At 37.7% G+C, this 288,358-nt stretch overlaps 1 protein-coding gene and 1 long non-coding RNA gene across 2 annotated transcripts; both read right to left on the reverse strand.

The window, feature by feature from the left end:
• Nucleotides 1-1,801: 1,801 nt before the first annotated feature.
• On the reverse strand, nt 1,802-133,362 carry LOC150077230 (coiled-coil domain-containing protein 43-like). The gene is given in 6 exon segments (XM_090386984.1): nt 1,802-2,798; nt 22,943-23,007; nt 75,381-75,432; nt 75,435-75,524; nt 105,131-105,227; nt 132,978-133,362. Coding segments are annotated over 6 exon segments (657 nt in total). The 5' UTR covers nt 133,143-133,362; the 3' UTR covers nt 1,802-2,610.
• A 28,646-nt stretch (nt 133,363-162,008) lies between these two features.
• Nucleotides 162,009-221,288, reverse strand: LOC150077231 (uncharacterized). The gene is made up of 4 exons (XR_016547741.1): nt 221,243-221,288; nt 184,226-184,303; nt 172,757-172,837; nt 162,009-162,347 (listed from the first exon to the last, which is right to left on the reverse strand). It is a non-coding gene; the product is annotated as an uncharacterized LOC150077231 (long non-coding RNA).
• Between the last annotated feature and the right edge of the window lie 67,070 nt (nt 221,289-288,358).

The raw sequence follows: 288,358 nt of genomic DNA on the forward strand, positions 1-288,358 counted from the left end.
CATCACAGTTGCAAAGTTATTTCCACAATATGAGAGATGCCAAATGGTGTAGGTAGTAATAATGTATAAGAAGATGAAATGCACAAGGCATAATTTCTTATGGGTTTAGGTAATTAACTATATCAGTGTAGATACACCATAGTTTACCTATAAATTTGAACTACACATGTAGTGTAAAGGCATCGTTTTAATTGTATCTCATATTGTGTAAATGGGTAAACTATGGTGTACCTACACCGATATTTGCCTTGTGCATTTCATCTAATAAATTAGATGGATATGAATCCACAAGGATTTGTGAAGTGGTGAAAAAAAGGTATCGTTACCATTTTTTTTTTTTTTTTTTTGCTATTATCAAAATTTTATTGCACCCTATAGGGTATGCAAGAAAATCTTGATGGAATCTTTTCCATTATCATGGTTCTCTAGTTCTTACCATTATTTTAGTTATCTTCTAACTCATTAAAATGTTTTTACAGAAAAGAAATAGGAACCTTTCACATTTTTTAGAAATGCAGGTTTCTTAACTCAATATTTGAATTAGTGCTTGGTAGGTATGAACAATTGTGGATTTGATAGACTGAGTTCATCTTTGCCGCTGGACACATGTGACCATGCACTTGGCACACAGTGGTGATCCCAGATAGGAGCTGAAGGGGCTAAAGCACCCCCCCCCCATTTAAAAATTAATGCAGATTTTTTACTGCTACATGATTAAAGCTCAACAATTCTTAGAAACCCTATTTTAGCCCCCCCCCAAATCCTGTAACTGATATTATTAAAATTCATCATAACAGGTGTATTAATGTAACTTATGTTATTTTTGCAACATCAAGCTTATTGGAGGAGCCATGGCAGATATGCAATGATTAAAATGTCAATTTTTGTGTCATGGTTCATGTTAAGACATACTGAAATAGCATGGCACCTACACCATTGTAACTGTTTAGTGTGACTGGCACATGAATATAGGAATTTAAATAATATAATGGATAGCAATCAAAAAATTTGTAACTTTTGTAAATTTCACTTTTGTTAAATTAGATCCTCCGGCTTCAATTATTTTAGTCAAAGGACTTTTTTTTCCGGCAGAAACACCATTATCAGCCATTGTTTTTGGATGAATCTGACTCTGAGAACAATGAAGTGTTTTGTTCCCCCCCCCCTTTTTTTTTGGTCAATGCAGTTTGCTTCTTTGCATTATGCCATTTTAAAACTAATAATAATTTTTAATTCAGTCAAAAAGATGGAAAAATCAGAGAACAGCATGACAGGAAGAGTTATTTCATTTTGAATGATAAAAAAAAATAGCATAAGATCAAGAGAATATTTATTTGTTATAAAAAAAAAAAAAAAGTGTTAATTCTCCTTTTCTCATTAAAAATATTTTCTTTAAAGAGTAGATCACTTTATATCACAAAGTGAGAATGGTATATTATCTTTTGTTTCCTTTATGATATACAGCCAAGCTATCAGTTTTAAATTAAAAATATAATTTAAAAAAACCACCAACACCATGTAATCTTTTTTTATTTATTTTTTCTACCTATGCAATCTCCTCCTAAATTTACGGCTATGCAAAATTCAATTCTACAACTTAAGTTATAACCAATTTATTAGAAAGCTGTCACAATGAAGGAATGACCACAATTTATCATTATGTAAACAATATTTTATTCTAGACTTATTTACATGGTAGACTGTTCCTAAATGACAATCCAAAGCAAAAAGTATTATAGAACAGCCATAATAGTCTTAAATGTTTTAAATCAAAATTTACCTTGCAGTGAAGAGAGTATTGTTTTATCCACCAATAGCTAACAAGTTATAAAAGAGGCAACTTTCATTATCTTGCGGTTGTAAGCAACTCTCTTATAATCAGTTTCAAGATTTGTGAAATATAAACCACACAGTTCATTCACGCTCTCCTCAACAAAAATTAAGTAAGTTATGGGTATGTTCAACGTTTGAAAAATTTATTCAAATAAGTTTCATTTTCCAATAGTAAGAATTAGACTACTACTTTGACACTAAACTCAATAGTTATTAGCAGGCTGCCCTCCTTAGCATTTCTAGAAGTATAAATGTTTTGCCAAGACACCAGAAAAATAAATTTGACATGATGCACAAGTAAATGACAACAATGAAGATTATTCCTGGTAACATATTTTAAAGAGCATTAATTTACACTGTTTAAAGGTAAGATTTAAATTCCAAAAAAATATACCCTAAGAATACATCTCGAACTTTTATTTCACTGAAGAAGAATCATAGATCTAATGCCATTACAAGGAAGATCAAGTTAAATAGGTATGTTGGACAATAGCTCAGTTTAATACATAAACTAGTCCGAATGGCAAGGATCATGCACTCACAACAGTTTAACAAAAATAATTTTGCTTGAATGTGCATATAAAATATCTTTATATGTTCATCAACTATTAACACTCTTCAACCACAAGTCCTTTCTGAAGTTCACAGAAATCTAGAAGCACGTTTGGCATCTACAATTTTGTGTAATAGGAGTGTAAAAGCCTCTTACTTACATACATACATACACTCTCACACACATGCATACACACAACCAGAAACACCAAAGTGTGCATTATGCTACCGTTTGCGTTCTCCTTTTTGAGTACGTTTCTTTTCTCTCTCTTTACGCTCCTGTTGCTGCTGCTTTTGCTTTTCACGAGATGTCTTATCTTGCATTTTTTTCTTTTCTGATTCAGCTTTGGATTTTTCACGTCTTTCTTTATCAGCATATGCTACTGCTTCAGCATTTAGATTTTTTTCAAGAGCTAAGTTATAAGTTAAGTATTTCATAAAACAAACTGACAGGTATTAAAAAAAAAAACAAAAAAAAAAAAAAAACTGAATTCTTGATATTTCTTTGGGAAAGATTGATTTTACGATCATTTTAAAAAGTAAAGTGCAATTCTTTGCAGTAATTTAAATAACATTGAGTGTTGTCTGAAAAGTAAGACATGTTTTTGGAAGAAACTATGCTTTTCCAAAGCACAATTTCTTTAAAATGTTGCATGAATAAAGGTTTCTTTTACTGTTAAGAACATTGTACGATTTCTGTATGCCAAAGCCCACAAAAAATTCATCAAAATCTGAGAACTGTATACTGCTCAACAGTCAAGTTCAGGAAGCAAGCCTGTTTTGGGCACAATGCAATACTTCACATGCAACAGTGGTTACATTATAGATAGGATGGGCTGATCCATCCACCACCCAGTCCCAACCATTCTGAATTTTAACAGTTTAAACCTTTGAAAAAAAAAAAAATGTGATGAGCACGTACTGATTCAGATATAAAGTCATTTTCTAAAACTTGGTTGCATGGGAATATCCATGAATTCTATAACAAAGGTATGAATGCATTCATGAAATGGTAGGATAATCAGAGAACGAAGGCATATATTAGTGCACTACTTTTAAGCATAGTTGTCCATCATATTCAAGAATTTATATGACTGAATGTGAAAGGGTAAAACAGGATGTGTTCTTATGTTTATCTCCTTTAATGTTCTTTTTTTGAGAAGTGTTCCTTTGTCCATTTTTTTTTATCTGCCATAAACATAGAAGACTTGTTTGCTTTGGTGTTTTTCATCTACTTCCATATTAGCATGAGAGTTAGGTTGTGTTCAGTCATGTTTTTCTTTGCTTTTTTTTACTTAGTTGGAGAGGAGCTCTTTGGTGGGATAGATTGTTCATTGTTCTCTGATAATGCATTCATACCTTTGTCATAGAATTCATGGATATTCCCATGATGTGTTCCTTTCAGTTCTTATATTCATCTCAGTGATCACTCTAAGATCACTCCATTTGATTTGGGGTGACTAATGGGTAGTTCTCCAAAATTAGTTAATTTCAGTAATCTCTCAATGGTTGGGGCACACTGTTTCAACTTATGTCTCCTAACCTACGTTTTTTGACTGACTTAGAAAATCCAGAGTTATTCCCTCCTGCGCTTTCTGGATCAGAAATGGTGATAATTTTCTGACAGTCTGTTCACTAGCAGAGTGCACTACTAAGAAAGCTAAATTCTTTGTCTTCATTTGTCCTGTTTGTTTGTTTGTTTGTTTGGGTAGTCTCAGGAGGGTTAGTGTTAATCACTGTTTGCTCTTATTTCCCTGTGAGTAACTTTCCTCGCAGGTTTGCAGCCTTGCCATATGGGGGGGGGGGACAGGAGCAATATCAACTAGATGCAGGCAATAAGTGTCTAATCTTGCCATGGTGCTTTGGTTTCAATGGCTAAACATGAACAGCTGACAAAAATGTCATATTGTGTCTGCCAGAGGCCATGCAAGTGTTTGTATTTCAATCCTGGAGGATGAATGACCTTAAATTCTAAAAAATATAAAATGTTTTAGTATTATTATTTTTCACTCTCTTGTTTAGTTTTCATTTAATATTTTTAAACTGAGTTTCACACATTATAATTAATAGATCACCATTTCCAATTCAGTAAAAAAAAAGCTAAAAATTAATTTCTTGGGGGAAGGACATACATTGACTAATTTCAATAAGAGATTAAACACTGCACTCCAAAAAAATGATTGAGTTTACTGAAACAAGCTGAAAAGAAACTTTACAGAAAATATTCCAAAACCCAACCATTTAGAGGGCAATTTTGACAATGTTTCAAAATCCTTGTGGATAGATACTGTTTTTAAGTCTAGAAGAAGAAAAAATAAGGTGATTTTAAGAACTGGTTATATAGCATTGCATTATTTTTAAATTAAAGAAATTGTGTGAATTATGAAGAAAAAGAAGTTGAAGATACTCTGTGACAGGTTGTGAATTGGTTAAAGTATGCTGCACTACTTTTAATCAACTATACACTAATTATGAAATTGTCAAGTTTAGAAAAATAAATTGAATGAGGGCCAGTTATAACAAATGCTTTACAGTTTTATGAATTAAAGGAACTGAATGAATAAGGAAAGAATTATATATATTTATTTAAAAACAAAAATGTGTGGATCAGGTGCTAATGTAATTAATAATGGAAATAACCATTATTAACTGCTCAAATGATTTAAAGGTCTAGTTACATTAAACACCACATAGTTTATTTGAATTGTCAGAGAAATGGAAACTAGAATGAATGAAAACTTAAGATTAAAATATTAAAGGATGGATATACAGCCAGGCCTTGCATAACGCGAGTTCAATTAACGGGTTTTTCAGTTACTGCTATTTGAAAAAATTATACCACTTTTCACTTTACATGATGCAAATTTCCAGTTCGTGAGATTATTTATTTTATTTTTATGTGATAGTTGAAAAAGATTTGAATCGCACGTTGAGCTTACCGCGTGTCGGATGGGCAATAAACAAACGTTTGCCCACTGCCTGCCTCAGTGTGTTCCATCAACCATCAGAAGAAGATGTGTTACTTGTTTGTCTCCCGCTAATAAAGTCAATGCAGACTTGCATTTAAAAATTCAAATTTTTAAATGAGCCAGATGAAAATGTTACCGTGAAGGAGATAACGGTAAAAGAACTAGATGAAATCTTTCTTATCGCAGAGAACCTCAAACAAAAGGTTTGAGATTCTCTGCGATATTTATTTTGCCAGGGCCCAGAGAACATTGTTGTTGGCTATCGGAAATTGATTGATGAAAAGAGAAAGGCAACCCTGTTCAAATATTTCTGTAACAAATTGTTTCTTCATTGTGTATTTTATGTCAGAGGGTCCCAAACTTTCTCAGCACCCTTAGTGTCTCAGTAATTTTTTCACGGTGCACCTAGACCAAAAGAAATAACTAACAGTTCTGTTTATTAAGTAGTTAGGTCCAGACAACTTAATAAGAAATGTTGAAACTGTGAACTACCTCGAGCTAGTAGTTTGCGTTGTGTCCTACAGATGTCGAGTATCCGTGTTTACCTCGAAAATTTAAAATATTCCGCAGTGCACAGTTTGGGAACTGCTGTTTTATGCAATAAACATTTAATTCCATAATTATTTTCATTATCTTTTACATGGTATACAATTAAAAAGTTATTTAAAAGGCATTTTTAAAATTTCTTACGGACATTTCTGAAGGTCAAGGACCAATTATAATTTTTCCTATTGATTATTATATTCAATTAACCCGTTTCCATTTTGCGTGATACACTCGCGGGACGAATTAATTGAGGTCAGCCTGTATTATATTTCACTTTTATTTAATTAAAAATAATTATTGAAAATTAGGAATAATAGAATTGGTAAAAGATACTCAAAACCAAAAGCATTATGAAATATATATACGAGGTTGAAAAAAAGTTCAACAAATGAGAGGTGAAAAGAGGCTAAGTTTTGGACATAAAATACTAAAAGTACAGAATTTCTAAATGTTGAGATACAATTTAATTGTATACAGCTGAAGTAATAATGCTTTTGGATGGGGGGGGGGATGTATATCAACAACAGCAACCAATTTTTGAAAATTATGCAATGATCTTTTCCTTGAAGAGATGGAGGTATTCTTTCCTGAGGTTGGAAACTTCTTGCTTGTTGATGGCTGTGTCTCTGTGAGACATTTAATGAAGTAGCCTTATTTGAACATCCTATTATAATTAGAATCGATAGACATCCCAGGACTCCCCACATTCCAAGGCACACGTCTGGTTCTGATTTATCCACGCTTCCATACTGGATGTCATTTTTGTGTTCCTGCACCCTTTTTTTTTTTGGAGTGTCTTATAAGATCCTCCTATGCAGAACTGTTTGCAGTTGCAGACTAATATGGCCTCTTGGGTTGAATTCATCTTGAACTGGAGTTACTAAAAATTGTTTATAGTGAGGTGGTACCTGTGTAGAATGTCAAGAGGTTGATGAATGGAATGGTGATGGTGCCTGCACTTTGGGGTTTTTCTTTGATCTGTTGTTTAGCAATTTAGTGGTGTCATTTATAATTTTGCTAACTAGAGATTTGGGGTACCTGTTTTCCCATCAGGTCCTTTGCAAACTTTAAGGGCTCACAGAATGAAGAACTTAATTAACTTTGACTGTGTGGGGTGGAATAATTTGAAATCCATAATGATGCCTGCATCAGTAGGTTTTCTGTAAACCGTTTTGAAGACTGTTTTACTCTTGTAGTTAAAATATCTAAGAACAGAAGCCTTCTGTTGGTTTCTTTTCCATTTTGAAATTTATTCAGGAGTGTTGAATGTAAGCTATTTTTGTCATTACTCAAGATCACAAGGATATTATCTATGTATCTACCTCAGAATTTTGGGGTGAGAATGATAATGTCAAGGACCTGATTTTCAAAGTTTTCTATAGAGACAGCCAAAAGCAGGGACAAAGCTCAGGGACTGAGCTTTGTCCCTGCTCCCATGCTCCTGAGCCCATGCTCAGGATAGTTTTTTGGATGTAGAAATCATTCTGGACGACAAAGTAAGCTTCTCCTACTGAGAAGTCGTTGATGTGGAGTGATCTGAAGAAACGCAAAGACCTAAGCATCCAGCTTGTTTCTGCATCTGGGAGAGATATAGCAGTAAACATCGAGAGTTCACATCAAATGACATAAGATAGTCTTGAGGTTGGAAGGTGATTTGGTCCGGTTTACAGAGAGGGTAATCAGTGTTTCTAACAGCTCTTGGGTTGTGACAAATGGGCCTGGAGTACTGGGGTCCATAGTTTAACAGATATTTATTTAAAGTATACCCAGTAAAATAAAATAAAATAAAATATTTCCAGAAGCTTTCGGAACTCGTGTCCCTTTCTCAACTGACAGAATTTTTTTTTTTTTAAATACATTACAAGCAAACTGTGGCACGTTACTCATTCGTCATTGTTGTAGCACGGACGTGTGCTGCCTTGCGCCAGTGATCATCCATCAATAAAACGGTTGTCTCCAGGATTGGATGTATACGCATGCCTTTCTGGCGATTTAATGCCTTAGGGTTGTTCATTATGTTTAGTGACTCTAGCCATAGGCGGTGGCGAAAGTGTCGCGCGTGGTCCACTATCTCAAAGTCGCGCTTGGGGTCAAGATCGTGGTTGGTAGCCCAAAAATGTTCTGCAAGCGCGGACTGGTCAGTTTCGGCAAGCCGGATTGCTCTGTCGTGTTCCGTGAGGCGATCCTGGAGACGTCTCGATGTCTCACCTACGTAGCAACTGTTACAGGCCCTACAGGTGATACGGTACACTACATTGCTGCGTAAGACAGGTGTGACAGGGGTCTTCACACTGGAGACAAGTGAACGTAGGTTCCTACCTGGTAATTGTACACATTTTATGTTGTAACTTCTCAGGATCTTCGAGATACGTCCTGACACTCCTGGATAGTACGGAATGTAGGCGGATGATATGCCGACTTGCTTCGGAGGTCTTGGGTTGGAAGTAAGCTCTTGTGCCTGTAACAAGCATCTGTTTAGTACACGGGATGGATAACCGCATCTGGTTAAGTCCGCCTTCACACGGGAGATCTCGTTACGTCTAATTGTGTCGGTGCTGGAATGGCTCCAGGCCCTGGAGAACAGGGTGCGGGCAGTGCTATTGAGATGGCTTGGAGCGTGGCCGGACCCGTAGTTGGTGAATTGACCGCACCACATGGGTTTGCGGTATACTGAGGTCTCTAGATGTGGGCCTACGCGATGCACTAGCACGTCCAGAAACGGGAGCGAACCGTCCACCTCTGATTCTACGGTAAACTTGATGAAATTGGATAGAGAGTTGAGGTATTCTAGTAGTACCGTTTCAGAACCACGTGGTATTATGGTAAAAATATCGTCGACATATCTACACCACGTTGTAATAGGTGTAGGTGGGTTCTGGTGTATCTGCTTCTCCAGATCTTCCATGGCGATGTTAGCTACTACGGAACTGACAGGGGCACCCATAGCAGTGCCATGTACTTGTTTGTAGAGTGAGTCTTCAAAGGTGAAGATGCTGCTAGAGAGGCATAGGTTGAGGGCGGTACAGATGTCATCAGTGGATAGTGACGTCCTGGATTGGAGGCTTAAGTCGCTCTCAAGGAGCCTTCTGGCGCAGTGCACGGCCTGTTGGACGGGAATCGAGGTGAATAAAGAAACCACGTCAAATGATGCCATGACAGAGTTATCAGGGATTGAAATGTCCTTAATGGTGTTAATGAATTCACTGCTGTTTTTAACGGTGTGAGATGTATTACCTATAAGAGGCGAGAGGAGGCTCGCGATGTGTTTGGACAGTTCATACGTTGGGGCACTGCAGCAAGACACTATAGGTCTGAGAGGAATACCCGGTTTATGGATCTTTGGTAATCCGTAGAATTGTGGTAGTTGACAGCCAGTACCACGCAGAAGATGGTGAGTCGCGGTCGGGATCTTCTTATCTTTAAGCCATGCGTGGACAAGTTTATTAACATTTGCTTCCAGACGTTTCAAGACTTTAACGGGAGGATCAGGTAGAGGTTCATATACGTTAGGATCGAGTAATAGGGCCAAGGCTTTCTCTCGGTAGGCTGATCGGTCCAGCACAACAGTCCGGCGCCCTTTATCCGCAGGAAGTACAACGATGGAGTTGTCTTTTCTTATAGATGACAGGGCGGCACGTTGGCGGTGGTTGAGGTTTGAGCACGTTTTTCGAGTGTTGCGGAGGACTGCGGCAGTCTTGAATCGGATCTCGTTGGCAGTTTCTTCGGGAAGGTTGGTAATACTGGCTTCTATGCCCATAGCGAGCTGTGTGATGGGAGGTTTCGATGGTATAACGGCGAATTTCATACCGTTTGATAAAACACTCAGCTGCTCGTTGGACAGTTGTTTGTTACTTAGATTCAAGACGAAAGAAGTCGTGTCGTCTGAACGAGTGTTCGTCTTTAAGGAGTTAGTTTCTATGCTCAAGTTTATGAACTTGCGCTGTTGGCGTAAACGGTAGGTATCCGAGGTCTGACTAGCCCGATGGCAGATGGTATGTATAAGGTTTGTAAATACAATAGGCGAGACCTTACCTTGTATATGTTGTAACAGTCTGGACTTGTTGTAGTCAGCGTTCCTGATTTCATGGTGGAGATGGGATATCCATAAATTTAACGTGCGCAGGCTGAAGTTAAAGCAGGCACGATCCATATGAGAGTTGTGGAACGGGGCTTTGTATCGGAACCCTTTAGGTATAATTCGATTGCTTTTGCATCTGTGGGCGAAGCGTAAATGTTGCCTGTAGCGAGCTATTGAGAGGAAGCATTTTTTGCAACTGTGCACAATCGTTGTAGGTATTATGGCCATAAAGTGATCGAATAGTGACAAATGGGCCTGGAGTACTGGGGTCCATAGTTTAACAGATATTTATTTAAAGTATACCCAGTAAAATAAAATAAAATAAAATATTTCCAGAAGCTTTCGGAACTCGTGTCCCTTTCTCAACTGACAGAATTTTTTTTTTTTTAAATACATTACAAGCAAACTGTGGCACGTTACTCATTCGTCATTGTTGTAGCACGGACGTGTGCTGCCTTGCGCCAGTGATCATCCATCAATAAAACGGTTGTCTCCAGGATTGGATGTATACGCATGCCTTTCTGGCGATTTAATGCCTTAGGGTTGTTCATTATGTTTAGTGACTCTAGCCATAGGCGGTGGCGAAAGTGTCGCGCGTGGTCCACTATCTCAAAGTCGCGCTTGGGGTCAAGATCGTGGTTGGTAGCCCAAAAATGTTCTGCAAGCGCGGACTGGTCAGTTTCGGCAAGCCGGATTGCTCTGTCGTGTTCCGTGAGGCGATCCTGGAGACGTCTCGATGTCTCACCTACGTAGCAACTGTTACAGGCCCTACAGGTGATACGGTACACTACATTGCTGCGTAAGACAGGTGTGACAGGGGTCTTCACACTGGAGACAAGTGAACGTAGGTTCCTACCTGGTAATTGTACACATTTTATGTTGTAACTTCTCAGGATCTTCGAGATACGTCCTGACACTCCTGGATAGTACGGAATGTAGGCGGATGATATGCCGACTTGCTTCGGAGGTCTTGGGTTGGAAGTAAGCTCTTGTGCCTGTAACAAGCATCTGTTTAGTACATGGGATGGATAACCGCATCTGGTTAAGTCCGCCTTCACACGGGAGATCTCGTTACGTCTAATTGTGTCGGTGCTGGAATGGCTCCAGGCCCTGGAGAACAGGGTGCGGGCAGTGCTATTGAGATGGCTTGGAGCGTGGCCGGACCCGTAGTTGGTGAATTGACCGCACCACATGGGTTTGCGGTATACTGAGGTCTCTAGATGTGGGCCTACGCGATGCACTAGCACGTCCAGAAACGGGAGCGAACCGTCCACCTCTGATTCTACGGTAAACTTGATGAAATTGGATAGAGAGTTGAGGTATTCTAGTAGTACCGTTTCAGAACCACGTGGTATTATGGTAAAAATATCGTCGACATATCTACACCACGTTGTAATAGGTGTAGGTGGGTTCTGGTGTATCTGCTTCTCCAGATCTTCCATGGCGATGTTAGCTACTACGGAACTGACAGGGGCACCCATAGCAGTGCCATGTACTTGTTTGTAGAGTGAGTCTTCAAAGGTGAAGATGCTGCTAGAGAGGCATAGGTTGAGGGCGGTACAGATGTCATCAGTGGATAGTGACGTCCTGGATTGGAGGCTTAAGTCGCTCTCAAGGAGCCTTCTGGCGCAGTGCACGGCCTGTTGGACGGGAATCGAGGTGAATAAAGAAACCACGTCAAATGATGCCATGACAGAGTTATCAGGGATTGAAATGTCCTTAATGGTGTTAATGAATTCACTGCTGTTTTTAACGGTGTGAGATGTATTACCTATAAGAGGCGAGAGGAGGCTCGCGATGTGTTTGGACAGTTCATACGTTGGGGCACTGCAGCAAGACACTATAGGTCTGAGAGGAATACCCGGTTTATGGATCTTTGGTAATCCGTAGAATTGTGGTAGTTGACAGCCAGTACCACGCAGAAGATGGTGAGTCGCGGTCGGGATCTTCTTATCTTTAAGCCATGCGTGGACAAGTTTATTAACATTTGCTTCCAGACGTTTCAAGACTTTAACGGGAGGATCAGGTAGAGGTTCATATACGTTAGGATCGAGTAATAGGGCCAAGGCTTTCTCTCGGTAGGCTGATCGGTCCAGCACAACAGTCCGGCGCCCTTTATCCGCAGGAAGTACAACGATGGAGTTGTCTTTTCTTATAGATGACAGGGCGGCACGTTGGCGGTGGTTGAGGTTTGAGCACGTTTTTCGAGTGTTGCGGAGGACTGCGGCAGTCTTGAATCGGATCTCGTTGGCAGTTTCTTCGGGAAGGTTGGTAATACTGGCTTCTATGCCCATAGCGAGCTGTGTGATGGGAGGTTTCGATGGTATAACGGCGAATTTCATACCGTTTGATAAAACACTCAGCTGCTCGTTGGACAGTTGTTTGTTACTTAGATTCAAGACGAAAGAAGTCGTGTCGTCTGAACGAGTGTTCGTCTTTAAGGAGTTAGTTTCTATGCTCAAGTTTATGAACTTGCGCTGTTGGCGTAAACGGTAGGTATCCGAGGTCTGACTAGCCCGATGGCAGATGGTATGTATAAGGTTTGTAAATACAATAGGCGAGACCTTACCTTGTATATGTTGTAACAGTCTGGACTTGTTGTAGTCAGCGTTCCTGATTTCATGGTGGAGATGGGATATCCATAAATTTAACGTGCGCAGGCTGAAGTTAAAGCAGGCACGATCCATATGAGAGTTGTGGAACGGGGCTTTGTATCGGAACCCTTTAGGTATAATTCGATTGCTTTTGCATCTGTGGGCGAAGCGTAAATGTTGCCTGTAGCGAGCTATTGAGAGGAAGCATTTTTTGCAACTGTGCACAATCGTTGTAGGTATTATGGCCATAAAGTGATCGAATAGTGACAAATGGGCCTGGAGTACTGGGGTCCATAGTTTAACAGATATTTATTTAAAGTATACCCAGTAAAATAAAATAAAATAAAATATTTCCAGAAGCTTTCGGAACTCGTGTCCCTTTCTCAACTGACAGAATTTTTTTAAATACATTACAAGCAAACTGTGGCACGTTACTCATTCGTCATTGTTGTAGCACGGACGTGTGCTGCCTTGCGCCAGTGATCATCCATCAATAAAACGGTTGTCTCCAGGATTGGATGTATACGCATGCCTTTCTGGCGATTTAATGCCTTAGGGTTGTTCATTATGTTTAGTGACTCTAGCCATAGGCGGTGGCGAAAGTGTCGCGCGTGGTCCACTATCTCAAAGTCGCGCTTGGGGTCAAGATCGTGGTTGGTAGCCCAAAAATGTTCTGCAAGCGCGGACTGGTCAGTTTCGGCAAGCCGGATTGCTCTGTCGTGTTCCGTGAGGCGATCCTGGAGACGTCTCGATGTCTCACCTACGTAGCAACTGTTACAGGCCCTACAGGTGATACGGTACACTACATTGCTGCGTAAGACAGGTGTGACAGGGGTCTTCACACTGGAGACAAGTGAACGTAGGTTCCTACCTGGTAATTGTACACATTTTATGTTGTAACTTCTCAGGATCTTCGAGATACGTCCTGACACTCCTGGATAGTACGGAATGTAGGCGGATGATATGCCGACTTGCTTCGGAGGTCTTGGGTTGGAAGTAAGCTCTTGTGCCTGTAACAAGCATCTGTTTAGTACATGGGATGGATAACCGCATCTGGTTAAGTCCGCCTTCACACGGGAGATCTCGTTACGTCTAATTGTGTCGGTGCTGGAATGGCTCCAGGCCCTGGAGAACAGGGTGCGGGCAGTGCTATTGAGATGGCTTGGAGCGTGGCCGGACCCGTAGTTGGTGAATTGACCGCACCACATGGGTTTGCGGTATACTGAGGTCTCTAGATGTGGGCCTACGCGATGCACTAGCACGTCCAGAAACGGGAGCGAACCGTCCACCTCTGATTCTACGGTAAACCTACACCTATTACAACGTGGTGTAGATATGTCGACGATATTTTTACCATAATACCACGTGGTTCTGAAACGGTACTACTAGAATACCTCAACTCTCTATCCAATTTCATCAAGTTTACCGTAGAATCAGAGGTGGACGGTTCGCTCCCGTTTCTGGACGTGCTAGTGCATCGCGTAGGCCCACATCTAGAGACCTCAGTATACCGCAAACCCATGTGGTGCGGTCAATTCACCAACTACGGGTCCGGCCACGCTCCAAGCCATCTCAATAGCACTGCCCGCACCCTGTTCTCCAGGGCCTGGAGCCATTCCAGCACCGACACAATTAGACGTAACGAGATCTCCCGTGTGAAGGCGGACTTAACCAGATGCGGTTATCCATCCCATGTACTAAACAGATGCTTGTTACAGGCACAAGAGCTTACTTCCAACCCAAGACCTCCGAAGCAAGTCGGCATATCATCCGCCTACATTCCGTACTATCCAGGAGTGTCAGGACGTATCTCGAAGATCCTGAGAAGTTACAACATAAAATGTGTACAATTACCAGGTAGGAACCTACGTTCACTTGTCTCCAGTGTGAAGACCCCTGTCACACCTGTCTTACGCAGCAATGTAGTGTACCGTATCACCTGTAGGGCCTGTAACAGTTGCTACGTAGGTGAGACATCGAGACGTCTCCAGGATCGCCTCACGGAACACGACAGAGCAATCCGGCTTGCCGAAACTGACCAGTCCGCGCTTGCAGAACATTTTTGGGCTACCAACCACGATCTTGACCCCAAGCGCGACTTTGAGATAGTGGACCACGCGCGACACTTTCGCCACCGCCTATGGCTAGAGTCACTAAACATAATGAACAACCCTAAGGCATTAAATCGCCAGAAAGGCATGCGTATACATCCAATCCTGGAGACAACCGTTTTATTGATGGATGATCACTGGCGCAAGGCAGCACACGTCCGTGCTACAACAATGACGAATGAGTAACGTGCCACAGTTTGCTTGTAATGTATTTAAAAAAATTCTGTCAGTTGAGAAAGGGACACGAGTTCCGAAAGCTTCTGGAAATATTTTATTTTATTTTATTTTACTGGGTATACTTTAAATAAATATCTGTTAAACTATGGACCCCAGTACTCCAGGCCCATTTGTCACTATTCGATCACTTTATGGCCATAATACCTACAACGATTGTGCACAGTTGCAAAAAATGCTTCCTCTCAATAGCTCGCTACAGGCAACATTTACGCTTCGCCCACAGATGCAAAAGCAATCGAATTATACCTAAAGGGTTCCGATACAAAGCCCCGTTCCACAACTCTCATATGGATCGTGCCTGCTTTAACTTCAGCCTGCGCACGTTAAATTTATGGATATCCCATCTCCACCATGAAATCAGGAACGCTGACTACAACAAGTCCAGACTGTTACAACATATACAAGGTAAGGTCTCGCCTATTGTATTTACAAACCTTATACATACCATCTGCCATCGGGCTAGTCAGACCTCGGATACCTACCGTTTACGCCAACAGCGCAAGTTCATAAACTTGAGCATAGAAACTAACTCCTTAAAGACGAACACTCGTTCAGACGACACGACTTCTTTCGTCTTGAATCTAAGTAACAAACAACTGTCCAACGAGCAGCTGAGTGTTTATCAAACGGTATGAAATTCGCCGTTATACCATCGAAACCTCCCATCACACAGCTCGCTATGGGCATAGAAGCCAGTATTACCAACCTTCCCGAAGAAACTGCCAACGAGATCCGATTCAAGACTGCCGCAGTCCTCCGCAACACTCGAAAAACGTGCTCAAACCTCAACCACCGCCAACGTGCCGCCCTGTCATCTATAAGAAAAGACAACTCCATCGTTGTACTTCCTGCGGATAAAGGGCGCCGGACTGTTGTGCTGGACCGATCAGCCTACCGAGAGAAAGCCTTGGCCCTATTACTCGATCCTAACGTATATGAACCTCTACCTGATCCTCCCGTTAAAGTCTTGAAAACGTCTGGAAGCAAATGTTAATAAACTTGTCCACGCATGGCTTAAAGATAAGAAGATCCCGACCGCGACTCACCATCTTCTGCGTGGTACTGGCTGTCAACTACCACAATTCTACGGATTACCAAAGATCCATAAACCGGGTATTCCTCTCAGACCTATAGTGTCTTGCTGCAGTGCCCCAACGTATGAACTGTCCAAACACATCGCGAGCCTCCTCTCGCCTCTTATAGGTAATACATCTCACACCGTTAAAAACAGCAGTGAATTCATTAACACCATTAAGGACATTTCAATCCCTGATAACTCTGTCATGGCATCATTTGACGTGGTTTCTTTATTCACCTCGATTCCCGTCCAACAGGCCGTGCACTGCGCCAGAAGGCTCCTTGAGAGCGACTTAAGCCTCCAATCCAGGACGTCACTATCCACTGATGACATCTGTACCGCCCTCAACCTATGCCTCTCTAGCAGCATCTTCACCTTTGAAGACTCACTCTACAAACAAGTACATGGCACTGCTATGGGTGCCCCTGTCAGTTCCGTAGTAGCTAACATCGCCATGGAAGATCTGGAGAAGCAGATACACCAGAACCCACCTACACCTATTACAACGTGGTGTAGATATGTCGACGATATTTTTACCATAATACCACGTGGTTCTGAAACGGTACTACTAGAATACCTCAACTCTCTATCCAATTTCATCAAGTTTACCGTAGAATCAGAGGTGGACGGTTCGCTCCCGTTTCTGGACGTGCTAGTGCATCGCGTAGGCCCACATCTAGAGACCTCAGTATACCGCAAACCCATGTGGTGCGGTCAATTCACCAACTACGGGTCCGGCCACGCTCCAAGCCATCTCAATAGCACTGCCCGCACCCTGTTCTCCAGGGCCTGGAGCCATTCCAGCACCGACACAATTAGACGTAACGAGATCTCCCGTGTGAAGGCGGACTTAACCAGATGCGGTTATCCATCCCGTGTACTAAACAGATGCTTGTTACAGGCACAAGAGCTTACTTCCAACCCAAGACCTCCGAAGCAAGTCGGCATATCATCCGCCTACATTCCGTACTATCCAGGAGTGTCAGGACGTATCTCGAAGATCCTGAGAAGTTACAACATAAAATGTGTACAATTACCAGGTAGGAACCTACGTTCACTTGTCTCCAGTGTGAAGACCCCTGTCACACCTGTCTTACGCAGCAATGTAGTGTACCGTATCACCTGTAGGGCCTGTAACAGTTGCTACGTAGGTGAGACATCGAGACGTCTCCAGGATCGCCTCACGGAACACGACAGAGCAATCCGGCTTGCCGAAACTGACCAGTCCGCGCTTGCAGAACATTTTTGGGCTACCAACCACGATCTTGACCCCAAGCGCGACTTTGAGATAGTGGACCACGCGCGACACTTTCGCCACCGCCTATGGCTAGAGTCACTAAACATAATGAACAACCCTAAGGCATTAAATCGCCAGAAAGGCATGCGTATACATCCAATCCTGGAGACAACCGTTTTATTGATGGATGATCACTGGCGCAAGGCAGCACACGTCCGTGCTACAACAATGACGAATGAGTAACGTGCCACAGTTTGCTTGTAATGTATTTAAAAAAAAAATTCTGTCAGTTGAGAAAGGGACACGAGTTCCGAAAGCTTCTGGAAATATTTTATTTTATTTTATTTTACTGGGTATACTTTAAATAAATATCTGTTAAACTATGGACCCCAGTACTCCAGGCCCATTTGTCACTATTCGATCACTTTATGGCCATAATACCTACAACGATTGTGCACAGTTGCAAAAATGCTTCCTCTCAATAGCTCGCTACAGGCAACATTTACGCTTCGCCCACAGATGCAAAAGCAATCGAATTATACCTAAAGGGTTCCGATACAAAGCCCCGTTCCACAACTCTCATATGGATCGTGCCTGCTTTAACTTCAGCCTGCGCACGTTAAATTTATGGATATCCCATCTCCACCATGAAATCAGGAACGCTGACTACAACAAGTCCAGACTGTTACAACATATACAAGGTAAGGTCTCGCCTATTGTATTTACAAACCTTATACATACCATCTGCCATCGGGCTAGTCAGACCTCGGATACCTACCGTTTACGCCAACAGCGCAAGTTCATAAACTTGAGCATAGAAACTAACTCCTTAAAGACGAACACTCGTTCAGACGACACGACTTCTTTCGTCTTGAATCTAAGTAACAAACAACTGTCCAACGAGCAGCTGAGTGTTTTATCAAACGGTATGAAATTCGCCGTTATACCATCGAAACCTCCCATCACACAGCTCGCTATGGGCATAGAAGCCAGTATTACCAACCTTCCCGAAGAAACTGCCAACGAGATCCGATTCAAGACTGCCGCAGTCCTCCGCAACACTCGAAAAACGTGCTCAAACCTCAACCACCGCCAACGTGCCGCCCTGTCATCTATAAGAAAAGACAACTCCATCGTTGTACTTCCTGCGGATAAAGGGCGCCGGACTGTTGTGCTGGACCGATCAGCCTACCGAGAGAAAGCCTTGGCCCTATTACTCGATCCTAACGTATATGAACCTCTACCTGATCCTCCCGTTAAAGTCTTGAAACGTCTGGAAGCAAATGTTAATAAACTTGTCCACGCATGGCTTAAAGATAAGAAGATCCCGACCGCGACTCACCATCTTCTGCGTGGTACTGGCTGTCAACTACCACAATTCTACGGATTACCAAAGATCCATAAACCGGGTATTCCTCTCAGACCTATAGTGTCTTGCTGCAGTGCCCCAACGTATGAACTGTCCAAACACATCGCGAGCCTCCTCTCGCCTCTTATAGGTAATACATCTCACACCGTTAAAAACAGCAGTGAATTCATTAACACCATTAAGGACATTTCAATCCCTGATAACTCTGTCATGGCATCATTTGACGTGGTTTCTTTATTCACCTCGATTCCCGTCCAACAGGCCGTGCACTGCGCCAGAAGGCTCCTTGAGAGCGACTTAAGCCTCCAATCCAGGACGTCACTATCCACTGATGACATCTGTACCGCCCTCAACCTATGCCTCTCTAGCAGCATCTTCACCTTTGAAGACTCACTCTACAAACAAGTACATGGCACTGCTATGGGTGCCCCTGTCAGTTCCGTAGTAGCTAACATCGCCATGGAAGATCTGGAGAAGCAGATACACCAGAACCCACCTACACCTATTACAACGTGGTGTAGATATGTCGACGATATTTTTACCATAATACCACGTGGTTCTGAAACGGTACTACTAGAATACCTCAACTCTCTATCCAATTTCATCAAGTTTACCGTAGAATCAGAGGTGGACGGTTCGCTCCCGTTTCTGGACGTGCTAGTGCATCGCGTAGGCCCACATCTAGAGACCTCAGTATACCGCAAACCCATGTGGTGCGGTCAATTCACCAACTACGGGTCCGGCCACGCTCCAAGCCATCTCAATAGCACTGCCCGCACCCTGTTCTCCAGGGCCTGGAGCCATTCCAGCACCGACACAATTAGACGTAACGAGATCTCCCGTGTGAAGGCGGACTTAACCAGATGCGGTTATCCATCCCGTGTACTAAACAGATGCTTGTTACAGGCACAAGAGCTTACTTCCAACCCAAGACCTCCGAAGCAAGTCGGCATATCATCCGCCTACATTCCGTACTATCCAGGAGTGTCAGGACGTATCTCGAAGATCCTGAGAAGTTACAACATAAAATGTGTACAATTACCAGGTAGGAACCTACGTTCACTTGTCTCCAGTGTGAAGACCCCTGTCACACCTGTCTTACGCAGCAATGTAGTGTACCGTATCACCTGTAGGGCCTGTAACAGTTGCTACGTAGGTGAGACATCGAGACGTCTCCAGGATCGCCTCACGGAACACGACAGAGCAATCCGGCTTGCCGAAACTGACCAGTCCGCGCTTGCAGAACATTTTTGGGCTACCAACCACGATCTTGACCCCAAGCGCGACTTTGAGATAGTGGACCACGCGCGACACTTTCGCCACCGCCTATGGCTAGAGTCACTAAACATAATGAACAACCCTAAGGCATTAAATCGCCAGAAAGGCATGCGTATACATCCAATCCTGGAGACAACCGTTTTATTGATGGATGATCACTGGCGCAAGGCAGCACACGTCCGTGCTACAACAATGACGAATGAGTAACGTGCCACAGTTTGCTTGTAATGTATTTAAAAAAATTCTGTCAGTTGAGAAAGGGACACGAGTTCCGAAAGCTTCTGGAAATATTTTATTTTATTTTATTTTACTGGGTATACTTTAAATAAATATCTGTTAAGCTCTTGGGTTGTGTGGCACTATGGTAACTAATAATCTGACAAGCCAAATGGCTATTTTTCTGATTGGGCAGAAGCACCCAATAATCATCAGTCTAGCTAGTGCATTATTGTATAATTGATTAAAAATAGTGCAGTATATCTCCACAACTTTTTTCTCATAATTCACACAATTTCTTTAAATATAAAACTAGTGCAGCATTATATAACAGTTCTCACAATCACCTTATTTTTATTTCCTCTAGACTTGAAAACAGTATCCACAAGGATTTCGTCATCATTAAAACTGACCTCTAAATTTTGGAATGTTTTCAGTAAAATTTTCTTTCCAGCTTGTTTCAATGAACTCGATCATTTTTTTTTTGCCTTTAAAATTTACATGGAACTCAGTGTTTAATATCTTCTTAGAATTAAAAATTAATCTTTTTATAATAAAAAAGGGAGTGTCTCACAGATGCCATGCAAGCATCTTTATTAAATTGAAGGTAAGTGACAGAAGGTTAAATACCTCTTCGATTTCTCTTTATTAAATTCCATTAGGTGTTTAAAGTAATCAACACTTTTAGATGATAATTTAGCATGCCTCATTGAAAAATGTTGTAATTGATCAGGAACCAAAGGCTGCTTTCAGCACCATCCCACAAAAATCTTATCTCCAAATATTTTTTAATATAACTTTCAGATTTATTAGCTTAGCTTTCTTTTGTAGTTCCACAGACTCAGAAGAAAATGCTTCAATATCTATTTCAGCTATATTGACTGTAGTGCTACTATTTACATTACTTTTATCATTCTATATATATAAAAAATGATAAACTTATTCATATTTTACAATAAACTTATACACTGTTTCATTTATAAAACAGTACAAATAAAAGCTACTTGCTCACTTCACAGTATATGAACACAGTGAAGTGAACCATGTGTAATAGTGGACAAGTACTTTGGCAAATGGGCATTAATGCAACCAAATTAAAACTGCCTTACCAATAAAACTAATGAATGGGTGGGGTTGAAACAGCACCTGCATGTTCATGAGCCACACAGACTGCTTTTTGTTAGCACTCAATATTATTTAGCAGATATTAAAATAATAGATATCATTAATGATTTTTTTTGAAATCAGTGACAACAAAGGCTGATGTTTAAGACATGCTGATCTACATCCATTCCATTATTTCTCCAGGGGTGTTAATTTTTCTGCTCACTTCTTACATTTTTCATTATCCTTCTTGGCCTCTGCACTGACCTTTTCAATAAAATAAATACAGTATCCATTTCTAAAATTTCAACAGCACTGCATTAACAAACAGATGTATTGCATATCATGAGAGTTTGAAATTTGGCATGCTCATCTAGTGATAAATAGAAGCTATAAGAACTAACAGAAACTGCAATTCAATACCAAATTCAAATGAATTCATTTTGGTGTTACTCATTTTTGGAATTTTTAATATTGATATCATTAAAAAATATATACATTACACTGGGTGGCCACTCTATTAGGTACACTTACCCAAAAATTAGTAGCCCCCCAAGCCTTCAAAACACCTTTGTTCGATGTGGCATGCACTCAATGAAGTGGTGAAAGTGTGCCACAAGGATGCCAATCCATTATACTGGTTGGCCCTTTCCTATAGCTGTTGCATATTGGATGGCTGTAAATCTATACTCCAAATAGGTAATTCCACCTCATCCTACATCCTAAATTAGAGAGATCTGGTGAAGGCAGACACCCCAGTGGGCTGAATTCACTTGTATGTTCTGTAACTAGTTCTGTACAATTCCAGCCTTGTGACATGGTGCATTATCCTGTTGGAAAAATCCATTTGCAGATGGATACACTACTGCCAAAAAAGGGTGTGATGTTATTCCATCTGGATCCAATGTGAACCACAAAAATACCCTCCACACCACTGCAACTACCACAGGTTGCTACTGTTGAAACCTGGCAAGGTGGGCCTATGGACCAGTGCTGTTTTGACATATTCTATCCATCAGCATGAAACAACACGAACTGGGGTGTTCATCAGACCAGGCATTGTTTTTCCAACCCCCCCCCCCCCTTTTTTTTTTACCAGTGCTGCAATTCCTGAGCCTACTGTTACCCATACTTTGTTTTTTGCTGACAGGAGTGGAATCTGGTTTGGTTGTTAGTTGCAACAAACCATGTATGACAAAGTATAATGAGCTGTGCATTCTGAAATGCCTCTTTGGTTGTTGTACTGGATAGTTATTTGACTGACTGCAGCCTCTCTGTTACTCTGCAAATGTCTTGTCAGCCTCCTTTGGATTCTAGCATTAGCAAACTGTTTCTGACCATGGAATCAACTTTGGCTGGATATTATTTATTATTGGGCCAATCTCAATACCCCCGAGACACTGCTGTATGTGAAAACCCCAGCAGAGTTGCAGTTTCTGAGATAATCATACCAGTCAATGTGGTGCAGACTACCATGGCACATTCAATCATTTAAATGACTTCCCCATTGTTGCCCTGAATTCCACACATACAGCATCCTTATATATCTGCCACCTCTTTTAGAATGCACATTACAAACACATTATTTCATTACTAAAGGAGTTCTCCAATTCACAAAAAGGGTAATTGTACTTAATGTATATGTTAATATAAATATCATGATCAACTTTGCCTAACTGTATAAATGCAACTGCTATCCAAGTTTAAAACAAATTTTTTCCCATAATAAACAAAGGATACTAAAATTAGCTGATGAAGATGAGGATGCAACTCCTTCAGGTCCACCTGGATCATCTGTATCATTTCTAGGGAAATGGTTAAAGAAATTTATTCGTTCAAGCTAATATACTTAAAACAAAATGAAACCAATACTCATCCTACAAGTGAAAAATAATAAAAGTTTATTTGACCAAAAATTCAGTTTGTCTCCACACTGTGCGCAGGTATATATTCAGGTGAAATATTTTAATTTCAGAATATGTCTCATTTTTAAAAATTCATATTAGAAAGAATATATATAAAATGTGTGATCAAAAAGTTTGGGGGAATAAATGAATATCTGGCAAATGGAGGTTTATCAGCTATCAAATGGATCCCCTTCAAATACTCTCCTTGGCATCGATTCCAATGCTTCTGCAACTTCTGAAAGCATTTCTAATAGACTTCTTTTTTATAAAATAATTTCTAATAGTTCCTGTGTTGTGCTCTGAATAAATTTCTCACTCACTGCAAATCTGCAGTCTTTACAAAGGGGGGGGGGAACTAAGCTTGTATCATGAGATGCAGCATTGTCACAATACAAGCACCAATTCCCCGAAATCCACTTTTCTGGCCATTTTCTTTAAATAGCATCATACAATCACCATAGAACTGCCTTGCAGTTTTCCTGATTCACTGTTTAACCATGTTGGACATATTCACAAGGAAAGATACTCAAGTCAAAAAATATGATTGATCTTTGCAAAGGCACCTCCGTAGCCGGGTGGGCAGGAGCAGCAGTGCATAGCACACACTTCTTGATTAGACCAGGGTTAAAGCCTGTGACCACCAAATACGGAGGATGCGGAAAGGTCAGGGAATGACCACCGCATATCCCCGGAGCAATATGGCCTTAGTTGCTAATGCTCCTAAAAATCAAATAACAACAACTGATCTTCGCATTTGATCGAGATTGCCTTGGAAAAGACAAACTTCACTTATACGACTGGGCCTTTGTTTCAGGGTCATAGCTATACACCCATGATACATCACCAGTAACAATGGAAGAAACAATGTGCAAGCCAGCACACATTGTTTCACACATATTTTGGCAGGATCTTCATCACATTGAAACAAATACCAATTTCACTAGCAATTTTGTGTATAGTTAAACATCAGTCAGTCCTGATCAGGTCATGAACAAGAGCAATTGAATTATTGGTTTTTAAAAGTTGAACAGAAGCCACAGTGACAATCCTCTTCGACACACAAGCAGCTCTCTTTAAACTTTGTGAGAAAAGTCTTCTAAATGTCATATTACAACATGTTCAGTGACTGTTTAATAGATAAGTATTGTATAGGATGAAAGGGAAAGAAGTGATGAGGTTTATTAGGTCACAGATTCTTGTTTAGGGATAGTAAACCTCTCATCCCCAATGCAGGCTTCACGATTGTGAGGATTTTGGACACTGCTGGATACAGAACTACAGTCTGCTTGTCTTATACTAAATAGAGTTGCGATGTCAATAATTAATCCCTCCATACAATGATCCTAGGTCTGCCATGCACAGGCATCGCACTGTGTTAAAAAGTAGATCTTAAGGTCACAGGTGAGGGTGAAATTATTGACCAAAGAAGTTCTTCAAACAAAAAAAAAAAGGTTTAAGATAAAGGAAACTGCAATATAACACACACAAAGGAATCAAACCCATATGCTGGTTTGTATATATATGGATAAATATATTTTAAGTTGTTGATTATAAGGAAGGAAAACTATCCTTGATAAAACATTTAATAAGTATACATACATTGCTAGAGTAAATATGTCAAGAGTACGTGGGATTCACATATTTGTCTTTATCTATATGCACAGGCATATGTGGTGTATACAAATAACACATTTAAACTTGCTGATTATATAGTCAGATGTAAATGACATCCTTAATACACACACAAAGCTTCAAAAAAATATATTTTTGCCATGCCATTAATAAGGATTAGAACTGCATACCATTATGGCTAAACTACACGAAGAACAATAGCAACTCATTTAACACTGCTGGAAATATTCAGAGAGTGGCTTCAGATATTAGCTGCATTATGAATAAAGGTTTCTTAAAACTATGAAGTAACATTTAAAGGCAACTACAATAATAAAGAGGAAGCTAAGCTTACTGTTAGAGCAAGTTCTGCCATTTCTGTCTGATTTCTACAGCAAGGATTGTCAGCAGCAACCTGACTGCTATGAGATGTGTTGAACTAGGTTTCTCCCTGCTATTCTTATAAAGTGGGTGAATGTATATATATAGTATTGTACATTTGTTGATTTTAAGCTGTTCTGTTTCTAAAATGAGCTACTCCTATAATAAGTTAGTATAAACCTTGCATGTAACAATGTAACATCATTCAGAGAAAATGGAAGTAATTAATAAGGATATAGCAGTTCCATTCTTTGAGGACATAATGACATTTATTGATATGAGTTAGATCCAGTGCTATATTCTGTTTGCTTAAAGTTCTTGGAAAATTTTGCGCATGGAGAATAATTATCAGAAGGGATTCTCTGAGAGCAAGAGCATATATATTTATGTATTACAAAAAGTTGTCAGTTAAACGAAAAATAGTGTAACAGCTGGTAACTGTCAGATACAGAAGGGGAATTTACCGAATTACCGAAGTGACTGTCAAATACTGCTTTAGATTTCATAGAATTAGGGGATAAGGAGAAAGATTAAGTGTTATATAGTTCAGCATAGGGATGCTACGAAGCTAGTAACCCATGCTGCTGGGAGAGTGAGTCATAATCCCTCATTGGAAATAGTCAGTGCATCCTGTATTGGTTGAATGGATTGCTACTTCCTACTACTGCGTCACTCTTATGCATATTGCTTACTAGATAATTTAATTTTTGTATTAAAATGATTAGAGGGTTTTGAGTTCATTAATAAAAAATAAAATGAATAAGCAGGAAAAGAAAAAAAGGGAGGTGCACATTAGGTGCAGCAATATCCCTCCCCCTTGTCAAGGGTACCTTTTTCACTCAGGGAGAGTGAAAAAGCTGCTAATTTCTCTCTCTCTCTCTCTAGCACTATGTAGTTAAAAGATTAACAAACTCTGAACTTACTCAAATAGAAACTTAGTATCCAAAAGAATTATCTAAAGAGAGTCACAGCACTTAGGTGATATAATGAACAATCAGCACATTTATTGATATTTCGACTATCTCAATTACCTATACTAATTATTTTGAGATTTATAACTATTACAGAATACATAGCAGTAATATAAACAATATCTTCCTGTAAAATATCTAGGTTATTTAGTAAGCATTACTTTTGGAGTGAAAAAAACAAAATAATTTACACAAAGTGTAGATTTGTTGAAACAAATTTTATGAGCAGTTTATTGTTGGCATCATCTTACTTCTCCATCTATCCCCATCCTTTTTGGCAGTTGAGAAGGAACAGTTGCTCTCAGAAATTTTGGGATACCACAGGTAAAACAAAATTAAGGCACAGTTATTAATTCTTATCATAATGAACACACAAAGAAACAATAGAAATTTATCTTATTTTTAAAATTTGGGCTTGGGGTGGGGGGGGAACAAAAAAACAGCTTTTTTTTTTTTTTTTTTTAATTAAGAGAGAGCAAGCACCAAAAAAAAGGGGGAAAAAGTTTTGGAAAGTGCCTAGGAGCAGTAGATTATACATGTTACAGTAAGCTTCACAAGGTTGAATATTTTCAATAAACAAGGCAAATTAATTAGAGAACAAACATGGGGAGAGAGCAATTATGTTCCTTCTAAGGTTTCAGCCTCACGTGATTCTTGCTTAACAAATTTACATCAGCGGCCAGGGCACACAGTCTTATATTTCTTATGCATCATATAGTTAGATATATTAATATGCTGCTATAAGTTCATGTTTCCTTACATTAAATAAGATGATAAACACAACAAATATCGAACAAAGAAAAAAAAAAAATAGCCATGGGGTGAGCTAACATAACATCATTTTTAGTAAGGGTAAGCACATATCATTCACCTAGCACTAAATGGGAGATCTATAAGTTGTTCATGAAACATAAAAGATTCGACTCGTTGATCCTCATAATTTTTGTCCAGGACTCTAGAAAACCACAGCACTCAACTGTCATCGTGATATCACTATGAAACTGTCTTCTGGTTGAATATTCTCTCTGAATATCTCATCTGAGGTTCCTCTCCAGTTTCAGTACAAATCCATACAATATAAGTTCCTCTTCTGTTGGTGTTGGATAGTTTCTTTGAATGTTCCCCACAATTTTAGATTTTTAGTGTAAAAGATGTAGTTGCCACAGTAAGTTGTCTGGGTATTTAACAATGTAAGATGATAGAACAGTGCACTTGAAGTAACTATCTTCTCTTGTGTGCTAGGAACTAGATTATATTGTGGGAAAAATTCTTCCTTCCATTAAACTTTGACAATCGAGGACAACATTTTCATGAATAGCCTAATATCTGAATATAATAAAGAATAGCCTAATATCTGAATATAATAAAGAATAGCCTAGTATCTCTCCTTTTCAGCAAGAATCTGAAGTATTGTTCAGATACAATCTAGGTTTACATTTAACATGAATATTGACTGAAATTATCTGTGGGTTTGCTATTGTGGTTTATAATACATGATAACAATTTGCTATCCATAGAGGGCTTAGCAATGTTATGTCATTTCCTATTTCAAGGTTTCTGTTCCACCATAATCATGCAGGGGTCAGATTCCCTCGACTCTACAAACAACTTTTATGTCTTCCTCAGTTATTTATATAAGGCTTGATGATGGTCAAATAGATAGCAAGGCAAGAATGAACACATCAGCTGGTTTTGAGAAGCAGTGGGTGCCATTTTCATAGGACACCACGCAATAATATAATCCTTCATCCTTCCCACTGGCTCCAAAAACAATTAAGCTAGAAGGTTCAGAAACTTGTTTAGGCAACAAAAATTTTTTGCCAAGAAGTACTGTTGCATCTTTTGGTTGTCAATAAAATACACTTGCTGTTGCAAGACCTGCCTTAATCTATATGAAGAATAAGACAAATTAAAGTGTTACTGGGTTTCTCCATTTCATGAGTTCAGCTGGTGGTTCCTTTTCTGCAACCTAATTTAGGCAAAAATATTCAATTGAATTTTTCTGATGTAGGGTAAGATAAGAAAGACAATTTGCTGGCAACATTGATTTAAGGTAGCTAAAAATAAAAACTATATATATATATATATATATATTTTTTAAATGCTTTGTTAGATCAGCAGTTCAATGAATTCTCTCTCTCTCTCTCTCTCTCTCTCTCTCTCTCTCTCTCTCTCTCTCTCTCTCTCTCTCTCTTTCTTTTATTAACTTAATTCTTCGCTGTTCAGTTCTCCTTCCAAATTGCTGTCACTGTCAAGACAACTACACACTCTCTTAGGGGAAGAATATGATGGGGTAAGTAAAAAGGGGGATTGGAATAGGGGCTCAAGAGTTCTAGTTCACAAATAAGGATTCCAAATTATTACTCAATATATATTCATAATATCCTCTTTCTTCTTGGGATAGGTTAAGGCAGTGGTTTTCAAACTTTTTTTAATAACGGCACCCCTAAGTAATTTATTTTGTTTTGTGGCATTCAATTCAATTTTCTGCCTGTTAGATTTGATTCTCTCTCTCTCTCTCTCTCTCTCTCTCTCTCTCTCTCTCTCTCTCTCTCTATATATATATATATATATATATATATATATATATTTATAATTATTGATAAAAAGTAAAGAAAGAAAGTTAAAACGACAATAACTGTAACTAATATGTAAATATTTATGAGTCAATGCAGTTGCAAGCAATCATGCAATACACCCATAATGTCTATAATATTAAGGATAATATAAAGAACCATTAGAATAAGCAAATCAATCCAATAATAATACCATCAGGGACCTAAGAAAACGCAAAAAAAAAAAAAAAAAATATATATATATATATATATTATCGCTTTTTACCGATAATATATATATATATATATATATATATATTATCGCTTTTTACCGACAATCTAGATGACTTCAACTGGGGCCAACCACCCAGAATGAAGGCAAAAAACGACAAGAGGTTCTCTGTTTCTGTGATGATCAATATATGCTAAGTAATTTAAATTTAAACCAAATATAAACCAGAATAGGCCGAATGAAAATCGAATATAAATAAATCGAAAGATGATAATAAAAGTTAAGAAAATTTAGAAATATTAGAAACAAAGGTAAGAAATATAAGTAAAATATAAATGTAAGCATATATTAATCATCGTTGACCCGACAGAGAACGTAATTTAATGATTAAAATAAGATTATATATATATAAAAAATATTAAAAAGATATATATGTTATATGATAGTTATTACAATAATATAATTATAAAAATTACTTTTCATAATGCAAATTATTTCTGCAGGGAGCAACTATTAATGATGTCACCAACAGATTGTCAGATTTAAAGGGGGGTAAAGAGAATATTATTATTATTATTCATGTGGGGACTAATGACATTAAATGTACATGATCTGATGATTTGTTGGAAAAATACAGGACCATGCTGAGGAAATGACGCGAGCTAGACCACAATGTCTATGTGGCTGCAATTCTGCCCATACACGATAGGAGGGATTATATGTTAAAAGCCTTGTGGATTAACTCAAGACTTGGACTCCGCAAGGCTTTTTTTTTGGGGGGGGGGGAATTTCTATCAGCATGGCCCACACTTGTAGGTAGAAGAAATTTGTTTTGTAGAGACGGGATACGTTTAAACAAAGGTGGTGCAAAAGTTTTTGCCAGTATTATTGAGGATATCTTAAAGGTTCAGGGGAAACTGCTAGTTAGGGAGGATCTGGGTAATACTGACACGCGTTTATCTGATAATATTGGTCAAAGTAACTCTTGCACATACCTCAAGAGTTCTTATCTGTTACCCCAACTGGACATATTATCTAGATGTTCTGGGGGCAAAAACGTTTCAAATGAACGGGTAGCTAATTCCAGAGAAGCGAGTCTAAAAAACTTCAAGGGTTGTGTTAGGATTGTTAAATATACAAGAACAGTAAGTCTTAATTGTTTATATAGTAATGTTAGAAGTGTCGTCAATTAAATGAGTGAATTCAAACTGCTGGTTAAAACAAGTAACGCAGACATAATATGGCTTACGGAGACGTGGTGCCACCCGGAAATTGGGGGTGATGAGTTTCAGTACGGCTTGTATAATGTATTTAGGAAGGATAGGGTAGATAGAAGGAGTGGTGGGGGTAATGCTTCTTATCAGAAGCAGCCTGAGTGCGACGATAGCTTTCCCAGATTCAGACGTTTCACATGCTAGTATAGAATCTGTATGGTGTGAGATAGTTGGAAACAAAAGTATAATGCGAGTAGGAGTAATCTACAGACCAGGTGATTGTGAAGATTATGACGAAAGCCTCTACATGCAAAGGAATGGGCAAGTAAGCGTCCATGTCTTATTATGGGTGATTTCAATTTGCCTCTAATTGATTGGAGTAAATGGGAAGGGAACTCGACATGGGGGAACAAAATTTTTAAATCAACTAGATGACTTATTTGTATCAACATGTCAGGGAAAGTACTAGAGAAAAGAATATCCTAGACCTCATCATCACACATGAATCAGATGACATAACAGGACTGACAGTAGAGGAACCAGTAGCAGGAAGTGATCACAGAGTTCTACGGTGGTTAATGATGAGAGAGGTAGCAGTAGTAAAAGGCAAAGGAATGGGTTATAATTTCAGAAAAGGAAATTAGGATGCCTTAAGGTGCTACATGGCCTCTATTAAATGAGTAGATATCGCACAGAGAACGAATACAATTGAACTGTGGTATGCTTTTAAAACATTAATCACTGACACAGACACCTTGAATGCGTATTTACCATTAAAAAAATACTCCACGAGGAGGGTTCCAAGTTGGATGAATAGTGAAGTTGCCACATTACTTGACCAGAAAAAGGTGGCGTAGAAATGTTAGAGCAATAAAAAGTACTGAAGCCTATAACAGCTACAAGATGATCTGTAATAGAGCCACAGAAAAGGTTCGACAGGCAAAGGCAGTTTATGAGAAAGCACTAGCGAACAGAGCAAATAGGGGGATAAGGAATTCTTCACATATATAAATGCCAAGAAGAGCAAGACAAACCAGATCGGACCTTTACGTAAGGGAAAGGGATAGTATTAAATACACCAGCTGCCGTTGCAGATGATGAACTCAACAGTTATTTTGCATTGATATTTACAAATGAAAAACCTTTTGTGGCAATGAGAAATTGTGGGAGCGAAGTTGAAAAATGTGTAATTAATGATATTGAAATTTTGCAAGATTATAAAATGAAAAAACTTTCGAACCTACAGGCCAGTAAGGCTCCTGGAGTTGATGGAATATACCCTATAATCTTAAGGGAGGCGGCAAGTGAGTGCATTGAACCATTGAGGCTAATCATGCAAGTATCACTAGACTCTGGGGAGATTCTGTTGGATTGTAAAAGTTCCAATGTATTTCCCATACATAAGGGTGGCTCTAAGAGTGAAGTGGGAAATTATCAACTTGTCAGTCTGACTTCAGTGGTAGGAAAAATCATGGAGGCAATGATCAAGGGTGGAATTCAGGATCATTTGGATAGAATTGAAATTCTCAAGGATACTCAGCATGGTTTTGTAAAGGGAAAATCATGTTTAACAAATCTGGTTCGCTATTTTGAAAAGGTCACTCACGAGCTGAATTTAGGGAATAATTTCGACATTATTTAGATTTCCGCAAAGCTTTTGACTCAGTCCCACATGAGCAGTTGCTTTATAAGCTGGAACAGGTTGGAATCACTGGAAAATCCTTAGATGGATAGCAGGATGGCTTCAGGGCAGGAGGCAGAGGGTTGTGATAAGTGGCTATTCCTCAGATTGGGTTGATGTAAGAAGTGGGGTTCCCCAAGGATCAGTATTAGGACCACTGTTGTTTTTAATTTTCATAAACGACATTGATGAAGGGATAGAGGGCGTGATGTCTAAATTTGCAGATGATGTTAAAATTGGTAGAGTAGTTAATGATCACTGTCAAGCTGAGCTTCTTCAGAGAGAGACCTAGATAGACTTCAGGAATGGTCAGAAAAATGGCAGCTATGCTTTAATCTAACAAAGTGTATGGTATTACACCTGGGAAACAGTAATTCCAAAATAACTTATTCACTTGATGGAGTTCAACTAAACCCAGTACTGGAGGAAAGGGACTTGGATGTTATGATATGGCCAGACATGAAATTCTCTGAGCATTGTAAACAGGTTGCAAGGAAGGCCCATGGTGTCCTATCGATGATCTATCGAACTTTTGCAAGTAGAGATAGGGACGTGATAATCCCATTATATAAGGCTTTTGTTAGACCACACTTGGAATACTGTGTTCAAGTATGGAGACCGCACCTAAAGAAAGACATTGAGCTTCTTGAAAGGGTGCAAAGGCAGGTAACTCGCCTGGTGAGATCGGCAAAAGGGCATCCTAATGAAGAAAGACTTTGAATATGTGCGCTGCAGAGTTTGGAAACTAGACACCTTAGAGGAAATTTGATTGAGGTGATTAAGGCTCTGAGAGGCACCAGTAAAATGAATGAGGACAAAATTTTCAAGATTATAAATGATGCTAGAACTAGGGGACAGATTCAAGTTATGGGGGGAAATGTTTAGATTGGACTGTAGGAAGTTTTATTTTAGCCAGCGTGTTATAAATTACTGGAATAAGTTGCCTACATGGGTGGTAGAGGCTGACAGTTTGGGGAAATTCTAAGGTCATCTGGATAGTACCTTCGGGTGAGGGAAGCGCATAGGATGATAGGTTTAATTTTCTTTTCTTTTATTAATTATTATTATTATTATTTTTTTTTTTGACTGGTGCAGCATAAGCCATAGGCTTTCTTGCACCATGCGGCCATTACTAATACTAATATATATACAGTATATAATTTTATTCTTTATATAGAGGTACTCAGTATGCATCAATTATAGATCACCACAAAATTAAAAAGATACTGTACACCTTTTTATAATGAAATAAACATATAAATTTTAAAAATATATAAGTTTAAGTAACTTAAACCCAAATTACATGGCACCCTGGGATGTTGTTGCCGCACCCCGGTTGAAAACCACTAGGTTAAGGGCTTGAATACAGGCTTCCACTTCATATATTTCCCAATGTAGGTTTGGCAGCCCTTCCTGCTGAGAATGACTGGGACCAGGGGCTTCCAAGGGTTCGGGACATTCCTTAACGAATTATTCAACATTCAAAGAGTCATTGTAGGCATGAGGGACTATAAGGGTCTCTGGTGAAGTTTCCTAGGAGCATACTAACAATTTCTTTTGTACAGGCAAACTTTAATAAGGTATAATAGCCCCCTCCACCCAAAACCAACCTTCTCTCAAGATACAAATCTAAGTTTAAGTGTTGAAACTGGCAGAAGATAGATGACTTTCATCAACCGGTGAAATACCACCACTTTGCTTATTTAGAGGCTTGAAGTGGTGAAATCCATGTTTAGTCTCTAGAGCAAAGTTTCCGGCATCCCTCCCCCCATACTTCTCCTTCAACCCATGCACGGTACTAAGTACTATAGGTTTTGATACCTTTCGTGTTTGGGGTTTTCATAAAAAAAAAAAAAAACCATCCTGTACAGCTTTTCTTTGTCACCAACAGCAGTTTTCCTATATAATTCTTTGTAAATATTTTAATTGTTTCCTCAACATGGTAGTCCACCATGTCTGGAGGGGCAGGATCTTCAAAATAAAAGAAATAAAGTAAACCATTTCATTATGTAGGAAAAGCCCAAAAATCTTTGAACCAGGACCCACAAATGATCTAAAAATGACATGACAGTCTGAAAAGAAAAGTTAATGCTAATTTATTTTGGGTTGTATTCTTCTGGATGAAGATTACATAGTTCAGTTAGTAATCCTGGGTATAACCTCATTGCACAAGTACATAGTGGGTGACCACCCAAGTGTGAACCAACATAAGCAGGGGTCGAGGTGTGGCGCCCACACCACAAGGAGGAATGCCGCCCCTCTATGTTACCAGGCAGTACTAGGTGGTAGATGACTCTTATCAACCGGTGCAATGCCACCACTTTGCTTATTGGAGGCTTGAAGTGGTGGAACCCATGTTTAGTCTCTAGAGCTAAGTTCCGGTCAACCCTTCCCCATCTCTTCCATCATGCAGTATGATTGATGACTTTTGAGGTTATGATGAAAGTCGTGGCGAGATTCATTATTCCTTACATTTCGAGGGTACAGCTCTAAAACAGTGTTAGCAGGTTGGTTGGTTATTGGAAGTTTAATGGTGCATCAGTATCTAAGGCTATCGTGCGCCAAGTGTTAGCAGGCCGGCCGCTAGTTAATACACCGGACAGAACCTATTGGTAACTCTCCAGGAGGCTTCCGGATCAGCTAGTGACTGGAGGGAATCAGAGTCGTTGTTGTTGTTATTTGGTTTTTTCGGAGCATTAGCAACTAAGGCCATATTGCTCCAGGGATATGCGGTGGTCATTCCCTGACCTTTCCACATCCTCCGTATTTGGTGGGGAGTCCGAGTAGTGTGTATGCAGGGGGTGCATTGTTGAGGTCACGTTGATCTGGGTATATTCTTACCATGTGTACGCCATATCCAAAAATTTCATTACTTTATACAGCATGTCCCACCCACTTTTTCTATTGAATAGACCATGAATTGTCAAACTAATAGAGCAAGCTTATCTGCGAAAAGATCTAAACCTCCCAAACACTTCCTAATTCATTTCACAAATATACGTGGTCTCAATTCTAATCTCGAAGATGTCCAATTCCACTTGCAGTCTGCCAAACCCCATGTACTTTTTCTGATAGAATCTCAGTTATCGATTGATTCAACTACTGCTCATCTCAGATGCCCAAATTATTCGCTGTATGATTTCTTTCGCCTCAAAGGTGGTACTTGTGCATATGTCCGTTCTGATATTCCCTGTCAGAGACTTGGTAATTTGGAATCTCCTCTCTTCGATCTTTTCTGGCTTAAAATCTCTCTACCTCATTGTGTCAAATTCATCTGTTGTCTCTACTGTTCTCCCCTCCACTAATCACTTGGAGCTCTTTGACTTCCTCTCTTTGCAATTTGACTCTCTCCAGTCCAACTTTCCTAACAGTGAGGTAATTTTCCTTGGTGATTTTAATGTTCACAACTCCAGCTGGCTTCTGTTTTCTAGTCACACCGACCCAGTTGGTAAAGATGCTGAGGCTTTTGCAATTACTAATGACCTTGCACAGATTGTTCATTTACCTACAAGAATACCAGACAATCCTAATCATACAGCCAACACGTTTGATCTTTTTCTCACAAACAACCCTTCTAAGTACACGGTTGAAGTGAGAGGTCCTTTAGGCACTTCAAATCACAACTTGGTGATTGTCTCTTCTCCAATGGAGCCTTTATCTCATGGCTGTTCCCAACCTCATGTTGTTTGGCATTACAAGAATGCAAAATGAGATGACCTGCAAGATTTATTTTCTTCTTTTACTTGGTCGGATTACTGTTTCAAAACTTCTGATGTCGAGGTTTGCTCAGATCATGTCAGTGAAATTATTCTTGCAGGAATGGAATCCTTTATCCCACACTCCACTTTAAAATCTTGTCCTTTATCTAAACCTTGGTTTTCCAATAAATGTGCTATGGCTGTTCAAGAGAAGAATGTTGCAATGCAGCTTGTTTCTAAATCTTCAGTTTCATTTTCTGCCTATACCAAAGCTCGCAACAATTGTAAAGCAGTTATTAATCAGTCCAAACTAGAGTTTGAACAGGCTATGAGTAGAAAACTTGCTTCTTGCCCTAATGGTAACCGAGCATTCTGGTCTCTTGCCAAAGCTATTGGCCACAAATTTTGCCCATCGCTGCTCCCACCTCTGTCCAAACCAGATAGTTCTGTTGTCACTTCAGCCAAGGATAAAGTTGATCTGCTAGCATCCCATTTTTCTTCCAACTCATGTATTAATGATCTTGGTAAAATACCTCCCACCATTCCCAACACAATCCATTCAATGCCTCCTGTGGTCTTCCATCAAAAGGATGTCAGAAGGATTTTGATGAATCTTGATGCTACGAAAGCTCCAGGTCCCGATGGTATTACTCCACTTGTTCTCAAATTCTGTGCTCCAGAACTTACTCCTGTTCTTCGCTGCTTTTTTTCACTTTATTATTCCAAAGGTGTTTTTCCTTCTGTTTGGAAATTTGCTCATATCCAGCCAGTTCCTAAAAAGGGTGACAAATCCCTCCCATCCAATTATCATCCCATTGCAATTACTTCTACTGTTTCTAAAGTAATGGAGAAATCCATTAACCACCAACTCGTAAACTACCTAGAAACCTTCTGTCTGATCAACGATCGCCAGTATAGATTCCGTCAGTGTCAATCCACTGGTGATATTCTGGCGTATGTTACCCATTTATAAACAAATTCAATGGAAAAGTTCGATGAAACTTTTCATCGAACAAGCAGTTGCTCTTAATATCTCAAAAGCTTTCAATCGTGTTTGGCATAAAGGTCTTCTAAACAAGCTTCCATCTTATGGTTTGCCAACTGCTTTTTTTTGTAATTGGTTATCCAGTTTTCTCTCTGATCGCTCACTGAGGGTGATGGTAGATGGCTCTCTGTCTTCTAACTTCTCCAATAATGCTGGTATCCCCAAGGTTCATTTCTTTCCCCCGCTCTTTTCCTCTTGTATATTAATGACCTTCCACTGACTGGAAATCCCATCCATAGTTTTGCCGATGATAGCACATTGCATTCCACTTTCCATTTTGAGAAGCCTTGCCCTGCTCAATCAGCTTCAACTTCTCGAATATCTGCTACCAATTCCTTAAATGCCGATCTCCAGATAATTCTCCAGTGAGGCAAAGACAACTTAGTTGATTCAATCCTTCTAAAACTCAGTCTTGACTTATATCTAGCAAAAAGGATTCTTCTGCTCCTATGCTTATCTTTGGTGATACTCTGATTTCTAGGAAAAATGATATATCTCTTTTGGGGATTACCCTGACTTCTAGTCTCTCTTGGCACAAGCACATTACAAATATTGCTTCCTCTGCATCTAAAAAAACTTTATTTTCTCTTTTGCTCTTGGCGTTACTTTTCTTCCAAACAGCTGTTCACTCTGTACAAATTGCAAATCTGCCCTACCATGGAATACTGTTCCCACATCTGGGGTGGTGCCCCCAAAACTTCTCTCAGGCTTCTAGATTCCATTCAGAAGAGGACAGTTAGGTTAATTAATGACTCCTCTTTAACAGATTCTCTCCACTTGCTGTATCATAGATGTGCTGTTTCTGCTGCATGCATTTTCTAAAGATACTTCCATGGGCACTGTTCTTCTGAATTGGCTTCTATAATTCCCACTCTCTCTTGTAAAACAGTCCAAACTTGTGCTGCCATCAGCCAACATCCATTTACTGTCCAACTTCAAACTCTCAGAACCAACTTTTTATCTTCCTCATTTATTCATTCAACTAACATTTTCTGGAACAACCTTTCTTGATACGTATTTCCTGAAAATTACAGTCTACAGAAGTTCAAGTCTAATATCAACAAATATCTTCTTTCGTCTTCTCAACCTCCAACCCAAGCACGGTACTAGGGATTCTAATACCTCTTGTGTTTGGGGTTTGCATAAAAAAAAAATATATATTAAAAGGTTCCCCCTTCTTCACTAAAGTGGTTTGTTTTTAAATGCCATGTTCAGGCTCGAACAGCACGGAAACTCCTATAGGAGTTTCTGTGCATGGGATACATAAAAATTAACAGGTGACACAGAAGCCTATTATAGATATAAGCTGGTCTGTAACCAAGTCACACAGGAGATTAAGGCAGGCAAAGGGAGATTACGAGATATTTTTGGCAAAGGATGCAAAGAAAAACAGCAAAGAGTTCTTTACTTATGTAAACTCTAGAAGGAAGGGGATGAATCAGATTGGTCCACTTGATATCGATGGTTCAACTGTTGATGATTCTGCTCAGGTAGCTAATAAACTAAATGAGTATTTTGCATCTACATTCACACATGAGGAGTTATTCAAGGAAGGGAATGCCAGAGGTGAATTAAACTAGCAGTGAGCCAGATGATTTTGTAATAACTGAGAGCAAAATGGAGGAGAAACTGTTGAAGATAAACATAAGAAAGGCACCCGGGGTGGATGGGATCTATCCTGTTATATTAAAGGAGGCAGAAAAGGAAGTAAGCAAACCCTTAGCCCCTCAGCCATAATTATGAGAGGTTCCTTGGACACAGGGGAGGTACCCATGGACTGCAGATGTGACCCCAATTCACAAAGGAGGATCAAACGGCGACACAAGGGGTATGAAGGGATCCTCTTATCAAGAAAGGCTTAAGTTTTGCAAATTGTAGCGGCTGGAGACTAGGCACCTGCGAGATGATCTGATTGAGGTGTATAAGGCCTTGAATGGGTTGAGCACAGAGAATTCTGAAACCTAAGGGGGCATAAATACAAATTGAAGAAAGACAGATGTAGAATAGATGTGCGGAAATTTGCCTTTAGCCAGCGGGTGGTTAATTTCTGGAACAAACTTCCAACTCGTGGAAGTTGATAGGCTAAATAAATTTAAAGAGGAACTGGACGAACATTTAGAGGGAATTATTTTGTAAATTTTTTGGCTGATGCTGCATAAGCTTATACACTTGCTTTCTTGCATCACATGCCACTACTACTACAAGTAATTACGGACCTGTTAGTTTAACTTCTGTTCCAGTAAAATTAATGGGTGCACTGGTTAAAGAAGCACTATTAAAGAAGCAAACTGGTTAAACTGGTTAAAGTAAACTGGTTAACCAGTAAATTCTGGTTAACTAATTCTGGTTAAAGAAGCAAATCTAGACAAGACTTCAGTTATAGCTTGGACACAGCATGGGTTTGTTAAAGGTAAGTCTTGTCTGACCAACTTGATTGGATACTATGATGTGGTCACAAAGGAACTGGATGCAGGTAATAATCTTTATATCATATGTTTGGACCTTAGAGGCTTTTGTTATTGTTGCACATGGAAGACTGCTGCACAAATTGGAGCAGTGTTGCATTGGAGGTAAACTGCTGCTATGGATAAAGATGGTTGAGTGGGAGAAGACAGAGTGGTAATCAATGGACACTGCTGTTCGTGGACTAATGTTATTAGTGGAGTCCTCTAGGGTTCGGTGTTGGGTCCACTGTTGTTTTCTGTATTTATTAATGATATTGATGATGATATTTAAGGCTTAATGCCCAAGTTTGCAGATGATACGTATGTCGGCACGGTTGTTAATGACAGTATGCTGCTGCAACAGGATCTAGAAAAGTTGAACAGATGGGCTGAGAGGTGGCAACTGAAGTTTAACATTGACAAAGGAAAAATACTGCATATGGGAAGCAGTAACCCCAGAGTAATGTATCAACTGTGTGGTACTACACTGACAGTGGTAGAGAATGAAAAGGAACAGGGGGTAATTGTGCAGGCAGATATGAAGTTTTCTGAGCAGTGCAGATGGCATGCAAGAGTATCTCATGGTGTCTTGTCAATGATATACAGGAATTTTTCTAGCAGGGATAAGGAGGTGATTATTCCCTTGTATAAGGCAATGGTCAGGCTACACCTTAAGTACTGTATACAGATGTAAGGCCTCATTTTAAGAAGAATATAGAGCTGTTGGAATGAGTACAGAGAAGGGCAACAAGATTAGTGAATGGAACAAAGGGTTGCTCTTACGAAGAAAGGCTTAAGTTTTGCAAATTACAGTGTTTGGAGACAAGGCACCTGCGATGTGATCTGATTGAGTTGTATAAAGCCTGCTATTGCAGCTGTTGGTTTCAACACTTTCTGAGGAATAAACACTGGCAGTGCAAGGTCATGTTTAATGCTAATGGAATTCTTCCTCTTGCTCAGAATAATCGCCTGAGGGCATAAAATTCAAGTTGAGGGAAGAGTTTTAGGATAGATGTGCAGAAGTTTGCCTTTAGCCGGCGGGTGGTTGATTGCTGGAACAAACTTCCATCTGTCGTAGAAGTTGTAAGCTTAAACAGATTCAAGGCAGAACTAGACAAACATTTGGAACGAGTGGATGGGTGAAATGAGAAGGTTTTTTTTTTTTTTTTTTTATCTTTTATTATTTTTTTTTTTTTTTTGGCTGATGCCATATGAGCTTGCTTTCTTATATCATGTGCCTTTACTAATGCTAATGCTAAACATTTAGGGCAAAGATAATTTCTCCATGAGCTATGCAGGTATGTATGAACAGCCTACCAAATTCCTTCCCCCAGATCTCACATCATAATATGGTAAAACTCCAGATTAGGGTTGTTGTTATTTTCGTTTTTAGGAGCATTAGCAACTAAGGCCATATTGCTCCGGGATATGCGGTGGTCATTCCCTGACCTTTCCGCATTGTCCGTATTTGGTGGTGACGGGTTCGAACCCCGGTCTAATCAAGAAGCATGTGCTACGCACTGCTGCTCCTTCCCACCTGGCTACCTAGGTGCCCCAGATTAGGGTACCCTGTTCAACATGGCAGCTAGCAAAACAGTGATTGACAAGTTGTGACTCTGCCCACTGTCCTCCTAGGTTGATATGCCTAGGGTGTTTTTCCCGTCACTTGCTGCTGTTTTTAGATTTCAAACTCATTTTCCAATTCAAAAACAGTGGGATGAGGGAATAAACACCCTACCTAAGCTAAGCACCCCCACCTCGACGACACAAAACAATCAGAAAGACAGCGCCTCCACAATAATCACCCAAAGGCATTGAGTGAGAGGTGCCTTCACCTGTCAATCGCAGTCTTTCCTCGCTTTCATTGGTGTACCCTATACTGGAGTTCAGCCCATGGTATTGTTGTCTGTGATCATGAGACAATTGTAGGGATTTGAGGAGCTGATCATGTTTGCTTTGAGAGAAAGACCTTTAGATAGGTAGCTAGATTCCAATCTTCTGATAGTGACAGTTGCATAAAAGTATGTTGTCCTTCAAATGAGTAAGAACATGATTACTGCATTTTAGTCTATTGTCAAATCCTTGAGCAGTTTCTACAGTCTTCCTTTAGTAAATTGGGGGGGGGGGAACAATGAGCTGGAAAAGCTCAAAGTATATTATGGGGGCAGTGATTTGCTGCTGTTTTTTTTTTTTTTTTTTTTTATGAAGAAACCCAAGCATGAAAGGTATTAGAAACTAGAGTACTCAGTGCCATATGTGGATTGAAGGTTGAAAAGATGATGAAAAAAAAAAGAGACACTTTTTAACATTAGACTTGAATTTCTGTATACTATAATTTTCAGGAAATATGTACAAAAGGAGGTTGTTTCAGAAAACAGAAGCTGAAGGAATAAATGAGGAAGAAGAAGAAAAGTTGATTCTGTAAGTTTGAAGCTGGACAGTCAAAAGATGCTGACTGGTTGCAGGAATTATAGAAACCAATTCAGAAGAATAGTGCCTATGGAAGTATCTATAGAAAAGGCATGAAGTAGAAACAGAACATTTATAAGACAGATTGGAGAAACTTTGTTAGAGATGGATTACTAATTAACCTAACTGCCCTCTTTTGAGTCGCATAGGAGCAGAATATTCCCTTTTGTGAGATATAAGACAGGACTGAGTTTTAGGAGAATTTACATCAACTAAGTTATCTTTTCCAAACTGGAGAACTACCTGAACATCAGTATTTAGGGAATCGGTAGTGTATATTCAAGAAGTTGAAACTGCTTCTGCAAGGCAAGGTTTTTTTCAAACTAGAAGGTGGAATGCAATGTGCTATCATCAGCAAAATTATAGATAGGATTTCTAGTTAATGGAAGAAGGTCAATAATATACAAGAGGATGTGAGAGAGAGAGAGAGAGAACGAGAACTGAACCAAACCTTGGGGAAAACCAGTATTAGTGGAGAAGTCAGAGGAGAAAGAGCAGTTCACCATCACCCGCAATGAGTGGTCAGGGAGAAAACTGGATACCCAATTAAAAAAAAAAAGTTTCAAATTCTTTTGATATCCTTTAGATAGAAGACCACAGGAGGCATTGAATGGCCTGTGTACTGGGAATGGTAGGAGTTTTACCAAGACCACCAATACATGAGTTAGAAGATAAGTAGGATGCTAGTAGATCAGCTTTATCTTTAGCCGAGGTGGCAACAGAACCATCCAGTTTTGACAGAGTATAGAGATGGGCAAAAGTTGAGGCCAATAACTTTGGCAAGAGACCAGAATGTTTGATTACCATTTGGACAAGAAGCAAGTTTTCTACTCTTAGCCTGTTCAAAATCTAGTTTGAACTGATTAACAACTGCTTTACAATTGTTGTGAGCTTTGGAGTAGGCAGAAAATGAACTTGAAGATTTGGATGCAAGCCAATAACAATATGCAACATTCCTATCTTTAGCAGCCTTAGTACATTTATTGGAAAACTAAGGTTTAGATGAAAAGTAGAAAAGAAATCTTGCAGATCATCCCACTTTGCATTCTTTGTAAAACCAAACAACACGAGGTTGGGAACAGCCACGAGAGAAAGGCTCCACTGGAGAATAGCCCTTCACCAAGTTCTGATCTGAGATGTTCAGAGGACCGCTCAACTTGACTATACTTGGAAGGGTTGTTTATAAGAAAAAGATCAAGAGCATTGGCTATGTGATTAGGATTGTCTGATATTCTGGTAGCTAAATGAACAGTCATGCAAGATCATTAGTAATCCCAAAAGCCTCGACATCTCGACCAGCTGGGTCTGTGAAAATGGAAACCAGCTGGAGTTGTGAACATTAAAATCACTAAGGAAAATTAGACTGGAGAAAGCGAATTTTCAAAGAGTTTCAAGTGATTAGTGGAATTGGGAAAACAAAGAGGCAACAGATGAACTGGAAGAATGGGGTAAAGGTAGAGAGATTTTAAGCCAGAGAAGATCGAAAAGAGGAGATTCCAAATTACAAAGTCTCTGACAGGGAATATCAGAGCAAACATATACATAAGTACCAACTTTGAAGTGAAAGGAATTGTACACCAAATAATCAGGACAACTGAATGAGCAGTGGTTGAATCCACCAATAACTGGGATTCTGTCAGAAAAAGTACATGGGGCTTGGCAGACTGTAAGTGGAAATGGACATCACTGACATTGGAACTGAGACTATGTATATTTTGAAATGAATGAGGAAGTATTTGGAAAGTTTAGATCTTTTCGCAGATAAGTTTGTTCTGTCAGTTTGACTTTTATGATGTATTCAATAGTAAGAAAAGGTGGAGAGGACATGTTGTATGGAGTAATGAAATTTTTGGATATGGCTGACACAGCAAGATATACCTAGCTCCTTGACATAACGTGGCCTCGACAATGCTTCCCCCCCCCATACATACAGACTCCCACTATCTGGCAGAATAGAGATGGTGAGATTATACATTAGCTGATCTGGAAGCCTCCCTATAGAGTTACCAATACGTTGTTCAGTATTGGTAGTTCGGTGGATTATCTAGTGGCTGGCCTGTGAACACCATTTTAGAGCTGTACCCTTGAAATGTAAGGAATCTTGCCATAGTGCCCATCACAACCTCAAAAGACATCAATCATACTGCATGATGGAAGAGATGGGGGGGGGTTGCCAGAGCTCTGTGTGGTGTAGATGCCATACCTCAACCCCTGCGTGGTCACCTGCAATATACTGAGGGCAGTATTTTAGGATTTGCACACATAGGTTATACTCACGGTTACTAACAGTCCCATTACCATGAAGATGCAAGCAGAGGATTTAATTGTTGCAGAATGACTAAACTTCACTGAAATCAGTCCACCTGACTTAAGTGTTGCCAAAATTTCAGTTGCATCAGCATTTTAGACTTCCAGGAAGAAAGCCCAGCTCGCCATATCCAAGAGCATGTCTGTGACAGCCTCAAGGACCAAACTGAAGAGCAGTCAATATAATGAGTGATGAGTTACTGGATTTGTAATTTCCTTTCTTATATCCTAAGTCTGATGGGGGATTGATGTATTAGGATCAATGATGATTTCACAGATGTTGGTTGTGTTGTGTCGAGCATCATTTGCTTGGTTATTTCTACATTTAATTTTTATATAGAGCTGCTATTCCCTCTAGACCAACATCCTTTGAATGAGAGGTAAAATTTTTCATGAATAAATCCATGTCTCAGTAATCCCAGTCGTTCTGGCATTCCAATTAAGTTGATGCAGGTGTTGGAGTTTCATTATTGTCCTCAGTGGTCATTTTTACCTTTTTTTTTTTTTTTTTTTTTTTTTCCCCGAGATTTATTTGATATCAGCCTGAAACATAAGGAAATGTTTATTGAAATTTTGGGCAATAAAAACACATACATACTGGAACAAAAAATCTGGTATTGATCAATGCCAGAAGAACAACAAGAGGGATTTTCAACAAAGAGAACAGGTCTCCTCCAAAGTAATATGCCAGTCGCCATTCCTAAGGAAAATCTCCAATTGAGTATTTGGGTCTAATCTGTAATAGCAAAAAATTTGTATGATGTAGAGAAACTATTGGGTCATCAAAACAGATCTCTTTATACTTTTGATAAGTTTTAAATTCAATAAGATATTTTGCTGGGTCTATAGAGTGTGATAGCATGTGTCTATACTAATTTCTTGAAATGTCATGGAGACGTTGCCAGCTAGGCAAGTTGAATGTGGTTGAATGCTGCTGATGTTTCACATACATAACAACCATGGGGAGAAGTGACAGGACCTGTGAACTTTGGAAAAACAGTGTGCTTTTCTAGAAAAAAATTAATATCCTGAGAAAGTCAAGTCCAGCCCCAAAGGTGCTGTATGCATCATGGTAATTTTTATTTGGCCAGAGGATTGGTTATGCAACTGGTAGAAAGCCTTTGTCAAATTTTTTTTTTTTTTTTTTTTATGAAAACCCCAAACTCGAGAGGTATTAGAACCTATAGTACTTAGTACCGCGCTTGGGTTGGAGGTTGAGAAGACGAAAGAAGATATTTGTTGACATTAGACTTGAACTTCTGTAGACTGTAATTTTCAGGAAATATGTATGAAGAAAGGTTGTTCCAAAAAATGGCAGTTGAATGAATAAACGAGGAAAATGAAAAGTTCGTTCTGTGAGTTTGAAGTTGGAAAGTAAATGGATGTTGGCTGGTGGCAGCACGTGTTCAGACTGTTTTGAAAGAGAGAGCGGGAATTATAGAAGCCAATTCAGAAGAACAGTGCCCATGGAAGTATCTGTAGAAAAGGCATGCAGCAGAAACAGTACGTCTATGATACAGCGAGTGGAGAGACTCTGTTAGAGAGGAGTCATTAATTAACCTAACTGCCCTCTTCTGAATGGAATCTAGAAACCTGAGAGATGTTTTGGGGGCGCCGCCCCACATGTGGAACCAATATTCCATGGTAGGGCGGATTTGCGATTTGTACAGAATGAACAGCTGTTTGGAAGAAAAGTAACACCAAGAGCGAAAGAGAAAATAAAGTTTTTTAGATACAGAGGAAGCAATATTTGTAATGTGCTTGTGCCAAGAGAGATTAGAAGTCAGGGTAATCCCCAAAAGAGATATATCATTTATCCTAGAAATCAGAGTGTCACCAAAGATAAGCATAGGAGCAGAAGAATCCTTTTTGTGAGATATAAGACAAGACTGAGTTTTAGAAAGATTGAAATCAACTAAGTTGTCTTTGACCCACTGGAGAATTACCTGGATATCGGCATTTAAGGAATTGGTAGTGGATATTCGAGAAGTTGAAGCTGATTGAGCAGGTAAAGGTTTTTCAAAATGGAAAGTGGAATGCAATGTGCTATCATCAGCAAAACTATGGAGAGGATTTTCAGTCAATGGAAGAAGGTCATTAATAAACAAGAGAAAAAGAGTGGGAGAAAGACCTGAACCTTGGGGGACACCAGCATTAGTGGAGAAGTTAGAAGACAGAGAGCCATCTACCATAACCCTCAGTGAGCGATCAGAGAGAAAACTAGATAACCAATTACAAAAGACAGTTGGCAAACCATAAGATGGAAGCTTGTTTAGAAGACCTTTATGCCAAACACGACCGAAGGCCTTTGAGATGTCAAGGGCAACTGCTTGTGTTTCACCAAACTTTTCCATTGAATTTGTCTATATGGGTAACATAAGCCAGAATATCACTAGTGGATGAACACTGACAGAATCCATACTGGCGATCATTGATCAGACAGAAGGTTTCTAGGTAGTTTAAGAGTTGGCGGTTAATTGATTTCTCCATTACATTAGAAAGAGTAGAAGTAACTGCAATGAAACAATAATTGGATGGGAGGGACTTGTCACCCTTTTTAGGAACTGGATGGATATGAGCAAATTTCCAAGCAGAAGGAAAAACACCTTTGGAACAAGAAAGTGAAAAAAGGCGGTAAAGAACAGGAGTAAGTTCAGGAGCACAGGTTTTGAGAACAAGTGGAGAAATACCATCAGGACCTGTAGCTTTCTTAGCATCAATATTCGTCAAAATCCTTCTGACATCCTTTTGACGAAAGACCACAGGAGGCATTGAATGGAGCGTGTTGGGAATGGTGGGAGGTGTTTTACCAAGATCATTAATACATGAGTTGGAAGAAAAATGGGATGCTAGCAAGTCCGCTTGATCCTTGGCTGAAGTCACAACAGGCTCATCTGGTTTTGACAGAGGTGGGAGCAGAGATGGGCAAAAGTTGCAGCCAATAGCTTTGGGAAGAGACCACAATGCTCGGCTACCATTAGGGCAAGAAGCAAGTTTTCTCCTCTTAGCCTGTTCAAAATCTAGTTTGGACTGATTAATGACTGCTTTACAATTGTTACGAGATTTGGTGTAGGCAGAAAATGAAACTGAAGAATTGTAAAAGAAGCCAATTACGATATGCAACGTTCTTCTCTTGAACAGCCTTAGCACATTTATTGGAAAACCAAGGTTTAGATAAAGGACGAGATTTTAAAGTGGAGTGTGGGATAAAGGATTCCATTCCTACAAGAATAATTTCACTGACACGATCTGAGCAAACATTGACATCAGAAGTTTTGAAACAGTAATCCGACCAAGGAAAAGAAATCTCGCAGGTCATCCCATTTTGCATTCTTGTAATGCCAAACAATACGAGGTTGGGAATAGTCATGAGATAAAGGCTCCATTGGAGGAGAGACAATCACCAAGTTGTGATCTGAGGAACCTAAAGGGTCACCACTTCGACCATGTACTTAGAAGCGTTGTTTGTGAGAAAAAGGTCAAGCATATTGGCTGTATGGTTGGGACTGTCCAGTATTCTTGTAGGTAAATGAACAATCTGTGCAAGGTTATTAGTAATTGCAAAAGCCTCAGTATTTCGGCCAGCTGGGTCAGTGTGACTAGGAAACAGAAGAAAGCTGGAGTTATGAACATTAAAATCACCAAGGAAAATAAATAAGAACTTAAAAGTATCTGGGTGGATCAACCAATCAGGCAGTACTTTTGCCTGTAGTGGTTCCTTATCTATAATATAAGTTACCTCAGTCCCTTGCTTTTATATTATGAGAGCACTGTTTTCTGTAGTTGTAAAAATTGGAACAATGAACAACACTTATGTTTGATTTTTCAAGCTTAGCTATCATATATCACCATCTTGTAGGTTCTTTTTGGTAATCGCGCTTAGGTAAGACAGATCCACTAAGATACTATGGGGGATTAGTGATCCCCTAAAGCAGCAAGTCATTGAGATACAGCTTTTCCTATCTGAGTACACTGACCTGGCTGATCACATTCTCTCTTCATACAAAACCCCAAGGATGCATTAAACTTTTTTATGAGCAGTGGCAAGGTTGTCCAGCTTCACTGTAATAAAACAGTACTGTAGCACTATTTGGATGTGCTGTTCGTTTCGACCTTAAGTGAGTTGGAGTGATTAATTCTTTCTCAGGATGAACTAGTTTTGTGACTCTGTTTCACACACCCATAGCAACTGTTCTCTATACTACTACTGTCAGTTAAAATGAAGCCTAAACCAGGTGAGAAGTCTCTTAGAGCAATTATAATCACCCTGTTATACTTCAAAATATTCAATATCCTCATATTTATCATTATTGTTGGTAGTAGTAGTAGTAGTGGTGGTGGTGGTGGCGGTAGCAGCAAATGATACAAATCAGCAATACCTCCAAATGCCAACTCTTCCCACTTCACCTGTCAATTCCATCTAACATTGTATCTATTTCTTCCTTGAACTTATTCAAACTACTACCCATCTCCAGAAAACCAGATGGGAGTTTTTTTCAACAATCAATCACCTTCTGGCTGAAGGCTAGAAGGTCATTGACAGTTCTTTCCACATGTGACCTGCAATCATCCTTCAGTTTGAATTTACATTCCCTCATGAGTAGTCTGGGCAAGAGAAAGGATTCCATCAGCATTCAGCTTACTCAATCCACTGGAGGACTTAAACACCTCAATCAGATTTCCTTGCAGGTGCCTAGTCTCCAGATGCTGAAATTTGCAAAACTGAAACCTTTTGTGATAAGAGTACCTTTTTTTTTCGCTCACCTCACCAATCTTGTTGCCCTTCTCTGCACCCATTCAAACAGACCCATGCCCTTCCTAAAATGAGGCTTCCAGACCTGTATGCAGTACTCAAAAAGTGATCTTACCATTGCCTTATATAATGGGATAATCACCTCCTTATCACTGCTGGGAAAATCCCTGTACATCACTGACAAACCCCATAAGCTCTGGACAGCTTGTCTGCACTGCTCATAGAACTTCATATTTGACTCCACAATCACACCCAGATCTTTTTCATTCTCCCTAGTCCTAAGTGTGATACAGATGGTACATTAATTCGTATTACTACTCCCCATATGAAGTACGTTGAATTTTTCAATATTGGTATTTGTAGTGGAAAATTTATGCAAGAAAGCAAGCTTACACAGAATCAGCAAAAAAAAAAACAAAAAAACTTCCACATCACCTGACCATCTCCTCCAATAGGCTGTCTAGTTCTTCCTTGAATTTATTCAAACTATCCACTTCCACAACAACAGATGGATATTTCTTTTAACAATCAACTGCTCACTGGCTGAAAACAAAACTTCTGCACATCTATTTTGCAACCATCCTCCTCACTTTGAATTTATGCCCTCTCATGAGCATGTTCGGAGCAGAAGGAAGAATCCCATCAGCACTGAGCTTGCTCAATTCATTCAAAGCCTTAAACACCTCAGTCAGATCACCTTGCAGGTGCCTAGTCTCCAGACATTGCAATTTGCAGAACTGAAGCTTTTCTTGGTAAGCACACTCTTTTCTTCCCCTTACCAATCTCATTACCCTTCTCTGTACATGTTCCAGCATGTCTACAGCCTTCTTTATCCAAAATTCCCATATATTATTACAAAATTATACCATGAGCTGCATAGCAACCTGTAACTATTGCTGAGACACCTTCATATCTGACTGCACAAATTACCCCACGGGTCTTTTTCAATTTGCACTACCATGAGTGTGGTGGTACTACACATTTGGTATGTTATTCTAGGATTACTGCTATCCATATGCAGTACCTTGATTACTGTCATTAACCACCCTGCTGACCTTTGTATCAACTGCAAACTAAGACCTGATATACCTTCATCAATATCATTATTAAATAGAAAAATCAATAATGCATCCAGCATTGAACACTGGGATACTCTACTAATAACATTAATCCACAAAGTTGAGTGTCCACTGATAATCACCCACTGTCTTATCCCATTCATCTATCTCTTTAGCTATAACAATAACTTGCCCTTAATGCCAAATTGCTTCAATCTGTGCAGGTCTCTTATGTGCAACAGTAGCAAAAGCTTTTATGAAATCCAAATATATGATATCAAAATTATTTTTTGCATCCAGCTCCTTTGTTACTTTATCATAGTATCTAATCAGATTGGTTAGACAAGATTGCTCCTTAACAAATCCACATTGGTTGTGGCTGAAGTACATCTTGCACTCCTGTCAAGATGGTCCTGTATTACTTCTTTAACCAATGATTTCATTATTTTCCCTAGAACAGAAGTTAAACTAACAGATCTGTAATTATTCATGTCACTCTTTGAGTCCCCATTGTGAAATGGGGATTATTCACACATTTCCAGTAGAAAGGGACCTGCCCTAAATCCAGAGATGCTCTCATAATTATGGTTAAGGGTGTGCTTACTCCCTTAATATAACTGGATAGATCCCATCCACCCCATATGCCTTCTTTATGTTTAGTTTCAATTTCTCCTCTGCTTTCTTCTCAGTTATCACAAAATCTTTTATCTCCTTTTACAGTTGGATAAACTTCTGTCATCACCTGCATAGAATTTAAAACTGTCTGAGACTGCTGTAGTCACCTTTATGGAAGTAAAAGCCCCTTCACTTTCCTCTCACAGTAATTACATCTTTAAGAAAATCCCACATTAATACACTGTGATCACTGCTACCAAGTGGGCCTTTTATCTGCAGATTCTTAATGCAAGAAGGGTCGCTGCTGATGATCAGATCAAGCATATTGCTTTCTCTTGTTGTCTCTATAATGCTGTTGTAGGAAACAATCATCCAATAAATCTGCAAAATTCTTGCTACCTACCTTGTGGGTGACCAACCCTTAAGGCAGCGTTTCCCAAATTGTGTTCCATGAGATGTGAACAAGTGTTTCTTGATAAATCGTAATTAATAATTAAAAAAAATAAATTAATTAATTTTGCATATTTGTAGTGTATACCACTTTTGTATCATTATAATATTTAACATAATTTTTTTTTTCGGTTATTAATATACTGGCAGAGACTAATAATCAAATAGACTGCGGAACACTTTATTTTGGCGGGCTTTGCATAGAGAAGTATGCGTAGAGGTAATGACACCTACAAAAAAGTAGCAATGTGGTGATCTAGTATGCCATTCGTATGCAATTTAGCTTGGAGTACACGGGTTGAAGGAGAGGAGGAAGCGAACTGATATCATAACTAAACTGACTTCCTTGTATAAAGTTTTTTTGATAATTATTAGTATTTTGAAATATTATTATTAAAATATGTGACCATAGATTTGTGGTTGAAAAAAGGAACTTTAAAACGAGAAGCAAAGTACTTCTATTAGTGCAACTGTGGTCTTTGAAAACGAACACAATATTGTCACATTTCACAGTGAGGATGAACAATCGCAGCCTTTTGTTCCCAAAATGAAATGAAAGTACAGGAGGGCCTCGATTAACGTGATTAATTCGTCCCGTGAGCGCATCGTGCAAAACGGAAACGTGTTAATCGAATATAATAACCAATAGGAAAAATTATAATTGGTCCTTGACCTTCTGGAATGTCCATAAAGAATTTTAAAAATACCTTTTAAATAACTTTTTAACTGTATACAATGTAAAAGACAATGAAAATGATTATGGAGTTAAATGTTTATTGCATAAAACAGCGGTTCCCAAACTGCACGCCGCAGAATATTTTAAATTTTTGAGGGAAACACAGGGATACTCGACATCTGTCGGACACAGCACGAACTACTAGCTTGAGGTAGTTCACAGTTTCAACATTTCTTATTAAGTTGTTTGGACCTAACAACTAAGCGGAACTGTTAGGTATTTCTTTTGGTCTGAGTGCGCCTTGAAAATATTACTGAGACACTAAGAGCGCCGTGAACCGAGAAAGTTTGGGAACCTCTGACACAAAATACACAATGAAGAAATGACTGTTGCGGAATATTTGAACAGTGTTGACTTTCTCTTTTCATCAATCAATCAATTTTCGATAGCTGACAACAATCTTCTCTGGGCCCTGGCGAAATAAATATCGCAGAGAACCTCAAACCTTTTGTTTGAGGTTCTATGCAATACGAAAGATTTCATCTAATTCTTTTACCGTTATCTCCTTCGGGGTAACATTTTCATCTGGCTCATTTAAAAATTTGAATTTTTATGCAAGTGTGCGTTGACTTTATTAGCAAGAGACAAACAAGCAACACGTCTTCTTCCGATGGAACACACCGAGGCGGGCAGCAGGCAAATGTTTGTTTATTGACCGTACTACTCCCAGTAAGCTTAACGTGCGATTCAAATCTTTTTCAACTATTGCATAAAAAAAAAAAAAAAAAAAAAAGGTCGCATTAACTGGAAATTTGCATCGTGTAAAGTGAAAAATGGTATAATTTTTCAAATAGCGTTAACTGAAATTCGCGTTAATCGAACTAGTGTTATGCGAGGCCTTCCTGTATTTTGTTTTGACCAAAACTAAAGTATGAATTTTGGCTTTACATGTGTTGGAAATAAAGATGCTCCTGATGCACAGTGAGTCATATGTAATAAAATATTAGCAACAGTTCCGAACAGAAACACAAGTTTAGCGGGAGCTAAACTTGTGTTTCGTAAGTGTTCCGTGAATATGTTGTGAGATGAAAAGTGTTCCATGACTAAAAAAGTTTGGGAAACACTGCCTTAAGGTCTGGTCAATATCTGGAAAGTTAAAGTCCCCCATAAGACATTCTGACTTACTGGCACTCTAATATGTCTGTATAAGTTGTTCATTATACTCATCACAGTAATTAGGTCTATAACAAACCCACTACCTTCATTTTTGATTTGCCAGTGCTTATTTCACACCAAATGAGCTCAACATTACACTGGTCACCCATGTGCACTGCATTAGATTTTATGTGCTTCTTAACTAAAAGTATAACCCTTCCTGTCCTTTCTACATACACATTGCACTCCCCATATTCAAATTCTGAATCCTTTATATCTGAGTGATAGCATGACTTTAATAGCCTCAGTGTCTACATTTGATCAACACTTCAAATTCATCAGATTTATTTACTATGCTCCAAGCATTAGTGTACATGCAACTGTTTTTACTCTCAGTAACCATAACATAGCCCTTAGTAACCATAACATAGCAGTGCAGTGATTCTTTCACTGCTTCTGTTGAAATCCTCAACACTGTGCTTAACAGGCTTCTCTTTCTTATTTCAACAGAAGCAGTGCAAGAATTACTTTCCCTCTGCCTGCGGCTAATCTATTAGTCTGTGTATCCCTCCAAGCTAGCAGTTTTCCAACCCACCTAACACTGCCTTGATAGAATCAGCAAATATTCTTGTGCTCCTTCCATTTAAGTGTATCCCATCCCTGTAAAAACAGTATCTCCTAATTAACAAGCACAAACATGTTAAGAAAAATTGTACCTCATGACCTTGTGCAGTTTCTCCAGGGTCAAATTGATTGACAAGTAGGGTGACCAACCATTACGAATTTTGCGGGACATCTCAATTTTCAGCTCTCTATAGAGGCATCCCAAAAGAACCCAAGGAGGATGCCATTTGTCCTAATTTATCACATAATGTAAAATAAATAATATAAAATATAATAGATCGTACTACAATTCATTAACTAGCATAACGTGAAAATATAATTTCAAGCTTTGAAATATTTCACATACTTATTTTTATAGTTACCATGTGATTAAAGAAGTGATTACTTTAGTTCCTATTTAATTTTAAAAAAATCTCAGTTTCTTTTATTGAAATTGTTTAATTTTCTAAACACAATTACATATTTTTTTAATATTGGTATAATTACCTCTAGAATTTTATTATTACGTATTATTTGTGCAATGAGAAAAAAGTGCATTTTATGTTGATTTTTCATTGCTTTTATGTTCTGTTGATAACTGTTTGATTTTATTTTAAGAATTTTATCAGCCTAGTTTAAGACTAATGATTATTTATATTAAAAATTAATAGAAGGCTATGTTCTATTGATTGTTTGAGGTTGACCTAATAATGAATAAACATTTTATTTACCTACCTACGTATATCTAATTTATTCAACTTATCTATTTTAAAAATTAATATGTCAAGATATACCTATATATGTATAATAATCAAGAAGGGACATGCACATACGTTAATATTACAAGGTATTTTGTAATTGATGTACCAATGAAAAAAATCCCGATTTTTTTTTGGTTGTGTCCCGATTTTGTAAGGTCAATATCCCGAAATTGGCTGATCAAGAGTTGGTCACCCTATTGACAAGGCTCTTATCAGGTACTCTCTTCTATTGTAGCTAGGCAGGATTGCAGACACTCGCAACTTTTTCTCAGCATTGCTCTGTACTTGTAAATTAAATCCTTAGATCTACTCTTAATATCATTAGTATACAACAATGTATACTAATGATAGTTGCAATGTATACAACAATATCACCTTTGTACCCTTAAAAGGCAAGAGCTTTTCTGCATCATCTACTTGCAGATATATCCTATTCTGTTCTTTTTGCACAATATATTTTCCATTTTCCTGACAATTGAGTCACCAACTATAGCCACTTCCTGTGGGATCAAGGATCTCTACTGCAGGGATGCCTTTGTGTTAAATGACACTGGAAAGTGGGCTCAAGTGTTGGGCTGGGTGGCTCTGTGCTTAATAGGTCCCGCTCTTTTAATCCTTTAAGGGAATCAACCCTGTTCTTCAAGCCCTTGTATAATCCCACCAAAATGCCAAGTTTGTACTTAATCTCCTCATGCTCTCTGCAAGGAACACACAGAATGCATCCTCTATGGCTGTGTCGTGTCATGTCCTGATAGAGGCAGCTTCACAAAAAGAGCACAAGTAACATGCATGACATAATTCTGATATGTCAGAGAACTGCCTCCAGAAGTTCTCCTGGGAACCAAAGATTTCCTGCTACTTTGAGCCCTTTGCTCTAGTCCAAGGCATGATTTTAGTCTATATTTAATTTAAAAACAAGGGATCGAAAAGAATACTACTCCTTCCTTTCATATTTGGAGCACATTACTACAACAACAGAGAACAACCATAACCTTAGGTGAAAGTTAATATACTTAAAATTTTCCAGTATAACTGCAGAATATGGTATCTTTCCTAAAAGGAGAGGAAATTGAATAGTTGCAAAGCATGGATAGCTAAAAAGAGTGGTCACAAAAAAAAAAAAAAAAAAAAAAGAGGTAGTATGGGTAAGCAAGAGAGGTGTGCTGAAACACAAGAAAACAAATATAGAAAAGTTGGATTAGAGAAACGGGAGAGAAAAAAAAACATGGTTTACATATTCATTAATAAATTTTTCATATATTTATATTTGTTATAATATCCATCAGTGTTTTGTTGTTCTTCATTTATTCCCACAGGGGAAAGGGATGTCTAGGAATTTAGGGAGAGCCCTCTGACCAGAAAGGTCATGTCCTGATCAATTAGATCGGAGCTTTATATACCTATACATACACAAGTGACAAAGAGAGTTTCCAATGCTTAACTGCCTGTCTTTCCTTCCACTGACTTCTTTGAAAAAAAGAGAGGAAGGAGAGGAGAAGAAGAAGAAATTAAGAGTTATGGGCCTGGTTACAAACAGTCAGCAGAGGTCTGGATCAACTATCTATCCATCAATCAATCAGGTAACTAATTTGTCTTCTGCTAGTTTACTCAGTTACTTGGTTACCCTTCTCTCTGCAATATTCAAAAGGCACCACCAAACAAAAATAGTTACAATCCATTCCCACTATCCAGTTTCCATATCTTGCTGTTATCCATATCTTGCTGTTATCCATTCCCACTATCCATATCTTGCTGTTATCTTATTACAGTCAGTCATCTTCCAGTCTCCTGTATTGGCACAGAGGCAGTTTGACACTACAGAATCTTTCAAATATGTCCTCACACAAGTCATACCATGTTTTTATGGACTGCTCATCAGTAGAGGCAGAGGCGTTTGAACCTGCAGGGTGTGATTTTCTAATTTCTTTCTCCACCTGTGATTCAACTTCTTAGGTGTGAACAGGTGCAACACCCACCTCTACATCAGGGACTGGTCCTCGACTGCACCAATAATATGAGCATGGGGGATAGTCTAACTAACTTTCTTTACCTTCATCTGTTCTCTGATCAACCAAACGGCCCTGGCTGGCTTCCTAGCAAGTACCTTGAAAGGTATACAGACACAGGTAGTGATGGCAGCTGCCTTTTCTATTCTTCCAAAACAACATTAATGGGAGCTTCATCATATTGATAGTATGGATAGTGTTCCTCTTCTTCGGTGGCTGGTCCTTCCACAGGTTCGGATTTTTCTGCTTCTAATCTAATTTCAGATAGTTTAATCTGAAAGGCTTCCTTTGCTTTGCTTTAGTCAATCTGTCTACATGTACTAACTTTATATCTCAAGGATAACACATATGTTTGATTTCATAATTGACAGTGAAGTCTGTTTAATAATTCTGTGTTCTATCTTTCCAGCTTCTCTGTTTGACCCTTCTTTACCTTGGGTGTATAAAGATATATTACATCTCCAAGTTTCATCCTTTATCAATTGCATTCTCAGCTCTTGATTTCTCTTGTTTATCCAAAGCATCAAGCATCTTCCAAATGCTGGATTACTAAGTCATATGCTCTGCACAGTTGCATTAGCAATTCCTTAGTATATTCTTCTACTAAATGATAATTATTTGGTTCCTGAACCTTCCAAACATGTTGTGGGCCAACAATATCCCTTCCATACGTCAAAGTTTGGCATCTCCTGGACAGCACTGTGGAATGAGTATGGAATGAATGTGGTAAGCCATCACGACCACAGACCCAGGTGTGAAAACACTGCTTCACGGTTCAATTAAGCTGATACACCTTAGCATCAGCTATCAGGTGATAGCTGATGGTCTTATGTTTTTTAGCCAGCTGCTCATAAACCTCTTTCATAATCTTGGACACGATATTAGACCCTTGGTCTGTCATTATGCCTGAGGCAGTCCATGTCTGAAAATCTCATGTGTACGGAGAGCCTTAGCAACTTATTTGCATGCTGTGTTTTCAAGGGAATAGCTTCTGCATAGCAAGCAAAAGCATCCACTGCTAAGAGAATATACCTGTTTCCTTCACAGGTTAATGGCAGTGGTCCCAGTATATCCATGTGAATATTAGCGAATGGCTATAGAACTACTTTGTTTCTCACCAGCACTGCCTTGACATTTGGCTTATATGCTTTCCTCTCAAGACAAGAAGCACAAGTTTCACAGTAGTTTTTGATGGTCAAATACATATTTACCCAAAAATAATCTCATCTGCATCTTTCTTTCCAGAGTTTCCAGGAATGCGAGATACCACTACAGCCTATGTATCATGACATAATCTCATTATTTCGCCTCAGAGACTGTGGCACTACCAGCTGTTTAAGAGACTTGGCTGTGGCTGTCTGTTGTTCTGGTACAGAGCAATGATACATTATTCAGGTAAAAGGTACCTCCAAACAGAGTTAGGATGCGCTTTACTCTTTACTTCCATCTAATGCATTTATTAATTCTTTAAGCTGAGGGCCCCCTCTCTCTCTCTCTCTCTCTCTCTCTCTCTCTCTCTCTCTGTAACTTCTTTATCTGAGTCACCAGATTTTTCCCAAACTATCTACTGCATCTGCTTCAATTTCTGTTGTAAGATAATTTACAGAATGCAATAGGTAGTCAGCATTTGAATTTACATGCCCTGGATGATATTCCAGGTCAAAGTCATAACCCTGCAGTAAAAGGTTCCAATGAGGGATTCTTGGTGTGGGATTTTTGAGTATGTCCATACAAGAATCCTCTGAACTGTTCTACAGAATGTCTGACTCCCAAAGTTTCTTTTTCAGTCGTGCTATAAAAACTTCTGGCCCCTTGGATTGCCTATTGCAATAAGCTATTGGCTGTACAACTCCATTTTTTCCTGTTCAAAAACACCTCTTATTACTTGATCACTTGCATCGAAGGTAAGAAAGAAAGGTTCAGAAAAATTTGGATGTATGAACAATGGTGAAAAGCTTCATCCCTTTCGAAAGGTATTCCCTTCTTCATAAGTCTGGTTAATAGAACACAGATTTTTCCATAATCTGGTATGAACTTTCTACAATAACCAGTAATTCCAAGGAATTGCTATATCTGCTTTATAGTCTAGGGAGGTTTGCTTCTCTTATGGACTCTAAATTTCGCTGATCTGATTGAACAGCTTTTGCACTTATTTTGTAACCTAAGAAAGTGATACCTGGTTTTAAAAAAATTGGAATTACTGGATTAACTTAAGATTGTGAACTCTAAGTCACTGAAAAACTAGCTGTAGCTTTCTGAGGTGCTCTGCAAAAGTGGTAGGGCAGACAAGAATGTCATTAAGATAACAGAACGTGCCTTCTGATTTAAGACCTTGCAGTACCAGTCTCATAAGTCTTACAAAATTGGCAGGGCTATTTTGCAGACCAAATGGCAGCCTTCTCTATTCGTCAACACCATCAGGGGTGACAAATGCTATAAGATTTTGCAAACTTGGTGACTTTCATCTGCAGGAAGCCAAAGCAGATACCCATTTTACTAAATGTTTTGCATTAGTTAGAAATTGGAATCTCTGCTTTATTAGGCATAAGGAAGGGATCTGCACAAGTTTTAAAGCATTAAACTTATGATAACGACAACGATAAGTTGTCCCTTTTCTGAAAGATGATGATTGGCTTTGATCATGCAAGGGATAATGATACCTGCTTCCATGAGCTGGTTGACTTGTTTTTCTACTTCATGCTGGAGAAAAAGCAGGATCCCATAAGGTGTTTGTCAGATTTGAAAATCATCTGTTAATCTAATATGATGTGGATGCCACTGGAGTAGTCTAACTCAACATTTGAATTAGCACAAAGCAATCCTTATATTTATCCAAGAGACTCTCTAGCTGTTGTCTTTCTAAGCATGACAAATGATCAAGCTTAAAAATCTGACACCTGGATAGTGTAACTCTTTTTTTCTATTCTCGTGTTCTAATTGCATATTCTTTGGCAAATGCAAAGGTTCATCTGATAAATTAGCCACCAATGCCTTAGCACAGCCTTGACCATTAAGGTGATTAAGGCTAGTTTATATGGCTAATGACTCACTGTTCAGACTAGACTCTGGTTCAAATAATATATTTTGTCTACCCTTGTTGCTCTCAGAGCCCTGGTTCACACACCAGAGCTCTGTGTTTTTTTGGTACCAACTTAAGTTGGTACCAAAAAAATTTGCTTCAGAGAATCATGAACATTTTTTTCATAATTCTGGGTGCTTTCTCAGCAGATCCAACCAAAGAAAAAAATTGCAAAATTCACTCATTTCATGGAGTGTTACCAACACACTCTCAATAAAGATTTGACCACCTATTTCAATATTCAATGTACAGCAAGCTCTGATGGACACATCAGCTCCACCTATTCCAAAGATAATAAGACTTGATGGAGGTCTAGGCAATTTTTCTTTATTTTGTATCTGATTAAAAACCAGAATCAATTAAAATGGTCACTGGAATCTTCTCAACATACCCAAACATTAAGAGTAAATTTGGTGTTGTGTGATATCAGTGTAACAAATTCGTTGAACACTTCACCATAACCTGGAGTCATAGGGGCCTCTGGTTGTGCATATGCTAATGTGCATTTGTAGAATTAATTTGCTTCTGGCTGTTTATATTAAAATTTTGTTCCCTTATGGATGTTGGTGATTTGACCAGCTTACAGTTTCTATTCAAAAGGTTGTTGGGCTTTTTTGTATATTAGCCCGTTCTTTATTGACATAATTCTTATAGGAACAATATTCAGGCTGTCTAAAGGATCCAGAATCTGCTGAATAATAGGGAAGTGTACCTGTTGTGGGAAGGCAACTGTATTGCAGTGATACATGAGAAATGTGTTGGTCCATGATTGGATTCATCAGAGTTTCTCTTATAAAATCTACACTTCTCCTCCAGTGTGCATAACTGGTTCCAGCATCTTGATTTTAAGATTGGCATTGGTTTATAACATTTGGTTTTCAGTTGTGACCCAAACCCTTTTCTTTACCTTTAGATTTAGTGTTTAAAACATACAGTAACTCTTTTCTTTAAAAAGAAGGAGAAAAAAAAAAAAAAAAAAACCACACAACATTTGTGGTCCTCTTTGATGTGGCATTTTTATGCATTCTGAAAAATTAGATAGTTCTCTAAATAATACTGTCTTTTTTTTTTTTAATTTATCATGAAGTCCAGAAAGAAAATCACCAATAAACTTAGATCTCTTGTTACCATTACTGTGGGATGGTCTTCTTCTGTACACAGGCCAAACAGCCTGCCTGAAAATTCAATTACACTTTCTTCACTTTGTTGTTCAGCCGTATTGAATTTTGGAAGGGAAGTAATTAATGGTCGGGAATTATCAATTCTGTTCATCAGTCTCTTTAAATTTATCATAATCTGTTTCTACCTGTAATGCTTGATTGGCTAAGACATATAGCAACTGCATCTTTCGTGCACAATTTTCCATAAGAATGCATTGTCACCCAGATATATTTCAAAGAGAGGCAACTTCTTCAACTGTACAGAAAAAACTGCAAAGTTCTCCTGTAATTTACCAGAAAAATACAGTATTAATTCTGTAATGCTAGATAAGAGTGGTTGTGCCTGGGTGTATTGTACCTGTATGCATTTGATTAATTATTTCAGGTTGCTCAGGTTGTACTTCACTTTCCATTTTTTAATTTAAATTAACCCATTCAAAATACACAGAATCCAAAAAATAACAATAATACAGACCTACCCTGGCTGGGCTGCAAATTGAAACAATAAGGTTAGACAAAATCTTTTCAGTAGTCAGTAATTTCTTCCCTCTTTGATCCTGCAAAAAAGAAAAAAGGGATAATATTACTGTTTTCAGAGCTTAAATTTAATTATGACCCATCCTAGTCTAAAAAACAACACCAATATGTTTGATGGATGCATGTTATGCAGAATGAAAGGTAAAGAGTGGGCAAGAAGCAATGGGATTTTACACGCTATAGATCTTGTCTGAGGATAGTAAACCTCTCAGTCCCCCAACATTAGGCTTCATTATCATGCATATTCTGAACACTATTGGAGAGAGAACTACAGTCAGCATGTTTTTTACCAACAGAGTTGCAGTTAAAAACTAAAAAACTAGGTCATGCTAAAAAACTAGGTCTTAGGGAGACATATAAGAGTGAAATTGACCAAAGAAGTTCTTCAAACTAACAAAACCATTTAATAAGATAAATGAAACAGTTACAATACAACACGCAAAGAAATCAATTTTTTAGCATATGTTGGTTTGTGTAAGCAAGTATATACAATAAATGCCAGTTAATGTGATCACGTTTGTAAACTGAATTTTGATTCTATTAAAGCAAAAATCAAAGGAATATTATCTGCAAGCTAAACAAATAAAAATAAAAAAATTAGAAGTTTACACTTTATTACCTTACAAATTAACAAAATTAAGTGATATGTGAAAATCAGAAAGTTATCCACAAGTCAACAAAATAAATTTACACTTACGTACATAGCTTAATTAATTTACACACTAACTAAACATAACTCTTTGTAATAAGATTATAATTTAAAATAGTAACTTATTTTAGATTTCTCTGAATTATCAGTACAAAGTCTATTTATAGATTTTCCAATATTGTATAACAGTCTGGAATTTGTTCAGGTTTATCTTCATTTTCTTCCTCCTTGGCAAAATTATCATTAACAGACTGGGCCAAGTTTCTTCATCTGTTAGAGCTGTATTAACTTGGAGATCACCTATACCCACCCAATCATTAAACTCCCATTCACCTATGTCTTCAGGCTTTTCAACATGATCAGCATCATGAATAATTAATCCAGATTTTTTTTTTTTTAAACAGTTGCTAATGCAGATTTTGGAAACTTCATTCCAGACACTCACTGTCATATGAAGTGCATCTAGAAGTTATCTGCTTTGTAATATCAGATGATGTTCTCAACCCATCATCTATAGATTGGATGATTCGCCTCTATATGATCTATAAAACGTCTTAAAGGTTTTTATTGTTCCCTAGTCGAGAGATTGAATCAGCGATGGGGTATTTGAAGGTAGAAAAACTAATTCAGTGTTTCCGAAAGTCAACTTTGAATGAGCTGAGCAGCTGTCCAAAAACCAGCACTTTTTTTTTTTTTTCTCCTTACCCCATTGCAAATACCATTTACAAAGATAATCTTCAAATAAAAAAAGGTGTCATCCAAAGTTACGGCATTATTATTGGCATATTGAGTAAAACAGGTATGCTGTTTTACTCCTTTAAAACATCTAGGCAATTTGCTCTTGCTTATAATTAATGGCTTCACCTTGATTGTTCCCATCATGTTGCATGTTAAAAGAACCATAATCTTCTTTCCTACAGATGCAGAGGCATTTTTAAAAATCATGCAATGGTCAGGGGTAGCCCTGTAGTACAACCATATATCATGTGTTAAGTCTTCAAGATTATAAGTGCTTAACACACTTTGCTAAGAAGTTTTCAACCAGTTGTCAACTGCAGAATAACACATAAACTTGTAACCAATACCATGCCTCTCCTTCCACCTTGCAGCCACCCATCCATCACCTAAAACTCTGTGTAGTTTTTCATCAAAATAATTAGCTTTTTTGATGAAGAATGCCATGATTGATTAGTGCATTAAATGAACTGGCCTGTTTGAACCAAACGAACAGAGCTTCATCTATTGTTTGGCATTTCCCCTTCATGCTTTTTTTTTTTTTTTTGGCTTCACTAATCACATTAGTGTTTAATGTGTGATGTGATTTTAATAATTTTGATAAAGATTACTGAAGTACTCCTAATTTTACTGATGCATTCCTTTGAGACAAATTGCTTAAGATTAATTTGGCATAGTTTGGCATAACTTGTATCTTTTACACTCAAATCCACTCTCTCTCTTTCTATTCACTTACATTTTTCTGGGTTGTAAATTTTAAAACAATAAAAAAGATAGGCATCAATCAATAACAAAGAACATGGCATGCACAAATTGCAACTAACATGACAAGTGCAAGTGGAATATTTAACAATAAAACTTTAGGAAGTTTAAATATAGAAAAGAAAATTCTGAAAATTTCTTTATGGTTTAGGTATATGATTGAAGATTTCATGGAAAGGGAAACACATTTCACCATAATAACACAAAAACCTATAGAATTCTAGGTGTCGGTATTATCGCAAATGCAATAAGATTGAGTTTATAACAGACTATACTAACAAAAAAGCTCAAGAAATCAGAAACTGTAAATTGTTTTGTTGTTTTATGATTGTTTAAATTTATGACCTACAAAAATATCATAAAAGCATTCAAAATGATTCTTATAAACATTGAAAGTGTAGTGTATTTTAATGATCTGAACTGGTTTTTTCAAGTTTGATTCTATAAAGTGGCTGATTCTAATAACCAGTGATCATATCAACTGGTGCCTATCGTATATTTACATACCATTTAAATATATTTAAATTGTCGATCATAAGCTATGCAAACTATCCTTGATATAACACTTTAACTAGTATGCATATATTGCCAGAGTAAATACATCAAGAGTACATGGGATTCACTTGTCTTTATACTATATCTATATTCAGAGACTGGCTTCAGATATTAGCCACATTATGACTAGAGGTTTCTTAAAACTAAGGAGTAACATTTAAAAGCTACTACAATAATACAGAGGAAGCTATTGATAGCTTATCGCCGGATGAGATCAAGGATCTGTTGGAGCAAGTTCTGCCATTTCTGTCCAACCTTTGTGTAATCAGTTAGGACTACTGGTAGCAACTTGGCTGCTAGATGAAACTTTCTGAATTCAGTTTCTCCCTACTCTCCTTATAAAAGCAGGGTGTATGTATATATAGTATATTTGCCAAAGCTAAGCTTCTGTTTATAAAAACAAGTACACCTGTGACAAGTTGGTATAAATGTTACATATGGCTAGCATTCAGAAAATGGAAATAATTAATAAGGATACAGTAGTTCCATCCTTCAAGGACATAATGGCATTTATTGCTATTGAGTTAGATCCAGTGGTGGATTCTGTTCACTTAAAGTTCTTGGAAAATTCGGTGCATGGAGTATAATTATAAGAAAGGAATTCTCAGTGAATGGGAGAATATATGTTCAAGAATTACACAAGGTTGTCAATTGAGTGAAAAATAGCACAACAGCTGGTAAATGTCAAAGGATAACTTTCACAAATTACAGTAGTAATTATCATATATGGGGGGATTTCTGTTTTTAACTACATACAATTCAAGAATAAGGGGAAAGTTTAGGTGTTATATACCATGGGACTGCAGCAAAGGCATGTAAGGGAATTGGGGAGAGGGTAAAATTGTAACAGCCATGTAAAAGTTTTGAATGTTATACAAGTATTAGCTATCAAGCTTGAGTATTGTGAGCTGTAGGAATGACAAGATGTACAATGCTCAAGAAAATAACAAGTCAGTGGTAGTGGGTAAGAACAGTATATGAACCCTGGTTGATATACTGTTGATATAATGAGATGCACCAAGAATGTTAGGAAAGTGGCATGAGATATTATGAGGGTAGTGATACAGTACCTAGTATGGCCTGCATTGGCAGGTACTACTAGCTTGGCTTAAGTACAGACCCCAACCCAACAGTTATTAGGCCATAGAAATCTGTTTTCCTTGAACAAGAGGTTAATCAATGGACATACAATTAAAGTAAAATAACAAATTAACAAACAAATTAATTCAAGTAAAATAACAAAAAAATCTGGTTGCCCTTCTCTGCACCCCTTCCAGCAGATCTACATCCTAAAGTGAGGCCTCCAGATCTGTAACAGTACTAAAGACGCAGCCTAATACCATGGCCTCAGCAAAGTTTCTGTATTTCATTTACAAAATCTCATGAGCTGCCCTGGCAGCATGTCTGCACTGCCCAGAGAATTTCATGTCTGACTGCACAATTACCCCCAGGTCTTTTTCATTCTCCACTAACCTGAGTGTATGAGGAGTGGTATGAAAGTAATGCCTCCTATTTTTTTCCTCAGAAAATTTACTTCCTACAATTATACCTTTTACATCAATTAATCCTCAATCGTTAATAAACATTGTTATTTTTCCACAAAGTCTCCATTTTCTATGCACTTTCGCCATCTTCGAGTCAGATGCTGTATTCCAATCCTGTAAAAGTCCTTACTCTTGCTCTGGAGGGCTTCACAAACACTGTGTGGGCGATCAATGTCTGCAAAATGGGTTCCATGGGGCGTATCCTTCAGCAGGTTGAAGAGGTGATAGTCAGAAGGTGCAAGATCTGGGCTGTGAGAGTAGTGAGGAATAACATTACACCCCAGTTTTGCAATTGGCCTCCATCCTTGTACATCCCAGACTGGTGTGGGATCATGCATTGGCATGGAAAAGAACCTCATTAAGGTTTTTGTCTGGTCAAACCCTACAGATGTGGGCTTTCAATGTTTCTACATAATGATCTGATTTGACTATGGTGCCGTGCTTCAAGAAGTCCACAAGCAAGATCCCATCTTTTTTGATAGTGCCACTCCATCAACTGTCTCTTTGTTTCAGGGTCATAATCGCAAACACTATGCTCAAGCACAGTGTTCGCGAAACCATCCAGAGCAAGAGTAAGGACTTTTACAGAATCGGAATACAGCGTCTGATCTAGAGACAAGTCAGACACTGTATTCCATCATCACCAATAACTATGCACTTCTGTCATTTTGACAGAAGTGCATAGAAAATGATGACTTTGTGGAAAAATAACAGCGTGTTTATTAATGATTGGAGATTAATTGATGTAAAAGGCATAGTTGCAGGGATTAAATTTTCAGGGGAAAAAAAATAGGAGGCATTACTTTCGCACTGCTCCCTGTAGTATCAAACAGTTGATAAGTTACTCTGGGATTGCTGCTACCCATGTGCAGTACCTTGCATTTGCCACCATTTCTCAGCTCATCGATCCAATTACACCGGACAATTCCAGTAAGATCACACAGTTCCTTGTACTGCACATGACTTGGATTATGCATTTCTTCTTGGAAGGCTCTTATGTAGATGGACTTTGGACAATGTTGTCTACTTTTTGAATGGATGTACCTCATTCTCTGTATGATATTATGAACTGTATCTGTAATACTGTATGTATGGTATTGTAAATATATGGCGAGGTTGCTCAAATTTGGCAGGGACCACCTGGTACAATAAATAAAAATAAATAAATGCATAAATAAAAAAAAGTCCAAGTAAAACAACAAACTGGTGTGTCCATGAAGAATAGACTGCATCAGACCATAGAGAACTAACCTTGTACATCAGCTAGAGGTCCCCTTCATTCTTTGACATTACAAAGTATAACATAAAAAAACTCAACTGGGATATATTCCAGCAGACTTTTAAGCTCAGAAATGAATAGCATCCAGCCTGAACTGCAACAACACTTAGCACCTACAACAAACCACTGTGAAATAATAACATAGGCTTTAACAAAGGCATACAATTCCTCTATGAGGAACAAGAAACCAAAGCCAAATGCAGTGCCCTGGTGGTCCCTGAACTTGAATCCTTCTGGTGAAGGATCCAGCAGGCCTGAAAAAATTTTCAAAAGGGATCGAGCAACCTGGCATGTGAATGAAGTAAACACACTGACAGGAACAACTAAACCACTCTCAAAAGGCCCAGAAAACGGAATCCTTGCAACAGCTGGTTGAGATATGCAGAAACAGAAAAATAAGATGTCATTTACTGGATTGTCACAAACAAGCTCCCACCAGACAAAGTGGTCAACACCATCACTGCCACAGATGGTACCCACATCCATACCTGGGAGGACACTGGGTAATATTCTTAATGAATTATTCTGTAGATCTTGCTCTTGCCCCTGAACAACAAGAAATCTGTAACAATAATCAGAGTTACCACTCTGAAGAAACAGAACTTCCCTTTTTCCAGAATGAACTGAAGGCAGGGTTATACCACACCAAAACCAAAATTAGCAAATGTCCTGGACTTAACCTGTTAGAGGTGGAGGCTGTCAAAAATTTGCTATGGCACTTCCTGACCAACTACTTCACCTATACAATAACTGTCTTGCCCAGGGAGTTTCCCACCCCATAGAAACAGGCACTATTCAGGCTTATCCTCAATACCCCCCCCCAATAAGCCACTTACTGAGCCCAGATCTTACTTGCCTACAGCTTTGCTACCAGTGCTTGATAAGATCATGGAGAGAATGATTTTATACTAGTTACCAGACCATTACCAGAGAGCAGCTCTATACTCAGATAAACAGTTTGGCTTCAAGCTAGGCCACCCAAATAAGAATGCAATGCAGTAACAGCACAGAAGAAAAATATTAGCTAGCCATTGCTGTAAATTTCGTTGGTGCTTTTAACATCTTGTGGCAGCCCAGAATTCTCAGTAGGCTACAACAGGCCAATGTGCCCATGAACCTGAACCTCTACAAAATCATCTGCAGCTACCTCAAGAACAGAAAAGCATTAGCCAGAACCAAGTTTCAAGAAAAAAGCATAATAATTACAAAAGGCTCTGTACTGGATTCATTCTTTTGGACCACTGTACTGAATATGGACAAACACAGCAGATGCCTATTCTGATGACCTGGTCATTATAGTGAAGGCAATGGTTGTTTACCATAGAGAATTGAAAAATCTGGCTACCGCCAACTTTACTAAAATTACAGGACTGGACACAAGTCCATAAATTATAAATTACACCAGATAAAACTATCCTCCTAAAAAGGTACCCTCAGAAGAACACCACATAAAAATTAATGACACTTCTATCAGAATGGGCCAAGAACTAAAATATCTTGGCATCACCTTCATTCAATAGCAAGCTGTCTTTTGCCCCCCCCCCCCCCATATTAAACATTTATCCAAAGACGTCAGAAACTATGCTGTCTTAGTTTCCAGGATTAGCTGTGCTGACTGAGGCCTAAATAAGAAAACACTAAATCTTTTACACAAAGCAGTCTTTATCCTGTTATTTCCTATAAGCTGGTATCTGGTTACACAGGACAACAATAAACAAATAAAAGAAAACGAGATATTATTCAAAGGTCCATCTTACTTGCCATAACCAGAGCTTGCTGTATGGTGAGTATCCCTACCCTGCAAATCTTGGCAGGTACTCTACCCCTGGATTTGGAAATAGTATGCCAGTGACTTACTACAAGCTAATAAAAGCTATACCCATCCAACACCTGGGTTGGATGGGTATATTACTAGACCTAGCCAATGACATGACTAGGGGAAAAACTTGACTATCCTAATGCTGGCAAACAGACTGGGAACAGTCCACCAAGGAAGAGGTGACTAGGAGATCCCTACCAAATGTGGCTTTGGTTTCAACAAACCATGTCCCTGGACTCCCCGGGCTATTTATGAAGGGACATGGGTCTTTTAAGGCCAAGCTCCACTGGCTTGGCCTAGCTGATGATCCACACTACACATGGTGCTCTTGAAGATTAGCAGCACATGCTATATGAGTGCCCAATTTACAAAAAGCCCCAGAATCTACAAATACCAAGGATCAGCACACTACCCAGAGATCACAACCATCTCTTTATTAGAGAGAATTACTACTATATAGCCCTTACCAATTATGTCCAAACTATATTCTAAACATGTAGACAGAACCTAAGACAAAGTCATACCAATCCCCCATGCACTTTAGAAACAGTATTAACCCACAGTAAAGCTGAATACCATAATCTAACTGATCCTTCTCAGCCCTGACTTAACATAAATAGTCAACTCCTGGCTTGCCCTCTGGGGCCCTGTGGTGTGCTTGCCCTACATGTGTGAATGACAGGACAAATGTTTAACAACTGGTTCGTAAAGGACTTTTGCCCAGAAGTTGAATGACACTGTAAAAGAATTTGCAATACAAGGCAATATTATTCTGACAATTCCCCAAGTCATTTGCAACACTAGAAATCACGAACAAAAACTTTTAAATTATTATTGCCCCTGAACACAATTTCATTGATTCAGCCAATGGATCAAGACATTTCTACATTTAAAAAATTATATTTTAAAGTGAACCTTTAACACAATGTTTGATACCTTGGAAAATTCAGAGGTAAATTTTCATGACTTTTTTGAAATCTTATACACTCACTGTGCATGGACAGACATAAAAGAATCTACAATGAATGTAGATTCATTGTACATTCTTTGGAAGATAGTTTGCATACATGTGCAGCAGCCAACAGTGTACATCCAAGAAGCAGTTGTGAAAGACATTGCTGAAAATTGGTAGCACTTGGGAGATGGCTCAGTGGCAAAGGCTTTGATGACATCATGGAAATTGTGACCAGTCATGAAGAGGAGTTGTCTGTAAAAGAAATGTTAAAGTGTGAAGCAAAAAGTGAAGAGGAGAAAGAAGAGGATGATATTCCACCTGTGAACCTCTTAACCATTTCCAACAAGAAGATGCTAAAGATTTTCCAAGATAGCATTGACTTTTTGCAGACCCTCGACATCGAAATTTAATGAGAAGCGATGTTAACAGTGCATTGGTGCCATATAATCTAACATTGGCTGAAATGAAGAAGGAAGCCTGACAGCCAATGCTACTGGAGTTTTTCAGTTGACCAAACGGCATTTCTGACACAGTATGCCTATCAGCGATGGTCTCTGATTAATATCTAAATATTATGCAAGTCCCTTATTTTTTTAAGTAAACATACTTGTTTTATTCTAAACTTTTGTTTTTATCATTTCCTATTGGTATTACCTGATGTAATTAATATTAACAATTAGAATTTATAAAAACTTCTATAGAAGTCTGAAGCAGACCTTAGAACCTAATCCCTTATTTTCTATTGTTTCTTCAGTTCCATTTGCCAAAATTTCAAGTGCTTGAGGTTTCTGGTAAACAGAACCCTCACATACATAAAGGGTCTACTGTTCACAAACACACAGTGTACTTAGAAATGAATGATTATCAGCACTTAAAAATATAATAACCTTCCAGTTGGCATGCCAATACAGTTACACAAGCAAGCAGGCATGCTAAAGCATTCAACACTCAATATTTGTGGGGGGACTAAAAATTGTTTCAAATGGTACACACACACATGATATATTCTTTATTCTGACACTGCATTAGATAACAAAAACAATATATTTCAGTAACAGCAGTTCTGTTATAAAATAACATTTCCAAAATACCCCACTTCTAACACAGCAACATAAAAAGAAACTGAAGCCAAGTAAAAATCTGTACATAAAAATAAAAAAATAATAATAATCACTGATGCAGATCAAAGGTAAAGACAATAATTTAAGAAACATTTAAATTCACACTTACATCACTCTGCTATTTTTATATTTAACTTTAATCTGCCATGTTGAATTGATGTCAACAGCTAATGTGTTAATATCCAATTGGCAAACTTTATTTTTGATAATCATAAGTAACCTTATGGCACAGAATATTTTTGATAATCAGCCTCAGGGGTTAGCCTGCAATAATTCTTCTGGCAAATTTTTAATGGGATTCGAGTCCAGCAAGTATGCAGGTTAGCCCCTGAGGCTCTTGTCACAGAAATTCTTCTAAGTATGACAGCTAAGGCTGTTACTTGGAAGTCTGATGGAACAGGAGTTAAAAGGGATTGGGAAATAAATTAGAAGAATTTGTAATAAATGTAGGAATATGGTTATCTTGAAACCAATTAACAAAATAGGTAATATGTTTAAGGATCTTACTACACAGTTAACAAGGAAACATAATTTAAAAAATAAGAAATTGTAAAAAGATCTGTCAACAAAACTGTGTAGTAGTAGTAGTAGTGGCACTTGATGCAAGAAAGCAAGTGTAGGAGCTTATGCAGCATCAGCCAAAAAAAAAAAAAAAAAAATCACACCATACCCTCCAAATGTCTGTCCAGTTCCTCCTTAAATTTATTTAACCTATCAACTTCCACAACGACAGATGGAAGTTTGTTCCAGCAATTAACCACCCGCTGGCTAAAGGCAAATTTCCGCACATCTATTCTACATCTATCCTTTCTTAATTTGAACTTATGTCCCCGTAGGTTCGTAATCTGAACAAGTGGGAGGATCCCATCAGAATTCAGTGTGCTCAACCCATTCAAGGCCTTATAGACCTCAATCAGATCACCGCGCAGGTGCCTAGTCTCCAGCCACTGCAATTTGCAGAACTTAAGCCTCTCTTGGTAAGAGGATCCCTTCATTCCCCTCACCAATCGTGTTGCTCTTCTCTGTACACGCTCAAGCAAATCTACATCCTTCCTAAAATGAGGCCTCCAGACCTGTACGCAGTACTCAAGGCGTGGCCTGACCATTGCCTTATACAGAGGGACAATCACCTCCTTTTCCCTGCTAGCAAAATTCCTATATATCATTGACAAAACCCCATGACCTGCCCTAGCAGCCTGTCTGCATTGCTCAGAAAACTTCATATCTGACTGCACAATTATTCCCAGGTCTTTTTCATTTTCTACCACCTTAAGTGTAGTACCACACAGTTGGTACGTTTCTCTGGGGTTACTTCTACCCATATGCAGTACTTTGCATTTGTCAAGGTTAAACTTCAGTTGCCACTTCTTAGCCCATCTGCCCAAATTATCTAGATCCTCTTGCAGTAGCACACTGCCATGACTGTCATTAACAACCCTGCCAACCTTCGTGTCATCTGCAAACTTCGACATTAAGCCTGATATACCTTCATCAATATCATTGATAAATATACAAAACAACAGTGGACCCAACACCGAACCCTGTGGGACTCCACTAATAACATTAGTCCACGAAGAGCAGCACCCATTGATTACCACCCTCTGTCTTCTCCCACTTAACCATCCTTTTATCCATTGTAGCAACTTACCCTTAATACCATTCTGCTCCAATTTGTACAGTAGTCTTCCATGCGCAACAGTGTCAAAAGCTTTCCTGAAATCCAAGTATATGATATCAAAATTATTTTTTGCATCCAGTTCCTTTGTGACCACATCATAATAACCAATCAAATTTGTCAGACAAGACTTTCCCTTAACAAACCCATGCTGTGTCTGAATTATTGCTGCAGTCTTGTCTAGATGATCCTGCAATGCATCTTTAACCAGTGACTCCATTATTTTACCCGGAACAGAAGTTAAACTAACTGGTCTGTAATTACTCGTGTCACCCTTCGAACCTCCTTTGTGAATTGGGGATACATTTGCACATCTCCAGTCCATGGGATGAATCCAAGGATGCTCTCATAATTATGGCTAAGGGTTTGCTTAGTTGCTTTGCCGCCTCCTTTAATATAACTGGATAGATCCCATCCACCCCAGGTGCCTTTCTTATGTTTAACTTCAACAATTTCTCCTCCACTTTGCTCTCAGTTATTACAAAATCATTAAGCACACTGCTACAATTTGATAACCTTCTTCCATTTTCAAACTGTAATAATTCCTCACGTGTGAATGTAGATGCAAAATACTCATTCAGTTTGTTTGCTATCTGAGCAGGATCATCAACAGTCGAACCATCGATGTCAAGTTGACCAATCATATTCATCCCCTTCCTTTTAGAGTTTATATAAGTAAAGAAATCCTTGCTGTTTTTCTTAGCATCTTTTGCCAAAGATTTCTCGTAATCCGCCTTCGCCTGCCGAACCTCCTTTGTGACCTGATTACAGACTAGCTTATATCTGCTACAGGCTTCTGCGTCGCCTGATAATTTATATGCATCCCATGCATTTTTCTTCTCTGTCACGAGTCTCATTAGTAGGTTAGATAGAAATGAAAATAGGAGAACACCACAGACATGTAGTGGAAAAAAGATACACAAAAGTCAAAATAAGCAAACTGTATATAAGAATAACAAATGTTTCAATAACAAGAATATTAAACCTTTGCAGGCCAATGTTGCTCCCAGCTTGAAAATTGGCATTTTCAATTACAGAACTTGTTTATTCACCATGCTGGACCAATATTGTACTTCCATCTATTTACATTTCATATAAACAATCTGAAAAGCTAAATCAATATTTGATTTTTATAATGATCTTTATTGTTAACTGCAAGTGGCATTGGTTTTTTTCTTGGTCCCATTTCAGTTGGTTATTCCTATTTAGAAATTTGATTTCCCACCATACTGGCTCAATTATTGTGATGCCAACTAATTATACTTCATGTAAACAATCTGAAAAACTATCAAAACTAATGGCAGGCACTGTTTCTCCCCCACACCCTCACTTTAAATAAGAGTGAGTAACAGAAATATCTATAGTGTATCCTTTGGAAATGAATTATAGGTTAATATTATAATATAAGAAATAAATTCAGAACATGGGTGATGTTTACTGTTTCCTAAACTGCCCATGCATTAGCTTATAATACCTAGTTGGCAGCTAGCTTTCTTGAGGTGATGTCATCAAATAAAGCATGCCTTATATATGCACTGATGCAGCTAGCTTGAATCCATCAGTTGTACATGAGACAAAGAAACCAGCATAGGCTTTATAACTTAATGCTAATCAAATAAATGTGATTACTGTGGTGTAAATTCTGTTTAGTAATTTTTAGTCTCAAGATGTATGTAACCCACAGAATTGAGGAAGTTTGAGTATTTCATAACATAAATGGTAAAGTTTACTTCATGAGACATCCATCCCCTTCCATCCATCAGCATCATCATATAAAAGGACTCAGGATAGATTCCTTTGGATTAGAGAAGTGCCAATGTATCGACAATACATAAAAGCGGTTCTAAGAGTAAAGCTGGTAACTACAGATGGTTAGTCTGACTTCACTGGTAGGAAAAATCTTATAGGCAATGATTAAGAGTGCAATCCAGGGATATTTAGAGAGAAATGGCATTCTGAAAAACACACACCATGGCTTTATTACGGGAAAATCATTTAACTATCTTAGTAGGCTATTTTGACACTCACTCATGAGCTGAATTTAGGGAACAATTTAACATAGTTTATTTGGATTTTAGCAAAGCATTTGACTTGGTCCCTCATGAGAGGTTATCGTATAAGCTTGAACAGGTTGGGATTACTGGTAAGATTCTAAGATGGATTGCTGGGTGGCTGCAGGGTAGAAAGCAGAGGGTTGTGATTAATGGATATTCTTCAGGTTGATGTAACATCAGGAGTGGAGTCCCTCAAGGATCAGTTCTTGGACCACTGTTGTTTCTCATTTTCATAAATAATGTCGACATTTCACATCACACCTTCTATTGGCATTTGGCATCATACCTCCTATCGACAGGATAGAAGGTGTTATGCCAAAATTTGCAGATGACGTAAAGGTTGGCATTGTTAATGATTAGTGCCAAGCAAAGCTCCTTCAGGATGACTTGAACAGACTTCAAAGGTGGTCAGAAGTGGCATCTATGTTTTAATGCTGCTAAATGCAAGGTCTTATACTTGGGGAATAACAACCCACAAATAAATTATACACTTGGTGGGGCTGAATTAAAAACAGTGGAGGAGGAAAGGGATCTGGGAGTTACAATACTGGCAGATATGAAGTTTTCTGAACACTGTAAACAGCCAGCCAGGAAAGCCCATGGTGTCCATCGATGATTTATCAAACATTATCCTGCAGAGATAGGTCATAATCCCACTGTATAAGGAATTGTAAGACCACACTGGGAATACTGTGTTCAGTATAGAGACCTCATCTGAAAAAAAGACATCGAGCTTCTTGAAAGGGTCCAAAGAGGGGCAACTCGAATGGTGAGATCGGCAGAAGGAAGACCATATGAGGAAAGACTCCGATTATGTGGGCTCTGAGAGGGATTAGTAAAATAAATGAAGGTGGAATTCTCACTTAAGAATTCCAGAACTAGTGGTCATAAATTCAAATTACAGGGTTTGAGGTTTAGATTAGATTGTAGGAAGTTTTCTTTTAAGCTAGCAAGTCTTTCTTTTTAGCCAGCAGCAAGTCATTTATTGCTGGAACAAGTTTCATGCGCAGGTAGCCGAGGCTGACAGTTTGAATAAATTCAAAGGTCAACTGGGTACTTACACAGTTCACCTTTGAGAGAGGAGGGAAGCATATAATCTATTTGGCAGTTTTTTTTTTTTTTTTTCTTGACAGGGGTAGAAAAAGCCTGTGGCTTCCTTGCACTATATGGCAAATACTATTACTAAAGTACTACTTGAAAAAAGCTGATCTGATTTTACATTTATACAATCTAATAACAGTTTACCTTGATGGCTCATATGTACTTCATAGTCAGTCCAGATATGCAAGACAAGAAGCGGCAAGGATGCTAGTTCTTTGTTCTTCTGTGCTGTGGTGCCAAACATCACAGGACTTTAGCCAGCATGGAGGACAATTATTTTTTTTTAAGTCGACTATTGTTTAAGCTCCTTATGGAGAATCAGAGGTTCTGAAATGTTATATAGATTATCTGCATTCAAGATAATCATACAGGTTCAAATAAAATATTTTATGAGAGAGAAAAATGCTTCACCTGTTCAACATTTCTTTGAAATTTTTATAAAAGTTTTACCTTCTTTTACTTTAAAATTTGGTTTGCAAATTCAAATTTTAAAGAACGTATTTTCATTGAAATGTAAATTAACAAAAACAGGTTAACTAAATGGTCATTTTATAAGGATACTCTTCTTCATCAGACACCTGAGAATAATTTGCCAATATTGTTTCACGAAGCATTTTTCTTCTGTGGTAAGCTTTCGTTCTTTTACAACAGACTGTGCCTGTTTTTCCATGATACTTGCTATCTTGGCATCCATATTAATATATTCTAAAAGTACAGGGGGAAAAAAAAGACCACTGTTAATATTATTTAGGCTAAATAACTTTGTTACAAAGAACTAAATTCATATTTTCAGTACAATTAAAAACTATTTCTTAATGCTTACTTCAGTTTGCTACAGTGGCAGTAATTAGCAAAAAAAATCTCTTATCCAAATTATAGGTAGAGTGTAAAAACATTGAAGAATTCAAAAAATCTGCTGTATCATTTATAAGTTCCATCTAAAATAAAATCTGTTGAACACACAAGTTCCAACTAAAATTATGACAGAGAAAACTGTCTTCTAAATTATCAACTATTGCTGTAGTTTCTCCAAGATTCTATTTTTTCACTCACTCTTTTTGTCCTGTATATTAATGACCTCCTCTCACAGACCAGAAATCCTATCCACTATTTTGCTGATGACAGCATACTACATTCACTTTGTCAAACCCTGGACTACACAGCCATAAAGCCTCAATTTCTATCATTAATTCATTCCTTAAATTATCTCCAAATCATTATCTAGGAGAAGAAATCTTAGTTAGCTTCAATCCTTCTAAAACCTAGTGATGGAATAATCAAATGATATAATTCATTTGATTGTAATGATTAACTGTATAGATACAGTTAAAAGACAAAAAACAAAATTCACTCAAAAACAAGTGTCAAGTTTTATATAGCCTGCAACCACTAATACAAAAGATATTTTTATAGATCTAAAATCAGGAACTGCATTTCTATACGTGTCCATAGTAGTAGAAGAAAGATGAAAGGCCAAAAAGAAAAACAATGAAATTAGCATATTCTTATTATTTTTTTTTTGAAAATTTGTCCATAAATCAGCATCAATATTAAGAAACTGACTTTAAATTAATTACATGAGTATTCAGCAATAAAACCAATTTATTCAAAAGCATAATGTTCCAGAACCTATACCAGTTCCTTGATCACATGCAAGGAACAATTATACTTTTAAATAAATTGGCTTATTATGGAATAATTGTTTAATTGAGAGCAGTTCTTAATGAGAAATAACCTACAAAGGAAAACACTCAAAGACATTAAGAAAATTTATTAAAGTAAATAAAGCAAGACAGTAAAGTAAAATTTATTAAATTAATACCAGTAATAATAAATTACTTAGCCATTTTCTTTAACTTAAATGATATACTGTACTGCTAAAATCAGGTAGAGTTCAAACTACTAATAAGAATATGCCACTCACTCCAGAGTCATCTTTTTAACAATTGTTCCTCCTACACTACATTGAAATTACATTTGTTTAAAGATAGAATGTTGTCATCTGTGCATAATAAGTATATATTTAGGTCTGAGCCTGAGAAACTTTTAGGTAATTTACATTTGAAATTATTCCACTTTATGATACAATATTCGTGCCTAAAAAAGGCCATTACTAGCACTCGGAGTTAGCCAAACTAAAGATGCACATAATAACTGAAGAAATGAATAGGTTGGCAAAATTCATTACTGGACTCTTACAAGATATTTAATTTCATCTTCCAGAAAAGAAGCTGCCAAGAAGTGCTTATTTTTTTTTCTTTTATAATGTAATTCAAACATGAGATTACCCTCTGGTCAAATAACTATGAATTAGCATCCTTTACAGCAGGCAACAAAATGTTATTAATAAAAACTGGTAAAACAAGAGGATTATTACTTAACCCTGTGATGGGTGCTCTTCAGGATAGATTATGCCAGGGGCTGTTTCCTTCTTTAATTTAAAGAAAATCTATATGAAGTAATATTGATATAGATTTATAAATTCCTTAATAACAAAATTAATGATCTGCATCATAATTGTTTACCTAAGAAGTTTGGCCATAAAAAATAAAATTAAATATTTTCTTAAGCCCATTATTGCATTTAATTATCAGTTGTTGAAAAACAAGAATTTAAAATGGCATCTTTACCATCCAATTATTGAAGTGTGCTAGAATCACATTTGATCCATGCATCTCCCAAATGAAACACTCACTTGATTATTGTGCTGTTTACATCTGAAGTTTACATCTTGGTGACATCCAAGTCACTGCAATACATAGTTTGATTTTTGTTCCAAGTTTTGCTTGCCAATACGATAACAACCAAATGCAGAAATTAAAAAAACATGTCTAAAGTATGTGGCAAGCAGGCTTTATTTAAAAAACGTAAATAATTAAAAATTATGTTTTTAATATAAAAAAATTAACAAAGCACAGTTGTATTCATAATAGATCAAAAAATAAAGGTAACACCATAAAGTGGAAAATTTTAATTATTTTCTGCCAATTTTTAAGGGTAAAAAATGGGTTACTTTTTTCTGAGTGTGTGATTACTTCTAGTAAAGAAGCACCCATCAAAGGCTTACTTAAAAAAATCGTGACTGTTTTTGTAAAGTAATTGATTTCAAACTGATTTTTAAAAATTATAGCACAAACCAAAAAAAAAAAAAAAAAAAAAGAGGCTCTTTACAAACTGAAGCACTTCTTTTGAACAATTCCAGAATACTCACTGACAGGTATCAGTTCTGTATCAGGAATTTTCCCACATACCTAAAATACCATCAAGCATAAGCAATTAAATTTAAGTTCACTGAAAACACTAAAAATGACACTAATGAATAACGCTAAGAATAATAAGCTGGAATGATCCTCCATGTGGAATACTAGTGTCAGCTGGGTGTAAATAAATTTACTTAACAAGTGAATTAATGTATATATGTGAAATATTAAATTTCACATGCATTAGCACATAGTAATAACTCATTTCAAGAAAATTTCATTTCTGCATATCCACCAAGTTGTCCATTCATTCCTCCAACCAGCACATGGCAACAAACATGATATCCAGTGCTTCAGCTATATGGTATAATATAGCTGAAGCACTAGATATCATGTTTGTTGCCATATACCATATAATATATGGTCGTATATGTGACACATATGAAAAAATATATATAATAATTGCCAGAATTATATTAGTCTGATTTTAATGAAATTTGGGAATGCTCTACAAATCATTCTAAAAGGGCAAAATATAAAATTTCATGAAAATTCATTCACTGGAAATTGAGCTGTCCGATGAACTTGGTGAAGACAATAGATGCATAATGATTGCAATGGACGGCAATACTTATTAAAAGTATTTATTTTTGGATGAAATTTTTGAATTTTTTTAACACTTGTTATTTTCAATGAAACATAACTTTTTAACTAAAGCAGATTATGCCTTTAGGGCCTTGTACTGCAAGATTTTACTAACATGTATTGGGTAGTATAAAAACATCATTTTAATATGTAGCAAATTTGCAAGGAATGAAAACAAAGCTGGAAAAATTTGCTTATGGGTATATAACAAAAAATCATATGGTACTTGATAAGCAAATTGTAATTTGGTTTTCTTATTCTTGCTTCATTCGCCTCACTACAGAATTTCATTAATTTTAAAGACTAACTTAGCACACAATAGTGTACGAATCCTTGAAATATTTCATCTTGTTACAAGCTGTCTCTTCAAATACTGTAGGAGCATACTGAAGCACACTGCTCTGATGTCAACACACAAAAAGGCAATCACTCAATGCATGCACACAACAGACAATGGAGAATATTGGCACACAAATGGAAGCATGCCTCCTTGTAACGAAAGACTTTAGTGGAATAAAATTCCTATATACATAATTTAATCTTCATGTATGGTATATTATATAGTTAAGCTTGGAAATCTGTGATCATGTGCAATTTAACTTTGTGCTATGCCAGAGAAAAGAAATGTGCTATATAAACTGTTCTTCAGCTTTAAAAAAGAAAAGAAAGAAAAAGAAGAAAGAGCAAAGGAATTATGAATATTTGCTTCTCTGCTACTCAGTTTGTTTTAACAATTATTAACTTTATTGTTCAGTTTTATCAATTTTCCAGTAGTCTGAAGCACGCTGTTGCCCATTTCATGCATGCAGGTTTAAGAGTGACTGATGCAGACTCTGACACTAGCTGTGGCATGAAGCCAATAGTAGCTGAAGAGCACAGGAGAAGAAATTAATAAAATTAAGAGTAGAAATAAATTTATTAATGGATCAATAATTTAAAAGCTAATAAAATAATTTCAAAATAATTAATGCAAAACAGTTCTGCAAATTTAATATATTATTTAACTGTATGAAATAAAATGCTGTTGTTTAATCAATGAAAGTAGGGCAAGAGAAAATAAGTTTAAATGTTAAACAAGTGACCACTTCACAATACTTTAGAATGTTTGATGTACATTAATACCATGTTAAACTACATTAAAAAGACAACTGTAAATGAACTGATATCTACATGTTTTTTTTTTGCAATGTTGTTACAAAACCTTTAATGGAGGATACGATCCACTAAACAGTCAAAAATATTAAGACAGTTGTGGTTAAGCATTTGAAATAATGCTAAGTTGTTTAGCTTAAAACAATGCTAAGATATGTTAACTAGAACTCTCTTTTTCAGTATAACAATAACAGAAATTGGAACAACTGTTTGAAAAGAGCTTGCATATGTTTGTTTTTAGCTGTATTGCTTCTCATGATTGCATGAAAAAATTATGTATCAATACAGTTACTAATTTGCATGATGGAAATTATATTTAACAGAAAAAAGTTTAAGGAAAAAAAAAGTGTGTGTAAATAGGTATTTAATGTTAATAAATTAGGTATGACAGATGCACCTAAAAGCACAAAGCAGCATTAAAGGATGCAAGAGTATATGTAATTTGTATTAATATTAAATTAAATTGAGTAAATATAAATAGATGCTTAGAGGGGAACAGGTATCCTGTGTGTTATCAGACACTCAGCCCAAAACACTGATGGATCCAATATCTCTCTATTACAGAAGATTTAGGAGAAGTCCGGTTGGCCTGCCTCCCTAAAATCCACTCATGCACACCTTCTCGATGGTAAGCCCTGTTACGTCACTTAGGTGGCAGCGAACGTGTAGAGTGGTTCTCTTCAAGATGCCTGGTCAGCGTGAAGAGGAAAAGACCAAACCCTCCAGCATATGACAGCACAACAAAACAAATGGCCCTCAGTCCCCAGCAGCTTTCACTCCCCCTCTTACGGCAGCGAGAGAATCAGAGTGGACGCAGAGGGTGCTAAGAATCTCTGGGTACGACCAGACTGCCATGCACGGAAACTGAACTTGGCCTGTTATAGCATAAGATCACTCATCGGTGAAGACAGGATATTAGAGCTGGAAAAGGAATTAGAAAATGTGAATTGGAATATCATCGGTTTGGCTGAAACAAGAAGAAGAAATGAATCACTTATAAGTTTATCAAGTGGAAATCTGCTGTACACCAATGGAAACAGTGAAAGGAGCAAAGGTGGAGTTGGGTTTCTGGTCCATAAAGATTTTAAAAACAACATTTTGGAATTCAAAAGCACATCACCAAGGGTGTCAAGGCTAATACTCAAGATTTCTAAGAGATACAAGCTAAAGGTTATAATGATTTATGCACCAACATCGAGCCATGATGATGAAGAGGTTGAAGAAATGTACACCGAAATTGGGTCTTCTAGATGAGCAGAAAACCCACTACACTATTATTATAGGGGACTTCAATGCTAAGGTTGGAAAAAGACAAAACAGCGCAGAAAGAAATGAAAGAGGTGAAAGACTTATGGAATTTGCAGAATCTCAAGGACTGTCAGTAAGGAACACTTTTTTCAAGAAAAGGGTGAACAGAAAGTGGACATGGAAGAGTCCAAATGGATTAACAACTAATGAAATCGACTTCATCCTCACTAACAGAAGATATATTGTGAATGATGTTACCGTCCTGAATAAGGTAAATGTTGGAAGTGATCACAGAATGGTAAGATGTACACTTGATATAGATGTAGGAAAGGAAAGGAAAAAACTGACTCGAGTAAATAATACAAAGGTCTTTGAGATAACAGAAGAGGAGAAAAAGCAGTATGTACTGGAACTTAAGAACAAGTTTGAGCTTCTGCAGACTGCTCAGGACCAAGATATCGACGAGGAATATTACAACTTTCTGAAAGTGATAAAGCCCAAGAAACCTATAGGGAAAAAGAAATCCAAAGAAGAAAAAATTAGTCAAGAAACACTTGTCATGACGAACCGAAGACGACAAATGAAGAGGAAGAAAAACACTGACAGGGAGAAAATTGAGTATACTGAGTTATGCAAAGCCATTAGAAAGAGACTCAGAGAGGACATAAGAAGATTTAACACAAGAAAAGTAGAACAAGCATTAAGAGAAAACAAAGGATTTAAATCATCAGCCATGAGCAGTAATACAGAAAGACAAATGATACTGAAACTGAAGAATAGCAATGGTTTACTTATAAACAGCAGAGAGGGCATAATTCAAATAGCAGAGGACTACTATAGAGAATTATATAAGGAGCGAGGGAATGATGCCAGCAGTGAGGAAGATGGATTGCAAAGTAGCAACACATACGACATACCCGATATTCTTCCTGATGAGGTAGAACATGCATTGAAGAAAATGAAGAATCAGAAAGCCCCGGGGGAAGATGAAGTTACTGTAGAGTTGTTAAAATTGGGAGGAAGAGACATAACACAAAAACTGGCAAGGCTCTTCACAAAGTGCATTCGAAAAGGTGTGACGCCTAAGCAGTGGAATAATGCAATCATAGTTTTGCTGCATAAGAAAGGAGATAAATCAGAAATTGGAAATTACAGACTAATTAGCTTGTTATCCCACATCTACAAATTGTTCACAAGGGTCATTACTAACAGATTAGAAAGAATACTTGATGAGAATCAACCGAAAGAGCAAGCTGGCTTTAGGACATGATTCTCAACTATGGATCACCTTCACGCAATATCACAGCTAATGGAGAAAGCAAATGAATATAAAACACCATTATGCCTGGCATTTGTGGATTATGAAAAGGCATTTGACTCCATACAGCATAAGGCAATGTTTCGGGCACTAGAAAGACAAGGCATAGATACCCCACATATTATGATTTTGAATAAAATATATGAGAGTGCTACCTCCTTTATTAGACTAGACAAAGCCAGTAGGAAATTTAAAATCGAGAAAGGAGTTTGACAAGGAGACACAATATCTCCGAAGCTGTTTACTACTGCCCTTGAGGAAGCTTTCAGAAGATTAGACTGGTCGCAGAAAGGAGTCAATGTGAACGGAGAGTACCTAAACCATTTACGATTTGCAGATGGCATTGTGGTCATAAGCCACGATCCCAAAGAATTAGAGGAAAATCTTAATCAGTTATGCACAGTTAGTAAGGATTTAGGACTAAAGATGAATATGGCTAAAACAAAAGTAATGATAAACAAGCATGCCACAGAAAGGTAAATAATGATTGAAGGAGCAGTAATTGAAAAGGTGGAGTCATATACTTATCTGGAACAAGTTATTAGCTGTAATAATGATAAATGGCTGGAAGTCAAGAGAAGAATAAATTTTGGATGGATAGCATTCAGGAAATATAGTCACATACTGAAGAGTATGTGACTCTTCAGTATGTGAAGTTTGTATGAAACATAAAATGATGAACCAATGTATACTCCCCACCATGACTTATGGAAGTGAAACTTGGGCACTCACCAAAAGAATGGAAGAGAAGCTGTTAGATAAGAAGACAAACACATGGATTAGGCAGCAAACTCAAGTAAAGGACATTCTTATCAAAACTGAAGAACTAAAATGGTCTTGGGCAGGACACATAGCTCGAAGACATGATGACAGATGGACTAAAAAAATGACAGAATGGTACCCAAGAGGAGCTAGAAGAAATCCTGGAAGACAAAGGCGGAGATGCATGGATGAAATTCATGAGTTTGTGGGTAGTAAATGGATGGCCAGTGCTCAAAACTGGAAAGTTGCTGGAGAGGCCTTCATCCTGCAGTGGATTGAAAATGGCTGATAATGATGATGAAATGGATGTGAAAGTTACAGAAGGTGCCAGTATCTGTAAGGGTGAGGAAACCAGAAAAAGAAGAGTAGTAGATTAGTGAAAGATGAAAGAATGTTAATATCTTGGAGGTTATGATGAATTAAGTAAATTATAGGCTGAATTGCCAAGCCAATATAAAGTGGGGGAATTGTAAAGTAAAATTAGTACAACAAAATATTAATAAAATGCAAATAAATATGAAAATAAAAAAATACAATGAAAATGGTATAGCTGTCATCAGATATGGGGGAAACAATTTTAGTAAAAGGTCTAATGCAAAAAATGCTTGATATTGATGTCAGCAGAAATAAATCAGAGGACTACACCTGACCATGTATCAGGAACTGCGTTTATATACTTGTCCATAGTAGTAGAAGAAAAGTGAAAGGCCAAAAAGGAATGAAATGAAATTAGCACTTTTTAATACAGTATGGACAAGGTAGTGTAATATATTTAGGTAAAAATAAGTATTGAGTTGGGATAAAAATGGTTAATATCAATATGTTTAATATAAATATGTGGAATTTAGTGTAGGATTTAATTTTGTATAGATAAGAAATCAGTGTATTTTAAAAATAAATTTGGAACAAGCAAATGGTATAAGGGCGAGGTATTAAATTGAGGATGGGGTAGGAAAAAGGAGTATTTTAAATAAATAAAGACGAAAAATAGCAATAGAAGTGGGATAGTAAGAATGTTCGTTTCACCCTCATATTGCACTAATAGTTTAACGAACGGGAAGAAATTCAGAATTAGACAGCAGAAAGATAAAAAAGCATAGAGAAAGTTATTAAATAACATTAAGATTTCTGGGATTGTGAAGCCCAACCTTGTAGCAAGGGCTCTGGCATTTGTAAGCATTAGTATAAAAGGGGACTAATACCAAATACTTGTATTGAAAGGAAAAATGTGTCGAGACACGATGAGAAACGAATCTCAAATGAAACCGAAAGTATGATAAGACAGTGAAAGTGTACGATACCTGGAGTATTTCAAGAAATGCAAGGAGAAAATAAGCTGGCGGGAAAAATAAAGGCAGGGAGCTGAGAAGCATAAATTCAGTAGCATAGATGAATGTATGCAGGCTTAACCAAATGTTAAGCTGTGAAGAAATTCAAAATAGTGGGAAAATAGAGACCTCTATAGTCGTATTTAGAATACAAGTACAGCACATGGAGATAATTTATCTCCATGTATTTGTATTCTAAATACGACTATAGAGGTCTCTATTTTCCCACTATTTTGAATTTCTTCACAGCTTACTATTAAGTCCGCTTGGCTGCTATAAATTGCTTTCTCGTGCATGTAGATATATTGCTCATTTGGCTTTGTAAGAGTTAGTATAAAAAAAAGAGATGAATACCAAATGCTTGTACTGCAGGGAAAAAACAGGCCTAGAAACGAACCAAAACCAAAAGTATAATAAAAAAGGGAACAATACCTGGGGTATTGGTATTGGTATTTTTGGGCACAAGGGCAACTAGGGCCAAAATGTGCCTGTTCTTATGACCTGTTTTTATATAAAATTTGGTTCCAGTTTGTAATCATAGAAAATCATATATTTGTATCTGCTTAAGAAAGGTAAATAGTTCTTTTAAATTCGCATTGTTTCCAATAATATGGGCAAGTGATAGAGGCTCTTTCAGTTGTGACAGTGAAGGGAAACTATTTTTTCGGAAATAGGAATACTGCTTACAATCTAAGAGTATATGCTTGACGGTAAGTGGTAAAGCACAATGAGTGCATTGAGGTGGGACCTCCTGCTTGAGTAGATATATATGGGTTGGATGTGTATGCCCTATGCGTAATCTTGCTAGCACAACCTCTTCTTGTCTGTTTTTTCTTAAGCTAGATTTCCATAGTGCTGGTTTCTCTTTGATTTCAAGCAATTTGTTGTTTGTTTGTGACCTCCAGATTTCAGACCACTGGATTGTATTGATTTTTTTAATGTGCTTCAAATAATCTACGTATGGTACATGGTAATGTGATGGTATTGCACTGTTTGGTTGTTTGGCTGCCTGATCTGCTCTCTCGTTACCTGTGATACCAGAGTGCCCTGGGATCCAGCAAAATAGCACTGCATGATTCTTACTTCGTAGCTGGTTTAAGCAGGAAAAAATTTGTTTTATGACGGGATGCGATATTGAAAGTTTATTGTCCAAAGCGGATACTGCACTCATGGAATCTGTGTATATTATACTGCTGGTATTGTGGGAAGTGTTTATATTTTCTAGGGCTAATTTTATTGCGTATAATTCTGCAGTGTAACTGCTACACTCAACTGGTAATGATATTGAAAGCGTAAAAGTGGAAAAGACAGCTGCAGCACCAACAGAAGAGTCTGTTTTCGAACCGTCTGTATATATTATACAGCGTTGAGCATTGTTGAGGGCATGGTCTTTATGTAGCTGTTTAATACTTTCATATGGCAGGGATTTTTTTCCCCATTGCTGAAAATAGTTATCACAGTGAGGGAGAGTTACAGACCAGGGTGGATCAGGTACATCTTTCTCTTGAAGCATATTGTCAAAGTTTATGTCCCAGGCATGTATCAATTCTTTTAATCGAATACCAGTGGGTCTATTTTCTTTAACTTTGTTGTTGTAGAACGTGATCCAATCAGGGTTGAGAATCAATGATCGAAGAGGATGGGTTGGAAGGCTTTGAATTTTGGCTGCATAATTAAGGAGCAGCATTTTCCTTCTAAGGTGAAGTGGAGGTTCATACGCCTCTACATACAGACTCTGGACAGGGGATGTTCTAAAGGCTCCTAGCGAAGTACGAAGGGCACTGTGTTGGATGGTGTTCAGTCTGGTTAGTGCACTTTTCCTAGCAGAGTCATAGACAACAGCTCCATAATCTAATCGGGACCTGATAAGAGCGCGATACAGATGTAGGAGAGAGTATCTATCAGCACCCCATTTCATGGCAGAAATGGACCGAAGAATATTTAGTTTCTTTAAGCATACTGTTCGGAGATATGTTATGTGAGAAACAAAGTTAAGTTTGGTGTCCAACATTAAACCTAGGAAACGAAAATTACTGGTGAGCGGTATCAGGTGGTTCTTTAGCCGAAGTTCCGGTTCCGGATGCAGCTTGCGTTTTTTGCAGAAGTGGATTGCAACTGTTTTTTGTTCTGACATACGATATCCATTCTGCTGTGTCCATATTTCCAGCTTATTTATGGAGAGTTGCAGCTGTCTTTCAATGGTAGGAATATTTTTTGAACTGCAAGATAGAGTGAGATCATCAGCATACATGTATAATTCGACAGTACTGGGAATATTGTGAGTTATAGTGTTTAGCCTAAGTGAAAAAAGAGTAGCGCTAAGTATTGACCCTTGTGGGACACCTTCTTCTTGGGTATAGATACGAGAAAGTACTGATTGATAGCGAACCTGAAAAGTTCTGTTTTGGAGGAAGTTTTTAATAAATTTCGGTAAATGTCCCCGCAGTCCTAGGGAATAAAGTTCTCGCAATATGCCATACCTCCAAGTTGTGTCAAAAGCCTTTTCAATGTCCAAACTTACCATTACAAGGTGTTCGTTTTTTACATAAGCATTACGGATGTTAGTTTCTGCTTTCACCATGAGATCTAAAGTGGATCTGTTTTGTCGGAATCCAAATTGATTGTTGTTTAGCAACTTTTGAGTTTCAAGAATCCAGGTAAGTCGCCTGTGTACCATCTTTTCTAGAGTTTTGCCAAGACAACTGGTGAGGGAGATTGGTCGATAATTTTGTGTGAGTGATTGATCCTTTCCTGGTTTGGGAAAGGCTAGAATAACGGAGTGATGCCAGGTAGAGGGATATGTACCTTCAAGGAAGATTCGATTAAAGAAAGTTATTAGCAAATTCAAATCTATATTGTTTAGATGTTTTAGCATTACATAATAGATTCCATCAGCTCCAGCAGCGCTATTTGGTGATCTGTTTATTGCTGTTTGGAGTTCAAAAAGACGAAAAGGTTGATTGTAGGCTAGAGACTGAGTAGTTTGGAAATTTATCTTATATTTTTCAGCTATGGCTTTAGTTTGTAGAAAGGAAGTATCATAAGCTGTAGTGGCAGAAGTTTCGGAGAAAGTCTCTGCAAGCGCATTAGCTATTTCTTGTGGTGAGGATATTTCTTGTCCGTTCTTGATTAATATTGGAGCAGAAACCGGGAAAAATTTGCCATTTAGTTGTCGAATTTTTTTCCAAATAGTTTTACTGCTAGTGTCTTTTGTGATAGAAGAGGCAAACTGTATCCATGATTCTTTTTTGGCTTGTCTTCTAATTTGTCGTGCTTTTGCCTTAAGCCTTTTAAACTGGATTAGGTTGTCGGTGGTCGGAAACTTACGGAACTGATTCCAGGCTTTATTTTTTTCTTTTTTCGCTATGGTACAAGCGTCATGCCACCAGTGTTTAAGGTTTCTGTGTGTGAAAGTAGAAAATTTTGGTATTGCTTTGGAAGCTGCTGCTAGTATTTGTTTGGTAATGTGCTCGGTGGCATCATCAATGGACCCTAGTTGTATCAATTGGCTATCAAAGGAGATGGAGACAGAAAACTTTTCCCAATCTGCTTTAGAAAATTTCCATAATACCCGATGATCGGGGCAAGGTGTCTGCATTGTTTGAATTCTGCATATTATTGGGAAATGATCACTGTTGTGCAGATCATTTAAAACCGTCCAATCTATAGTAGGAAGTAACTCAGGGGAGCATATAGATAAGTCAATTGCCGACATGCATCCCGTGGAGAGATGAGTGTAGGTGTTATGACCAGTGTTCAGCAAAGTTAGGTTCAGTTGGTCTATGAGTTTTTCTAGCAAGTGCCCTCTATTATCCATGTAAGCAGATCCCCATAGCGGATGATGTGCATTTAGGTCACCAAGAAGACAAAAAGGAGATGGTATCTGTTTTATAAGATCTTCTAATTCTTTCAACGTGTAGATATTGTTAGGTGGAAGATACAATGAGACGAGAGTTATTGTTTTTCCCATTGCTACACGAACTGCAACGGCTTCTAAGTGGGTCTGAAGAGGAATGTTTCTTGCTGGAAATTTACAATTCACTAGAATTGCAACTCCACCATGTGCATGGCTTGAACTAAATCTATCTTTTCTATGGGCTGTAAAATGTTTAATCGAATAGGTTACCTGTGGATTTAAGTAAGTCTCTTGCAAGCAAATGGCTACCGGATTATATTGTGAGATCAAATCGTATATATCATCGGTATTACTACGTAAACCTCTGCAATTCCATTGTATGATGTGCATCATTATTTGGTTTTAGAGAGGGAAGATGATTCTGTCTGTTTCTTGTAAGAGGGTGCAGTTTGCTTTTGACGATCATGTTTTATCTTATCCTTTCTTGGAAAATAAGGGCGTCCATATTCTGTACTCCCTTCTACATCATCGGTACCAGTAGATGAACATCCAGTCTCCATGTCATCTTCTGCATGAAGATCAAGGACTGTTTCTTCTTGTGCATTTACAGCTTCGCTGTCCATACTGCTTGAATTTGGTTGTTTCAATTCAGAGGCACGTTGCCTTTGTGGTTTCCTTTGTGATTTATCGATTGATGTAATTTTAGATGGAACTGAGAGTGGGGTATTGTTTACTTCGTCTATTGAAACAGGTTTGTTAGCGGGCTGATCTGTCAAAAGTACAGATCGTGCCCATTCTGCAATGGATGTGTTAGGTGGGATTGACACTTCTGTTTGGGTAGCAACAGCTTGACAGTTTTGGGTAGCAGTAGCATAGCTGCGTTTTGGCATAGTTACCTTGACTTGTCTTCTTGCTTCTTGATATGATACTTTGTGTTCAATCTTAAACTTCTGTATATTTTTTTCCATTTTCCACAGATCACATGATTTTGAATAAGCTGGGTGATCATTCTTACAATTTGGGCACTCTGGAGATTTTGCAGTACAATCTGTTTGAGAATGATTTTTCGAACCACAATTAGGACATGTATTTTCTCCTCTGCATGTTGTTTGAGAATGACCGAATTTTTGGCATTTGAAACACCTTAAGGGATTTGGAATGTATGCTCGGACTCGGCAGTGGAGGTAGCCTGCTTTTACTGAGTTTGGTAAATTTGGTGTACTGAAGGTCAATATGATATTTCGTGTTGGAACTAGTTTATCATCTTTCCGGATCATGATTCGCCTTGCTTGTGTTACTTTTTGTTCTTGTAATTCCGTAACTATTTCCTCTTCAGTGACGTTTAGTAGATCCCACTCACTTATTACTCCTTTAGAGGAGTTCAGTGTATTATGCGGCGTGACTTTAATTGGGATTCCGCTTATAGTTGACAGTTTCAATAACAGTTCAGAGTGTCTTGCCTGCGTGGTTTCAATTAATAGATCTCCTGACTGAAGTCGTTTTACCATTTTTGGTGTTCCTGCTGAATTTTCAAGACACCTTTGAATGACAAAGGGAGACAAATTGCTTACTGGTTGATTCGATAATGAATGCCTTATCAAAAAAGCTGGTGGTTCTGGTTTGCTAGAATCTGTTCTCATTCTTTTCGAGAGACTAGGATCATGTTCCCTTCTACGGGTGTCAATTTGTTGAGAGCCTGTTGGCTCTATTGGTGGAAATTCGTCGCAATCCATTGTTGCTCCTTTTCGCCCCGGGAGAGGAGCTTCCTTCTCCCAGGTTACCGGCCCCGCCACGTGGAGGCAGGAGCGGTGCCACCAGTGACAAGCGATAAAAAGTTAGTAGTTAGTGTGTTACAAGAGTTAGTTATATATATACAAAAGAAAGGTGATTTTCCTTTCTTGTAGGAGGCTTCCTTCTTTATTTATAAAGAGCCAGAAAATAAATAACTTTGAAAGTAAAAAGACTTTAGAAATTTTAACTACTTCTTTATAGAAAATTCGCTTTGAAAATCGCTTTGGAAATCGCTAGATCACTCGCTTGGCACTCGGGGCCAATACCTGGGGTTTTCTAGTAGTACGTAGCATAAGGAAGATGGCGGGAAAATAAAGTGCACATATTTCATTGAGTAGATGAATGTATCTAAAGCAAAGCTACATAAGTGACTTAGCTACAGGATAAAACAATTTATAGCAGCACAACGGACTTGATAGAGAGCTGTGAAGAACTGGAAATAGTGACCTCTATAGTCGTATTTTGAACAAGTAAGAGCGTAGAGATACATAAGAGTTGCATTAGAAAAGAGAGATTATATCTAACATAGAAATGTGGTTGGAATAAAAGTACTTTACCGATATAAAGTCAAAAGATATACAAAAATAAAAAAAGCTCATAGATGAATAAAAAAGTATTAAACATAGCCATAATAAAATGAATAGAAAGTAGACCAAGTGATATGGCTACTATATATTTAGAAAAGAGGATGTTGTAAAATCCTAGTATATAAATTGAAATTATACCCATTAGGGGGAGGGGTATAGCTTACACATAAAATTTTTTTAATATATAAAGGAAATAAGTAATTACATATGTAAGCATAAAAAGCAACATAAAATCCTGAGATGGAGAGGCCAGATTAAGACCTAAGAGTTATAACCAGTAGTCCAAAATGGAGTGAAACAAAACTGAAGTAATATCAGTAATCATTTCTGTAAAAATAAATAAATAAATCTATTGTTGATAGAGTAGCATAAATCCAAAGGTAATTTCAGATGTGCATCCAAAAGTGAAAGGGTGTAATAAGAACCCATAGGAGGTTTTTGATGAGGAAATCTAGTTTAAATCCAGTGATGAAAGAATAGGAAATAAATCCAAGGATGCATATAACTAGATGACTGTAGACCCAATGGTGGGATAATTAGGCATCAAATCCTAAGAAGACTGTAGAAAAACTTCTACTGTTATGGACGAGTATAGAAATGCAGTTCCTGATACATGGTTGGGTGTAGTCCCCTGATGTATCAACCTAACTATGTATCAATTTTTACTTCTGCTGACATCAGACTTTGCATTTTTGCCTTCCCTGTATTTGACTTATAACTAAATTTGCCCACCCATATCTGATGACAGCTCTACCACCTTTTACTTTATTTGATTTTACATTATTTTGTTTAATCATTTGGTATTAATAATTTTACTTTACAGTTCCTTCACCTCTAAATTGGTTTTGAAATTCAGCCCATAATTTTGTTAATTCAACATAACTTTTAGGATATTAATATTCTTTTGCCTTTTTCAAATCTACATTACTTCTTTTTTCTACTATCCTTACCATTCTAGTCCTTGGCACTTTGTCAAATTCTCACCTCCATCTATGCGCAAAGAGCATAGATGCAGAATTAAGCAGCATTAAAGGATGCAAAAGTATATATAAGTATGTATGAATAGATATATTAGATAAAGTATGCATAGATGGAAGTGAAAATTACACTCAAAGTGCCAGTGACTAGAAGGGCAAGGATAGGAGAAACAGAAGTATAGTAGATTTGTAAAAGATGAAAGAATGTTAATATCCTAAAGGTTATGATGAATTAAGAAAATTATGGGCTGAATTACAAAGCCAATAGGGGGTGAGTGAACTGTAAAGTAAAATTATTAATAATAAGGTAAAATACAGATAAATTTAAAATAAAATAAACAGTGGTAAAGTGTCATCAGATATGGGAGGGTATATTTAGATAAAGGTTGAATACAGGTAATGCAAACATGCAAAATCCAATGTCAGCTGAAGTATATATTGATACATGGTCAGGTATTTCATCAGGGGACTATACCTGACCATGAATCAGGAACTGCATTTCTATACTTATCCATAGTAGTAGAAGAAAGATGAAAGGCCAAAAAGCAAAACAATGAAATTAGAACTGTCTTATTTATTTATTTTTTTTTTTTAAAAACCCCAAACACGAGAGGTATTAGAACCTATAGTACCTAGTACCGTGCTTGAGTTGGAGGTTGAGAAGACGAAAGAAGATATTTGTTGATATTAGACTTGAACTTCTGTAGACTGTAATTTTCAGGAAATAAGTATGAAGGAAGGTTGTTCCAGAAAATGTCCGTTGAATGAATAAATGAGGAAGATGAAAAGTTGGTTCTGAGAGTTTGAAGTTGGACAGTAAATGGATGTTGGCTGATGGCAGCACATGTTTGGACTGTTTCGAAAGAGAGAGTGGGAATTATAGAAGCCAATTCAGAAGAACAGTGCCCATGGAAGTATCTTTAGAAAATGCATGCAGCAGAAACAGTACATCTATGATACAGCAAGTGGAGAGACTCTGTTAGAGAGGAGTCATTAATTAACCTAACTGCCCTCTTCTGAATGGAATCTAGAAGCCTGAGAGAGGTTTTGGGGGCACCACCCCAGATGTGGGAACAGTATTCCATGGTAGGGCAGATTTGCAATTTGTTCAGTGAACAGCTGTTTGGAAGAAAAGTAACACCGAGAGTGAAAGAGAAAACCAAGTTTTTTAGATGCAGAGGAAGCAATATTTGTAATGTGCTTGTGCCAAGAGAGACTAGAAGTCAGGGTAATCCCCAAAAGAGATATATCATTTATCCTAGAAATCAGAGTGTCACCAAAGATAAGCATAGGAGCAGAAGAATCCTTTTTGCTAGATATAAGTCAAGACTGAGTTTTAGAAAGATTGAAATCAACTAAGTTGTCTTTGCCTCACTGGAGAATTATCTGGAGATCGGCATTTAAGGAATTGGTAGTGGATATTTGAGAAGTTTAAGCTGATTGAGCAGGGCAAGGTTTCTCAAAATGGAAAGTGGAATGCAATGTGCTATCATCGGCAAAACTATGGATAGGATTTCCAATTAATGGAAGAAGGTCATTAATATACAAGAGGAAAAGAGTGGGGAAAAAACTGAACCTTGGGGGACACCAGCATTAGTGGAGAAGTTAGAAGACAAAGAGCCATCTACCATTACCCTCAGTGAGCGATCAGAGAGAAAACTAAATAACCAATTACAAAAAACAGTTGGCAAACCATAAGATGGAAGCTTATTTAGAAGACCTTTATGCCAAACATGATCGAAAGCCTTTGAGATGTCAAGAGCAACTGCTTGTGTTTCACTGAACTTTTGCAGTGAATTTGTCTATAAATGGGTAACATAAGCCAGAGTATCACCAGTGGATCAACACTGACGGAATCCATACTGACAATCGTTGATCAGATGGAAGGTTTCTAGGTAGTTTAAGAGTTGGGGGTTAATTGATTTCTTCATTACTTTAGAAAGAGTAGAAGTAATTGCAATGGGATGATAATTGGATGGGACGGATTTGTCACCCTTTTTAGGAACTGGCTGGATATGAGCAAATTTCCAAGCAGAAGAAAAAACACCTTTGGAATCTTCTTCTTCTTCTTTGTCCTTGCCTTCTTCCCACGTTCATATGGGGTCGGCACTCTGCTCTTTCCATTCATCGTCCCAATGTTTAATGTTCCTATTCTAACACTTTTCAACTCCTCCTCCTTCATCTCTAGCTGAACTAACTTCTTTAACTGGACCGTCCTTTGTTCGGTAGCCCCGACTTTCCATCAATCACCTTTTGTTTTGGCATAGTTTTTACGACTGGATGCCCTTCCTGACGTCAACCCTCACCATTTATCCGGGCTAGGGATTTAATCTGCCGATCTGCCAAGCCTTACGCAGCTATATAGAAGTGGTAGCTCTTATACAATGGTGATGTCGCAATTTAATAATTTTACGCAATTTATGCCAAATTTCTAATCCCAATGAACAAGCAGGTGGAACTGCTGCAGTTCTTTTATCTCATTAAAATGGCTGACTCGGTAGAATGACTGTGACCTTGAAAATAACAGTAATAAATAACTCAGTAACGCGTGAGTTTACATACAATCTGGTATCCTGAAAACTTCTACCGCAAAATTATCAGGTAGCACAACTATTCCGCTAATAATTCCCAGTGACTGATTATAGTTCCTTAAAAATTTAATGACCTTGAAATTTCCTATGTTTTCCTATATCCAAGAATAGTAATGATAGCCATTTTAAAAAAAAAAGCTCACAGTCGGAAAATGAAACAACCTTTAGGTCCCAGATCTTAGCCTATCACTCACCAACACTCATTTTATCTAAAATATAACTTCTTTTTGAGCAACACTTTGGAATAAGAAAGTGAAAAAAGGCAGCAAAGGACAGGAGTAAGTTAAGGAGCACAGGTTTTGAGAACAAGTGGAGAAATACCATCAGGACCTGAACCTTTAACACTTATACAGTATGAACAATGTAGTCCCAATGCAGTGTCAATTATTAAGATAAATTATTAAGAAAAATAAGGATCAAGCTAGAATAAAATACAGTTGTGTTTTCAGAGTGGGAAAAGGTGGTTTTATTAATATATAGAGTTTTATGTAGGATTTTTTGTTGTAATGTTGTAAATTTGTGGAAAGTAGAATGTAATAAATGTAATAAAGTAGAATGTAATAAATAATGTTGTGAATTTGTGGAAAGTAGAAGAATTAAATAATTGGGAACAAGCACATTTAATACTACTTCTAATTTCCACAAATTCACAACAATAAAATCCTACATAAAACTCTACATATTTACAAAAACACCTTTTCCCAACTGAAAATACTTAACTGTATTTTATTCTAGCTTGATCTTTATTTTTACCTTAATAATTGACGCTGCATCGGGACTACCTTGTCTGTATAAGAATGTGCTAATTTCTTTATTTTGCTTTTTGGCCTTTCACCTTTCTTCTACTACTATGGACAAGTATAGAAATTAATGCAGTTCCTGATACATGGTCAAGAGTAGTCCCCTGATGAAATACCTGACCATGTATCAATATATACTTCAGCTGACATCAAATTCTGCATATTTGCCTTACCTGTATTTGACCTTTATCTAAATATACCCTCCCATATCTGATGACAGCTTTACCATTTTTTATTTTATTTTATTTGTATTTTACCTTATTATTAATAATTTTACTTTACAGTTCACTCACCGCCTACTGGCTTTGTAATTCAGCCCATAATTTTCTTAATTCATCATACTTTAGGATATTAACATTCTTTCACCTTTTACAAATCTACTATACTTCTGTTTCTACTATCCTTACCCTACTGGCACTTTGTGTAATTTTCACCTCCATCTATGCATACTTTATCAAATATATCTATCTATTTTTATATATATATATATATACAAAGGGTACTAGGAAAGTTTTGCAATACAGCTTTGTTTATTTAATTTTTTCAAAAGTAATTTCCTCTACATTCAATACACCTCTCCATCCTCCGAAACCAATCTTTAAACCAGTTCTGCCAAGTTTCACTAGGGAGTAAAGCACACTCGTTGTCCCAAGCCCGTAGAAGGTCCTCATCACTGGAAAACCGCCTCCCTTTTAGCTTCATTTTCACATGCGGGAACAGTGCAAAGTCGCAAGGAGCAAGGTCTGGACTGTAGGGAGGGTGCTCGAGAAGTTTCAGTCCTGTCGTGGTCAAATATTCAGTGCAGGCTTTGGCGCGGTGAGCTGGAGCATTTTCGTGATGGAGGTACCAGGTGTCCATTCTTGACTTTGGCCGCAGGTTCTTCATAGATCCAATGACTTTAGGCAGGCATTGTTCAGTATACCACTTAGCTGTGACTGTCTTCTGCGTGTCCAAAACGACATGTTCCACAATTCCACTCGATTTGAAAAATACAGCTATCATTTTCTTCTTTACAGATCGGGATTTTCTGACAATTACGGGTGTGTCGTCATCATCAAAGACCCAAACTTTGTTTTGAGCCTTGGTCGGCAGATCGTAATAGTACAGCCAAGTCTCGTCACCTGTCACAATGTTGTTCACATACCGAGATTGTCCCTTATCAAACTTTTTTAACATCTCCCGGCACCAAGTCACACGTCGTGTCATCTGCTCTTCAGTCAGTTGATGCGGCACCCAGAGAGAACAAAGTTTCTTCACATGCAAATGATCTTGCAGAATCGAACGAATTGCTGGTGCATTTAGGCCCAAAGTATCCTCTATCTGTTGGTAGGTCACTCGCCTGTTTTCGTCAAGCATTTTCCTCACAGCAGTAACGTTTTCCTCCGTAACTGACGTTCGTGGCCTTCCTGGCCTCTCAGAATCCTCCAGAGTGAAATTTCCCCTTTGGAATTCTCTATACCACCTGAATATTGTTGTACGATGTGGACAATCATCATCTAGTGCAAGAGTCATTTCTTCTAAGCACTGGTCTATGGTTAAACCACGCACGAAATTATACCGCAAAACTGTCCTTATCTCATTTCGTGACCACGATGCCATCGCAAGCACTTTACACTCTCACTACTAATGAATAACTGAGCCCATCGACTTGGCGCAGCGGCTACTATGCACGTATGAACATGTCTCAACATGCAGCAACAAGCAGCTTCCTGTGATTCATTGTTGCGTCATATTGCAAAACTTTCCTAGTACCCTTTGTATATAAGTGAAATTAAATGCAACAAAGCATTGTATCTTTAAGAGTATAATAATCTATATATAATTTTCATAAACTGCCTTTGCCTGTCGAACCTTTTCTGTGGCTCTATTACACATCACCTTGTAGCTGTTATAGGCTTCAGTACTTTTTATTGCTCTGTAACCTTTCCATGCCACCTTTTTCTGCTCAAGTAATGTGGCAACTTCACTATTCATCCAACTTGGAACCCTTCTCGTGGAGTATTTTTTTAATGGTATATACGCATTCAAGGCATCTGTGATTAATGTTTTAAAAGCGTACCACAGTTAGCATTAGTAGAGGCATTTGATGCAAGAAAGCAAGCTTATGCAGCATCAGCCAAAAAAAAAACCCAATGTGTGAAGGGCATCGTTTTATCTGTATCTCATATTGTGCTCTATCTTCACAACAAGTTGCCATGTACTGCAATACCTCGAATAAGTAATGCTTCACTAAAAGAGAAGATGCCGTGTTGCATTTAATTTCACTTAAATATTATCAAGTACATCTCTCATATTGTGGGATTATCTTCACAACTGGACTGTCATGTCTGCAATACCAGGGTACCTGCCCATCCACTGATGAAAGGTCAACAAGCCTTGAAACGGTCACCTATTCCAAGAATAGGTAACAACAATCTTCTCTACTGGAGAAGCGTCGCCTATTCGAGGAATTTGAGTTTTTGAGTGGTGTGAGTTAAAGGAGTTACTGTCCCTTTCATTCTCCTACACCGTTTCTTTTCTTCTTCCACTTCTACTATAACTTTCCCTCTACTTTTTGCTTTTCTAAGTCTAGTAGTACAAGTGGATAGTAGAGTTATTATCCCACACACATACAAACAAGGCTTGAAATGGTACCATCTGGGTGGTGATGCCCACTGAGAATAAGTAACAATAGTCTCCTCTTTTAGTAAAGCGTTCTTAATCGAGGTAGTGCAATACATGGCAACTCGTTGTGAAGGAAGAGCACAATGAGATACAGATAAAATGATGCCCTTCACACTACTAACATAGTTTTTTGTTTAAGAGTTGTCTATGGCGTGTTTACACCATTATTATATATATATATATATATATATATATATATATATATTTTTTTTTTTTTTTTTCCCCCTTCCCCAAGCTAAATTAAAAGGCTGTGCTATGTACGTCAGATTTGTTATATACATATTTAGGTTATACTCTTTATAACTGCTTATGTGCACTGCACATCACCAATACTTTAAAATGAGCTCTTGTAGGTAAAACAGTTGCCACCCCATGACACAGAACATCCTTGGGATGCTTATTAAATTAAAGTTCAACTACTGAAAAATAGCAATCAGTTATTTCCACTAATTTTTTTTTGCGACAGTTGCTTAAGTTTTAGAAATCAGTGTATTTACATTAAACACTATAGATCTCTTGGAAGGCTGTGACACTTTGCTTTTGCACTGTTACAAAAGCAAAGTGCCACAAGTGCTGTTACAAAAAATATTACTTGGAAGAGTGATTCTGTTGCCCTGGCCAGAACAACAGAATATTAGAGTTTACTATCATTCTACAAATCATAATTGACAGCAGCACATAATTTTCATCAATACTGGTTAAGTTATTTTATGCAACCTGCCATTTTAAAAAAACTGTGGATGCAAATTCTTTTTTTAATAACACCCAGTATTTTTAACAGTTACATGACAGGATTATAACATATATATATGAAACTAAAGCACAAATTTTAGACTGGTGAAAACTCACTAAAACAAGAAACGGCAATCTTTTTCTTTTTTCTCTCTCTCTCTCTCTCTCTCTCTCTCTCTCTCTCTCTCTCTCTCTCTCCACATGTCAGAAACAAGAGTAAATGAACAAATACCTGAAATAATTTCCTTTTTAAAAGATACAGATATTTTTATATGTACTTAAATATTGTTACAAAAGGCCTTTACCATTGACAGTACAGGGGGATTCAAAAATGGAAATCAATCTCTCCTAGAATGGTCTCTTCAAAAGAAAAGTCTAAAGCAATTTTTGCATTTACTATATAGCACCAGCATTATAGGGCTATGTGATCTTGAACTCATGTCATTTCTATTCTCAATGGCACTCACACAAGCCACTGTCATTTTTTCATAAATAACACTTGAACTCATGTCATTTCTATTCTCAATGGCACTCACACAAGCCACTGTCATTTTTTCATAAATAACAATGTGCTAATTTTTGACAGACTATAATAACAAAAACTATAGTTAAATTCCTTGTTAGGCATACCAATTTTGCACAATACTTCATTTAATTATGTATTCAACAATGGGCAGAAAAATCACTGCTTTGGCATTACTGACCAAAGTTGACTGCATGTTAATGTGACAGGATACACTTAAACAAAGAGACGGGATACACTTAAACAAAGGTGGTGCAAAAGTTTTTGCCAGTATTATTGAGGATACCTTAAAGGCTCAGGGAAACTGCTAGTTAGGGGGGATGTGGGTAATACTGACACGCGTTTATCTGATAATATTGGTCAAAGTAACTCTTGCACATACCTTAAGAGTTCTTATCTGTTACCCCAACTGGACGTATTATCTAGATGTTCTGGGGGCAGAAATGTTTCACATGAGCGGGTAGCTAATATCAGGGAAGAAAGCCTAAAAAACTTCAAGGGTTGTGTTAGGGTTGTTAAATATACAAGAACGGTAAATCTTAATTGTTTATACAGTAATGTTAGAAGTGTCGTCAATAAAATGAGCGAATTCGAACTGCTGGTTAAAACAAGTAACGCAGACATAATAGGGCTTACAGAGACTTGGTGCTACCCGGAAATTGGGGATGATGAGTTTCAGTACGGCTTGTATAATGTATTTAGGAAGGATAAGTTAGATAGAAGGGGTGGTGGGGTAATGTTTCTTATCAGAAGCAGCCTGAGTGCGACGATAGCTTTCCCGGATTCAGACATTTCACATGCTAGTATAGAGTCTGTATGGTGTGAGATAGTTGGAAACAAAGGTATAATGCGAGTAGGAGTAATCTACAGACCAGGTGATTGTGAAGATTATGACAAAAGCCTCTACATGCAAATGGAATGGGCAAGTAAGCGTCAATGCCTTATTATGGGTGATTTCAATTTGCCTCTAATTGATTGGAGTAAATGGGAAGGAAACTCGACATGGGGAACAAAATTTTTAAATCAACTAGATGACTGTTATTTGTATCAACATGTCAGGAAAAGTACTAGAGAAAAGAATATCCTAGACCTCATCATCACACATGAATCAGATGACATAACAGGGCTGACAGTAGAGGAACCAGTAGCAGGAAGTGATCATGGAGTTCTACGGTGGATGATGACGAGAGAGGTAGCAGAAGTAAAAGGCAAAGGAATGGGTTTTAATTTCAGAAAAGGAAATTACGATGCCTTAAGGTACTACATGGCCTCTATTAACTGGGTAGATATCGCGCAGAGAATGAATACAATTGAACTGTGGTATGCTTTTAAAACATTAATCACAGATGCCTTTGAATGCGTATATACCATTAAAAAAAAACTCCACGAGAAGGGTTCCAAGTTGGATGAAAAGTGAAGTTGCCACATTACTTGAGCAGAAAAAGGTGGCATGGAAAGGTTACAGAGCAATAAAAAGTACTGAAGCCTATAACAGCTACAAGGTGATGTGTAATAGAGCCACAGAAAAGGTTCGACAGGCAAAGGCAGTTTATGAGAAATCACTAGCAAACAGAGCAAAGAGGGGGGATAAAGAATTCTTCACATATATAAATGCCGACCGGGCTAGCCGAGTGGGTAAAGTACCTGTCCGGCAACCCAAAGGTCGCGGGTTCGATTCCCGCCTCGGGCTTAGATCAAAGTACTGCAAAAACCTTGGGAGGTGCAATATGGCCACAGAAGCCGATGCGCCAACAACTACCAAATCAAAAAAAAAAAAAAAAAAACATATATAAATGCCAAGAAGAGCAGGACAAACCAGATCGGACCTTTATGTAAGGGAAAGGGGATAGTAATAAATACACCAGCTGCCATTGCAGATGAACTCAACAGTTATTTTGCATCGATATTTACAAATGAAAAGCCTTTTGTGGCAATGGGAAATTGTGGGAGCGAAGTTAAAAAATATGTAATTAATGATATTGAAATTTCGCAAGATTATTTAATGAAAACACTTTCGAGCCTACAGACCAGTAAGGCTCCTGGAGTTGATGGAATATACCCTATAATCTTAAGGGAGGCGGCAAGCGAGTGCATTGAACCATTGAGGCTAATTATGCAAGCATCACTAGACTCTGGGGAGATTCCCTTGGATTGGAAAAGTGCAAATGTATCTCCCATACATAAGGGTGGCTCTAAAAGTGAAGTTGGAAATTATCGACCTGTCAGTCTGACTTCAGTAGTAGGGAAAATCATGGAGGCAATGATCAAGGGTGGAATTCAGGATCATTTGGATCGAATTGAAATTCTCAAGGATACTCAGCATGGTTTTGTAAAGGGAAAATCATGTTTAACAAATCTGGTTTGCTATTTCGAAAGGGTCACTCACGATCTGGATTTAGGGAATAATTTCGACATTGTTTATTTAGATTTCAGCAAAGCTTTTGACTCAGTCCCACATGAGTGGTTGCTTTATAAGCTGGAACAGGTTGGAATCACTGGGAAAATCCTTAGATGGATAGAAGGATGGCTTCAGGGCAGGAGGCAGAGGGTTGTGATAAATGGCTATTCCTCAGATTGGGTTGATGTAAGAAGTGGGGTTCCCCAAGGATCAGTATTAGGACCACTGTTGTTTTTAATTTTCATAAACAACATTGATTAAGGGATAGAGGGCGTGATGTCTAAATTTGCAGATGATGTTAAAATTGGTAGAGTAGTTAATGATCACTGTCAAGCTGAGCTTCTTCAGAGAGACCAAGATAGACTTCAGGAATGGTCAGAAAAATGGCAGCTATGCTTTAATCCAACAAAGTGTAAGGTATTACACCTGGGAAACAGTAATCCCAAAAAAACTTATTCACTTGGGGGAGTTCAACTAAACCCAGTACTGGAGGAAAGGGACTTGGGTGTTACGATACAGTCAGACATGAAATTCTCTGAGCATTGTAAACAGGTTGCAAGGAAGGCCCACATCGATGATCTATCGAACTTTTGCAAGTAGAGATAGGGACGTGATAATCCCATTATATAAGGCTTTTGTTAGACCACACTTGGAATACTGTGTTCAAGTATGGAGACCGCACCTAAAGAAAGACATCGAGCTTCTTGAAAGGGTGCAAAGAAGGGTAACTCGCCTGGTAAAATCGGCAAAAGGGCGTCCTTATGAAGAAAGACTTTGAATATGTGGGTTGTAGAGTTTGGAAACTAGACACCTTAGAGGAGATTTGATTGAGGTGTTTAAGGCTCTGAGAGGCATCAGTAAAATGAATGAGGACAAAAAAGTTTCAAGATTATAAACGATGCTAGAACTAGGGGACATAAATTCAAGTTACGGGGGGGGGAAATGTTTAGATTGGACTGCAGGAAGTTTTATTTTAGCCAGCGAGTTATAAATTACTGGAATAAGTTGCCTTCGTGGGTGGTAGAGGCCGACAGTTTGGGGAAATTCAAAGGTCATCTGGATAGTACTTTCGGGTAAGGGAAGTGCATAGGATTATAGGTTTAAATTCCTTTTTTTTTTTTTTTTTATTAATTATTATTATTTAGTTATTTATTTTATTATTTTTTTTGTTTTTATCATTGTTTTGTTCGGATTTTTTTTTTTTTTTTTTTTGGCTGGTGCAGCATAAGCCATCGGCTTTCTTGCTCCATGCGGCCGTTACTAATACTAATTGTTACAAAAGGCCTTTACCATTGACAGTACAGGGAGATTCAAAAATGGAAATCAATCTCTCCTAGAATGGCCTCTTCAAAAAAAAAGTCTAAAGCAATTTTTGCATTTACTATATAGCACCAGCATTATAGGGCTATGTAATCTTGAACTCATGTCATTTCTATTCTCAATGGCACTCACACAAGCCACTGTCATTTTTTCATAAATAACAATGTGCTAATTTTTGACAGACTATAATAACAAAAACTATAGTTAAATTCCTTGTTAGGCATACCAATTTTGCACAATACTTCATTTAATTATGTATTCACCAATGGGCAGAAAAATCACTGCTTTGGTATTACTGACCAAAGTTGACTGCATGTTAATGTGACATATTAGTTATGTTAACCAAGTAAAACAAATTACAATATCGGATATCAAGTATATAAACACTGAACTGCAGAAAAAGATGAGCACGGAATGTTCACTATGTACACCAATATGCATCATCCTGTGTGTAGTACATGCCACAGAAATCTTACAACTATAATAGCAAAACACTGCTGTTGATTTCTGGTGTACTGACATCCAAACTGGCATATTTATCATCATTCATCAGAACCTCCACGAATGAAGCTCCTTAACAGGAAAAAGGGACCAGTTGGCCTTGTTTGATGTCATGGTTAGAATATGCCTTGGCCAATGGTGTGAAATCTACCCTACCATCAGTATTCATTGGCTCAGTACAACAATAAGAGCAACTAAATCTCTTCTGTAGCTCAAGTTTCACTGCAAACACAAATTTGCACCTATACTATGTACAACAGGTTAAAGTGCTTCAATCAAGAGATAGGCAGACACACTTAAAATTTTGGGCAGTGATTCCTACACCATCACATTGACCACCTAAACATTTATGCACTGTGGACCGATGAATTTAGTTTTATTTACATAACAAGGAGAGTTTAACATAATCTGCATTTTTTGTCAGCAGACAATCCATGCAGTTGGGGCCCCCATAATCACTGATTCAGTTACCCGCGGAAAAAAAAACTTAACACATGCTACTCGCGGGTCCAATATGATGCTTCCCTTTATTTTTTACGATGTCGATTTTAAATCAAATAGCCTCCCTTTGTCGCGTATGGTTTGGTCACCAACATTATAATGGTTCTTTAGAGAATTAACAGATGCAGTTTTCAAACTTTTGAATAATTTAAAATTTTTGTTTAATTTGAAAGCACAATTCTTGCATTTTCCCAATTTCTAAACAAAAAAAAAAATAGTTACTATAAAAAAAATTCCGACATTCCCGACGTAAATAACGAAACAAAATCTTCCCTTTTGCAGTGCGACGGAACACGAAAATCATGAAAATCAATCGACGTAACGCACTAAAACAAACTAAACATTTGGTCTCTCTCTTTCCTGTTTTGAGTGGTAGGTGTGAAGACAGCAGGGGTTGCAAGATAATAGGTACAACAATCTCCCAATGACGATTTATAATGCCAGTTCTTGTTGCTTATTTACAACTTGTAAAATATCTGTTTATACCTATTCTAGTTATTACTTGAATTTTATGACTTCTGGTTGATTCGGTTTTTTTATTTTTATTATTTAGAGTCTTGAAGTGTCCCAGTTAATCCAATCCCGGTAAATCGAGAGTCTGCTGTACTTTATTATTACCGTATTTAATGTTAGTAGTGTCTTACTGTGTGTTTAATTTATCAATTAAACTTTATTATATGTATGTATATATGTATGTACAAGAAAATCATGTTACATACGGGGTCAGCAGGCGTTTGCTTATATCCGCAGTTTCAGCCATCCACGGTAGGTCTTGGAATGATTCCCGCAGATACGGGGGTCTTACTGTATTGTCAAACAAATAAATTCCTAGGTGCAGTTGTGTTAATATGGAAGATTGCTTGATAAGATTTCTGAAATTGTCTTAGCATTATCTTGACTCTGTGCAGACAGTGCTGCCTACACTACTGGGGAATGTTACTTTAAAGTGAGTATGCCACAATGTTCTTCCAGCATGACAGCACCCCATTGTAGCAGCACCCCATGGCCAAACATCAATCTGAATCCAATTCATTATTTTTCTGTGAGGGCACACAAAGGTCATTTCCTGTGATGACATTTTAAACCACATGAGCAGGTGGAAGAAGTCACTTGAAATATTTATAATTAAGAAAAATTCACAATTATGTTATAAATGGGATATTCTGAATTGAGATGACATGGATATTTATGTATTGTGAAAGTTGATGTTTTTAACATTTTGTTTTTTTATTACTTTTATTAGGTGCTGCATGCCCAAACAGAAATAACAACAAAAAAGTTTGAAGTTATATAACTAGATAATGGTACTCCAAGTTCTAAAATGGCTGTAGACTATTTTTTGTGGAATATCCTCAAGAAATAGTTACCTACATTTTTAAACCACCCTGCATATAGAATAATAAAATCTGAATCATACCTGAAACTGCACTACCATTCACAACTTCCGAATTAGGTGAATGGGCCAAAGACCACTTGGCAAATATTTCATTGCATAAGTCCCCAATGCCATTTTCCTGAAAAATTATAGAAGGGCATGAATATTCCTAAGTTTTTCAAACAATGAGTAATCGATTTTATTATAAAAAAAAAAGTCTTAAGCAAGAATGACAATTATTCTAATAAAAATTCAAGGTTTTATATTATTCCATCTACAAAATGGAAGAGAAGGGAGGGTAACTTAAACTGCTCATATTTACTGAAATAATTAATTTACAGCATTGTTTCTGATATCATAATGATGAACAGGAGAGTTTATTTGTGCAAATAACATTTAATAGCATTTACAGAAGTTTCCAAAAACTTTTCATAACTGCAGACAGCAATCCTCCAGTTCTGCCCAGATGTGATCCCAGCTGAAAATTTGTCAAATGAATGTGGGTTATTCCTTAAGACATTGCCCATAAGAAATAATCATATGGACTAAAATATGGCAAGTACAGTGGCTGTCCAATTCTGGTATTCAGGACATCAATCTGAGATGCCCCTAACACATATACCATAACTATCATGAAAATTCTAATAAAATAAAGTACATTTGACACATGGTGTTTTGCAATTTTATTTAAAAAAATAAAAAAAATTTGCATTTTAGCGTGTGTGCCTTTAAGATTTCAAATACAGCCAGGTCGCAATTAGTGTGACTAATGAATCCCAAGAAGTAGTCGCATTATTTGAATTTGCACTATTTGAAGTTATAATTATGTGTAAAATATGGTAATTGGTTCCAGCTCGACGGAAATAGGTAATGAAAAATTTTAAACATAAGTTTTTATATTATAAGCAAAATATTACAGTAAAGGATAAAAAAATATACTTATAATTTAAATTTATTATTAACAAAGTCATAGAGTACTGTAATTATAGAAAGCAAAATATAAACAAAAAAATTCTAAATATCGTTCCTAAAGGTAAGCAAGCTTACACTGATGAAAACATCTTTATTGTCCTTTGAAATATTTTAGCAGCATAGACTGAACTGTTTTCTCTTTCTTTAAATCTTCATACATATGCTGGTAGATGCAGAATGCTTCATCCACATCTTGGCGAATTTGCATGCTTAGATTGAGGTTAGGGTCAGCATCCATAATTTTTTGCTTCACGACTTCTACAGCTCAAAAGATATCTTCGAATTCCTTGAGAGTGAACTCCTTCACTTGCACATCTCGTTCTTTGTCGGCTTCTTCAAATGCTCTTTGTTGATCTAAAAGTAGGAGATCATCATCAGTCAATTCTTCCAAGTGTGAATTGAGCAGTTTGCAAACATCATTATTTTCTAGTTCATCAAATCCAAGTTCTCTTCCAATATTTGTTATTTCTTCTATAACAGTTTTTTCTTCGAAACCACTACTATTTACACAACGAGGCAAAATGCACTTCCATACTCCACACATGTGGTTTTCAGTTATTTGTTGCCAAGCATGCTGAATATTTTCTATTGCATGTTTGATGTTATAATTTTTCCAGAATTCTGGAACAATTATAACATTATTAAGGAAATTGCATCATCTCCTGTAGTTTTAGCAGTTGCCTGTTCAAATGTTTTTCTTATATAGTAGGCCTTATATGTTGCAATGGTCCCTTGATCCATGGGCTGCAACAAAGATGTTGTGCTTGGCAGCAAAAAAAAAATTATTTTTACATTTTCACATAATGAACCGAGTGTAGTTGGATGACTGGAGCATTATCTAAAATTAGTAGTACTTTAAATGCAATGTTGCTTTCCTTGCAATATTTTTCAATAGCTTGGCAAAAATAGCTTGAAAACCAGTCAGTGAATACAGCTTGATTCAACCCATGCTTTCTTATTTGATCGCCAAATAACTGGAACTGATCTATGGTTGTAGCCTTTTAGAGTGCAAGGATTTGTAGACCAATAAACAAGCATCGGTTTCAATTTAAAATCACCTTGAGCATTGCCGCCCAATAAAAAGTGTTAGGCGATCTTTAGATACTTTAAATCCAGGTTGAGTTTTTTCTTTCTTAGAAATGTAAGTTCTGGAAGGCATCCCTTTCCAGAATAAACCGGTTTCATCCAAGTTAAATATTTCTTGATCAGTGTATCCACCATCTTAGATTATTTCTTTTTTTTAAACATCAGGATAGTTAGATGCTACGTCCTCATCTGCACTGGCTGTCTCACCGGTAATTTTAACATTATGCAGCTGAACTAGATTTTTAAATCAATATCAAACCAAACAACATTCACTTGCACTAAACATTTCTTCTACTTAATTTTTTCTTTCACTCTCTTAAACAAATTTAAAGCCTTTGTCTGAATGGCTGCTCTGCTAAGGGGAATGCGTTTTTGATTGCAATCCTCAACCCATACAGTTAAGATGCTCCATTTCTATCATAGTAATACTTCTATTCCTTCTAGATGTTTGCAAACCACAAAAAGCTGCTGCAACTTTACATTTTTCTTTTATTTCCCCTGCGTGTTTTATAATATTCTGTACAGTTGATTCAGGCATTCTGACATTTCGTCCTATTTTAGAGTTGCTATGACCACGTTCATGTTGTTCAATCACATCAATTTTTGCTCTAATCTAATAACGAGCCTCTTCTTTTTTGAACTCATAGTGTTTTTATCTGAAGGAATCTTCCTTTTGTCCATTTTGTTAAGGGCACTTCTTAAAACGATTAAAACAAATCATGAAAACTAATGTATATTACGGCAGGCAGTAGCACATGCGAAGATAAACAAGTGTAGCAGCGTCTAATGAGAGGCTAATCGAGGCTAGTCTCGCATTAAACGCGACCTGGTATCGTTATACAATTCGCACTAAACCGAATATCACATTATTCAAACTCGCATTAATCGCGGCCTAGCTATACATGGTCTGCAGTCACTACATCATTATGAAAGATTTGCCAGATAATGCTAGCAGAACACACTCATCCTGCATTTTTCTGGATGCAATGAGTCCTCATGACTACATGGAGTTCTCCCCATTTTCTAACATATATAATCTGTATTCAATTAGATGGAAATATGCTTCACCGGAAAACCAAATGTGATAATTATTGGACTGGTCATGGTCTAGTGCAGTGATCTCCAAACTTTTTTGGCTGCGTACCCTTACTTTAATTAAAAGAACTAGCGTGAACCCCGGAATAAAAAATTAAATATGTAAGTTTAATATTTTTTAAAATTTATAAATCATTTACATGGAAGGCATTATAACTAGAATCACATATAATTTTAAAAGATCACAAATAAAAAAAATACAAAACAAAATTAAACTGAAGTTCAAGTACAAAATGCATGTACATTCAATGTGCATGATCAAATAAAGCCGCATATTGAAGTATTAAAAATACATTTATTTATAATTTTTAATTACATTTTGAAAAACTAAAGATTTCATAATTAATAAATATTGATTTATTGCAGATTATCTCGCATACCCCATGGATCATCTCGCACACCCAACTTTGGAGACCACTGGTCTAGTGCAGCAGTTCCCAATTGGTTTTTCTTTGCACAGTATAACCGTAGTCGTTTTTGCACCAATAAAATCAAAATCAATCAATCAATCAACCAAATTGGTGGTTCGCGTGCCCCCAGGGGTTTGCAAAAGTGTTCCAGGGGTTTCACACTAAAAATTCTGTAATAGCGTCAGCTTAGATGTACATAGGTATATTTCTGTAAACTACAAATAGTTTAATATTAATTTATGTGATTCAGTTCAAAATTTATATTTAGTTGTTGTTGTTATTTGGTTTTTAGGAGCATTAGCAACTAAGGCCATATTGCTCCGGGATATGCGGTGGTCATTCCCTGACCTTTCCGCGTCCTTCGTATTTGGTGGTGATGGGCTCGAACCCCGGTCTAATCAAGAAGCGTGTGCTACACACTGCTGCTCCTTCCCACCTGGCTACGGAGGCGCCATATATTTAGTTGTGGTTTGGGTCACGTGCCCTTACATAGCGAGCATGCGCGAGAGGATGTTAGTGGGGGAAGGACTGGGTGTGAACGTGCCAATATGTATTGCACCATTCGGCTGTGCTAGAGGGTTACAAAAAATTATAACTAATAAACAAAGATAGAACAAAGTAAAATAATTACATATAAAGTAAAGAATTGCCAATGAAAGAAACCACATCACCCACAATTCCTTGTAATTAGTTTATTATCTCACAGTATATCGTGTTAAATAAATGTTTTCCATACTAAATTTTTTTTCGTTCTCAAAGACAATTGTTATGTATAAGTACTTATTAATAATTTTATATTATTACACAATATCGCTTATAAAAACATAATACTGGAATTATTTTATAATAAAATTTCAGAACTATTATACGATTTCAGCGAATATAGGCTTAGTGGTCTGCAGTAAAAATATTATGCTGAAAGGGGTATGAGAATCAAAAAAGGTTGAGAACTGCTGGTCTAGTGGTTAGCATACACAGCCACAAGGAGGTTGCAGGTTTGAGCCAACACACTGCCATGAAAAATGCACAGCCTGTTGTAAACTGTGGCATCAAAAATCTGGCTGCCCTCAATAATTAATTCAGTATGTATACAGCCACAATGAATATGTAAACTTTTCTGGCCTCAACCACATCGAGGATAACAAATTTATTTCTTATTATCAGTGCTTTTTTTTGGATGGTATGCAACGGTACGGTGTACCGACACCTTTACCAGTGACGTGTGACATTTGGATGCAGTGCACCTCAAAATTTGTAATATTCCGTAAATTTTTTTCATGTTTACCTACTATTCAAATAAGCTTAAAATTATTTAAGTAAATTTGCATTTTTTACTGTCTATTGTTAAGATATTTTCTATATAAAACTGTATAACCATTTTTATAATTCTAAATTACTCAGTCGGACCTCTGTTTAATGAAGTCCTTTTATAGCGAATTATTTTGAATTCTCCTTGGAAGTTACATTTAAAATAGTTTCCGTTAAGCGAAGAAAATTTTCATATATATTGAACGGATTAGGAGAGAATTAACTTGGTACACACTGTTCGCATTTCTGGCCTTCAGGCAATTAGGCAGTTAGTGCTGCTGCACGAATTAAGAGAGCTAAAGCATTCTACAATTTAGTGGTACCTGGCAAAACCTATCTGACCACCTGTCCCACATACGGAGGGGTCGCGCTAGTCAAGAGTGAGCAGATCAAGGTATATTCCCAATGGGCTCTGCCCACCTTCTACTGCAGTGGTATCCAACCTTTTCCCCATACAGGGGCCATATTCAAAAAAATTCAAAGTTAGATTTCTTTAGTGTGTTACATTTTCCATATCTTGTTGCTTGTAAAAGTAAAATTGAAAATATTCGAAAATTTTATTAAGTACAATACACTGAACACTTTACGTTTACTGAACAAAATATTTAATGAGAAATTTTTTTTTATAATTAACAAAATTTAAAATGCTGTTTTAGTTCACTTTCCTTGCGGGCCGTAGGTTGGACACCTTTGTGAATCAACTGTAAGCACCCCGTTCAAGAATTAGAAAAGCGATTTTCTTTAACCCGACAAATAATCATCTGTTGTTTCGCAAAAGTGCATTATCCACATTTTTCTGTAAATTTTCCCCATCTCTGTTTATATGGTCACAGTACCTGAATATCCGAATGACACCATCATTTTGGACAGTTTCAAAAAAAAGAAAAGAAAAAAATTCAAATTTAAGAACTAGTGACAATACCGATGACGAGAGAAGGAAAACAAGGACAACGACGGTATTAAACCTTCTAAACATGAATTGTTGGCATTTGGTGAAAATGAAGTTAGAAAATTGTCGATTAGGTTACATTTAAATGAAATGGACGCAATTCGTGGATACCTAATTGATAAGGTTTCGGAAGAATTGAAGCATTTGATGAATGCTCTGAGTACGATACCAATTTCATCGAGTGAATGTGAACGAGGATTTTCAAAAATGAATCTGATTTCCAGCCCAACGAGCGCTTCATTGATGACAAAAACAGTTTCTTCACTACTGTTTCTTAAAATTGTAGGCCCACCACTGACCCGCTTCGATCCACCAAAATATGTCGATTCGTAACTGCTTCGAAAACGTCATGTCGGCATAGGACAGTGGTCAGCAACCTGCGGCTCGCGAGCTGCATGCAGCACTTTTAACATGTAACTGCGAATCTTTAACTTTACAGCTCACATGAAGTACAATTTGAAATGGAGTTAAGAGGACTTAAAAATCAAGGACATGTGGAGTGCAAGACTAAAATGCCTTAAAACTGAAATTGAGGACTTGCTCAAGACGTTCATCAGCAAAAGTCACATTAATTTGTACCTAACTGGATGTTTATTGCGTTTTTTCAGTATTAATAAATAATATTTTAAAAAATATATATTTTTTAGTAAACACCTTCCCATTCTATTCCATTTCTTAAAAAACTCTCACCTTCCCGCTCCTCCCAGCTTGAGCTGAGGCTCTTCGGTCGGATTCTCTCCTTTTTTTTTTTTTTTTTTTTAATTAGATCAAAAATGACTCTTCACTCAAAAAAAGGCTGCCAGACCACTGGCATAGAGTGTCAGATGAGAACTTAATAAAAATTTGGAATATTCTACAAAAACTTTATTAGGAAATTATTTTTTACTTATTTTACTCACATTTTACTTATTTTTTTATATACTAGAATAAAAAAACTATGCCTTAATAAACTGTATTAATATACTTAATTTGTTGTTCTTATTCTAAAAACATTACTACTAAAGTAACAATATCAGGAAAAAAAATTTTTAGAATACTTTTCATATCCTTTTAATTTTCAATTTTTCCTGATAGCAAAGCTCATTCTTTCAATAAGTACCGGCACCTATTTTTTTTTTACAAAAAATAGCACTGCTTATTATACCATCTTCCAAAACTTGGTGAAATGGACTATAAAAGTAGTTAACGTTGGTCGGCATCTGTTATATCTGAATTTTGTATGGAAACATCTTTGTCTTGTCAAATATGTTGGTTGATACTAAATGCTGTTAGAAGTTGTCACCATATATATTTAATGCGAAATAAGGTAAATGCAGTAAGTCCTTGATATCCAGCATTATTTGGTTTCTTAAAGGTGTGACAGATAAGGAAATAATGGATACAGAGCAGTAGCCTTGCACGGTATAATGCTAATTGGTTCTGAGAAGCCCTACACCTGAGCATTAAACTCATTTTTCAGATAAACACACACCACTAAAAACTAGTTTAGCAATAATTTTATTCATTTAAACATATAATGTGCATACATTAATTCATTCCTTGACAGGTAAAATCACTCTTGAGCTACATTAGCTCAAGAGTGATTTTACCTGTCAAGGCCGATGCTGCATAAGCTTGCTTTCTTGCATCATATGATGCAAGAAAGCAAGCTTATGCAGTATCAGCCAAAAAAAAACCCCCTCCCATTTCACCCCTCCATTCGTTCCAAATGCCTGTCCAGCCTTAAATTTATTTAGGCTATTAGCTTCCACAACAAAAGATGGAAGCCTGTTCCACTAATCAACTACCCGCTGGTTAAAGGCAAATTTCTGCACATCTATTCTACAATTATCTTTCCTCAATTTGAAACTGTGCTCCCTCAGGTTCGTAGTGTGACCAAGAGGAAGAATCCCATCAGCATTCAGCTTGCTCAACCCATTCAAGGCCTTATACACTTCAATCAGATCAACTCGCAGGTACCTACTCTCCAGGTGCTGTAATTTGCAGAACTTAAGCCTTTCTTGGTAAGAGAACAACTTTGTTCCGCTCACCAATCTTGTTGCCCTTCTTTGTACTCATTCTAGCAACTCTACATCCTTCTAAATGAGGCCTCCAGACTGGTACACAGTACTCTAGGTGTGGCTTGACCATTGCCTTGTATAATGGGATAATCACCTCCCTGTCCCTGCTAGCAAAATTCCTATATACTGTACTGTACAGTATATACCAACTCTGTACAGTGGGACCAACTGATGATGTTACCAACAGCAAATTCTAAGTGGGAAGCATTGAAGAAATTAACTGTGGAAGCTACTAAACGTTTCATACCTATTAAGAAATATTGTTCAAGGTTTAGGCCTAAATGGTTGTCAAATGAACTAATGAGACCCGTGGCAGAAAAGAAAAATGTACGGGATGCATATAAATTATCAGGCAACACAGAAGCCTATGGCAGATATAAGCTAGTCTGTAATCAAGTCACAAAGGAGGTTATGCAGGCAAAGGCAGATTACGAGAAATCTTCGGCAAAGGATGCTAAGAAAAAACAGCAAGGATTTCTTTACTTATATAAACTCTAAAAGGAAGGGGATGGATCAGATTGGTCCACTTGATATCGATGGTTCGACTGATGATCCTGCTCACATAGCAAACAAACTGAATGAATATTTTGCATCTACATTCATACATGAGGAGTTATTAAGGATTGAAAATACCAGAAGGTTATCAAATTGTAGTAGGGTGCTTAATGATTTTGTAATAACTGAGAGCAAAGTGGAGGCGAAATTGTTGAAGTTAAACTAAGAAAGACACCTGGGGTGGATGGGATCTATCCAGTTATATTAAAGGAGGTGGCAAAGGAACTAAGCAAACCCGCAGCCATAATTATGAGAGCATCCTTGGACTCAGGGGAGATCCCCACGGACTGGAAATGTGCAAATGTATCCCCAATTCACAAAGGGGGGATCGAAGGGGGACACGAGTAATTACAGACCAGTTAGTTTAACTTCTGTTCCGGGTGAAATAATGAAGTAACTGGTTAAAGATGCATTGCAGGATTATCTAGGCAAGACTGCAGCAATAATTCAGACACAGCATGTGTTTGTTAAGGGAAAGTCTTGTCTGACAAATTTGATTGGATATTATGATGTGGTTACAAAGGAACTGGATGCAAAAAATAACTTTGATATCATATACTTGGATTTCAGGAAAGCTTTTGACACTGTTGTGCATGGAAGACAACTGTACAAATTGGAGCAGAATGGTATTAAGGGTAAGTTGCTACAATGGATAAAAGGATGGTTGAGTGTGAGAAGACAGAGGGTGGTAATCAAAGGGCACTGCTCTTCATGAACTAATGTTATTAGTGGAGTCACACGGGGTTCAGTGTTGGGTCGCCAACCAGGCTAGCCGGGTGAGTAAAGTGCCTGCCAGGCAACCCAAAGGTCGTGGGTTCGAATCCCACCTCAAGCTTGGATATTACAATGGTGCCGTACCCTCTGGTTGGACTTCACGGCCACGATACACGAAGGAAACAGGAAAAAACTGTTTCCTTTGTGTATTGCTCACATCATACGATAAAAAAAAAAAAAAAAGTGTTGGGTCCACTGTTGTTTTGAAAATTTATCAATGATATTGATGAAGGCATATCAGGCTTAGTGTCGAAGTTTGCAGATGATACAAAACTTGGCAGGGTTGTTAATGACAGCAATGGCAGTATGCTACTGCAACAGGATCTAGAAAATTTGGGAAGATGGGCTGAGAAGTGGCAACTGAAGTTTAACATTGACAAATGCAAAGTACTGCTTATGGGTCGAAGTAACCCCAGAGGAACATACCAACTGTGTGGTACTACACTTAGGGTGGTAGAAAATGAAAAACACCTGGGAGTAATTGTGCAGTCAGATATGAGTTTTCTGAACAATGCAGACAGGCTGCCAGGGTAGTCATGGGGTTTTGACAATGATATATAGGAATTTTGCTAGCAGGGAAAAGGAGGTGATTGTCCCTCTGTATAAGGCAATGGTCAGGCCACGCCTTGAGTACTGCGTACAGGTCTGGAGGCCTCATTTTAGGAAGGATGTAGATTTGCTTGAGTGTGTACAGAGAAGGGCAACAAGATTGGTGAGGGGAATGAAGGGATCCTCTTATCAAGAGAGGCTTAAGTTCTGCAAATTACAGCGACTGAAGACTAGGCACCGGCGAAGTGATCTGATTGAGGTGTATACGACCTTGAATGAGTTGAGCATGTTGAATTCTGATGGGATTCTTCCACTTGTTCAGATTACGAACCTAAGGGGGCATAAATTCAAATTGCGGAAAGACAGCTGTAGAATAGATGTGCGGAAATTTGTCTTTAGCCAGTGGGTGGTTAATTGCTGAAACAAACTTCCATCTGTCGTTGTGGAAGTTGATAGGCTAAATAAATTTAAGGATGAACTGGACAAAATTTAGAGGGAATGGTTGTGTAAATTTTTTTTTTTTTTTTTGGCTAATGCTACATAAGCTCATACACTTGCTTTCTTGCATCACATGCCACAATTACTATTACTATTATTACTAATAAGAACAAAAGCATGCTTCCAGTTACCTTGGCCATTACAAAAATCGGATATCAAGTATATAAACACAACTGCAGAAAAAGATGCAGCACGGAATGTTCACTAAGTACACCAATATGCATCATCAAGCTTCAATCAAGCACTTTAACCTTTAACCCATTAACAAGCAGCACTCCAATGTTTGTCAGTGCCAATGATAAGTTTTGTTTCAAATTATCTTTTTCATAATATAGTGCTATTTGATAAGATGATTGGCAAAGCATGAAAGTAGATAATTTATCCACGTACAAGTATAATATGCTGCGCAAAGATTCACCTTTGTATGTCCCCTCCCAAGGCAATTATAGGGATCTAAATAATATTGCTTTGTTGATGTGAGTGTGACATATGAGAATTAATCATTTGGGAACCTAAAAGATGAAAAATTTCCTTTTTCCTTGCAAAAAATTCACATCCTACTGACAACACATCAGCAACGAAGGTGATAAACAAAAATGGGAAGGGGAGGTAGTATTAGCTGTTAGTATTAATGGTAAGAAGTTGCTATTACTTATAACTGGAAAGTCTAAATGGCCCTAGGCAATTTAAAAACAAACAAAAATAACAAGTTGACCCAACCTGGAATGCCATCAGGTAATATTTGAAATACTGCCTTGCATATGGATTTAAAAAAAAAAAAAAAAAACAGCACTATAGTTACAAGTTTAGTATTAATTCCTAGCATTTACCAGCATACATTTTCCCTATCTACCATTAATAATGACTGCACACCTTCTAGGAACTGAATCAGGATGGCAACAGTCATCTTTTCTGAAAAGCAAATTCCCAACTTAACTGATGTCATGGATCGGCAGTAGCATTCTTGTTTTTCTAAGAACATGGAATGATAACCTATGTAGTATTTGTATTTATATGTGAAAAGGGGGCCACAAACTTAAATATGGCCGGGGACCTATTTCATCCTTAATTCGACCCTGGTGCCATGCCTGATCCCACCCATGATGGGTGGGATCCGGCACATCCATTGCAGTCGACTCATAAAGAGCTAAGCGAAGGAAACAAGAACCATTTCTCTTACTGCAAGTGTATGTCATAAGAAGGAAGTAGCAGTTTCTCACAAAAGAGGTTAGAATTGCTGCAAAGGAATATCATGTATGGTTTGAAGATATTCACTTGTTTCAGAACCAATTTCACCTTTGAAATAGAAGCACATGAAATTTATAAACTTTTACTCATTGACACAGACTAATGACGAACTGAAAGAACCTCCCATTCAAATACTTGCATACAAATATCTTTTGGATTCAAATTTTCTAATATTAAAGGATTTTCAACAAAATGTTCACTGTTTTTGGAAGCACATATGTCAGCAAACATTTTCAAAAATGAAATTTATAAAATCAAAGTTTTACTCGAATGACTGAAATTTGCATTGTTGTTTATGTATCACCAACTTTCCAAATAGGCATCTATTTCATTGCAGATATTGCTGCAATCCTTTTGTTGAAGTAGAATGTTAACATTTTTTAATTGTTCAAGTGTTATTTCAAATTTCTTTTAATTTATAAATTATATATATCTTAGCATGGTTAAATTACAACACAAAAAAAAACCTAAGCTGATGTGTATGTTGTCACGGCACAGTTACAGACAAAAATCCTGTATTTAAAAGGCTTCAAATGCCTTACAACTAATGTTTCAAATTTGACAAACCATATCATACAAATAAGTTCATCTTACATTATTCAGTTGCTATTGTATTGTTCACAACTTGATGTTTTCAATTTTTTCAAGCTTTTGTAAAATACTTAATAATTGATGTTTAATAAAACAAAAAAATAGAACGAAAATATTATTTGATCGATTTCTGCTGCTTTCAGTTAAATGTAAAACCATACAGCTCACCTCTACTTCACTTCTCAACCAATGCAGCCCATGCTTGAAAAGTTGCTGATCCCTGGTGCAGAACCACTTCCATAATTTGAATTTATAGGCCCTAGTTTTGGTATTATTTATAACCAGGAAAATTTCACCTTTGTTCAGTTTACCATCTCCTCTCAGTGCAGCCTTACAAACCTCAATCAGGTCCCCTCTAAAGTGCCTAGTTTCCAAGCCCTATAGCCAACATATTCAGCCTTTCCTCAATATGGATGCCCTTTTGCTAATCACACCAGGTGTGTTGCCCATCTTCAGACCCTTTCTAGGTTGGGTCTGTATACTTGGACAACACAGTATTCCAACCATGATCTTACAATTGCCTTGTATAGTGGGATAATGGCCTCCCTGTCTCCACAAGAAAATATTTGATGTCATCGACAGGACACCATAGGCCTTCCCTATGGTGCCTTCCCCGTAGCTGTGATCGATCAAAGGATCTTCCCTATAATCTTAACATGTTCCAACTTATACAGTAACCTCTCATGCAGACTGCATCAGATGCTTTGCTAAAATCTAAGTAAACAATGTCATAATTATTTCTTACACCAGCTCAAAAGTAATTGTATCAAAATAGCTAATCAGACTGGTTAAACATGATTTTCCCCTTTACAAAACTGTGCTATGGTTCCATCAGAATTAAAAAATTAAATTGTACTCTTGATCACTGTCTCCATGATCTTCCTACACTGACTGGTCTGCAGTTACCCACTTCACTCTTAAAATTGCCTTATGTATTGGAAATATGTTGGCATTTCTACAGTCCAAAGGAATCTCACTAGAGTCCAATGATGCCCTCATAATTAATCTTAATAATTCAGTGCACTCTTGTCACTTCCCACAAAATTACTGGATATATGCCACGACTTCATAAGCACTGCTTGCATTTCAGCTCGAATGTTTTTAATACTCCTGTTATTCCAATATCGCTAATTTCATACCCTCCAGCTTCACTTACACAGTTTTATTCTCCGTAAAGGTTCGTCCATCTTTTAAAGATTGATGTGAAATACCAGTTCAGTTCATCCGCAACGTTAACTGGGTTATCCGTGATTTTCCCCATACTCATTACATAAGGATCCAATCTGATTTATTCTTTTCTTCTTTGTATTCAACTACATGAAAATGTCCATGCCCCATTCTTTACACTCTTAATGAGCAATTTCTTATCATCAATCTTTGCCAGCTTAACCTTTTCTATGGTACTATATAAACTTTAACTGTTAGAGGCTTCAGTACTTTTAAATGCTATGTAACTTTCCCATGCCATCTTTTTTTGCTCTGTTAAACTGGGTAGCTTATTACTCATTCATTTTGACATCCACCTTGTGCTATTAGTATCTTAATGGATATATGCATTCATGGCTTCTGTGACTATTGATTTAAAGGTATTCCATATTTCTATTATATTTTTTCTGTTTGCCATCTTCCAAGATGAGAGGCCATACAGAACCATAGGCTGCCATAGTCCTCTTTCCTGTTGTTGTTGTTGTGATGAAATTTAACGACACATAGGCTGCAGGGTGTCTTTCTAATGGTTAATAGGAAATACTAACTTTATTGTAATTCCCACTATATTTTATGGTATATTCCTATGTTATTTAGGAAGGCAAACAGTTCTGTTTTATTAGGGTCATCTGAAAGAATATACATTAATGTTAGTGAAGACTGCATTTAGCACATGATTTAAAGCTGTTTGAGCAGATATTGAGAAGGCGGGGACAGTCCACTAATAAATGACGAATAGTCAGTTGCACATGACATGATGTGCGTGGAGGAGCACTGTCATTCATTAATAGCTAGAAGTGTGCAAGGTGAGTACATATGCCCAATTCTTAGCCTTCCTAGTATTACTTCTCGTCTGCTTTTCCAAAAGTTGGGGAGCCACAGCTTTGGATCTGGTTTTATTCGGTAAAGTTTGTTTCCTGGATAACCTCTCCAGATTATTGATCAGCTATTGTAGCATGTATTGCGCATGACTGGTTTGAAATCAGTACACGGAATTTGAAAAGTCTTTAAAATAGAAGTACCGTATTTCCCCATGTATAAGACGCACCTTCATTTTGGGGCCCGAAATTTAAAAAAAAATGTATTACATAAAGTTATTGAACTCAAGTTTTATTCATCATAAAATTCATACAATTTCTCATCACTGTCAAAACTCCCATCCATTAGCTTGTCCTCATCTGTGTCTGATGACGAATCACTGTCTTCATATATTGCCTTGTCCTCAGTTTCATCTACGGCATTTGAAATGCCACACTTCTTAAATGACTTGACAACAATCTCAATCTTGATATTATCCCAGGATCTTTTCACCCAGGTACAAACTTCTCCTATAGTTGGTTTCTTCATTCTTCCTGCTGGTATCAAATTGTCCCCAGAAGACTTCATCCATTGGTTCCATTCGTCTCTCATGGCAGCTTTGAGGGGTTTGTTAATGCTGACATCAAGTGGTTGGAGCTGGGATGTCAAGCCTCCAGGTATGATGGCAAGTTTTGTTTTTTGCTCTGCAGCAATCTTCTTTGTGTTTTTTGTTATGTGTGCCCTGAACTGATCAAGCACCAATAGGGCAGGTTTCCGTAAGAGCCCACATGGTCTCCTGCTCCAAACTTTCTCAAACCAGATCTTCATCCCATCCTGATCCATCCAACCCTTGTCATGAATGTGGACAATCACTCCTCGAGGAATGCCTTCTTTTGGCACTGTTTTGCGTTTGAAAATCAGCGTAGGAGGGAACTTGGTTCCGTCGGCACAACAAGCTAGAACAGCTGTATAATGGCTCTTTTCATATCCACTTGTCTTCACAGTTACAGTTTTCACCCCCTTCTTATCAACAGTTCTGTTACTTGGGACATCAAATTGAAAGGGGACTTCGTCCATATTTGCAATCTGTCCCAACTCAAACTGATGTGTCTTCCGACATTAAATGACAAAACGATGAAATTCAAGGACCTTCTGCTCATAGCTTTCAGGCATCTTTTGGGCAAGTCTGGTGCGTGTACGCATGCTTAGTCCATTCCGTTTCATAAACCTGAAGTACCATTGTGCCCTCCTTTGAAATTAGTAACTTCTTTTTCATCAGCAATTCTTCTTGCCTCATGCTGAACCATCTTTGTGGACACAGGAATTCGAATTGCCCTTTGCTCTTCAATCCATATCTTCAATTCCCTCTCTAAATCAGGCCATTTTGCTGACTTGCCTCTCGTAGCCTTCTTCTGCTGTGGCGTTTTCAGTAGGGTTTCTTCTTCCCGTAGCCAGTCTTAGATTGTTTTCTCAGTTGGAGGAGGACCAAACTTACGTTCGCAGCACGATTTCCATTCACTTTTGCAAACTGGATCACTTTTAACTTTAATTCAGCACTGTATGAAAATCTTTTCTTAGCCATTTCTGGGCAGAACGTGGCAAAACGTAACCTAATATACCGGTAACAAGTGCGAAACAATGAGCGCAAAGACAACGAGCACGAAAAAGCGGAAAATGCAAGTAAAAAAAATCTACACCGTATAAGACGCACCCAGTTTTTAGACCCCAAATTTTTCGAAAAAGGGTGTATCTTATACATGGGGAAATACGGTATCTGGTTGTTTGGCGGCAAGATCTGCTTTTTCATTTTTTCCTGCTATCCCAGAATGACCTGAGATCCAGCAGAATGTCAGTTTGGTTTGACTGATTACATGCAAGTAATTTCTTCTTTCCTGAAATTAAAATTTGTGCCTTCAACTTTAAAAACTGCAACCTCTCTCCTCACTATTGATCTTGGAGCTTTGTGATCTCTACTGCCTAATGGTACCCGGACTATCAACCCTATGATGTCATCTGGTTTGTAGGTGATGATCACGCCTTTAGTCCTTTGTCTAATACACCATACAAATTATGATCATCTAACTGATTTAAAAATTATGTTCCCCCAGTGAATCCACTGGCTCCAATCAGGAAGGGGAAAATTTAAATCACCCATAAGACAATCACCCTTCTTTGTCCATTCCATCTGATGTAGGGGCTCTGGTAACCTTCACAATCTTCTGGTCTGTAGTTTATCCTCACTTTCATTACACTTTTTACTTCCAACTAACCCACACACACACACATAGCTTCTACACATGAAAAAAAGGAAGGATAAATAAAGAGGGTATAATATAAAATACCAAAAGGTATAAAAAGGTTGTTGTTGTTTGGTTTTTAGGAGCATTAGCAGCATAAGGAATATTGCTCCGGGGATACGCTGTGATCATTCCCTGACCTTTCCGCATCCTCCATATTTGGTCTTCTCGAACCCCGGTCTAATCAAGAAGCATGTGCTACACACTGCTGCTCCTGCCCACCTGGTATAAAAAGGATAGGTGGAATAGGACCAGGGTATGTCTGCCAGGGGGCAAAAGTTGATGACATTGTAAAGCAGATATCATCTTTTCAGGGTACAAAGGGCAATATCGTGGGCATATGATGCAAGAAAGCAAGCTTATTCAGCATCAGCCAAAAAAAAAAAAAAAAAAAAAAAACCCACTCACATTTCACCCCTCCGTTCGTTCGAAATACCTGTCCAGTTGAGCTTTAAATTTGTTTAGGCTATCAACTTCAACAACAAGTGATGGAAGTCGGTTCCACCAACCAACCACCCGCTGGCCAAAGGCAAATTTCCGCACATCTATCCGACATCCGTCCTTCCTCAATTTGAATTTATGCCCTCTGAGGTGATTATTCTGAGAAAGATGAAGAATCCCATTGGCATTGAGCATGCTCAAACCATTCAAAGCCTTATACACCTCTATCAGATCACCTCGCCGGTGCCTAGTCTCCAAACTCTGTAATTTGCAAAACTTAAGCCTTTCTTCGTAAGAGCAACCCTTTGTTCCATTTACTAATCTTGTTGCCCTTCTCTGTACCCGTTCCAGCAGCTCTACATCCTTCTTGAAATGAGGCCTCCAGACCTGTATACAATACTCAAGATGTGGCCTTACCATTGCCTTATACAAGGGAATAATCACCTCCTTATCCCTGCTAGAAAAATTCCTGTATATCATTGACAAGACACCATGAGCTACTCTTGCAGCTCGTCTGCACTGCTCAGAGAACTTCATATCTGCCTGCACAATTACCCTCAGGTCCTTTTCATTCTCCACCACTGTCAGTGTAGTACCGCAGAGTTGATACGTTGCTCTGGGGTTACTGTTTCCCATATGCAGCACTTTACATTTGTCGATGTTAAACCTCATTTGCCACCTCTCAGCCCATCTGTTCAACCTTTCCAGATCCTGTTGCAGCAGCATAGCGTCAGTATTGTCCTTAACGACCCTGCCAACCTTTGTATCATCTGCAAACTTGGACATTAAACTTGATATCCCATCATCAATATCATTCATAAACACCGAAAACAACAACGGACCCAACACTGAACCTTGAGGAACTCCACTAATAACATTAGTCCACGTTGAGCAGTGTCCATTGATTACCACTCTCTGTCTTCTGCCACTCAACCATCCCCTTATCCATAGCAGCAATTTGCCTCCAATGCCACACTGCTCCAATTTGTGCAGCAGTCTTCCATGTGCAACAGTATCAAAAGCCTTTCTAAGATCCAAATATATAATATCAAAGTTATTCCCTGCATCCAGTTCTTTTGTGACTACATCATAGTATCCAATCAAATTGGTCAGGCAAGACCTGCCCTTAACAAAACCATGCTGCGTCTGAGCTATAACTGAATTCTTGTCTAGATGATCCTGCAGTGCTTCTTTAACCAGTGCCTCCATTAATTTACCTGGAACAGAAGTTAAACTAACAGGTCTATAATTACTTGTGTCAGCCTTTGATCCTCCTTTGTGAATTGGGGTTACATTTGCACATCTCCAGTCTATGGGCACCTCCCCTGAGTCCAAAGAAGCTCTCATAATTATGGCTAGGGGTTTGCATACTTCCTTTGCTGCCTCCTTTAATATAACTGGATAGATCCCATCCACCCCAGGTGCCTTTTTTATGTTTATCCTCAACAATCTCTCCTCCACTTTCCTCTCAGTTATTACAAAATCATCCAGCTCACTGCCAATGTTTACTTTACCTACATCATTCTCCAATGATGTAGGTAAATACTGGTTAAAGAAGCAATGCAGGATCATGTACACAAAATGGCAGTTATAGTTCAAACACAGCATGGTTTCTTGTCTGACATATTTGATTGGATGCTATGATGTGGCCACAAAGGAACTGAATGCAAAAAATAATTTTGACATCATATACTTGGATTTTAGGAAAGCTTTTGATAATGTTGCACATACTGTACAAGCTAGAGCAGTATGCATTAAGGGCAAGTTGCTACAATGGATAAAAGAATGGTTGAGTGGGAGAAGACAGAGAATGGTAATCAACGGACACTGCTCTTAGTGGACTAATGTTATTAGTGGAGTCCCCCCAGGATTCAGTGTTGGGTCCGTTGTTGTTTTCAGTATTTATCAATGATATTGATGAAGGTATATCAGGGTTAATGTCTGTTTGCAGATGATACGAAGGTTGGCAGGGTTGTTAATGACAGTAATGATAGTTCACAACTACAACAGGATCTAGAAAAGTAGACCAGATGGGCTGAGATCTGGCAACTGAAGTTTAACATCGACAAATGCAAAGTACTGCATATGGGTAGCAGTAACCCCAGAGTAACATACCACCTGGGTGGTACTACACTTGGGGTAGTGGAGAATGAAAAGGGTAATTGTGCAGTCAGATATAAAGTTTTCTGAGCAGTGTAGACAGGCAGCAGGAGTAGCTATGTCTTGTCAATGATATACAGGAATTTTGCTAGCAGGGATAAGCAGTGGCATGTTCGGGCCAGAATGCACTGGAACAATGTTCCAGTACTGTTTTCTAAATATCATAATAGAAAATCATTAAATTTATACACCTAATATTATGAAACAATGGCATAATCAAAGAGGAGGGAGAAATATCTATTTTACCCATTGCTACTAAAAATATATATTAATAGCAATCTTTAAAATGAATAGATTTCTTTAAAAATTTATTTAAAAACAAAAATATAAATTTCGCAATGAAACTTGAATGTTTCTTACAAAAGTACAATGTGTTAGATAAAGAGATCCAATGAATGAGATATACTGTGATGTGTGCGAATGCTGCATTTTGATTCACCATGAGCTGAACGCTAGAACTGGTTGTTCTATGAGCCATTAGTTTGAAGTCTGATTCAGTTACTGTACAGTCGATGTGGCATTATCATATAATCTTCTGGAGAATGAGCATTCCGGTACTATTTTTTTTTTAGCAATACACCTCTGGAGTTAGGGTTTTATTGTCCCCTTGTATAAGGCAATGGTCAGGCCATACCTTGAGTACTGCATACTGGTCTGGAGTCCTCATTTTAGAAAAGATGTAGAGCTGCTGGAACCAGTACAGAGAAGGGCAACGAGATTGGTGAGTGGAACAAATGGCAGCTGTTACCAAGAAAGGTTTAAGTTCTGCAAACTGCAGAACTGGAGAATAGGCACCTGAGAGGTGATATGATTGAAGTATATAAGCCTGGAATGGTTCGATCAAGCTCAATGCTGGTGGGATTCTTCCATTTGCTCAGATTACTCATCTGACAGGACATAAATTCAAATTGAGGAAAGACAATTGTCGAATAGATGTGTATAAATTTGCCTTTAGCCAGTGGGTGGGTGACAGTTGGAACAAACTTCCATTTGTTGTAGTGGAGGTCAACAACTAAAATAAGTTCAAGGCAGAACTACACAAACATGTGAAGTCAATTGATGGTTTTTTTTGTTTTTTTTTTTATCTGATGTTATATATAAGCTTGCTTTCTTGCATCATATGCCTCTACTAATGCTAAATATTCATCTGACTAAATGAAAAAAATATGCTGCAAGAAAAGATCAAAATATTGTTGATGTTTTGAACCATGGATTAAAAAGCATTCATATAGCTATTAGGTTAAAACTCAAGTGTAATAAATGTATTAGTTTTTAAATTAAAAGTCCTTATTGCACGTGTGTATGTAAGAATACTTTTGGTCTGAAGTGTATATGGTGTCTACACCCCAAATGCATGGTATATAATTAACTGAGTTCTGTTATTTCTTATACTAGAATACGCTCAATTTTTTTTTTTTTTTTTTTGGCTGATGCTATAGAAGCTTGCTTTCTTGCACCACATGCCTCTACTACTACTCGAGTAATATCTCGCCAAAACTTGTTTCTGAGAAGTAAAGATTAACATCAAAGTAACCTCTCCCTCAGCTCCCTTCACTGCTAGCTAAGGACTGCATAGGACTGACTCGGTAATAAAATGACTAAAAATTGAATTTGATAATTTTTTACATGTATAACTATATCATCCTTCAAAAAATTACAATTATTGCACAAAAATTATCAGAACCTTAAAACTGCTATATAAAGTTTTCCATGAGCAAAAGTGCTACCATCACTGAAAGTCTGACCCTGAAAGTTGTTGACTGTGATGCCAAAAGCTAAGAAACTGCCTTCTCTTCAAAGTAAATGGCAAATTAGTTTCACCAGGATTTTCAAATCCTGGTAAACTAATTTTTGTTTATTTTTTTGGAATTATTTTTTTTCTTTCAATTTTACTGCTAAATAAAACCCATTACAAAAGGAATCAGGTCAAAAGCTTGTTCGGTCTTTGAGTTGTTGCAATAGGGTTCTTTTGGAGCATTTGCCCACCAAGGCCATATTGCTCCATATATACTGTCGGTACATCATATGTGTTTTGTGGTTGATTTTCTGTTTTGCAGGATGAAAAACCATTCTACCCTAACTTGAGACTGACTGACTCAGTCATCTTGTAAAAAAGGCCCATAAAAATTCCTCGTATCATTGACAGGACTCAAACTCAGGTCTTTCCCACCAGATGGGGGAGGACAGCGATTCTACCAACCGTGCTACCCACAAGGCCAGTCTTTGAGTTATTCAAGTTCAAAGAGCATCATGGACAGAGGCACACACCCAAATTATATATATAATTTAAATTATATCTAACATATATCTTAAAATCTTACAACTATGAATCTTGCACTTTTCAGCATCTCCCATATCATGGAAATAAGTCTTACATCATTATCAACCCTTACATCTGGGATACCTACCTACCCACCCACTGATGAGGTGGCGAACAGCTGAAATGGTACTATTTGGGTGGTGGCAATCAACTGATAATATGTAACAGTATGCTTAGCATTAGCAAGGCACATGATGCAAGAAAGCAAGCTTATATAGCATCAGCCAAAAAAAAAAAAAAAAACACACACACACCCCCCCCTTCTCATTTCACCCATCCACGCGCTCAAAATGTTTGTCTAGTTCTGCCTTGAATCTGTTTAAGCTAACAACTTCTATGACAGATGGAAGTTTGTTCCAGCAATCAACCACCTGCTGGCTAAAGGCAAACTTCCCCACATCTATCCTACAACTGTCTTTCCTCAATTTGAATTTATGCCCTCTCGCATTTATTCTGAGCAAGAGGAAGAATCCCATCAGCATTGAGCATGCTCAAACCATTCAAGGCTTTATACACCTCAATCAGATCACCTCGCAGGTAGGGCTTACACGGATCCCGAATACCAGTCATTTTTTTTCAGTATTCAAATACTAGTATTGGTACAAAAATACCGGTTTTTCGGTATTAATTAAAAAAAAAAAAAATAGTTTATAATTTAATCACATAAAGGTTATAAAATCACCTTTATGTGGTTATGACGTCCTTATCTCTACTAGCAAATGTTCGATAAATCATCGATAGGACACCATGCAACATTGCAACCTGTCAACAATTCTCGGACAACTTCATGTCTCACATTGTAGCTCCCAAGTCCCATTCCTCTACTACTGACTTTAGCTCAACTCCACCAAGTGTATAAGTTATTTTGGGGTTGCTCTTCCCCAGGTGTTAAGACCTTGCATTTTTTCTGAATTAAAGCATAGCTGCCACTTTTCTGACCATCCCGGAGGTCACTCTGAAGAAGCTCTGCTTGCCGACGATCATTGACTACTCTACTGATCTTTACATCATCTGCAAGTTTAGACATGACACCTTATATCCCTTCACAGATGTCATTTAAGATAATCAAAAACAACAGTGGTCCCAATACTGATCCTTGGGGAACCCTGCTTCTTACATTAACCCATCTGAGGAATAACTATTTATCACAACCCCTTGCCTGGTGCCCTCAAGCCATTGTGCTATCCATCTAAGGATTTTTCCTATGATTCCAGCCTGCTCCAACTTATGAAGTAACCGCTCGTGTGGGACTGAGTCAAATGCTTTGCTGATATCTAAATAAACAATGTCGAAATTATTCCCAAAGTCCAGCTCTTGAGTGACCCTGTCAAAATTAATTAACCAGATTAATTAAACTTGATTTTTCTTTACAAAACTATGCCATGTATCCTACAGAATTCCATTTCCATCTAAATGATTCTGAATTCCACCCTTGATCACTGCCTCCATAATTTTTCCCTACTACTGAAGTTAGACTAGCCAGTCGATAATTTCCCGTTACACACCTAGAACTGCCTTTATGTTACAATTTACACCAATCTAATGGAATCTCTCCTGAGTCCAGTGATGCTCTCATAAATAGCCTTAATGGTTCAATGCCCTCCCTTGCTGCCTCCTTTAAGATTATAGGATATATGCCATCAACCATAGGAGCCTTACTCACCTATGGGCACGAAAGTTTTCTCATTAAATCAACATGTGAAATTTCAACATCATTAATTACATTTTTTTTCAACTTCGCTCCCATAATTTCTCATTGACGTGAAGGGTTTTTCTTCTGTAAATATCGATGCAAAGTAACTGTCGAGTTCATCTGCAACATCAGTTGGGGTATCTACTACTATCCCATGCAATTACATATGCGTCCGATCTGAGTTGTCCTCTTCTTTGCATTTATATATGTGAAGAATTCCTTAACTGCACTCTTTGCTCTCTTTATTCCTTATCCCCACTCTTTGCTCTCTTTATTCCTTATCCCCACTCTTTGCTCTCTTTATTCCTTATCCCCACTCTTTGCTCTCTTTATTCCTTATCCCCACTCTTTGCTCTCTCCCAGACTCAGTAAAGATACTATAGTGAAAATTATAGTTCGCTGAATAAAACGTCTTTCTCCTTAAGAAAATGAACATAATTCAAACCATGGAAGACCAACATGGAACAGAACATCAGTGTTACACAAATTCTTTCCAAAATAAGAAATTGCCTGACTACAATGAGATTTTAAAAGATGAACTTGAGTCGGAAATTAATGAAATACTTTTAACTATTTTTCCTAAAGAAGTTCAAAGCCTAGAAAATATGGAGTGCGATCGTCTACGATTATCTCAGTACAATAGTACCAGAATAGAATCCGAAAGGGTGTTTTCTGCTGCTAATCAAATATGTATCAAAATTAGATCATTTTAAACGATCATGCTATTGATTGCTTATGTTTATTAAGAGCTCACTTTATTCGGCCAGGTAGTATGGATGCTTAAATATAACTAAACTTTGCAGTAACAATATGTACTTCTTTGTTTTTAGAATAACTATTTTTAATGATGTTTTCAGAATATTTATTATTGCAATAAACATTTATTTAAAACTTGAATTCAAGTAATTACAGTACTTATTTTTTTCCTTACTTTATTAACTGTCATCAAAATTTATTGAGAAAAACTTTTGCTTTTGGAATACCGGTATCCCGGTTTCATAAATTCAAAATCCCGAAATACCGGTATTAAGATTTTGACCGGTATTGTAAGCCCTACTCGCAGGTGCCTACTCTCCAGACACTAATTTGCAAAATTTAAGCCTTTCTTCCTAAGAGCAACCCTATGTTCCATTCACTAATCTTCTTGCCCTTTTCTATACTCGTTTCAACAGCTCTACATCCTTCTTAAAATGAGACCTCCAGACCTGTATACAGTACTCAAGGTGTGGCCTGACCATTGCATTATACAAGGGGATAATCACCACCTTATCCCTGCTAGAAAAATTCCTGTATATCATTGACAAGACACCATGAGCTACTCTTGCAGACCGTCTGCACTGCTCAGAAAATTTCATATCTGCCTACACAATTACCCCCAGGTCCTTTTCACTCTACCACTGTCAGTGTAGTACCACACAGTTGATAAGTTACTCTGGGATTACTGCTTCCCATATGCAGTACTTCACATTTTTTTAATGTTAAACTTCAGTTGCCACCTCTCAGCCCATCTGCTCTTTTCTCGATCCTGTTGCAGCAACGTACTGTCATTAGTGTATTTAACAACCCTGCCGACATTTGTATAGTCTGCAAACTTGGACATTAAGCGTGATATGCCATCATCAATATCATTAATGAATACACAAAACAACAACAACAATGGACCCAACACTGAACCCTGGGGGACCTCCACTAATAACATTAGTCCACGAAGAGCAGTGTCCATTGATTACCACTCTGTCTTCTCCCACTCATCCATCCCTTTATCCATAGCAGCAATTTGCCTCCAGTGCGACACTGCTACAATCTGTGCAGCAATCTTCTATGTGCAACAGTATCAAAAGCCTTTCTAAGATCCAAATATATGATATCAAAATTATTCTTTGCATCCAGTTCCTTTGTGAATACATCATAGTATCCAATCAAATTAGTCAGACAAGACTTCCCTTTAACAAACCCATGCTGTGTCCGAGCTATAACTGAAGTCTTGTCTAGATGATCCTGCAATGCTTCTTTAATCAGTGCCTCCATTAATTTCCATGGAACAGAAGTTAAATAACAGGTCTGTAATTAACTGTCTCCCTTTGATCCTTCTTCGTGAACTGGGGTCACATTTGCACATCTCTAGTCCATAGGTACCTCCCCTGAGTCCAAGGAAGCTCTCATAATTATGGCTAAGGGTTTGCTTACTTCCTTTGCTGTCTACTTCTCTATATCGAAATGATAGTAATGCACTAATGCAGTGGTTTTCGAATAATATTAAAAAAATGTTATATGATAGTTATTACAATAATATAACTATAAACAAAATTACAATTCATAATACAAATTATATATATATAATAATTTTATTCTTTATATAAAGGTACTAAATAAACATCAATTCACCACAAAATTAAAAAGATACTGTATACCTTTTTATAATGAAATAAATATATAAATTTAAAAAAAAAATAAGGTTAAGTAACTTAAACCCAAATTACGTGGAACCCCTGGAATGTAGCTGCAGCACCCTAAGGTGCCGAAGTAACCCCGGTTGAAAACCACTGCACTAATCTGTATGCTATTTCTCAATTATCAGCAGATATGCAAAATACTGCACAATTATTACTTACGTTTAACTGCTAGAAACATTCCTCTCCCACTGCCAGTTAGGGCTAGCATGTGATTCGATGTTTCATAAATTAAACTGCATGCTGCATCTCCCTCACTGATTCCACATTACACTGAATTATAGTGGCCATCAATCAAACTACTATCATTTATTGTTAATCATATTGAAACATTCCTGTATGAAACATTTGTGGGATGCAGATTTCTAATGCTGGTTTCACTAACACATTTTCTTCAATTAAAATTAGCTTTCTACACAGTAGTGAAAGCAACCACCAGACCTTGAATATGAGCAAGTAATACGAGATAAGGTTAATTAGGTATTTGATTTGATTTGGTAGTTGTTGGTGCATCGGCTTCTGTGGCCATATTGCACCTCCCAAGGTTTTTGCAGTACTTTGATCCAAGCCCGAGGCGGGAATCGAACCCGCGACCTTTGGGTTGCCGGGCAGGTACTTTACCCGGTCGGCTGTTAATTGGGTAACCTTAACTTTTATATAGCTACAGCTTAGGGGTTACATTCCACTAACTGTGGAGACATAGTGTCACTCAGACATAATTATGCTGAATTTGAATATGGGGGAGTACAGTGTACAGGAAGGACAGACAGGGCAGGAGAAATGGAGGGGTTATGCTCATAGTTAAGAAGCACATTAAATCTAAGGCAGTGCATTTGATATGGGTCACCCATATCCATTTGATATGGGTGACAGGTGCAATGCTGAGTCGGTTTGGTGCGATATAAGCAATAGGAAAACAAAATGACTGTGATGAGTATACCAAACAGCTATACAGAGAAATAAAGTTGGACAGTAAATCACAATGTCTCATAATGGGGGATTTTAACTTTCCAGATGTTGACTGGAATCTGTGGGGTTGTTTACTCACACACACTAGCAAGACTTGCGCATTTCTTGTATGATTGTTTTCTAAAACAAACTCTTGACCTGGTTATCAGCAGTGATTCTTCGTGCATTAAGAATCTGCAGGTAATAGACCCACTGGGTGGCAGCAATCACAATGTATAGTGTAGAATTTAAAAAAAGACAACTACTGTCAAGGGTAAAGGGAAAAGCTTTTGCAAGGGCAACTACAGAGGTCTCAGACAGTTTTAAATTCTGTGCAGTGGGACCAACTGATGATGTTACCAACAGCAAATTCTAAATGGGAAATATCTAGAGAAGTAATCAAAGAAGCTTTTCATACCAACGAAGAAATACTGTTCAAGGCTTGATTTGATTTTGATTTGGTAGTTGTTGGCGCATCGGCTTCTGTGGCCATATTGCACCTCCCAAGGTTTTTTCAGTACTTTGATCCAAGCCCGAAGCGGGAATCGAACCCGCGACCTTTGGGTTGCCGGGCAGGTACTTTACCCACTCGGCTAGCCCGGTCGGCTACTGTTCAAGGCTTACCGAGACATGTAGCAGAGAAGAAAAGTGCATGGGATGCATATAAATTATCAGGTGATACAGAAGCCTATGGTAGATATAAATTATTCTGTAATCAAGTCACAAAGAACGTTAGGCAAACTAAGGAAGTTTATGAGAAGTCAGCAAAGAAAAACAGCAATGACTTCAAGATGGCTTTTGATACTATTGCACATAAAAGACTGCTGTATAATCGGGATAAATATGGCATTAAGGGAAAGTGACTGTTATGGGTAACTTTTAAATCTTGAAAATAATGCAAGAAAGCAAGCTTATTTGCCATTACTACTAGTATTAACCATCACATGCAAGAATGTACAATATCTCGAAGCTAGTTTTTGCACGTAGTTTACCCTGTTCTACAGTACTCAAATTTTACTTTTATAGTATATCGAATGCAATTGTATTCGATCAGCATTACAAATAGCCACATAAATGTGTTATTAAGAAGCAGCTTGATAACGAAATTTCCAATCAAATGCTAGTACTAACAGGCTACGGAAAGTTCCTCGCGGTCTTTTTTAAAATGACAGTTATCAAATAATGCCCCGCAGAACTGCTCTTCAACTATACGAAAAGATGTTTTTTCGTGCCTTCAAAAATGGTTTAATTATATACTGTACTATAATTTTAAATTATATCAGTCTTCAAAATATCTGTACTCTATAAAAAATGTGACAATCCACGAAGGAATGTTCATCTGATGACGACAATTAAGCCACAATAAAATGTGATGCTACATAACCTAATGACATAAGAGAACAGAATTTTTAAACTTAAATACAGTGATACGATTCTACATAAAGGTAAAAATGATGAAAATGATGTATCGGTTCACTTACCAACACTTCCACTAAAATACCTTCAAGAGCTTCACGTTTTTCATCTTCTGACTCTCCTCCTTCTAAAATTCCTTTGATATAGGTTCCGAATATTTCTTGATCAGTATTTAATGTTTTTAACTTTTCGTACAGCCATTCATCAAACACTTCTCTGGCGGCAGCCATCCTTATCTTAAATAAAACAGTTGAAACAGCTATGCCCTCTTTCCGTTACTTAATTTGTTTGACCATATATTTTCCACAAAACCACATAAAACCATGGTGAAATCTGATCAACTTACGATTTCTGCTGCCATATATCACGGAGCGCACCCTGTACAATAGGCAAATAAACCAATTGAAAGTTATGTCATTTGTAAGGCAATGATAATCATTAATAAAGCAATGCAATGCTATTGCAGTTAATGAAGATAAAATCACCTAAAAAATTAAAATTCTTTTAAAGTTATAAACAACTTTGTCAATTGTATACAGGAATCCTGCAACAAGGGATATGAAGGCGATTACCCTGTTGTATGAGGCAATGGCCAGACCACATCTTGAGTACTGCACTCCACAGAGTACTATCTTACTTCTCTGTGGCATACATGAGCGAATGCAGGATATTTTCAAAGATACAGTATTGCAAAAAAAAAAAAAAAAAAAGAAGCTACAGTGGAACGTCGATTATCCGAACCACCGCTGTACCACCAAAAGGAATTACAGCATCTACATTTACTGCACTGGTTGTTAATCTGAAATATTACTCCTGCCGCTTTTAATTTATTATTATTATTTTTTTTTTTAATGAAAACTCCAAACACGAGAGGTATTAGAACCTACAGTCTTTAGTGCCGTGCATGGGTTAGAGGTTGAGAAGACATTGTTGACATTATACTTGAACTTCTGTAGACTGTAATTTTCAGGAAATACGTATGAAGGAAGGTTGTTCCAGAAAACGGCAGTTGAGTGAATAAACGAGGAAGATGAAAAGTTGAACGGTAAATGGATATAGGCTGGTGGCAGCACGTGTTCGGACTGTTTTGAAAGAGAGAGAGCGGGAATTATAGAAGACAATTCAGAAGAACGGTGCCCATGGAAGTATCTTTAGAAAAGGCATGCAGCAGAAACAGTACGTCCATGAGACAGCGAGTGGGGAGACTCTATTACAGTTGAGTCATTAATTAACCTAACTGACCTCTTCTGAATGGAATCTAGAAGCCTGAGCGAGGTTTTGGAGGTACCACCCCAGTTTTTTTTTTTTTTTTTTTTTTTCATGAAAATCCCAAACACGAGAGGTATTAGAACCTATAGTACTTAGTACCGTTCTTGGGTTGGAGGTTGAGAAGACGAAAGAAGATATTCGTTGACATTAGACTTCAACTTCTGTAGACTCCAATTTTCAGGAAATACGTATAAAGGAAGGTTGTTGCAGAAATCGGCAATTGAATGAATAAACTAGGAAGATGAAAAGTTGGTTCTGTGAGTTTGAAGTTGGACAGTAAATGGATGTTGGCTGGGGCGGCACGCGGTAGGACTGTTTTGAAAGATAAAGAGCGGAAATTATAGAAGCCAATTCAGAAGAACAGTGCCCATGGAAGTATCTGTAGAAAAGGCATGCAGCAGAAACAGTACGTCGATGAGACAGCGACTGGAGAGATTCTGTTAGAGAGGAGACATAAAGTAACCTAACTGCACCCTTCTGAATGGAATCTAGAAGCCTGAGAGAGGTTTTGGGGGGCACCGCCCCAGATATTGGAACAATATTCCATGGTAGGGCGATTTTCGGTTTGTGCAGAGTGAACAGCTGTTTGGAAGAAACGTAACGCTGAGAGCGAATGAGAAAACCAAGTTTTATAGATGCAGAGGAAGCAATATTTGTAAAGTGCTTGTGCCAAGAAAAATTAGAAGACAGCCTAATCCCCAAAAAAAGATATATCATTTTTCCTAGAAGTCGGAGTGTCACCAAAGATCAGCATAGGAGCAGAAGAATCCTTTTCGCTAGACATAAGACAAGACTGAGTTTTAGGATTGAAATCAACTAAGTTGTCTTTGCCTCACTGGGGAATTATCTGGAGATCGGCATTTAAGGAATTGGTAGCGGATATTCGAGAAGTTGAAGCTGATTGAGCAGGGAAAGGTTTCACAAAATGAAAAGTGGAATGCAATGTGCTATCATCGGCAAAACTATGGATAGGATTTCCAGTCAATGGAAGAAGGTCATTAATATACAAGAGTAAAAGAGTGGAGGAAAAGCTGAACATTGAGAACCATCTACCATCACCCTCAGTGAGCAATCAGAGAGAAAACGAGATAACCAATTACAAGAAAACATTTGGCAAACCATAAGATGGAAGCTTATTTAGAAGACCTTTATACCAAACACGATCGAAAGCCTTTGAAATGTCAAGAGCAACTGCTTGTGTTTCACAGAACTTTTCTATTAAATTTGTCCATAAATGGGTAATATAAGCCAGAATATCACCGGTGGATCGACACTGACAGAATCCATACTGGCGATCGTTAATCAGATGGAAGGTTTCTAGGTAGTTTAAGAGTTGGCGGTTAATTGATTTTTCCATTACTTTAAAAAGAGTAGAAGTAATTGCAATGGGACGATAATTGGATGGGAGGGACTTGTAACCCTTTTTAGGAACTGGCTGGAAATAAACAAATTTCCAAGCAGAAGGAAAAACAACTTTGGAACAAGAAAGTAAAAAAAAAGGTGGCAAAGAATAGGAGTAAGTTCAAGAGCACAGGTTTTGAGAACAAGTGCAGAAAAGCCAAAATACCATCAGGACCTGGAGCTTTCTTAGCATCGAGATTCGTCAAAATCATTCTGACATCCTTTTGAGGGAAGACCACAGGAAGCATTGAATGGAGCATGTAGGGAATGATGGGAGGTGTTTTACCAAGATCATAAATACATGAGTTGGAAGAAAAATGAGTTGCTTGCAGATCAGCTTTATCCTTGACTGAAGTGAAAACAGAAACATCTGGTTTTTACAGAGGTGGGAGCAGAGAGGGGCAACAGTTGTGGCCAATAGCTTTGGCAAAAGACTAGATTGCTCGGCTACCATTAGGGCAAGAAGCAAGTTTTCTACTCTTAGCCTTTTCAAAATCTAGTTTGGACTGATTAATGACTGCTTTACAATTGTTGCGAGCTTTGCAGTAGGCAGAAAATGAAACTGAAGAATTTGAAACAAGCCAATTACGATATGCAACATTCTTCTCTTGAACAGCCTTAGCACATTTATTGGAAAACCAAGGTTTAGATAAAGGACGAGATTTTAAAGTAGAGTGTGGAATAAAGCATTCCATTCCTACAAGAATAATTTCACCGACACGATTTTAGCAAACGTTGACATCAGAAGTTTTGAAACAGTAATCCAAACAAGGAAAAGAAGAAAAGAAATTTCGCAGGTCATCCTATTTTGCATGAGATAAAGACTCAATTGGAGAAGAGTCAATCACTAAGTTGTGGTCTGAGGTACCTAAAGGACGACTCACTTCGACGGTGTACTTAGAAGGGTTGTTTGTGAGAAAAAGATCAAGCGTGTTGGCTGTATGGTCAGGATTGTCTGGTATTCTTGTAGGTAAATGAAAAATCTGTGCGAGGTCATTAGTAATTGCAAATGCCTCAGCATCTCGACCAGCTGTGTCTGCTTAACTAGAGAACTGAATCCAGCTGGAGTTGTGAACATTAAAATCACCAAGGAAAATTACCACACTGTTAGGAAAGTTGGACTGGAGAAAGGCAAGTTGCAAAGGGGGAAAGTCAAAGCGTTCCAAGTGATTAGTGGATTTGGGAGAACGGTAGAGACAACAGATGAATTTGACAGAATGAAGTAGAGAGAGAGATTTTAAACCAGAGAAGATCGAAAAGAGGAGATTGCATATTACCAAGTCTCTGACAGGGAATATCGGAACGGACATATTAACAAGTCCTTTCTTTGAGGCGAAAGGAATCATACAACGAATAATTTTGGCAACTTAGATGAGCAGTAGTTGAATCAACCGATAACTGATATTCTGTCAGAAAAAGTACATGGATATGGCAGACTGTAAGTGGAAATCATTGAGATTAAAACTGAGACCACATATACTTCTGAAATGAACTAGGGCGTGTTTGGGAGGTTTGGATCTTTTCGCAGAGAAGTTTGTTCTGTTATTTTGATTTTTATGATGTATTCAGTAGTAAGAAAAAGTGGGTAGGACATGCTGTATGAAGTAGTGAAATTTTTGGATATAGCGCACACATGATAAGAATATACCCAGATCAACGTGACCTCGACAATGCCCCCCCCCCCCGCATACACACTACTCGGACTCTCTCTAGTCATTATCGGGCAGAGTAGAAGTAACAAGATTATACACTAGCTGATCCGGAAGATCTCCTAGAGAGTTATCAATAGGTTCGGTTCGGTGTACTAGCTAGCGAACACCGTTTTAGAGCTGTACCCTCGAAATGTAAGGAAGTTTGGATCTCACCATGGTGATGATTATAACCTCAAAGGACACCAATGACAAATTTTGTCATAGGTAATGAAGAGTCATTTTTAAGAGTCATTTTAATTTTGTTCTTGTTTTAATGAATTATTTGAATAAGTCTTTAGGTTTTTTTGTTTTTTTTTTGTATAATTTGTATTGTTTGAATGTTTCAATAAATTAATGAAAAAATTAAAAATTATTTATTACTTTGACATTCAAAGGTCGTGCATTTTTACCACCTTGCACCATGCTGCTGTCTCCCATGACTGTATACAAGTTTAGAGGCCGCATTTTAGGAAGGACGTAGAGTTGCTGTAACGGATACGGAGGGTGAATCAAGATTAGTGAAGGAAACAAATGAGTGCTCTTACAAATGAAGGCTTTAGTTTTGAAAATTGCAGCGTCTGGAGACTAGGCACCAGCGAGGTGATCTGATTGAGGTATACAAGGCTTTAAATGGTTTGAGTAAGCTCAATGCTGATGGGATTCTTCCTCTTGATGAGATTACGCAATTGAGGGGGCACAAATTCAAATTGAGGAAAGACTGTTGTAGAATTGAAGTATGTGCGGAAATTTGCCTTTAGCCAGCGAGTGGTTGATTGCTGGAACAAGTTTCCATCTGTCATTGTGGAAGTTAATAACTTAAATAAATGGAAAGAAGAACTAGACAAATTTTTTGGAGAGAATGGATATATGAAATGGGACTTTTTTTCTTTTTTTTTTTTTTGCTGTATAAGCCCACTTTCATGCATTATTTGCCACTACTAATGTTTTTCTTTTTACAACCCCGCCACCATTATACATTACTGTAAGTATTATTTCAAACACATCTACGTACCCAGGTTATAAAATACAAAATCCGCCTCGTGTCTCTGTGAAGAACAGTATCACTACAAATGGGCCAGATATGTGTGTGTGACGTACGTTTGCGTGTATTATGTGTGTGTGACGTACGTTTGCGTGTATTATGTGTGTGTTCTGTTGTTATGTTCTGGCCACTTGGCTACCCAGAAGCATCAGTCGCCTGGACAGATGATTCTGGGTACTCGTCCACACCACGGGAAGGTGGGCCAGTCCCAGAAAAACACGTACTGTCTCAAGAGAGACTCTGACCCACCTAGTGTTGCCAGAAGGTGGAACAGATTCCTCTGGGGTTCCATTCCAGAGGGAGGAGATAAAGACAGGAGAGCCAAAAAAAAAAAAAAAAAAAACCACCCGTGGTGCAGTTAGGAAAAAAAAAAAGTAAAATAATAATAATAAATTAATTAATAAAATATATATATATATATTAAATAATAATGATAAAAAAATAAAAAAAAACAATTTAAATAAATTGGCTGCACTAGAGTGGGAACTCAAGGCAGAGCGTGTGAAAAAAAAATTAATTAAAAAAATATAATAATAAAAAAAAATAGGAATAACAATAATAAAATAAAAAAATAAAAATAGAAATAAAAATAAAAAAAATAAATAAATTGGCTGCACTAGAGTGGGAACTCGAAGCAGAACGCGCGAAAAAAAAAACATAGATATAAAATAATAAAATAAGTAAATAAATTGGCTGCGCTAGAGTGGGATCTCAAGGCAGAGCGCGTGAAGAACAAATTAAATAAATAAGAAAAATAATAATTTAATAAAAATAAAGAAAAGAATAATTTGATTTAGAAAATAAAGAAGAGAAAAATAAAACAAATAAATGAAATGAAAATGAATGAATAAATAAACTGGCTGCACTAGAGTGGGAACTCCAGACAGTACGTGGAGAAGAAAAAAAAAAAAAAAAAAACAATGAAGAAGATGGTGGCATGCGAATATAGAACTCTTTAAGTCACTGAAGAGGTATTGTTAGGTGCAGTAACAACTATGTAGCTCTGCTTCCTGCGCTCAAAGACTTCGGATGCATAGGATTGGAATGCCTTTAGATTGTCAGGTGTTTGGAGTAGAGGCTCTGGTTGCTGTTCTGAGATACCTGGCACAGCCTGCAGCAGGGTCCTTCTTAAGTCATCGTACAACCTGCATTCGAAAAGAAGATGTTTCCAATTCTCTGAACTGCCGCAGAAACAGCGATCTGTTTGGTAGCAAACCCAGTAGATGTAACTTTTCGTTGAGGGACCCGTGTCCGGTAACCAAGTAGGAGGATTCCAAGGTGAGGGGAAAGCCAGGTCTTTACCGTTTTCAGGGTTGTGAAAGTGACATCAGGGAGGAATTTTCTGGTAACGGAGCCTGTGTGTGAGGTGTTCCATCTAGACTGCCAAATGTTGACGAGTTCCTTATAACAGCAAGCTCTTTCTGCTTTGGGGTCAGCATTGAGATTTAGTTCCTGATTGAGATTCTAGGCCCTGTATCTTCGTTGGTACTTTCTTTTTAATTCTGAAGTTAAGCCCTCTGATGATAACAAATAGATCAAGCGGCAGAGTTCCAGCTATCACCTGGATGGCAGCTGTAGACACTGTTCAGCATAATCTGTGCGTGGCCAAGAGCATAGCACGTTGAATGGAGTTGACCTTGACTTTCATATGTACTCGTTGAACCCGGTGAAACCACGCTCCTGCTGCGTAGGTCACAATGGTTAGGAAGCACGAATCGCACTCTATACTCACATAGCTGTGGTTAGGAAGCATGAATCACGCTCTTTATTCAAACAGCTGTGGAATTCAATGCTGATTCAGAGTACTCACAGAACCTGTCCCAGTGGCGGATTGAGGGCAGTGGAACCGGGGCACATTCCCCCCTGTCGTTTTTCAGAGAATATACACCAATCGTTTAAATTCCCTTTAGCTACAAAAAAATTTATTTTTTCATTCTTAACATAGGATTTTTTCTAATTTTGCATTGTGGCTCAGCTATTTTCAACTGACTAGATTTCTCAACACTTATGCTGATGTCATCGCCGTTCTAGTGCACAAAATGGTGCCCCTCCTGTAATTTTTTTCTGGATCCGCCACTGACCTGTCCATCCAGCTGCTGTTCAGATAAAAGTCGAAGTTCGAAAAAATTCCAATGCACCAAAAGAAGATGCAATAAGAGTTCTGCGATAAGTAATTCATCCCCTTGAGTATTCTGATCACGAGAAAGCATAGACATAATGTTCTAGCAGGAAAGTGAAGATAGACACCCCACTGCGCCACAAGGAAACACAAGGGTAATAAAATGTAAAGTATTTGGAGTCTAACGGCACCAGGATTTCCCCATCTCTGCGTTGTATGCATTGCTTGTGAAACAGTACTCTGTGCAGGCCAGAGATTTAAAAAGTACATGGGTATTATTCTGTAGTGTAATATCGTGGTGCGTTGTATTTTCTGATCTTTTAGCCGTTGGGCCCCTAATGGAACCCACCGTTGCCTACACTTTGCCATGAGGAGGCAGGTCAGGTACCCAGTAGATTATCGTACTCTGGTAGGCACTGCTACCTAGTTTCTGAAGATTTCAGTGGCAAGGGCATATTGTAAAAAAATAATAATAAATAAATAAATAAAACAAAAAAATAACTAAATAAAAATGGGGTAAGCACTAGAGTTTGATTAGGCCAAAATGGTTTAATGAGAGGTTGGAATTTTCACGCTAGTAATTTGGCTGTGCTAATTTAGGGGTCATATGGTGTCGTTTCAGTTAGAGTGGGGGGAGACAGACAGAAATATGGGGAAAATAGGGAAAAAAAATCAAATTACTATATTAGGGTTACCCGTAAATGATTACATTAACCCGTATTCGTGTCTGTAAATTGCGTGTGTCCTCTGGTCGATTTTCCTGTTTTGCTGGACGAAAAAAACCCGTTTCTGAGGGAAAAAACCTTGCTATCTACGCCTGAGACCAACTAACTCAGCCGAGGAGTGAAAAAAGCCCACTAAAGGGGACAATAGAGAAGGCAACCCCAGACAGATCAGCGGGACCAAGCCCACCCCACCAGAGGCAGGAGAGAAGACAGCGTCCCATCCCTTCTCTCCCTCCTGCCCAGAAGGAGTAAAGGTACCAAATCAAGTGTGTCGTTACGGATCGCCAGAATGGCGCTGCTTGCAAAGCTGCACATGTCATGGTCAAATCAAGTAGCTAAAGTCTGGTTGCAGTTCCTGGGACTGTGTGGTCCCATCCAAGAGTTGTCAGGTTGGTTTTTTAGTCATACATGGGAACATTGTCCTGCCATAGAGTCCATTCTTTTGGCACTGCTGAGTCGTCTAGACCTGTGCTACCCGTGTATAGTGGCAGTGCAGCATTTGGAGTCGGATAGTCCAGTGTTGATATGCCCTTTTGTCAATCAATAGCGGGCGTAAGCCGGGCGGTCGTTATCACAGGAGTTACGAGTTTGCTGCTATGAGGGCTTTTCCTTTGTGCAAACTTCGTAAAGGCCTCATATTCATATTCACTGCTTGTGTCCCAGCAGGTGCGATTCCACGTTTCGTGGCAGATGTTATTTTTGTGATTGAGAATGCATCTGTCTTCATAGAGTTTGCAGTCACGGTCACAGTCAAACCTCAGATAATGCCAACTCTCCACTTCTCCAGATACGTAGGGGTTCTGGGTGATCCCAAAGCAGTAGAGTTTGGCATTAAATGCACCATGGCCCGTGAGGAGGCACTTCACGTGGAGTCGGGTGGAACCAGGACGCGGAGCTGGGGTAAAACCTGTCAGCCTGTCTGGATGAACTTTTTAGTGATTCCCCACCCCCCCCCCCTTTTTTCAAGGCCGTCTATCTGGTCTGCCACGCCTGCTGCAAGTGTCATTGAAGTTCTTACTGTTTCCAGTTTTTGGTCCTTGTCCAGGAGGGTATGCAGTGGTGAGCTATAATGGGCTCGCGAGAGCTCACAGTTATTTTTGAAAAAATTGCGACCCTATTGTTGAGGCTTTCATTTATTTTAAAAATAAAATTCTGAATGCAATTATTGAGTATCCAGAGCCGGGACTACGTTGGGACGAGGAAAGCCCCGTTCCCAGCATTTTAAACGGCGCAATACGATCGGTTATGTATTTTGAAATTGCTTCATTTTTGATTTAATTAGTCTGACGTTTAACGAACTTCTTTATAGCGAATTTTTTTTATTCCACTTGGTAACTCTTGATATTTTAAGGAGTCCTTATGTGCTGTAATGTAATAACTAGATCGTATGAATAGCTTAGCTTAATTTTCAGCACTCACCTCATAGTAATCGCTTAGCTGGTGGAGGGGTTTTACCACATACATAGTGGTTATAGGATTCTAATACTTTACAGGTTTAAAATTAAGTTATGGGCTGTAGAAAAATTTTTAAGAAAGGAAAGTGCACCTTCCATGGTTGCCTAATTAAATTAATGAAGAGAAAAAAGAAAGGAAAAATATAAGCTAATAATCGCGCACGAGCGACTTTCGAGTTTCCTCGTCTTCAGTTAGCTATAGTGGAGGGGGGGGGGGAAGAGAGCGCGCTTGTGTTTATATACGGGTTGGGTTCCCCGAAATGCATTTCAGTGCACGTGGAAACTTGATACGTGCTAAATTCCAAATGGGGGAGAAATTGGCGGGAATCTTTTTGTTTAACACGTTCAGTGATGTATGGCGCTTAAACCATTCAATAACGAGGGCTTCGTTTTCAAGGATTTTGTAGCTAGAATTTAATTTAATTACTGTGATGGCTGAATCGCTGAGTGGGTTGTGATTTTGAGATTGGACGTGTTGTGTTAGTTCTGTACTTGCTGAATTAGTTTTGATCCTATTAAAGTGGTAGTATGCACGCGTGTTGGAAATTTTTGATGTCCCGAATTTTGCTGTTGTACTGCCAATGTAACATGCTTGGCAATCTGATTGGCATCTGATCAAATATATAATGTTGTTGTAATCTTGTGTCTCGTACTCGTGTGTTGTCTTGTATGAATTGAATTTGGAACTTAATTTGTTATACGATGTGAATATTAATTTGATATCTGTGTTTTTAAAAATCTGTTGAAGTCTTCTAGCGTATTGTTGATGATATGGGAGCGCGATAAGGGGTTTGTGTGTCTTATTCTTGTTCACGTGGTTAATAATTTGTTTGGGTTATTAGTGTTATTATGAACTTTGGTGATGGTTTTCTTTTATTAGTTGTGGTGGGTATTTTCTGTCGATGAATTTTTTGGTGAGGTATTGTAATTCTATAGATAGGTCTGTTTGTGTGTGGCTATATTTTACAGCGTTGTATATCTGGTTGTATAGAACTGCTTTTTTGATGTATAGAGGGTGGTGTGTGAGTGTAATGTAAGAATTTACCTGTTATGTGTGTTTTTTCTGTATATTTTGGTGCCTAAAGATGTGTTTATTTTGTATACAGTGAGGTTTAGAAAATTAATTTTATTATCGTTTTCTACTTCGAGGGTGAATTTGAGTCTTTCATGTGTTGTGTTAAAGGTGTTCAGTAAAGTATCGATGGTGGTTCTGTTGCCTATTAAGAGGACGTCATCTGCATACCTCATGTATAGTTTAATTCCTGGGGGAAAGGGGTTGGAGAATTTTTTTTTCTTCGATGGATGCGAGGTAGATCTCGGATAAAGGGGCAGAGATACCGAGGCCCATGGGAAGGCCGAAAATTTGTTCGTAGACGTTATTTTGGAATTTGAATTGTTTGGCGTCAAGTAACAGTGATGTGAGTTCTAAAATATCATTAATGTTTAAGTCGGTACGTTTTGTTAATGTGTCGTCTTTGATTAATAGATCTTTAAGGGCCAGTAGCATGGATTCGATGTGTACGTTTGTGTATAGGGAGACGACGTCGAAGGACGCGAGAATATCGTTTTCAGATTATGGTTATGGAAGTTATCTATTCGTGTGCTTGTTTAGTGTTGTAGACCCTGAACCGAGAAAATCTCATTAAAGGTGAAATGATTTTGACCAGGAATATGGATAGGTTAGCATAGGCGGACTGTTTATAAGAAACGATGGGCCTTAAAGGATAGTCTTGTTTATGGAGTTTGACTATTCCAAAAATGTGTGGGAGAATGTTATTGCGTATGCCTATTTGCTGGAGGGTATGTAAATTAATTTGTTTGTTGGCTCTGAGTGGTGTCCACTTGGTAATTACATTTAAAATAGTTTCCGTTGAACGAAGAAAATTTCCATGTAATGAACGGATTAGGAGAGACAACTGTGTATGCATTGTTCTCACCTCTGGCAATTAGAAAGTGCGAATTAAAGGTGAAAGGGATTACCGTTCCACGTTAGTGGTGTCCTTAAAACCTATGCAGTCACATACTGAGAAGTCGCGCTAGTCAATATGCTTTCCATGGCCAGTCAGAGGATTAAGAAGATTCTCGATACGGATTATAGCCTCTACTCAACCTGTGTTGTGGTTCCCCTTTTCTCCAACAAACGGGCATATGTTTTTCAGAGAAGTGAGTGATCCATGCCTTCCAGTAAATTTCTCCTGTCTATGTTTACATGGTCACAGTTGCACAATATCCGTGTGATTCCGATATTTTGCACTGTTTCAAAGAACTAGTGACAGTAGCAACGTAGAGGGGGGGGGATTGACACAACTACGCTAATAATAATAATAATAATTATTATTATTATAATATCCGTGTGATTCCGATATTTTGCACTGCTTCAAAGAACTAGTGACAGTAGCAACGTAGAGGGGGGGGGATTGACACAACTACGCTAATAATAATAATAATAATTATTATTATTATAATATCCGTGTGATTCCGATATTTTGCACTGCTTCAAAGAACTAGTGACAGTAGCAACGTAGAGGGGGGGGGGGATTGACACAACTACGCTAATAATAATAATTATTATTATTAGCTGTATGGTGCAAGGAAGCCTGAGGCTTATGCTGCAACAGCCAAAAAAAAAAAAATAAATAAATAAATAAAAATAATAAATAATTTCCTAGTTACCCTGTGAGAGAGAAGTAGAAGGGAGTCACCAAGAAAGAGAAGAATGATAATATCCAGCTCAGGACCCTGGGTGTGCCATTATATAAACTTTAAGATGATGAAATTTTGGCAGATTGTGAACTTTGTGGAGCCTTTCACTGTGTAGAAAATGTTCTAAAATATAATGGCATACAGGCAATAATTAAAAAAAAAAAATGTATCATCAATCTTCAAAAAACTAGCGCGAATTAAGGATGATTGCTAAACAACTTGATGTGGAAACTATAAATATCGGTCGTGTGTTTTGGCCACGATAAGCAGCTTGTAGCTTGCGGACGGCAATTGTGGGTTGGAGGAATTATCCCGCTTTGTGCAAACATTTTGAATCAGAAGTTTAAATATTCCGGATTATTAAATAGACTTTTAAATTTGTAATTTCGTGGGAAAATCCCATCTCTGAAACACGCATTAAATATTCTCAACAGATATTATGGGAAAATCCTGAAGCAGCACATAATGGCCTCTCCTTCGATCAACTCCATCCCAGCACATTTTTTATTTTGGATTCTCTATTGCTGTTTCTAGTTCCTCCAATCTGGAATCGTCTTTTCTTCTTCTACTCTCTGATAAGATTCCTTTTATCAAATATTTTTGAGCTGTATTCATTGTTTCCAAAAAAACATTTTGCTCTTCTATGAAGTGATCCAGGATTGCAGCCTCATTTTTAGTTCATGTTTTAGCGACCATTCTTTTTCTTTTTGAGTACGCTACCACTCCAAGAGGGGCTTTTCAAATTATTAGTGCAGAGTTAAATATACCAGCCCCCAAGGGTCTCTATTTCCACTTGTTTGAACAAGTTCTTTCCATGATTTGAATTTTTTTTTTTTTTTCAATTGTCCTCCTGTAGATCTTTTCAACCGCTGATATTCCAATTTGAATTGCTGCTGACATTCACTTTCCCAATGCTTACTTTCTTGATACTTCTTTCTTGCTTGATTTTGATCACTCCATAATTTTGTTAATTCAGTCGTCCACATTCGACTGGCTTGTGCTTGTTCTGGCATCACCTCATCGATACTTAAGACACCTAATACATCTAAGTTTGCATCCATTCCACAGCAGCTCACTAAAAATGTCATTGCCAAAATCTGAGCTTATCACTGATTTTTTTCCAATCTGCCGATCCCAATGAAAAACCTTGCAGCTGCTCAGGTATGAAGTCCCTGCCATTTTATTCATGTTCCTTTACTTAAAACTTAATCACCCTGTGACCAAACTGGCTCCACTGACCAATCCTGATTGTATCTAGTGTGATGTAAATTTTGGACTCACTGTTAATGTCCAAAAGGTTTTGTTTGTTTGTTTTAGGATTTTATGGCGCATTAGTATCTAAGGCTATAATGCACCAAGTCAAATCCAAAAGGTAGTTTGCAGTGCAGTGCAGTGCTGTTATGGAGTACGAAATCAGTGATTCATCATCTCTTCTAGTGCACATATGCTGTCATCGGTTGACTGGCTATACCAAAGCTTACTCATAGAATTGTTATCCAAGCAAAAATAACTCTTTTCCCCTTAAGATACTCCAATAAGTTATCTAAGTAGGTAAGGTGGGGAGTAATGTCATCATTCCCCATCATACAATATACACATACCAAATAGAATTTGTTTCTCATTTTCCACACGGACATCCATTGCAGCATTCTCATTTTTTTGTTGTCGAATAAAAGCTTGATGCTATCCTCTATATCAACTGGAAGTGGTTTCAGGGTCATATAATGTACCCTATTCACACATTTTAGTTTCATAAAGGAGGTCTGTGGACACCCTGTATAATTGGATAGATTCCATCAGTGCAGGTGCTTTATTTGCTTCTGGAAATTTAATACATTATGCAACAGTTCCTCTTCTACTTCCTTCTCATTTATCATAAAATCACTTAATTCCCAGTTATCTGGTATCTCCACTATATCCTCTATATCAACTGGAAGTGGTTTCAGGGTCATATAATGTACCCTATTCACACATTTTAGTTTCGTAAAGGAGGTTTGTGGACACCCTGTATAATTGGATAGATTCCATCAGTGCAGGTGCTTTATTTGCTTCTGGAAATTTAATACATTATGCAACAGTTCCTCTTCTACTTCCTTCTCATTTATCATAAAATCACTTAATTCCCAGTTATCTGGTATCTCCACTCCAAAAAAGCTTCAGGTTTTCATTTATATGCATATTTATTGTTTCTGAACAGGATTTTCAATGTTTATGCCATTAACATCCAGTGGACCAAAGTTAGGTTATGGAAGCTGAGTGCTAACTAGGTATTTCCCCACACTTAGCAAAATACCGTATTTTCCAGCTTATAAGATGCACAGGCATACAAGACACACCCTAGTTTTGGCCACATATTTTGGAAAAAATAATAACCCTTCTATTATCCTTCGATACTGTTTACGGTGAAACTAAGAAGCAATCTTTTATCGACTGATGTAAACAAATATGGCAACATGGCATGATATGGGACGTAATCGGGGGGTAGGTATTAAAAATAAATTAAATGGAGTTACATTTATTTTTAAAAATTTTTTTATTCAATGGACTTACAACATGGAGTTTTTATTCAATTCATAAAACACAAGAAATTTTTAAAAATATTTTTGTTCTTAATGAAATCATCATAATATTCAAGATATTCAATGTCACCATCGTCCATGTTATGAGCAATCTCCGAGTCAGATGAATCTGTTTCCTCATACAAAAGGTCGTCTTCCATGCCATCAAGAGCATTGGTTATGCCACACTTCTTAAATGATCGTACTATTGTCTCCATTTTAATTTCATTCCAAGCATTTTTGACCCACTGGAAAACTTGTACAATGGTAGGTCTTTTGATGCACCCTGTTGATGTTAGTTCAAGGACTACATGCATCTTCATGCATGTAGTCCTTGAAAGGCTTATTTATTGATACATCCAGGGGTTGAAATTGACCCGTTAACCCTCCAGGAATTACAGCCATTTGTGTGTTTAAACTTTTTAATCTTATCTTAGTTAGGTGAGACCGGAACTGATCCCACACGAGAAGCGACGGCTTCTTGCCAAGTCCACCAGGACGGCGTAACACACCTTTTCCAGCCAAAACCACACGCCATGCTCATCCATCCATCCTTTGGGGTGAACTTGAATAAAAACTCCTGCTGGAATGCTTACTTTCGGCATTGTTTTCCTTTTAAATATTAGTAATGGTGGTAACTTGTTACCATCAGCACAACATGCCAGCACTGCTGTAAAATGGGATTTCTCATTGCCGGAAGTTTTAATGAAAAGTCATCGAAAATGCATTGCCAGTAGTTTTTAGGCCTAATTTGACATTGACTATATAAGACGCAGGGTGATTTTCCGAGTATTTCTTCGTGAAAAAAACCGCACCTTATAAGCCGGAAAATATGGTACTAAACATGTGTTCCCTTCCCGATAATAAACTATCTCTATCTACCGTTACACCCCCGACTTTGTTTGGCCCAGAAACAAATTCTCCATTTATTTTGTCCTTGTTGTGGCTGTGAAAAGATGAAAAATAAATCGTAAATGCCAAAAAAAAAAAAATAATAATAATAAGTAAAAAATAACAAAGACTAGAGATTGTACAGCGAATATTTTTAATATGAAACAAATCAGATATATAATCTATCCTGCTTACCCAGTAATTCACTCTTATGGCTATCATCCTCCCCATGCTGTCACTTGTCAATCACTGATCAACAGATCATTCACACTGTAAATAACTTGGAGTGATGGATGTTGCAAGTCTTCCACAGTGGGGGTCATCTTCCAGGCTCTCCCTCCCTCATTTAAATTCTGCTATCTGCTTCTTAACCAAGGAATAGGAAGGTGTATCCTCCCCCATTGTTGGAACCATATCCTCATGAATTGCCTTTGGCATTAGTCCCTTTTTTCTCCAAATATTGGATGACCTTAAGGTGACTGATTTTTTCATCTTTCCTCATACATACAACATTGTTGACTTCAGCCAACAATTAAATGTTCCACTACCCTTTCATGGTCGGGCCACAAACTTTTTAAATGCCCCTCATATTTTTCGTATACAGATAGTGGGCTATCTGTACCATTTCCATAGTATGCACTGTGGTGCCCACAGTGCATACTATGGAAATGGGCCATTGATGTTTCAATAAAATAATGCTCCATCCACTATAGTGATCAGTGTAATAAATCTGGTCTGAGGAAACAATTTAACTGGCCAACACAAAGTCCAGTCAATATGTCCCTCTTCTATAGTTGAATTACACTGAAAGAGGAATAAACAAATTCCTGCTGCAAAGAAGAGCATTGAAAGTGTTTCAAGGTGAAGCAATGCTATCAGTGGAATCAAAAGTGGGTACCAATTAATTGTTCATTAAAACTTGTTTTTCCAAACTTGATGGTATCCAAATACTTTTGGTAAGTAGCATAATAGTAAACAAATGTTCAGCCTATGGAAGTAAATGTAAGTAGTATAACTTACATGCTATAACACTATATCATAACAGAAGCAAACAAAGTGTGTGTATACATATAGGCATCCTTATATATCTGACATTGGGAATTCCTTCTAAGTGGGTTGCTCTGTTTCTGCAGCTAGAATAAGTAGCATTTTCCCAGAAGGGAAAAGTGCACTAGTTGTTGATATTCTCAGTTGAGTGCTACAACCCAGATGGCACCTTTTCAGAGATTGTTTTCAACTCACCAGTGGACGATAGACACTCTAATTGTAGGAACTGACTTAGATGTGACTTGAACCAATATGAGAGATGCCACGTGTGAGAATTTAAAATTCTCTGAAGTTTTGGAGTAAGAGCATTGGGTTACAGAAATTATACACAACTAACATACTGCTAGTGCTACAGCATTTATAATGTACATCACTATGTAATAGAAGCTAACAAAATTTGCATACAGATATCATTATATAACATCTCATAGTTTGAATCCCTTCATGAGTTTTCACTTCTCCCACCTTTTGGCATTCCTCATACAGCTAAAAATCAAATCACTACTTGGTTGTAAGCAACAACACTTAAATTGCCTATCTACCAAGTAATAAAAAGACAATTTCTGAAATGATACTGTCCGGGTGGTGTACTGCTATTCATTTATATATATATATATATATACAGCAGACTCTCGATTAACCAGGACACTTCGACTCCAAATTTAAAAAAAAAAAAAAAAAAAAAAATCAACCAGAAATCAAAAAATTCAAGTAATAACTAGAATAGGTATAAACAGATATTTTGCAAGTCGTAAATAAGCAACAAGTGGCATTATAAGTTGTCACTGGGAGATTAGCGTACCTATTATCTTGCAATCCCCACTGTCTTCACACCCGCCACTCAAAAAAAAAAAGAAAAGTAAAAAAGAAAGAGACCAAATGTTTAGTTTGTTTTAGTGTGCCGTGTTGATTGTTGTGTTCCGTTGCAGCACTAAAGGACAAATTTTGTTTCGTTATTTATGTCAGAGATGTCGGAATTTTTTTTATAGTAAAATTTTTTTTTTTTTTTTTTGTTTAGCAATTGCGAAAATGATGGGTAAATGCAAAAGAGTTGCGTTTTCAGTTAAACAAAAACTTGAAATTATTCAAAAGTTTGAAAACAGTGCATCTGTTCAATCTCTAAGGAATCATTATAATAAGGATGTATCAAAATGGCCAAACATTAACAAGTATCACGTGGAATTCAGATTTGTCAATATAGTAGCAATATGTTATTAGTCATTCCCGAGTTACGTAAAACTCAACGAAGTAAGAAGTCCTAGAACGTATCCTTAAGTATGTCGGGGACTTTTGTATTTTTGGATTAACCGGGAAATCAATTATCCGGGATTTGTTTTTTACCATCTATCCCGGAAAATCGAGAGTTTACTGTACTATTAATAACTAAATCTCTATTATTACAGGGGTTAAATGATACACAGGTCCTACAATATTCCTAATACAGTACACAGGCCAGGAATGGTACATGAAACATTAACTGTTAATGTAAGCTGCAGTATCATCCATGTCAAGACGAGACAGGGAAAAGGACAAATATGAACCCTCAAATCCTCAAAGAATACATACAATTATGCCACCAGAAGATGTGGTTGCTGGGAAGAAGTCTTTCTGGCCAGAATTGGAGATAACAGGCAAGGATGAAAAGCTTTATTACCCAGGTCTAGTGTTTTGGTTATGAATTCACTAATTTTCCAATATAATCATTGCCAGTATACCTGCCCCATAGAACAAATTATGTTAAATTAAATAAATATGCAAAAGTAAACAAATTTTGCTCCTTGGATGGATTAAAACTTTTTGGCCTTGTCAAATTAAGTAATCTTATTGGAGAATCTGATTTCCTATAGGAAATTGGAGGTTCTGAAAACTAACAAATTTTGGACCTGTTGATTTGCTAGTTTTTGGGTTTTTTCAATTTTTGGATAATAAATCTAAACAAATATGAATTGCCAGATTAAGTTTTCTGAATATATACAGGTAAAATAGATGATGCATTGGTAGCTTGCTTATTTTGCTATGTTGGGCACTTATTTTTTTGCAAATTCAGCATTATGGTTAATTATTTATTAACTGTATTATTTTATTCCTCTTTATTATTTTTCTTTTCACCTTCGACTGAATCCAGCACAATGAGTTTTACAAACAATTGCTGATAGAATTTCTTTGATAATGTTCCATTAAAAAAAACAGTAGGCGCTGTTCTTTGTAATTTGTTGTATGTCCATGTTTCTTCTTCTCCTATATGGCCTAACATATCCTGCATATAGGAGATAGAGAAATTAGCAAAAAAGTATATGATTGCTACATTCATACATTGGCATTCTCCATTTACTTATGAATCCTTCTGTTAAGTTCCTATAGCTTATCACACAATTAAATGCAATATTAAAATATGGAGAAACAAAATTATATTTAGTCACAAAAATGCATTTTAATTTTCCTCTTTAGGACGTTTGCCGCCACTTGATGCATATATGTGTATTAGGGTGGTTTTTCAGCCAGATGGATTAAAAACCGCCTGACTTGAAGAACCATTTTCATCTGGATGTAAAACTTTGCCACAGTGAGGGAAAAAAAAAATCCCATAAAATTCTTATTCCCCTATCCGGATAAGAATTGACACTAAGCTTTTTCCATGTGTTGTAGAAAGACAGCAGTTGTAGCCCAGCAGTAAATGTCCTATACAAAGATGTGAGGTTTATTAATTCTCACATTGTAACTTGTTTGGAATTGATGAGCTGGGAATGGGTTGTTTGCTGCTCTGTGTTTTGTGTGAGCAGTGTTAGAAGTCTTAAGATCATGTCGAAAGTCCGTAGACGACCAAATGTAGACTGCACTTATTCATATATTAAATGCTATAGTGGAAAAGTAAACTGCCAGGTGAATTTTCGGAAGTGTTAAGTTATATAATTTAACCTTGGCTTGAATATAATTCTATCAGGAGAACCAGCTCGTCATCCAACAAAGTGCTACTTGACAAAACAAGTCTTATGCTAACTGGGCTGTGGGGGGACAATCTTAAAAATGCCTGGATTTCAGGCAGCCAGATGCTTTTTTTTTTGTGAAAACCCCAAACACGAGAGAGATTAGAACCTGTAGTACTTAGTACCGTGCCTGTGGTTGGAGGTTGAGAAGACGAAAGAAGATAGACTAGAACTTCTGTAGACTGCAATTATCAGGAAATACATATGAAGCAAGTTTGTTCAGAAAACGGCAGTTGAATGAATAAACAAGGAAGATGAAAAGTTGGTTCTGTGAGTTTGAAGTTGGACAGTAAATGGATGTTGGCTGGTGGCGGCAGCATGTATTTGGACTGTTTTGAAAGAGAGAGCCGGAATTATAGAAGCCAATTCAGGAGAACAGTGCCAATGGAAGTATCTGTAGAAAAAGCATGCAGTAGAAACAGTATGTATATGAGACAGTGAGTGGAGAGACTCTGTTAGAGAGGAATCATTAATTAACCTAACTGCCCTCTTCTGAATGGAATCTAGAAGCCTTATAGAGGTTTTGGGGGCACCGCCTCAGATGTAGGAACAATATTCCAAGGTAGGGAGGATTTGCGATTTGTACAGAGTGAACAGCCGTTTGGAATAAAAGTAACGCCCAGAGCGAAAGAGAAAAGCAAGTTTTCTAGATGCAGAGGAAGCAATATTTGTAATGTGCTTGTGCCGAGAGAGATTAGAAGTCAGGGTAATCCCCAAAAGGGATATATCATTTTGCCTAGAAATTAGAGTGTCACCAATAAACAAGCATAGGAGCAGAAGAATCCTTTTTGTGAGATATAAGACAAGAGGGAGTTTTAGAAGGATTGAAATCTACTAAGTTGTCTGTGCCCCACTGGAGAGTTACCTGGAGATCGGCATTTTAAGGAATTGGTAGTGAATATTCGAGAAGTTGAAGCTGATCGAGCAGGGCAAGGTTTCTCAAATTGGAAAGCAATTTGCTATCATCTGCAAAACTGTGGATAGGATTTCCAGTCAGTGCAAAAAGGTCATTAATATACAAGAGGAAAAGAGTAGGGGGAAAGAATTGAACCTTGGGGGACACCAGCATTAGTGAAAAAGTTAGAAGACAGAGAGCCATCTACAGTCACCCTCAGTGAGCGATCAGAGAGAAAACTGGATAACCAATTACAAAAAATAGTTGGCAAACCATAAAATGGAAGCTTGTTTAGAAGACCTTTATGCCAAACACAATCAAAAGCTTTTGAGATGTCAAGAGTAACTGCTCTTTCTCTTACGAAGAAAGGCTTAAGTTTTGCAAATTACAGTGTCTGGAGACTAGGCACCAGCGAGGTGATCTGATAGAGGTGTATAAAGCCTTGAATGGTTTGAGCATGCTCAATGCTGATGGGATTCTTCCTCTAGCTCAGAATAATCACCTGAGAGGGCATAAATTCAAATTGAGGAAAGACAGATGTAGGATAGACGTGCAGAAATTTGCCTTTAGCCAGCGGGTGGTTGGTTGGTGGAACAGACTTCCATCCCTTGTAGTGGAGGTTGATAGCCTAAATAAGTTTAAGGCTCAGCTGACAGGTATTTTGAACGAACAGAGGGGTGAAGTGGAAGTGGGTTTTTTTTTTTTTTTTTTTGGCTGATGCTGCATAAGCTTGCTTTCTTGCATCAAATGCCTCTACTAATGCTAATGCTAATGATACATTAACAGAACATGAAAACATATAGTGATATACTTCTTCTGGGGAAGTCCTACTTATTAAAGGTACATGAATAAGGCTAATCATTGTGAAAGAATTCACCCCTTAAAATGCATGAAAAATTTGTTTGCTTCTATTACATGCACAACATGATGCTATAGAACCCACAGTACATAAGTTGTGTACAATTTCTGTATCTCAAAACTCTTACTTCAAAATTGCATGTAAATAGTAATAAAGTAATAGTAATAATACGACAAGACTGCAGTAATAGTTAAGACACAGCATGGGTTTGTTAAAGGGGGGTCTTGTCTGACCAATTTGATTGGATACTATGATGTGGTCACAAAGGAACTGAATGCCAAAAATAATTTTGATATCATATATAGGTAGTTCTCAACTTTATGAGTTAATTCGTTCCTAGTGCGTGCTCGTAAAGCGGGAATTTATTTCCCATAGACATAATGTTAAAAATAGCGGTTACGTTATCAACAATGAAATTAGTTAGCTAATTAGTTTATGTTTAAACAATGATTGATTTATCCAAAGAAATGAAAACGTAGCCTGTAAAATCAAGCAAATTATAATAATAGAGAAATTATTTATGACTTACAAATGTTAAAGAATGTTTATTCTTCATTATCATCATTGACTAAATGTACACTCATTGATAACTTATTTGTTGGTGGCCACAACAGCTCATCAGGGAACTATGTGACTGGAAGAAGAAGAATCTATTTCTTCTTCTTCCAGTCACATTTTCTTCTTCTTCCAATTTATTTCTTATTGGCTCAGCACTTGTTGGTTTGTTGCACAAGGAATTGTCTTCTTCAGAAATGCTTCAAGAGGCTTATTTCCACGATTATCTTCTCTTTTCTTTATAAATTTCAATAGCATGCATAAGCATTTTTTAATGGAACACACAAATTGCAACTAACATGATTTACACGGAGTAAAAAGTTTATGAAGCAAAAAAAAAAAAAAAAAAAAAAGGAATGAAGAGAAGATTCTGAAAATTTATTTATGTTTTTTATACGACTGAAGATTTCAGTAAAGGGCAACACATTTCACCATAATAACGTAAAAACCCACACAATTCCAGCTATAAGTATTTTCACAATGCAATAACATTGAGTTTACTACCCATTTATAATTGATTGCACTAACAGAAAATCCCAATAAAGCAGAAAGTGCAAATTGTTTTTATTGTTTTATGGTCGTGACTTCCAGAAATGTTCTTTAGAAAAATATCACAAAGCCGTTCAAAATTGGTTCTTATAACATATGATAACGATGAAAGTGTAGTGCATTTAATGATTTGAATTGGTAACTAATACAATTTACACAATAAAAAAAACATTTTAGGGAGTTATATAGTGAAAATTTGAACTTCTGAGGTCGAGGAATGAATTACCAAAAAACAATGTGTTATTGGGTTCTTCTTCTTCAAGTCACATAGTTCCCTGAGGAGCTGTTGTGGCCACCAACAAAGTCCTTTGACTGCATCGATCATGTGCTATACGAGCGGCATCGCAAAATGTCACGCCCAAAGGTTCACTGATCCCATCCTTCCACCTAGTTGCAGGTCTTCCTTTAACAGCAGTTTTTGGAGTTGGTTTTGTTATGGTCTCTGGGGCATCAGATAATGTGGTAGTAAGCCTACCACATGGCCGAATTTGAAAGGGGCTGGCTTTAAATTAATCTTACTCTGATGCTGATCCTCAAATCTTATTGAAGGCTGCATGGATTGAACAGGAACTTGGACAGCAGATGGTGTTGGTTTCACATTACGATATTTTCGTGATACAATGGTAACGGATTAATATTGTAAAGCGCAGTATACTGTATTGTATAACTACGCACGTGGTTTGAAATGCAGTATTTATAAATCTTTAACATTCATTTTTTGCAATTAATGTTCATATTTTCGATTTTGTTGATACTTGATACTTTGGAAAAAAGAAAAAAAAAAACTCGTAAAGCGAAAACTCATAAAGGGAGAACTGCCTGTACTTGGATTTCAGGAAAGCTTTTGATACTGTTACACATGGAAGACTGCTGTACAAATTGGAGGTATGGCATTAAGGGTAAGATGCTACAATGGATAAAGGGATGGTTGAGTGGGAGATGACAGAGAGTGGTAATCAACGCACATTGCTCTTTGTGGACAAATGTTATTAGTGGAGTTCCCAAGGGTTTGGTGTTGGGCCCATTGTTGTTTTGTATATTTATCAATGATATTGATGAAGGTATATCAGCTTTAATGTCCAAGTTTGCAGATGATACAAAGGTTGGCAGGGTTATTAATGACAGTAAAGAGCGTATGCTACTCCAACTGGATCTAGATAAGTTGGGCAAATGGGCTGAGAAGTGGCAACTGAAGTTTAACATTGACAAATGCAAAGTACTGCATATGGGTAGCAATAACCGAAGTGAAACATACCAACTGTATGGTACTACACTCAGGGAAGTGGAAAGAGAAAAAGACCTGGCGGTAATTGTGCAGTCAAATATGAAGTTTGCTGAGCAGTGCAGATGGGCTGGCAGGGCAGGTCATGGAGTCTTGTCAATGATATACACCTAATTCTGTTTTTGCACGAACTTTTTTTACACGAATTTGGTTTAACACGAATTCAAAATAAATATTTCATTCTCTTTTTACGCGAGTCATTTTGATTTAACACGATTTCTATGAATTTTTTTTTGCCTAAATTCTAAGAATTTTTTTTTTTTATTTGTGGCATATTAGTATCATTTCTATATTACACGCATCAATAGATTGGATAACAGCTAGTGTTTGCGTTTTGAAACGCGTGCTTTTGCTTACCAATGTTTACGTCTAGGTATCTATGAATCATCGTTTTTATTAATTTTGTGCACATCTACGGTATTCGTGCATTGTATCTTCAGCAGACATGTAGTAGTAAGCTCTATTTCAAAGTGAAAGAATCTTTAGTGAAATTTGTGCACATATAAATTTATTAATTTTGCCGATAGTCAATAAATTGTAAGTTTACAAAATTTTCATACCTTTTTTTATTAATTATAACTGAGATATTTTTCGGTAGCCCTTATATAATGTCGAATAATTCGCCTATTACCAAAATGAAAAGGAAAGCGATTTCTTTGGAACTTAAAATTCAAATTTTAGATCGTCTTGCAACTGGACAAGGGGCTACGTCTGTAGGAAGGCATTTTGGTGTACATGAAGCTACCGTAAGAACTATTAAGAAAAATGAAGCTGCAATTAGGAAGTCGGTATGTTCTGGAACAAAAGTAAGTGTTAATTCATCATCATATACAAGAGATATTGTCAAGGAAAAAATGGAAAAGGCCCTGGTAATGTGGATAGAAGATCAGTCACAAAAAAGAGTACCAGTAGATGGAAATGCCATCAAGCAAACAGCACTAAGAATTTACAGACAGATTAAAGAAAAGGAGCCAAGCACTTCATCTCAGTTAAACAGAAAGTATGAATTTTCTGCGAGTACAGGTTGGATGACAGGGTTTCTTAAAAGGAATGCTCTTCATAATATAAAAATTAAAGGTGAAACTGCATCTGCAGATGAATCGGCTGCTAAAGTATTCCCGCAGGAACTTGCAAAAATTATTGAAGATGGAGGATACACTCCTGATCAAGTGTGGAATGCAGATGAAACTGGTTTCTTCTGGAAACGAATGCCGAACAGAACGTATGTAGCCAAATCGCAGAAAACTGCTGGTGGTTTTAAGGTAGCTAAGGATCGTGTGACCTTATTATTTTCCTCCAACGCTTCAGGAGATCGTATGTTGAAACCACTGCTGGTAAATCAAGCCCTAAACCCACGTTCAATGAAAGGTGTAGATATCAATAAATTGCCTGTTCACTGGATGGCAAACAAGAAGGCCTGGGTGACCACTACTATTTTTACAGAATGGTTCAACAAATGTTTCGTCCCAGAAGTCAGACGTTATATGAATTTGAAAGGTCTCGAATTTAAAGTTCTTCTGATTCTTGACAATGCACCCGGCCATCCTGTCTTGGAACACCCAAATGTACAAATTTTATTTCTGCCACCTAATACTACATCTTTGATACAACCGCTAGACCAAGGTATAATTGCGACAATTAAAACATATTATGTAAAACGAACATTCCAACACGTTTTGGACAAACTGAATGATGAAACACTAACAGTCATTGATGTGTGGAAGAAATTCTCAATTATGGATTGTATCAATCAAGTTGGATTAGCGTTAACTGAATTAAAACCAGCAACTTTAAATGCGTGTTGGAAAGCGGTTTGGCCACAATGTGTAAAAAGCAAAGATCCCATCATCCCTAATACGACCGAATTTCCCAACATCATTACAATGGCACACAAAATTGGTGGAGAAGGATTCGATGATCTATCGTTTGAAGATATTGATGAATTGTTAACCGACAAAGCCCTAAGCGAAGATGAAATATTAGAGGTTGTCCTTGGGACTCCTTATCCCACAGAATGTAGTGATAATGAAGAAAATGATCCTGTTCTAAATGCAGATTTAATAAAAGAAGGTCTAGAACTGGCTAGAAAATTAGGTAATCATTTTGTCAAACATGACCCTAATGAGGAACACGCTGGGAAGTTTCAACGTGAACTGAAGTTGTTGACAGCCTCTTACAGAGAATTATATAACGGACTAACCAAAACACGAACACAACGATTAATAACTGAATTCGTTCGTAAAACCGGTGAAACATCAGCACCAGAGGAGATTCGTGCTGATTTTGCTGAAGAGATCACAGAAAGAATTTCATTAATAGAGGAAGAAGACGATGTCCACAACATTTCTAGTGATGGCAGTGATATTCCAGTCGTACGCAAACGTATACGCCGTTTATTATCAGAAAGTGGAAAATGAATAAAATCTTGTTATATGTAAAACAGATTTTTTTTGTTCATGAAGAATTTTTTTTCATTTCATATGCATACAAATTTATTTTAGTACATTTTAATTACATATTATTACATGTGTATTTTGTTGAAATAAAATAATAAGCTTAAAACGAATATTTTATGTGTTTTTTTTTTAATTATTTTTACTGATTTTTTTAGATCCGGAACCAATCTTCTTTTCTTCCATAAATACAATGTCTTTTTTTACACGAATTTTTTTTACACGTATTTTTCAGGAACGTATCTATCGTGTAAAAACAGAATTAGGTGTATTTAGAAATTTTGCTAGCAGGAACAGGGAGATGATTATCCCGTTATACAAGGCAATGGTCAGGCCACACCTAGAGTACTGTGTACGGGTCTGGAGGCCTCATTTTAGGAAGGATGTAGATATGAAGTTTTCTGAGCAGTGCAAATGGTCTGCAAGAGTAGCTCATGGTGTCTTGTCAATGATATACAGGAATTTTTCTAGCAGGGATAAGGAGGTAATTATCCCCTTGTATAAGGCAATGGTCAGGCCACACTTCGAGCACTGTATACAGGTCTGGAGGCATCTTAAGAAAGATGTAGAGCTGTTGGAATGAGTACAGAGAAGGGCAACAAGATTAGTAGGAACAAATGGTTGCCCTTACGAAGAAAGGCTTAAGTTTTGCAAATTACAGTGTCTGGAGACTAGGCACCTGTGAGGTGACCTGATTGAGGTATATAAAGCCTTGAATGGTTTGAGCATGCTGAGTGCTGATGGGATTCTTCCTCTTGCTTAGAATAATCACCAGAGAGGGCATAATAAATTCAAATTGAGGAAAGACAGTTGTAGGATAGATGTGCAGAAGTTTGCTTTTAGCCAGCAGATGGTTGATTGCTGGAACAAACTTCCATCTGTCATTGTAGAAGTTGATAGCTTAAACAGATTGAAGGCAGAACTAGACAAACATTTGGAGGGAGTGGATGGGTGAAATAAGTAGGGTGTTTTTTTTTTTGGTTGATGCTATTTAAGCTTGCTTTCTTGCATCATGTGCCTTTACTAATGCTAATGCTAAGTAACTCTATTTACCCATGGCCTTGTCTTGAAAACATGTCAAAGTACTGGACATCACAAGGTGGATTTTAAGTAGAATTTTGAAATTATTTTGGTTTATATAACTCTAAAAAATTCTGACAATACTTCAACGAATCTCTCCTTTCAATTACAGAACCAAAAGTCTTTATTGGTAAATGTACTCTTTTTGTGCCCCTGACATTTTCTCTTATTGCTCTTTTTCTGCACCCATTTCAATAGATCTATATCCTTTTTAAAATGTGGCTTTCAAACCTGTATACAATATTCAAAAAGTGGCATTACACAAGAGGATAATCAACTCATTGTCCCTGCAGGAAAAATTCCTATATATTACAGGTCTACGAGCTGTTGTACAAGTCTGTCTGCACTGCTCAGAGAATTTCATATTTTCTAGATAAAAATCATAGGGTGATCATTTTAAATTTATAAGTAACATTCTTTATTCTGTGCAAGGTGTCACCATTTCTTGAAAACCTGTAAAACTACAAATACACATGCTCAATGCAAGCAATATATGAACATATAATTCACATTTAGCACATGGGAGCATGCATTCATGATCAAACATTACCATTTCAAAATTCAAACATTTTGAATGAAAACTTGAAGTTTACAATCATTCATCTGATTTATACAGATTATACTGCTATGTTGTTTTTTTGTTTTTTTAACAATATTCCTGGACATTTGATTTAAGAGAAATTATCAGAATATAGCTTCCTGTATTGTACTGCTCAGTTTTCCTACCATTTCTAATAATTGTCCCCACTAGAAAAGGGATTTCAATGAATGAAGCTTTGTATGCAGTGCAAAACGTCTTTTTGATAGATCGCTATATTTGTCTTCTACATCCAAAGGGCACCTCCGTAGCCAGGTGGGCAGCAGCAGTGCGTAGCACATGCTTCTTGATTAGACTGGGGTTCAAGCCCGTGACCACCAAATACGGAGGATGCGGAAAGGTCAGGTAATGACCACCGCATATCCCCGGAGCAATATGGCCTTAGTTGCTAATGCTCCTAAAAACCAAATAATAACAATAATCTACATCCAATTCTATGTAGGACCTTTTCAGTATGCCTCTATAAGCAATGTGAGAATATATCTCTGTTTGTAACAGATGGTGTTTATTGGATATCAAGTGTGCTTGCATTATTAACCCACTTGAAGGATCACACTAATCAGCTAATGGACTAAGCTAGAGTATCAATCAATAAAGTAATTGATCATGACTGCAACAGCACCAATCTGGGAACTTTGTTGGCATACCTCATATGATTAAGCATAAATTTTCAAGACAAAAAATTGAAGTTGATTTATATGTTAGTATAAATGGTATTTTATATTTTAAATACACATATTCAAATTATGAATATGTTCAATATTGTATTGTGCAATTTATACAATACTCTTCATCAATTTTGATCTTGCATTTTATTTTATTTCACAACATTTTGTTATTTTAATAAAATATTAATAAAATAGAATAGGAATGAGGTATTAAATTTTTTAAAATTTATTTGATAAAAAATATATTCAAAATTTTTATGTTGGCAATTATATGACATGGCCAAAATGGTTAATTTTATGTAATTAAAAATAAACACTGTTTGCATTCATAAGGCACAAGCTTCATACATCATCTAAAGATTCGGAACGTTCACAAATAATTTGCAATGCACACACATACTTATATGCAACCTTTCAAGGATGCTTTTTATATAGTTTTGAAAAACATAATAAGGTTTCAAAGCATGTAGCCATTCAGTCACTTAGGCCTCCTGCCTATACACAGTCGAGCAAAACAGTTGACAATAGTACTTGCCATATATATTCCCATTGTAATGAGGAATGTAGCACCAGCAACAATTATTACTGTGACCCACATGTCGATGCCAACAGCTAAAGGAGGCAAAAACACAAACTACTAATAAAGTAACAAATTTTAAATTGTATCAAAATTGAATCAATACAATATGTTGGTAATTGTAATCATGAATAAACTTTAATTTTTTAAAGTTAACCTTGTTACAAGTAACCAAAGATTTTAAGAGTCACAGAAAACATCACAAATTGTTTTTTTAGAAATCAGTATATCTCGCATAAAATACTATGAGGATGATTCGTACCCTATAAGCTTTGCTTAATCCTCAGATAAAGCAAAAAAAAAAGCCTATAAAAAGTTTATGAACATTAATATGAGTAGAATTTACATCCTTTTGCTGTCATACTAAACTATTGGTATAAGTAAAACATAAGCTTACTTATACTTATTTACTTATGCATAAGTCAGCATAAGTAAAAACCAAAAAAATAGTTATATATATCTTTCCACAAGGAAGATGCTTTATGTATAAATATGTTGCTCATCTTTGTAAATTATTGAATTTATCAAAAAATTTTACTCATCTTTGGACAGAGTCAATGTGAAATTCAATGAGACATTTCTATTGCTTTTGATTGTATTAGCATTATCATTAGTTGAGGCATATGATGCAAGAAAGCAAGCTTATATAGCATCAACCAAAAAAAAAACAACAAAACCTTCCCATTTCACCCATCCGGTCACTCCAAATGTTTGTCTAGTTCAGCCTTAAATTTATTTAAGCTATCAATTTCCACAATAACAGATGGAAGTCTGTTCCAGCAATCAACTACCCACTGGCCAAAGACAAACTTCCATACATCTATTCTACAACTGTCTTTCCTCAAATTGAATCTATGCCCTCTCAGATTCTTAATCTGAGCAAGCGGAAGTATCGCATCAGCATTGAGCTTGCTCAAACCATTCAAGGCCTTATAATCTTGATCAGATCACCTCACAGGTGCCTAGTCTCCAGATGCTGCAACGTGCAGATTTTTAGCCTTTCTTTGTAAGTGCACTCCTTTGTTCCTCTCACCAATCTTGTTGCCCTTCTCTGTACTCGTTCTAGCAACTGTACATCCTTCCTAAAATGAGGCTTACTTATGTTACTTATGTATGCAGCACTCACGGTGTCGCCTGACTATTTTTTTACCTTATACAAAGGGATAATCACCTCCTTGTCTCTGCTAGCAAAATTCCTATATATCAGTGACAAAACTCCATGACCTGCTCTGGCAGCCCATCTGCACTGCTCAGAGAACTTCATATCTGACTGCACAATTACCCCCAGGTCTTTTTCATTCTCCACCTCCCTGAGTGTAGTACCACACGGTACGTTTCTCTTGGGTTAATGCTACCCATATGCAGTACTTTGCATTTGTCAATGTTAAACTTTAGTTGCCACTTCTCAGCCCATCTGCCTAACTTTTCTAGATCCTGTTGCAGTAGCATACTGTCTTTACTGTCATTAACAAACCTGCCAACCTTTGTATTATCTGCAAACTTCACCATTAAGCCTGACGTGGTCTTTCAAGTAAGCTCCCATCTTATGGCCTGTCTAGTGTTTTTTTTCAACAGTCACACTGCAAGTAATGATAGACACTTCTCTGTCTTCTAACTTCTCAACTAATGCTGTGTGCCACAAGGTTCAGTTTTTCCTCCATTCTTTTCCACTTGTATATTAATGACTTTTTTCGACTGGCTTGAAATTCTATCCATAGTTTTGCTGATGCTAGCACACCACATTCCACCTTCCAGTTTGAGAAATCTTGTCATGCACAAACAGCTTCAACTTTTCAAACATCCATCACAATCGCTTAAATGGTGATCTCCAATGAGATGAATAAAATTTCAATCCTAAAACTCAGTCTTGTCTTATTTCTTTCAAAAAAAAAAAAAAGTCTACACTGCTTCTATGCTCATCTTCCATGACACTCAGATTTCTAGCCAAGATCACATAATTCTATTAGGGATTACCCCAAATTCTAATTTTTCTCTTGGCATAAGCATATCACAAATAATTATTCCCCTGTATTAAAAAACATAGGTTTTCTCTTTAGCGCTGAGCATTACTCTTCTTCTAAACAATGACTCACTCTGTACAATTCTCAAATCTGTCTGCCTTGGAATATCATTCTCATGTTTAGAGTGGTTTTAAAAACCTCTCTCAAGATTCTCTATTAAAAAAATGGCAGCCAAATTAATCAATGCTCTGTCTCTTACAAAGCCTTTTCACTCTGTCAAAAACATTCTGTTTCTGCTGCATGCTCTTTTCTATAGATAATTACACAGGCAGTGTTCTTCTGAATCGCATCTGTAATTATGCAACTCTTCCAAAGCAGTCTGAACATTTGCCACAAACAGTCCAACTCCAAACTCACAGAGCAAACATTTTATCTTCCTCTCCCTTTTACTTCTGTTTTCTGGAACAATCTTCTTTCATATGTATATCCCGAGAACTACAATCTATAGAAATTAAAGTCTAATGTCAACAAGTACTCTCTGCCTTCAACTTATATATGGTACTAGCTACTATAGGTTCCAATACCTTCCATATTAAAACAAAAAAACACTTCCTCCTTTAGAAGCATTATAGCCTTTTGTTCATAATTGAGTTTAAGTATTATTATTATTATTATTAGCTATCATATGGTGCAATGAAGCCTGAGGCTTAAGCCGCACCAGCCAAAAAAAAATTTCTGAATTACCCTGAGAGAGAGAGAGAGATGCCATATGTGAAAGATCAATGGTGTTATGACAAACATCAACTTTCCCTAGTGCAGAAAATTAGCCTACTACAGAGAAAGAATGCATTTATTAATTGCTACTATTATTAATATCCTTATAATGTTTTGTGTTTGAAACTTTTACAAGATCTGATATTTAAAACATTAAAAATATATAGGATGCCTACAAATTATTTTCCTGATTATGAAGCTCAATTAAAATTTTATTGTAATAGGTATCTTAAAATCGCTTGCTGCAGTTATCAAAGCAACTCAATGAGTTTTTTCTCATGCAGCTAGCATGAGAAAAAACTCATCCTTGATCCCAGAAAGCATTGAACAGTACAGCATTAAAATGGCAAAAGTGCATGTTGTGGCTGTGGGATACGATATCTCCAGTGACTGCAGATCCTGCTATGGAACAATCAATGAGGTGATGGTTGAAACAGTTCCAAGAAACTGACAGATATACTATGCCTACCTACACCAGAAAGAAGAAGGTAAGCTTAGTATATCTACAGATAAAGTTTTGAAAATTCAGGAAGTGTTTACCCAAAGTCCTACAAAATCTATCCACCAGGTAAGCCTACAGCTGCAAATACTACTAACAAAATTACACAGGATGGTTCACAAGAGACTGAAACTGTATGCTCACAAAATGCAAATCGTCCAGGAAATTAAGCCTCACAACAAGCCACGAGAGGAGTTCACTGTTCACATTCTCAACCACATAGACAAAGATGAGCACTTTCTGGAAAATGTTGTTTTCAGTGATGAAATGACATTCCATCTGTCTGGTAAAGTTAACATACACAATTGTCACATATGGCGATCTGAAAATCCCCATTCTGTGAACACGAGCATAATGGTCCCAAGGTAAATGTGGTATGCACTATCCTTCAGACAAGTGATTGGGCCATTTTTCTTCCATGAAAACATTGTGAATGCTACAAAAAAAAAAATTACCAAGATAAGCTCAAATTGTATCCTTGCATCTTGGCTGGAAGGTATGCAGCCACATTGTTCTATTAGCAAGATGGGACACCACCACACTGAAGCTTGCATGTGCATGATTTCCTTGATAAAAAATTTTCTAACTGAGGGATCAGTTGAGATCGTCCCATTCCATGGTCTCCTCATTTCCCAGATATCACACCTATGGATTTCTCTGTATGGGGCTGCATAAAGGACAAGATATATGCAAAAAAAATTTAACAATGTCACAGAGTTAAAAGACCAGATTGAACAGGCAGTGACCTCCATTTCTCAAGAGATGCTTCATAATATGTGGAATGAAATCAGCTACCATCTTGACATTCTACATGTTACCAACAGCGACATCTGGAGGTGTTATTATTACCCATATGGTGCAAGGAAGCTTGAGGCTTATGCTGCACCAGCCAAAAAAATATTTCTGAATTACTCTGAGAGAGAGAGAGAGAGAGAGAGAGAGAGAGAAATAGAAGGGAATCACCAAGAAAGAGAAGAATGATGATATCAAGCTCAGGACCCTGAGTGTGCCAAGCCATATTCACCAGATGTGATCCCCCCGAGGTTAACGGTTGTGTAATAAGAAATTCTTTGAGTTGCTTTATTAAGTGTAGTAAACCATTTTACAATAGCTATTACAATAAAATTTTAATCGAGCTGCACGATCAGGTGAATAATTTATAAACACCAAGCACTACCAGTAAGCATTTCTCATATTGCAGATTTAATCCTCCCCCCCCCTCATAGGCTAATGCTGGCAGATAACTTATTAGAGCATGTCAAGGATATACTAACCAGATGTCTGTCTGTCTGCCCTCTGATGACAATGTTGTGTTGTCAAGGTGGCAGCCTTGTACTATGAACAAAGCATGATAGCATTTCTCCAAAGAGAAATCCTCTTTATTCATAGTACAGTACCTTTTTTTTTTTTTTTTTTTTTTTTTTATCATTTATTAAAAGTGCTGTTTCCCTTATTCAAGGATAATGTTGCTCCATTGTCCTAAAAAATATTACAGAGGTGAACTTTTAGAAAAACTTTATACATATTTATTAAACATGCAATCAAATGTTTAATAAATCTTAAAACATCTGATTACATGATTTGTAATGCTTAAAATTTTTTAAGATTACTTATTATAGCAGTAATAACATAAAAAAGCTTCTTAAATCTTATACAGTATGAAGTGAAACCAGTGCTGAAGATAAGCCATTCTGAAATAGTGAATAAAGGCAATACCAAGGCAACTTGTGGTAATGAACACCCTATAATATTGCATACTAGAAATAATGAATAAAATTGTGTGAATATAAGTTTGTTTGGTTATTTGGTCACTTCTATAAACAAATACAAAATGCAGGTTCATAATTTTATAACATTTTGAAACTCTAGGTGTTTTCTTTATCTCAGATATTTGACAAATGTAAGACACCTGCAGAAGGAAGGTTTAGCACCAAAAGAAATCTGTGATATGAAACCATGGTACATATCATGATGATAGGTAGCGTGGTTTTTGTAAGAATCCAAGGGGCCTACTGTATAGTCTTTCAAAATTAACCTTACAGGTTGGCTTCTGTTGAAGTGGAAAGTTGATTTCTGCCAACAACAACAGGAGTACCTTCTTTTACACTGCTCATTTTTCCTTGTCATTTTATGCAATTGTGCACATATGCAAGCACACTGTTTTATACTTTCCATTAATCTTTCTTTCTCTCTTTCTTTTAGGTATGTTTATTTTTTTTGCTGAGCATGATCTATGTTTTTGGCCTTTAGTTTTTCATCCTAAATTACTGCTTAAGATAATTATCAACATAAATTTACTACCAACCCAGACTTTGTTGCAAACTCTATTCCTTGGTTTTTAATACTGAGACAGGTGCACTGTCTCAGTATTAACAGAGAAGTGTATTATTTTAATTTAAAAAAAGCATAATACTGGGACATGTGCACTGTCTCAGTATTAAGAACCAAGTATATTATTGTAATTTTACACTTTATTATGGAACCTGGTGTCCCACTGCACAGTAATCTTTATTATTCAAGCAAAACCAACTAGATTATAACTATCTCTTAATATAACTTTCTATCTATATACAGCAGAATACTCAATATCTAAGGTGAATCAGACCAATACTATCTCAGTAACAGAAGCTTCACCTTTTCTCCTTTTTAAGAGGGGGGGGATTAATTTATTAGGGTATTCATTATCATGGAACTGCAATAAAAATACATATATATGGAGCAATTTTAAAAAAATTTACTAAACAAAAATATGGTACAAAAATAGTTATATGTATAAAATGTACAGGATATAAGAGGCAGTGAATTGATAAAGTTGTAATTTTATACTTTTTTACAGCATCTAAATAAAACTGTTTAGAAACAAAGTTCTAAGTACATCAGTTGATAAGTTTAATTTATTAAAATTAAGTACATGGTGCTCCAGAATTTCCAAAAGAATTTTCCAGAATCTTACAATGGCCACTAGACATTACAAATTTAATCATGCAATCTAAATGTCAGGATCAAGTTGCATATAATCAAGTTGTTAGAGAATAGTTGCATATAATGTTCATAAGTGTTGGATTAACTTCTGACAAAAATTAAAACACAATTAAATTGCATTAATCTTGTTTTACTGCCAAATATTAGCGTTCAGATTGTTAATATTTATCAATTGAAGTTCTAGGTGCAAGTGAACATGAACCCAACGCTGTTCATACACTGTTCAATAAACAATTCCAAGAGCTCACTATTGACTGACATAACATCTTTCACTTGGAAGATGGAGCAGAAATTGGAGTACAAATTGGAGCAGAATGGTATTAAGGGTAAGTTGCTACAATGGATAAAAGGATGGTTGAGTGGGAGAAGACAGAGGGTGGTAATCAATGGGTGCTGCTCTTCTTGGACTAATGTTATTAGTGGAGTCCCAAAGGGTTCGGTGTTAGGTCCACTGTTGTTTCGTATATTTATCAATGATATTGATGAAAGTATATCAGGCTTAGTGTCGAAGTTTGCAGATGATACAAAGGTTGGCAGGGTTGTTAATGACAGTAATGGCAGTGTGCTACTGCAACAGGATCTAGATAATTTGGGCAGATGGGCTAAGAAGTGGCAACTGAAGTTTAACCTTGACAAATGCAAAGTACTGCATATGGGTAGAAGTAACCCCAGAGAAACGTACCAACTGTGTGGTACTACACTTAAGATGGTAGAAAATGAAAAAGACCTGGGAGTAGTTGTGCAGTCAGATATGAAGTTTTCAGAGCAATGCATACAGGCTGCCAGGGCAAGTCATGGGGTTTTGACAATGATATATAGGAATTTTGCTAGCTGGGAAAAGGAGATGATTGTCCCTCTGTATAAGGCAATGGTCAGGCCACACCTTGAGTACTGCGTACAGGTCTGGAGGCCTCATTTTAGGAAGTATGTAGATTTGTTTGAGCGTGTACAGAGAAAGGCAACAAGATTGGTGAGGGGAATGAAGGGATCCTCTTACCAAGAGAGGCTTAAGTTCTGCAAATTGCAGTGGCTGGAGAGTAGGCACCTGCATGGTGATCTGATTGAGGTTGATTGATTGATGATTGATTTTTGATTTTTTATTGGCGCATTAGCTTCTCAGGCTATAATGCGCCAAGACCAGGTCATATATAAAAAATTTTAAACATTCAGTGACCTAATTAGTTAGGTCACTTTGTCAAAATGTATAAAAGGTATAAAAAATAAATCAATAAAAATCACAATAAAATATAAATTTTATAAACGAGCAAAAACGTTTATTGATTTTAAAAAGCTAAAAACAGCAGACACATTGTCATTGTCGGATAAAATCTGACTGAGTGTATAAGGCTCAGTCAGATGTTTAAAAGCGGTAAAACGAGTATTGCTGAAATCTGGACAGTCAATTAAAATGTGTCTGATAGTTAAAATTGTGCCACAGGACACACACATAGGAGGGTCATCAGCCCTCAGCAAAAACGAATGAGTCAGATGGCTATGTCCTATGCGGGTCCGGGCAAGAACAACTTCCTCCTTACGATTCCTGCTCAGACTAGACTGCCACGGTTCAATTACAGGTTTTATATGATATAATTTATTCGCAGTCTGTCTATTCCACGAATCCTGCCATTGGGAATGTATATTTTGATGTATTATTTGCCTGTAGTCTGTATAGGGGACTAACAGGCAGTGGTTATTATTGGGGATTGCTGATTTGGCTGCGGCGTCAGCCAAATCATTTCCCCTAATCCCAGTGTGGCTGGGAATCCAGCAGAAGCGGATATCATATTCACGTTCATGCAGAACGTGAATCTTCTGCTGAATGCTAGACAGAACTGGATGAGAATTATATCTCACAGATATTAAAGCCTGTAACACGCTGAGAGCGTCGGAATATAAAATGAACCGTTGGTATTGGCATTTACTAATGTGATCCAAGGCTAACTTTATAGCGTGCAGCTCTGCAGTAAATATGCTGCATTCAGAGGGAATCTGCTCCGATGTAGTGCTGTCTCTAAAGACAGCAGCAGATCCCACATATGATTCCGCCTTCGAGCCGTCTGTGTAGACTGGCGCAAAGTCAGAATGTTCAGCTCGGTGTGCTGAAAAAAGCTGCAGGTAGACAGACGATGGAGTGTCCGACTTTCCCCAATTTCTAAGGGACAAGTCACATGCCGGGACATGAGCATGCCAGGGTGGAAGGGGTTGCTTTGGTGTTTGGGCAACCTTGTCTACCTTGATATTAAGTTCTTTGAGTAGCTCTTGGACACGAATACCAAAAGGACGATTGGCAGTCTTACGGGTGTTGTACAAATTTTCCCATCGTGGCTCAAAAACGGATAGCCACGTAGGGTGGTCTGGCAGGGATTTCAGTTTTAGAGCGTAGTTTAGAGACAACTGCTTACGTCGAAGCAATAACGGCGGTTCGTTTGCTTCGACGTATAAGCTCTGAACTAGAGATGTTCGATATGCTCCAATAGCGGTACGGAGAGCCAGATGATGGACAGGATCGAGCCAACGAAGTACACTGTCTCTGGCCGAATTGTATACCAGGGACCCGTAATCTAATCTGGATCGTACAAGTGCTCTGATTGAGGTGTATAAGGCCTTGAATGGGTTGAGCACGCTGAATTCTGATGGGATCATTCCACTTGTTCAGATTACGAACCTAAGGGGGCATAAATTCAAATTAAGAAAAGACAGATGTACAACAGATGTGCGGAAATTTGCCTTTAGCCAGCAGGTGATTAATTGCTGGAACAAACTTCCATCTGTCGTTGTGGATGTTGATAGGTTAAATAAATTTAAGGAGGAACTGGACAGGCATTTGGAGGGAATGGTGTGATTTTTTTTTTTTTTTTGGCTGATGCTGCATAAGCTCATACACTTGCTTTCTTGCATCACATTCCATTACTACTACTACTACTATTGACAAATTCAAGGTACTACATATTGGTAGCAGTAATCTCAGAGTAACTTATCAATTGTGTGGTAGTACACTCAGGATAGGGGAAAATGAAAAAGACCTGGAGGCAACTGTGCAGTCAGATATGAAATTCTCTGAGCAGTGCAGATGTTGTTGTTTGGTTTTTAGGAGCATTAGCAACTAAGGCCATATTGCTCCGGGATATGCGGTGGTCATTCCCTGACCTTTCCGCATCCTCCGTATTTGGTGGTGACGGGCTCGAAACCCGGTCTAATCAAGAAGCGTGTGCTACGCACTGCTGCTCCTTCCCACCTGGCTACGGAGGCGCCATGGTCAGTGCAGATGTGCTGACAGGACAGTTCATGGGGTTTTGTCAATGATATATTGAATTTTGGTATTAGGGATAATGAGGTAATTATCCCTTTGTATAAGGCCATGGTTAGGCTGCATCTTGAATACTGTATACAGGTCTGGAGGCCTCACTTTAGTAAAGATGTAGATCTGGTGGAACAGGTGCAGACAAGGTCAACCAGATTGGTGAAGGGAACAAAAGGGGGGTTCTTACCTAGAAAGGCTTCAGTCCTGCAAATTGCAGCTTCTGGAGAATAGGTACCTGCAGGGTGATCTGAATGAGGTGTTTTAAAGCCTTGAATGGATCGCGTAAGATGAATGTGAATAGCATTCTTCCTCTTGCTGAGACTACACTCCTCGTACATAGTCTCTTGCTGATCTGATTCATATATCCTTTAATGTTGGAGAAAAGGACAGTAAGGAGGAAGTGCTCCATTCCTGGATTAAAAGGGGCTCACCCCTTAAGGACCATTTTGCCATTCAAAGTCATAGGAAGTTTACTAAGACAAGAGCACAAATGTGCATTTTTGATTAATTACCTTTCCTATGTTGTCTGTGTACAATGAGGGGTCAAATTTAAGTTCAGGAAGGTTGGTTGGGGGACAGACATGCAGAAATTTATTTTCAGCTAGCAAGTGGTTGATTTTTGGAATAGACTTCCATTCACTTCCACAAAAACAGATGGAATAGACTTCCATCTGTTTTTGTGGAAGTGGATGGTTTGAATAAATTCAAGGAAGAACTAGACAAATTCTTGGAGGGTAAGGATGGGTGAAGTGTGTGTATGGGTTTTTTTTTTTTTTTTGACTGATACTATATAAGTTTGCTTTCTTGCATCATATACCACTACTACTACTTTATACTGTACAGCTTCAAAAAGTGCCATACTCTCACTGATTTTCACTGTATTTTTTTAATTCAAGATTTTATACAGAATATCAATGGAAAATTTACCTTTAGAAAATGTTCCAATATAATCCTTCGCTTTATTAACTGCATGAACATGAATCTCAGTTTCATTATCTGTAGACAACACTAAAAAGAAAAAAAAAATACCAAAGAAGATGAACTTTACTATCAGTTCTATCATGCAGTGTATTCTTCATAGACCAGACCTTCAAAAGAATATATTGTATAACAATATGTAACTGTATATTAGAATTTCTCAAACTATGGTAAGCATACCACTGGTGACATGCAAGAATCTCTGAAGTGACAAGAAAAAGCAATTAGGCAATCAATTCATATTTTGAATTTTGAGGAGAATTTATTTGAAATAAAAAGTGTAATCCTGTTTTGTTTTTTTTTTATTTTAGCTAAAAATAAACACACAAACTTTTTATTAAAAATTTTAATGTGTTTTTTTAAAACTAAGATGGAACATTCATGAATGCTTACTGGGATAATTGCTCTCATATATCCTTTAATGTTGGAGAAAAGGACAGTAAGGAGGAAGTGCTCCATTCCTGGATTAAAAGGGGCTCACCCCTTAAGGACCATTTTGCCATTCAAAGTCATAGAAAGTTTACTAAGTCAAGAGCACAAATGTGCATTTTTGATTAATTACCTTTCCTATGTTGTCTGTGTACAATGAATCAATCTGCATGTAATCATGCAGTAAGAAAAACTGGAATAACTTGTGAGAGGAAGTTCTACTCCCTCTACCTAAGATCAGTTAATTGGAACCTAAATCGAAGCAGCCTTAAGAATTTTTAGTCTCTGGTTGGAATTTTAACTGTGGTCCTCCACATGACTGAAATACTTGGAAATGGATGCAGGCTGGCTAGCCAGATGGTCACGGCCAACTCAAATTACAAAAATCTGAATTCATGTCAGCAAAAACTTATCTAGAAACTGAATGAAAGGTGCCTCCGTAGCCAGGTGGGCAGGAGCAGCAGTGCATAGCACATGCTTCTTGATTAGACCGGGGTTCGAGCCTGTGACCACCAAATATGGAGGATGCGGAAAGGTCAGGGAATGACCACCGCATATCCCCGAAGCAATATGGCCTTAGTTGCTAATGTTCCTAAAAACCAAATAACAACTACAACTGAATTAGCATTAGCATTAGCATTAGTAGAGGCATATGATGCAAGAAAGCAAGCTTATTCAGCATCAGCCAAAAAAAAAAAAAAAAAAAACCCTCTCCCATTTCACCCCTCCGTTCGTTCGAAATACCTGTCCAGTTGAGCTTTAAATTTGTTTAGGCTATCAACTTCAACAACAAGTGATGGAAGTCGGTTCCACCAACCAACCACCCACTGGCCAAAGGCAAATTTCCGCACATCTATCCGACATCCGTCCTTCCTCAATTTGAATTTATGCCCTCTGAGGTGATTATTCTGAGAAAGATGAAGAATCCCATTGGCATTGAGCATGCTCAAACCATTCAAAGCCTTATACACCTCTATCAGATCACCTCGCCGGTGCCTAGTCTCCAGACTCTGTAATTTGCAAAACTTAAGCCTTTCTTCGTAAGAGCAACCCTTTGTTCCATTTACTAATCTTGTTGCCCTTCTCTGTACCCGTTCCAGCAGCTCTACATCCTTCTTGAAATGAGGCCTCCAGATCTGTATACAGTACTCAAGATGTGGCCTAACCATTGCCTTATACAAGGGAATAATCACCTCCTTATCCCTGCTAGAAAAATTCCTGTATATCATTGACAAGACACCATGAGCTACTCTTGCAGCTCGTCTGCACTGCTCAGAGAACTTCATATCTGCCTGCACAATTACCCCCAGGTCCTTTTCATTCTCCACCACTGTCAGTGTAGTACCGCAGAGTTGATACATTGCTCTGGGGTTACTGTTACCCATATGTAGTACTTTACATTTGTCAATGTTAAACTTCATTTGCCACCTCTCAGCCCATCTGTTCAACCTTTCCAGATCCTGTTGCAGCAGCATAGCGTCAGTAGTGTCCTTAACGACCCTGCCAACCTTTGTATCATCTGCAAACTTAGACATTAAACTTGATATCCCATCATCAATATCATTCATAAACACCGAAAACAACAATGGACCCAACACTGAACCTTGAGGAACTCCACTAATAACATTAGTCCACGTTGAGCAGTGTCCACTGATTACCACTCTCTGTCTTCTGCCACTCAACCATCCCCTTATCCATAGCAGCAATTTGCCTCCAATGCCACACTGCTCCAATTTGTGCAGCAGTCTTCCATGTGCAACAGTATCAAAAGCCTTTCTAAGATCCAAATATATAATATCAAAGTTATTCCCTGCATCCAGTTCTTTTGTGACTACATCATAGTATCCAATCAAATTGGTCAGGCAAGACCTGCCCTTAACAAAACCATGCTGCGTCTGAGCTATAACTGAATTCTTGTCTAGATGATCCTGCAGTGCTTCTTTAACCAGTGCCTCCATTAATTTACCTGGAACAGAAGTTAAACTAACAGGTCTATAATTACTTGTGTCAGCCTTTGATCCTCCTTTGTGAATTGGGGTTACATTTGCACATCTCCAGTCTATGGGTACCTCCCCTGAGTCCAAAGAAGCTCTCATAATTATGGCTAGGGGTTTGCATACTTCCTTTGCTGCCTCCTTTAATATAACTGGATAGATCCCATCCACCCCAGGTGCCTTTTTTATGTTTATCCTCAACAATCTCTCCTCCACTTTCCTCTCAGTTATTACAAAATCATCCAGCTCACTGCCAATGTTTACTTTACCTACATCATTCTCCTTCCTGAATAACTCCTCATGCGTGAATGTAGATGCAAAATACTCGTTTAGATTGTTAGCCACCTGAGCAGGATCCTCAACTGTTGAACCATCAATATCCAGTGGACCAATCTGATTCATCCCTTTCCTTCTCGAGTTCAAGTATGTAAAGAACTCCTTTTTGTTTTTCTTTGCATCCTTTGCCAAGGATTTTTCGTAGTCTGCCTTTGCCTGCCTAATCTCCTTTGTGACTTGGTTACAGACCAACTTATATCTATCATAGGCTTCCATGTCACCCATTAATTTGTATGTATCCCATGCATTTTTCTTCTCTGCCACATGTCTCATTAGTCCATCTGACATCCATTTAGGCCTAAACCTTGAACAATATTTCTTAGTTGGTATGTAAAGCCTGGTAGCCACCAAGATTAGTTCCTTGAATGCTTCCCATTTTGAGTTTGCTGTTGGTAACATCATCAGTTGGTCCCACTGTATAGAATTTAAATACTGTCTCAGACCATCATAGTCGCCTTTACGAAAACAAAAACCCTTCCCTTTACCTCTGATGGTAGTTACCTCCTTGAGTAAATCCCACTTCAACACACTGTGATCACTGCCACCTAGTGGTTCATTTATCTGCAGGTTCTTAATGCATGAAGAATCACTACTGATAATCAGATCAAGAGTATTGCTCCCTCTTGTTGCCTCACGAACATGCTGATGTAGAAAACAATCATCCAATAAATCCACAAAAGCCTTGCTAGTGTGCGAGTGACCAACCCACAAATTCCAGTCAATATCTGGGAAATTAAAATCCCCCATTATAAGACTCTCTGATTTACTGGCCCACTCTATTTCCCTGTACAATATATTATTATACTCATCAGAGTCATTAGGCCTATAGCACACTCCTACTCTCAATTTTGATTTCCCTATGCTTATGTCACACCAAACTGACTCGACACTGCCCTGTCCATCGATGTCAACTGGCTTCACTTCCTTTGACTTTATGTGTTTCTTAATTAATAGCATAACCCCTCCTCCCCTCCTGTCCTGTCTATCCTTTCTATATACATTGTATTCCCCAAATTCCAGTTCTGCATTACTTATATCTGTGTGACACCACGTCTCTGATATCCCAACAATATCTGCCTTTGATGTTTTGAGCAATACCTAAAATTCATCAAATTTATTTACCAAACTCCTAGCATTGGTGTACACGCAGGTATACATGCACCTGTTTCTATTCTTAGCTACCCTAACACAACCCATGTGTTTACTTGTTACGCAATGACTACCAGCAGTCTCTGAAATATCCTGCATCTTGTTTTTCAGACTTCTGCTCATTTCAATAGAAGCAGTGCAAGAATCACTTCCACCTCTGCCAGTGGCTACTGTTAATCTATTAGTCCTTGTATCCCCCCCAACTAGCAGTTTTCCGACCCACCTAACACTGCCTCGACAGCATCAGCAAAAATTCTTGCACCCTTTCTATTTAAGTGTATCCCATCCCTGTAGAAGCAATCTCTCCTGTTAACAAGTACAGTCCAGGCTGAAAAAAATTCTACCCCTTGAGCCTTGCACAATCCCTCCAGGGCCGAATTGATCGACAAGGCTCTCATCATATACTCCCTCCTATCGTGTCTGGGCAGAATTGCAGACACTTTCAAGTTCAACCCTAATTCACGGCTTTTTTTTTCAACAGTGACCTGTACTTGCTAAGTAATTCCGCCGGTCTCCTACTCTTAATAGCATAAAAACCACAGTATTTCAGTCATGTGGTCCTCCACATGACTGAAATACTTGGAAATGGATGCAGGCTGGCTAGCCAGATGGTCACGGCCAACTCAAATTACAAAAATCTGAATTCATGTCAGCAAAAACTTATCTAGAAACTGAATGAAAGGTGCCTCCGTAGCCAGGTGGGCAGGAGCAGCAGTGCATAGCACATGCTTCTTGATTAGACCGGGGTTCGAGCCTGTGACCACCAAATATGGAGGATGCGGAAAGGTCAGGGAATGACCACCGCATATCCCCGAAGCAATATGGCCTTAGTTGCTAATGCTCCTAAAAACCAAATAACAACTACAACTGAATGAAAGGGATCTTCAGGCAACAGTTGTTATCTTGGAAATATTGTAACTGCTTATTGTATCAACCCCACTAAGCCCCAAAAATTCCAAGTTAAAAAGGAAATAAAAGCCCTTCTTAATGCTGGAAAAACAGACCAGTCTATTTACAAGGCTACCAATCCTAACAATTCAGAATCCCCTTTTATTTTTAGAAGCATAAAGTCACAAATCCAGCCTATCAGTAGCAAGTAACATCCATGAGAAACCCTTGCCACATGTCAACTATCTTTCCTTTCCAACTACCACCTTCCCCTTTCAAACCCCATTCACTCAAAAATCTGTTAGGAAGCTCAAACTTGAGGAAACAGTGATGAGCTTTGATGCAGAGTCACCAATATCACCCTTCTTAGCTGCAAAAGCTAAGAGTGTGATATTGGTAAGAAGAAGGTTCAACTCAGACACACAGGCCACCTTGTGCTCCTATCTAAACAAGACAATTTGGATCTGATTGACCTCATGTTTCATGGCTGACTAGTTTGAGTTATTCTCAATGAGAATTTTGAAATCCTTGTTATCACCCATTCTCAAAGAGAACTTTATGGCCAGCCTAGAGTTGAAGGAGGAGGCTCTAAGCATGCACCAGAACAAGACAGTGGGCTTGTTCAAGTCACTGATGTATCGAACACCAATGATATTTCCTGATGCGAGGCTACAGCAAGGAGGCCTTGGATACATTCTATTCAACTTCTAAATAAATGGTATATACACTGGTGTGCAAAACTTAAGGACCAACACTATTTCTAAAGGTTACAACCACAAAATCTTTACTTCAGGTACTCTTTACTGATGAGAGTGGATTCAGTCTCAGCAGCAATTCTGGATGTTAGCTAATCTGGCGAGAGGCTGACACATGGTATCATCCCAGAAACATCACTGAAAGGGATCGATATGGCGGTCGAGGTGTTCTTGTCTGGGGAGGCGTTATCTTGGATGGACGTACACAACTCCAGATATTGGAAGGCGGTACTGTAACTGGTGCACACTACTGTACTGAGGCAATCCTTCCCTATGTGCGTCTGTTCCGAGGTACCATTGGCCCCGAGTTCGTGTTTATGGATGATAATGCCACACCCCATCACACTGCAGCTGTTGATATGCTTTTGGAAAGTGAGGACATTGTTTGTATGGATTGGCCTGCCCGTTTCCTCTGATCTAAATGCTATCGAACACATATGGGATGCTCTGGGGAAACGCCTAGTGCCACATCCACACCCACCAGAAAATGTTCGCCAGCTGAAAATGGTGCTGACAGAGGAATGTATGATGTTACTGCAAGGACTTATCAACAACATTGTTCTAAGTATGGACACGCAGTGCAAAGCCTGCATCGACATTAGGGGTGGCCATACCTCCTACTGAGGACCACCTCTTCACTTTGTTCCATCTTTGGCAGTGATGCATCAGTATCATGGCAGCCAGTGCAATGTTGCCATTTTTGAATAAAGTCCCTCTGTACCATTTTGTTTCCGTTGTTGTTTCCTTCTTCATTTCTGTACCTTTGGTATGCTTTTCTCATATCCAGGCCAGTCCTATGAGAAGTTACAGGTGAAAACCTGACTGGTCCTTAAATTTTGCACACCAGTGTACAATATACCTTCACACTTGAACTGGATGGGATCAATGCATTCCCCTTTATTGACATCCTTGCAAAAAAAGCACATGTATACCTTGTTTCGAACGAAAGATGTTTTATGCAAAAACATCTTTCATGAAAATGTGATATGGAAATGACGCAAATTATGTCACTTCCTAAATACGCTAATGCAGTCATTAAAGTTGATTTGGGGCTCGCGCCACTACTTTACCGAATCAATGTTAGTGACTGCATTAGCATCATTTAGGTAACATCATTTATGTCATTGCTGTCTGACATTTTCGTTACCAATTGGTTTTGCTTCAGTCCGAAAATGTAGTAGGTGCCGCCAAAGATGTTTTCACATCAAAAAACTAGCACCTGCTTCAGCATGGGGGGAGGGCAGTTACAAAAAAACTCAGAGAAATAACAACCTATTCAATTACCTTTACCCAGTTCCACTGGCCTGCATCAAAGCTGATGCAGAAAAGGCCCTGATCATGAGCCCTGAGAAACTATACACCCCCCCCCTCCTAGGAGCTTGAACCTGAATTACTATTTTTTTTTTCGTTACTATTTTTTTTAGCAATATACCCTCTGGGTCTATTCCCTGCAATAATCCCTCAAATGTCCACAGGCTTCAAATGACTCAAATGGATAGCAGCTAGGAGGGTAGCTACACATGTGAGTTATAAAAACTGTCCACGAGTTATAAAACTGTGTGGTTTAGACTAGTGTTTCTCAACCGGTGCTCTGAAAGCATGGGGAAGGTGTTCCACAAGCCTTTAACAAATAAAAGTGAGACATCTGATTATTAGAACTATAACATTATTTATTAGAACCAATTGAAGACTTTTGTCCATCACATTATAATAATTGCAACCCTGCTCTCCCTTCCTCAGACTCTTCCAACTTTCTCCTCCCCCTTACTGCTCTCCAATACCAGCCCTTTCTCACCTTAGGCTCTATTCACACAGCGACACTCAGTAACGCATGCAGCATCGAAAAGACTCTGACACTCATCACAAAAGATTTTCCTGCATGCCACTGTGGCTGCATTGAGTATGCTGTCGTGTCACTATGTGGACAGTTACAATTTAAAACAATACTTCTCAAGGAGCAATGTCACTTTGTAGTGAGTGCCACCAAGTGTCACAGTGTGAAGAGAGCTTACTTTGTTTATTCATATGCTCTATTTCTGTCTCACTTTTACCTTTTTCTCCTTCCACGCTGCACACATAAAAGAACATTTTGTTGTCACTGTACTGTTTGCCCCGACCAATCTCTCCTCCATCATTCCGCCACTCCTCTCCTACTCATTGATTCCCTCCCTCCCTCCCTCCACATCATTATATCATTTAGTCTGTGAAAATATGTGCATCTGATGATGCCAATTCTCATTTGCAGCCAGTCACCTTATAAAATTCATTGTAGAAATCAATTAGATTTCTTTTCAAACCAGTCTGATTACACTATTTGATCACAGTCCATGACAAAAGCCCAGCATTGTCTGTGAATGGTCATTTGCCTGGTATTTCATCATAGTTCCATAACCAGCGGTTATGGAACGTGTATGTTGCATGTTTTGTCGAAATTTGGCAGCAAAAGTCGTAATTATTATGTACATTCAATATATTGATTGGGACAATGAAGTGATTCAAGAAGAATTCATGAACAGCTTTTACTTGCCACTCTGTTCAACCAGGTCTGATATATTCAATCTTTTACATAAAATTACACCTAAAATTATTTTGAACTTCTATTTATTCTAATACAATTATGTCTGCTTCGTAGCCAGAGGATAATAAAATGAGCAAAAGACCAAGGTGACTTTTTTTTGTGAAAAATTCTGAAGTGAGTGAAAGAAATGTCAAAGAAGCAATTACATCTATTTCCAAGAGAAACAATGCCAGTGATAGATGTGACAATCACCTTCACAGTCCAATTCCATCTATTTCCATGAGAAACAATGCCAGTGATAGATGTGACTCACCTTCACAGTCTGACGAAAATGCAGAAAGCGGTACATTGAAAGTATGATCCTGATTACGTTAAATATGGTTTCACGTGTCAAGGTAACAGTCTGAATGAATAACACACAGTCCGCAGCGTGTTATTCATTCAGAAATTTTGCCAAATAGTGCCATGTTTCCAGCAAAACTAAAGAGACATCTTGACAAAAAACACCAGCAGTATCAAAACAAGCAAGTCAAGTTTTTTTAAAAGAAAAGAAAATTAATTTAAAAGCCAGAATGAATTGCTTCAAGTGTGTAATGTAACAGATGGTGGACCTCATGCATCATTCTTAATTTCACTCCAAATAGCTAAAAGTAAAAAGTCCTTCACTATAGGAGAAAATTTAATCATGCCTTGCTTAGCAGATACATGCAAGGCAAATTTGGGAGAGAAGGCTGCAAAAGGTGCAATATAGCCAAAGCAGCTTTTGCACCACAAAACTACAAGGCTGCAAAAAAAAAAAAAAAAAAAGAGACAAATTCCCTCTCTAATGATACAACTGTGAGATGTATTGCAGTGATGAATGCCTTCATTATTAGCTTTTAGAGAAAGTGAAGAAAGCTAGAACATTTACTCTTCAATTGTATAAATCAACAGATATTACTAAAAAAGTTGTAATTATTATGTACATTCGATATATTGATTGGGACAGTGGAGTGATTCAAGAAGAATTCATGAAAAGCTTTTACTTGCCACTCCATTCAACAAGGTCTGAAATATTCAAGATAATATATGAATATTTCTTCAGCAAAGATATCAATATTTCAAATTGTGTTTTGATTTGTATTGAATTTGTGGCTCTACTTCCTTAAATTTTGCAGGACTGATTGCAAAATTTAAGGAAGTAGTGCCACAAATTCAAAGTACACGTATTATTCACCAAGAAGTATTAGCATGTAAAAAGTTAAAAAGTAAAAAGCCCAGTGTTGCATGCAGTGTTAGCAATGTCCATCCAAACAGTAAATTTAATAAAATCCAGTGTCCTTAGCCCCTGATTATTTGAAATACTATGGCATGAAATGGGATCTGCACATTCCACACTATTACAACATGCTGCAGTTTGCTGGCTGGCCAGAGGTCGAGTGTTAAAAAGATTGTGTAAAATTTTAGAGAGGAAAGTAATACTCAGATTCAGATCTGACAAATTGGTACTTGAAACTCTGCTATCTTGCGGACATTTTCCAGAATCTGAATGAGTTAAATTTAATTTTACTAGGACCACTGAAAAATGTATTTCACATGTATAGTAAAATAGAAGTGTTCAAAAAGAAATTAAAGTTGTGGATTAACAGAGCCAATGACGACTACTTTAATATGTTTTCTGTATTAAGAAGTGCTGAATGAAGTGAAAGATAAAAACAATGAATTTAATTATGCAGAACTTAAAACTGATCATTTTTAATCATTTGAACAGACTTAGTGATAAATTTTATGACTATTTTCCTTCAAACAAAGATCCAAGAGCAGATTTTTTATGGATATTTGATCCATTTAATGATAATAAAAAAAAAAAAAAAAACTTATCACTAGAAGAAGAGGAGATACTAGCTGATCTTTCCTCAGACCACACATTAAAAATTTTAAAGAGGAATTTTCCTCTTGAAACTTTTTAGATTAAAGCTCACAGTGAATTTCCACAGCTAAGTGAAAGGTGCTGAAAGTCCTGTTTTCATCAACATATTCATGTAAAAGTGGATTTTCTGTAGTTACAGAAACAAAGAGCAAGCTGAGAAATCATCTGGACATCAAGACCATCTCTAGTCAATGTTTCTTTAAATTTTTGTTATTTTTAACGATAGTATTTTTCTATTTTGGATTATCCTTTCATTATTTCCATTTGATTATCTTTACCTTATTCTACCTATTTAGCAATACTATGTTTATAGTATTTCCTGCTCTTGTACTAACTGTACTTGAAACATTGTTTGATTTGTTTTATGTAATAATTTGATCACAGCATTGTTGGACTAAGGGTTTCAGTGCTGAGGAATACATTTTACATAATTTATTAACAAGTATTTTCTGTGTACATATGAGTAAGAGCATATACACGTCATTTTTTTTTGAATTTTTTTTATGATAATGTAATATTTATGCAAATAAAATGTAAAAAAAAATAGAAAACAGATGTATATGCATATATTTGTTCTGGTGCTCCTCTTAAATTATGAAATATCTTGGGGTGCTCCATTGTCTAATAAAGGTTGAGAAACGCTGGTCTAGACACAGTTTTGTATCTTATGATATAAACCACCGATCAGCATAACTCCAATGGCAACCCTTTTGTGCACACAGTTGGACAAGAAGAAGAAGAAGCAGATTATGTAAGCCATTAAAATCTTTCAATTTATCATTTTTGGCAGAAGAAAGTGGTCTGAAAAACAGACCATAGTATATGGGCTGGTTTTTTTAATCCTAAATTGTTTTCAATTTAGTATTAAAACAATTTAAAAATAAATTATAAATTCTTAAACAATTTTTAAAAAAATCATATATTATTATATATACAACTTTCTCTAAATTTTAAATATCTATGCGTAAATTTAACTGTACTCTCAGAAAAGCAGTTATCCTTTTTATTTCGTCAAATGTTCCTTTCTTTTGTGTTATACATGAAGTGAAGTATCTTTTTTCCAGTTATATTTTTTGTTATGTTTACTTAGTTTTCTACTTTAACAGCCTTCAGTTGAAAAAAAAAAAAAAAAAAAAAAAGCGGTTCAATATTTCACAACATGACTGAAAAGAAAGAAAGAAACGATTAATGCAATAAAGTTATGTTAACACATATAATGAACTATAGGCTGTATATTTTTAGCTAGTAAAATGATAAAACACTTTCTTGATTTAATGTTTAATTATACAGATTATGGTTAAATTTAATCCTTAAAAAATAATATATATATATATTTTTTATATATATATTTTTTTTTATATATATATATTTTTTTATTGGCTAATGCTTTATAAGATTGCTTTCTTGCTTCATTTGCCACTACTAATACTAACTACTTACCCAGAATACTTGATATTCCCAAAAGAACAATACTGGCTATATAATTCATCACTGCCATAATTATAAATATTAAGGAAGCTAGAGAAAAAAGAAGAAATAATTCAATCTTACTAATGCTTTAAAGCAAAAAATATAAATATGGAAAGTATTCAACTGATATGCTGAATCCAAGAAGTATACTTTAGATGAGAACAGCAGTATACAGCAAAATTAGGATATGTAAACAATCTTTGTTTTCTTTTATTTTCTATGATATTTTAAAAATCATAGATGAATTTCAAATATTCATCTCTCCTCATCCCTTGTGAGGGTCCTCTCAACTAGTACAATTAATAACATCACATAAAAATCAGCATATCAGAAAAATATTCAAAGCATATCAGAAAAATATGTCTGCAACCCAAGGTCCCTGTTCCTAAAATTAAAGTACATTTGGATTCAACATGAATGTGCCTTTCTCTTTAACAAACATTAATAATGATCAGTATATCTCGGAAGGGTGCCTAGTTTTTATTCTGATAACACTTTCCATAATTCTGCAAGCATGATTTCAAAAATAGCATATATTGTAATTTTTACTATTGTATCAAGGTTCTTTTGAAACAAAAAATGATTTTTTCATTATTTGGTTATAGTCATCATATTACAGATTTGATTTGAAACATTTCTATGATTAATTAATTTAATTTCTCAAATAAAGGAATAAAACTAGTATAAATATTTAATTGATTTTTTTTCTCATTTTTCAAAGTATATGCTGCTGTTGTTTTGGTTCTTTAGGAGCATTAGAAAAGGACATATTGCTCTGGGAATATACGGCGGTCATTCCCTGACCTTTCCGCATCCTTCATATTTGTTGGTCACGGGCTCGAACCCCGGTCTAATCAAGAAGCGTGTGCTACGCACTGCTGCTCCTGCCCACCTGGCTACGGAGGTGCCACAAGGTATATGCGATTAAATTCATTCTTTTGGGTTTCTTTGTTTTTTCTATATCTCACAAATTGAGAAACACCAATAGTTCTCCTCTGCATATTAGCATGATGGCTGATTACTTTCAGTAATGAGCCATCATGTTGACATACAGAAGCATAGCTATCGTGGTGCAAGAATTAGCAAAATGTAAGGCCCCATGAAGATGGGTTGGGGGGCCACATCTGTTCCAATAAACATTTTTCATAAATATTATAAAAATGTATACTTAAAATGTACACTAGCATTAGTAGAGGCATATGATGCAAGAAAGCAAGCTTATGCAGCATCAGCCAAAAAAAAAACCCACTTCCATTTCACCCCTCCGTTCATTCGAAATACCTGTCCAGCTGAGCCTTAAATTTATTTAGGCTATCAACTTCCACAACGAGGGATGGAAGTCTGTTCCACCAACCAACTACCCGCTGGCTAACGGCAAATTTCTGCACATCTATCCTACATCTGTCTTTCCTCAATCTGAATTTATGCCCTCTCAGGTGATTATTCTGAGCAAGAGGAAGAATTCCATCGGCATTGAGCATGCTCAAACCATTCAAGGCTTTATACACCTCTATCAAATCACCTTGCCGGTACCTAGTCTCCAGACACTGTAATTTGCAAAACTGAAGCCTTTCTTCGTAATTCCTATATATCATTCCATCGGCATTGAGCATGCTCAATGCCGATGGAATTCTTCCTCTTGCTCAGAATAATCACCTGAGAGGGCATAAATTCAGTTTGAGGAAAGATAGATGTAGGATAGATGTGCAGAAATTTGCCTTTAGCCAGCGGGTAGTTGGTGGTTGGAACAGACTTCCATCCCACGTTGACAATACACCATGAGCTACTCTTGCAGCCCATTTGCACTGCTCAGAGAACTTCATATCTGCCTGCACCATTACCCCCAGGTCCTTTTCATTCTCTACCACTGTCTGTAGTACCACTGAGTTCATACGTTGCTGTTTCCCATATGTAGTACTTTACATTTCTCAATGTTAAACTTTATTTTCCACCTCTCAGCCCATCTGCTCAACCTTTCCAGATCCTGTTGCAGCAGCATAGCGCCAGTAGTGTCCTTAACAACCCTGCCAACCTTTGTATCGTCTGCAAACTTGGACATGAAGCTTGATATGCCATCATCAATATCATTTATAAATAGAGAAAACAATAATGGACCCAACACTGAACCTTGAGAGACTCCACTAATAACATTAGTCCACGATGAGCAGTGTCCATTGATTACTACTCTCTGTCTTCTCCCCCCTTCAATCATCCCTTTATCCATAGCAGCAATTTGCCTCCAATACCACACTGCTCCAATTTGTGCAGCAGTCTTCCATGTGCAACAGTATCAAAAGCCTTTCTAAGATCCAAATATATAATATCAAAATTATTCCCTGCATCCAGTTCTTTTGTGACTGCATCATAGTATCCAATCAAATTGGTCAGTCAAGACTTTCCTTAACAAAACCATGCTGTGTCCGAGCTATAACAGAAATCTTGTCTAGATGATCCTGCAGTGCTTCTTTAACCAGTGCCTCCATTAATTTTCCTGGAACAGAAGTTAAACTCGCAGGTCTATAATTACTTGTGTCAGCCTTTAATCCTCCTTTGTGAATTGGGGTCACATTTGCACATCTCCAGTCTATGGGTATCTCCCCTGAGTCCAAAGAAGCTCTCATAATTATGGCTAAGGGTTTGCTTACTTCCTTTGCTGCCTCCTTTAATATAACTGGATAGATCCCATCCACCCCAGGTGCCTTTTTTATGTTTATCCTCAACAATTTCTCCTCCACTTTCCTCTCAGTTATTACAAAATCATCTAGCTCACTACCAGAGTTTATTTCACCTCTGGCATTCCCCTTCCTGAATAACTCATGTGTGAATGTAGATGAAAAATACTTGTTTAGTTTGTTAGCCACCTGAGCAGGATCCTCAACTGTTGAACCATCAATATCCAGTGGACCAATCTGATTCATCCCTTTCCTTCTAGAGTTTACATAGGTAAAGAACTCTTTTCTGTTTTTCTTTGCATCCTTTGCCAAGGATTTCTCATAATCTGCCTTTGCCTGCCTAACCTCCTTTGTAACTTGGTTGCATATCAACTTGTATCTATCATAGGCTTCCATGTCACCCATTAATTTATGTATCCCATGCATTTTTCTTCTCTGCCATATGTCTCAGTTCATCTGACATCCATTTAGGCCTAAACCTTGAACACTATAAATAATAATTTTTACAAGGAAGCTATAGCATTTGATATTAATAAAAATAGAGGGGATACTTCGATAGTCTTTGTACAGAGGTCCAAAAATTTTAACTATGCCATTACTGACATGTTATCTTCCTTGATTACCTCTTCTCAATTGCTTTTTTCCTCCCTTTAACTATTAATGTGATTAGAAGTAAAAACATAATGATTACAAGACATACTTTGAGTATTAGAATACACCAAGAAAAAAGCCCAAGGAAAAAGAGTGTGTGATAATGAAAAAACAGTTGCCACAACTGATAGAAAATATAGAAATAAGGTCTTCATTAAACATATTAAAACTAATATCAAAAATAGTATGAGCTTCTTTTTCATGAGGTGAGTTACTTAAAAAGAAACTTGCTATTTTTAATTAATATTGGGCTGGTAAGCCACAGTAACCAACAGCCATTAAACCAGTGGTTTTCAACTGGGATGCCGCAACAACATTCCAGGGGTGCCATGTAATTTTTTTTTTTTTTTTATGTGAACCCCAAACACGAGAGGTATTAGAACCTATAGTATTTAGTACCGTGCTTGGGTTGGAGGTTGAGAAGACTAAAGAAGATATTTGTTGACATTGGACTCGAACTTCTGTAGATTGTAATTTTCATGAAATACTTATGAAGGAAGGTTGTTCCAGAAAACGGCAGTTGAATGAATAAATGCGGAAGATGAAAAGTTGGTTCTGTGTGTTTGAAGTTGGACAGTAAATGGATGTTGGCTGGTGGCGGCAAGTGTTCGGACTGTTTTGAAAGAGAGAGCGGGAATTATAGAAGCCAATTCAGAAGAACAGTGCCCATGCCTGTAGAAGAGGCATGCAGCAGAAACAGTACATCTATGAGAAAGCAAGTGGAGAGACTCTGTTAGAGATGAATCATTAATTAACCTAACTGCCCTCTTCTGAATGGAATCAAGAAGCTTAGGGGCACCACCCCAGATGTGGGAACAATATTCCATGGCAGGGCGGATTTGCAATTTATACAGAGTGAGCAGCTCTTTGGAAGAAAAGTAACGCTAAGAGCGAAAGAGAAAACCAAGTTTTTTAGATGCAGAGGAAGCAATATTTGTAATGTGCTTGTGCCAAGAGAGATTAGAAGTCAGGGTAATCCCCAAAAGAGATATATCATTTTGCCTAGAAATTGGATTGCCACTAAAGATAAGCATAGGAGCAGAAGAATCCTTTTTTGCGAGATATAAGACAAGACTGAGTTTTAGAAGGGTTGAAATCAACTAAGTTGTCTTTGCCCCACTGGAGAATTACCTGAAGATAGGAATTTAAGGAATTGGTAGCAGATTTTCGAGAAGTTTAAGCTGATTGAGTAGGACAAGGTTTCTCAAAATGGAATGCAATGTGCTATCATCGACAAAACTATGGATAGCATTTCCAGTCAATGGAAGAAGGTCATTAATATACAAGAGGAAAATAGTGGGGGAAAGAACTGAACCTTGAGGAACACCGGCATTAGTGGAGAAGTTAGAAGACAGAGAGCCATCTACCATCACCCTCAGTGAGCGATCAGAGAGAAAACTGGATAACCAATTACTAAAAACAGTTGGCAAACCATAAGATGGAAGCTTGTTTAGAAGACCTTTATGCCAAACACGATCGAATGCCTTTGAGATGTCAAGAGCAACTACTTGTGTTTCACTGAACCTTTCCATTGAATTAGTCCATAAATGGGTAACATAAGCCAGAATATCACAGGTGGATCGACACTGACAGAATCCATCCTGGCGATCGTTAATCAGATGGAAGGTTTCTAGGTAGTTTAAGAGTTGGCGGTTAATTGATTTCTCCATTACTTTAGAAAGAGTAGAATAATTGGATGGGAGGGATTTGTCACCCTTTTTAGGAACTGGCTGGATATGAGCAAATTTCCAAGCAGAAGGAAAAACACCTTTGGAATAAGAAAGTGAAAAAAGGCGGCAAAGAATGGGAGTAAGTTCAATAGCACAGGTTTTGAGAACAAGTGGAGAAATACCATCGGGACCTGGAGCTTTCTTAGCATCAAGATTCATCAAAATCCTTCTGACATCCTTTTGACGGAAGACCACAGGAGACATTGAATGGAGCATGTTGGGAATGGTGGGAGGTGTTTTACCAAGATCATTAATACATGAGTTGGAAGAAAAAGGGGATGCTAGCAGGTCAGCTTTATCCTTGGCTGAAGTGATAACAGAACCATCTGGTTCGGACAGAGGTGGGAGCAGAGATGGGCAAAAGTTGCGGCCAATAGCTTTGGCAAGAGACCAGAATGCTCGGCTACCATTAGGGCAAGAAGCAAGTTTTCTACTCTTAGCCTGTTCAAACTCTAGTTTGGACTGATTAATAACTGCTTTACAATTTTTGCGAGCTTTCGTAGGCAGAAAATAAAACTGAAGAATTTGAAACAAGCCAATTACGATATGCAACATTCTTCTCTTGAACAGCCTTAGCACATTTATTGGAAAACCAAGGTTTAGATAAAGGATGAGATTTTAAAGTGGAGTGTGGGATAAAGGATTCCATTCCTGCAAGAATAATTTCGCTGACACGATCTGAGCAAACGTTGACATCAGAAGTTTTGAAACAGTAATCCGACCAAGGAAAAGAACAAAAGAAATCTCGCAGGTCATCCCATTTTGCATTCTTGTAATGCCAAAGAACACGAGGTTGGGAATAGCCATGAGATAAAGGTTCCATTGGAGAAGAGACAATCACCAAGTTGTGACCTGAAGTGCCTAAAGGACCTCTCACTTCGACCGTGTACTTAGAAGGGTTGTTTGTGAGAAAAATATCAAGCGTATTGGCTGTATGATTAGGATTGTCCAGTATTCTTGTAGGTAAATGAACAATCTGTGCTAGGTCATTAGTAAGTGCAAAAGCCTCAGCATCTCGACCTGCTGGGTCGGTGTGACTAGAAAACTTAAGCCAGCTGGAGTTGTGAACATTAAAATCACCAAGGAAAATTACCTCACTGTTAGGAAAGTTGGACTGAAGAAAGTCAAGTTGCAAAGAGAGGAAGTCAAAGAGCTCCAAGTGGTTAGTGGAGTTGGAAGAATGGTAGAGACAACAGATGAATTTGACACAATGAGGTAGAGAGATTTTAAGCCAGAGAAGATCAAAGAGAGGAGATTCCAAATTGCCAAGTCTCTGACAGGGAATATCAGAACGGACATATGCACAAGTACCACCTTTGAGGTGAAAGGAATCATACAGCGAATAATTTGAGCATCTGAGATGAGCAGTAGTTGAATCAACCGATAACTGAGATTCTGTCAGAAAAAGTACATGGGATTTGGCAGACTGCAAGTGGAAATGGACATCGTTGAGATTAGAATTGAGACCACGTATATTTGTGAAATGAATTAGGAAGTGCTTGGGATGTTTAGATCTTTTCGCAGATAAGCTTGCTCTATTAGTTTGACAATTCATGATGTATTCAATAGTAAGAAAAAGTGGGTGGGACATGATGTATGAAGTAATGAAATTTTTGGATATGGCGTACACATGGTAAGAATATACCCAGATCCTTGACATAATGTGGCCTCGACAATGCTCCCCGCATACACACTACTCGGACTCCCTCCAGTCACTATCTGGCAGAGTAGAGGTAGCAAGATTATACACTAGCTGATCCGGAAGCCTCCTAGAGAGTTACCAATAGGTTCGGTCCGGTGAACTAACTAGCGGCCGGCCTGCGAACACCGTTTTAGAGCTGTACCTTCAAAATGTAAGGAATATTGGATCTCGCCACGACGTTCATCATAACCTCAAAAGTCATCAATCATACTGCATGATGGAAGAGATAGGGAAGGGTTGACCGTTATTTCATTATAAAAAGATGTATGGTATCCATCATGCCGTATCCTTTTAATTTTGTGGTGATCTATAATTGATGTTTATTTAGTACCTGTACATAAAGAATAAAATTATTATATAAGTATATATAATTTGTATTGTGAATTGAAATTTTGTTTATAATTATATTATTATAATAACTATCGTATAACATATTTTTTTTAATATATACACAGATAGAATTAGATTATTACAAGGTCGAAAACCACTGTGTTAGGTATTTCTTTTGGCCTAGGGGTGTCGTTGTTGTTATTTGGTTTTTAGGAGCATTAGCAACTAAGGCCATTTTGCTCCGGTGCGGTGGTCATTCCCTGACCTTTCCGCATCTCCGTATTTGGTGGTGACGGGCTCGAACCCCGGTCTAATCAAGAAGCGTGTGCTACCCACTGCTGCTCCTTCCCACCTGGCTACGGAGGCGCCTTAGGGGGTGTCGTGAAAAAATTACTGGGACAGTAAGGGTGCTGTGAACCGAGAAAGTTTGGGAACCTCTACATTAGACTATAATTAAATTATAAAATGAATAAAATATATACAGTTAAAACAAAAATTAAAATCATAAAACATAAAATGCAAAGAACAAATTAAACGCAACAAAAACAATACAAATTTAATAGCTTTCAACAAAGTGCTCCTTTATCAAACTATAGGAACCATCACAGCAAAACATCACTATAAAGCAGCACAACACATGATCAAAAAAACATGTGACAGAAGACCACTCACTATCATGAATAGTGACTAAAAAAAAGAAATCATCTTATGAGGTTGCTAATGTGGGCCTTTTCATGGTCTGTCTTGTTTATATTCAAGTTTAAGATATTTGTCATCTGGACCTTTTTTTTGTCATATATCAGCTGAAATTTTGTAATTTGATGCTAAAAGTGAACTAAGTAATACCATTCAGATTTTAGGATACCTAAAATTAAAATTTTGCCTAATCAACTACATATTTCTCAATGGTAAAGTTTATCCCTGTCCTGAATGTATTCCAAAAACATCACTGTTGTATTTCTGAAACAAATGTAAACCAAACTTATTTGAAGAAAATAAAAAAATTAACACGACTGTAAGTATAAGGAGACAAACTGTACTTGTAAAACTAAATGCACATACTGCAGAACGAACATCACCTACAACCAATGTGTTCATTTTTGTTTTCTTCAAATAAAATCAGTTTGTTTGTTTCAGAAATTGGCCGATGACATTTTACTATTAGTATTAATAGTTGCAAATGATGTAAGAAAGCAAGCTTATCAAATATATTTAGTATACATTTAATGCTTTACACACTTCAATCAGCTCTTTTTGCAGGTCTCTTGTTTACAATTTGCAGAAGTGAAGTCTTTTATGGTATGAGTGCCTTCATGTGATCCCCTGGCTAATCTTATTGCACTTCTCTGCACCCATTCTAACAGATCCACATCCTTATTAAAATGAAGCTTCCAAAACTGTATGCAGTACTCCAGATGTAGTCTAACTACTTCTTTATGCAATGGGATAATTGCCTTCTTGTCACTGCTGCCAAAAGTCCTGTATATCATTGACAGAACCCTATGGGCTGTCCTAGCAGCCTGTTTGCATTGCTCCAAGAACCCATGTCTCTCATTCTCTACCACTTTGAGTGTAGTACCTCTGCATTTGTCAATGTTAAACTTCAATTGCTATTTCTCAGCCCATCTTCCTAATTTTTCAAAATTTTGTCGCAAGCCATGATTACTGTTATTAACAACCCTGCTGACCCTTGTATCATCTGCAAACTTAGATAAGAAGCTTGATATGTTTTCACAATATTGTTAATAAATAATGAAATAAGGCACCCAGCACTGAACCTTAAGGGACTCCACTAATAACACTAGTCCAAGAATAGAAGTGCCCATTTATAATCACCTTGTTTTCTGCCACTCAACCATCTATTTATCCATAACAGTACCCAACCCCCAATGCAAGACTACTCCAGTTTGTACAGCAGTTGTTCATGTGCAATAATGTCAAAAGCTTTACTGAAGTTAAGTATATAATATCAAAATTAATTTTTTCATTCTGTTCCTTTGTTATATATCATTATAGTAGCTAATCAGATTGTTCACACAAGATCTTCCCTTAATAAATCTATGGTGTGATTTCAGTATAACTGCATTGACAATTTCTGTAAAGATGATCCTGCATTACCTTTTTTAACACTAGCTTTAACAGTACCAGTACCATTGACAGCAGATATATCTTTCAGTAAATCCCACATGATTATATTTATGATCAATGACATTAGTTGATTTCTTTATGTGGAAATTCATAATGCATGAAGGGTCACTGATGATAACACTGGCCAATATGATTTTCACCTTCACTTACATATCAGTTGTTTGCAGACAATTTTTATGCACAGATTTCAAAGGTAATTCTTACAATTACACATCATGTTACAATTCTACACATACAGGTTTTTATGTTTAGCCATAATATATACATTATAATACAATTTAGGGAAGTAGATATGACATTAATCCGTTGCATTATCTGCAAATAATAATGTTAGTTACCTGCATGTAGATGGAAGTAAGCGTGGGAAGAGTTAACTTATTGAATTTTGTCTGCCTGACTAATGACATTAAGAGTAGGGGATCTGCAAACTTATTTAACAAGTACAGATCAATGTTGAAAACAAGTGGAGAGTTACGGTTAAATTTGAAAGTGTCTACAAGTCTGTCCAGACACAAAAGGAAGGAATATATGATGAGAGCCTTGTCAATCAATTCAGCCCTCGAGAGACTGTTCAAGGCTCGTGAGGTAGAATTTTTCTCGGCATGGTCTGTGTTTGTTAACAGGACAGATGGCTTCTACAGGGACGGGACATACTTAAATCGAAAGGGTGCAAGGATATTTGCTGCTGCCATCGAGGCAGTGTTAGGTGGGTCAGAAAACCACTAGCTTGGGAAGATTCACAGACTAATAGATTAACAGTAGCCGCAGGCAGAGGTGAAAGTGATTCTTGCACTGCTTCTATTGGAATGAGCAGCAACCTGGAAAGCAAGGTGCTGAGGATTTCAAGGCCTGCTGGGAGTCATCATGGAACAAGTAAATATATGGGCTATGTTCGGGTAACTAAGAGGAAGAACAGGTTTGTGTATACTTGCATGTACACCAATGCTGGGAGTATAGTAAATAAATTCAATGAATTTGATGTGCTGGTCAAGGTATAAAAAGGCAGATACAGTTGGGATATAAAAAGGCAGATATAAAAAGGCAGATACAGTTGCGCAACATATTATAATAAAAAATGTCTAATAAAATAATCATCTAATTTTTCAGTTCCTTCAATTCAATTTTTAGAGAGAGAGAGAGAGAACATCTTTATTGCAACTAGATTAATACATATATAGATTTAAGTAAAGTTGCAATTGTCCCATCACGGCCAACGGCCAGGGGCTACTGTTACTTTTAGTATGTACAAGTACATAATACACATTACGAAAATCTGGTTCCTGTTTTAAGTGGAATTTTCTGGAACCAGTTATCCTCGGATAACAAGAATCCCCTGTACTGCATATGGGTAGCAATAACCCAAGAGAAATGTACCAACTGTGTGGTACTACACTCAGGGAAGTGAAGAATGAAAATTACCTGGGGGTAATTGTGCAGTCAGATATGAAGTTCTCTGAACAGTGTACACAGGCTGGCAGAGCAGGTCATGGAGACTTGTCAATGATATATAGGAATTTTGCTAGCGGGGATAAGGAGGTGATTATCCCCTTGTATAAGGTAATAATCAGGCCACACCTTGAGTACTACATACAGGTCTGGAAGCCTCATTTTAGGAAGGATGTAGAGTTGCCAGAACGAGTAGAGAGAAGGGCAACAAGGCTGGTGAGGAGAACAAAGGGATGCTCTTAAGAAGAAAGGCTTAAGTTCCACAAATTGCAGTGTTTGGAGATTAGGCACCTGCGAGGTGATCTGATTGAGATGTATAAGGCCTTGAATGGTTTGAGCAGGTTCAATGCTGATGGGATTCTTCCGCTTGCTCAGATTAAGAACTGAGGGGGAGCATAGACTCAAATTGAGGAAAGACAGTTGTAGAATAGATGTGCAGAAGTTTGCTTTTAGCCAGTGGGTTGGTTGCTGGAAATGAATTCCATCTGTTGTTGTGGAAGATTAGCATTAGTAGAGGCATTATCAACTTCCACAACAAAAGATGGAAGTCCGTTCCACCAATCAACTACCCGCTGGCTAAAGGCAAACTTCTGCACATCTATCCTACAACCGCCTTTCCTCAATTTGAATTTATGCCCTCTCAGGTGATTATTCTGAGCAAGAGGAAGAATCCCATCAGCATTGAGCATGCTCAAACCATTCAAGGCTTTATACACCTCAATCAGGTCACCTCGCAGGTGCCTAGTCTCCAGACACTGTAATCTGCAAAACTTAAGCCTTTCTTTGTAAGAGCAACCCTTCGTTCCATTCACTAATCTTGCTGCCCTTCTCTGTATTCGTTCCAACAGCTCTACTCCTTCTTAAAATGAGGCCTCCAGATCTGTATGCAGTACTCAAGGTGTGGCCTGATCATTGCCTTATACAAGAGGATAATCACCTCCTTATCCCTGCTAGAAAAATTCTTGTATATCACTGACAAGACACCATGAGCTACTCTTGCAGACCATCTGCACTGTTCAGAAAACTTCATATTGCCTGCACAATTACCCCCAGGTCCTTTTTATTCTCTACATATCAACTGTGTGGTACTACACTGTCAGTGTAGTACCACACAGTTGATACGTTACTCTGGGGTTACTGCTTCCCATATGCAGTACTTTACATTTGTCAATGTTAAACTTCATTTGCCACCTCTCATGCCATCTGCTCAACTTTTCTAGATCCTGTTGCAGAGGCATACTGTCTTTAGTGTCTTTAACAACCCTGCCAACCTTCGTATCGTCTGCAAACTTAGACATTAAACCTGATATACCATCATCAATATCATTTATAAATACAGAAAACAACAATGTACCCAACACTAAACCCTGATGGACTCCACTAATAACATTAGTCCATGAAGAGCAGTGTCCATTGATTACCACTCTCTGTCTTCTCCCACTCAACCATCCCTTTATCCATAGCAGCAACTTGCCTTCTATGGCACACTGCTCCAATTTGTGCAGCAGTCTTCCATGTGCAACAGTATCAAAAGCCTTTCTAAGATCCAAATATATATATATATATATCAAAGTTATTCCCTGCATCCAGTTTCTTTGTGACCACTTCATAATATCCAATCAAATTGGTCAGACAAGACTTCCACTTAACAAAACCATGCTGTGTCCGAGCTATAACTGAAGTCTTGTCTAGATGATCCTGCAGTGTTTCTTTAACCAGTGCCTCCATTAATTTCCCTGGAACAGAAGTTAAACTAACAGGTCTATAATTATGTGTCGCCCTTTAATCCTCTTTTGTGAATTGGGGTTACATTTGCACATCTCCGGTCCATGGGTACCTCTACTGAGTTCAAGGAAGCTCTTGTAATTATGGCTAAGGGTTTGCTTACTTCCTTTGCTGCCTCCTTTAATATAATTGAATAGATCCCATCCACCCCGGTTGACTTTTTTATGTTTATCTTCAACAATTTCTCCTCCACTTTCCTCTCAGTTATTACAAAATCATCTAGCTCACTGCCAGAGTTTAATTCACCTCTGGCATTCCCCTTCCTGAATAACTCATGTGTGAATGTAGATGCAAAATACTCATTCAGTTTGTTAGCCATCTGAGCAGGATCATCAACAGTTGAACCATCAATATCCAGTGGACCAATCTGATTCATCCCTTTCCTTCTAGAGTTTACATAGGTAAAAAACTCTTTGCTGTTTTTCTTTGCATCCTTTGCCAAAGATTTCTCATAATCTGCCTTTGCCTGCCTAATCTCCTTTGTGACTTGGTTACAGACCAGCTTATAACTATCATAAGCTTTCAATGTCACCCATTAATTTATATGTATCCCATGCATTTTTCTTCTCTGCTACAGCTTTAAGTTGACAGCTTAAATAAATTTAAGGCTGAACTAGACAAATATTTGGAGTCACCGGATAGGTGAAATGAGAAGAGGTTTTTTTTTTTTTTTTATTTTGCTGATGCTATATAAGCTTGCTGTCTTGTATCATATGCCTCAACTAACGCTAATGCTACGGATCCACTAAGTGGCAGTGATCACAGTGTGCTGATGTGGGGTTTACTCAAAGATGTAACGATCGTCAGGGGTAAAGGGATGAGTTTTTGCTTTCATAAAGGTGACTACAGTGGTCTCAGACATTTTTAATTTCTATACAGTGGGTTCAGCTGGTAATGCTACCAACAACAAATTCTAAATGGAAGCATTCAAGGAATTATTAACCTTGGAAGCTACTAGGCTTTTCGTACCAACTAAGAAATACTGTTCCAGGTTTAGACCTAAGTGAATGTCAGATGAATTAATGAGATAAATATAAATGCATGGAATAAATAAATATTAGGCGACACAGAAGCCTAATCTAGATATAAGATAGTCTGTAATCAAGTGATAAAGGAGGTTAGACAAGCAAAGGCAGATTACAAGAAATCTTTGGCAAAGAATACAAAGAAAAACAGCAAAGACTTCTTTACTTATATAAGCTCTAGAAGTAAGAGGATGAATCAGATTGGTCCACTTGATATCAATAATTTGACCATTGATGATCCTGCTCAGATAGCTGACAAACTGAATGAGTATTTTGCATCTACATTCACAAGAGGAATTATGTAGGGAAGTGGAGAACAGAAGCTTATTAAACTCTAACGGGGAGCTAAATGATTTTGTAATAACCGAGAGAAAATTGGATGAGAAATTGTTGAAGTTAAACATAAGAAAAAAGGCACCTGGGGTGGATGGGACCTATCCAGTTATATTAAAAGAGGCAGCAAAGGAAGTAAACAAACCCTTAGCCATGATTATGAGAGCATCCTTGGACTCGGGGGAGATCCCTGTGGATTGGAGATGTGCAAATGTATCTCCAATTCACAAAGGAGGATCAAAGGTTTACGTGAGTAATTACAGACTTGTTAGTTTAACTTCTGTTCTGGAGAAAATAATGGAGTCACCAGTTAAAGAAGCACTGCAGGATTATCTAGACAAGACCGCAGTAATAATTAAGACACTGCATGGGTTTGTTAAGGGGAAGTCTTGTCTGACCAATTTGATTGGATACTATGATGTGGTCACAAAGGAACTGGATGCAAAAAATAACAAAAAATAATTTTGATATCATATACTTGGATTTCAGGATAGCTTTTGATACTGTTGCACATGGAAGACTACTGTACAAATTGGAGCAGTATGGCATTAAGGGCAAGTTGCTACAACAGATAAAAGGATGGTTGAGTGGGAGAAGACAGAGAGTGGTAATCAATGGACACTGCTCTTCGTGGACTAATATTATTAGTGGAGTCACCCAGGGTTCGGTGTTGGGCCCTTTGTTGTTTTGTATATTTATCAATGATATTGATGAAGATATATCAGGCTTAATGTCGAAGTTTGCAAATGATACAAAGGTTGGCAGGGTAGTAATGACAGTATGCTAGTTCAACAAGATCTAGAAAAGTTGGGCAGATGGACTGAGAAGTGGCAACTGAAGTTTAACATTGACAAATGCAAAGTACTGCATATGGGTAGCAGTAACCTCAGAGAAATGTACCAACTGTGTGGCACTACACTCAGAGTGATGGAGAATGAAAAAGACTTGGGGGTAATTCTGCAGTCATATATGAAGTTTTCTGAGTAGTGCAGACAGGTTGTCAGAGCAGGTCATGGGGTCTTGTCAATGATATACAGGAATTTTTCAAGCAGTGACAAGGCCATTTTCACCTTGTATAAGGCAATGGTCTGGTCACACCTTGAGTGCTGCATACAGGTCTGGGGGATCTCATTTTAAGAGGGATGTAGAGTTACTAGAACGAGACAGAGAAAGGCAACAAGACTGATGGGGGGGGAACAAAGGGGTGCTCTTACAAAGAAAGGCTTGAGTTCTGTAAATTTTAGGAGACTAGGCACTTGTGAGGTGATATGATTGAGGTGTATAAGGTCTTGAATGGTTTGAGCAGGTTCAATGCTGATGGGATTCCTCCTTTTGCTCAGATTACACACTTGAGGGGCAGAAATTCAAATTGAGGAAAGACATTTTCAGATTGGATGTACAGAAATTTGCCTTTAGCCAGCAAGTGATTGATTCCTGGACCAAACTTCCATCTGTCATTGTGGAAGTTGATAGCTTAAATAAATTCAAGGAAGAAAATGGACAAACATTTGGAGTGAATGAATGGGTGAAATGGGAAGGTTTTTTTTTTTTTTTTTTTGGTTGATGTTCTATAAGCTTGCTTTCTTGCATCATATACCTCTGCTAATAATAATGCTAATAATAATTCAGTCTTACTCACCAAGTTAGGTGGTCTGTGACTTGCAACAGGATTCTTAGGCACTGTCAACATGTGTCATCTGACACTACAAATTCCTTGGTGATGTATTTTCTATAGTTTCTGGTGTCGATTACCTGGTCTTGAATGGTGAGATTGAATCTTTCAGTCTTCTGGAAGAGCATCCTGCTCATGAGCCAAGTATTGGAAAACATTTTATCTATGTGGTCTTAATGGAGGCTATTGAAATGTCTACTTTGCCCATCTTTCTAGCTTTGTTCTTTCCATCTGGATGGGAGGGGCTTCCTTGCTTAGGTTAAGCAGGGTATGCCACTTGTCTGTCGTCTTTGTGGCCTAGTAGAGTGCTGCTGTTTTTCTGGAAGTAATCCTTCAGGTTAGTAATCGCTGTCTTCTGTTGATCAACGAGGTCTATCAAGTCCCTTCCTCCTTTCCAAGCTACTGTCAGTCTCTCTATGGCTGATTTTGAGTACTGTTGGTTGCTCTTGGTTATCATTGTCCTTGTCTTTCTAATGACATCCTCCAGCTTGGTGTTAGTCCAAACTATGATCCTGAAGGAGTATGTTAACACTGGGACTGCATAGGTTTTATGGTTCTTTGTTCCATCTATTCAGATTAGCTTTGAGAAGGCTTCTGAGTTTCTGATGGTATTTTTCAGTCAGGAAGGCTTTGATCTCCGATCGTCAACATCTCTGTATGTTGTGGCGCTTCTTGTAGGTTTGCGCTATAACTGTGGCATCAATTAACTGCTCCTTGCATCCTTTGCTCATCTGCTTACATCCTTTCTGCTGTTTGGCCATGATGTTCTGTTTCTCGAAGTGGTCTGATATCTTCTTGATTATGCGGGCAGTCACAATCTTGTACATCGTTGGGAGACAGGCGATTGGCCTGTATTTCACTGGGTTTCTTGTATCCTGGTCTTTAGCCTTCTGATATGTGATTCCTTGAGTAAGAAACTCTGGAATTATCTCTGGATGACTTATTATTCAGGTGAACTGCTTTGGTAGGTGCTTGTGTGTGTGCAAGTGAGTTTCTTGTACCAGTAGTTGTAGACATCTATTTCTATGGCTTGCCAGTTGTGGGACTTTCTGATCGACTGTTGTACTTCTTCCCAAATCTCCCATTCTCTCGTACATCCTTGGTTTTCTTCTGTTCTAGTCCTATCCAGGGGGGGGGGGCTTGGCTGTTATGTCTTACTTCACCACCACGTTCCCCCAGAAATCCTCGATCGTCTTCTGCTCAGGTGCTCCGTTTCAGTCTTTCCCATCTTGTCTGATACCCCTAAAGAAGGCTCTTTGGTTTTCATCAAAGATTTGATTGTTTATTTTCCTCTGGGAGCTCTCTTTGTATTGGCATAGTCTCTTGCTGAGTGTGAAGAGGTTCTGCTTCAGTGCATCTAAGTATTCTCCTATTCTCTGATTTTTAGTCTCGTGTTTGCTATGGACATTGCCTCTCTTGAGAATGCTGTTCACTTTTCCAATCAATTTCTTACTCCTATTATCCCATTGGTACTGGGTCAATTGGCCTATCTTGACTCTTAATTCTTCTATCTTTTGCTAAAGTCTTCTTTCCCAAGCTTGCAGTTCCTTGTTTTTTTTATTCCTCTGCTGCTGGTCTCTCATTTCTCTTCCATTAATCCTAGTGGCTGCTATGGCAGCACAGTGGATGATCTCCATTGTTGTCAAGGTAATGTGGTATTACAGTCGATTCCGGTTATTTGGGACACATCGGGACTAGTGCATTTTGGCCCGATTAAGCGGCTGCCCCAATTATCCGAAGTTTCACATAAATGGTTAAAAATACAATTTACCCCACCCCCACTCCCCTTTACAATTACTTCACTGTACAATCAAATCACATTAGGACGAACTCACCTCAGTAAAGTACCGTTCATTATACGATGTGTTGTAAGCGCTGGTCATTGTGATCACGTTTATGAATTGAATTTTAATTCTATTAAACAGCGATTCTAATTAGCGAAAATAGGAGGAATATTATCCACAGGCTATAAAAGTAAAGCTATATTAAGCACAGATTTACTCTTTATTACCTTACCAATTAAAAAATTAATGATACGTGAAAATCGGAAGAATATACGTGATAATCGGAATAATTAATACGTACTGTAATATGCACATACTAACTAGTTGACATTTCAGTTCACTGACATTTGTGGGTAGGGGTTAAAATTTAAAACAGTAAAAAGATAAGCATTCAATAACAAAGGACACGGCGCACAAAAATTGCAAGTAACACAACACACGCAAGTGAGAACGGAGTAACAAATTACGAAGCTTTAAAAATAGGAATGAAGAGAAGATTCTGAAAATTATTTTTTTTATATGATTGAAGATTCCATGGAAGTGTAAACACATTTTACCATAATAACCCACAGAATTCCAGCTGTCGGTATTACCGCAAATTCAATAAGATCTAGTTTACTGTCCGTTTATGATAGATTTCACTAACACAAAAGCCCAATAAACAGGTGACTGCTAATTGTTTTTATTGTTTTATGGTTGTGACCTCCAGAAATCCGACCGAACTATGTGGTACGGTCGGAGACAATCGTAGAGTAATCTCCAGTGCTGAGGTCTCCTGCCAGCCGACCGGGCTAGCCGAGTGGGTAAAGTACCTGCCCGGCAACCCAAAGGTCGCGGGTTCAATTCCCGCCTCGGGCTTGGATCAAAGTACTGCAAAAACCTTGGGAGGTGCAATATGGCCACAGAAGCCGATGCGCCAACAACTACCAAATCAAAATCAAATCAGTCTCCTGCCCCGATTAAACGGCATTTTGTCCCAATTAAGCGAAGTAAACCCTGGCTATTTTCTCTATTGGTTTTTGTTTTTTAAGATTTGCCCCAAATAAACGGCTGCCCCGATTAACCGGTGGCCCAAATAACCGGAATCCACTGTATTTGCCAATTGAGGTGGTCTGTGACTCTCCACGGGATTCTATTGGGTCTCTGGTTCAGTATCACGTGGGTCTCTGTGGGGTCCAATTTCTTCAAATTCCGTTAGAGCCTTCTTCCACTTGCCTTCTATTCTAGATATCACGACCTTGTCTCTTTCTGCTTCAGCTGCTCTGGGTTGTATTTCTTCTTACTCTTCCTCCTCTGGTTCCACGTCCATATTCCTTGTTCTTTGTAGTTGATCACTCACGTCCTGCTTGATTTTTTCCAAGATTGCAGGAGCTATCAGGTTCTTTGTGGCAATGGTCCTTCTCTGGTCTGCTATTCGCTTTTCAGTGACCTGAATATCTGGGAATCATTCCAACCACTTGATATGTAGCCTCAGCCTGTACACTGTTATATTAGTCTCTGGCTTGGTTATTTTGTAGTATGTTGAACAAATTCATTTTGACGCTTCACTTCGTACATTGGCATTTTCTTCCTTCCTGAGTGGTCACTAGTGCAGTTGCACAGGAAGTACTTCCAGTTGGTTGGGCTAGATGATCTCGCCCTTCCCTTGTGGTAGCCATATAGGGGACAGTGGCACTTACTCCACTGTTTTCCTCTCCCGAGGAAAACAGTGGAGCAAGTGCCATTTCTCTGACTTTCTGAACCGACCCTTCTGCCTAAGACTTGGAACACTAGTGACTTTATCATGCACCACACTCAATGCAGAATGATTATTACTTCTGTTTGACATCATCATCCATCTGTGGAGGTGGAACTGTTTAACCGTGTCTTATGTCCAGTGGTAGTGTTAGTTCTTGGAAGTGACACAAGATGACGCCACTATCTGCCTCAGCTGTAACTTTGCATTTGGGGGAGGTAGGTCCGCTGAAATAACTTTTGCGATGTTTATTATTATTATTCTTTATTGTAATTTAATAATGTTATTATTATTATACCAATCTCCCAGGTTGATTCAGATGCATTCACTTCCAGCAAAGTGGGATTTGAATCTGGGTCCATCAGACTGGTAGTCCAGTGTCATAATCATTGGGCCATTTTGCCCCTTATTATTATTGGTAAATCGTGCAAGGAAACAAACTTATATGGTATCAGACAAAAAAAAAAAAACACCACCACCCCCCCACTGTCCATTCTCTCTAATAATGCCTACTTCTTTCCTAAGTTTATTCAAACTACCCTCTTCCACAACCCTAGATGAAAGTTTGTTTTCAAACAATCAATTACTCTCTGGCTGAAAGCAAATTTTTTCACATATATCCTGCAGCCATCCTTTTTCAATTTATGTCCTCTTGTGTACATTGTCTGAGAAACAGTTAGAATACCATAATCATTAATTTTATTCAATCCATTTAATGCTTTAAACACTTCAATCATGTCTCGTCGCAAATGGGAAGTTTCCAAGTGGCACAATTTTCAGAATCAAAGTCTTTTGTGCTGAGAGTACTCCTTTGTGTTCTTGACTAATCTGGTTGCTATTCTCTGCAGCTATTCTAAGAGATCCACATTTTTCTTAAAACGAGGGTTCCAACCTATATGCAATACTCAAGATATGGTCTACCCACTACCTCATACAATTGGATTAACACCTCCTTGTCCACCGGAAAAGGAGGTGATCCATATACCACTGACAATTATTATTATTATTAGCCATATGGTGCAAGGAAGCCTAAGGCTTATGCTGCACCAGCCAAAAAAAAAAAAAAAAAAAAAAAAAACTAGAATTACCCTGGAGAGAGAGAGAGAAGTAGAAAGGAATCACCAAGGAGAAAAATTATGATATCCAGCTCAGGACCCTGGGTATGCCAAGCCCATACTCACCAGATGTGAGCCCCTGGGGTTTGTTTGACATGGTTTGCTTGGAAAAAGGAAAGTAGGTAATCTTTGGTGTCAACTTGTGTACTTCAATTTTATGAAGATATGGAATGTCAAATGTTTTGAAAATTCATTCCCATCTCAGTTTTTTTCCCTCACAATTTAGGAGATGTAAGTGACAAGAAAGGGAAATTCTTTCATTGGGACATATTCACAATGGAAAAACAGTACAAAGGTCACTGGGATACTGCCATGATGGCAGATTATTGCTAGTTTCTTAAGAGGGAATGCAAAATGGACTATAAGAAAAACTCTGATTGTCAAACATTTCTAAGAAAATGGAATGCATGTTTGTTTATTGTTTGTTATTTGGTTTTTAGGAGCATTAGCAACTAAGGCCATATTGCTCCGGGGATACACGGTGGTCATTCCCCCGTGTATCCCCGGAGCAATATGGGGATACACGGTGGTCATTCCCTGACCTTTCTGTGCCCTCCGTATTTGGTGGTCACGGGCTCGAACCCCGGTCTAATTAAGAAGCGTGTGCTACGCACTGCTGCTCCTTTCCTGGCTACAGAGGCACCTGGAATACATGTAGTACCTCATATGTTTTATTATATTACTTTAAAATGAATGATACTCAAGTTTTAAGAAAACATGTCTATTATTGTGTGATGTATAAATTGGTTGTCCATTAAGATACTGAAATTTCAATTAATCTTTTAACGGAGATGTGACCAAATCATAATTTTGGTATTTTTGGAATCAGAAATTCAATTTCCTTTAGAATCTGCAGCTTTTGTTGTGGAGGTACGAAAAAAAATTGTTGGCCAGTCTAATGGGATAATGGATAAAGAGTACTGCTATCTTTTGTTACCTCTCTAACATGCTGATATAGACGAAACTAAAGATGGGTAAAAGACTTTTGTCATTGCAAAAAAAGCAGCTAATTAGGCAAACTTGAAATCTTAAAATTTAAACTGCAATACTTAATTCAATTTTATGATCAAATTGAAAAGCTTCAGGTCAAACATGACAAAAAAAAAGTCCAGATGATAAGTAGCCTAAACCTAAAAATAAACAAAACAGAACCAGTGCCTCTCAACTGAAACAGTGTGTGTGTGTGTGTGTGTGTGTGTATGTGTGTGTGTGTGTGTGTGTGTGTGTGTGTGTGTGTTTAGATTTCATTTACAGTTGTCAATCATATCTCTCACATTATCCACCATAGTAGACATTATTCAAAATATACACTGCAATCTACTTTAGTAGATTGTTATTCAAAAATGGAAAAGTGTAGGTGATACCCAATGACAAAAAAAAAGGTCTTAAAAACTCCCAAAACGTGTTTACCACATAAGGTAGTTCATGTCTCATACATATCATCTTTGGAAAACAGCACGATGAAGTCCAACAGATCACAAAAACATTATCATTAGTAGAGTCATATTATGCAAGAAAGCAAGCTTATACAGTATCAGTAAACACATGTTTCTATAGATGACTTTGATTCTGGGCAGATATAAGATGCACCAGGGAGACAAATTTAATCCAGAGCTGGGAGCGTACAGTCAGAGACCCTGCAATTATTATAGAAATTTTGTGCTCCTCATCTACTCAGTCTACACAGCTGAAACTCCCAATACATTTCAATAAAAGTGTTTTCTTTGATTTCTCCATTGAAAATTCCAGAAACACATTCTCACAATGAGAAAAATTGTGGATCAAGTTAAGTCCATTTTCAATAATTATAGGCACATACTGAAAAACAAGAATTTAAAATATGCAGCATTTCACATACAATTATTGAAGTGTGCTTGCTTTATGTGTTATAGCAACAACATCCAACTGTTATCCTCTCTGGCTTTGTGTCATGGAAGGGTCTGGCTGACATCAAATTGTCAAAAGTATGCTGGTTTTTTATTGACATTTTGCTCACCATCAGTAATAAGGGTGGTAATATTCAAAACTCCCAAACAACAGAAGAGATTTAGCATTAGCATTAGTAGAGGCATTTGATGCAAGAAAGCAAGCTTATGCAGCATCAGCCAAAAAAAAAAAAAAAAAAACCCACTTCCACTTCACCCCTCTGTTCGTTCAAAATACCTGTCCAGCTGAGCCTTAAACTTATTTAGGCAATCAACCTCCACCACAAGGGATGGAAGTCTGTTCCACCAACCAACCACCCACTGGCTAAAGGCAAATTTCCGCACGTCTATCCTACATCTGTCTTTCCTCAATTTGAATTTATGCCCTCTCAGGTGATTTTTCTGAGCTAGAGGAAGAATCCCATCAGCATTGAGCATGCTTAAACCGTTCAAGGCTTTATACACCTCTATCAGATCACCTCGCTGGTGCCTAGTCTCCAGACACTGTAATTTGCAAAACTTAAGCCTTTCTTCGTAAGAGCACCCCTTTGTACCATTCACTAATCTTGTTGCCCTTCTCTGTACTCGTTCCAGCAGCTCTACATCCTTCTTGAAATGAGGCCTCCAGACCTGTATACAGTACTCTAGGTGTGGCCTGACTATTGCCTTATACAATGGAATAATCACCTCCTTATCCCTGCTGGAAAAATTCCTGTATATCATTGACAATACTCCATGAGCTACTCTTGCAGCCCGTCTGCACTGCTCAGAGAACTTCATATCTGCCTGCACAACCACCCCCAAGTCCCTTTCATTCTCTACCACTGTCAGTGTAGTACCACAGAGTTGATACGTTTCTCTGGAGTTGCTGTTTCCCATGTGTAGTACTTTACATTTGTCAATGTTAAACTTCATTTGCCACCTCTCAGCCCATCTGCTCAACCTTTCCAGATCCTGTTGCAGCAGCATAGTGTCAGTAGTGTCCTTGACAACCCTGCCAACCTTTGTATCATCTGCAAACTTGGACATTAAGCTTGCTATACCATCATCAATATCATTTATAAATACAGAAAACAATAATGGACCCAACACTGAGCCCTGAGGGACTCCACTAATAACATTAGTCCACGATGAGCAGTGTCCATTGATTACCACTCTCTGTCTTCTCCCCCTCAACCACCCCTTTATCCATAGCAGCAATTTGCCTCCAATGTCACACTGCTCCAATTTGTGTAGCAGTCTTCCATGTGCAACAGTATCAAAAGCCTTTCTAAGATCCAAGTATATAATATCAAAGTTATTCCCTGCATCCAGTTCTTTTGTGACTGCATCATAGTATCCAATCAAGTTGGTCAGGCAAGACTTCCCCTTAACAAAACCATGCTGTGTCTGAGCTATAACTGAAGTCTTGTCTAAATGATCCTGCAGTGCTTCTTTAACCAGTGCCTCCATTAATTTTCCTGGAACAGAAGTTAAGCTCACAGGTCTATAATTACTTGTGTCAGCCTTTGATCCTCCTTTGTGAATTGGGGTCACATTTGCACATTTCCAGTCTATGGGTACCTCCCCTGAGTCCAAGGAAGCCCTCATAATTATGGCTAAGGGTTTGCTTACTTCCTTTGCTGCCTCCTTTAATATAACTGGATAGATCCCATCCACCCCGGGTGCCTTTCTTGTGTTTATCTTCAACAGTTTCTCCTCCACTTTACTCCCAGTTATTTCAAGATTCTGTAGCTTACTGCTAGAGTTGAATACACCTCTGGCATTCCCCTTGCTGAATAACTCCTCATGTGTGAATGTCGATGCAAAATATTCATTTAGTTTGTTAGCTACCTGAGCAGGATCATCAACAGTTGACCCATCAATATCAAGTGGACCAATCTGATTCATCCCCTTCCTTCTAGAGTTTACATAAGTAAAGAACTCTTTGCTGTTTTTCTTTGCATCCCTTGCCAAGGATTTCTCGTAATCTGCCTTCGCCTGCCTAACCTCCTTTGTAACTTGGTTGCATATCAACTTGTATCTATCATAGGCTTCTGTGTCATGTGTTAATTTGTAAGTATCCCATGCATTTTTCTTCTCTGCCATATGCCTCATTAGTTCATCTGACATCCATTTTGGCCTAAACCTTGAACAATATTTCTTAGTTGGTATGTAAAGCCTAGTAGCTTCCAAGATAAGTTCTTTTAATGCTTCCCATTTTGAATTTGCTGTTGGTAACATCATCTAGAGACGGGGGCCCATCTCTAGATGATGACAAACATATCTAAAGTACATGTCAAAAGTGCTACAGCAGGGGATTCATTTTAAAAAAATAATTAAAAATATATGTTTTTAATATAAAAAAGATGGATTTTCCATAGTTATGTTCATAATAGATTGAAATTAAAGGTGTCATCAAAAGTGAACAATTCTGAATTATTTCTTGGCAATTTTTAAAGTTATAAATGGAGCAACTTTTAATTGAGTGCATGTATGGTCTCCAAAAATCACCAGCACAACCAATTAAGGGTTTAAAGTTGTCAAGGCAATACCTCTCCACCTGCAGAACGTTAGAGAAGTTACTGATCACACTTCCTGAAGAGCAGACTTTGACAATACTAGGACCTTTGAAAATTCATTAACAACATGAGTCCACTATCAGTGTGCCTGGCTGTAGGAGGTTTACAACTTTCTATGCTGGATACTCATTTCAGGTTTACATGAGCTAATCAGAATATTCAGAATTTGAATATTCATATCATAACATAATTTGCTCCTATACAAATTTCATTGATTTATAAATTATAAATAAATTAAGGACAGTAATGATGGTATACTGCTGCAACAGGATCTAGAAAAGTTGGGCAGATGGGCTGAGAGGTGACAACTGAAGTTTAACACTGACAAAGTACTGCATATGGGTAGCAGTTACCTCAGAGTAATTATGTAGTCAGATATGAAGTTGGCAGAGCAGTTCAAAGAGGCTGTCAGAGCAGCTCATGGGGTCTTGTCAATGATATACAAGAACTTTTCTAGCAGGAATAAGGAGGTGATTATCCCTTTGTATAAGGTAGTAGCCAGGCCACACCTTGAGTATGCATACTGTTGTAGAGACCTCATTTTAGGAAGGATGTGGGGCTGCTGGAACAAGTACAGACAAGGGCAACGAGATTAGTGAGGTGAACAATGGGGAGCTCTCACCAAGAAAGGCTTCAGTTCTGCAAATTGTAGCATCTGGAGACTAGGCATCTGCGAGGTGATCTGATTGAAGCGTTTAAGGCTTTGAATGGATTGAGCAAGCTCAATGCTAATGGCATTCTTCCTCGTGCTTGGTCCACTCACCTAAGAGGCACAAATTCAAAATCAGGAAGGACAGTTGCAGAATAGATGTGCAGAAGTTTGCCTTTAGCCAACGGGTGGTTGATTGTTGGAACAAACTTTCATCTGTTATTGTGCAGTTGATAGTTTAAATAATTTGAAGGAAGAACTAGAGAGTTATTGGAGGGAATGAATAGGTGAAATGGGAGGTGTCGTGTTTTTTTTTTTTTTTGAGTGTGGCTGATGTTGTATAAGCTTGCTTGCTTTCCTGCATCATTTGCCACTACTAATGCTAATGATTTTGCAAAATACTGCATTTTTAGCATTCAACATTTTATTCTAGATCAACAGCACCAGACCAAGGTATTTTGGCACCCCGGGCAGAGAAATTTTTCGGTGCCTATTTATTAAGAATATATATATATATATTTTTCCTTCATCGTTGTTCTGTTCTTGGCACCCCTCGAAGAATGGCACCCCAGGCAAGGGCTCTGCTAGCCCATACCTTAATCTGGTCATGTGGATCAATGATGTTTGCTACAAAATGAATACCTTTTATTTATTTATTTTTTTTAAAATTCCTTTCTTCTCTTTTTCCAACTGATTCGATAATAGGCTTTTAGGGAAGTCTTTCAAAAGGAACATATTTCTCTATAACATTCAACAATCACGCTTATTCTTGACTGTATAAAAATTGTAATCCATTTCACAAATAGATTGAACAGGTCATATGGTATGCTTTTTGAACATTCATTCAAAATATTTCACCTAAAACTGCATTCACTCAAAGTACGTTCCAAATATTCCTTTTTTTTTTTTTTTATGTAAACCCAAAACACTAGAGGTATTAGAACCTATAGTACTTAGCACCGTGCTTGGGTTGGAAGCTGAGAAGACGAAAGAAGATATCTGTTGACATTGGACTTGAACTTCTGTAGACTGTAATTTTCAGGAAATACACAGGAAGGAGGTTTGTTCCAGAAAATGGCAAGTGAATGAATAAATGAAGAAGATGAAAAGTTGGTTCTGTGAGTTTGAAGTTGGACAGTAAATGAATGTTGGTTGGTGGCGGCACGTGTTCGGACTGTTTTGAAAGAGAGAGCGGGAATTATAGAAGCCAATTCAGAAGAACAGTGACCGTGGAAGTATCTGTAGAAGAGGCATGCAGCAGAAACAGTACGTCTATGATACAGCGAGTGGAGAGACTCTGTTAGAGATAAATCATTAATTAACCTAACTTCCCTCTTCTGAACGGAATCAAGAAACCTGAGAGAGGTTTTGGGGGCACCACCCCAGATGTGGGAACAATATTCCATGGCAGGGTGGATTTGTGATTTATACAGAGTGAGCAGTTGTTTGGAAGAAAAGTAACGCCGAGAGCGAAGGAGAAAATCAAGTTTTTTCGATGCAGAGGAAGCAATATTTGTAATGTACTTGTGCCAAGAGAGATTAGAAGTCAGGGTAATCTCCAAAAGAGATATATCATTTTGCCTAGAAATCGGAGTGTCACTAAAGATAAGCATAGGAGCAGAAGAATCCTTTTTGCGAGATATAAGACAAGACTGAGTTTTAGAAGGGTTGAAACAACTAAGTTGTCTTTGCCCCCACTGAAGAGCAAAGACAACTGAATTACCTGAAGATCGGCATTTAAGGAATTGGTAGCAGATTTTCGAGAAGCTGAAGCTGATTGAGCAGGGCATGGTTTCTCAAAATGGAAAGTAGAATGCAATGTGCCATCATTGGCAAAACTATGGATAGGATTTCCAGTCAATGGAAGAAGGTCATTAATATACAAGAGGAAAAGAGTGGGGGAAAGAACTGAACCATGGGGGACACCGGAATTAGTGGAGAAGTTAGAAGACAGAGAGCCATCTACCATCACTCTCAGTGAGCGATCAGAGAGAAAACTGGATAACCAATTACTAAAAACAGTTGGCAAACCATAAGATGGAAGCTTGTTTAGAAGACCTTTATGCCAAACACGATCAAAAGCCTTTGAAATATCAAGAGCAACTACTTGTGTTTCACCGAACCTTTCCATTGAATTAGTCCATAAATGGGTAACATAAGCCAGAATAACACCAGTGGATCGACACTGATGGAATCCATACTGGCGATCGTTGATCAGACGGAAATTTTCTACGTAGTTTAAGAGTTGGTGGTTAATTGATTTCTCCATTACTTTAGAAAGAGTAGAAGTAATTGCAATGGGATGATAATTGGATGGGAGGGATTTGTCACTCTTTTTAGGAACTGGCGGGAAATAAACAAATTTCCAAGCAGAAGGAAAAACAACTTTGGAACAAGAAAGTAAAAAAAAAACTGGCAAAGAATAGGAGTAAGTTCAAGAGCACAGGTTTTGAGAACAAGTGGAGAAATACCAAAATACCATCAGGACCTGGAGCTTTCTTAGCATCGAGATTCATCAAAATCATTCTGACATCCTTTTGACCAAAGACCACAGGAGGCATTGAATGGAACGTGTTGGGAATGGTGAGAGGTGTTTTACCAAGATCATTAATACATGAGTTGGAAGAAAAATGGAATGCTAGCAGGTCAGCTTTATACTTGGCTGAAATGACAACAGAACCATCTGGTTCGGACAGAGGTGGGAGCAGAGATGGGCAAAAGTTGCGACCAATAGCTTTGGCAAGAGACCAGAATGCTCAGCTACCATTAGGGCAAGAAGCAAGTTTTCTACTCTTAGCCTGTTCAAACTCTAGTTTGGACTGATTAATAACTGCTTTACAATTGTTGCGAGCTTTGGTGTAGGCAGAAAATGAAACTGAAGAATTAGAAACAAGCCAATTACGATATGCAACATTCTTCTCTTGAACAGCCTTAGCACATTTATTGGAAAACCAAGGTTTAGATAAAGGACGAGATTTTAAAGTGGAGTGTGGGATAAAGGATTCCATTCCTGCAAGAATAATTTCACTGACACGATCTGAGCAAACGTTGACATCAGAAGTTTTGAAACAGTAATCCGACCAAGGAAAAGAAGAAAATAAATCTCGCAGGTCATCCCATTTTGCATTCTTGTAATGCCAAAGAACATGAGGTTGGGAATAGCCATGAGATAAAGGCTCCATTAGAGAAGAGACAATCACCAAGTTGTGATCTGAAGTGCCTAAAGGACCTCTCACTTCGACTGTGTACTTAGAAGGGTTGTTTGTGAGAAAAAAGATCAAGCATGTTGGCTGTATGATTAGGATTGTCCATTATTCTTGTAGGTAAATGAACAATCTGTGCAAGGTCATTAGTAATTTCAAAAGCCTCAGCATCTCGGTCAGCTGGGTCAGTGTGACTAGAAAACGGAAGGCAGCTGGAGTTATGAACATTAAAATCACCAAGGAAAATTACCTCACTGTTAGGAAAGTTGGACTGGAGAAAGTCAAGTTGCAAAGAGAGGAAGTCTTTACAAGCAGTGTTAAAATCTAATTGACTCTTTAAATATTAGAGAGAATTCCATCTTGGATTTAACTGATAATTTCAAAGTACACATTTGCTTCTTTTTTTAAAACTGCCCCGAAATGTGTTTGCAACACACGAGAAATGCTAATTTCCTTTACAGCAGCTTTAGCATTTACTTTTCACTTCTGGCAACTTTAAGCACAAAATGTGAACAATTAATAAATTTAGTGCATGCACAATGCAATATAATATTTTTCATTTAGTAATTATTGTGACTTTTACTATTTTTTTAGTCATTATTAATCGCAATGGCCTCGAATTTGGAAACATCTATTTTAGAGATGATTATTTCTTTCATCTTTTCAGCACCAAACTCTGCAATGTAATTTCAAGCTGCAGGAAATTTGATGTAATCAGACATTTGTAACACATAAACATAAGGACAGTATGTAATGCATAGAATGAAATGCAACATTTTCTCTCAGTGCCAACAAGCACTGGAATGTGATTCAACGGGATACAGCATTGGGCATCTTCTTCTGAACAACCTGAAAGCATGTGAGATTCTTGTAAAAAACTGTCTGGCACTTAGTGTCTAGCACATAATGTGCCTGCTATTGCAGAACTAAAATTTGGAGTAGCAAGAATATTAGAAGAGAAGGTGGTAGTAGACTACCCTGATTAATTTGTGTGTTGAAAAGGGGGAGGTTGCATGCCTTTCTATAAAGGTGGATGAACATCTGTGAAAATTTACTAATATCTAGAAAGAAGTGCTAAAAGGAAAGATAGATTTAAATAATTTCAACTGATGCATGTCCCTGAAGTAATCATTTTTTTTTTAAATCATGTGTGCACTTTGGCTATTTTTGATTTAATGTGTAACTAGACTGATAGAACAGTGACAACCTTTGGCAAATCTGTTTAAAGAATAAGTTAGAAGTTGTGAGGAAAACCATATGAGCACTTTCAGAGTTATCAAATTAAAAAGTACAACAAGTGATCACTAGTGAGTGGCGCAGACTCATATTTAGATCCAGCTCATGATCCAAAAGTTTTGAAATCAATTTGATGAACTCAAGAAATAAAACTTCTGACTCACAAGCATCTGGTGAAAACAACCTTAAATAGGCCAAGAAAGATAATTCTTGGCATGCTATCCCTACTTGTGCAGAAAGTCTGTGCTTGTTTCTCACTTCTGGTTTGAATAACTCAATTTTTTCTTTTATATGTTATGCCCAAGTTTAAAAATCTGAACATAGCTTTTTAATACAGTGTACCCAGGATTATTACTCCTAGGTATGTTAAAAGAATACTGCAAATTTATTATACCAGCAGTTTTTAATAGCAGACTAAACCTGAATGAATTTTCTAACTTGAATGCTCTTATACTTAGATTATTTGGTTGGTTTATTGTTTAATGGCATATTGGCAACTAAGGCCATAATGCGCCCTTATACTTAGAGTCTAAGACAAGACAAGACAAGATGATTCTGTTCTGTTGCTCAGTGAGGAAGTACTTTATTGCTGCATGTGACTACCTGGTGCACAAATTTCTTTGTGTACTTGGTAGTCACATGATGAAATGCCAACTGGATTTTTCTAAATTTAATCAGCTGGCAGTATGTCATTTCATATCTGAAATTTTATTCTGGATAGGTTTCCAGTGCTGCTTGCTATCATTAAAGATGAAGCAGTAGATGTTTTGCAGCATCAGTTCTGTTGGTTTCAAGGTGACAACCTACCAAATACCATTATTCTTCAGACAGGTGTCAGGAATGGGATCCCCAGGAATCAATTCTTGGACCACTGTTGTTTCTGATTTTCATAAATGACACTGATGATGGGACAGAAGGCTTGATTTCAAAATTTCCAGATGATGTAAAGATTGGTAGAGTAGTTAATGATCAGCACCAAGCAGCACTCCTTCAGGATGACTTAAACAGGCTGCAAGAATGGTCAGAAAAGTGTCAGCTACATTTTAATGCAGCAAAATGCAAGGTCTTATACTTGTGGAAAAGCAACCCAAAAATAAATGGTCTATCGATACTTTATCGAACATTATCGGGGCGATATATGGAGATAATAGTGAAACTGTTTAAGGCAATTGTAAGACCACATTTGGAATACTGCGTTCAAGTATGGAGACCTTGTCTGAAAAAAAGACATTGATATGGAGACGTCATCTGAAAAAAAGGCATTGAGCATTTTGAAAAAGTCTAATGACAGGCAACTCGCATGGTGAGATCGGCAAATGAGCGACCATATGAAGAAGACTCAGAATATGTGGGCTACAGAGCTTGCAACCAGGCACCTCAGAAGTTAGCTGGTTGAGATTTATAAGGCTCTGAGAGTAGTTTCCTGCAAGAAAGCAAGCTTATTTAGCATAAAACAAAAAAAAACCCATCGTCACCCATCCATTCATGCCAGAAGTTTGTCAGGTTCAGCCTTGAATTTATTTAAGCTGTCAATTTCCACGACAGATGGAAGTTTGTTCCAGCAATCAAGCATCCACTGGCTAAAAGAAAATTTCCTCAAATCTATTATCATTATTAGTCACACGGTGCAAGAAAGCCTGAGGCTTTTGCTGCTCTAGGCAAAAAAAAAAAAAAAAAAATTTCTGGGTTATCTTGAGAGAGAGAGAGAGAAAAAGAGAGAAGGAAATCACCAAGAAAGAAAAGAATGATGACATCCAGCTCAGAACCTTGGGCGTACAACCACCTTTCCTCAATTTGAATTTTTGCTCCCTCAGGTGCAGAATCTGAGCAAGAGGAACAAACCCATCAGAATTGAACTAGCCATTCAAGGCCTTATACACCTCAATCAGATCATGTCGCAGATGCCTAGTCTCTAGATGCTGCAATTTGCAGAAGTTAAGCCTATCTTCATAACAGCAACCCTTTGTTCGACTCACTAATCTCGTTGCCCTTCTCTGTACTCGTTCTAGTAGCTCAACATCTTTCCTAAAGCGCGCCTCCGTAGCCAGGTGGGAAGGAGCAGCAGTGCGTAGCACACGCTTCTTGATTAGACCGGGGTTCGAGCCCGTCACCACCAAATACGGAGGATGCGGAAAGGTTAAGGAATGACCGCCGCATATCCTGGAGCAATATGGCCTTAGTTGCTAATGCTCCTAAAAACCAAAAACAACAACAACAACATCTTTCCTAAAATGAGGCCTCCAGACCTGTATGCAGTACTCAAGGTGTGGCCTGACCATTGCCTTATTCAAGGGGATAATCACCCTCTTATCCCTGATAGCAAAATTCCTATATATCATTGAAAAGACCCCATGAGCTACTCTTGCAGCCTGTCTGCACTGCTCAGAAAACTTCATGTCTGACTGCACAGGTCTTTTTCATTCTCCACTACCCTGGTACGTCACTCTGGGGTTACTGCTTCCCATATGTAGTACTTTACATCTTTTAATGTTAAACTTCATTTGCCACCTCTCAGCCCATCTGCACAACTTTTCTAGATCCTGTTGCAGTAGAGTACCATCCTTACTGTCATTAACAACCCTACTAACCATCATATCATCTGCAAACTGGGACATAAAGACTGATATATCATATCATTGATAAATACAGAAAACAACAATGGGCCCTACACAGACCCCTGGGGAACTCCACTAATAACATTAGTCCATGAAGGGCAGTGTCCATTGATTACCACTCACCATCTTTTCCCACTCACCATCCTTTTATCCATTGTAGTGACTTGCCCTTAATGCCATACTGCTCCAACCTGTAGTCTACCATGTGCAACAATATCAAAAGCTTTCCTAAAATACAAGTATATGATATCAAAATTATTTTTTGCACATTTTATTCAGTTCCTTTGTGATCACATCATAGTATCCAATCAAATTGGTCAGACAAGACTTCCCCTTAACAAACCCATTCTGTGTCTGAACTATAACTGCAGTCTTGGTCTTGATGATCCTGCACTGCTTCTTTAACCAGCGACTCCATTATTTTTCCCAGAACAGAAGTTAAACTAATAGGTGTGTAATTATTCGTGTCACCCTTTCGATCCTCCCTTGTAAATTGAGGATACATTTGCACCTCTCCAATCTGTGGGGTTCTCCCCAGAGTCCAAGGATGCTCTCATAATCATGGCTAAGGGCTTGCTTGCTTACTTCCTTTGCTGTCTCCTTTAATATACTTGGATAAAGCCTATCCATCCCAGCTGCCTTCCTTATATTTAACTTCAGCAATTTCTCCTCCACTTTGCTCTCAGTTATTACAAAATCATTTAGCTCCCATCCAGAGTTTGATAAACTTCTGGCATTTCCCTCCCTGAATAACTCCTCATGTGTGAATGAAGATACAAAATACTCATTCAATTTGTCAGCTACCTGAGTGGAATCATCAACAATCGAATGATCAATATCGAGTGGACCAATCTGATTCATTCCTTTCCTTCTAGAATTTACATAAGTAAAGAAGTCTTTACTGTTTTTCTTTGCATCCTTTGCCAAAGATTTCTCATAATCTTCCTTTGCTTACCTAACCCCCTGTCACTTGATTACAAACTATCTTATATCTATCATAAGCATCTGTGTCTCCTGATAATTTATATGCATCCCATGCATTTTTATTCTCTGCCACAAATCTCATTAGGTTTAGACAAGATTATAGGAACTTTTTTTTAGCCAGCGAGTCATTGATTGCTGGAACAGGTTGCCTTCATATGTATTAAGGCTGACAGTTTGAATAAATTTAAAGGTCAAGGGTTATTATTCTTTCCTTTTCTTACCTATGTAAGTATTTGAAGCAAATAATAAGTATTTGAATTTTTTTTTATCTACTCGGGGGGGGGGGGGGCAGTGCAGCAAAAGCCACTGGCTTCCTTGCATTGTATGGCTATTACTATGTGCCAGTCAACTTCAGTTGCCACAGTCACTGTAAGAGTTGATGATCAGACCATATCTCGGAAACTGTATTATGGTCTGGAGACCTTATTTCAAGAAAGAAATCAAGGCTATACTTGGGGAAAATCTACCCAAGTTTGGAGAGTATATGGCAAGGCATATGACATTGCTCCAATATAATTTAGCTTCATACTGATTTCAAATACATTCTTTGGCATTAACTTTAAACAAAAATTATATAGGTTAAAATTGCTGTCAATTTTACATATTGATAGTATTATCAATATGTAATATTGATAATACTATCCATATCTTGGAAATTTTAACATATTATATTTAAATTTGTAAGTTATTTTTATATAAAAGGTATTTTTTTCAATAATGTCTCAGAAAAAATCCAGAAATAGTGTTATTTCTCTTTGATGATAGAAAGCTATAGATCTTTTTATTCTCTAACATAATGTGTGCCTTTCACCTATCAAGACTGTGACCATTTCAAGAAGCTAACTTTTGAACAGCATCAAGCAAATTCTATTCTTTAGTGAAATAACAATATAAAAGAGCTTCAGATATGTACACATTTGCCATCTTTAACATTCTTTGTAAAAATTAGTTATCCCTCCAAATAAAGTTTATTTTTAGACATTCATATAATTTTATGAATATGACATTGTAGTATAATTGCATCATTATTACAGTTTAATTTTTAAGACAAACTGCAGTTTATCCATTAGGCATCATTATTATAACATCTCATATTGTGAAATCCTTCACAAGTTGCCATCCTCTTACAAATTAGTAACAAATTGCCTACAAATAAGTAACACTTCCGCATTAGACAAGTCTACTGTTACTTTTTCTCAATTTAGTGCCACCACTCAGATGACACCATTCCACAGCTATTTGGCCTCTCATTGGTGGGTGGGTAGAAAAACATTTCTACATTTCTTTCTGAGTGGTAGTATTAATGCCTACTCATTCATCAGTAGTGTTCTAGGGTTATTACTGTTCTTACCACAACTTTCTTTATTAATGTTGTGAACAGTTTCACAATCTTCAAACTTATCACAGAGGTAGGTTATTGTTAGAAGCACTGTCGCCTTTGTCCAATATTGATGTTCCCATACATGCTAAACCTTTTTAACATTTTCATACTTCCAGTCCATTTCAGGATGCAATTACCTTCTTCAAATGTTAGTTGATTATCCTGCATACTAAGGCCAGATTTACTGTGGTGTAGTGGAATGATTGCTACAGCATCCTAAGGTTGTGGTAGCCGAGAACAATATAGTTCCCTTTGGTCCGGGGGTGGCCGTATTTTAAGGGCCTCTAAAAATATATGCCAGGGCCCCAGACTACTTAAATATGTCACTGTTCCATAGCAATGGGTTAATCTACAGCATGATGATAAACCTAATTGTTTATTTTGGCTTTAAATTGAAAAACGTTTTGTTCAAAACGATCATTCTGTCTACAGAATATGGCTATTTAGCGTTTATACATAATTATAACCCATGGTATATAATTTGGGCAATTAATAACAGAAAAGTATTTTTTTTTTTTTTTTTTTTCGAGTGAACAGTAACAGTCATTTCCTCTGAACATACTATAACAACATCTATTATCTCAGTTGTAAGAAGGGGAATGTGTTTCTTCCAGTTATGTGCACATATAGGTAAATAAATTTATTTATACTCCAGATGACCGCACAGTCAGAGGAGTTCACAAGATTGTATTCAGCAGTCACAGGCTTGAATGCCAGTCATTCAAAGCACACATACTTATGTATCCTTGCACCTGCTGACTCAGCTACAGAAGATACATCCCCCAGTGTCCTGATTAGCCCATGAAGGTCTTACTCCCTGGCCATTTGCTTTGTTTCTCTAGGGATAAGTAAAAGATCTGGTATGTGTGCACAACTATTATCAACATTTTTAAAGTATGGAGAAAAATTACAAGTGACTCAATGTCACTCACTTGTTTGTTTGTTTGTTATTTGGTTTTTAGGAGCATTAGCAACTAAGGCCATATTGCTCTGGGATATGCGGTGGTCATTCCCTGACTTTTCCACATCCTCCGTATTTGGTGGTGACGGGTTCGAACCCCGGTCTAATCAAGAAGCGTGTATTACGCACTGCTGCTCCTTCCCACCTGGCTACGGAGGTGCCGTCACTCACTTGGCTTTCAACTCCATACAAATGCTATGGAAAAGAAGGCTTTGTAAGTGACCTTGAACCCTGTTGGTTCCCCCCCCCTAGTATTGCTGAGATTTTAAACACAGAAGTGTTAAAATAACAGGGACATGCTTAGGAGTGGGCAAGATGAATTTCTGTATCCCTGAAATATTTCAGGTCAAGAGGATAATGCACATTGGCATTTTTATGTACAAGCACACATCTAGTACCCCCAATATTTAGGGGCCCCAAAAAGGTGTCCCCCAAAATACGTACGCAACAAAGGTAATTTGCTGTATTTCATTATTCATTCATTTATTTTAAATTTATGAAGGATTCTTGGCAGTGCAAAACTTTCTATTTTGTTCCAGACGAAAGAATACTCATTTACAGCTCTGGTATATAGACTTAATTTTAAACATATGATGATATTATTATTAGCCATATAGTGCAAGAAAGCTTGAGGCTTATGCTGCACCAGCCAAAAAAATTTCCAAGTTACCCTGAGGGAGAGAGAGAAGTAGAAAGGAATCACGAAGAAAGAGAAGAATGATAATATCCAACTCAGGACGCCGGGTGTGCCAAGCCCATACCCATCAGATGTGAGCCTCTGCAGGAATATATAATTTAACGCTCGAATGAAAAATAAACAATAAAAGATAAATAAATCTAATACTAAATGCCCTTTTGTTTTGTAGTACTTCAAGCAATACGTACATGTTAGAACTAACTTTAATGTTTAGTAAAGCAGGTAAAAAAGGCAGGGAGGGGAAAAAAAAAGTTATACCAGTAATCAGATTTGCTCATATTTTGTTTGACATGTCTCCGTTTCTCAGCTGTTGACATCGTACACAGAGAATATTTTCAGGATGATGTATAAAACAAATAAAAAATGATGATCACTCCATAAATTTTTCCCGCCTCTAATATTCTTATTGATATGTACGAGAACAGCAATATCAATTTCACAGAAAAGTTTCAGTAAGTTGAGAGAACAAATGACGAAAACGTATTTGCAAGACTACCAAAACCCGTTTTTTTTTCTTTTTTTTTTTTTTTTTTTGAACAGTCATTCTAATAAGAAACAATATTTACATATAAAAAAGTAGGCCAACACAAACTTGAAAATTTTATATTTCAATAAATAACAAAATACATATAGGAATCCATATTCACGTTAAGAGTTACACTATCATCTCGGAATAACCACTTGTTGAAAACATCAACAGAAGCGCTGAGAACTACCATGGTACAAAATATTCACAAAAAAAGTTGACTTATACTTCAAATTATCCGTAATAATGACATAAAATTATCATCTAATATATATTTAATTTGATATTCATTATGAATAATATATTAAAAGAGGCCAGTCCAAAAAGTAGTGATTATAATTTTTATTACTTATTTATGAGATAGAACCCCTATTGAACTTGAGCGCATGGTCAGAAGAGGAAATAGAGACAAGCATCTCCTATCCCTCCGTCTACTCCCCTTTTACCATGACTGGTAAAAGGGAAATAAACGGGGGGGGGGGGGGTTAGGAGATGCAATGCACTTGTGTTCTGGACTGAAGAAGATCTCAAATTTCCACAACGAATAGACCTCAATGCAGGTAGGCAGTATTTCTCCTCCTTGCTGTCCTTTCTGCCCAACATCAATTCTAGAACCTTGACCTCCTGAACCCTACAATCTGTCCTGGGAACAAGTACCACTATTTCCCTCTTTCATTCGCAGTTACGGAATTTATTTGGGTCGCATTACCGACAGAAACTGTGAAATACATTCCACTTTTTTATTATTTTTATTTACATCAAAGATAAGAAAGGAGCAGAAAGGCAATGAAGCCTGAGGCTTATGCTACACCAGCCAAAAAAAATTTCCAAGTTACCCTGAAAGAGAGAGAGAGAAGTAGAAAGGAATCATTAAGAAAGAGAAGAATGATGATATGGTGATAAGCTCAGGACATTACACAGTAATCGACAATACTTGCTGTAAATTTTCTGTAGTTTCAGCAAGACTTTCAATATAGTGGTTAATTTTCATTTTAAAAAATGTTCTTGTTTATACTCCGGCACGACAATTAGGTCGCAAGAGTTGTTTCTATTATTTTGACAATGAAAACAATCAAAACCGCATTTAACATTCATGCCAGCTAGAACTTCACTATTTTCGACTATAATATGTACTCTGGATCTTAGCTACTCTCGTGTGTTTTTAGATTTGCACGGTTTCATTAATAACCTGCTCTCTCGACTGCGTCGGGCCTAATGCTAAATGATTATTTTTATTTATTTCTGCTTGGAGCAATGACCACTTTGGCCATAGTGCACTGGTTATAATAGCATTAATCGTATCTATTACAAGATTCGATCAAAAAGTTCGGTGAACGTTGCAAATAATTTTAATAAATGTTTAATAATGGTTGTCACAAGTCCACTTATAATACAAAGTTCAAGGACATCGTGACCCATACATAAATGCCGGTGGGCATTTCCGGTGTGTGTTATCAGTTCGTCATTTGTATAGCCTATGGCAGGTATTCTAAGATTGGTTTGGTGGACAAGCCTAGCTCAACTGACGATTCCTTTCTTTGTACCTGATGTAAGGAACTTACTGATCCCAAATTAGAACTTAGTACAATACGAGATGAATTTGAGTCACTGAAGAAACGACCTAGAAACAAATGTAGCTGGGAGCTCGTCAGGGACTCAAATATCTCATGAAATGTCAAGTGCTGTACCCTGACTTGCATCCCGGATAAGAATAGTCAAGTGTTCCATTTTTGCCAGCGAAAGTGAGCTCGAGATTTTCAGAATTTAACACTAATTGCACCGAATCCTTGGAATAAAGTCAAGTCCATGTTAGGCCATGGAAAGAACACTGCTTTCCCTTTCCTTCATGAAGGCTCAAAGAAAGGGTGGTTTGATCTATAGATTCCACTGCTATGATTGTTAATCCACGTATATTGGTGATACGAGCAAAAAGCTGAAGAACAAGAGGGCCAGAAACTAACAGCTATACAAAAATGCATACTGAAGGGCTGAGCTTTAATCATGCACTTGTGGAAACTCAATATGAACTGAAAGCACGTCACTGAAATCATATATAAAGTAAGAATTTGGTAAGAGAGGAAATAGATTGCATAGTCATTTTGGACTGAAATTAGTTTCATAAGCTCTACTCTGAACTTCTTTTTACTTTAAAACTATGGTAAACAACCAATATTTCCTATGAATAATCAGTATATTGTTAAATCGGGCTAAAAAGTGGTTTAATTAGTAAATGGATACAATGGTAAGCAGTAATTGTTTAGAAAACGACATATATTTCTATTGTTGAAACCACTATGGCAAGAAAGATCAACATCGCAGTTTGATCAGACATCAACGGGATAATTCAAACTGTATGTACCATTATTTTAATGGAGTAAAATATTAATGTTTCCATTTTTAGTAGCAATTACTGGTAGTATTACAATTTTTTTTTTTTTCAGGCATCCCACATGAGAAATATCATCTGTGCCATTTTGATCCTAACAACAGTGTACTATCAGATTCACAAGGTGTCAAGGGAGATTTTAAAAGGTTCCATTCTTCCCTCTCTTTTTTTTTTTTTTTTTTTTTTTAATTTTCAATTTATATATTAAATTTTATTTGCAGTAATGCCTTTATGTTACAAGTAGAAACTGCGTTGCTCCCTGTAGTGATTCATTTAGAAAAATTCCTGTGGTAGATTATTATTATTATTATTATTATTATTATTAGCCATATGGTGTAAGGAAGCCTGAGGCTTTTGCTGCCTCAGGCTTCCTTACACCATATGGCCCAAAAAAAAAAAAAAAAAATTCCGCGTTACCCCTGAGGGAGAGAGAAAGTACAGAGAAGAAGGACAGAAGAATGATGATATCCGCTCAGGACCTGGATGTGCCAAGCCCATACTCACCAGATGTGAGCCCCTGGGGGTAAATAAAGCTGGAACTCAACCAACTCTTACAGTTTTATTTAACAGTTTTATTTATTCATTTTCTGGATACTGGGTGATAATATTTCCCCCCCCCCGGAAACGTAAGCGTCTGCGTTTAGAGTATTAGCTGCTGGTTTGTTCTGCTCAAAGGGGCACTTTATGCTGCTCTGCGGACTAAATTAAAAATAATTATTACGCAATGGTGAAAGAGTTGGCCTCCAATTACAAGTCGAGTGGAGAGTACAAGTACAGAATCATTCACATTGCGTATTCGAATTCATGGTGCCACGTTACAATTCTTGTAAATAGCTGTAGTTGTGAACTCTAACTCTATGTGGCCATCTTCGAGTATAAAAAGAATTTATTTGTAACTTTTATTGTGGCTTACACATTTCCAGAGCCGTAATTATAAACAGGCGCATGAGACGCTGGCCTCTGTAATCTCAAATTTTTAAAGAAATCTTTGTATTGCTTTGTTTGTTTGTGTTTAAACAGTTCGGTAAAAATAACCGTTTTTGTTTGTTTTTTTCTGATTATATTTATATATAATTAGGTGTGTGTTATAGGCCTAATGAATCTGATGAGTATAATGAGCAATTGTGCAGAGAAATAGAATGGGCCAGTAAATCAGAATGTCTCATAATGGGGAACTTTAACTTTCAAGATATTGACTGAAACTTGTGGTTGGTCACTCGCAAGCAAGACTTTTGTGGATTTATTGGATGACTGTTTTCTACACCAAAATCTTCGAGAGGCAACCAAAGGGAATAATACTCTTGATTTGATTATCAGCAGTGAATATTCATGCATTAAGAATTTGCAGATAAAGGAACCACTCGGTGAGAGTGATCACAATGTACTGATGTGGGAATTACTTAAAGATGTAACTACCATCAAGGCTAAAGGGAAGGGCTTTCGTAAAGGAGACCACAGAGGTCTCAGACAGTTTTTAAATTCTGTACAGTGGGATCAACTGATGATGTTACCAACGTTGAATTCTAAATGGGAAGCCTTCAGGGACTTAATTTTGGAGGCTACTAGGCTTTTCATGCCAACTAAGAAATACTGTTCAAGGTTTAGGCCTAAAGGGATGTCACTGAATTAATGAGTCTCGCGGCATAAAAATGTATGGGATTCATATAAAGTAACAGGTAACACAGACGCTTATGGCAGGTATAAACTAGTCTGTAATCAAGTCACAAAGGCGGTTAGGCAGGCGAAGGCAGATTACGAGAAATCTTTGGCAGAGGATGCAAAGAAAAACAGCAAAGAGTTCTTTACTTATGTAAACTCTAGAAGGAAAGGGATGAATCAGATTGGATCACTTAACATAGATGGATTGACTATTGATGATCCTGCTCAAGTAGCTGATAAACTGAATGAGTATTTTGCATCTACATTCACACATGAGGAGTTATCCAATGATGGGAGTGCCAAAAGTTTATCAAACTCTAACAGAGAGATAAGTGATTTTGTAATGACTGAGGACAAAGTGGAGGAGAAATTGTTGAAGTTAAACATAAGGAAGGCACCTGAGGTGGACGGGATCTATCCAGTTATATTAGAGTAAGCAGCAAATGAAGGGAGCAAACCCTTAGCCATAATTATGAGAGCTTCCTTGGACTCAGGGGAGGTCCCCATGGACTGGAGGTGTGCAATGTATCCCCAATTCACAAAAGGTGACGCACGTAACTACAGACCTGTTAGTTTAACTTATATTCTGGGAAAATAATGGAATCACTTGTTGAAGAAGCATTGCAAGATCATCTAGACAAGACTGCAGTAATCGTTAAGACACAGCATGGGTTTGTTAAAGGGAGGTCTTGTCTGACCAATTTGATTGGATACTATGATGTGGTCACAAAGGAACCGCATGCCAAAAATAATTTTGATATCATATACTAGGAATTCAGAAAAGCTTTTGATACTGTTGCACATAGAAGACTGCTGTACAAATTGGAGAGGTATGGCATTAAGGGTAAGTTGCTACAATGGATAAAGGGATGGTTGAGTGGGAGACGACAGAGAGTGGTAATCAATGGACACTGCTCTTCGTGGACAAATGTTATTAGTGGAGTTCCCCAGGGTTCGGTGTTGGGCCCATTGTTGTTTTCAGTATTTATCAACGATTTTCTGCAGTACAACACGTGAGACTGCGTGGTGTTCATGCAAATCGCGAACACGTGACTTCTACGGAAGTTATTTTCGAAATGTAGTGTCTGTGAAAGATGACTCTACCCTTTGACTTACATTGCCGCTTTCAAATTCGTATATAGTATATTGGGAACAGGTGGCGAATCAGTAAACATTATTTTATTATGATTGTTTTCTTGAAATACTTTTAACAGAACTGGAATGCTTCTAAAAAATAATCGAAAAAAGTATCACGTGTGTAATGAATATGTAATATAATTTTTAAATAAAAAATTACACTATCGAAAATAAAAATAAAAGCAGCACATTAGGTGATCCTATTAGCACCATATAGGCAAATAAAATGGATGAAAATTTTGACAAAGTTTGCAAACGATAAACTAAAAATTTTAAAATTAACTAAACAGTAAACGTGTTCAGGGAAGCGTTACCTTAGTTTGTATGATTCTTGTAATGAGTAATCATTATAAGTAATTACTTCTGAGTAATCCCTCACTTATCAACGAGTGGCTAATCATATTCACGAATAGCAATTTGACAGTTTCATAGCCTAACAAATTTCTCGTAGTTGGAGTGAGGGCAGTAAAAAAAAAAATAATAATATCCTTTTGAAGTGAAGGATATTATTATATCTCCACCCTGCACAATCAGCTCCCATGTTCTGCTTTCATGAAACTAGCCTGAAAATGGTGGCACCCGATAATGATTGCTGGATTTGGGAGATTCAACTGAATTTACAGGATTTTTTTATTATTATTGCGAAATACTGTACCTTTCTTGCGTATTTACTTATTTTGAAAATTGGAATACTTACCGTGTTTAATCATTTGATATTAACATGTTCCCCATTCTATTTCTCTCCCTCTCTGCAGAAGGTTTTTATAATAAAATACTGTATACACATTTAACATATGAACACATATAATTTAGTCATCTTTATTGCCAACTTTAACGTTGCCTTTGAGCGAATTTGCATAATTGTGTATAATTAAACATACCATGTCTTATAAATTCTTCTTCTGTTTTATAGAAACATCTCAAGTATTAAAATATTCAAAACTAAAGACGACCATAAGATGGATATTAGTTAAAATATCATTCGGATATTTTCTGAAGGATGGTAACAGTGAAAAAGATGTTCCGTTTAGGTTTTGGGGAAAGCAATGGAATAAAGATCTTTTGAAGAACCTAGAGGACTTCAAGAAGACTATCTGGAAACCAAATGTGGAATGCACCTATGATACAAACAGATCGGGCTCCATCAAGAATATAATCTGCAAAATGGCCAGGATAGGTACAGTTATCCTGGAATACGTAGCTGATGTGATTAGCAAACTGACTATGAAATCCGAAGAAACGTGGTCAACAAAAATCTTTGGCTACTTTAAAAATAAAATACACTCAATGTGGTCTAATGAGCCGCACTGTTACGAAATGAAAAATATTTTGGACTTAAAATGTCTAAAAGAATTTTTGACAGAAAGTGATTCTGCTTTTCATGCAGATAGTCAGAAACTTTCCTTTGTACATGGACAGATGTGCTCTGTTCTGCGAAAACTGAGGTCTTTGAGAGGCATTCTGATGTACATGGCGTTATTAGTGCCTGGCTATTTTGCCATCAAGTGGACAATGGTAGGTAGCTTATTGTTCTATATCTACTAAGTTAAAAATTGAATCCATCCACATCACAAGCACTGAGACACGATTTTATTTCTTACTTTTTTACATCATTTTGAATACATGCTAATATTATCCTAGGAAGATTTACAAATCTGAATTAGAATTTCTCATTTATCAACAACTATATTCCTTACAAAACAGGCCTTATGCGTTGGGTTGCATTATATCATCCAAGTTTCTTGCGACGACCGACTAACTGGTTAAAATAAATTTATTAAAATTTTTTAAAAAATTATATATACATAAGATAAACAGAAATAAAATAAGATAAAAGCGTTAAAATACAATAAGATAAAAGTGTTAAAATATAATATAATAAAAGCGTTAAAATACATAGTAGCTTTCGAAGCGAAGTGCCTGATGAAGTTCCAAAAAAGTGGGCCCAATACAGACCCTTGAGACACCCTCTCGAAAGATTCCTATTAAACTGTAGATGCTTAGCTTTAAGTATAATTTTCCTACCATACAAATAACTCTTATCGTTCTATACAATAAGTCTGAACATTGCATACCCCTTTATGCAGACAGAATACTCTCATGTCACACCATGTCAAAAGCTCCAGTAAAATCTGATATAAAGATGGCTAACACATACTTATCTTCTCCTGGTTGGTGAAATTCATGAGATCATTAATGGCATCCTCCGTAGAATGCCCTCTCTTGAGGCAGGGTAAAACCATTTTTATCCATGACTTGGTTCACTCTTAAAAATAATAATCTTTCAAAAATTTTGCCAAGATTGGCCAATAACGAAATTGGTCAATACCCTCTTGGGTCATTCGATTTTTTACTCGGCTTAACTAACAGCTTAATCAAACCAACTTTCCAGATCCCAGGAACGGTACCTTGAAGCATTTATTATATAAGTTTAACATTTTTTTTAACATATATAAGTTTAAGTTTAACAAGTAAGCATTTATTATATAAGTTTAACAAGATGTTAGGATAAAGTTCAATCACTTTAAGAACAGCGATATTCTCTACTAAATCGATCCCGGGAGCTTTGGAAATGTTAATTTGCTTAGAAACGGCTCTCAATTCCTCTAAAGTAAATAAGTCAATATTGCCTGATCCAAGGTATGTTACATTAGAGTCCCTGATATCTTCTTGCTCTGTTGTCCCCCCCGCCTTCCCTTCCTCATGAGGAAACAACTCAGATGTTATTGCCTGCACTGCTGCAATCCAATCAGTTGTTTCCACACCATTAACGATTACTGTATTCATTATCTCTCTAGGTCTTTCTTTATTCATACTTAGTTTATAAATTAATCCCCAAGGATCTGTATTGCCCACACTAGTAACTAGACTTCTCTAAACCTTTAATTTACTCTCATAAATAGCCCTATAATAAATTTTCTTTTTATTCCTATAACATGGATGATAAAATTGAGCCTCATTCAGCCCCCACTGCCTATACCTCTGATATGCCTTCCTACTTGTTAAATACTTCTTTCCTTAACCTGGATAATTCCGCATTCCACCAATTAACAACTCGCCTCTTAACTCGTTGTCTTCTTGAGGCACAATTGAGGGCTCAAAGCAACGAAGACTGAACGAAAGCCGCATACTCACATGCATTTAAGAAATTCAAATTAACCATAAATATCTCCCGAAAAATCTAATCCACTGACCGTGCAAAACTAGACCAATTAATCTTCTTATAAGTCAATCTAGTCAATTCAAAATTATCAAAATCTAAAGTAGTATTTAAATCAGCCAAATTAATATGAAAAACCAAAGATCTATGATCACTGTTCGTGTAGTCTGTTTTCACAAGCCAATGACAAATTCGTCTGGATAGCCCCTGAGTAACTAAAGTCAAGTCAATGTTCGACCTGCCATGAGCATTTTTAAAAGTATAAGGCTGTTCTGATATATTAACTACACACAAATTATTCAGCAAAATAAAGTCCTCCATTGAGCGACCTCTCTGATCAGTCATGCCGCTAAACCATAAGTTAGACTTTGCATTGGAATCCAATGCAATAATTAAATTACTATAACCAATTTCACTGAGAACTGTTTCCATATAATGGATAGAGTTAAAAATTTCCTAACTTGGAGGACAATAAAGAGATATTAAATTAAAAGACAGCCTAGGAGTACTAATGTTCATACATGTTGACCATTCCCTTCAACAGCTCGGGTAATTCATCCTTGAATTTTTTTTAAGCTATCAGCTTCCACAACAGCAAATGGAAACTTTTTTCAGCAATCAGTCACCCGCCGGCTAAAGACCAACCTCCGCACATCGACTCCTCCTCAGTTCGAACTATACCCTTCATGTGCGCAGTCCAAGCAAGAAGAAGAATCCCACCAGCATTCAGCCCGCTCAATCCACTCAAAACCCCGAACACCTCAATCAGACCCTGCAATTTGCAGAACTGAAGAGACAAATTAATTCAAGAAAGAACTAGACAAACTGTTGGAGGGGATGGACAGGTGATGTGGAAAAGTTTTTTTTTTTTTACTTCTGATGTTGTAACTTGCTTTCTTGAATCATTTGCCATAATGCAAATATCAACAATGGTTGAACAAATAGTGTAACGGATGAAATATTTTTGAAGGAATTTGTATGACTTTGGGTATATATGATATAATCCAGAAAGGGTTGTATTTTTTTTTTTTTTTTTGTAACTCTTCCTTGATTCTTTTGATAGAAAAATTGAACAAAATGATATTAATAAAATATAAATAAAAAAAGCACGTCACTAGGAAGGGAACCTACTAGTTAAAATCAATGGATGTTAAACTGAAACCTTATTTTTCAGTTTATTCGGGAATGTGAAATATTCTGTGAAGTGCAGCCATTCCCTCTGTCGTAGACCTATTAAATGCGCACCAACAATTATACACCTTCGGAAGTTATTATTATTATTATTATTACTAGCCATATAGTGCAAGGAAACCTAACCTGAGGCTTATGCTGCACCAGCTAAACAAAAAAATTACGAGTTACCCAGAGAGAGAAGTAGAAGGGAATCACCAAGAAAGAGAAGAATGGTGATATCCAGCTCAGGACCCTGGGTGTGCCAAGCCCATGCTCACTAGATAGTTCTTGTAGGTTCCCCAATGTGGTGAAATGAACTGAACAACAGACAGGCAATGCAAAAGCACTGTAAAATGCTTTCCTGCATATGGGGCCTATGGAAATTGAAAAAGTCACTTGTGGGACACGAGTAACCTCTTCAATTTCCATATATACTGTATATATACATATGTTATATATTTTTCATAGTTATTGGTAAATAATCGAAAACTCCATGGTCCTCATAAAATGGCCAGATGATGTATAAATTATTATAGGATGGGCTTATTTAAGGCCCTGAAGGGAATCAGTAAAATGAAAGAGGGGGGGGGATATATTTTCATAGAAGAATCAGGGGCATGAATACGAAATTTTGTGAGCAACAGAAGGCCGGATCTCATGAAGTTTACTTTCATGCAGCGTGTGCAGACCACTGGAATAAGTTGTGTGCCACACGGTCAGCGTAGAGTTCTTCATTGGAAACTTTCAAAAACGTAAATATGCCTATAATGAGATGTACGTTTATTATTATTATTTTTTTAATTTTAATAGATACTAAAAGCAATCGGTACCGTAATGAATCACCTGTGAAAAGAATACCCGGATGTTTTAGATCACTAAATCATAATTCCAAAGCAAATAACATTTAACACCACTTGAGGTTTAAGCGTAAATGTCAGATTTATTGGATACGGAACGAGTTCTGTTACTCTTAATGACTAATGAAGATCTGTACTCAACCACTTCGACAACCTTGCGCTAATTCCAAACGATCCAAGACCATTTTTCATAGATGTGTGTGTGTGTGTGTGTGTGTGTGTGGTTCACTCCGCCTTGAACCATGAAAGCAGAGAGAAAATCCGTACACTCTTTACTGGTACATAAATATTGGTCCCTTTTAGCTGAACCAAACGGCAGAAGTTTGTAGTTTCTTCAATGAGGAGAAAGTAATACTTAGAAACATCCGAATTTTAGGGTAAGATGTGGGGGGAGGTGATTTGAAATTTAGTAGATGAAAACATTTCAGCCTACTTTCCAAATGTCGACAACCAGACATGTGATTACCTAAGGATCATTCCACCTAGTGACTTTTGTATATACAGTCCGATTCCAAACCGAATGTACAGAGAGAGAACTTACACTGCTCGGCATTTTTAAATTAAATGTGAAGTGTGAAGAACTCGTTCTGAGCGCAATATTTTTTTTCCCGTTTCAGTTGTTCTATTCTGACATTAAGAAGAAAAAGAAAAGTATAAAGCAAGGTAGGATATTTAAAAATATTTCAAGACGGTACCGATACTTTTTAAAACCGTTAATCTCCCTTGAGAAATTGTGTTTGCGTGAAGCTGGTGAGAGGTACAAAATTTTCAATTTTTACTTCATATTTTCTTATACGTATATGAGTTTAACCATTAATGGTTTCACCTCTAAATATCCACGTGGATAGAGAGCGTACAGTGCACACTATGCATTACACTGCTAATTTCATATTTGGCAGTCAGACCCGTACCATTAACAGCTTTCTTCAGTTTTTCGATATTATCAGTAAATGAAGGTGCTCTTGTTCGTGATACTGGTTGCAACATTGTAAATCAAATCTCAACAAGAGTCAAATTTCCTTCCCTTCACGGGCTTTACGCAAACACTGTTCCGAATATCAATAAACACTTTTTTTCCATCCATGAATTACAGTATAACAATAGAAACTTCAAATACATGGTGTCCCAAAAGTTACTGCGTATTTTGGTGAAACAGCGTGATTTTCAAATAAATTTCATTACGACAAGTATATTTATCCTTTTTTTTTCAGAAAACATAAGTATTTGTAATGTGTTAGAGATGTTATTGTGTAATTTTTATTATTGTAATTTTTATTAATTTTTTAATGTTTTCTTTTCAGACCCATAATTCATGATGATGTTCAAGAGCGAATTTTTGTTGTATATCCCGCATCAAACGAGTGAAGTTTTGTGAAATTAGGGAAAGATTTTCAAGGAGATTTCGTAGTGTGGTCCATTAAGCTGTTATTTTGGATTTGATCGACAAGTTCTGCACACATTGCTGCTCGATGTGGAAAATCTTCTTCGACACTAATGAAAAAGTCCTTTTTCATTAGTGTCGAAGGCAAATTTCTGTGTCTTGGGTATGTTCAGTCTTCGAGATCCCTCTCCATCTGATAATTTTGGGTCCTCTTCGAACATTTCTGGAATTGATTCAATGCTTTCACGTGCTATCCTTGGGGGTCCACATCTCTCCTCGTCACGCACAAACCCAGTTATTTTAAACTTATTGATCAGTGCACGAATCGCATTGTCTGTAGGACCGGGACTATGAAATCTCCTTGAAAATTTTTCCCTAATTTCACAAAATTTCATTCCTTTGATGCGTGATGTTACGACAAAAATTCGCCCTTGACAGAATGGCCATATTTTTAAAATTGGTAAGCGGCACAACTTGAGGCGAAATGTGTAGTATAGCAATTTTCCCTTCAAAAATGTAAAAGAAAAATATAAAATTACAATTAAAATACATTTTTTTATCAATCAATAACTCATAGTATTTATTTGTTATATGATTGTTGTTAATATGTATTTGTACTATTTAACTGTAATATTATTTATAACAATTATTTTAAAAATAGCGAGGAAGCCTACTTTTACTTTATATATTTTTCTTTAGATTTCGCTAGTTTTAAAATTTCTTCTCCTTCCGAGGATTTTCTCTCTTTCCGTCAAGCAGGTTTCATTAAGCTGAAAACTCTTTCTGGTTTTTCATTTGAATGTGGTTATTCACTGTACTTTATGATATCTTAAATTATTATTAGTGTTTTTTTTATTTAATTTTCAAAATTACTTCACTTTAACAATTCAAAAAAATGGAAAATTTATTTGAGAATTATTACAAAAATAATGTATGGCATAGATACATTATACATGTAATTTAAAACAACAAAGAGAAAAAAGATTTCTCAATATCTCAATAAAAAGATTTAACAATAAAAACAAGAGAAATTAAATAATATAATTAAATATATTTTTCCGCTGGGTGAATTTTTCTTAATTCTTCATTATTTGCTATTTCTTCGTAAAGTTCTTCACAAGAATTAGCAAAATTGACTTAACTTGTAATATTTCTTTCAGCGTTTCTACGATCAGCTGTGTTTTTGTTGACATCCACAGCTTATTTATTATCGAAAAAACTCTTTTTGTTGTACCATTGATATCCGGAAAACATTATGCAAATGGTTTGTATTATGTTTGCCATTAAGTATAGATGCTACATGTCCATTCCGGGACAGTTTGCAATGCGGGGCAAAAGACTGAAATTCGGGACTGTCCCTCATAATCCGAGACGTCTTTAAGTATATTGTACATTATTTCAAAACCAATTCGTCGCTATCCTTAAAAGAGAATAATATCTTCACATTGGGATTTTATCACCTGATTTTGCTAAAATAAAGTAAGTCCAGTGTTCTTTTTCATAGCTGTACGTTAAATATTCTTCCCAATTAAAATATTTTAAACTGTAGTCGAATAAGCTGATATCGAAGCATGTGAGTAGTTCTGTCTACCTTGATCAGTGGTTTTGGATAATCGACTATGTGCTCCGATTTTGCGTTAGTGTCAGAATAACATTTTTGCAACTCAAGACCTGTTCTTTTTTCCTGTATTATTCTTAATCTCAAAAAAGATCAACAATAAGTACTTCATGTTCTCAACTTTTGAAACCTTATATACATTCATTATGAATCCTAAATAACTCATAATGAATCATCCCCTATAAGTAGCCATAGTGTAGATGAAATAGTTATCAGGTTTACTTCAAAGTAAGCTTCTTTTACAATTTTTACCTTTACTTGAAAAAAGAAACGCCGTTTGTATCAAAAAATTGGCTGAAATTTACTTTATGGTGCTTACACGTGGATCTTTGCAACAAGAAATAAAGAGCTGGTTAGCTCTGCCCACTGGTCGCAGTGATTGGGCGACATATTCCTGATTTAAAACTAGCCTCAAAGAGAGGAGGGGGAATCGCTTCCTGATTTTAAACAGGCGCCAAAGGGGGGAAAATAGTTCCGGGGTTCCCGCTCCTCCTTTTGCCGCTGGTTTAAAATCGGGAAACGAAGTTACACACAGGAATATATCGTCCAGTCACTGAGAACTAGTGGGTGGAGCTCTTCACTCCTTTCGCAAAGATCCATCGAATAGTATCATAAAGTAAATTTCAACCGAAAAATTTTAAAATAAAATTATTCTGTTTTTATTTTCTGACAATTTTTAATTAGTTTTCTTGTATAATGAAGGAATTGTTCTTGGCTTACTTACCTGCATCGCCATTTTCTTGCTTTGGAACACTTGGAATGCTTTATCGACTGGTAAGTGTTTAATAATTATTTTCATAAACGATTTACACCATTGAACATTCATAAATTTTAGTTTAATCTTTTAAAAAATACTTACGGCAATTTAACTCTCACTTTCGACAGAATCTTTTACTCAGTTCCGCTTCAGAGTCCTATATAATGGACGTATACTGAGTAGCCAGTTTATTAGGTACATATCCTCTGCATCCGAGGAAGGTGATCATTCCTTCACAGACAATAACACTTATATGCTTGAAGCTATATAAAGCAGGCAGTCAGATATCGATGGATAGTGTGGATGTGTGTGTGGTGATTCAGCGACAGTATTCAGACAATAGTAGGAAGTAAGCGATTTTTGAATATGGTATGATAATTAGCGCCAGATAGGTCTGTGCTGGTATCACAGACACTGCCACCCTGCTGGGGGTGTTTCAATCAAAATAGCGTCTAGAATGTACCGAGAATGGTCCAACAGCTTCAGAACATCTAGCCAACAATAGTCTCTCTTGGCCGGAGACAGCTTATTGATGCCCTCACGGGTAGCAAGTGGATATAATCACCTCCCTTCCCACACCGGGCGGAAAAGACCTGAGTTCGAATCCCATCAATGAGCAAGAAATTATTATGGACTTTTCTCACAACATGGCTGAGTAAGTAGTTCTCAGGCAATGGTTGCATGTTTTCTTCCTGAAACTCGGGTTTTTCTTCTAAAAAACAGCAAATCGACCGAAGAATACACACAGTTGCACAATATACCGATGCCTCATGCATGCTCTACAACCTGTTTCTAACAAACAAAAAATCTTACTGTGGATTTTAGTGTTTTGCACCAACCTTGCGTAGAAATAAAAACACAAAGGAAACTGGACTTTTAATAACTGTGTTTATAATAAATTATAATAACCTGTATTTACAATAAATTTAACTTTACGATAAACTATACATATAAAATATTAAAATCTGCTACATTATGAACAATAAAATGCATTAAAATATACTAAGTTAAAAGCGATAAAAAAACCATAGCTTTCAAAGGCTCCAGCCTTCTTCTTCAGCGGTATTTTCTTATTCTGCAGTACATCTTTAAATATCAGCAGGTTTATGGTACTCATCACGTGTTTCATTCTCACGTGTTCCGTTCTCTTACGTTGTGGAACCGGAAGTGGCTCGAGCGGGAGTCATACGGAACCGTTCATCCCTTCTGAGGATAGTGGCCTCAAAGAGGGGATGAATCCGCGTACCTCTATCTCTATTAATGTTGATTGTAGAACAGATCCGCAAACTCTCGCGCCACTTACGGTCCCAGAACTTATGCGCCCAGAACTTATGAACTTATGGACGATGCTATCATCACCGATCGGGCGCATAAGTTCTGGGACCGTAAGTGGCTCGAGAGTTTGCGGATCTGTTCTACAATCAACATTAATAGAGATAGAGGTACGCGGATTCATCCCCTCTTTGAGGCCACTATCCTCAGAAGGGATGAACGGTTCCGTATGACTCCCGCTCGAGCCACTTCCGGTTCCACAACGTAAGAGAACGGAACACGTGAGAATGAAACACGTGATGAGTACCATAAACCTGCTGATATTTAAAGATGTACTGCAGAATAAGAAAATACCGCTGAAGAAGAAGGCTGGAGCCTTTGAAAGCTATGGTTTTTTATCGCTTTTAACTTAGTATATTTTAATGCATTTTATTGTTCATAATGTAGCAGATTTTAATATTTTATATGTATAGTTTATCGTAAAGTTAAATTTATTGTAAATACAGGTTATTATAATTTATTATAAACACAGTTATTAAAAGTCCAGTTTCCTTTGTGTTTTTATTTCTACGCAAGGTTGGTGCAAAACACTAAAATCCACAGTATGAATATACCCAACCTCAGAGGCCTGTTTGAAGAAACAAAAAATCTTTTTGTACTGCTGTCTTACAACTTCTTTGTAACCGTTTCGGGCGGCCAATATCGTAACTCCGAAGTTATCAATTGCACTTTTTGTGGAACGGGATCAATCGCACAATTGCGAATTTACGTCCTCGTACGTTACAGCAGGACCACAGCCAGCCCTTTTTGAGAAGTGAATCAATGCTAAATGTCTGTGTATTATTATTATAATTTTTTTTTTTTTTTTTCTGGCGATTTCAGCATTTGCAATTCATTTTGTCTTTACTAAGAAGGTCAATACAAAAAAGGTAAAAGGTCAAGTCATAAAGAAACGCAGATAAAGACAATGCCGTGTTAAGTGCGGGAATCCTTATTAAGCGATGTACCTAGCATCAAAGGTGCAGCACATAATAAAAGCCTTTATCTATGAAGAATTTTTGTGGCGATTATAATCATATCAAATTTTCTAATTTCGAGATAGCACAAGTTGTTATATCTGATTAAAGAATTGTATTTCAATTTCTGTCAGAGTGTTTAGTGTTTAATCTAATGTTTAGGAAATAAACATTATTTTCTCGTAGCGATGCTAAATATTCCATTATTTTTATTTATTAATTCATTTTATAGTTGGTTGTGTGATTTTTTGTGGCACGCCGGCAACTTAGACCATAATACGCCAAGTCGATCATTTTGACGAAAAAGTTTCTTCGGATATTAATCGCTGGCATCACAGAGTCGTTTTGCATCTGACCTCGCACAATTGTTTTTCACTCGGTTCCGCAAATTCTGGAGTCCTGTGAAAAAGGCCATTACATTATACACTTTCAGTGGGTGCGGGAATATGTCCTTCTCTAGGACGACAGTTGATCATAGATGTACCCCACCTCCTTCTCTGTAACTTCACAGAGAAACACTGCAAAGTGAAACTGATGTTCCTGGTGCCGCCTTAGCATGCTTACTCGTAGAAGTTGCACTGGTCAACTGCTTGCTATATGTTATACTGAGGAATTGCACTAGTCAACTGCTTTCTGTGTGTTCATAGCCGTGAGAAGCTTCCGCTTTATGTTTACGGTATGCGACTACCTGCATTCTACGTGTAAGCACCCTTACATTAGATACAAACAGACACGCACACATATTCAAGAAGAGAATGTGGCGATCTCAACTACGTGGCTGGCATCACTAGTTGTTTGTTTGTTATTTGGTTTTTAGGAGCATTAGCAACTAAGGCCATATTGCTCCGGGGATATGCCGTGGTCATTTCCTGACCTTTCCGCATCCTCCGTATTTGGTGGTCACGGGCTCGAACCCCGATCTAATCAAGAAGCGTGTGCTACGCACTGCTGCTCCTGCCCACCTGGCTACGGAGGCGCCCACTCATTGGTAATGCACTACTTGTAGTGGGTGCAGAATATTGTCCGTTTCAGGATCGGCATACGGGATTGTTCAGATGGGTTAGGTACATAGTTGCGACCATCTCACCTCTCTATAGACGGACACTGGGCAGGCTTTACAGGTCATTGCTTTCCTGATGTCCAGAAACAACACAACAATGCCTACACTGCACAAACACAACATTACATACATTTCTGGCCATTTACAGAATCTTGTATCACCACGGTATTTCACTACGGAGTTGAAATACAGATTCTAATGTCCTCGTGGGTAGCACAGTTGGTAGGACCACAGTCCTCCCCACACCAGGTGGAAAAGACCTGAATTCGAGTCCCGTCGATAATGAGCGGACTTTTTATGGGTTCTTTTTCCCAATGTGGCTGAGTTGGTCTCCGGCGAGAACAGCATGGTTTTTCCTTCCGGAAACTCGTGTTTTTCTTCCAGAAAACAGAATATCGACCTCAGAACACACACACTGATGCTCCTAAAATCCTACTACAACAACTTTCCTAATAGTGGGTAGGTCTCCAAATATTTTGCAACCAGGAAAATTGTTGACCCTGGTGAAAACAGCTGTTTTCACCATATTCTGGTCTTCTCTCGTTAGCTTGAAACAATAAGAACTGGGATTCGTCAGATTTGGCAATTTTTTCGAATCCTTCACTGTCTAGCGTTAGTGTTCTTGAGCCCACCCTTCCATCTTTTTTTTTTTTCTGCTGATAAAATTGGAACCCAGTTCGGTTGTCGGCTGCAATATCGCATCCGTGATAAGATATGACTGGTTGTGCATTCTGAAATGCCTCCCCAGTACTGTTATACTAGGTTATTTAATGAGTGACTGTAACCTTCTGCTACTCTGCATATATCTTGTCAACCACCATCGGCTTCCCGCATCAACGAACTCTTGCCCACCATAGGATATTTTCTGGATATTATTTGGTTATTGAACCATACATCCTAGACCAGAGTCGTACGTAGAAACTCCATCAGGGTTGTAATAGGCCACTGTATCCGAGTGGTCAGGCGCGCGGGTGCATAAGTAGCACGCGTGCCTTGAGTGACCGGAATTCAAGCCTGTGACTGCTAAATACGGTGCTGTTTTTTGTATTCTGTCTACCTTGTGAACTCCTCTGACCGTTTGGTCGTCCCGGACTATAAACAGAAAATTTATTTAATTTAATGATATTACTTGTATTCATATGTATAAAACGTTGCGTACTAGACCATTGATCAGAAAGGAAATTCTTTATTACGAATGTATATTGTTGTTTCTATGGGAAAATCGATTTAGATTTACTAGCATTTTTTCTATGGAACCAATCTGACTTAAGTTGGATGGCCGTTGGTAGTACACTGCTCAGCCTTGTGATGAAAAACTGTCTGTATATTGCTTAAATGTTCTACAGTTCTTATATAAATAAATAACAGTTTCCAGGAAAACTAATACAATCTAGTAAACTAATACAATCGGGTGTGGTTACCTCTATCAACGCTGCACTGGAGCTAGAAGAGGAATTAGCCCAACTGAAAGAGACATAATGGCGTATTAGTAACATTGTAAGAATTAACTGAGCCTGGGAATAACGTAGAATACAGGTTCCTTTAAGGAGAATAATTTTTTTTTTTTTTTTTATGTGAACCCCAAACACGAGAGGTATTAGAACCTATAGTACTTAGTATCGTGCTTGGGTTAAAAAAGCATGGGTTGAAGGAGAAGTATGGTGGGAGGGGGATGCCGGAAACTTTGCTCTAGAGACTAAACATGGGTTTCACCACTTCAAGCCTCCAATAAGCAAAGTGGTGGTATTTCACCGGTTGATGAAAGTCATCTACCACTTGCGCCGTATATTATTCTGAAAGTTGTGTATATTCTGTAGTCGATTTGCCTTTTGCTTGAAAAACTGGAGTTTCCGGGAGAAAAGACCATGCCACGCGACGCGTCACACCGACTAATTCAGTCACGGTGTGAAATAGGCCTATGTAAATACCCCGAATCATCGACACGATTCGAACTCAGGTATTTACCACCTGGTGTGGGGAAGATGGCGATTATACCAACTGTGGTTTTTTTACTTCTTTTGGAACGTGTACTCCCCAGTGTGGAACTTGGTCCGAGAATAGTTAGATCCAGTGCTCTCTCTGGTAATGGCTTCCTGTGTTGGATGCACATCAAGTAGGTGCTACGTGACACATTGTACAGTAGTTATGCATAAGGTAACGCCTTGTTAAAGAATAATGATAAATAAAAAATTCTACAGAAAAACGATGACGCTTCCTGTGCGTTAAGTTAACACTATTGAAAGTACTGTACAAATCATCTGGTAATTCTTCTGTAGACTGCAAATACTGTTTCCCTCCTTCCACAGGTGAGATTTTCGAACGGTGTCTCTCCGTTCAAAATGCCGTTCGTGAAACTAAGGATATAGTAGAAACTGCCGTGTTGCGAGGCCACTGATCCAGCTTATATTTGTGAAATTTTCGAACATCTTACGGAGGGTGCAAGAGCCGTCGAACCTAAAGACAAACTGGTGTCTCCATCTTGTGGATAAATTAGAAACTCACTGTCTTTTGGCAGTACAGTAGTCAGTCAGGGAACGAACGATCTGTTACTCATCTGCTTCGAGCATTTAAAACAACTACTCTCAATTTGAACATTATCATTCAAGTTATTGTTCTAATAAAATAATGCTTGTTTTAATGTTGTTTCTCGATAATTATCGAGAAAGCTACGGTTAATCCGTCTGACCTGCGCGCTGTGATGGTTAGTACAAAGTGTATGCCTTAAAATTAAGTATCAAAAGATATGAGTCCTGTGAACAGGAGCAACATTGAGCTTATCGAGGTTTAATCATATATTACATAAATTATATTAAAAATAACATAATTAATAATGTAAGTTTATGACGCTGGATATCTTCATAAACTTACTTTATTGAATAACGAATACTTGTACGGACACTGAGACACTGATTACTTATACTCCACGATAAAATCGTTTATTATTCAACAGTATGCACCATCGTTTGCAAAAAGGTTTGGTAAACATGCTATAGTATATTACTGAATAAATGATTTTAGGGTAGGGTAAAGAATCTAAATAATTTGTATCAATCTTTATGGATAACCACCATGTAAATAACGACTCGTTCGTTACGTTATTCTTAATGCAAATTACCCACAAGTGCTCTAATTCACTTGGCTCTTGAGTGACCTTTTCTTGATATTTCAGAGTAAATTTGTCGCAATATTATCTCTTTCATTCAATTCTTAAAAGTACATGTTGCAATGTAGTTTTTTTTTTTACCCATTAAGAAGTTATTATTATTTAATAAATAAACCCTAGGACCGATTCTAGAGAGTTACAGGGCAAGGATGCGAGAATTAATGTATGGGAAAAGAACATTGTTTGGATTAAGTGAGCTCCTTTTGTTGTGTTTTGGGGCACTCTTTGCCGTTCCGGGTTTATTCCCTCCCCTTCTTCCCACCAAGGAACTGCCGTGATTATTCCAGTGAGCCGAAGAATGGCAGTTGAGTAGCTGACTCCGACTAAACTGATCAAAAATTTTAATATAAAGTAAAAAGTATTGCTGTGGCCACTCATTTTTGACTGAGGATCATAATATGATTCCTGTACCTTCGAAATTATAAGTAGTGCTTCTCCCATCCAACATCATCAGTGGTTGGAGATATTTAGGTGCTCGTATACAATACATACAATTCTTGAAACAGTTATCATTATGTACAGGAACAAAAAGATACTGTACCATCCGTCCTACTTTCTTTTATTCTGATGGAGGCAGATTGCCTTCCTCTTCTCTCATATTTTGATTTTACAGCTACGCTCGTTGGATTTCCCGGTACTATATTCACTTTGGCTCACTTATATTATATTCCACTGTGTCTACCGAATTAGGGTACTAAAAAATTCTAACGTTTCGAAATGCAGTTTTATTTTAGCCAGCGAGTTGTGGATTGCTGGAGTAGGTTGCTTGCATGGGTGGTAGAGGCTGACAGTTTGGGAAAATTCAAAGGTCAGCTGGATAATTACCTACAGGAAGAGAGAAAAGCATAGGTTCTCTATTTCCTTTTCTCTTATTATTATTTTTTTGTTAATTTATTTTTATTTTATTTTATTATTATTATTATTTTTTTTTTTTTTTTTTGGCTGGCGCAGCATAAGACATAGGCTTCCTTGCACCATGTGGCCATTACTAATACTAATACCGTATTTATTATTTTATTTTTACTTCATTTTAACATTTTTAGTTTAGTCAACGTTGCTTTAATCGTTTAGCCAACGATTAATTTACCCGACTTGCAAACTTCTCACATACATGGACGTTGAGGTGTAATCAGGAATCGAAACGTAAGTTAATAAACCTTATTTTTAATAATCAGGGATATACAGAACACATGTGCTCCAGTGTGTTGCAGCTCATTCCGAGGCCCTTAGAAAATGCAATTTGGTAGCAAGAAACGCAAGGTAGTTTAAAAAAAAAAAAAAAAGAATTGTGGGTAATTATATTGGGGGAGTTGAAAAGTTGGTGGCCTGAGTATGAATGGATAGTTGTGTGATGTACAGTGTGATGTGAATTTCTTTGAGTAGTGCAGTCAAACCGTTAAGTCAGTTTGTGCGGTTCTTTCATTGATACACAGGAAAATTCCCAGTGTAGACAAAGGGGAGATTATTCCGTTATATAAACCAGTTTTGGTAAAGATATATGTACCTGTTAAAAAAAGATACAGAAAACAGCAACAAGGTTAGTTATGAACAGGAAGAGGTATTCCTACCAAGAGGAAGACAAGTTCTGTAAATCAGTGTTTGGAAATGAATATCTGCCTGATGATTGGATTTAGTATTTTTGGCTTTAGAAGGGGTAATTTAATTTAATTAATTGGCGGTTAATTTAATTGTTTTAATAAAACCTTTATTATTCCGGATGGGCAAAATATTTCTGCACACACACACACACACACACACACACACACACACACACACACATATTCTGAAATAAAATAAAAGGGTTGAGTGAACCAGTAACAAAACTAGTTAATTTTGGGCCACAAATTCTAGACCACTTTGCCAAGTTCACGAATGGACTCCCCTCCCCTCCCCTCTAACCACCATGCAAATCCAATCGTTCAAAGTAAACTGCTAAAATAAGACTGGACATATTAAAGTGGAATTACATTTCGCGTTAACTGAAAATGTGTCCTAATAGAAAAATCACGTAATAATCAACTCGATTAATGTGTAATCGCGTTAACTGGGGTAATTAATGTACAGTATCTACTTCCGAGCATCTCGTAAGATGCATAATGGCTCTTCCTATGATTAAAGCCGGCCCCTTTCAAAATCGGCCATTTGGTAGGTAATGGCATACCACCACATTATCTAATGCCACAGAGACCACAATAAAAATAACTCCAAAAACTGCTGTTAACCGGATCCCAGATGCCACTGTGTGCCCTGCAAAATTAAATTTAAGAAAGAAGAGGGTAAACGTGGCCACATGGAACGTAAAAAGTTGCAAGATGGATATGATCATCAATGAAAATGGATACGTATAAAATTGACATTTTAGGAGCAACCGAAGTCATGTGGACAGGACAAGGTCATTCAAAACTGGAAATGGGATTTTGATTGTTTTTTTCTGGAAGTGACCAAGTAAAAGTACATGGTGTCGCTGTCATTTTGAATAAGGATTGTTCAAGGTCTCTTCTTGGTTACAACCCTCTTAATAATAGAATGATGACGGTTAGACTTCAGAGCCAGCCAGTAAATCTCACAGTTTTAGTTGCATATGCACTGACATCAACATCCACAGACGAAGATATAGACGTTTATTATGAAAATCTCTTGATCTGGTCCAAAAAAAGGATGTTTTGATACTCGTGGGTGATTTTAATGCAGAAGTAGGCAAGACAGTTTCTTCTAGTCCGGAATGTGGCAGGTTTGGTCTTAGCACTAGAAATGAGCGGAGTGAAAGTTTAATTGAATTTTATCAACCGAACAGTCTTGTCATATGTAACACCTGCTGTCAGCAGCACCCGAGAAGGCTCAACACATGGAAATCTCCTGATCATAAAACAAGGAATCAGATTGATTATATCCTTATGAAGCAAAGGGGGCGTTCCAGTGTAATCACAGCAAAATCACTTCCTGAAGCAGATTGTGGCAGTGATCATCAGCTGCTCCATATCGTTCTCAAGCTGAAGCTGAAAAAGATCATGAATAACGTTTTCCCTAGACGATTGGATGTAGAAAATATTTCAAACGATTATATGCTTGAAACATAAAACAAGGAATCAGATTGATTATATCCTTATGAAGCAAAGGGGGCGTTCCAGTGTAATCACAGCAAAATCACTTCCTGAAGCAGATTGTGGCAGTGATCATCAGCTGCTCCATATCGTTCTCAAGCTGAAGCTGAAAAAGATCATGAATAACGTTTTCCCTAGACGATTGGATGTAGAAAATATTTCAAACGATTATATGCTTGAAACAGGCAATCGTTTTCAAGCTCCGTTAGAACTAGATGACGATATGTTGCTTGAGGAAATGTGGGAAAATACAAAAAGCATTATTAAGGATTCAGCAAATAGACACATTAGAGAAAGGTCAAAAATTAGGAAGCCTTGGATTACAGGTCACTTTTAAACTTATCGAACTGCAAAAGCCTAGGGTGTACAAGGAAACGAAGAGTATCAGGAACTAAGCAAAGTCATCAAGCGCTGTTTAAGCCAGGACAAACAGGATTATATCAATCGAAAGTGTAAAGAAATCGAATACCACAACAAACGAAACAACACTAAAAAGATGTATGATGTAATTAAGTCCTTAAGACAAAAGTTCCGACCAAAACTTAATGTAATTAAGGGCTCCAAAGGGGAAAATTTTAACAGAGGAGAACACAATCAAAGGAAGGTGGAAAGGATATTGTGAGCAGCTCTTCCGAGCACCTGCTGGCACTAATGATCTGCCACCCCCTTTTCATGAGTGTGATCATGAACCAGTACCACTGAAGGAAGAAGTCGAAAAAGCCATCAGAGAACTAACGTGTGGCAAGTCTCCTGTAATTGATGAAATCCCAGCGGAATTGATTAAAGCTACAGGTGTGAAGGGCGGCCGAGTTTTTTCATAAAATGATTGTAAAAATTTGGGAAACGAGACGGTGGCCATCAGATTGTAATTAATAAATCAATTTTCATCCCCTTACCATAAAAAGGAGATCTGATCTGAAAATTTGCTCAAATTACAGGACTATTCGCCTAATATCTCACACTAGCAAGAATCTTCTTAAAACCATATTAAACAGAATCTCAAGAAAACTTGAAGGAAACCTGCTTGCTCTTCTGGCATTTCTTTTTATTATTATTATCTTTTTATTATTAATAATAATAATAATAATAATAATAATAATAATAAAAAGAAATGCCAGAAGAGCAAGCAGGTTTCAGAAGGGGTAGAGGAACCAGAAATCAGATCTTAAGTCTACGACTGATTATTGAAAAATGCAAAGAATTCAATGTTCCAGTCTTTTTGTGTTTTATAGATTATCCAAAAGCATTTGATTGTGTTCAACATGAGAAACTATGGGAAATGATGACTATTATGGGTTTCCCAATCTACATAATTCAGCTGATTAAGCTACTGTACCAGGAACAGGAAGGAACTGTGAGAACGAACATTGGAAACACGAACTTTTGACGTGAACACGTCTTTAAATTCGGTCCGGTTTTGGGGGGGGGGCGTCTCTACGAAAAATCTAGCGACCAAAAAATGGCAAGATTTGTCGCGCTTATATCTCGTAAACTATAAATGATAATCTAATGATTTGAATTTTGTTGGATAGAGGGTTTATGTCCGTATCTAAAATGGTGGGTAGTGGGGGTGCAGCAGTGGGGGGGAGGGGTAGCGCTTGCGCGTGAACACTGAAAATGGCAACGCCGCGCGGCGTTTGGGCAGTGTAACTTTGGATTGCGAAGAGATAGGACGCTGAAATTGGTGTCGATTTGTAGAAAATAACAGGGTCTACAATATTATTTAGCAAGAATAACCGATAAAATAAAATTCCTAAAGTTATAAGCCGATAAGTGTGCTTAGTTGAAGAAAATTTTCATAATGTCGAAAAAATTGCAAAGGAAATATGAACAGAAATGTAAGAAGCGTATATCATTGGAAAGAAAAATTCAAAAGTTCAACTTGAAGTACATTTCTACATCGTCCACTACTCTGGGCAACACTTGTATAGCTTTAACCTTTGTAAGAAACATCGATGTAAATACTATGCCATATGTATCTCCTATCATCGGCCTTTGATAAATAGAATAATACTTCACTTGCAAATATAACCACCAAGGCTTTATTCATTTACATCTTACCCTTCCTCTACTAACACAAAGACGGATTCACGCCTTAAACGATTGCGGTTGTGTCCCCGTACACAACCCACCCCAATTTTTTCCCAATAGGTAACGGTGTCAGGCAGAGCTGTATTTTGTCACCTCACCTTTTTAATCTTTATGCCGAAGATATCATGTGTGAAGATTTAGAGACTGGCATCAAAATTGGAGGACGGAAGATAAACAACCTTCGTTATGCAGATGATACTGTGCTAATTTGTAATTCTAAGGATCATCTTAAAGTAACTCTGAGGAGAGTATGTGAAGCAAGTAAGAAAAAAGGATTGTTTCTGAATGTGTGTGTAAAACTAAAATTATGTGATTTGTGATAATCTCCGTTCCAGTAAAGTGAAGGTTAATGGGCAAGATAACGAAGAAGTTGATGAATTTGATGACTTAGGGTCAAGAATAAATAAAAATAGTGACTGCTCAAACGATGTAAAGAAACGACAGGCAATTGCTAAAACGTTGGTCGCTGATCATCTGATAAAATCATGGAGAGATCATGATCTGCCCTTAAAGACGAAACTGAAAATCATTGATTCGTTAATTTTTCCATCCAGTTGCCATTTATGGATGTGAAGAATCTGAAAAGAGTTAACAGGAAGAAAATTGAGGCATTTGAAATGTGGTGTTACAGGAGAACACTGCGTATTTCTTACTTGGATCGAAGAACAAATGAGTGGGTATTGAATAAAATTGGCAGGCCTAAAATTCTTCTTCATAGCATCAACAAAAGAAAACTCAAGTTTTTTGATCATATAGTAAGAAGGGAAAATTTTTTGTTGAAGAATATAATGGGAGGAAAAACCGAGGGAAAGAGGTGCAGAGGAAGACCTGCAACTAGGTGGAAGGATGGGATCAGTGAACTTCTGGGCATGACACTTTGCGACGCTGCTCGTATAGCACACGATCGATGCAGTTGAAGGAATTTTTTGGTGGCCACAACGGCTCCACAGGGAGCTATGTGACCGTAAGAAGAAGAAGAAGATCTACTTCTAGAAAATGAATTGACTATGTTTCAGTATTTGCTGCTCTTGTTATAAAATTAGTAAAACAGAGTATAGATAACAGACGTGGTTGAAAGAAAAGTCCTTCCTCGAGAAAATGAAAGTATTTTTCTTTCGGTCTGTAAGATGTACAGAGAGCAGTAGCAACCCTCCAGAAGATTTTTCTGGCATCTTTCCCGTCAAGTCTGGCCCGCGTAACATGAAGAGAGGAATAAATATCGGTTTCTTTAGTTCATATTATGTCAAAAAATATTACGGCCAATTCAGCCATTCAGTCAGGATCGGCACCATCCACTGCAACTTAAGCAGTTGCCTGTCGTGCCAATATTTTGGAGCCAAAATTCTGAGAAAACTTAGATAAAATTATCTAATCTAAGTAAAAATACGAAAAATTAACTTAATAAAGGGGAAAATGGCTAGGACTGACGCAGTTATATTAATATTTTCCTTTTTTGAGAAAAAATGTGTTTTAAAAATAACAACATTTCTCTCCTGTATTAGCTTATCAAAACTTACTAGAGGCGCACATCTAAGGGCTCTGCTAGGGCGCCGAATACCTTTGTACACCCTGTGAGTAGTTTCAGACTTATTATGTTGTTAAGTTCATACCTTGGGTATCAGCTTCAAGGCTCGAAACTGCAAATAAATACAGCAACACCAAATCGACTAGGCTGTTGACTTTATGAGAAACTTTTGCCACGTTCCATGCGACCGTTTCGGACTGATTGGCATCTCAACAGTGGAGAGCTAGAATCAGTTCAATATAAACTTAAACATTACACATATACTGAACTGGGCGAAACCATCTGATTCCAGGTGCCGGTTGACCTGGAATCAGATGTTGTCATTCACCTCAAACTTTCAATGAAAGTTTGCAGGGAAGAACAAAGTAAACAAGTCTTCAATTTATATCAAGGCGAAGAAAAGGAAGAACATAACGACAAACATCAGAATTTAATGAACGCTTCTGGGTAGTCTAATAGAGTACGAAGAAGGAATAACAAAGTTATGAAAGTTAAAAGTCAAGAAAGAAGGCGAAAGCACATTAGTCAAGCACTTCGGAATCGTAATTACTTCCCGTCCCAATTAGGTCCTCAGAGGAATAGAAAATATTTTAAGCTTCTAATTAATGCTTAAAAATAAAAAATTAAAAATAATAATAACAACAGGTCAAATAAATAAATAGAAACTAAAAATAAAGTAGAAAATTAATTGTGGAAATGGGATGCGACATTAGCGGACCGTGTTGTGCAAATGTTAGGCATAGATATTTCGTTATCTATGCCTAGCTCTCCACTGATGAAGTGCTAATCAAACCGAAACAGCCATATGGGAAGTGGCGAAAGTTTCTCATACAATTGAATAACAGTCATCACTTAACGGTCGGGTTGATTTGGTGTTTCTGTATTTATTAGCAGGCCTCAAACTTGAACCTATGCCCAAGGTATATAAAGGTATAATTTATGTATGCGCGGCAACAGCACATTTGTGCATCTTGTTTCTAGGTGTTAAATTAATTCTGTTGGTTAAACGTTATAAATAATTTAATAAATACAATTTCTTTATAAGTTATTTTTTAATTGAACGGATTTTATAAAAATTTAAAACTTTATTTTTAACTCTTTAAGACTCTCAAGGCATCTGGAGATACAGAAAAAAAGTAAGTGATTCATTCCTACGAAAATGGTTTTGGAAGGACAGTAGATTCAAGTCAGTTATGCTCAGAAGTCCTATTCTGAGCATGGTGTACCTTAATGTTGAATGGATTTTGACACCGGCGGTTAACTTTGTCCAGGAAAACATGCTTATCGTTTCTGTAGCAGTACTGGCTCTTATTATTGCAGTAATGGTAAGCTTGTCTTTCATTTATTTGCCATTTATAAGAGAGGCATATTTATTTCTCACTTTGTGAGGGACGCGCCAAGCGGGGGTGCAAGGGGTGCACAGCACCCGAGGGCCATGTTCTAGGGGAAGCAGAAAGCATGAATCAAAAATAAATAAATAAAAAAAAACCAATCATATATTTACAGTAATATGTGTTTGTGCGTTTTGAAAATCAGGTTCCTAAGTTGTGTCATTGACAGTATAGAGGAACAATATCTGTAGTCTGTAGCACAGAATAGTAATATCTTACTACTCTGTGGTCTGTAGTTCCTTAATTCAATTTATTGCAGCGGTACACTTTAATGCGTTGTAAAAATGCGCATCGTTACAACTATCATAAACATTATTACACTAGCAAATATTTTTAAAATTTCGCATTTCACAACAAAATTGCTTTCAGACCTTCTCAGAACACAAATTTCCATTAAATTAGAGGACCAATTAGTATTCGGAATTTCATTCAATCGCATAATTTTCATCCCTTCCAAAATTTGGAATTTCTTTACTCATTTTTCATTTTAAAATCGATAGAAACAATTGCTCAATTCGATATCATTGCTGAATAACGATAATAATATGCCACATTATTTAGACGATAAAATACAGAACGAAATTATTTCTGTAATTGATGAAAAAACAAAGAATACAATTAAAGATACATTAAAATCGGTTGTTTTTCTCCAACTTTTGATTTAAAATTAGTGTAGTATTTATTTGTAATTCCCCGACTAATTTGGTGTATTTTTTTCTTTACTTACTTTTCTTTACTTATAGCATAATACATATTATAACGTAAACTTATTAGGAGAAACGAATACATATGCCATAAACTCGGTGCATAGTACATTAAGATAAAAGTTTAGTGTAGTATTTTTAATTGTATTGAATTTGAATCGAAATCATACCTCAGAACAGAGCAGCAAAGCAAAAGGCTCAAAGTAGTGGAAGTGACCTTGCTCAGGGGAAACTGAAGAAAGCAGTTGTTCTCTGAATCACGGCCTTATGAAATGTACTGCTTGTTTGATGTTTGCAGACTAACAGGAACAGGACATGCTATTGCCAAGGGAAATGTCTTTGTGTGTGCTCGATGTAAAGCGTGTGAGGATATTAGGCGCCAACACAGCGTTGTTATTGGTCTTTATGAGAGCTTGAAGAACAGAGTGGATGCCCTCAAGGGTTTGAATTGGGGGACCCATCAAGCTCTCAGCTGCCCATATCAACGCCAGCGCTTACACTTGATCATCAGGCAACAAAGCGGCAGCTACCAATGCTGAATGCCCTGGTTGCACAGGAGCTAGTTGTCAGTGGTTCTGTTATCAGGGAAATAGGAAATACATTGTGCTAAAAGGGTAGATGAAATAGGTCCACTCTTCCAGGAGCAAAGGTTGATGACGTTGAAGAGCAGAAATCATTATTTAAGGGCACAAAACATGATATTAGGCAAACATGATGTACACTGGCACAAATGACATCAAGAGCAGGAAAGCTGCAGACGTACTTAACAAGTACAGGCCAGTGTCGAAAAAAGTCGCGAATTAGGGTTAAATTTAAAAGTTTCTGCACTTCAGCCCAGACACGATAGAAGGGAGTATATGATGAGAGCCTTGTCAATCAATTTGGCCCTGGAGAGATTGTGCAAAGCTCATGTGGTAGAATTTTTCTCAGCATGGTCTGTGCTTGTTAATAGGAGAGACTGCTTCTACAGGGATAGGATATACTTAAATAGAAAGGGAGCAAGAATATCTGCTGATGCCATCGAGACAGTGTTAGGTGGGTCGGAAAACTGCTAGCTTGAGGGGTACATAGACTAATAGATCAAAAATAGCCCCAGGCAGAAGTGAAAGTGATTCTTGCAATGATTTTATTGGAACGAGCAGCAGCAGCCTGGACAGCAAGGTACCAGGGATTTCAAGGACTGCTAAGAGTTATCATGGAACAAGTAAATACATGGGTTATGTTAGGGCAACTAAGAGTTAGAACAGGTGCATATATACTTGCATGTACACCAATTCTAGGAGCAGAGTAAAACAATTGATGGATTTGAAATTCTGATCAAGATATCAAATGCCGACATTGTTGGAATATCAGGGGTGTCACACAGATATAAGGAATGCAGAATTTGAATATGGAGAGTGTAATGTGTGCAGAGAGGACAGACAGGTAAGGAAGGCAGGGGGGCTTTTTCCTGTTAAATAAGAAACACATAAGATGGGTGGCCAGTGCAAGATTGAGTCAGTTTGGTACGACATATGCACTAGGAAACCAAAAATGAGAATGAGTATATTAGAGAGAGAGGCTTATTGTCTCTGAGGAGTGCAAAAAACAGCTGTACAGAGAAATAGAGTGGGCCAGTAAATCAGAATGTCTCTGATAATGGGGGATTTTATCTTTCCAGATATTGACTGGAACTGGTGGATTAGTCACTCGTACACTAGCAAGACATTTTGCTTGATTCTACGATGTTTTTTTCAGCAGTATGTTTGAGAGGCAACCAGAGAGAGAGTAATACTCTTGGTCTGATTACCAGCAGTGATTATTCATGCATCAAGAATCTGCAGATAAAGGAATCACTAAGTGGCAATGATCACAGTGTACTGATGTGAAATTTACTCAATGATGTAACTACCATCAGGAGTAAAATGAAGGGTTTGGGCTTTCGGAAAGGTGACTACAGTGGTCTCAGACAGTTTTTAAAGTCTATACAATGGAACCAACTGATAATGTTGTCAACAGTACATTCTTAATGGGAAGCATTAAAATAATTAATCATGGAAGCTACTAAACTTTTCATACCAACTAAGCAACACTGTTCAAGGTTTAGGCGTAAGTGGATGTCAGATGGCGACACTGAAGCCTATGGTAGATATTTTGTTTGTTTGTTTTTTGTTTTTGTGAGCATTAGCAACTAAGGCCATATTGCTCCGGAATATGCAGTGGTCATTCCCTGACCTTTCCGCATCCTCCGTATTTGGTGGTGACGGGCTCGAACCCCGGTCTAATCAAGAAGCGTGTGCTACGCACTGCTGCTCCTTCCCACCTGGCTACGGAGGCGCCTTATGGTAGATATAAGCTAGTCTGTAATCAAGTCACAAAGGAGGTTAGGTAAGCGAATACAGATTACTAGCAAAGAATGCAAAGAAAAACAGCAAAGACTTCTTTATTTCCGTAAACGGTAGAAGGGAGGGGATGAATCAAATTGTTCCACTTGACATCGATGGTTCGACTGTTGATGATCCTGCCGAGGTAGCTGACAGACCGAATGAGTATTTTTTCATCTATATTCACGCATGAAGAATGCTCGCGATGAATTCTGCTTCTGCTTGGGGCCCGATGATCATCACATATCCGCATGGCGACAACGTGGTGAACGCAAAGATCCTAGAGCCATGTTGAACGACACAATTCACGCTCTGATGGTGTTAGGGTAAGGTAAACTGCAACCATTATCAACCCGCTGCAGGATGGAAACCTCCTCAACAATTCATGCTGAGGGAAATGGACCATAATCTGCCACGCTGGTTCAGTGAGGGTTGGCAGATCGACCATATTTAGCAGTCAGGGACTTGAACCGCGGTTTACTCAAAGAGCGCGTGCTACTGTACTCCCGCTCCTGACCACTCGGCTACGGAGGCTGTCTTTGGTAGTCATTTGCGCGTGTTTGTCAACGGTAATCTGACTGGTTTGTCGCCAAGATTCTAGAATCGAACGCTCTTTTGTTTCTTACTAAAATACGTGACGTCATATTTTAGCAGGAGAATACCGTAAGACGTACCGTAGGAGTTTCTTTTGGGTCTCTTCGTGTTGTTCACGAACTGTTTTGACTAGCCAGGTCCCCGGATTTTGTCCCCATCGAACACGCGTTGGCCATCACTGGACGCCATCTACAGAGCCAATTGATGCGTGCACAGACGATGGATGCCTGAGGGATCAAGAGGCTTGATGGAAAATACCATAAGAAGCTTTTTGACACCCGTAGCACTCAATGCAGAGACGCTTAGCTTAATGTATCCAACCATGGTGGATTTATATCATATTGATCTGCCCACTTTAAGCATCATTTTGTGTCATTAACTGTGTTCACACCTGGCGTCTTAACCGTGGGTTCGAAAATTCTTTGGCTGTCGTTACTCTAAGTATGTACTCCCTGTTCCTGTTCCTTCAGGGTGAACTTTATATCTTGTATGTACAGGGTGTCCAATAAGAAAAATTAAAAATCGATCATGGGAGAACTATCAGTTGCAGAAGAATTCTGTTTTTATAATAGTTCTCTAAAAGTTATGGAATTATTATGGAATCAAAACTTTATTATTTCCAAATGTCACCGGAAGTTGATTAAAGTACAAAGTAATGTAAATGAGTCATAAGTTCATAACAAATTGATAGCTATTTCAGAATGTGGTGGTGGCGGTGATATTGAGCATTTGCTGCTCAGTATTACCTCCTCCACTTCCCAATGCTTAGGCTAGACATGGTATTACCTTTCTAAGAGCGGAAAATAACATCCATTGGAATTGTTGCAACGTCTTGAATTCTGGCACCGTTCAATGATGACAGAGATTTTAGATTTCCTCTCTGTGCACTAGACTTGGGGTTCTGCATGTGTGAGATCTTGTTGTTCCATAACCATAAACTGTTAGTATCAAGTCTGGAGACCTCTAGAGGGACGTGTGGGCTTATCTGCCAGGTAGATGGTTTATGCATAAAAGTTGACATTACTAATTATTTTACCAGGCTTGAAGATTGTGCACCACTTTGCACTTTCCTGGTGGTAGGTGACAGTGTGGTATAAAAGGTAAATACAGTGTAGGCAAAGACAAACAAGTGGCCCAATGAGGAACAATGCCATAAATCCACATAACACTCTTACGTCCAGTTGAAAGAACAGATTAATGTAAATATGAATGTAGTTTATCCCAAATGCAGAATTTGTGGAACGTTCCCCTCCTCATTTAGCGAAAAATAGGCCAAATCACGTTGAACAACCAATTGTGGCCCTGCCCAATTTCGCAGAGCCTCACCTAGAGAATATCTGTTGTTTCTGTAAACCTTGTGGTAGTAGTTGCTCTACATGCTGGATTTTATAAGAATATTGGTGTAATGTATTCCTAAGTGCTAACCAAACCGGAGTACTACGAACGCCTGATTAACGTGAAACTTGCGAGAGCACCGACTGTTCTTTTCATTGATGAAGCTAATTCACCTGCAGTGGATGTTGATGGCCACCCACTTCCTGGATGAACTATCACACGTACTGTTTCCACGAACCACTTAATTGCTCAGGTAATCCAGGTGGAAATATTCATACATATTTCCACCTGGATTATACATATAGCCAATATCGGCGATATATTCCGCCTCTCGTGTGTCTTTTTGAACGAAACTCCATGGAGCAACTGTCAAAGACTTACAGTTCTCTGTGACAGCTTAGTTGTTTCGCCACTTGTCATTCTTTTGGAGAGGTGTGGGTTCGAGCCCCATCGTTGACTGGAGGAATTTCTGAAGTCTTCTTCAATTGAAGCTGTAGATAGTTGATCTCAGGTGAGGGAGTAGCCCCCTCGTGTTATTTCGGGTTTTTCAGCCTACACCACATGCAAATCTGCCCGTGAACACACGCTTCTATAGACATAGTACACGTACGGACGTGGATTATGCCTAGGAACTGTTATAGTAATAATTATTATGTATTATTGTCATTGTCACAGACTCAGAATTTTTGATTTCTGTGGTATAGGAAAGCTTGGTCGGGAAAAGATAGCATGGTATTTAACGGAAATTAATGACCGATATACTTCTAAAGAAATTTCTGCACACCTTTTACGCCGCTTTGTGCAACAGTGCCCGTTATGATTATATTTGGAACCAATCGAGTTTCTAGTCATACGAAACATATCATGTTTATTTCCCAGAAACTCGGATTTTTTTATCCGGCAAACAATAAACTGGGCACGCCATTATATACATAATATATTGACGCCTCATGGCCTTAGTTGCTTTGACATTAAAGACACACGTCTAATCCCCGGCCAACTCCCCAATCAGCTGGTTCCTCTAATCTGCTCTACGTTGTGAGTGCCATTGTCCGGACCGACCGTTTCAGAAATTATTGCCCCTTCACCAGTGGCTAACTAGGCACCCTCAGTATGAAAGCTTACAACCTAATTAGGATAAATTTCGACTTAGGGGTGATGACAGAGGATGTTAATGATTTATTCGCAATATTTGTCGATAATTTCCATTTATACTACTAGCACCATAGTTATATACAGTAATATTCGCATGCCGATTCCTAATGCCTTACTCACACGGCGGGCGCCTAATCTTAAACAAGTGGATCTGTCTCCGCTGGAAATTTTGTTATCCCGATTCAAACGAAGAGTAAAAGGGCATTCAAGTCATGTAAGCAGTTGTAAAAGAGCTGATGATGAATATACAATAAAGTGCATCCTAGAGCCAGATCAATGACTTTCAGCCATTGATTATCAATGCAGTCAGCCACTATTTTGAACGACTGGGTTGATGATCAGAATAAATTCCAAGGTATCTAATTCCAGGAGGCACCAATATATCGTGTCCGAAATTTTCGTGTATTTTGTCGTTGGAGGAATTGAAAAATGGGGTTAGTACGTTGAAGCCACCATGTGAAAAAACAAAAATCCCTAAAACGTTCTTCCTACTCAGACAGGAAATCTTATTTTTTACGTGGTAGAGAAGGCATATTGAAGGGAATAAAAAACCATTAGTTTTTTTTTTTTTTTTTTTTTATGTAGGTAGGCATGCATAAATATTTTGAGAAATGAGTTGATAAGTTTTTCTTATGTTTTTGTCAATATAATAAGAATAGCGTTTATACCGTATTCGATTTTCTCTTTTTGTCTAGGGTTTATTGGAATATTCATGATTAGCTCTGATGCAACTCCTGAATGGTCATATCCACTAGAGATGACCCTTTCATTTTTTTTTTTTTTTAACTCGGTTAGGACTGTCATAAAAAAATATTTTCTAAGTCGCATTTTATTTTATTTTTTTTATTCAGATCAAAGTCTTCCAAATGAAAACAACCAGAACATCATTTTCAAGAAGAGGTACGTATTGATATTGGCATATCGATTTTAAACTGTTAGTTTTTACATTTCCTTACAGACAGAGCCTGATTTAGACGGGATGTGGCTCTATGTTAAAGCATGCGAAAAAGGCCCCAAAATATGTAATTATAGATTTTTTTTTTTTTTCTTTGCAAAAGAGGCCTCTTTGGAAAACAAGTCCCCAATCCATTGCTTATACCTAAATACGGTACTGCTCACAGAGCAGTGTTAAGGTGGAAGCCTCGAAACTGCCACATCCGCATGCTATCACTCTGAACCGGAAAGTAATGTCAATGGCAATAACACAGCACAATTACAGACACAATACACTGACTCCCCATAGTGGTAGTTGCTTTGCCGCTTAATACACCCTACCATAACATAGGATCCTCTCCAAAGTACAATGGTTATGATCTTCCACACTGACTGGAAAAAGCCTATGTTTGAATCCCGTTGATACCTCCAGAATTTTTATGAACTTTTCCTACTGACCACAGAATATGCACACAGTTTGCAGACTGTATACTAGTGCTTTATAGCCCCAATTTCCTTGGTGTAAAATCAAAACCGTAAAATTTTTTCAACTGTTAATTAAATTCAGATTTTCCAGTGTAAATTACTTCTATTTCCTCTGAGTCAGTTCAAAGTGCTTTTTCACTTATTCTAAATGTCGCCACCCATATTTCCTGGAGGGCAGGGCAGACCCTTCGTTACAGGTAATGGAATTTGTATAACTTGTTTGTGCTTTTTTACGGTACTGTTCTCATAAGTGTAAGACTTGGGAAACTCTTGGTGATTATTTTTTCAGCATATGATTTTGATGAATTTTGTAGCAATCCTAATTTCATTTGGATTTCTTATATCTAGTTTACTATGTAAACAAGTTCCATTTACGAAACTACCATCTTTCCAAGCCTGGCAATGCAGGTTCCACCTCGTGACAGGTATTGCTACTAAGTACACAGGGTGTTTATTATTATTATTATAAACAATTAATAAGAACTAGAACTCACAGTTACAAATTTTTATGGCTAAAACATGGCAAAATTTATGTGAAGAAGAATGAATCTTCAAGAGCCATTAGAATTCAGAGTTCAAAGGATTTGCAGTTTATAAAATAGACTCTTTTATTGTGAATAATTGAAATTTCAAGAAATCTAGATTTAAGGTAAAATTAAGACATCAGGTATGCTTTTTGAGGAATCACAGATTTTCAATTCACCTGTACATTTTATAAATAATCAAAATATTCAAGCTCTTATAATTGATAAAAAACAGTTCTTTATGGTAGCTCTAAATATCAGGTCACTAAGAAAAATTGGTTTAACTTCTTGCAATATATAAATGCAATAAAAGAATATATCTCATGTATAGTTTTAACAGAGGTTAACATAAAAAGTAATGAAATTTCCAATTATAACATACAAGATTATGATAAGGTCTATATATTGAGAGAGTTGAGAAGGGGTGGAGGAATATTAATATACTATAGAACATGTTTTAGGGCAATACAGGTTTACCACTTAACTCAGTCTTGTGAAAACTGCTGTGTCAAATTATTAGGAGAAGGTCCAGAAAACACATTCATGATTTGTGCTTTTTACAGGCCACCATCAGATTCAATAAATAGCTTCCTAATAGAATTAGAAAACATTATTTTGCAATGGGACGACATACAAACAGATAAGACCATACTAATAGGAGATTTTAATATTAATTTACTGACCGATGGAACTGATAATACCCAGATACTCTGCAATCTTAAACAATTATGGATTTGAACATACCTTATTTGGAATAACTAGGCAACAAAGGATGGAGGGTAATAGAACAGTCAGCTCTTGTTGGACCACCTAATTACAAATATCAAGTTGAAGTATGCTAATTCCTACATACTATTAAATCAACTTTCAGATCACAGAACATGTATACTAATAGTAGATATGTATTCAAAACAACATCCATATGAAGATATAAAATTAACAAATGCCACAAAGAAAAATTGTTTATTATTATTATTATTATTATTATTATTAGCCATATGGTACAAGGAAGCCTGAGGCTTATGCTGCACCAGCCAAAAAAAAAAAAAAAAAAAAAAAAAATTCCCGCGTTACCCCCCTGTGTGTGTGTGTGTGTGTGTGTGTGTGTGTGTGTGTGTGAGAGAGAGAGAGAGAGAGAGAGAGAGAGAGAGAGAGAGAGAGAGAGAGAGAGAGAGAGAGAGAGAGAGAGAGAGAGAGAGAGAGAAGTAGAAAGGCATCACCAAGAAAGAGAAGAATGATGATATCCAGCTCAGGACCCTGGGTTTGCCAAGCCCATGCTCACCAGATGTGAGCCCCCGGGGTTAAACAGGTAAACTGAAACAGAACATAGAAAACATGTTAATACAAGATCAAGCATCTTACACAACAAATGTAAATGTTTTTTCAAATAAGATAATACAAATTATAAACAATTTGAGGTTTAATACGGAGAGAAAAGTTAATCACACAGCCAACAACACAAACACTGGGAGCAGCAAGATTAAGCTTAGGAAACCTTGGATGACTAAAGAAATAGAAGAACTAATGGTACAAAGGGATAAATATTTCAGGCAGTACAGAAATTGTCCATCAAAGAAAGAACATTATCGCAATTATAAAACACTCAGAAATAAAGTGACGGGTATGATAAAAAAACAAAAAAACACTTATTACAATCATCTTTTCATGGATAAGCAGATAACACAAAAGGATAAATGGAGCATTATAAATAACATGTTAAGTATAAGGAAGAAAAAATCAAGGGGAAACCAAATTAAAACACTAGTAGAACAGATTTCTGGTGCAAACAAACAATATGAGGCTGCAAATAGGTTTTCCAAAGCTGTATTAGATCTCAACAGATATTTAATACATTATTTCCAAGATTCTTTTACTCAACAAGATAGGCTTCCTCAGATTAGCATTAGCATTAGTAGAGGCATATGATGCAAGAAAGCAAGCTTATTCAGCATCAGCCAAAAAAAAAAAAAAAAAAAAAAAAAAACACACCACTCCCATTTCACCCCTCCGTTCGTTCGAAATACCTGTCCAGTTGAGCCTTAAATTTGTTTAGGCTATCAACTTCAACAACAAGTGATGGAAGTCGGTTCCACCAACCAACCACCCGCTGGCCAAAGGCAAATTTCCGCACATCTATCCGACATCCGTCCTTCCTCAATTTGAATTTATGCCCTCTGAGGTGATTATTCTGAGCAAGATGAAGAATCCTATTGGCATTGAGCATGCTCAAACCATTCAAAGCCTTATACACCTCTATCAGATCACCTCGCCGGTGCCTAGTCTCCAGACTCTGTAATTTGCAAAACTTAAGCCTTTCTTCATAAGAGCAACCCTTTATTCCATTCACTAATCTTGTTGCCCTTCTCTGTACCCGTTCCAGCAGCTCTACATCCTTCTTGAAATGAGGCCTCCAGACCTGTATACAGTATTCAAGATGTGGCCTACCCATTGCCTTATACAAGGGAATAATCACCTCCTTATCCCTGCTAGAAAAATTCCTGTATATCATTGACAAGACACCATGAGCTACTCTTGCAGCTCGTGTGCACTGCTCAGAGAACTTCATATCTGCCTGCACAATTACCCCCAGGTCCTTTTCATTCTCCACCACTGTCAGTGTAGTACCGCAGAGTTGATACGTTGCTCTGTGGTTACTGTTTCCCATATGTAGTACTTTACATTTGTCAATGTTAAACTTCATTTGCCACCTCTCAGCCCATCTGTTCAACCTTTCCAGATCCTGTTGCAGCAGCATAGCGTCAGTAGTGTCCTTAACAACCCTGCCAACCTTTGTATCATCTGCAAACTTGGACATTAAACTTGATATACCATCATCAATACCATTCATAAACACCGAAAACAACCACGGACCCAACACTGAACCGAGGAACTCCACTAATAACATTAGTCCACGTTGAGCAGTGTCCATTGATTACCACTCTCTGTCTTCTGCCACTCAACCATCCCCTTATCCATAGCAGCAATTTGCCTCCAATGCCACACTGCTCCAATTTGTGCAGCAGTCTTCCATGTGCAACAGTATTAAAAGCCTTTCTAAGATCCAAATATATAATATCAGAGTTATTCCCTGCATCCAGTTCTTTTGTGACTACATCAAAGTATCCAATCAAATTGGTCAGGCAAGACCTGCCCTTAACAAAACCATGCTGCGTCTGAGCTATAACTGAATTCTTGTCTAGATGATCCTGCAGTGCTTCTTTAACCAGTGCCTCCATTAATTTACCTGGAACAGAAGTTAAACTAACAGGTCTATAATTACTTGTGTCAGCCTTGATCCTCCTTTGTGAATTGGGGTTACATTTGCACATCTCCAGTCTTTGGGTACCTCCCCTGAGTCCAAAGAAGCTCTCATAATTATGGCTAGGGGTTTGCTTACTTCCTTTGCTGCCTCCTTTAATATAACTGGATAGATCACATCCACCCCAAGATGATGAACTCTTGTGTAGTCTTAGCTCCACATTATACTGAGATTCTTAAAATTATAGAACAATTAAAGAACAAGAAATCTTACGAACTGGACTGTATTACAGTAACTGAGGTAAAGAGAAACAAAGAACAGTTCTCAGTTCTCTTGGTAGAGCTAATAGCACGGATGTTAGAGTCGGGAAGCTATCCTACAAATTTACTCTCATTTAAGATAATTCCTATATATAAAAAGGGACCACCTGATGACTTTTGCAATTACAGACCAATAACAATACAGTCAGTTTTAAATAAGATAATAGAAAATTATATATTTTCCCATATAAGCAAATATTTATATCAATATGGACTGTTAAACAACTCTCTATTCTCATATCAGAAGGGCAAGAGCACACAGACATTATTAGAGAACTTAGTAGACTCTCTAAACTTACATTTAAACAACAACAATAACTTCATATTGATTTTATTTATAGATTTGACCAGAGCATATGACCTAATTGATATCCCAATATTGCAACAGAAATTACTGAAATATGGTATAAGTGGAAGACTCAATCAACTCCTAGCAAATTATTTAACCAAGAGAAAAATAATAGTAGAAGTAGAAAATACAAAGGGAAAATCTTATAATGTAAAGAGAGGAGTACCTCAGGGCTCATGCTGGGCCAATCATGTTCAACATCTATATAAATGACATATTCGAAGTAATTAAGAACTGCTTTATAAAAATTTATGCAGATGATATAATCTTATATACAATAGGAAAGAACCTAACGAAAATGACGAATGATTTACAAACTTGGTTGCACGATAATAAATTAGCACTCAGCTTTAAAAAAACAAAATTTTTGGTAATAAGACCTCCTCATCAAACCTTGGACATTCAACCCTCTATCAAATTGCACAAACATGATTGCCTACATGATCAGAATTTCAAGAATTGCAAATGTCTAACTGTGGAAGAAGTTTCAAATCATTGTTACCTTGGGTTATGGATTGACTACAGTCTAAGTTGGGTAATGCATATAACAAACTTGTACAAAAAAATGAAATTTTATGTGTACTTTTTCTACTACATTAAGAATAAGTTAAATCTTAGAACAAAAGTTACCTTATTTTTTGCGTTAGTGGACTCCCAACTCAATTATGTAGTAAATATATGGGCACGGGCAAATAAAACAGAAATAAGGGCAATAAACAACTTAATGAATAGGATTCTGAAACTTTTAATGGGGATAAACTCTTCGAATGACCTGAACAAGAGAAGGCAATTTTTGTTTAAACTTAAAATACTGTATCCAGTTCAAAAACTGAAGTTAAATCTATTCTTACAAAATCTTAACGCTATTTTTGAAGAGTCGAATCTGCAAAGAAATGTCTCACAAAATTTAAGGAACCCAAAAGCAATTACTTTGCCTCACCCTAGGATACTAAATAGATTTGGAGATAGGCACACAATGAATATAATAAACAACTTGTTGGCTTGCATTGATTTCAGGCTCAGGAGAAGTTACCCCATCTCCAAATTAAAATTCCTAATAAGAAAATTCTTGATACTCAATGACAGTAGATTAGAATTGATATGCAGATAAACTACTACCTCTGTTTACAGTGTGGAATATACTATGTGTAGTGACTTCATAGTCTTTTCTGTAAAATAACAAATTTGTACAAAACTGTTGTAAAGGAAGAATTACAACTTGTTGTCAAGAAATTTACTTTTCTTAACAAGTTCACTTATTGTAAACAAATTCTCTTGATAAATAAAATTGTATTGTATTGTATTATTATTATTATTATGGTGCAAGGAAGCCTGAGGCTTTTGCTGCACCAGCAAAAAAAAAAAAAAAAAAATTCCTGAGTTATCCAGAGAGAGAGAGAGAGAGAGAGAGAGAGAGAGAGAGAGAAGGGAATCATTAAGAAAGAGAAGAATGATGATATCCAGCTCAGGACCCTGGGTGTGCCAGGCTCATACTCACCAGATGTGAGTTCCTGGTTGACTGTGGTATAGTTGTTAAAAAAAAAAGCAAGGGCACCCATTAAAAGATCTCATGGGGCAGGGTGCATAATTTGCAATTATGCCTGTGTAAATTGTTAATCATGATAATAATTATTATTATTATTATTATTAGCCATATGGTGCAAGGAAGCCTGAGTCTTATGCTGCACCAGCCAAAAAAAAAAAAATTCTGAGTTACCCAGAGAGAGAGAGAGAGAGAGAGAGAGAGAGGAGTAGAAGGGGAAACACCAAGAAAGAGAAGGATGATGATATCCAGCTCAGGGCCCTGGGTGTGCCAAGTCCATACTCACCAGATGTGAGCCCATGGGATAATATCCCAACACAAAAAAGAATTATGTAAAAGTTACAGACAACTACAGAATAAGCAGATTTATCATGATTAGGTTTTAGAAATTTTTCTATTAATCAAACAAATAATCTACATAACTCTCTTTTCATTTGCAGATGTTAGACTGATAAGTCCTCGAACAAACAGCTAATTTCCCACCGGCATCAACCCTTTTCGCTGTGTCAAAGAGACGAAGCATGTATAATGGTTGTGTGTGTTTTTAAGGACTCTACCTATTTACAGATTAGATATAAACACATGTTAAACCAAATTAAAGATCATTTTAAAATAAACGTGTATAAAGAAATATATGATCACTAATTTGTTTATAATTTTTTCTTTAAAACACTTTTAGTCCCTGAAAGCAATTGTGTTTACTGTTACTAATTATGCCTTATTATTTAATCATGTCAAACATTCAGCTTCTTTTTACGATGTTACAAAGAGAAACTGCGTTATAGAAAAAGCGGATGACTGATTTTATTAAAGGAACCTTTCCCTTATCTTCTTAGAAGAAGAAATGCCTTGAAATTTCTGAAACATTAAGTTTTTTATGCATATGTTAACATATGAAAGCCGTTTAATGCACAAATGACATAATTGATATTATCTCGAAGAGGAAACTGTACTAGGTTTGCAGCTGCAGGCTTAGTGCTGTGTGCAAGATAAACACTTCACACAACGTTATATCTTGAGGAGATGGAAAATAAATGGATAAGAAAAAAAAATTAATTATTGAGACAGAAAAAAGGAATAAATAGGCAAACAAATAAATAAAATAATAATTAATGCGACAGAACTGCCCTCAAATCCAGCGGCGAAATTACCATAGTGCCAGGCCGGTCACATGGGATGTCCAAGGAGCAAGGGCACCAGGGGCTTTGATTTGGTAGGGTTTTTAAAGTCAGGTAGGGTATGTTGGGCAAAATTTATAGTTCGCAATTGCCAAAACGAATTCTGTAACCTAGTGTACACTTGAAAGTGTAAAGTGAAATGTATTTAGTGTCAAATGGCACCAGGGGTCCCTCCCCCCATCTCCGCATTGCTTTCATTGTAGGTGTACCAGTTCGCTGGGAAGGCCAGAGATTTAAAAGTGTGTGGATAATGTGTAGTGTTGTGTACCATTGTTCTTCTTGTATTTTAGCCTCTGGATCCCCTGATGAGGCTCAACATTGTTCGCATTTGCCCCGGGGAGGCAGACTAGGTATCCAGTAGTTTATATTTCTATTACACTGGCAGGCCCTGCCACCTTGTTTCCTGAGATTTCAGTGGCTAGAGGCCTAAAAAAAAAAGAAGAAAAAAGGGCGATAGCGATGGAGTTGAAAGGACGAATTTGTGTACACGGTTTAATTTTGATGTGTAGGGGGTTGCTTGTATAATATAGATAGAGTGAGGGAAGGCTGAAGACTGGAGTAAAAAGTGAAGTATGGAGTCAATAGGGAAGACAACCCCCAGAAGGTCAGTAGGGCTCACACTTGAAAGTGAAGTGTAAAGTGTATATGGAGGTCCAACGGCACCAGGGATTTCCATCATCTCTGCGTAGTTTACATTGTTGTGTGGTACAATATGCTGTAAAGGCCAGAGATTTAAAAGAGTGGATCTTGAAATGTGTGGTGTCGTGTACCATTTTTCTTCTGGCCATTTAGCCGCCAGACCTCTGCTCAGACCAGACATTGCCCACACTTCGCCCTGTGGAGGCGGACCAGGTACCCAGTAATTTGCATTTTACTCTGGCAGGTCCTGTCACCTGATTTCCTGAGATTTCAGTGGCTAGGACCTTAAAAAAAAAGATATATAATTTTATGTTGGATTGCGTGGGGAGAGCTTTGAAATCTGAAAGGCCGAAAAGTAATTCGGACAATGTTACATTTTGACGTGCTTAGCAACAGTAGCGTAGGAACGCCTTGGCATCGGGGCTGGTGCCAAGCATGCCAGTATCAGAAGGGTGCCAATGACAGGACATACCAGTTCTGTGCCAAGCTATTTCAAAACCCGAGGTTAGCTAACGAAATGGCAGCCCGAGATGATGTCACATCAGGATGAGAGCAGAGGGTGGGTGAAAATTAATTTTCCCCAAATGGCGTGTTTACAGAGGGCGATTCATGTCTGCATGCATCTATAAATCTGAGTACATACTGTACAGCAGCAGGTGTCATCCAGAACTAGCCATTCAGGCGACCGCATCATCAGCTCATACTCGAATGCATTAGCAGTTTGCAATTCACACATTGTGTCTGCACATGTAGCACAGTGGTATTGTCACCGTCCTCCGCATACCGGGTGGAAAAGGTCCGGGTTCGAATCCCGTCGATTACGTGAGGAACTTTAATGGGCTTTTTTCACTGCATGGCTGAGTTAGTCAGTCTCGGGTGTAGAGAGCAAGGTTCCCCCCCCCCCTCGCCAGAAACTGGTTTTTTCATCCAGAAAAACAGGCAAATCAACCAGAGAACATATGCAATTTACAGACACAAATATAGGTTTATGTAAGAAATTACGGGTGACCATAACGTAATAATTTAAATTCATGCATCAAATACGTTCTACGATGCTGAAAAAGTTAGAAGTTATAAATAATGTGTGTATAGTGTTTTGTGCTTAAAAATAGGTTATCGTGAATATTGTGATTTATAATTTAAATAAAACAACAAAAGCCCAACAAACAAGAGCCTATTGTCTGAATGTGGAATATGCCTTGAGCTGCCCACTGGCTATGGATATGCAGAAAATAGTTGACCAGTTCAACTTCCCGGGCGTTGGACAGGTAGTTAGATAGGTTTTAGAGGTACCACTAAGTTGCAGGTGGTAATCTCTTTAGCTCTTAATTCGCGCTTAGCAACAGCACTATTACCTAAGTTGCTTGAAGGCCAGCAGTACGAGCAGTGCTACCCAGTTGTCTCTTATATTCGTTATATGGAAAATTTCTTAGTTCTTAAGAAATTATTTTAAATGTAATTACCAAGGGGAATTCAAAAAAAAATTCACTAAATAGAAAAATTCGCTAGAAAGAAGTTCGTTAGACAGGGTCCAATTGTACTTATTATTATTTATTATAATTTTACCAATTATCTAAAAAGGCGCGTAGCCACAAATTTGGCAAGGGCGTCAAAAAAACCTAGCTATGCCTCTGTGTGTAGGGCATACGCTTGCATGCAAGTAGATAGAGGGGCAGAGACTGAAGACTGAAAGACGGAAGGTGACAAGGAGGGAAGGAGACAGGAAGACCGTCACCCACCTCCCCCTGCCAGGGAGGGGAATAAAGTGAGCCGGGAAATGGAGCAGACATATTGCTGCTATGCCTTATTGGCATAGCAGCAATATGTCTGCTATTTGGTCAAATCCTTGGGTCGAGTCGTAGTCGTCACACAGTAGTCACACAAATGTTTGCTATTTGGTCAAGGGTCCTTGGGTTGAGTCTGTTGGTCCAGTCCGTGGTTGTCACATAGTAGCAATATGTCTGCTATTTGGTCAAATCTTCTGTCGAAGAGGTCAAATCTTCCTGTGCCACAATCACTGCAACCACGACCAACGTAAATTCCTCTCCTGTCTCTCACCCAGGTCCTGTGCATATTTTGTCAGGGCTTTGTAACTATTCTCCTCTTTCAATACACGGTCCTCCTGGTTCTGTAATACGTATTGGGTTTCGGTGATGAGGCGGCATAGAAGGTCATCATATAACTGGCATTGATGCATAAGATGCTCCTATGTTTCTATGAGTCCGCAATGGCAAAGAGGAGTGGCGCCGAGTCCAAATTTCGACAGTTTATGTCTGATGGCGTCGTGACCAGTAAGCAAATATGTCACTAGTAGTCCTGGGGAGAACCAGCGTGGATATTCCAGGTAGACCGCTGGTACTTTTGGCATGAATTTTCGTGTTATTTGTCCCTTTGGTGAGTTCTCTCAGCATGTCTGCCAGATTTGTTGAAGACGTACCGTGAGTGAATGTCTTCTCTCTATTTTGTGGTCATTGGTTAAGTTTATTGTGAAGTTTTGACAGGTGGCAGTTGTGCCTTTGGAGGTGTTGTAGAGGAGACCACAGTGAACTATCTCCAGGTTCAGAGGGAGAGCACCCATAAGGACTTGGAGCGCATGAGTGTTGCAGGCTCTAGAGATTGTGAGCAGGACATAATGCTATATTGTTTCAAGTTTTTTTTTTTATTTGTTGCAGTTGTCACATTTTTTTATACCAGACTCCCGACGCATACAGGATGACTGGCAGGAAGACAGTTTTGTGGAAGAGGGCGAGGGTATTTTTTCTCAGGCCCCAGTCCTTACGGGTGACTCTCATGAAGAGGGAGCTGTAATTTCTAATTTTGTACCAGAGATAGTTTATATGGGGGTGAAGAATAGATTCCTGTCTAATATGACACCAAGGTGCTTTAATTCAGTTGTGAGTTTGATAGTGGTTCCTGTACTTTGATTTGGGGAGGTCTCCTGATGTCTAGGGTCCCCCAGAATAGGATCGAGCTTGTTTTTGTTGAGGATATTGTCAGATTGTTTCTATCGGCCATTGTTGTAGGGTGGCAATCGCTCGGTTTGCCATATTTTCCAGTTGTGCTCGGGAGTCCTCAGCCAGCATCAGAATGAGATCGTCTGCATAGGCTTCAGACGTGGCGTTTCCAAGATTAAGGTTTAGAAATCCGTCCAGGACCACGTTCCAGAGAAATTGGCCCAGAATGGAGCCCTGTGGGCATCTTCTGTAGATGGATCTTGTTACGGAGCAGTATGGGGCCGGTGACTTTGACGGATCTGTTGGAAAAGTATGTGCTGATACACTTATATAAATTTGTTGGAAGTTTGGCCTCCCGGAGCCTGCCGAGGACGTTTGGCCACCAGAGGGTGTCAAACGCCCCGGTGAAGTCAACTGCGATGACGAGGAAGTATTTCTTTATTCCAAAGATACAGGGGTTGGAGTAATAACGAGGCAATGGTATAGAGAGAACTGTATATAATTAAGAGGAGAGATTATCATAAAGCTATATTTCAGCATAAGTTAAAAGAATGGAAAGATTTGGTATTTATAGTTAGAAATGATGATCAGTGGGGTCTTTTGTTTAAATTAACTAGGAATAAACTAAATGTTAACAATTTGGTCAGTACTGTATATAATGATAATAGTGAATCTATTGATTGGTATACCACTATTTTAACTATTGCTAATAAAATGCTTTTGATAGATAACAGTTGTGAAGATACTGAACAGCAGATTGTTATTAGGCGAGAAAATAAACAATATATTGGACCTTCTGAGATTGATTTGTTTACTGTTAATGAAGTTAATACTATCTGTTCAAATATTAATGTTAACAAAATGCCAAGTATTGACATGGTAGAAAATAATTGTATTAAAAGGTGTGTAACATTATATCCGATAATATTGGTTATTATTATTATTATTATTATTAGCCATATGGTGCAAGGAAGTCTGAGGCTTCCTTGTTTAATATGTTTAAGATATGTTTAATAAATGTTTGTTAGCTGGAACTTTTCCAGGATTCTGGAAAGTAGCCATTCTTAAACTGTTACAAAAACCTGATAAATTGATTAGGGATCTTCGTGGGTACAGATCAATCTCACTACTGGCTAATCTAGGTAAAATATTCGAGAGACTAATGTTGTTAAGGTTGGAAAAATTGTTTAGTGACAAGAGTTTAAATTTTCATCATCAGTATGGTTTCAAAAAAAAAGTTCTGCTGAGGACGCCATACAAGATTTAATTAGTTTTAGTGTGAATTCTTGTAACAAATATGTATTGGCCCTTTTCATAGATTTTGAGGGGGCAATTGATACTGTCTGGTATCAAGTGTTCTCCACTCTTTAAGAAATTTAGAATGCCAAATTTACTGTACCAAACAATTAAGAGTTACTTAATGGGGGGAAAAATTACTGTAAGATCTCAACATTTGTGTTTCAATAGAGTCATTAACTGTGGATGCCCAACAGGGGCCGGTATTAGGGCCAATTTTCTGGAATTGAGTTTTGAATCAATAAGTAGGGATATTCCTAATTGTCACAGAGTGGCTTATGCTGATGACGTAGTTTTGTGTGACGGGTTAATCAAGATATACACTGTGCTGCCACTTTATTAGGTACACCTACCTAGTAGCGAGTTGAGCCTCCTTTAGCCTTCAAAACAGTCTGAATTCGTCCAGGCATGGACTGAACAAGATGCTGAAAACATTGTGCAGGAATGGAGTACCATGCAGACATGAGTGTGTCACGCAGTTCCTTGAGATTCGACGGAGGTGTAGGCCTGCAGCGAACAGCCCTTTCCAGTTCATCCCAAAGATGTTTAATAGGATTGAGATCTGTGGACTGAGCGGGCCACTGCAGCAAAGAAAAGTCATTGTCATGTTCCTGGAACCATTTCATAGTGATTTGGGCTTTGTGCACCGGCGCATTATCCTGCTGGAAGTCACCATCTGACTGAGGATAAACTGTCAACATGATGTTTAGGTACAATGTGGCATTCAGACGTGAATCTATGGGTATCAATGCACCCAACGTGTGCCAAGAAAACATTCCCCACACCGTAACACTGCCCCCACTACCTTGCACAGTAGTTGTCAGACATGCCGGGTCCATGGATCCATGTTGTTTTCGCCAAATTCTGAGCCTTCCATCAACATGATGCACCAGCAACTCAACTCGTCAGACCAAGCAACTGTTTTCTAATCCTCGATAGTCCAGTGCTGGTGTTGCTGTGCCCACAGGAGGCGTGCTCTCTTGTTCTTCATTGATAACAAAGGTACGCGATGTGGCCGTCGGCTATTGTAGCCCATTCGCGACAAAGTACGACTAGTGGTCCTTTGCGATATTTTTTTGTGCGCACCAAGGTTGTATTCTGACGTGATGTGCAACATTGTGGCCAGTCTGTTTGCTTGCACAATTCTAGTAATCCTCCTCTGACCTCTCTCATCAACAAGCGATTTTCTTCCACAGGAGTGCCATTGAGAGGATGTTTTCTGTTCGTTACACTATTCTCGATACACCCTTGAAACTGTGGTGCGTGAAAAGTTCAAGAGAACTGCCGTTTCAGAGATGATTTGTCCAGCACGTCTTACACCTACTACCATGCCACTTTCGAAGTCCGTTAGATCACTCCTTTTCCCGATTCTTGCTACGGTTTGTATGCTTAACTTATACTAGAAAGGTTGTTCTGCTACATTTATATCCACAGCTGTGGTCATGTGACCTGCAACGTTGTGGGACAAACCATTTGTGTGTACACCAGGGGTGTAACTAATAAAGTGGCAGCACAGTGTATAATGGAATGTAAATTAGAAGTAATTATTAATAATTTGATTAAAGTGTAAAGTGTGTTTAGGGTCAAACGGCACCAGGGGTTTCCCCCATCTCCGCGTAGTTTACATTGTGGTGTGATACAGTTCAGTGCAAAGGCCAGAGATTTAAAAGTATATGGATCTTGAGGTGTGTGATGTTGTGTACCGTTGTTCTTCTGGCCATTTAGCCGCCAGACCCCAGCTGAGGCCCGACGTTGCCCACACTTCGCCCCGTGGAGGCAGACCAGGTACACTAGTATTACAGTTATTTACTCTGGCAGGCCCTGCCACCTAGTTTCCTGAGATTTCAGTGGCAAGGACCTAAAAAAAAAAAAAAAAAACGTTTGCGTGGGTTGATCGCTAGATTGAAAGACCGAAATGTGAGCGAACTTAATTTGGAGCTATTAAATTTTGACCTGTGGGATATGCGCTGGCCAGCAGGTAGAGGAGACTGAAGACTGGGGGAGAGAAAGACAGAAGAAATGGGGTCAATAGAGGAGGCGACCCCATAATTTGATTAATTGGGTTAATTTGATTAATTGGGCATCAACAAATAAGCTGAAAATTTCTCCAAATAAGACAGTTATGATGTTGTTAAAGGGAAAATTAGACTATAATAGGCCACCCCGTTTGTTAATAAATAATAAACAAATACCTTTAGTTTCACAAGTTAAATATTTAGGAGTTATTTTTGATGACAAATTACTGTTCACAGTACACTTGGATTACCTTAGCAGTAAAATTAAAAATTATACTGCTTCTATAGTAATCATTACCAGGAAAGAATGGGGTTTGGGTAAAAGAGCTTTACGTCTGTATTATAAAACTATCTTTATTCCTATAGTAACTTATGCTGCCTCTATTTGGTATTTACAATTAATGTAAAATTCCCGCTGAAGTTAAATGTCTATACAACGAATTATGTTATTAACAATTTTAAGAGTGTGCAAGACAGTCTCAACCAACGTTTTACAAGTTATTGCTGGAGTATTACCTCTTGATATGGCTGTTGTTTATAGGGCGTTTTGCTACTTTTTACGTAAGGGTAGGCAAATCACATTCTTTGGAATTACTGATCAGCTCACCTTAGCAATTAGTAAGGAGAAGAAAAATATTACTTCAAAACTGGTTGGAATGTGACAAGCCCATTGGGATTGTAGCCCGACTGGTGGAACGACTTATTTATTTATACCTAAAGTAGAGTTCAATTACAATAATAAATTTCATAAATGGTTTTACCCAAGCATGGAGATCTCTTATATAATTACTGGGCATGGGTCTCTAAAAAGTAAACTATTCCAATTAGGTTTAGAAGAGCAGCCTTATTGCATCTGTGGTAGGCTTGAAACATGGGATCATGTGTTATTTGATTGTTCTCTATATGATGAGTACAGATGTGAGTTGATTAATTTGGTACCAAATCTTGATAGGGGCTTGAACCCATGTGGTTGTCAAATGCAGATAATTTTTTTTAATTTTCCGGCGATTCTGCAGATTGGTTTTTAACAAAAGGAGACGAATACCTGTTATTGTTGATGTTACTTGATATATCGGTACATTTTTTTAAAAAATTTAATTATGATTTCACTGGCTACCTGGTATTGTGGCCAGGAAACGGGATGTTTGGCATCCCCAGTAAGGAGTATTCTTCTCGAAGGATGCGTTTTTTTTTTTTTTGTTTTTTTTTACTTTGTTTATTTTTATTATTATTTTTTTTTTCTCAATATTTATAGTTTTGCAGGCTTCCGGGTTAGTAAACAGGAAGCGGGATGATTAACACCCCCCAGTAAGGAGTATTCTCCTGTGGGTGAGTTTTATTTTTTTAAATTTATTATTTATTTATTTATCTTTATTTTATTTTATTTTATTATTATTATTATTATTTATATATATTTTTTTTGTTATTATTATTATTTTTTCCGGCTCCTTGGTGTGGATAACATAGGGGTGGGATTGCTGGCACCAATCAGTCTTGTACAACCACTGATGGATGCGGGATTGTGGTGCTTTAATGCGTAGCCAGAATTGTTGGACCCAGACCTGGCTCCTCATGCCAGGAACAGGCACTAGGCGGTATTTGCTCATGTGGTAGCTGCCACCTGGTGGCAAAGCAGCCTGTATTCACGTTACATAACTTTACACACACGCATTCACACACTAACATATCAGGCTACTTTTATGAGATCTTTTGCCCACATTTTATATAGATGGAGATGGACGCATGTCTTGGTGCCACCTTGCAACAGGATTATACATACATGATATGTATGTATTTGATACATGATAGCCTTTCTGAAAGCCGAACTGATTTGGGGATTCTAGGCCTGTATTTGAATAGTGGTTCTCTATCCTGTTTCTTAGCAGGTGTTCCTGCAGTTTATTCATTACTGTCAGGAGTGATATGGGTCGGTAGGACCCCGGGAGGTCCTGCCGCTTTGTTGGGTTTTTGAGAAGTAGTCGGAACGTTGCCACCCTCCAAGCTCGGGGGAAGTATACTTCTGTTAGGCATTTGTTGTATAAATTTAATATTTTTTCCGGAATGGTTTCTACTGCCTTTTTAATGGCAGTAGAGGCCACTCTGGCTCTAAGAGATCTTCCCCTGGGGACTTCTTATTCCGCAGCTTGGCAGCCACAATTTCCAGCTTAGTCCTGGTGAGAGTTTCCTCTTCCTGCGTTGTTGGGTCGGTAGTATTTTGTTGACAGAGCAGTGTTTGTTCCGGGGTTGTTGGGTCCATATGTTCTGGAAATATGGCGTCTGGGATATTGCTAATTGATTCTTGCCATGTCTTTGTATATTCTTGCCATGTCTTTGTATATGAATATTTACTAGAAATGCGGAAATTTCCAAAATTCTCGAAGAGCTTTCACTAACGATTTACACTTGATCAATGAGAAGCGGCTTTTGAATAAAAGATTCCTTAATAGGGAAACTGACCAAAACACTACACTTGTTAAATAGTGCTGGATAAAACCAGGGGTTAAATAGTGCTGGATAAAATAAGGGGTTAAATTGTTAAATAGTGCTGGATAAAACTAAGGGTTACAATTTTGTACTAAAATTGAAATTTTATTGAAATAAAATCGAAATCATGACCCAGAACAGCAAAGCAAAAGGATCAAGCTAATGGGAGTGCTGTGGCTCAGGGGAGAACTGAGGGGGGGGGGGGGAGAGTTGTCCTCTGAATCACAGCCTTTTAAAATGCACTATTTGCTTGATGTTTGTAGAGCAATCGGGTACGGGACATGATATTGCCACGGGGGGGGGATGTCTTTGTGTGTGCGCGATGTAAGGAGTGTAAGGAAATCAGGCGACAACTCAGCGTTGTTATGGGCCTATATGAGAGCTTGAAGAACAGGGTGGATTCCCTCGAAGGATCTAAATTGAGGGACTCATCAAGCTCTCAGCTGCCCACATCAACGCCAGAGCTTGCACTTGGTCATGATGCAACACAGCGGCAACCCCAAAGGCAGAATGCGCTGGTCCCACAGGAACTAGTAGTTGTTGATGACTCTATTGTCAGGGAAACATGCTTTGTAAAAAAGGATAGGTGGAACAGCACCAGGGGTATGTCTGCCAGGGGCAAAGGTTGATGACGTTGTAGAGCGGATATTATCTTTTAAGGGCACAAAAGGTGATACAGTTGTACACATTGGAACTAATGATATTAAGAGCAGGAGACCGGCAGAATTACTTAACAAGTACAGGTCACTTTTGAAAAAAAGCCGTGAATTGGGGTTGAATTTGAAAGTGTCTGCAATTCTGCACAGACACGATAGGGGGGAGTATATGATGAGAGCCTTGTCGATCAATTCGTCCCTGGAAAGATTGTGCAAGGCTCAAAGGGTAGAATTTTTTTCAGCCTGGTCTGTACTTGTTAACAGGAGAAACTGTTTCTACAGGGATGGGATACACTTAAATAGAAAGGGTGCAAGAATATTTGCTGATGCTATCAAGGCAGTGTTAGGTGGGTCTGAAAACTTCTAGCTTGGGGAGGGATACAAGGACTAATAGATTAACAGTAGCCACTGGCAGAGGTGAAAGTGATTCTTGCACTGATTCTATTGGAATGAGCAGCAGCCTGGAAAATAAGATGCAGGATATTTCAGATACTGCTGGGAGTCATTGCGGTACAAGTAAACACATGGGTTGTGTAAGGGTAGCTAAGAATAGGAACAGGTGCATGTATGCTTGTGTACACCAATGCTAGGAGTACATTGGTACAGGAGATAAATTTGGTACAGGAGATAAATTTGGTACAGGAGATAAATTTAAGGTATTTCTCAAAACATCAAAGTCAGATATTGTTGGAACATCAGAGACGTGGTGTCACACAGATATAGGGAATGCAGAACTGGAATTTGGAGAGTACAATGTGTACAGAAAAGATAGACAGGATAGGAAGAGAGGAGGGGTTATGCTATTAGTTAAGAAACACATAAAATCCAAGGAAGTGAAGCCAGTCGACATCGCTGGACAGTGCAGTGTCCAGTCAGTTTGGTGTGACATAAGCATTGGGAGATCAAAATTGAGAGTAGGAGTGTGCTATAGGCCTAATGACTCTGATGAGTATAATAAGAAACTGTACAGGGAAATAGAGTGGGCCAGTAAATCAGAGAGTCTTATAATGGGGATTTTAATTTCCCAGATTTTGACAGAAATTTGTGGGTTGGTCACTCACACACTAGCAAGGCTTTTGTGGATTTATTGGATGATTGTTTTCTACATCAGCATGTTCGGGAGGCAATTAGAGGGAGTAGTACTCTTGATCTGATTAGCAGTAGTGATTCTTCATACATTAAGAATCTGCAAATAAAGGAACCACTAGGTGGCAGTGATCACAGTGTGCTGAAGTGGGATTTATTCAAAGAGGTAACTACCATCAGCAGGGGCGGATTTAGGCATGGTCTTTATGGGCTGCAGCCCAGGGCCCCTTCGCAGTCAAAAAAATAAAAACAATTTAAATTAAAAATTTAAGAAAAAATAAATTATACAAAATTTTTTCGTACCCAGATAAAGTTTAAATCGTTGGTTTGCAACACTATTGGATTTGAATAAAATATCAAATATCAATGGTTTAAATGACATTAAATAGTAAATACGGCTCTGTCTTCTATCGCCTCTGTCAGTAGTCGGTAAAATCAAAATATACTTTGTCATTTGTCAATTATGCAAATAATGTGGCAACGTCGGAATGGAAGTGCAAGTCTAGCCCCTCTAAAACGTGTTAGCTTACTCTCACCGTTTGACATTTGAAGTTATGTATAGTACAGTATAGTTGAATATGAAATAGTCATTCCTTTGCTACTATTCTCGTTTGAGAATAGTAGCAAAGTGGTAAACAAGTAATTCAAATAATATGAGAGAGCAAACAAGGACAGCAGGACTAAGTAAAGAGGTGCCATTTGAGAACGGGCGTGAAGAGGTTGCTTAAGGAAGAACAATAAGACGTGAAGCAGAATTATGCGAGGCGCCTTCCTTTGATCTATGACACCGTTGGAGCCAAAACAGGAAATGAGTGGACATACAGTGTTCGCGTCAAATTAAAAACGGCATCCGGCTGACTGATTTTTGGGTGTTGGGATACTTTTAGAGAGAAAGGTATGAAACGAAAAAGAGTGTTTTTGGAGGTTGCCGGTGGACACGAAAGGGTCATACTGTCTGTGAGAAAAAAATAAGAAAGTTCGAGAAAAGGGTTGGTTTGCTCACTAGGGGGACAGCTTGGGAGAAGTGTGTTGGCAATTGGAAAGGAACGTAAATTTAAACAGAGGGGAAGGACTGGTTAGGGGAGGCGTTCGAAACTTGAGGGGAAGAGTGAAGTTCGGGGAAAGAAAAATTGAGAGAAAAGAGCATTCTGTGTAGTGTGGTCAAAGGGGAGAGAAGGTCATCAGTGCAGGTTGAAGTGGAGGTAGTTGAATTTGGTAATGTAGGCACTTGTAAAGACAATGAGCCAGGTATGTACACCTGTGAATATATCGTCTACACAAGAAGGTGCATCATGTCAAGAGTGCCCCCAGCAGTCTCGAAGGAAAACCGGAGTGCCCAAGGATCTGAAGTAAGCCTGTCTGCCTCGAAGGAAAACCGGAGAGCCCAAGAAACTGAAGTAAGCCTGTCAGCCGCGTGGGAAACCTGAACGCGAGGACATTGGAAGTAGCGGCGAAGTCGGAAAGTATGTCTGTTCCTTGTTTCTTTATTGAATCCTGAACTCAAGGGTTCATAACCTAGTTCTGTAAGCCATTGAGTGATAGTCCTTGTAAAAGAAAGGAACATTCCTGTTGTTAATGATTATGAAAAAATGTAAGGGTGGTTCAGGAGTAGCAAAATCAAAGTAATAATGTAAAGGAATTAGTAAAGAAATTATATTTATAAGGGTAGTACTGTAAGGATAGGTTAACCTATGTCATTAAATTAGGCCAAGTGCCAAACAAGGTAACAAGGCGCCTCCGTAGCCAGGTGGGAAGGAGCACCAGTGTGTAGCACACGCTTCTTGATTAGACCGGGGTTCGAGCCCGTCACTACCAAATATGGAGGATGCGGAAAGGTCAGGGAATGACCACCGCACATCCCCGGAGCAATATGGCCTTAGTTGCTAATGCTCCTAAAAACCAAATAACAAAAACAACAACAAGGTAACATATCAGATGAGGTGCAAAGAGAAATAAATTTTATTAATAGATAAACCTCATGAGTAAAGAGGGATGATTAAGGTGATAACTAGGGTGGCTAGGATATTAATTAAGGCAGAATGAGTGACCTATAAGGAATGTTATTGAGATAAGAGGGTACCAGACGTAATACGTTTTATGTGTGAGAGGCTAAAACAAAGATTCTATAGGAGTAATAAGAGCTGAAGTAAATATTATTGATGTAAGAGAAAGAGAGAAAAAAAATTGGTAAGGTAAAAGAATGATTGAGTAATCATTGTGGAGTCAATTTTATGTAAAATACAACTGATACAAACTGATGTTAATAATTCTCATATTGAGAATAACTGAGGAGAGAGAGAGAGAGAGAGAGAGAGAGAGAGAGAGAGAGAGAGAGAGTAGTGTATTGTAGCATGGTTTACATATGTATATGAAATTAGGAAGCTTGTATGTAATTATTTGTTTCTTTTATGTAAATGCTGTATTTATGTAAATGTTGTATGCTCATTAACAGTTTGTTAAATTTTGTAAACAAAATGTGTGGCTTTAATGTTCTGCTAATAACTGCTTTACACACCCTAGAAATTGGAATTTTCTGAAAATTGTAGTCAGATTTGGAAGGTGGGGGTGATAAAGAGGTCAATAGGGTGTTCAGCGAATTGCAAATTTTTAGATAGTTAATTAGAAAAATTTTAAGTAAATAATATAATAAAAATAACATAAAAAATACCCCCCCCCCCACAACAACTAATCTAATATGGTGGTGGATTGTTTTTTTTTTTGGTTTTTTTAAATTTCTTTTCACTTTAAATAAATACCTAAAAAAATGTCTGGTGGAAAATATACAAGCGGAGCTGAAAAACGAAAAATACAATTAAATATAGAAAAAGAAAGAAGTAAATGTGCCAAAATTTCAAAATTTTTTTTATTGGAAAATAAAAATGAGAATCTAAACGATATAGGTGCAGTAATAAGCGAAAGAGAGAATAACTTAACCGAAGAGAAACAGAAATAACTCTGGATATAACAATAACGAAAAATTACTAGAACTAGAATCACAACCGAGAACTTCTAAAAACAATGTTGACGTTGACGGACATTCAATACCAGACAAAAATATACAAGACCTAGACGACGACCAGTTCTCTGAAGTCTCTGTTGTTGTTTTGCAAGAAGATAGTGATAAAGAGGCAGAAGAGGCTTTAGAAAATGCAGAGTTGCTTGCTAAATATGTTGACGTAGGTTTGTGGCCTACACAGTTAAATGATAATTTTATTAATCACCGTCTCTCACATGAAATGACTTATTTCCAAAATAAAGATGCAAAAAATATATATCCAGTTTCAATAAGGAATTACAAATAACAAAACAGATCATTTTCAAATAAGTACTTTACGAAAAAAATTAAAAATGGTCAATTACTGGAAAGGTCTTAGTTGTGCTATGCTACCAGTATGGGAAGTGTTTTTTGTCTAGTCTGCAAACTTTTCTCTAAAGTCACTTCTCAATACACAACCGGATTCTCTGACTGGAACATATAGGACCTCGTTTAGAAAGTCACGAAAATTCTAATGAACATAAGAAATCATTGTTAGTATGGTTAACATGTAAAGAAAATAAGTCTGTTATTGATAAGCAGTTGCAGGAGCAACTAAGAAAAGATACGGAATATTACCACAATGTCCTAAAACGTGTTATTGCAGTGGTGAAATATTTAAGAGTAAGTGTAATTCAGAGGTCACGAGAAAATATTTGGCTCTCCGCACAATGGTAATTTTATGGGGGCTCTGGAATTACTAGCAGAGTTCGATCCATTCTTGCGCGAACATATCCAACAACGAGAACTGCAACCAAAGCCTTTCACTTTGTACTTATCAAAAACAGTTTATGAACAAATAATATAGATTATGGGAAAACAAGTAATAAAAAGAATTATAGCTGAAATAAATAGTGACGATGCAAAGTACTACTCAATTGTGATGGACTCGACACCAGATTTGTCCCACAATGACTAACTAGCTATTATAGTACGATATTGTTTTGAGGGAAAAGTGTATGAAAGATGTGTATCTTTCATCAAAATTAGTAGTCACAGTGGCTTATCTTTATTAGCATTTAGCATTAGCATTAGTAGAGGCATATGATGCAAGAAAGCAAGCTTATTCAGCATCAGCCAAAAAAAAAAAAAAAAACCCTCTCCCATTTCACCCCTCCGTTCGTTCGAAATACCTGTCCAGTTGAGCTTTAAATTTGTTTAGGCTATCAACTTCAACAACAAGTGATGGAAGTCGGTTCCACCAACCAACCACCCGCTGGCCAAAGGCAAATTTCCGCACATCTATCCGACATCCGTCCTTCCTCAATTTGAATTTATGCCCTCTGAGGTGATTATTCTGAGAAAGATGAAGAATCCCATTGGCATTGAGCATGCTCAAACCATTCAAAGCCTTATACACCTCTATCAGATCACCTCGCCGGTGCCTAGTCTCCAGACTCTGTAATTTGCAAAACTTAAGCCTTTCTTCGTAAGAGCAACCCTTTGTTCCATTTACTAATCTTGTTGCCCTTCTCTGTACCCGTTCCAGCAGCTCTACATCCTTCTTGAAATGAGGCCTCCAGACCTGTATACAGTACTCAAGATGTGGCCTAACCATTGCCTTATACAAGGGAATAATCACCTCCTTATCCCTGCTAGAAAAATTCCTGTATATCATTGACAAGACACCATGAGCTACTCTTGCAGCTCGTTTGCACTGCTCAGAGAACTTCATATCTGCCTGCACAATTACCCCCAGGTCCTTTTCATTCTCCACCACTGTCAGTGTAGTACCGCAGAGTTGATACATTGCTCTGGGGTTACTGTTACCCATATGTAGTACTTTACATTTGTCAATGTTAAACTTCATTTGCCACCTCTCAGCCCATCTGTTCAACCTTTCCAGATCCTGTTGCAGCAGCATAGCGTCAGTAGTGTCCTTAACGACCCTGCCAACCTTTGTATCATCTGCAAACTTAGACATTAAACTTGATATCCCATCATCAATATCATTCATAAACACCGAAAACAACAATGGACCCAACACTGAACCTTGAGGAACTCCACTAATAACATTAGTCCACGTTGAGCAGTGTCCATTGATTACCACTCTCTGTCTTCTGCCACTCAACCATCCCCTTATCCAAAGCAGCAATTTGCCTCCAATGCCACACTGCTCCAATTTGTGCAGCAGTCTTCCATGTGCAACAGTATCAAAAGCCTTTCTAAGATCCAAATATATAATATCAAAGTTATTCCCTGCATCCAGTTCTTTTGTGACTACATCATAGTATCCAATCAAATTGGTCAGGCAAGACCTGCCCTTAACAAAACCATGCTGCGTCTGAGCTATAACTGAATTCTTGTCTATTCAATTCTTATTCAATTCCTTACAAGAATTTCTAGAAAAAAAATGGACTGCCACTGGATAATTGTAGAGGACAGTCTTTTGACAACGCTGCAAATATGTCCGGCCGATACAATGGTGTGCAAGCACATCTCAAACAAAAAAAAAAATAAATGTGCTGATTATGTGCCGTGTGCTGCGCATTCCCTAAATCTAGTTGGTGGGGAAGCGGTTAAAGTTGCAACTCAAATTGTGAACTTTTTTTGGAGTAGTGCAACAAATATATATTTTCTTTTCTGCAACTACCCATAGGTGGGAGCTTCTAAATCGTGAAACAAAACTAAAATTTTCGATAAAAAGTTTAAGTCATACTAGATGATCTTGTCACTATGATGCTGTTAGAGCTTTAAAAATAGTTACGGTGATATCATGAACATATTAAAAACGTTTAGTGACAATATGGACGAGAAACTTGATTTTCGAAGATAGGCACAGAATTTATATAATAATTTGGCGAAGCTTGAAACTGCGATTTTAACTGTTTTTGGGAAGAAATTTTAGAGAGATTCAATTTAGTTAACAAAAAAGTGCAGACCCCAAGCTTAGACATATGTGAAGGTGAGAAATTAATTACGTCATTAGAAGCGTTTACGTCATGAGCAACATACGAGAATAATCTGATCAGAAACTAAACGAATACGAGGAGACAGCCAAAAAATTAAATACTAGTGTGAAAAAAGAATACAGTGATTTAAAAAAGAGACGTATTACTTCAAAATTTTCGGATAAATCTACAGAGAAAGTTTCGCTAAATGAAGCAGAAAAATTTAAACGGTATACGTTAAACGTTGCATTAGATAAGTTGATTATGGATTTATACAGAAGAGGCCATGTCTATGGGGACTTTAGCAAAAGATTCAAATTTTTAATGGATTTGCAAGACATTAATATCGAAAATATTGACTTGGAAAGTGCACGTAATGTTGTTGATTATTATTCGGATGACACAGACGAACATTTAGTAAATGAATGCATTCAGTTAAAATCCTACTTACAGATTAAGCCAGACTCATACTCATACGACTCATGCGGTGATATATTCAAGCTAATTTATGAAAAGAAACTTGGCGATGTTTTTCCGAATTGCTATACAATCAGAAAAATTTTTTTGGCGTTGCCAATCACCAGCTGTGAGGCGGAGCGATCCTTCTCCAGGATGTCCTATATAGAAAACAAATATAGGACAACAATGACGAATGAAAGATTAAATTATTTATCAATTCTTTCCATAAACTGTGATTTAACCAAAGAATTACAATGTGATGATCAAATAAAAGAATTTGCAGCGAAAAAATGCAGAAGAGTTACTATTTAAATGTCTTTAATGTATTAAAAATACTTACATTATATAACTCCTAGAATGTTTTATTTATTTTATTTTTTAGAATAAGTATTATTTTTGGTTTTTTTTTTTCTTAGTCTTTATTCTTGACCTGAGAATTTGTTGTTTCGTTTTTTTTTTTTTTTTTTTTGTTACTAAAAGTAATATCTAATACATTTTATTTTTATATTTATGTTTGATGTTTGTTATGTATACAAAATCTTTTTTCATTATAACTGTATATAAAAGTTTGTATATCCAAGTGCATCAAATAAAATAAAAAAAGTTCTTCAATGTCTGTTGCCTATAATTTTTCATATCTAAAAAAGGGTAAAAAAACAGTTTTTTCGACAAAATGGCGAATGAGTCGCCACAACTGATCCAAATTTGGGTTCATTGGGTAGGCCCCCAAAGTTAACGGTCCGCCTCTGAGCAACTAGAAGAGAACCACCTGAAGAAGAGTTTTAAAACATGCTGGCACAGAACGGAGAAGACCACTGGGACTTTAATAATTCATCTGTACATCCTACATCTAATTTCCTCGAGGGTGAAGGGATCTTATTTCTAGTCTTCTTTTAAAAACAGTCACTGAAAATGTCTGTAAAGCATTAAAATTCCTACAGCTTTCTACCAAGGGACTTACGTTATCTTCTGTCAGATCCGATACACTGCTAAATAACTCTAAACGTGCCTGAAGATACTGTGGGCAGTTAAATAAAACATGAGACCACGTTTCCACACCCCCACAAGTGCAGTAAGGGTTTGGCTCAAGTCCTCGTTCATGTAATTTGGCTCTGAGGGAGCCATGTCCCGTTAATAAGTACGTTGTATTCATCGAAGGAGAAACCCAAGGATTTATTTCCTTGGCGGCAGTAAAGTCCACTTTGGTTATAAATTGCCTCGTAACTATTCCATGTTCGCTGGCATTCCACCGATCCTGCCACACAGATGTCAAATGTTCCCGGAGGTGGAGCTGTTATTGGAGATAATGATGTTCTTGCTGATTCTCCTACGTCTTTGCTTGCTGGTATTAGGATTATGCAGATTAACGGTCAGCGTTCTAGAGCAGTATCGGACGAAATTCGAGTGTCTGCTGAGCAAAATGCTATTGATATTATTGCAATTCAAGAGCCTTATACTGTTAAAGTGCAACCTGGATATACTCCAAAGGTAACTGGATTTCCACTCACTGCCCGTATAATTCAACCGGTCTCTGAGGAACTTAAAACATGTATTGTGGTGTTAAATAATCAGCTTGATATCACTATAATCAATGGTTTATGCAATAGAACGGCTACTTGTATTTTGGTTACATATTTGAATTTGAATTTTTATTTAATTTCTCTATATTGTCTATATTTCTCTTGAATTATCTAGAAACAACTTTAAATTTCTTGGGTCCACAGAATGTCATAATAACTTCTGACGTAAATGCTAAATCTCCACTCTGGTTCAGTAATGGAAGCGATCGTCGTGGTCATATGTTGGAGGAATTTATTATTAATAACAGCTTAAATGTAATAAACCTACCTCAAGTAGTAACAACTTTTTCCAGCTCTGTTGGAGAATCAAATATTGATGTGACATTAACTAATTTTCATTTTAAAGCAGTTTTTCGTGATTGGGTGGTGATTACTGATTGGACAACAAGTGATCATCGGGTTCTATTTTTTGTTGTTACTGATTTTTCTAAACCTGGAGATCAATTTCTACTACAGCCAGCTTTAGTCAGATTTTCCATAAATCATATAAACTTGGAATTATTTGACTCCTCCATTTCTGCAGATTTCCCTGAACAAGACTTTTCGTCTCTTCACTCTTTTACGGCTGCTGGAATTGCTTCCGTATTACGCCAATCATTACTTAGGGCCTCATACAAATCGGCCAGCAAGAAAAAGATTAGATTAAAGATCTGTTCCTGGTGGACCTCAGAATTGTCTTCTTTAAGGAAAAAGGTACATCAAGCCCGTCGAAAATATCAGCCTCGACGTAGGGATTGGCTCTGATGAAGTAGCTTATTTTTACTCTCAATATATTTCACTCAAACAACGTTATGTAAAGTCTATTGCCACACGTAAGCGGGAAACATGGAAGGAGTTTGTTCACAGTGCTGGTAATGATAATCCTTGGGGTCTTATTTATAAGATAGCTCGTAATAAGATTCACTCTTTAGATGTATACGGCACTGTGAAAGAAGATTTCCTGGAGACCACTGATTGGATGAATACAGTTAATGTTATTCTTGACAGACTATTCCCGGTGGATGATGTAATTACTGATTCCGTTGTACATTCAAATATTCGAGTTGAAAATTCGCTTTATACCACCAATATTCAGACAGAAGAATTTACCATTGATGAGTTAACCGCTGTTGCTAGAAAGATTAATATTAAGAAATGTCCAGGGATAGACCTGGTTGAAAATACATTTATTTTGCGATTTTTCAAATTGCGTCCACAAGTACTGCTTTTACTTTTTAACAAATGTCTCCAAGAAGGTCTCTTTCCTGATACTGTTGCACATGGAAGACTGCTGCACAAATTGGAGCAGTGTGGCATTGGAGGCAAATTGCTGCTATGGATAAGGGGATGGTTGAGTGGCAGAAGACAGAGAGTGGTAATCAATGGACACTGCTCAACGTGGACTAATGTTATTAGTGGAGTTCCTCAAGGTTCAGTGTTGGGTCCGTTGTTGTTTTCGGTGTTTATGAATGATATTGATGATGGGATATCAAGTTTAATGTCCAAGTTTGCAGATGATACAAAGGTTGGCAGGGTCGTAAGGACACTACTGACGCTATGCTGCTGCAACAGGATCTGGAAAGGTTGAACAGATGGGCTGAGAGGTGGCAAATGAGGTTTAACATCGACAAATGTAAAGTGCTGCATATGGGAAACAGTAACCCCAGAGCAACGTATCAACTCTGCGGAACTACACTGACAGTGGTGGAGAATGAAAAGGACCTGGGGGTAATTGTGCAGGCAGATATGAAGTTCTCTGAGCAGTGCAGACGAGCTGCAAGAGTAGCTCATGGTGTCTTGTCAATGATATACAGGAATTTTTCTAGCAGGGATAAGGAGGTGATTATTCCCTTGTATAAGGCAATGGTAAGGCCACATCTTGAGTACTGTATACAGGTCTGGAGGCCTCATTTCAAGAAGGATGTAGAGCTGCTGGAACGGGTACAGAGAAGGGCAACAAGATTAGTAAATGGAACAAAGGGTTGCTCTTACGAAGAAAGGCTTAAGTTTTGCAAATTACAGAGTTTGGAGACTAGGCACCGGCGAGGTGATCTGATAGAGGTGTATAAGGCTTTGAATGGTTTGAGCATGCTCAATGCCAATGGGATTCTTCATCTTTCTCAGAATAATCACCTCAGAGGGCATAAATTCAAATTGAGGAAGGACGGATGTCGGATAGATGTGAGGAAATTTGCCTTTGGCCAGCGGGTGGTTGGTTGGTGGAACCGACTTCCATCACTTGTTGTTGAAGTTGATAGCCTAAACAAATTTAAAGCTCAACTGGACAGGTATTTCGAACGAACGGAGGGGTGAAATGGGAGTGGTTTTTTTTTTTTTTTTTGGCTGATGCTGAATAAGCTTGCTTTCTTGCATCATATGCCTCTGCTAATGCTAATGCTAATGCTAATGCTAATATGTGGAAAATCGCTCTTTTAAAACTGATTAAAAAACCAGATAAACCAGCATTAAATCCTAGATCTTATAGGCCTATTGCACTTTTGCCAAATCTTGGGAAGTTTCTAGAACGTCTAATGATTCTGCGTGTTACTGATCTTCTTCAGGCGAAAAATATGGTGTCCTCTAATCAATACAGGTTCTGTGTAGGGAAGTCCTGTGAAGATGCACTTGTTGAATTTGCTGGCAGAATTGAGAGTTCAACATCAAAGTACACGTCAGCTACCTTTGTTGATTTCGAGGGCGCTTTTGACTCTCTATGGTGGCAGAGTGCTCTCGAACGGTTACGATCAGCTGGATGCTCTCAGCAACTATACCACCTATTCACAAGCTATTTCAGTAATCGTCACATTTTAGTGAAATCTAAATTTCAAGAGGTGTCTAGAGAAGTTTCACGAGGGTGTCCCCAGGGGTCTATCCTAGGGCCTCTTATATGGAATATGGTATTGCAGGATTGAATTTCCCGTAGTTTCAGTGGTACCGAAATCATCGCTTATGCCGACGATATTACTATCTTAATTCATGGTTCATCTAGATCTGTTATCGAAAGTAATGCCAATGATGTGTTACAAAATTTATTCCAATGGACAGTGGATAATAAACTGACAATAAGTTCGTCCAAGACTAAAATGATGATCTTTGGATCACATTTAAACCCTCAACGACCCCCTTTAGTGGAGATTAATAATAACAGGATTCCACTTGTCTCTGAAACTAAATTACTTGGGATTACAATCGACTCAAAGCTTAATTTTGTCTCTCATTTAAATAATGTAACAATAAAGATCAGAAGATTCACTGGTGCTATTGTAAAAATTTCTCGTTCAGACTGGGGACTTTCTAGACCCGTGGTGGCGAACCTATGACACGTGGGTCAGTATCTGACCCACGAAGGCTTTGTAAGTAACCCACGCGCACGCGTTTATTGTAATATTGGCCTACTTTTTTTAATTATAACAAAGAGAAAAGATAATCGAAAATATTAAACAATTATAAAATATAAATATGTAATGTCAGATTTATAAAAAAAATAAATAAAAATAAAATGTATAAATAAAAAATAACAAAAATCCAAGTGGAATGTGCTCTATTGTATTAAACTACGGGTGTGGGTGACTCATGACAAACTTGGCGCGTTTTGTCGTTGCATTGAAGAACGGATGCGTATCGGGCTAGTACAAAGTTACCAGCTCGCAGTATTGGACTAAGAGGCAGACTTGACATACGCGTCTAGAAGTGTTAATAATAAATTGATTATAACTTAATTTTTCTATTGTCAAATTTTCTCATCTACATAACCGATGTAAGTATATTAAGTGGGCCTACGTTTATAAAAGTTCATCTAAAATTATTGCATCCTACATATATAATATGTATGTAGGTTATAAAAAAAATATATATTTTTTTTTGCAGGCGTAGCCCTGAACTATGTCAGTGTTTAAAAAAATGAAAACTAACGGTACAAGCTCCAGGCCATATCAAACAGAATGGTTTGATAAATATAGTGTGATTGAAAAGAATAAAACAACTCTGTGTGTTATTTGTAACGAAAAAGTCACCTCTTGTACATTCAATGTAAAAAGAGAATTTTAAAAAGTTGCATCCAAATCTCGGCTTCTCAACAGACGAAGAAAGGAGAGAATATTTTTTACAAAAGAAAAAACAGAATTATTCACAAACAAGTGTTTTAAAAACTTTTTTGACTCCGAAAAATAACATTACAGCTGCTAGTTTTCAAGTAGCCCATTGCATTGCTCGCCAGGGGAAACCTCTTTCAGAAGGAGAGTTTGTAAAACAAGCATTTTTAGGATGTAGTGCTACTCTTCAGATTTTAAAGAAAAAGACTCGATTATAAAGCGTATAAATGAGTTACCAATAAGTCGCAATACTATTAAAGATCGAGTAATAGAATTAGAAAGAAATATTTCTTCTCAAATACATAACGACTTAAAGTCTGTAGAAATGTATTCGATTGCTTTAGATGAGAGTACTGATGTAAATGGTTATGCACAACTAGCAGTTTTTGCTCTATATAATGTAGGCAATGAAAGAAAGAATGAAATTAATAAAACTGATAACATTGAAAAGAAGGTGTACCGGTCTTGATATTTTTAAAGAATTTGATAATGCATTTAAAAAAATGGAAATTGACCTACAAATAATTGTTTCTATAACAACAGACGGTGCTCCCAATATGGTGAGAAAAATATTGGTTTTATT

This window comes from Mastigoproctus giganteus, chromosome 12, assembly GCF_048544385.1.
Source record: "Mastigoproctus giganteus isolate SK-2022 chromosome 12, ASM4854438v1, whole genome shotgun sequence".
In the NCBI taxonomy this organism is placed as follows: domain Eukaryota; kingdom Metazoa; phylum Arthropoda; class Arachnida; order Uropygi; family Thelyphonidae; genus Mastigoproctus; species Mastigoproctus giganteus.